The following is a 288,358-nucleotide window of genomic DNA, read 5'->3' on the forward strand; positions in this document are numbered from 1 at the left end:
AGAGAGAGCAGTTCCGGTAGAGGCATGACGCTGTACAGTTAAGCAGGGACGGAGCATTCAGGCTGAGGCGGGCGTGTCAGGACGGAAACAGAGGCAGAAGCTCCAAACAATACTGCATGTCAACTTTGAGTTTACTGGGGGAAACGGCAGCCCACCCCAGTACTCTTGCCCGGAAAATCCCATGGACAGAGGAGCCTGGAGGGCTCCAGTCCAGAGTCACCAAGAGTCAGACACGACTTAGCTATTGAACACATACACACAGAAGGCAAAGGAAACCAACGGAAGGTTTTGGGCAAGGAGGGGGCTGGTCGTTTCCACTTTACATGGAGCCCCTTGGAAGCTTTCCATGTGGGAACTGAAGGGTGCCAGACTTAGCGGGGAGGGCGGGTCACAAGGGAACGAAGGCTGCCTCCTGACAACGTGCTCCCTCTTCAAAGCACCACAAGTAAATGAAATATAGGTGCATAACTTATTTAATAGATAATGGGATTATGCTGTTATGAAAGTCACTTGGCACCTAAGGAATTCAACACAGCATGGATATTTTAAAGACAAAAAAGAAAAAGTGTAGTTGCTTGGTTGCGTCCAACTTGGTGACCCCATGGACTGTAGCCCACCTGGCTCCTCTGTCCATGGGATTCTCCAGGCTGGAACACTGGAGTGGATTGCCAGGCCCTCCTCCAGGGGATCTTCCCAACCCAGGGATCAAGATCAGGTCTTCCACATTACAGGCAGACTCTTTACCATCTGAGCCAAAGCTCTGAGCTTTTTAAGGACAGAGGGGAAAGTCAAAGTTGGATTAAATGCAGGAATGACAGAGACTCAAATTTTTCAGTGAAAAAAACCTAAAGGTCTACTTTGAAAGAGAATGTACAAAGAGAATGTACAAAAAGAATCGAGTGTACAAAGAATATTTGGTTAAGGGAGAGAGGACACTGCAGAACACAAACTTTTCACAAACTGCTCCTAATCCCTAAGGGACCTCCGATCTGGTCAGTCCAAAAGCTGCAAATGCTGCCCAGTTTGCAGTGCTGAACCTCAACCTGTCCTTTAGCTAGTCCTCAGTGGTGAGGCAGACCAATCCTTAGGACACCACAGGTTCATTTTCAAGGTCCTCAAGTCCCATCTTGATTCAGTCGCCTTAGATGTGATGGGTGCTGCTGTGTCAGCAGAGAAGATGAAGAAACAGTACTGCTGGGTTTCAGCAAGTGATCCACGTCACATTTACATACCTCATTGAACAAATTTCCTCTGCAACGTTAAAAACTTCCTTAACCTCATCCTTAAACCTCCTTCCTACCATCACCTCAAATAACTGTTGACACTAAAAAAGCAAATATATTCAGAATAATCACTTAACCCACTCAACAGTTGTTCTTATACCAGATTTTATTACAGTCTGAAATACAAGCTACATTTTTACAAAGTAGAAATTCCTTGTGTGGGAATAATTTTTATTTCTGCATAAGCTGAATATGCTGATCTGATTTGTTTTATGTACATTTATTTTATAGAAATGTCACATTTTCTCTTAAGTTAACTGACTTATTGAGGGGAAGGAGGGAGTCAACAAAAATCTACATGCAGATAGCCCCAGTAGCATATGCAGACAGAAAGGTGCAAATTTGAGTCAACTATGCAAACTTTAGCAAAAACGTTTTACAAGCAGAGTGAGTTTTGCTGTTTATAAAAGAAAGCTGAATTCCTTTTAAGGGCTTTTGTACATATATGCATGCTCGTATTTTATATGCATATACAGGTTTCACTTTGAAAAAGCCCAGTATGTTAGAATCAAATTTACAGAACCGGTTAAGTTAGTATTGACTGAGTCAACCACAAATTTTATTTAAAATGCTTACATTCAGAAGTAATCAATTTACATACAATTTTTAGGTACTTCCTGTGTAAAGGTAAGTACATCTATATATGCATTTGCGCATGTATTGATGTAGCCTAACCTAGCAATAGCTAATGCTATTTTCTAAGGTATTTTGGTTGACTGAACCTTTACTATGTCTTCATAGTTTTTAAATCAAATATACAAGAGTCAGTCTTTATTAGGATCTATGTTATTACCATAGGTTGATAAAGATCAGTAACAAAGCTATGAAGAAGTCCCTAGGTTAACCACCAAGTTATTAAATACCATTTGTTTTAAGAAGCATACCCCACTGTAAGCTCCCTCTATGAGTTTGCTAGTAACGTTACAGATGTCACGTCACATTTCTGTTCTGTGCTTGCTCCTGTGCAAAAATTCTCTTCCTATCAAATTTCTGCAATTGAATCAGTCTCCTTTTTCTCATCTGTAACATGGCTGCAGAAATCTTAACAGCAATAAGATAGTCTGGAAGAAATACTCTCTATACACTTTTTCTTAAAACTAGCATTATATTTGCACATTTACTTGCAGTTTCTTAAAAACATGATTTCTGTAGCTTCCTGTTCTTCAGCTTCCCAAGGTGTGGATTATTTACCAAAAATTTTCTTTTCAATCGCCTATTTATTTCCTTAACGTAGACCATTATCCATCTTTTTTATGATGGATTTACTTTATACTGACACAGTCAAAGACCTGGAATAAACTTAACCAGCATAAACTTTCTCTCAGCAGGAAATTATGCTTTTAAAGGCAAGTGGTTTCTTTTTCATTAAAACCATACTCCTGCCTAGAAGGTGCTCAGGAAACTACAGCTACAAAGTGAGAAAGACCTCCGCTCCAGAAAGCTCTCCCCTAACACACATCCTACTTGACTTAATCAACCAGCATTATAATGTTTAATTCATTTAGCACCTATGTGTAATCATACAACATCTGAGAATATTCCAGTTGCTAAAGAAGTTGCCTTATTTAAATCAATACTATGATATTCCATATATACTCCATGGATACTGACTACTCTAGTATTCTCTGCTCCATTTTAATAATATCTCAGCAACGATAAATAGCATATTGTCCAAATGGTCTCAATTTGCTTCACTTGACTGAAAAAGACTTTCATCATGCGCAGCACCACATGGTCATATGGATTCAATGACTTGCATCATAATGACCGTAAGGTTCTGTTGACAGAGGAACAAAAATCACCACTAAGCACTCCTCTGCCTCACATCCACATAGAGGGAAACAGATTCTTCACAAGGACAAGATTCCACGTAGCTTTTCACCTGTCTCTATAATTTTTCAGAAATAAGACATCAGAGATGAAGAGCGCTAATAACATCACTTTTCAAATCTTTTACTCTATGAAATCACTTTCTTAAGGGTAAGGTCCCAGGTCACATACTTTGACGTCACCAGGTCACAATAAACAGATTTACTGGGCCCTACAAACCTACTGCGTCAAATCTCGGGAGGAAAGCAGTGAGAGCCTACATTTTAAGAAACAAGTTTCCCAGGCAAAGGTAGTTCACCCTCAAGCTTATACAGAATACCTTCCCAACGGTGTAATTTTTAGTTGCCTGGCATTTGGGACAGTTGTCAGAAGATGAGCTCAAGACTGGGGTAAATAGCTTAAGTTTTACATAAGTTAAATTCTATCTGTGTAAGTGAAAGAACACTTATGAAGAAAGTATATGAGTGTGTCTGAGAAAAAATTTCTTTGTAAAACTAAAGATTTAGACTAGTAAGTATTTAAGATTCATTCTGGCTCTAAAATTCTGATTTTTGTTTTGTCTCATGTTGACAAGGAATGGAATGCAAATACATGTTTAAGGGAGTCTAGGTCCGAAAACTACTTCTAGTCTTGCCAGATGGCCCATAAAAACATGCCTGCTGATCTTTGACAATTCTATTCAACATCTAATCCTGTACCACACTAAGTTTCTCTTCATCATCAGCTGTTCTAATTAACCCAATTTCACCTCAGTATCTAGTCTTCTATACTTAAGACTCCAGAACAGGAAACAGCTTTGCTAAACAAAGATTAAACTGAAATGTAATATCACCTATAATGTGAAGAGAACAGAAATAAATATTTCAATAAAATACTGACTCTAAGGATTTCACATATAACCATTAAGTCATAAACTGTAACTCAAATTCATTCACAGCATCAGGTGTTCAGAGTAAAATTCCACTGCAATCCCCGTTAAGATTTATAAACTAAATTTGACTGCATGTACATTTAATAAAACTGAAGACATAAACTGTGACAGCACCGAGAACAACAGGGTTCCACATTACGCTGGGGCGAGCCCTGGCATTAGCTACCGTCGCCTCACCAGGACCACCTGCAAGGCCCTAGGTGATGGAGGCCCCCACCACCTCCACCCACCCCATCTCCCCTCACTCACTCCGCCCCAGCCCCGCCGCCTCCCCAGCAGCCGCTGCTGGCAGTGCTGGTTCTCAAGCATCTTCCTGGCTCCCTCCACTTCCTTCAAGTCTGTGTTTAGGCATCACCTGCTCACTGAGTTCTCAACTGGGCTCCTACATCAAGTGTCAACCACCGACTGTCCTCTTCGCATATGCAGTTTTCTCCCTTAGCATCTAGTTAACACCATTAACATGCACCCTGCCTATTTCCCCCATGAGCTAGGCTCCATAAATGCAGAGAATTCATTCACCAGTGCATCCCCCTGGTTTGGAAACCGTGTCTGGCACATACCTGGCCTTCAACGTTGATAAGAATGGGTATGATGCCATGAACATGAATTTTTCACTTATCTATATTACCCTACATATTATTCCATTACCTATATTACAGTGAAAACACACCCCAAGAAAAAAAGTATGGCTTTTGACAGAAAGACTGCAAAGGTATTAATATTGTTTACAAAAATAAAGTATGCAATTCTCACCAAAGTGGTTCATATAGTATTCAGTATCTCAGCATTTCTCTGGGGGTTTTCCAGAAAAAAAAAGTACTAGTAAGCAGTTCAAACGTTCACCTCCAGAAGCTGGTATGCTTGTAAGTGAAACTGCTTGATCCACTCTTGGTTTCTAGACCTGTGCACATCTCCACACAAATTCCTAAATTCGCAAAACTCTGGCCTCTTTTACTCTACCTAAGTTTCTTGGGCTCAAAATCTCTTCTCAAAGAATAACTAACCTAGTAAGAAAGTAAACGTCAGTCCATTCTTTCAGGAAATCCACATATTTTGGTTTTAAAACACTGAGGGGAAAATAAAAGGAAACTAAAAATTTACATTAATCACAAAAATACCTGAATATCAAATGGATTTTGATTAGTTACGTAACTGCTATTCCCTCTAGTGATGAAGATAACCGAAGAACAAATCAGATTTTCTCATGACCAGAGGTTAATCATGTTTTAAAAATCACTACTTTATATGCAGATGAATAAATAATATCAAGGTCACATATCAAAAACAAAGTACAATTTTAAAAAACTGTTTAGTCTAGTGTAAAACAACAGCTCCAACACTTGCATATCTACTACGTAAAAGGCATTATGCTCTGCATCAAAGATCCAAAAGTGAGTGAATAATGACGTAGGACACACAAGGTAGAACAGACACCACACAACTAACCCTAAAAGCAGTGAAACTCTGGGAGGTGCCTTACAAAGGCATCCCTGAGGCACCTCACATCACAGCTGGAGCGGCGTGAATGAGCGGGTGCGCAACGGGTGACTTCACAGGACTAATCTAACTGAGGACACTTAAAGAATGAAGAGAAGAAAATAAGGACATTTCTCTCTGCAGCGTGCACCATGAAGACCATTTACCAAACTGTGAAGGGTTCTTCTCTATGCACCAGGGAAGTACTGCAGATACAAAGCTGGAAGCCAGCCCACGCCCCCCTCCCCAAAGCAGCCCAGTCACATGAGCGAAGAAATGAGGCAACTGTAGTGACTTGATAAAAGGCAGATCAAACTCGCAAACATGTTCACATGCTACGGTGGTTTTGGTTTGCTCTATCAATGGCTCTAACAGGTGCCTCAACCGTAAGCAAACAGCCTGATCCAACTGCTGCAAAGCCAGTGGTGGACAGAGCGGCCCAAGATTACACAGCCTTCCTGGAGGCAGCATGGGAGACCAGTTTTGACACAACAGTAGGCAACAGGCTTTCCAGGTTGGGTGGAAGGGGTAAAAACACACGGGATATTGAGAGACAGCAGAAGTCTGCAAGCTAAAAACAAGAACATGCGGTCGTCTTTATGTGGCACACACAGTCTAAAATATTCACTATAAGGCCCTTTACATGAAAAGCAGGCAGGCCCCTAGCCTATTCCTGTGTGCCTGGATCTTAGGTACACCGTGAGGCAGTGAGAGATACAACTGAAGAAATTTGTATATTTATGGCTGAGGCTCAATTACAAAAGCCCTTGAACAGCACAGGTAACAGATTGGTTACCTTCTTCTTAGGAATTCCAATACTCAACAGCACTGAGGGGAAAAAAAATAATCAAGGACTTTATACTTAACTGGCACTTGTTGGCCACACTCTTTTTGAGTCAGGACAACTGAGCCCTCACAGCCCTGTCAGGTAATCAGCATCCAGGGCAAAAAAAGTTCAGAAGGGTTAAGTCACTGTCCTCAAAACACCATTATGAACATCAAAATAGGGATTTTAAGATTTCAGATTCATGTTTTAGCATCCTTTCTGCTGTAAAAGATACCTCTGTGGTAGTCAAAATGAAAGAAACTGATCACTTTGCAACTAATAAACAGCAAAAGAGTTAAGTAGTAATTCCAAGGAAATATATTCAATTTCTTAGCATATTTCATAGGCACTACATTAAACCAGCTAAATTAGCCAAGTGTTCATCTGTAGTAAAATGGGTCACAGAAAGGGTCAATGCTAGAGTACAAATGATTGACAAGAAGTGGCAGTTGAGAGAGAAGCCCCCTGAACTTGAGTCTATAGTTGAGTATACAGTGTATATACAAGGTACTGCACAGACATTCTGCTCCCCACTGACCATCTGAGGGGCAGGGAGCAGGGGAGAGAAGGAACAGACCAATGAACGAACTCTTGCAAAAAGCAACTGTCAGCCTCTGTACACGGATGGAAATAACAGGACAGAATGTGTGGGCTCCAAGGGCTGTGATCTTGCAACTTGCTTTTATAAGCCCTAATAGTTTTCTTGTCTTGAGATTTACATTAAAATGGAATTAAAATCAAAGAACTTCTGAAAGGAAGTCCCTTAACGGTCTACACCCAGTCCGTATATTCTGGCCACACTTCGTGATTCTTTTTAAAGCAGTGCTGACAACACGTGCATATTTAAGCTCTGCTTAAGTAAAATAACTACTGATTCAAAATAAAAGTTTTTCAATTAACTTTTATGCTCTTGCTGTAATTTTTTAAATTATACTAATTATTTTTAACTAGCTGATATACCTTCTTCAGACAGAATCCTGAATCTTGAAGGACTGAACTTAGGAAGGCTTTCTATAGTATTTAAACCTCTCAGCCTAAAAGCATGTTGATGTTATCCGCAACATTAAGCAACCACTCTCTGCACTTTACATATATAAGTACATATAACCCGATTCAAATACTTTGGGGCCAGATGTGTTTGTGAATTCAGAGATTTTAGAATGTAATATAGATATATTATGTATTCTGTAATAACCTCAGCAGGATCTGCAGTAGCATTAGCATTCTGTGAACAAATGAGTATTTCTGCAGCAAAATATATGACTATCCATATTGTAAGTTTAGATTTTATTTTTAACCATTGAGTCACACACACACACACACGTTTAGTTTTTAGAACCATCTGGATTAGGAGAAACAGTTGTAGAATTATCAACGCCCACGAGATGGGTACTAGCCCAGTTTCATAAACAGGAAGACTGGGGCGCAGAGACATTAAGCACTGGCCGGCTGTCACACAGCTGGCAAGCAGTGTAGTCAGGACTGATCTCAAGCAGGTGCTCCTCAGAGTCCATGCATTTAACCACGATGCAGTACTGCCACTTAGCGCACTGAACGGAGCATCAAGCACAGAGTATGTGTAACTAGTTTCCTGCTGTTCACAGCTTTCACAGCTTGTGCTGTGGAGCAGTATAGCTGCAAATGCCCATCTACAAGCACTGAAGACTATTTTAGTCCTATTTTCCTCCATGAAGACATGGAGGAACTTCTGAATGACACAAGGCTCTTGAAAAAGTTTAAAAAAGGCAAAATTACTGAAGAGGAATCTGAGAAGGGGCTGTTGACAAGTGGCAAAAGATCAACGAACACAGCAGATTTGGGGATCTCAGATCTCGGAAGATGACTGCTGATTCCCGCCCCTCAGGTGAAACACACAGGAGTGGGGAATGCGGGGTGCTGGTCCCCACTCAGCAGACAGCTCAAGCTTCCTTCTACTGAACATCACAACTTCGGCAGCCGTTGGGGAGCTGCTGTTGCAGAAACGGCAGATGTGAGGGGTTTCACACTCCTGGGCATTTTACTAAAAACATACCAGCCGTGAAGTCTTAACAAGAAAATGTAAATTTACTTAACCATAAGTAACAGGTGTCAATATTTACTTTGATGGGTTACTTATTTGGTGGCTACTTTATATTTATTAAACTTACTTAATATAAAAAAATCATTTTGGGGCCAACAATACTGTTTTTGAAACATTTTTTTATAACTGAACCTTGTAAGAGAAAATAAAGTCAATGAGATATGTATGAGAAGTCTCAATGCATATGTAAGAGTTAAAAAAAACCTAATTTGAAAGCACAGTAAAGGTATTGGAAGATTCCAGACAAGCCAAACTTCAGAACATATGTAAAACACTAACATGATTGGAGCAAATGGACTAAATCTGAATCATTTCAATTTCACTGAAAAACTCAGGGATTCACTGATCTTAATATGTGTAACTAGGTAGGAGAAAAACCTTAAGACAATTTTAGCATTTGAACAAGGAAAACTAGTGTGAGCTCCCAAGTTTAATGAACAAGAATATGTCAGGAATAACATGCTAGACTTCTTTCAACTGTATGGTTGTAAGTATATCTTGTTTCTCTGTAATTATCTGCATTTGAGAAAACAAAAATCTTCCACACAAGTCAGGACCACTTGCTTCTAATTACCTCCTCAAAGGGCAAGAGATCTAGACTCCTAGTAACCTTTCCTACTTAAGTAACTGATGATGATACTCTGATCTTTAAGAAATATACTTCCCAGCCCATTTATAAGAATTTAAAACTTCAACTTGCACATTCTCCGCTTCACTGTCAGTCAGTTGATGCATTAATAAAAATCACTCAGTTACCCAATTCATTCAGCTGTAAAAAGCGTGAGAACTCAAGTCTGATGGGCCGTGCTCCGTCCAAATTCCAGCTCCACCGCTTGTCAGTGGCGTGAACGAGGCAAAGAACCTAACTTGGGCCTGACTTCTCTGATCTGAGAGGATGGCATCACTACCTCACAGGACTGCTACAAGGCAGGATAGACAGAACACACCCAGCCCGTAAACAGCCCGAACAGCTGGCACTGTTACTGCCCTCACGGCTGAGCAATGTGTATGACTTTGGCTGATTTGGGGGCATAAGTTTACTGAGGGAGGAAGAGAGGCTAAGAGTTAAATTCATTTCAGAAGCAAATCGGAAGAGTAGCCCCCAGTAGTTACCCTTTTGAGTAAATCACTATTTCTGATTTACCCACAAGTTCCCGAGTGTTTCCAAAGTAAAATCTCGGGGTACGTCTACGATGATTTTACAGGAGAATATGCACTGTTAGAGAAAAAACCACCTGGATCAATGCTGACAACCCCTCATGTAGAGCCACACATGGGGTCTTCTCTGCTATTCCGGTGGCTAAGGCACCCTGCTTCCATTTCCGGGGGAGCTGGTTCGGTCCCTGCTTTCGGGGGAACTTACGATCCCACATGCACACAGTGCAGCCGAAGATAAAAACTGACGGGACCCTCCTGGCACAGAAATCACTATTTTGTCCTTTCAGTCCTTTTGGCACAGAAATCACTATTTTGTCCTTTTAGCTTTTATATTTCCTCCCCCTTGGTTCCTCCAATGCAGAGATAATGGATATATACATATATGTATTATTTTTTTTGGATGGAGGATGCAGTCATCAAGATATCCATAACTCTCATGGAGCTAAAATAGCAGGCAAGAGTGTAAAGGTAAACTTTTTATAGCTAGCTGGTACAAAAAAAAGCAGCTTGAGTAACAAACAAAAACACACACGAAACACCCAGAAATGTTCACCTGTTTTTGGAAATGTCAGTTAATAGGGACAAGTCAGAAACACGCACTCTAATTTGGATAACGAAGGTCCCCATAAAATCAAAGTTCACTGGGCAGATCAGAGGTCATTTAATAGGCAATACTGCTCTGGGTCAATGATGTATAGCTCTCAGATCAATGACCTAATCTGATGTGTAGATAACTAGGGAAGGAGAGAAAGGTAAAAGAGGAAAGGAGAGCCAAAAAATATTTCAGTATTAAATTAAAATGTCTATCTAAACCATTCATAATAGCATAGTGACATAACTTCATTTTAAATGTTCACTTGAAATTTATCTAAACAATTTATTTAGGACAGGTCAATTATTTTCTTCCTTATCCTATACAGTTAACCTGCTAAGAACATACAAGTTTTTCCAAACTCAGGGAGACAACAGCAATGATGAATCGATGTCTCGCGGTTAGTGACCACCACAAATCAAAGGAATGAAAATGCTGGGGTCAGGGGAAACTATAATAGTTATTAGTACAAACCAATCTTTTTCTTCTCTCCAAATAAAGATAGAGAAACCAGGTTATTAAAGGAGCCACTAACTGCCTTTGTTAAAGACTGAACTTGCTAGTTAGTAACTCTGAATCATTAGGACACAGGACAGCAAGTTACCAAAACTGACCCTGGTGTTTCAAACCTGTTGGTGTAGCCACCTAAAGAGATTACTTTATAGCAAAATTTAAAGCAGCAGATTATCCCATTCAACATTCTTTGGAGACAGTAAAATTCTGGGAAGTCATCACAGTGCAATTAATTACAGAAATTAGGAAAAGAGAGGGGCTTCCCAGGTGGTGCTAGCGGTAAAGAACCTCCCTGCCATGTGAGAGATATGGGCTCAATCCCTGGGTTGGGAAGACCCTTGGAGAAGGGACTGGCAACCTGGAGAATCCCACATTTGGACACGACTGAAGCAACACGCACACGCACACACACACGAGATAAAGAACCTAAGGAAAAAAAACATATTCCAAGACTAAACATCAAAAAAGAAAACACATGCTAAGAGGAAAAAAAAGTATGTTCTGAAAAAACAAAAGCATAACCAGAGTAGGAATGAAGACCTGAGAACTGAAATAGGAGTGCCGGGGTTTCCTGGCAGCTTAGTGGTTAGGACTCCAGGTTGTACAGCCGTGACCCAGGAGGGAGGGGAGGGGGAGAAGAGGAGGGGAGGGAGCAGGCAGGGAGGAAGAAAATGGGAGCCTAGAAACAAAGTGGGACCAATTAATACCCAAGCTGAGAGAGTAGACTGTAAGTTAAGAGGCTCAAAATGAAGATTTTTAACTTTCTGGAGTCATAAATTTTCACTGCACAGAGTGGTAAAAGAGAAGCAGTACTTTAGCGTGTTACTTTAAGGCAAGCCATCCAAACCACTTCTTAAAAGTCCTTTCTTCACCCATAAACCTACTGTATTTAGACTAGGCATTGTGTAACACAGTCACGTATATTAGGAACACCAAGTGGCTCAGCAAAATCCTGAATCCCACATCGTTAGGCAACAGAAAAACAAACTTTAGATAATACATCCTTTAAAATGCAAGCAAAACTATTAATAGTACTAGAACCTTTTCAAAAACCTGACTTCTGTTCTAACAGTGTCATTCCTAAAAAAGCAGCTGCTTTTAGGAGGCAAAAATGCTTCCGTATTTAGAATCATGGACTTCTAATTAAACTTTAAGACCCTATAGACTATTCACAGATTAAGGACCTAAGACACAGGAAGGCTGTCAGCCTGTTAAGGATTTTAGAGCTAACGGGTGGCAGGGACTTGCTGGAGCCAGGAGTCTCAGCTCGGGGTTGTGCTGCAGGCCTCTGACTTCCTAACTTTGCAACGAGAGCCCCTGAGGACTAATGGTACTGAGAAAATATCACTGGCTTGTTTCCCAAGCAGAAAATCTTAGAAATTCATACATGCAAGAACTTCATTCTGCCTCTTCTTTCAGTGTTCAAGAACAACAAAAAAAGGAGCCCATAACTTGAAGGGACAGAGGGACAAGTGAAAACTGCGGCACGCATAAACAAGCAGTGACGGCAGGCCGAGGTGTGGCCAGGTATCACCCCAACTCACCTTCCTCGAGAACTCTCCTACACATCACGTCAAATGACTCAAATCAAAAGGCTGAGAACCCACTCTCTTTGGACATGATGGTTAATCTGCCTCCCATTTACGCCATCCTCTGCTGTGAGGGTACATGGTACTGCTTTGCCACAAAATGTCAGTAAGACCTAACAGACACCAACCTCGAGGGCACTATGGCTCCGAAACCACAGCGGGAAAGCCGATCAGGGCTACAGGTCATCCGTGGCCTCTGCTTTGCAACAGCTTAGACTGCCAAGAATTTTAATCATGGAACACTTTTTTGATCTCACACCTCTATTTATAAGTTCACCATTCAACCATTCCTTCATGAATGTTAATTTTCTCTCTGCACTAGATTATAAAGTCTTTGAAGTTAATGATCATGTCTTTTGGTTTTTGTATTCCCGTGGTATCTATTTATTCTAGAAACAGAATACACACTAAATATATACATATTAATTTACCCTCTCAACAGCTGCCCTAAACCACCGAAAGTAATCATGGGGCTGTGAGAAGAGAGATTTTCTAATAAAGAAAAAAAACATAAAAACCAAATCAAGCCACCAGTGCTGTAATTTCAGGAATCCTGCTGTGGCAAAAGCAGCAAGAAGTGGAGCTGGGCTCTTCTAAATGACTGTGTGACCCAGATTTACAGATTAGACTTCAGTATAGTTAATTTACAGAATAGAAAACTCAGGTGTCAATGTTTTACACAGGAATTTGAAAGGTAAGGACCAAAATCCTCAGTGCAATTACAAATATTTCTCATAAAAATAATCAAATGGGAATTCCTTGTGATAAATAATTTCTCAAAGTTTTCATTAAAAACTTAAGAAAAAGGTAAATAAACCAAACTTTTTCATAGAAAAATTGTATTTACAACTCCATTCAAAAGCAGTTTTTAAAAGCAAACAATCTAACACTGAAATTGAGAAATCTATGCTCACCCAAAGTTGCCAGGTCTAATAAATTATTAATAGAATACTGCATCAAAAATAAGGCAATAACCCAAGATATAACCATTAATGATTTCTCCACTCCCACTACTAGGTAGAAATAATCTGTCTAGTAGCAAATGATACTTCACTCCATTTCAGCATATCTGAAATCCTTAACGACAAAAGTGATAAAATGCAATCTTCATTAGACTTTCAGAACACTAGAAAATAATTTCTAAAGCACAGAGAGGTAAAGAGGTATAATCTCTGAAAAGATGTACTCAGTGTTCAAAATTCAAGAATGCAATATTAATACACAATGGGCGTTAGGTGAATATATGCAATACAGTGATAACAAATTAATTTATTTAGTACTTTTTCCATTCCATATCATCAGGAGGATTGATTTCAACTTTCCTTTTACCTACATCAGACCAGTTGGTACTCAAAACTGTACCACCAGACTCCATCTGCAATAAGAAATAAAAATAGATTAATTCTTGGACCATATAATCCAAACGATTATTTTTCAAAAAATGTTCCAAGCACAGAGCACCAAACACAAGCTATGTTTGGCTTAACACATACAACACAATATGTTAATGTTAGGCTTTCCAGGTAAGTTACTATACTTTGTAAAAATCTGAAAAGGAAACTCTAGTTATGTAGGAGGACCATGTCCACAGACACTGCCATATAGAACACCATGTCTCCTTGCAGATCAGCACAGAGGTATATATGGAAAAACTACCTTCAGATGAAACTGGCTCCCAAGGAAAATGGTGATATAATCTCTTTTGCAGAGCTTAATAAAGATTTTCCAAACTAAACTCTTTCTGGTTGGACAGAACTCTAGGAGTCTCTTAATGTTCTATGTCAAATACATGCAAGTGTACACTGGAATTATTTTTGAATCAAGGTACATACACATACAGATATAGTGTCTCAGGAAAGAATCTGCCATCTATTTACTACCCACTGACTATAACAGCTACCAACAATCTTAGCATATTCATAAATACATTAAAAAAATAAAGCTCTAGATACTGTTATCTTGGGGCTTCTCAGGGGGCTCAGTGGTAAAGAACCCGCTTGCCAATGCAGGAGACACAGGTTCAATCCCTGGGCCAGGAAGATCCCCTGGAGAAGGAAATGGCAATTCATTTCAGCATTCTTGCCCGGGAAATCCCATGGACAGAGGAGCCTGGCGGGCTACAGTGTATGGGGTCACAGAAGAGTTGGACATGACTTAGAGACTAAACACCACTACCATTTGTAATCTTACTGCAATTTAAAAAAAAAAAAAAAAAAACAAAACACTGACTTGGATCACAGCAAGTAAGCTGCTAAAAATCTACACATTTAAAAATAACCAACCTGTGTTATTGGTGAATGTATAGTTGTACAGGCCACCACTACAGTGAAGCCTCTAAACAACGCCAGTGCCCCACACTCTCTGCCAAGCTCCTTCCCCTGGGTTCCTCCACACGGATGTTCTTCTCCCACGGAGAGAGATGCGTGACATGTCATCCTCCAAGCTTGACATGGCACCGTCTCTCTGTGGCCTCCTTTGACCCTATTTAGGACTCTAGCTACTTCTTCTCGTAAGATTTGTCTACTGGGTGAGCAATATATAATATAAATTGGATGACACTGCATTGTTAAAATTGTAAGGATCTGCTTTCTTACACCTGCTTCCCACCCCTGGCTTCAAACTAGAGCTGAGAGTTTCTAAAAGGCAAGGAGCATATTTTACCAATACTTATATGCTAGATCAATACTTCAGCATACATATTTTTTACCATATATTACCAATACTCAAATGCTAGATCAATACTTTACCATACACACCACACATGGTTATTAATACTTAAATGCTGTAGCCTGGCACATAGTAGGCTTCAAATAAAATACTGAATAAAATGGGACAAGTCTGTATAATAAATTACTCCTAAGAGAACTGAAAACAGCTTTAATTTATAACCTGATCATGTCTGCTGATGACATTTATCTTCCCCTTTCTGCTATGGACTGCAGTGCATCTGAGCACTTCCCTGATTTATTCTGTACACTTGGTCTTCTTGCCCAAGTAGACTGAGAGATTACAGATGAGACAGTTTGCTTCTCCGTACAGGCAGACCTTATTTTATTGTGCTTCCCTTTATTGCACTTTGTAGATACTGCATTTTTTACAACTTGAAGGTTTGTGGCAACCCTGCATCAAGTGAGCTGCTAAGTCACTTTTCCAACAGTGTGTGCTCACTCCATGTTTCTGTCACATCCTGATAATTCTCTTCTATTTCAAACTTTTTCATTGTTATTATATTTGTTATGAGAATCTGTGACCAGTGATCTTTGATGTTACTCCTGCAAAAAACTATGACTTGCTGAAGACTCAGATGATAAAGTTAGCATATTTTAGCAATAAAGTATTTTTAAATTAAGGTACATACACTGTTTTGTAGACATGTTATTACACACTCAACAGACTACAGCATAGTGTAAATGTAACTTTTATACAAACTAGAAAACCAAATGGTATGACTCACTTTATTGCAAGATTTGCTTTAAAATGGCAGTCTAGAATTAAATCTACAGATCTCCAAGGTATGCCAGTATTCCCACAAGGACAGAAGCCAAGTCCTTGCTATGTTCCAGATCAATGTTGCCAGACAGAGGGCTTATTTATGCATGTGTATAGTTCAATTACAATTAGCAAAGTTTCTATATGAAAATGGACACAGATTCCGTATCTCTGAAATTTTACACATTATTTTGTCTAGCAAGCTCTTAAAAAGTCAATATTTAATCTAATTTCTGGGAATTACCTGGGGGCCCAGAGGTTAGGATTCCAGGGGGCATAGGTTTGATCCTTTGCTAGGAAACTAAGATCCCACAAACCGCCGAGTATGTGTGTGTGGCAGGGGGGGTAGTGCTTTCTCCTTCTGGAGGCATTAATATACTTTTTCCTATTCTTTCTACTAAGTACAACTAAAAACCTTGAATGTCATTTAAATAACAAATGTAAGAGGACACGTCAGCTAGAGACCCTGGGACCCAAGGAACAACATGGTGGTGAGTTCTTTGGGTTTTCTTTTGCCTCATTTTTTCAAGAGTTGGAAGTGAAGAAGCTGGAAATGCCAAAGGGTATGACCAAAAAACCTAACAAAAGGCTGCTTTCTCTAGCCAAAGGATGAAGACCAATAGGAAAACAGAAAGCTTTTAGACAGTAATCACTCCAGTCAAAACCACAGTGAAGACTGTGGTCCATCTCCACCCAGGCCAGCACCATGAAGAGCCTAGACTTTGACCCATGCTATGGTACCATGATCTGGCCTCCTCTGTTGACCGGGCTCAGTGGAAACCACCTGGGCAGCTGAACAGCTGCCTATTCCCAGCAGTAACAAGGAGTGGCCCTGGGGGGTCTACAGAGGCAGAGCGGGATACGTGGATTTCTACCTCCACCTGGCGATAGTGAAGTGGTTAACTTCCCTTCCTTCGCCAGAGTGGTCGTCAGAGAAAGCTCCTTCACAAGGAAGGTTTAAATAAGATCTACAGTTTCGTAACATGAAAATGTCCGGGTTTCAACTAGGTACCACTTGGCACTTATGAAAAACACCAAGAACCAGAAAGATTTCAGACTATATGTTTAAAAAGAGAAGACAACCAACAGATGCTAACACAGAGATAACAGAGAAGTTAAAATGATCTGACATGCTTTTAAAGCAGTCAGGGTAAAAATGTTTCAACAAGAATCATGAACTAGCTTGAAACAAATGAAAAAACAGAAACCTCAGTAAACAAAGATATAAAGAAGAACCAAATAAAAGTTTTAGAATTGAAAAACACACTTGAAACAAAAAGATTGGTGAACAGGCTCAAGAGCAGAATAGAGAAAACAATCAATCAGTGAACTGGAAAACAAACCTATATAAACCTGAGTGACAGAGAAGAGAGGTAAAATGAAGAGCCCTAGGAATGTGCAGTGCTGTAACAAACCATCCAGTATCTGTGTCATCAGGTTCCAGGGAGAAGAAAACAAAGAAGGCAGGTCTGAAAAGGTACTCGATACAATGAATGAAAATATCCTACAAGTGGCAAAAAACATAAATCTACGGTTACAAGAAACTGAGCAAATTCCAATCAGTATAAACCCAAAGAAATCCCTGCCAATACAGAGAGTTTGTCATGGACAGATCTACTCTGAAAGAATGCCTTAAGGAACCTCTTTAGACAGAAAAGAAACAGTAGAAACCAGAACCCTGAAACGCAGTAAGGAAGAAAGGCCACAAGATGGGGGAAGACAAGAGAACTTGCTTTTCCTCTTGTAAGTTTTCCAAATTACTACACTGTATGATGTGATTTCTAAATGTATGCAGAGGAAATATTTAAGAAATTATAAATGAGAAAAGGTAAAGGTACATAAAGAGAGGTAACATTTCTAAATGTCACTCAGTTTCAAAAAACGATACCAGGAGACTAAGAGAAGTATAATATAGCTAATATAAAATCTAGAGCTACCACTAAAAATGCTATACAAAGAAAACACTAAAAAATACTACATAACTCAAGATGAAATTCTAAAAAATGTTCATGTAATCACAGGAGAACAGGGAAAACAAAAACAGAAATATAGAGCAAAGAGAAAACTTCTTTGGCAGACGTAAGTCCTAATGTATCAATAATTAAATGTGAGTGGTCCAAATGCATCGATTAAAAGAGACTGGTAGAGCAAATTAGGAGAATGAAATGGCCACCCACTCCAGTATTCTTGCCTACAGAATTCCATGGACAGAGGAGCCTGGTGGGCTGCTGTCCATGGGGTCGCAGAGTCAGACTCGACTGAAGCAACTTAGCAGCAGTAGCAGCAGAGTAAATTAGAAACATGACACGAATACATGCTGTCCAAGATACTTTACCTATGACTTAGGAATCTGAAACAGAATGAATATGTGTGTGTGTGTATATACAGCTGAATCACTTTGCTGTAAACCTGAAATTAATACAACATTGTAAATCAACTATACTCCAATAAAATTTTTAAAAACTAAAATTTAAAAAGTATGACATACGCAGACTGAAAATAAAAGGATGGAACAAGATATATCATGCAAAAATTAAACAACAGATATAATCAGCTATATTAATATTAGCAAAAAAATTACCAGAGCTAGAGAATGACATTGTATAATGATAAAAAAGCAATCCACCATGAAAATGTAACAATCCTAAACACATATGAACTAAACAGAGCTCCAAAATATGTGAAGCAAAAATTCACAAAACCTAAATATGAAATCAATAAATCCATGATTATAGCTGAAGACCCTCTGTCAACAATGAATAGAACAGTAAGACAGAAAATCAACTCAGAATATTTTTTAAAAATTCAGTAAGAATATCAATCAATAGGATTTAACTGACATCTATAGAACACTCCATTCAATAAGAACAGAATATACATTCTTTCAAGTGGAATATATACTTAAAATAAGAAGTTTCAAGTGAAATAAAAATATATATTGAACTGAATAAAAATGAAAATATAAAATAAAAATTTGTAGGAGACAGCTAAAATTCCTGAGAGGGAAACATAGAGCATAAACACATATAGAAAAAAGAAATTAAAGGGTTGAATCAATAATCTAAGCACACATCTAAAACCTATTAAAAAAAGGAATAGCAAAATAAACCCAAATCAAGCATAAGGAAAAAAATAATTAAAAGCAGAAATAAATGAAATTTAGAATAAAAAACAGGAAAAATTTAAGATCAACAAAAAAAGGTGATTCTTTGGGGGAACCAAAAAAAAAAGAGGGTGAAGTCAGTAAAATTGACAAACCCTAGCAAGACAAAGAAAAAGAGAGAAAAGACAAATTAGTATCACAGGAATGAAATGGGTTATCACTACAGACCCTGCAGCCATCAAAAGGCTAAGAAGGAAATCATACCAACTAACAACTTGAACAAAACAGACCAATCCCTCAAAAACAAACTACCACAAGTCGCTGTATGTAAAATAGATAACCCGAACAGTCCTATAAGCTATCAGGATAATGAAATTCATAATTTAAAACCTCCCCAAAAAAGAAGTATCAAGGCCCAGATGGCTTCATTGGTTTAAAGAATCTTTAAAGACAAATTATCACTCATTCTACAAATCCATTCCCCTCAAAACAGAGGACTGGGCACTTTCCCATTCATTCTATGAAGCATTACCCTGATACCAAAACCAGAAAAGAATGGCACCAAAAAAGGGAACACTACAGACCAATGTCCCTCATAAATACAGATACAAAAATGCTTAAAACATCTGAAAACAGAACTGAATAATACACCACAAAAAGAGTCACACACTGACCAAGCGGGGTTTATCCCAGGGGTGCAAAGCTGGATCCATGAAGAAAATAATCATAGTAATCATATAAAATCACTACTTAAACAAGTTAAAGGAACGAAAAACCTACCTAATCATATTGATTCAAAGCAGAAAAAACATTTCACAAGTCAACAGCCATTCATGATAAAAAAAATCTCAGGAAAACAGAAACAGAGCAAAACTTTCTTAACTTGATAAGCATCTACAAAAACCTACAGCTAACATTATACTTAACAGTGAAAGATTGAATAGTTTTTCCCTTAAGATGGGGAACAAGGCTTGGATGTCTACTCTTATTCAACGTAATAATGGGAGGTCTAGTCAATCAGTACAGCAATAAAAGCAGATAAACAGCACACATATCAGAAATGAAGAAATTAAACTGTCCCTATTTGAAGACTGTCTACACAGAAGATCACAAGGGATCTACCAAAAAAATCTCCCAGAACCAGTGAGTTCAGTAAGGTCACAGAAGACAAGATAAACATTAAAAAAAAAAAAACACCAAAAAACAAAGTCCTGTATTTCTAGATATTAGAAACAAACACATGGGTAAGAAAATTAAATATATAATTCCATTGACAATCACTCAAAGAAAGAACCAAATACTTTGGTGTATCTAGTAAAACACACACTGGATTTACATGCTGAAAAGTGCACAACAATGATGAAAGAAATCAGGGATCTAAATAAATGAAGCTGGAAGATTCGGCACAGTAAAGATGTCAGTTTCTCCAAATTGGTATACAGCTCAATGTAATTCCTAACAGGACTTTTTCCACATTAGACAAACTATTCTAAAATTTATAGAAAAGCAAAGGAACTGAAATATCCAAAACAATTTTGAAAATGAAAAATAGAGTAGGGGAAATAAATCGGTCCAATTTCAAGACTTAAAATAGCAACAGTAACTTAGACTGTGGCATTAACAGAGCAACAGACACTCAGAACAGTGGAACACGGACCCCAGAAACAGACTCAACGCTAATACGCTCAACTGATTTTTGAGGAAGATGAAAGGCAATTCAAGGACGGAAAGACAGCCATTTGAACAAATGGTGCCAGGGCAACTGAACAAATACAGGTCAAAAAAAAAAAAAAAGCTTACCCTGCATCTCATACTTCATATAAAAATTAACTCAAAATGGATCATGGACTAAGATGCCATAAGTAAGAAAAACCTGTATTAAAAGAAAGAACGCAGGGACTTCCCTGGTGGTTCAGAGGTTGAAAGTCTGCCTTGCAGTGCAGGGGATGTGGGTTCAATCCCTGGTCAAGGAACTAAGACCCCACATGCCACAGAGCAACTAAGTCTGTGTACTGCAACTACTGAAGCCTGCAGACCCCAGTCAGAGAGTCCGTGTGAGGCAACGAGATATCGCAGGATGCAACAAAGATCCCACACAGCCAAATAACTAAATTTTTTTTTTTTTTAAAGGAACACAGAAGACAATCTTTGAGATCTAGAACTAAGCAAAGAGTTCTTAGAACTCGACACCAAACCCATGATCCATAGAACAAAAATTGATACATTGGACTTCATCAAAATTATACCTCAGTTCTGCTAAAGACTGTTAAGAAAAGAAAAAGACAAGCTACAGACTGGGAGAAAATATTCGCAGACTCCATATCAGACAAACTCGCCAGATTAGTGGCTGCCATGGGCTAAGGACGGGTAGGAAGAAAGGGTGTGAACATGGGTATAAGATGACAACGATGAGGGAATCCTGTGGCAACAGAAATGTTCTCTATCTTAACTGTCAACACCATGGCTGTAATATTAATTCTGCCAGATGCTTCCACTGGGGAAATCTGTAAAAGCTAGAAGGCATCTCTTGTACCTTCTCCAACTGTATGGGAATCTACAATTATCTCAATGTAAAACGTTTAATATAAAAAAATTCTAAAGCAATAGTGAAAACCACAGTCATGATCAGTTACCACATGGTAACTTGATATGGAATATCTCAGCCTCAAACACACTTATTACCTCAAACACATTTATTAATTAAATGTTAGTTAATTTTAATTATTAAATATTAACTTTAACTTTCTACTGTAAAAATAAATACCTTAAAAGACAGTGACATTTTCAGAGCTACAGGCGAAAGTCCAATGATTACAGCTTCAAGCAAAATCTACATGGTTCTACAGAACTGAGGCCTAATTCAGGTGGTATTCATGCCCTGGCAAAGAGCCTGAATTTTCCTAACAGAGAAATTATTAACAAACCAGTGGATAATCAACGTGCACCGACCACTTGCCCAACACTGTTCTGGAAGTCTCCCTTCTATATTCCTCATCCTTGACACTGAGACTACATATGGCACTAGATGGAGAACACTGGACGCCCACTCAGCTACTGTGATAAATCTGACTAGAGTAACTCCTAGCGCCCACGCTAACCTTGGGATCTCAAGTCGCTCAAGTTCTAACTCCCTGTTGAAAAAATTTATGTGGACTACATATACCATTTGTTTCTCACCTCTTCCACAAGTTTCCAACTTTCTCATAGAGTTTCAAGCAAGAAGAAGTGGTCAGACAAAGCCCATTTAAAATGGTCTCCCAACTACAGTACATATAATCTGATCTCTTTACTTATATTTTTAATTTCTGAAATTTACAACTATAACAGATTTTCTTAAAGTTTATGTTCTTACAAATGATTTGTTCATGGCACGTTTCACTTCATCAGAGCCATCTGAATAGATCTGCTGAAATAATTTGTTTAAAGCTGCATCTCCCTCCAACTTTTCATTCTTTTCTTCTTCTTTGATCTCACCGACCAATTTATCCCAATTTCTTGTATAATGAGATGATGATGGATATAGGTTTTTTACATCTATGGAGTAAAAAAAAGAAGTGATTAATCAACATGTGTCGATTATGTCAAGTGCACGTAACTTTGTGACCATGGTGTTTACATCTCAGCAAATAGTTTAAATCATTAAATTTCATGTTTGTAATAAATGTCTTCCTGACATATAAATCAATAATTAACATTTAAAACCTCTAAAGACTGAATTGGTAAGCATAATGTAAAATCTGGAAATTTCTTTTGAGCAAAATAACTCATAGTGTAAACTTTTGGTACATTATGCAAAACTAGATTAACAAAGAAAGCCTACATGTTACTAATAGGAGAAACTGTGAGGAGCATACAGGAACTTCCCTTCTAAGACCCACTATTTTTACTTATTTCTGACTGTGCTGGGTCTTCACTGCTGCAGGCTTTCTCTAACTGCGGTGACTGGGGGCCACTCTTGCCGTGTGCAGGCTTCTCACTGCAGTGTCTTCTTTTGTTCCCGAGCTCGGGCTCTGCGCATGCGGGCTTCAGTAGTTGTGGCAAACAAGCTCAGGAGTTGCGACCCATGGGCTCTAGAGCACTGGCTCTGTAGTTGTAGCTCACAGGCTTAGCTGCCCCACAGCATGTGGAATCTTCCCAGATACAGGATCAAACTTGTGCCCTCTGCATTGGCAAGCAGATTCTTAATCACTCACTGGACCACTAGGGAAGCCCACATACAGGAACTCTTATGTTTAGAGAAAAGGTGCAAAGATTGTACCAACAATTCTAAAAATACTGACTTTTTAAAATAGATGCTTCATTAACAAACTGTCTCTAAACAAAGCTTTAACAAATGTTAGAAAATACAGTTTCTAGGGCTTCCTCAGTGGCTCAGTGGTAAAGAATACACCTGTCAACGCAGGAGACACCGTTTCTATCCCTGGTCCGGGAAGATACCACATGCCACGGGGCAACTAAATCTGTGCACCACAATTACTGAGCTAGCGATCTAGAGCCCGGGAGCTGCAACTACTGAGCCCATGCTCCTCGGCTACTGAAGCCTGCCCACCCTAGAGCCAGCGCTCCCCAAGAGGCAAAGCCTGCGTATCACAACTGGGGAGCAGCCCCCACTCGCCACAACTAGAGAAAAGCCGTGCGCCAACAAAGACCCAGCAAAGGCAAAAATACATGAAATGATATTGATGTGTGTGTGTGTGTGTGTGTGTATAAAGTAGCTTCTCCTGAGGTACTTATATCTTTCAGAGTAAAATTAAACTGAAAACAATGACATGCCATTTGACACTGCCATGCCATCTGACAGTGAGTTAAGACTCCATCCTCTCACCACATTAAAAATATCAGATTACTTCAGCAGAAGAAAACAATAAAGAATTCTTGAATGCTGAAAAATAGTACACGATGACCCAGAGGTCAATGCCCACATCACGTGCACACAGGAAATAGTATTACTTGGAGGACACATTGGGATTAAACAGAGGCTGCTTGCAGCCAGAGAGGCAACCAACCCAGGGAGATTCAGGGCACTGCCAAAACTGCCCCAAAGACCAAGGGAATCAAGGTCTTGACACACAAATAGTTTAAAAGAAACTAACCAGATTACCTAAGAACTATAAGAGCAGATCTGTTCATTATTCAATGGAAATATAAGCCACAAATATGAGCCACAAATATAATTCTAAAATTTCTAGTAGTTTAAAAAAACAATCAGGTGAAATACATTCTAAAAATGTCTTATTTAGCCTAACACATCCAAAACAGTATCAGTTCAACATGAAATCAATATAAAAATATTAATATATTTTATATATCCTTTTCACACTAAGTTTAAAATCTGGTATGTATTTTACATTTAGAGCACATCACAATCCAGACTAGTCATATTCCAAGTGGTCAATAGGTACAGGTGGTTTGCAGCTACTACACTGGATGGTACAGCTAGATAGCCTAAAAAAAAAAAAAAAAAAAACAACTTCCCTATGAATTTAGAATTTCCCTGTGAATCAGGACACATTATGCTAGTCTACACATCCCTCTTCCACTATTGCGACTATATGTCCCCCTTCTCAAAAGAGATGAGAAACGAATCGTTCACTCTGTTTTCCATCCTTTCTCTTCACCTCTCCCCCTGCCCATCTCACCACCCAATCCCTAACAAGACGACAACACACCAGTTTTATAGAGGGCAAGCAAACTGTTTTCCAAATTCTATCCACCTGTCCTCCACCAGTAATCTCTTTCTTTTGTACATTTTCACTAGGAGCCAAGAAAACAAAAAAACGCATGCCAATGGTAAATTAAGAACTTAGGACACACGGGTTTAATTAATCCTAATGCTGATTTGCCAGATGGGACCACAGTTCTCATCTCCATTTTACAGATAAGAAAGCTGGCACAGATAGGTTAACAACTTGCCCTTATCTGCAGTCTCCAGCTTGTCAAACAATCTGATAAGCACATTAACCCCTTACAAAAAATATAACCGGTCAGGAGGAATACCATCTTGAATATCCAAGGCATTGAGTTTAAAAAGAGTTTGTAACCATAACACCAAAAAAATCTTTAATCTCAGAAAAACATTAATACCTGCAGGTGGCAAATGAACTACTCAGAGACAGGTAGCCTAACTTCTTGCTTATTCACTCTCACATCAACTAACTGCAAAGCTACTCATGTCAGCAGAGACTTCCCACTGTTAGAAAACGCAGCAACAAGCAGTATCACACATGGAGTACAAGAACCAGACCCAGACTCTGAAGACCTGGATTTAGTCCTGGACAATGAAAACTGCGGGGTAATCTCAGGCAAGCTGTTTAACCTTTCTGAGCCCGTAAGATCAGAGGAACAATACGAGGTCACTTACTATACAGGGCTGCTGCTAAAACTAGGTGAGATACTACATTTAAAATATGTCTTAAAAACATGCTTTAAGCTATATATAAACCTCAATCCAAAAATCTCTGGGAATCAACCCCATAAGAAGCATATAACATCTTTACCAAACCTTTCACATACAGCAGGGCACAGAAGCTTAATAAACAGCTCATATACCAACCTAAATCATTTCGATTCCTAAAAATTATCTGGGAGGGTAAATTTCCTGGCTCTGCTAATTATGCTGTAGGTTAGCTATGACAGTGTCATGCAGGGAACTGGGTGAAGGGTACATGGGAACTCTAAATTTCTGCAACTTCTATTAGAACCTAACATTATCTCAAAATAAAATTTGAAGATGAATGCTCTACTGGTAAACTTGGCATTTTCTACAAGGTGCCACAATGAAACTGTATTTTATACTACAGAAGAAAGCAGTGAAAAATCAAAAAGTAGCTGAAACAAAGTTACCTCATTTTGGTCATCCAATCAGAGCATTATCTCTAATCAAAAGGTAATCTCTCTCCATTCATTAATGAGGTCATTGCTATAAAACAGCCTTAGACTTTAGGTCTAAGCGTGTCCCACAGATTAATCACTGCGTTAGAAAAACACCTGTCTACTGCCTATGCTTAGAACTGACCCCAACATAAAGCAGTCTTTTCCTTAAAGGATTAAGCAATCAACCCTTGTTTTCTACTCTACTCATAGGCTTGCCTTAGGCCTTCGTCAGCTGTCTGCCTCCACCTCTTAGAAAAATAGTGAAATGTGCTAGATACTTTTCTCTGGGAAGCCCTGAAATTCCAGGAAATTAAGAGTTGACTATATTAGAAGAAACAGAAAGGCATAAATAAGAGGGGAGAAAGGAAGAGTGGGAAATTTATCAGCAGAGTAAAACTATTACACATAAAAAACAGGAAAGGCCAACACACAAAAACAACCCCCAGCCAATGTCACAAACTGCCACGGTAAACAATGAACTCCACTTCCCTCTGGGCTCTGATGCCATTCATTTGTATTCTTATGGAGTTTAAGAAGTTAGAACCACCATTAAGAAATAGTTTGTATTCATTACAGAGCAACATTATACTCCATGTATTTTATCTTGAGAACATAAATAATGAAGTAGAAAGAATACTCATCACTATTTAATTTCAACTATATAACACAACATGAATCCAAAGCGCATCAAGGCCAGAAAACAAACCTGCTATGAACGGTTTGGGGTTAGGCACATCTCCTTGCCCCTCTAGCTTTTCCCATCTCACAGCCTCTGGCTTTTTCATTTTAATTTCAATCTGGAGGAGACACCAAAAAAAATCAATTATTCAATGTAAAATACACAGAACAGTTTAAAAAAAAAAGCAATTTCCTTCAGTTATCAATGTTTCATAAGAATTAATAGTGTCCTTGCTTCCAAAGCTAAATTACAAAGCTAAATTCGGAGAACTCTGAAACAATTACTTTGTTTCTACTTAAAAGCCACCTTCAAAAACAATATACATACACACTCTAAACTACAATTAAGAATCTAGAAATCCACATGCTTTTCTTCTTTTAAAGCAGTGTCCTCAACTGGGGTGATTTTGTCCCCGAGGGGATATTTGGCAATGTCTGGAAACACTGTTGGGTCATCACAACTGAGGCACAGGTGAGGAGAGGCTGTGTGTGTATCTGCTCAGTTGCTCAGTCCTGTCCGACTCTGCAACCCACAGACTGTAGCCCACCAGGCTCCTCCATCTAAGGGATTTTCCTAGCAAGAATACTGCAGTGGGTTGCCAGTTCCTCCTCCAGGGGCTCTTTCCCACCCAGGGGTTGAACCGGTGTCTCCTGCATCTCCAGCATTCGGAGGTGGCCTTTTTTTTTTTTTTTTTTTTTTAACCACTGAGCAACCTGGGAAGCTCCTGAGGAAAGGCAAGCGGTGCTACTAAATATAAATATCCTATAACATACAGGGTAACACCCACAACAAAGAATTACCCAGCCCCAAATGTTAACAGTGCTCACCACTGTTCTAAAGGAGTTACTATGTATGTGTATACATTAACCTGTTTCAGAGTAGAAAAACTTATTTCATTGTATAAAAATATCAAAACAAGTAAAACTAAGTCATGAGTTAGATCCCTTAAATTATAACTTGCTTAATAATAACATCCTGCAACTTGCCTTTATTGACTAAAGTCACTTTAATTGTTCTTGCAAACTGCATACCCTCCCAGTTTCATGTAGCATGAAGACACCTTTAAGCACCCACTACATACAACACCTCCGATGTATGGGTCATTATATTAGTGACCCACTGGTGAAAAACCAACTGCAGTTTTGGACCATGAGATTTTTTTTTTTTTGACCATGAATTTTAAATCATTATAACTAGGTTCAAACACATCTGTATCAATCAAAATAGGAACCATTACAATCAACACATTTTTGCCAACAAGAAATAAGTTTGTTTATTCCTGTACCATAAAAATCAGTGCTTCAGGATTGAATGAACTCTTGAAAGCATGTTCTGCCTCCTGCTGGTTGTGGAAGCATTTTTCCTTCAAAAAGCTGTCGAGATCCTTGAAGAAGTGGTAGCCACTGGTGAGTGGCCAGGTGAATATGGCAGATGATGCAAAACCTCACAGCCCAATTCGTTTAATTTCTGAAGTGCTGGTTGTCAATATGCAGTTGGGCACTGTCATGCAGACGAACTGGGCCCTTTCTATTGAGCAAAGCCAGCTGCAGGCACAGCAGTTTTTGGTGCATCTCATCGATCTGCTGAGCATACGTCTCAGATGTAATGGTTTCAGAAAGTTATAGTCGATGGACAGGCAGCAGACCACCAAAAAGGGACCCTAACCTTTTCTGGTGCAAGTTTAGCTTTGGGAAGTGCTTTGGAGCTTCTTCTTGGTCCAACCACTGAGCTGGTCATTGCCAACTGTACAAAATCTACTTACCATTCGTCACAATCCACTGAGAAATGGTTCACTGTTGTTGCAAAGGATAAGGGAAGATGACACTTCCAAACAATGGTTTTTTGATTTGCAGTCAGCTTACGAGGCACCCACTTATCCAGTTTTTTCACCTTTCCAATTTGCTTCAAATGCCAAATGACCACCGAATGGTCGACACTGAGTTCTTTGGCAACGTCTCACATAGCTGAAAGAGGATCAGCTTCGATGTACATCCATTAGCAGTTTCTGGGCCAAATGAGTTGTTGATTTGAGTTGTCTCTGCAGCTTTATGACCCATTTTGAACTCAAATAAGATAACTGCTCAAATTTTTCTTTTTATCTAACATCATTTCCCTAGTCTAAAATAAATATAAACAGCAAGTAGTAAGTCATTAGCAAAAAAAAAAAAAAAAAAAAAGGGAGAAATGTGCATTAAAATGATGTATAACATATCCACATTTATATAAGAAGGTGTTCTAATATCAAAAGGCAAAGTTCAGCAATTCAAAACCACTATTACTTTTGCAGACGGTAAAGCATCCGCCTGCAATGCAGGAGACTGGGGTTCAATGCCTGGGCTGGGAAGATCCCCCAGAGCAGGAAATGGCAACCCACTCCAGTATTCCTGCCTGGAGAATCCCACGGACAGAGGAGCCTGGTGGGGGGCTACAGTCCATGGGGCTGCGAAGAGTCAGACACAACTGAGCGATTAACACACAACAGTAATGGCAACTTTTCCTGGAACATAGAGCTAGTCATGCCCAGGCCACTGACCATTCAACTGGGGCTCCATGAGTGTTTGACCTCAGAGGGCCAAAATATGTCACCCTCAGAATATGCTAATGCCATTTTCTGAACATGCATCTCACGAAGAAACGTGTAACTCAGATATGCCCCTGCAGGACACCAATGACTTCACTTTATCATCCTTCCCTTCCCCCACCCCTCAGATCACCTTGCTTCTTTATCCCATAAATATCCCAAGTCTGTCACCTCTGGAGAGGCAGATATAAGATTTTTTGTTGTTGTTCTCCTGTCTCGTCATTCAGCTGCCTCAAGAATAAACTCTCTTTTGCAAATATCAGTGTCTTAGTGTTTGGCTTATTGTGCATTGGACCTGCTTTGATAACACAAGTAATGATAACATTTTTACAATCATTGGTTCAGTAATCATCAAACATCTACCGTGAGCAAGGTATAGCCTTCAGGAATGTGAGGGATTTTTTTACATATTAAAAAATAATATGTGGTCATCCCTGACCCCTCAGTAGTGTGTGAAGCACTTGAAGAAAGGCAACTAAATGTTCTAAACACTCAGGAGAGATCACACTGGCTGTGAACAGGAAGGTTTCCAGGCACCTTGAGGGCTGTGAGAAGCAGGAGCATTTACAGTGATGGCAAGGGTCTCCAGAAGCAAAGCGAACTGTCAAAAACTGGAGCCCCGAGGTGAGAAAGGACAGTGTTATCAGCCAGTGAAAAGATCAGTTTGTCTCAAGTCCAGAATTTTTGTTAAAGCAGAGAAAAATACAAATGGAAAAAGGTGTAAGACAGACTATGAAGAGCTTCTGAGTGCTAAACTAAGGCCGCTTATTACAACGAAATGTTAAAAGCTTCCTAAAAGAATCCTTTACTCTCTAATCAAGGCTGCTCCCCTAGAATCTACCTAACACACACTCACAGAGCACTTATCACCTTACGTTCTCCTTATTCAAATAATGCTCAGCCCCAATTTGAGCCTAGCAAAAATCAGCATTTATAGTGCTGGTAAACACAGTAATAACCATTATGCAAATAGTTTTAAGAATCAAGTTAGAATTTTATATTCTAATGTTTCTTCTAAGAAAATAATTACAACTTTTTAAGTAGGAAAAAAACCCCAAAGACAAGCCTATTATGTCCACTTTGGTTCTTTGATCTTTTTGGTGAAGATGAGTCATTTAAAGTAGCAATTGCTGGTAATCTTTCTACCAAAAGAGTTTAGGGAGAAAATCCTTAAAAATCTTCATTTTAAAATACTTTAACAAAACACTAACAGTAATCTGCCAGTATTTTCAGTCAGATATGAAGTGATGGGTATAAAAGGGGTGTGGACCTTTTCTTAAGGTGCCCAGAAATGTAACAAAAAATGTTTTCAAGAGAAAAAACATGAGACAAATCTCACTGGAAAAGAAGCAAAACAATCAGTCTTTTACATGTAATGTATGTATTTTAAATTCTACATGAATAAAAACAAACATTTACAAGATCTCCAGAATTCTGTAAAGTGAACTATGACTTAACTTTCATAAAGCAAAATACTACCAATATTTTCTCATACACAGTATGAGGACTCTGGTCATTTTCAGTTGTCACTGTTGAGATCTTTATCAAAAAGGGACAGAAATCCAATAGTCAGGAATGACACAAAATCAATTACTGAAAAGGACTATTAATATACTAAAATTTAAAACTGCATCTAACTGCATCTTGCTCCTTTAATTTTCAACTTATCTAGAAATGGAGACTTCACAAGCAGTGTGTACATCACCAGTATCCTTAACTGACTTCAGTCATGGGGCACCCCATGCTCACACCACGTTTTCCTGTACTAAGAACTGCCTATAAAAAGTCCCTCGCTTCACCTGAATAGCAGCACACACTAGCACCGGCATCTCTGAGAGCCACTACAACCTGAGTAATTGTGCATTATGAACAAAGAGGCCTTTATAAAGCCAAAGTCAGAGCTCTAAGTAACAACCTATTTCAACTGAGACAAGCTGCCTTGAACTTGAAAGTATGCTTACTCCATTCATTAAAAGAAATGCACAGAATAAAGCATTTAAAGCGGCTTTCTTAAAAGGCAAAAGGGGAGAGACTAATTTTCTATGAATTCCTTTTTATATCTACTTCACTTTAATGCTTATATATGCTCTTAAAAGTGATTCTGACAGATACTTTGACAGATACTTTGCAAAATACCACCAGTCCAACTTCAGATATTTTTACTGGGACTATTAATCAGCCATTCTATTTTCATTTAAGTCAAAAGTAATTTAAAGATAACTTAAAACTTTGATGATTTGCGTGAATGCAGCTCTCATAGGCACAGAGAAGGCTTTCAATGTGCCACAAGGTCCCAAGCAGTATTAAGACTACTAGTAAGAATCCCTGTGTGCTGGGTTGTCAGTGTTCAATATTATGCGTACCACCCCCCATTTCTAAGCTCTCCTTTGCACAGCAGAAAATTTAATTTTTTCCAATGAAAGGAAATTTAGATTTAAAGAAAAGCCATTACTTCTAAAGGGTCACGGCATCCAGAGACCATCTTCTTAAAAAAAGGTGAGTCTTTACTTACTACAGATTGATGGTGAAGGAATCTTTACCAGAGACTAGACAGCTGTGCAGCTTACTGGTCAACTTTTTTTTTTTTTTTTTGGCAAACTTTTGAGAACCATCTGTTTCAAAGATCCAGTCATTAGTGTTCCTTGATCTTTAGAACGCAGCTTTCCCAATGTTCTCTCACTCAGCTCTTTGCACATTTAACTTCTGTATCAAAACTCTTAGAATAGCTCAGTCTCCCTGAGGCCAGAACGTACATCTGCTGTCTTTATTTTTATTTTCAAATCATTTTATAACGTTTTTAATGCAAAGGATGGTAATGCATGAATCACCTTCCCCAATGTTCTAACAGCACAGCTCAAACGAGTACTGAGTGCCTACTGTGAGCCAGGCACTATGCTGGTGCATAGGGCCCCTCACCACCTTGATTCTTCTTGAAGAAATCAATCAGAAGAGACACTCCCATAAACAAAAAATTCCAGTGTCCATTCTGTAAGCAACAGACCTAAGTTTTGGGAAATACCTAATTATCTGGAAGGAAGTATGCCAAAATGTCATCAGTAATGAGACATTACTTTCTCAGGTCCCTAATATTTTTCCAAATTTTCTATGATGTGCATTTACTGATTTTAAAACCCAAATAAAAATGTAAATAATGAAAATTAAATAACAGCAGCAATACTTATTGAGCACCTGTTACATTCCCCAAGTACTAAGGGCTGCATGTACCTCACCCAACAGAAAAGCCCCGTAAGAGGAAAACCATCCACATTTTAGAGAGGAGGGAGGACATAAGCAGAAGTCGTGAACAAGTCAAAAACAGCCAGTAGTGTAATTCTACAAGAGAAGAGTCAAATAGGTGTCACTTGCTGGATGTACGACAAATCTCACTGAGGTCTAGTTTCTCGTGTAAAATGGGATTAATAGGGCCTACCTATTAAGAAAGTGAAGAGGAACTAAACAGCCTCTTGATGAGGGTAGAAGAGGAGAGTGAAAAAGCTGGCTTAACACCAATACAGTATATTAACGCATATACATGGAATTTAGAAAGATGGTAACGATAACCCTTTATGCAAGACAGGAAGAGACACAGATATAAAGAACAGACTTTTGGACTCCGTGGGAGAAAGCGAGGGTGGGATGACCTGAGAAAATAGCATTGTATATTATCATATGTGAAACAGATCGCCAGTCCAGGTTCAATGCATGAGACAGGGTGCTCAAGACTGGTGCACTGGGATGACCCAGAAGGATGGGATGGGGAGGGAAGTGGGAAGGGGGGTTCAGGATGGGGAACACGTGTACACCCATGGTGGATTCATGTCAACGTATGGCAAAACCAATACAATATTGTAAAGTAATTGGCCTCCAATTAAAATTAATTGATTATTTAAAAAAAAAACAAAAACAAAAACCTCAGCATTCAAAAACTAAGATCATGGCATCTGGTCCCATCACTGCAAGGCAAACAGATGGGGAAAAAAGCGGAAGCAGTCACAGATTTTCTTTTCTTGGGCTCCAAAATCACTGCAGATGGTGACTGCAGCCATGAAATTAAATGACGCTTGGTCCTTGAAAGGAAAGCTATGACTAAGCTAGACAAGAGTATTAAAAAGCAAAGACATCCCTTTGCTGACAAAGGTCCATACAGTTAAAGCTATGGTTTTTCCAGTAGTCATACATGGATGTGAGAGTTGGACCACAAAGAAGCTGAGCATGGAAAAACTCATGTTTTCGAACTGTGGTGCTGGAGAAGCCTCTTGAGAGTCCCTTGGACTGTAAGGAAATCAAACCAGTCAATGCTTAAGGAAATCAACCCTGAACATTCACTGGAAGGACTGATGCTGAAGCTGACGCTCTAATACACTGGCCACCTGATGCGCAGAGCTGACAATGGAAAAGACCCTGATGCCGGGAAAGACTGAAGGGCAAAGAAGAGAGCGGCAGAGGAGATGGTTAGACAGCATCACCAACTCAATGGACATGAATCTGAGCAAACTCCGAGATAGTGAAGGACAGGGAAGCCTGGCGTGCTGCAGTCTGTGGGGTTGCAAAGGATTACATGCAACTCAGTGACTGAATAACAGGGGCATAGCTCACTTAAGGTTCTTATGAGGAATAAACAAAACCATATATGAAAACAATGTATCACTGTGTCTGGCAAGTAAGTGAATGCTATTACGAGTCTCTTCATCACTGCTACAATTAGCTCAAACATCTGAGCACATCATTTCACATCTCTGGGCTCGGTTTCCATACCTGTAAAAAGGTAGTGACAATACTGGCACCATGTAGTAACTGTGAGGATTTCATAGGATAATACACAGCTATCAAACAGTTAGCTACTGTAATTCTTTACAGGCCACACAACCTGGCACTGGCTCAGTAAGCTATAGTAAATGCATATGATGAAATACTTTGCTGGAAAACATCTAAGAGCATGGGAAAAAAATCCATACTGCACACTAAATTTAACAAGACAGCTACAGATAGCATGGACAGTGAAATCTTTTCTTTTGAAAATATACATACATCCATTAATAGAAAAGGCAGCAAGAATATACTCCAAGATCTGCAATTTGTGGCTATCAGCAACTAAACAGTTATTTAAAAAAAAAAAAAAAATACCTTATTACCACCACTACCACATCAAACAGCACTAACAAAACAATAATCCAAAACTCTACACACATCTGTGTTTAAAACAGCAGGAGCATCCTGACCAGACACCTCCAATCCCATCATATCATAATTAAGATTCTTACACGAATATTTTTAAAAAGAATACTAAAACTTGTAAAATTTTAGTGTGTTAAGAAGGGAGAAGGAGGCTACCTGTCTCTAAGACACACATCTTTTTTTCCCACAATTCCAGTTAAAAGCTTCATATTTTATATTGACATAATATACAAAATTACTGACTAAAAATAGGAACACAAGAACATTTCTGCAACAGCAATTTTTCTTGGAGTGAATATTAATCTTTAAAATGAGTATTTTACAGCATAGCGGTTACTGAAGATAAATCCTATGGTTGTGTTGAGAGAATACTGTCATGAGATTAACAAAATGAAATTAAAAAATTAAGTTTCTTAATTTTAAAAACTGGATCAGCAGGCAGATATATAAGCTGGTATTCAGTAGAAGGAAGAAATAGCCATCAGTGGTACTAAAATATATATATATATATATATATGAATTCTGACTTTAAAAAAAGACATTAGATACTATATTGTAAAATATTTAGTTAAGGGAAATTCCCTGGCACTCCAGTGGTTAGGACTTGGCGCTTTTACTGCTGGGGCCAGGTTCAATCCCTAGTCAAGGAACTAAAATCCTGCAAGCCGTATGGCATGGCAAAAAAAAAAAAAAAAAAAAGTTAAGAAATGCTATTTCAATAATTGAAGGGCACTAACACTTCCTATCTTCACTGCAAATTATATTTCATTTGAATAACACTTAACCAACAGTTATACATAAATATGCAACATGCACTATTTATTTGAAAGTAGGAAAGAAAACAGGATTCTCAAAAGGCAGAGAAACAGCCCTTTTAAACCACAGATTTTACAGAATCTCTAGTATCAAGCAGATTTTCCCAAGCAAAATGCACCCTTTTCTCAATCCACCTGCAAACATATGAAAAGAAAATTACTATTTTCCCCTTCTAGTGACATCAATAAAGCCTCAGTAACCCAGAGAAAGATTTTATTTTTAATATTTTAATACTGACTCCCTCTGCTGTATAAAAAAGGATTCAAAAATGTCATTTCCCTTAGGATCTAATTAGGTACAATTCTTTCTATTTGTTTCCCATAAAACACAGCTTAAAAACAGATACCTTAACAAAGTAAAATATATTACTTTGGGTTCGAACAGTGAAAATAATCATCCTCCAGAATATATCCTTCAAATCTAAATTTTTTAGTCCAGAACTTAGACAAACCTAAGAAAAGAAACAAAAGTCTAAATATCCTTCCTGGGCCATGCTGAACAATTCAGAAACTTGAAACTTGGGGAAAGCATTTAAAGTCCATGAACCTCAGTTTCTTTTTACCTGTAAACCTAAGCATGAAGACACTTATTACACTCTGCAAATTTGGTAAGGCCAATATCAGAATGCAATTTAAATTCATTCTCTGAATAATTACTGACCACCTACTCAGGACATACAGTGTACAGGGCTAGGATTGCCAAATTTAGCAAATGGAAGATATTTGTATCTTAAAATTATTTACTGTATGTAAAGTTAATTGCACATCCTGTACTTTAGGGCTTCCCTCATAGCTCAGTTGGTAAAGAATCTGCCTGCAATGCAGGAGACCCGGGTTCGATTCCTGGGTTGGGAAGATCCCCTGGAGAAGGAAATGGCAACCTACTCCAGTATTCTTGCCTGGAAAATCCCTTGGACAAAGGAGCCTCGCAGGCTACAGCCCATGGGGTCTCAAGAGCCGGACACAACTTAGCGACTAAACCACCACCACCTGTACTTTATCTGGCAACTTTCCCTGAAGCACATACAGAGACTCAAGTAAGACAGCTTCTCAGCTTTAGAAGACTTACAAAAAGTAAGAGAAATGAATGTATATATAAACAAACTACCATACAGAGAAGGGTAGTAGCTATGCAGCATTTAAAGAAAGGACCAAGGGGGGAGAAAGGTCAGCTGGGAAAACAGCAAGAGGGCTTCGGGGAACGGTCACAATCAAGCACTCACATGATCCAAAGGGGAATAAAAACTGACAGTGCTCAGTTACAGCCTCCATTCTGGCCACACAGGCCTGTGCAGTCACCAAACACCCTCTTGCATTATACAAAGTGGAAACAGGTTTTGAAGTTACTTGCCATATTTTCACACAAATCAATTTAAATTACTTCAAAGAGACATGCATTACAACCTCTCAATAGAAAGATGTAAATGCCAGCTCCTAATATTCTGACATCTCCGCGTCAAATCGAGTTGTAGTTCTCTGCTTATTTTACCCTATATTATTAAACAAATTCTGTCCAATGTAGACGGGGCCAGTAAGACTAAAATCTTCAGAAGATGTCATCCTTTTTCTCACTTTCTGTCGTCCAAGCAACTGTTTCCTGTCTCTGCCTCCTAAATAAACAGCTCTGTATGATTCACTCTTCAGATAGTTTTAAGCAGATCATTTTTAACTAGATGCAAAAACTACTGCTTCTTTACTTTGCACTTCCTGCTCCAACCCTCTGCAGATGCTCTCTTCTTTCTACAAGACCCAGTTATCATTCTTCATGACATAAGCCAACCCTGATTCTAGACTACGAGTGGAACATTCACACAGCTCAAAAGTTAAATAACCGACTACACTGCAGAACATGTGTATAGAAAAGGTATAGTAATGCAAAAAATTTATTTATATCGTTCTTTATCATACACCCTCACACAATCTTACAGGTGAAAAGATTTCAGAGTTCAGAGTCCACAGCTCTCTCATTTTCGCAAGATGATGGAAATCATGCCCTGTGATCATGTGTGATCACGTGATCACATGTGTGATGTGGATCACTAGTCTACACTTACAGAGCAAGCAAGGAACCAGTCAGATTTTTTTATTTTCAGTTCAGTATTTTTTCTGCTAAATTACACTTCTGTCCTACTATACTCTTACTACATCTTCTGACTGGTACCTGACATATTCCATGAATTTTAATTTTATTGCATATTTTTACTCTTTTTGAAAATATAAAGAAATCTATAGATTAGTTTTTCAAACTGCAATTAATCCCTCATAACACAGTAACCTAAAATTCAGCTTAACTAAGAAACAAAACAGCAGATTCATCTTTATAATAGTCTGTATTTTTAACTCCATAAGGAAGTGTGAGAAAAGTATTTATATATCCCAATGGACCAAACTGACAAGTCCAAGACAAGAAACACTATCAGTATCGAATCTTAAGAAGATGCTGATCATTGTATCTTTAGTGGAAGCTGTTTTATCAAGAAGTACTATACCTATCTTAGTAAGCATATAAATACTGCTGAGGTTAGATTTTTAAACTCCATTTTCCTAGAATCAGAGGAGGGGAAAAAAACTATTATTCAAAAACTACTGTTCTTATTTAATTTAAACATATATGGCTAGAAGAATCTATAAGTTTACAACCACAGGGATAATTAGATGACCAATGTTCCTGTATTTTGAAAAGATTACCAGTGACAACTCTTTTCAATGGTCTTACCTTTGTTGAAAGTACTTTAAACGTGCTCTGCTCTGGTATTATAGGATGAAGAAGTCTCAGTTTCAAACTGTAATCCTCTCCAGAAGGAAGTTTCACCAAAGCAGACAACTAATGAACATAAAATTAGTAGCACATTTTATAAATTAACTTAAAGAAGGGTAAAGTACTTAAACTGACTATAATTACAGAACTTTAGCACTGTTGCAGAGTATTTTTAAAACCTTATATGGAATATAAGATTTAAGAATCTCAAAATAATCCTTTTTAAAAATCTGGTATCCTTCATAATTCAAAAGGACACATGTACCTCAATGTTCATTACAGCAATATTTACAATAGCCAAGACAAGAAAGTAACCTAAATGTGCATCAACAGATGTATGGATAAAAATGTGATGTGTATACACATACATATATGTGTGTGTGTGTACACATATATGATGGAATATTACTCAGCCATAAAAAGGAACAAAACTGGGTCATTTGTGATGTGGATAGATCTAGAGTCTGTCATAGAGTGAAGTCAGTCAGAAAGAGAACAGGAAGTATCCTGTATCAATGCATGTATCTGGCATGTAGAAAGATGGTAACAGATGAGCCTGTCTGCAGGGCAGCAATAGAGAAGAAAACATACAGAACAGAGCCGGGGACATGGCAGGGGGTGGGGAAGGGAGGAAGCGGAGGGGAGACGAATGGGAAAGCAGGTTAGACATTCGTGCTATGGCGTGCAAGACAGCTGGGGGAAGCGGCTACGCAGCACAAGGAGCTAGGGAGTGAGACGGGGAAAGGCAGAGGGGGTTTAAGGGTAAAGGGATGTGTGTATACATATGGTTGATTCACTCTGTTGCACAGCAGAAACACTGTAAAGCAATTCTACTCCAAAATTAAATAGCGCTGCCCATGACAAAAAAGGAAAAAAGAATGTGAATGGACTAAATGCGCCAATCAAAAAACAAAACACAACCTGGTATTCCTCACAGAAACTCTTATATACCTAATTAAAGAACAGAGTATGTTTCATAACATATACTATACATTTAAATCTCAAGGAAACTCAAGATACAAGGGCCAAATAGCACAGCATGTAACAAAAAAAGCATTCTTGTGCAAAACGTCTAGTTCTGCCACAAACTCTCTTAAATATCTATCACAAGGTTTTCCACTAAATGCTAAGAAACCAAGCTATTAAAAATCATACTCATTTAATATGGTTAAAGTAATAACAAAGAAGCAGGCCTTTTCCATTAAGTGTACCACACAAACGTAACCAAAGCATGGTTATAATGTGTCTAAAGTTCCCTAATGTGTCTTTTATATTTACCAACCCACTTTGCTTTAAATCCCAAATCTAAAGAGGAAACAAGGCACATGAGCTATAACCTACAGTATATATACTCTTGTCTCAAAACTTAAAATGATCCAAATGGAAAAGGAATGCTTCATACCTTCATCAGCATATTCATATCATCTCAGGAAGAAATGATACATACTTGACAGATCGCTATAAATTATTCTGCAATATCTATCTATATTTACAAATTGGAGTAGGAAATGGCAACCCACTCCACTATTCTTGCCTGGAAAATTCCATGGACAGAGGAGTTTTGTGGGCTACAGTCCCTGGGGTCACAAAGAGTCAGACTCAACTGAGTGCACACACACACACACACACAATTATAAATAAAAGTATTTAATCTCAATAAAAAATAACTCAAAGACTATAATGACCTCTTTTTCTGAAAATTCCACCTTTACATCATTCTTCTGAACATTCTTGATCATAAGTGTAATGATTACTTGAGATTCTGTTTGATACCAGTCATACCTATTAAAAAAGAAAAAGGAAACTTAGAGCTTCTGAATTTCTTAAAGTTGTTGCTTCTTTGCTCTGTCAAGATAAAATACAATCTGATGAACAACAAGAGCTCCACCTTGAGGAACAAAATAGCAAAGCAGCTGCTGGCTCACAGAAATAATTTTATGTAACCAATTCCACATGATCTGTACTGATGGAAGAGAAAATCAGGTAGATGATGCCCCAACTCTCTCCAGTGGATTTAAATACTTACATAATTTTTTAGGTTCTAAAGGATCCTCAATAGTGTTGTTAAGCTAATTTTTCTTCTTTTTGGCCACGTCACGCAGCATGCGGGATCAGTTCCCCAAACAGGGATCAAACCCATGCCCCCTCAGTGGAAGCCAGGATTCTTAACCACTGGACCGCCAGGGGATTTTAAAAATAAACAATAAAATTTATTCCAAACAGATCATAGTTCTAATACATCAGCAATAGTTTTACCCTCTCATTTCAACCTAATACTAAGAAGTAAACAGTTCTACCCCAATTTTACAAAAAAAAAAAGAAAAAAAAAGGCTCAGAAGGATGCGGCAATCAGTTTCAGTCAGTAGCAGGTGATATACTGGACCCAACCCCATATTCCAGGGTCTCTTTACCAAAGCTGGGGGCAGTCCTGAGCTCAGGGAGCAGGAGTAAATGAGCTAAAATTAGAATAATTCAACTCATTCTGTCAGGCACAGTATTAAATACAGCATCTACCTTCAATCTCAAAGTATGTGGGAAGATTAGTGTGTTGAAAGATTCTAATCATATGTCTCTTTCCCTCTGAAAGCTGGGATCCTCACTTTCAAATTAGACCAGATTAACCCTGTGAGAGGAGAGCTACTGATCTATTCTGCCACTATTACATTCCCAGGATGAAGCATGGTGCCCTGATATGTGGTATATTTATTAAACCATTGTGGGGTTATCTTATATATATTCTATACTCCAAACACCATAATTATTATTTAAGTTAGGGGTAGGGTACATAAATAATAATTACGGTGTCTGGAGTATAGAATATGTATAAAATAATCCCACACTGATTCAATGAACACACTATGTATCAGGGATCCTCACTTGCTACTTATATTCACAACTGTAACTGCTGCCTTCAGCAAGTAACTTTCAATTCATGCAGAATTATTCCATGAAAAATTTGCTCCAAATATAAAAGGCAGGTAAAGTTACATTATCAGGTCTACTACTAACTTACTGACCTATGTAATAATAACTTAAATGTAAGAGGTTATTCTTAATATATGGAAAGATGACATAATATGCAACCATGTGAAGCCAGTTTTAAGTTAACCTTAACAGGAATACTAATTCAAATTGGTTAATGGTCTTACAACTACAGCTTTTCAAGGCTTTAGTAAGATTTATCTTAAAAACTAAGAAATACTTAAATCACAGGTAGGGACTTGCTTACTATTAAGTGACAGGGTTTCTTTTCCCTTTAGGCATATTTATCATGCATTATGAAAAAGAAATCCTTACTTGATTTTTGACTGATGAGTCCTCTGGGATGCAGACTGATTTGGGCAAATCGAAAGAGAAAGATTTTTACGAGTTAGTTTACTAACTGCATATTAAAAATGTATGTATTATTAATTTACCCAGTACTATAGTTACTTTGATATGGAATAATTACATGAAAACTTCCTACAAAGCATGGTATACATCAATGTTAAATAATATTCATCTTCACAAAAATCAGAATATTCAACATTTTAAAAATTTTATGAGTTTCCATTTCAAAAATCATTTTTCTTCTAAAACAAAAGCAGCAAAAAAAAAAAGAATTTCAGAAGATATGTTTGAAAAAGATTACAGATACAATGTCCAGTTCCAAGATTCAGCAATGCTCTAAACTGAAAATAACAGTAACATTTAAAAAACCATTTTCAGGAATGTAGTGTTAACACCTCCAGGCTTAATAATGGCAAAACTGCCCTGGAGAAACCTATGGAGGAGTACCTGCATGGTGCCTTCCTGATACCACCTGATCCTGGTTCACCGTCTCTCTGCAACAATCTATGTTGACCACTGAGAAACAAAGTGACTCTTTTTAACCAATTCAGACCTTCCTAAACTACTTATTAATAAATCTAAAGGACTTGCCCTGGGTCACTGGTGGCCTCTAACTTGTTCTTAAAGAAGAAGGGAAGAGACAGCATTTGGAGGAAGAAAATAAGTAAAACTGTCCTACAGACCTGCAGAACTGCCCGAAAGTGCATTCGGAATACTGTCTCAAATACATTCAATAGTAAGATAATTAAGTAAAAACACAAAGGATTAAAACCTTTGGACTTACCACCTCGTGCTGTGATCCTATTAAAAACATAAAAAAGAAATATTTTCAGATAACAGTACATGTATAGACAAAATTACATACATGATTTCTAAGGCACAAACATATTATTAAGGAAACCAATTCTCCATGCGTATCTAATAAGACAAAGTGGTTTAATTTTACAGTCTGGAGTCACTTGAGACTCCTCAGTAATTTCTTACCATTGCAAAACAAATCCATTCGAATCTCCCTTTCAACATAAAGAACCAGGTAAAAAAATCAAAATACCTTTGGAAATCCCAATCTAATAGAACACACACTACTTAAATTATAAGTAATAAAGATCAAAACAAAAAAATGACATTGACTTTTTTAAACTGAAAGACCATGGGAAATCTGCACACTTACCATTCTGAGCTTCTTGACACCTTTTAATCCAAGCAATGAAATCAGCATCTGCACCTAGAAAGAACAAACTATAACAACACTCATCTGCACAACCTAACATACTCACTCAACAAATGCTGACTGCATACCTACTAGCTTACAAACAAGGTTCTAGAAACTATGGATCCAACAGTAAGTTAAGACAAAATCATCTGTCCTAATAGTGTGTAGCTATCCTTAATATTATAGCTACTAGTTAGGTTTAATATTTATTTTGTTCATCCCGAAGAATTCTGACTTGTAAAAAATCAGTTTTAACCAGTCAACCTTATTGGTTCCTAGATTCAGTAATCTCCATTTCTCCTCATCCCTTTCCTCTTAAAAGAGCTTCCTCTCACAACAAAATCACACCTGAATCAGATTCCTAATATGCAGTCAGTTGGGGGAGGACCCCAGAAGCCTCTGTCCACCTGCCTGCTGTCTAACGCAGTTGCTTATCCTATCTACTATTTCTTCAGCAGCTTTACTTATCATCATGCCTTCAACAACAAGAACCATCTTTATATTCTGCAGAGTTTTGTATCTCTAAGTATCTCCAAGTTCCTTGACAACCACTGACACTACATACAGTGAATCACAGTTCACTGCACAGACAGCAAGGCAAACATGTACATAAGCAAATTATTTCTGAAGACTCAGGGCAATGACAGTATCTAAAAAGTCATAGCATCTAATAAATTATAATGTTAAGAAAAATTATTAGAAGTGATCATAATAAAAGTTTACTAATTTAAGCTAACTGCAGGTATCGTTATTCTGAAAAACACCAAGTTTAAAATTTCTTAAAATGAAATTTTCTAATTCATTAATTTACAGACAGAATTCAACTATACAGGCCTTAAAATACATACACACACATTTTAGAGGTGAACATTTATATAAAAATTCTAAATGTGAAGAACCGATTATTCAAACTAATCAGTAAATAAGCTGATTCCTATCATATAAAGAGGGAAAAAGGTAATATGGAGTTAAAAATTTTTTACCCTAATAAAACGGAAGCTGAACAGTTTAACATAAGATTTTCCTGGAATTAAAAGATGAATTTGATTTTAAATTAAATATCCTCAACAGAAAGTAAACCAAAGAGCAGACACCCTCTTCTGAGGCCACCTCTGAAATAATTCTAGGATAAAAGTCAGTGGCATGATAATAAAGTATCAAGGAAGGAATTTAGGCAGGGAACTTTCTGTTGCTCTTAAAAAAAAAAAAGAAAAAGAAAAGAAATAGGGCTTAGAAATCTAAACATGAAGTGACTTATGTCTCATCAGGGTTTTCAAGTATGTAACAAGACACCAAGAAAACTGGACTCTAGAATTTGCGAAGTGTATACATGGTAACTTCGTAACTGAATAGCCCTATTATTCACATACCACGCTTGGGATAACCAAGTTTGAGAGTACCTCCTATTGCCTAGATCTCGTCTTTCCTAATTTGTAGGTTTTGTTTGCAAAGTTGGGCTTGTCACCCTTCTCAAGTAGATACACAGCAGAAAAGCAAATATTCAAAGCAGTATATATTTTATTGTATAATCATGTATGACTTTTGTATGAGGGTTTTCAACCTCAGCACTACTGACATCTGGGACCAGATGCTTCTGTTGTGGGCACTGTCTTGTTCAGGATGTTGAACAGCATCCCTCACGAGCTATCAATGATATACCTCCCATCTACCAGTCAAGAGAGTCAAAAATCAGTGCAGACACTCCAAACATCCCCCACAGAGGAAAACCATCCCCAGCTAGGAACTACCACCTTAGAGAACTGTGGTTAACACTCTGTCATAAGAGGGAGATAAAATGAGAGAACACAATTAAGACCATGTTGTCTATAATTATCTACGAGATTACTGACAACATTTTGTATTTTGAAGATTTTTTTTGATACTTGGCTTTTAACAAGTTCTATATATTATACATAGATATCCACACTGTTGGGATAATTTTCATCTATTTTTCTCAAAAAGACAGTTTAGAAATTCACAATATTCTCAAAGTTCCATGTTTCTTCTGTACCCTATCATACTTTACCCAAACTTACACTTCACCTCTCAATAAAAATCTTTCTTCTAAGACTTCCTTATCTCGGCAATCTGAATAACAACTTAAATAGACTTCAGAATGTGAGAGCAAGTTAAACTTCCACTTGTCCATTAGGAAAAACTAAAAAGCCAGACCAGTACTGGGAGGACACCGAGTGTTTAAACAGTTCTTTTGTTTCTAAGTTTTTCTGTGACTTAAATGCTAAGAAAGGCCAATTTAATCAAATTTTAAGTAAACTCAAACTCTGCAATCAACATGAAATGTCATTAAGAGAGAAAAAAGTGTTTCTATGATTAACTTTAGATTATACTAACAAGATTCAGCTATGGTATTTAAGATACACAGATATAATGGACTAGTTTACTAACATAATTATAATACTTACTATTTAATTTCTGTCCTTCTGTAAAAGTTTCTAGAGCAGCAGCATAGTTTTTTTCATGGTATTCACATATCCTGTATGAGCATATTAAAAACAAGCACATACATATAAGATCATGAAACATAGCTTTCTTTCTTAAAAAAAAAGTTTCTCTTCTTTTAAAAGAATTTAACCATGTTAATAAGCCAACAGATGTTCTAAAATACTCTACTGTAACATCTGTGTGTGTGTCAGTCGCTCAGTGGTGTCTGACTCTTTGTGACTCCATGAACTGTAGCCCGCCAGGCTCCTCTGTTCATGGGATTTGCAAGCAGGAATACTGGAGTGGGTTGCTACTTTCTTCTCCAGGGGATCTTCCTCACCCAAGGATTGAACCCAGGCTCCTGCACTGCAGGCAGATTCTTTACCATCTGAGTCACCAGGGTAACATCTAATTCCCATTAAAAATGTGGAACTCATTTCAGAAGGAATTTATTAATTATACATACTTGCTTATTCCAAAATATAGTTACACTAAGGAATTAAAGAAGCTTCCGACTCTTAGAATAAAGTTACACTTATTAATAGAAACAAGCTGGGATATAAAGGACACAGACACAGTCATCTTTAAGTGTAGTCTGTACAGCTTAGGTGAGAAATAGATGTTCTCTAGTCAGTTAAACACAGTAAATTTCAAATGATGACACAAAAAAGGGATTTGAAATCATTCAGTTTCATCTATACCCTGCAGTTACTTCAATCATCACTATTTTAAACTACACACACACATACAAACTGTATCTCATTACATACTGCAGTTAATAAAACAGAAGTATGAAATATACCAAAAATTGAATCCTATCTCAGCTATAAAATGTATAGACACAGAGCTTACTATTTATATAAAGTTCACAGGGAGGGTAAGTTCAGGATGAGGGGACACATGTATACCTATGACTGATTCATACTGATGTATGGCAAAAACCATTACAATATTGTAAAGTAATTATCTTCCAACTAAAATAAATATTTTGGGGGGGGGAACTTACAATAAATTCATTTAACTATATATAGTCCTGACCCCACAGGAAGAGTAGTTGCTGCCTACCCCTTTCTCAGCAGAGCAGTGGAACTATTTGGATTAAGTTCAAGCGATTTTTTTGCATCAGCAACAGCATCTGCAGATGAAAAAGTTTTTTGGTCAGTTACTTATGGATCCTAAGAAATACTACACACAAAATTTGAATTAATTTTTAAGTTTTCAAGCTAGCGAAATGGACAAATGACTTTAAAATAAGAAAAGCTAATCTGAGATAAAATTACCTTCATACATTCCTATTGACCAAATCTTCAACCTCATTTCCTAATGAATAAAGCTCTGTATCACAAAGTCCAGATAATTTCGTTAACATCATTCACATTGTTTGACTCAAGGTATTTACTTTTTCCCTACTCAGATTATCTATCCAGAATAATTAAAATTACAGAATATTGAATACATTTTTTCATAAAAAATAGAAGAGAATTCATTCAAATGCTCTGTAAATTAGTAAATGTGATGCTATCCTTTATTAGCACATCCAAAACCAAAAATGAAATCTTACAAATTCTACACCCACTGCGGAAAGAATGGACAACTGTAAAATTTAAATGAGTGATGCGCAACATAATGCTTGTCATATTTTGGCTACTTCACCTTGCATGAAAGATCAAGTTAAAAGTCCTGGAAGATAACCTCTATTTTATTTGATTCACTGTATCTTGGGCAAAGTGTGTAAGTTACTTATGGAGACAATATACTTTGTAAGGAAAGTTACCACTGTAATTCCCAAGAAGAATGTGACAGTAAGCTCTTTGACAGTAATACTGTGCATCATCTGGTTTCTGCTCCAAAGCCTTAGTCAGCTCCTACAAATACAAACATGCTGAGTGTCAGTAAATGTTTTTTAAAAGTCACTGAACTCTAATTAAACATGATCTTTAATAAAATAACCTATTATCACAAGCTATTTGGAGGAAAGATAACAGGGAAACAAGCTTGGAGCCTTTCTATGCAAGAGGATCAATATCCCCTCTTCTCCCCTTGAAGGTCCACAATCGAATGTAATATCTATGCAAAGCACTTAGCAGTTTCCAGCCTACAGTAAGAACTCAATAAATGGTAATTATTATCACCTCATTTATTCTGAAGAGCTTAGTTGATATACATTGACCATCACTGATTTTCTCCTTCTAATGTGGAGAAGATTCAAAGACCATGTAGAATTTAAGATCCCTAGAAAACGTGAAGCTGTCCAATAATTTTTAAGAACTGAAAGTTAAATCTAGAGCTCAGGAGGTTAATGGAACCAATAAATACATAAGCAAGCTTACCTGGCCCTCTCCTATCCTCTTGTCAAAGGCCTAAGAAATTACAACATTCTGTCAAAAGCCCAGCCAGATACAGTATCTCATAGGTAGCTACTATCAACCGATCAAGAATTAACAGAACAATTAAAACTTTTGCCACTCTGGGCAGTCACAGTATGTGTTAGCTGGAACAATAATGATGCGAGAAGAGAGAGCATGATCAGTGAGGCCAAGGACAAAAGCAGGCAGACAGGAAGGCTCTGATCCAGCAGCCATATACCCACACATCCTAGGGATTCTGGCAGCTTTCTTAGAAGCAGAATTACTTCAACAGCCACACATGGGGCTCTGCTTAAACCCTGTAGCGTGATTCTCGCAAAGCAATGTATATTATACTTGGTAATTATACACCTACAATCCAATATACCTAAAATCTAAACCAATGTTTTACCATCTTAACCCGTATCACCCTGATTCAAGCAGTAATGAAAACTAGATCTTGTTACTATATCTCTGTTCAAAACTCTCCGATGCCTTACCAGCTGACTCAGAGCAAAGGCCCAAGTGCTCCAATGATCGGTTAAGGCCCTCCTTGACGGAACCCTCCGGTCTCTTATCTCTTTAAAACTCTTCTCCTTGTTCCACAATGGCCTTCTCATTGTTCCTCAAACATCTTCTGACCCTCCACCTTCTCACTACAGTGCTCTTCACACTACAGCGTGTGGCGAAAATCCATTCATTCCCTCACATCCTGGTCAGGGACTGTGCCAGAGACAAGATTCAAGTTCACATCTGTCTGACTCCAAAGCAAATTTTAACCACTATACACGGCCTCCTGGTAAAATTCCTTTACTCCAAGTTTCTTTCACACACCATCTAACATCTGTATTAACACACTGGTTCCTAATGAAATACTTAAGCTAAAAACACCATCTTGCACTAAACTGTCAAGCAATTTGGAAAACAGCTGATGGCTTCTTATGTACCTACTCCCTAAATCAAATTTCCAACCTCTCCTCACCAAGAACAGGTATACTATAGGTCAAAAAGGCTGTCATATTATAACAACATCAGGCTCATCAATTCAAAAAGTATTTTTAAACATATAGTTTGGAATAAACACAGGCCAGAGACTGGAGGTTCACAGATGCATAAAATATTCCTTTTCTTAAGGAGTCAGGTATAAACTTTTGAATTTTGAACAACCCACTTGCAAATGACCTTTAAAAACACAAACTAATTGTTGGGTAAGAAGAACCAACTAGGGTGATTAGGTTAAATAAGCAACTGACTTACTTCAGCGTTAATAAAAAAAAAAGTTACCCCAAATCACCCAACACAAACTGAACTTTATAACACACCGACTTGTACGTCATGAATAAAACACAACAATAAATTTTTATTCTGAATAAGGAATATACAATATAATAAAGCCAAAAAAGGTTAAGTTAAAATAATTGTGCTGTCTGAACTACCTCTGACTTGGGGCATGTTTTCAGTGTTGCTACTGTTTCTGTGACAACAGCTGCTACTCATTGGCTGCTGACTGAAGGCAGGTATAACAAAAGGCAAGGACGGTGCCGACGCTTGAATCACACCAGCAAAAAGGCTATTTAACGCAGACTTACATGAAACACATCCAAAGATGTAGTATTTCTCACGAGTTATAGTTGAGCAATTCATCGTTCTCAAAAGTAATGAAATCTATTGAAGCGTAAAATATAATTACACTGAAATCTTTACCAGGATAAAGTACAGAAAATAAGTACCCTGATAACACAGAACTACAGGGGGAAAACTACTTTTTAAGGAATTAACATTGTGTAAGATTTCGATCTTGGAAAACTAACTTCCAAATCTTTAGGGCTTTAGGCTCTTTTAAAATGCTAACCAGAAAGGTAACTTGTTCAGATTAAAAGCAAAAGCAGACTGCTCAGACTGACCGCATGTCTGAAGGCCTTCAGCTCTAGGTGTCTCAGGCTACCTCCACTTTTCACTTTCTTTCAGTCACAGCTAATCCCCAATCATGGATAAACAAGAATACCAAGACTTCTCCCTTCCAAAATCACATAATCATGTAGAACTGGCATGTTTTATTCCAACCTGCTATGCCCTCAACAAAGCTATCTGTGGTCAGCTACTTCAAAGTCAGCTCACAAACATTTAATTATATCATACACCTCAATCCTTACCCACTCCTCCAGAGGATCAGCTTCATGCCCTGAACCCAAGACTCACTGCTTCTAAACTCGATAACCCGAGTAAGTTCATCTCTTGAGCCTAAGCTTGTTAGTAAAATGCACTGCACAGCTGCTCCAAGAATTACAGTAGGAATCATTTAATACACCTGAGTGCCTACCACATCGCAGGCACTACACTTAGAAGACAGTGGTAACCAGGTACACAAAACCCCTGCTCCCCTGAAGCTTACATTGGGGCCTCATTCAGATAAAGGAGTCAGAAAAGAGGTTCCTTGAGGTGACATTTCAGCTGAAATCTAAAGTGACAAGCATTTCTAACCACAACAATAAACAGTCAACAGAGAGGACATTCTAGGCAAAAGAACTGCTTCAAGTCCAAAGGCCCTGCACCAGGCCTGAGTCCGACACACCTGAGTAACAGAAAGAGAGCCAGTGGGGTGAAAACCTAGAAAGCAAGGCTCTCCAAGATGCCTACCTCAAGGGCCTCACCCTTGGACCTTACATTACTTGTCATTATAATCATCCTTTCCAGTGGTCCCAGTTAGTCCCATTTTACAGACAGGAAGTCTGATCAAGAAGAGTGATGGCCAGAACTTTCCTGAAACCAAGATATGGTAGACCCAAGCAGTCTGATTCCAGAGCCAGTGCTCTTAAGTACCACTCATGTTGGGCCTCAAAAGATCCTTATAATCCACAGAAACGTTTTCTCTCTCTGCTGAATTGAGACTTCCTCTGCAAAGATTTATTTTTTTACTTCCCCAGTTGGCCTCTATTTTACTGTACCTTATACACCACTCCACTAGAGCATTTATCTTATATTCTAATGACCTGCTGACTTGCCTCTCTCTCCTCTAGACTGCAAACTCCCTCACTACAGTATTTTCATCTTTAGATTGCTGGCTCCCAGTACAGCCTTCTACACCAATATACATTGTTTAATGAAACATGTAATCAGCTTGATACACTTTTTCTTTATTCTTAATAGGATGGTGTTGTATAAAAATGTGACATTTTACCTGCTATAATATCTAGTGACCTTAATTTCAAAACAGTTACTTTTAACCAGCCCTTGGGGAAAGCGAAGGGGAAACTGACTCTTTTCATCAAGGTTCCTGCCCTACTCATTATTACCAATTATCTAGTAATTAACATTCACCTGTTTAACGCAGTGAGAAGATCATCTCAAGATTAAAAAAAGGACATTTCCTCTTAACACAGGCTGGTTCTTATCATGACCATCCTCCCGACTCTGGGTTTCGGACTCAGGTCCATGGCAGGTCCTGAGAATTCACATTTCTAACAGACTTCCAGGTGATGCTCCTGCAGAGGGTCTGGGGTAACACGTGGAAACCACAACAGCACCAGACTGGGAGCAGGAGTCTCCTGTCCTCGGGCCCCTGTCCTGCCTCTCCCTGGCTGTCCACACCTGCCTGATAGCTCATCTGCATTTCCTTGGGCCTGTTTCCTGCTGTAAAAAGGAAGGGTAAGGGGTACCAGCCTACAGGAGCCATAACTACATTCAGAAAATCTGCAGCGGGGAATTCCCTGGGGTCTTCACTTCCGCTCCAGCAGGTATGGGTTCCATTCCTGGCTGGGGAACTAAGATGCCACATCACGTACTGCCCACCCCCCTAAGAGGAAAGAAAAAGAAAATCTGAGGGAGGGGGCATCCGAGAATTTGCATTTCTAAGGAATTCCTCAGTGATGCTAACGCTGCTGGTCCAAGAACCACACTTTAAGGACAAATGTACTAAAGCTAACCACACACCTATAATATGCAAATTCACTCCTAGAAAGAAAAAAAAAATTGCACTCTTAAAAGAAAGGAGTGCATGTGTTCAGCAAAACACATGTATAAGAAAATTCACAGCGGTTTTATTCATACTAGCTAACAACTAGAAATATCCCAAATGTCCACTGTTAAACAGTGCTATATTAATACAGCGAAATACTACACAGCAATGAAAAAGAATTATCCCGTCCCATAAACTTATGGATGTATCTCACATAATGTTTAAAGCAAGAGAGAGTAGCTACACTCAATTAAGTATGACGCTGTTTGATACTGTATGATACTGTTTGTATGAAGTCCAGGGAAAACTAATTGATGGTGATGGAGTTCAGAACAGATGGGTAAGAGGAATTATTGGCTGGGAAGAAACTTTAGATTTGTGTTACATACCACACGTCAATACATAATTTTAAATGTAAAATAAGTCAGATGTAAAATGACAAAGAATCCAGTATATTAATATTTTTTAATAGTAACTATTATATAAACTAGATTTCCAAAGGAGGCACAGGGCCTAAGAGGACCATACAAATGTAGACTCTGAAAACAGATACTGAGCTGAAATAAGGAACTGTAGAGAAAAATTCAGTGCCTCTGGTAACATTATTCTAACAGTGACCCCAGAAGAATCACTAGAAAACATCCCAGCACAGGAGTAATCAACCGCTTCATTTTAAGGTCTTCATATCCCAACCCCCCAAAAAACATAGCTCAAGCTACAGATAAAAGGCACCGATGGATTCGGCCCCGGCTTCCTTTCCACCTCCTCTCACTCCGTCCATCCCACTCTAACCAAACTGGGCTTTCTTGCTGCTCCCTGTTTAGGCCAACTTCACTCCTACTTTAGGATCTTGACACTGGCTCCTCTTCCTGCCTGAAATAATCCTTCCGCAGGGCTTCCAAGCTCGCTCCCTCGTGCCTCTTCTCAAATGTCACCTCCTCTACTAACCATGAGTCAACTTCTTTCAGAAATCACAGCCAAGAGAAAGGTTCTCTTGCCTCAAATCCCCAACCTTACATCTGTTAGATTAGAACAGCAAAACAAAGTCTCCTCTCTTTTTAAGCTTCAAAACAAGAAACCCCTGGCTGATTTTGAGACCCACTGCATCACGTATAAGCTTGGGCTCTCTGTGTTACTTCAAATTATTACTTAACTCACTCTTTCGGTTTCCTTTACAGCTTTATAGCCTTTCACTGCACACAAAGTGCTTTGTAAGTCATTTAACTGTATAAATTAAGACTTTAATCCATAGCAACCAATGCCTTCCACACAGCAGCGCCCCCCCCCCCAAGAAACTGTTTTGAGAAATAAAACAAACGAGTGAATAATGAACAGAAATAGGGACGCCTGGAAATTTTCAGGCACACAAGGGGAGAAGGTTTCTGTCCTCGTGGTGTGAGTTCAGACAGGCACTCAGCACCTGGTACTTAAAAATAATCAAGGATGACCGCCAAACGAAAACCCGAATGAACAAACATCGAACTGAGATTTCACTTTTTGTTCTAGTCACAAATGCCATTAAAAAAACCCACAAGCCCCTTAAGGCCACGATGCAGGTTAACTCTACCCCTAAGACAGAAGAAGGTTACGTACGCTACGGAGCTCCAAGGATGCATAAAGGGACCAGGGGTGGAAAGGGGACACGACGAAGGATCTAATGTAACCAGGCCGCCGCGGGGCAGAAAAAGAAGGGGCGGAGGCTGTCAACATCGGAGGTTGACCCAAAGGAGAAGCAGCGGCCCCGACCCCCGGAAGACAGAGCCGGGAGGAAGCCGACGCGACCGCCTGCCCCGGGGCAAAGGCTGTCTCACCTCTAACGCCGCCTGGGGGTCCTGCTCGATGAGGGCATCTGAGAAACTCCGGAACAACCTGCCAGGAAAAGAACGACTTCAAGAAGGGCTCACGAACCAAAGAAAGGGGCGGGGGGATGCCAATTACACCAAAGAGAAGGAAAGACACGCACCTCGCGGCTGCCGCAGGGCCCGCCGCCGCCGCCGCCATCTCTAATCGTCAGGGTTCCCGCTGCCGGAGCCGCTCTTCCCGGGGTTACCAGCGCCGCCACCGCCGCCGCCCAAGGGGGAAACTTCTGGAGAATCACCCACCGAGCTTCCGTCCTAAGTAGCCAACGAGCAGCCGCGCAGCGTGCTGAAGGGAGGAGGGAGAGGAGGCGAAACGCGGGCGCGGGGCGGGCTGGGACCTTGGAGGACCGACTCTCCGGACCCCGCCCCCCCGGCCGCTGACCGACCGCGCAGGCCCCGCCCCACCGCAGCCATGGTTACGGAGGCCGCGGCGGGCCACGCTCGCCCTCGGTCCTAGTGCTCGCACGCACTACCCGAGAGCCTCCGCGCGCGGTAACTCAGTAGGACCCTTGGACCATACAGTTACCCTCAGGAACCTGTGGTGTTTGGGAGACGTTTGTACGTTTGTCAATTACACACGGCACGTCGAGCTCCATTTTCCCCTATGGCTCTCATCATGGCTCCCCAGAGGCAGCCATGGCTTTCGCGACCCGTGACGCTCTCGGCTACGTGTTCTTTTCCGGGAGCCACTTCCGGAGGGTGGCCCGTTGACGCCGGGATCCTGGCGCCGGGAGCCCTGAGGGCCTCGGGCTCGCTGGGAGTCGCTTTGCCCTCACAATGGCTAGACTGGAGTTAACGCCTTTTGATTCCGGTTCGGGCGGACCGCGCGGTTCCCCAGAACTTCACAGGCTGAGGCTTTCTCCCCACTTGACTTCCAGACACAAGAAAAATGTGTTCGATCCGAAGGCGCTGAAGGGAGAAAGGGAGCCTGAAGTTTTTCTCAGTGCCGCTCTACTTTCCACTCAGCGGGTCCGACCCTCCTCCCTCAGTGCCCCTCGACCCGTGCAATTCCAACAGAAGAAACTTAGAGCTAACTCCACCGCGGCGGGAGCCGGGGAGCAGGAAGGCGTGGGAGTGAGCCGCTCGTTCATAGAGACGAACAAGGAACTGAACTGGAGTATCTGCTCCATCCGAAATCTAAACTTAAAAAGTCCGGGGATTCAGTGGTGGTAACACCCTCCAGTTTTGTTCTAAAGGCTAAAAATGAAAGGGCCGTAGTCATTGATGTGATAGCAAGAAGGGACACAACTGAATATAATGTATACGGATGGAGTCCTCATAGGTTGTAAAACTGAGCCTCAGTCTGGTAAGAAGACTAATTAGTGGAAGGAAAGGGAAAAGGCAATTCAGACAGAATAGGATGCGTGTTAGAAAGTGATGATGTGAACTCAAATTGTAGAGCCAAAATTCAAGCTAGAAGCAGACTGGAGAGGTAGGTACATGCTAGGTCATAAGGACTAGGTGTACTCCGCTGAGAAGTTTGAATGGAATTCACTTAAAGATGCTAAACCATTATAGGATTGTTACTCGAAAAAGGCATTAACGGTTAAATTTACATTTTTGTTTGTTATTCTGTCTGTACTATGGAAGACACACGACTGGACAACAACAATAGAAGAATGATTAAAGGGAACAGAACAGTTGTTGGGAGACAACTGCTGTACCGCAGGCCAATGTGTGCTCACTGCTCAGTGGGGTTTGACTGTTTACATCGCCAGGGACTGTAGCCGTCCAGTCTCCTCTGTCCATGAAATTTCCCAGACAAGGCTGGAGTGGGTTGTCACTGCCTTCTCCAAAGGATCTTCCCCACCCAGGGATCGAACCCAGGGCTCCTACACTGGGAGGTGGATTCTTCACCCCTGAACCAAAATGTCTCTTAAATAGGTCAGTGATTGTAGGGTGTGGTGAGAATAACAGAAATAATTGAAGTAAAACTGGATTTGCTGATCTTTCTTTTTTGTGATCGATTCTCTCTGTGTCATACATAAGGTTTTGCCTGCTTCAAAACCGTGAAATTAGTTACCTGTGTTTTCTTAAATGCTTTACATTTTTACCTTTCACAGCCAGATTTATTCATTTTTATAAAAGGTTTGAAGTCAGGATCAAAATTCCCCTCCCCCCACCTCTATGGATATCCAATTGACCCAGACCTATTTCCTGAAAAGACTGTCATTTGCTCTTTCCCCCAGTAAATATTTATGGCACGATTGTTGTAAAGTAGATAACCAGATATATGAGGGTCTATTTCCAGGTTCTCATGCCATTGGTCTGCCTAACCGTGTCCCACACTATCTTAATTAATGTAGCTTTATAAGTCTTAAAGCCCTATAACTTTTTCAATATTGCCATGGTAATCTTGGCTAGTCAAAGTCCCTTGTATTTATATTATTTTATATATTTTATAAAACATTTCCATTTGATTGTAAATTTTAGAATGAACCTGTCAATTTCCAAAAAAACAATTATAAAAACTCTACTAGGATTTTAATTGACCTTACATTGGATCTATAGATCAATTTATTTGGGGAAAACTGACATCCTAGTATTTTTTAAAATTGAAATATAGTTAATTATGGCGTCATGTTACTTTCTGTTGTACACAGGTGATTCAGATAGATAAATATTCCTTATTTTTCCCTCCTCCACTTTCCTCTTTGGTAACCATAAGTTTGTTTTCTATGTCTGTCAGTATCTGCTTTTTAAATAAGGTCATTTGTATCATATTTTAGATTCCACATATAAGTGATGCCATATGATATTTGTCTTTGCCTGACTTCACTTAGTAGAGTAATCTATGTAGACCTGTCCATACTGCCGCAAAAAAAAAATGGCATTATTTCGTTCTCTTTTATGGCTGAGTAGCGTTCTATTGTGTATCTGTATACCACATCTTCTTTATCTATTGATCTGTCAATGGACATTTTGGTTGCCTCCATTTTTTTTCCTGACATCTTTGTATTTCTTCCAATCCATGAATGTAATATACTTCTCCATTTATTTAAGTAGTCTTTAATTTCTCTTGGCAGTGTTTTGTAGATTACAGTGGAGAGGTCTTACATATCTTTCATTATATTTATTCGTGGGTATTTGGGGTTTTTTATGCTTTTTAAATGGCATTTTAAGTTTTTAATATTCTATTTGTTTGTTGCTAGTTTTTGTTAAAACACTGCTGATTTTTACATATTGACCTTATAGTCAACAATCTTGATAAGTTCATTTATTATTTCTTGTATGTAATTTCCCTTATTATATAATATTTTGTAGATTCTTTTAGAATTTCTGTCATTTCACTGTCTTGTCATCTGTGAATAGATGGGTAAACGTCTTCCTATGCAGTCATTATACCTTTTATTTTTCTTGCTGGTTGTCACTGGTTTGGATGTCTACTATAGTGTTGAATAGAAGTAGTGATGATGGACTTCCTGTCCTGGTTGTAACACTTAGGAAGAAAGCATTCAATATTAAATGCTTTTTCTGCCTTGATTGAAGTGACCATGTGTATTTTTCTTTAGTATGGTAGTGTTAATTAGTTTGGTTGGTTTTCAGTTGTTCTCAAAATGGCCAATATGCATATGAAAAGAAGTTCTACATCAATAGCTGTATCAAGGGACAGTAAAATAATAATTTGGTACTAAACACTCCCACCAAAATGGCTTAAATTAAAAGGAGTTCCAGTGCCAAGCACTGACAAGGATATGGAGCACCTATAACTTTCATATATTGCTAGTAAGAGTATAAATTGGTATTGCTACTTTAGAAAACGTTGACACTATCTACTAAAGCTAGTCATACACATACCATCTTGCCCAAGAATTTTACCAGTAGGCATATGCCCAAGAGAAAAGAATTCTTGCGTTCATGTACAAAAATACTGATTGTAGCATTACCAACAAAAATTGGAAATAATGTAAATGTTCTTTCGCAGAAGAAAACTACTACAGAGCAAAGACTAAGAATAAATTATCAGTACACACAACAATATGGATGAACCTCACACACATAATATTGAGTTAAAGAAGCCAGAGTACATCCTAGTTGAGTCCCATTTATATAAAGAGGAGAAACGTTGTGAGGGACATCAAAGAATGATCTCATGGCTGGGAAGGGCCCTGAGAATGACTTATTGATGTGGGAAATGTTATACATCTTGACTAGGGTGATAATTACATTAATGATGCAGGAGACCCAGGTTCAATACCTGGGTCAGGAAGATCCCCTGTGGAAGGGAATGGCTATCCACTCCAGTATTCTTGCCTGGAGAATTTCATGGATAAAGGACCCTGGTGGCCACAGTCTATAGGGTTGCAAAGAGGCAGACACAACTGAGTAACTTTCATTCAGGTGTCAAATTTTTCGAGTTACACATTTATGGCAGAAAGTGAAGAAGAACTAAAGAGCCTCTTGATGAAAGTGAAAGAGGAGAGTGAAAAAGTTGGCTTAAAGCTCAACATTCAGAAAACAAAGATCATGGCATCTGGTCCCATCACTTCATGGCAAATAGATGGGGAAACAGTGGCTGACTTTATTTTGGGGGGCTCCAAAATCACTGCAGATGGTGACTACAGCCATGAAATTTAAAGACGCTTACTCCTTGGAAGGAAAGTTATGACCAACCTAGACAACATAATAAAAAGCAGAGACATTACTTTGCTGACAAAGGTCCATCTAGTCAAGGCTATAGTTTTTCCAGTAGTCATGTATGGATGTAAGAGTTGGATTATAAAGAAAGCTGAGCACCGAAGAATTGATGCTTTTGAACTGTGGTGTTGGAGAAGACTCTTGAGAGTCCCTTGGACAGCAAGGAGATCCAACCAGTCCATCCTAAAGGAGATCAGTCCTGGGTGTTCATTGGAAGGACTGATGTTGACGCCGAGACTCCAATATTTTGGCCACCTGATGCAAAGAGCTGACTCATTTGAAAAGACCCTGATGTTGGGAAAGATTGAGGGCAGGAGGAGAAGGGGACAACAGAGGATGAGATGGTTGGATGGCATGACTGACTCAATTGACATGAGTTTGGGTGGACTCTGGGAGTTGGTGATGGATGGAGGCCTGGCATGCTGTGGTTCATAGGGGTTGCAAAGAGTTGGACACGACTGAGCAACTGAACTGAACTGAACACATTTAAGATTTGTGCATGTTATGCTTCAATAAAATAGGGAGAAAAGAGAAAAACAAAGTCAGCAATGAACAATCGATTTGAAATTTTAAAAATGATATCTGCAATAGCATTAACTATTAAATACTGAAAATTAAACCTGACAAAAGATGTACAAAACATATACATTGAGAATTACAAAATGTTGCTGAGAGATATCAAAGAACACTTAAACAAATGGAGAAATAGTCTATGTTCATGAATATGAGACTCAATATTAAAATGTCAGGTCTTCCCAAATTGATCTATTGATTCAACCTGATCACAGTCAAAATCTCAAAGACTTCTTCCATTTTATAAGTCGACAAACTGATTCTGAAATTCAAATGGAGATGTAAAAGACTCAGAATGGCCAAGTAATAGGGTTGGAGAATTAACACTAGCTGATTTCAACACATCCACCTTGTGTGTTGGTACAAAGACAGACAAATCAGTAGCAAAGAACAGAGTCCCTAAGTAGACTCATATGAATATATACAACTGATTTGCAACAAAGGTCCAAAGGTAATTCAGGGCAGAAAAGATTGTTGAATAAGTTAGTCTTCTCAGACTTTTCAATTGAAAAGGTTGATCTTTTCAACAAATTTGGTACCAAAAAAAAAAAAAGTGAACTTCAATTCATACCTTGCATAATCTACAAAAACTAACAAAATGGATTATGGACCTAAATGTTAAAGCTGTAAAACTTCTAGAAAAAACATGTCTGTGTTTCTCTCTGTAAGAGAAACCCAAGTAAGATGGTAGGTGTTGCAAGAGGCATCAGAGGGCAGACACACAAACCATAATCACAGAAAACTAGTCAATCTAATCACACGGACCACAGCCTTGTCTAACTCAATGAAACTAAGCCATGCCGTGTGGGGCCACCCAAGACGGGCGGGTCATGGTGGAGAGGTCTGACAGAATGTGGTTCTCTGGAGAAGGGAATGGCAAACCACTTCAGTATTCTTGCCTTAAGAACCCCATGAACAGTATGAAAAGTATTATAGTATAATCTGCCCAAATGAGAGAAATTAAAGGGCTCTCTGGGAATTCTCTGGTGGTCGAGTGGTTAGGACTCCATGCTTCCCTGCTGGGGGCCTGGGTTCAATCCCTGGTTGGGGAAATAAGATCCCTCATAGTTCATTGTGTGGCTAAAAAATATATTTATGAAAAAAGGGCTCTATGACAGTAGTGGGGAATTTTTAGGAACTCAGAGAAAGCTCTCAGAGGAAGTAATATCTAAGTTGAGGCCTGAAGAACGGATGGGTGTTAGCCAAATAGAATGAGAGCAACAGTACCAAGTGGGGTGACAGCACGTGCAGAGGCCCAGGAACTAAAGGGGGCACACAGAGTGGGGAAATACAGCCCCATCAGACCCTCTAATCTCGTGTTCTCATTTTCTGTTTTCCCCCTCACCCATCCAATCACCAAGCTGTGTATCCCACAGAAATCTGGGTTTGCCCTGAAAGAGGGTATCAGTCATTCTTTGGGGTAGCCAATCACATAAATTGGTAGTTAACACAAGGAGTCAAGGAAGTACTTGCTTATTCTCTCAGGATGAAGCAGCACTTGTTTCAAGATCAGATTTTTGAAGCAGTAGAGATAGCGGTACAGAGTTCAGTGTTCAGGCGCTTTGCCAACAGTGGCTACAGGTAGACCAGTTGTGCAGTACAGATTTGTGATTTGTTCTTAGCTGTGTGACTCAGATTGACCTTGATTCTCTAGCCTTTCTATTCTGTGAGCTGCACAATATTCTTCTGATGAAGTTTCTTTTATACTGAAAATACCAGAATCCATCTCTGTTGCTAAAAACCAGGAACCGAAACTGACAGTTAGGTGTTCGGAAGTGTGATGCTACAGAACAGATTCTGGTATGTATAATCAGGCAGATGAAAGAGGCAGGATGGGGGACATTGAAGACACAACACACAAGGGGAAAGGGTGGCCCTGAGATAGGACATCAAGCTTACACCATCAAGAAATGTATGCTAAAGCTGAGACGGCTTGGGAAGAGATTTCTCCCCAGTGCTCATACGAGGTGTGGCTGTGGAAGACAAGAAACCAGGGAGACACAGCCGATCTGAAAAAGAGGACTGCATCACCTCAAAAGATCCCGGTCATGAAACTGGGTCAAGTAACTGGGTGAGGTAACTGGCTGATCTCATAGCTCCAGGAAACACATGAGAGAAATCATGTTTCCTGTAGGTGTGAGCATTTTTGGAAGTAGATGTATGGGCTCCATCATCCCTCCCGGATTCCTTGCTGTGGAGCCCAATTGTGCTTGACCGCCTATCTCCCCAACACATTGACTAACTCATCTATGGTAATCCTGCATCCTTGCCCAGCCGTGGTTAGCCTTAAGGAGTATATGACCAACCTAGCTCTGAAAAGATGGCTGCTTAGGGTGCTCTGGGAAAGGTTTCCTTACTGATAAACAGAAACACAGAAGAACTACTGTAGATATCTTGCATCCATAGCAGGAGCCATTTTGGAAGCAAACCCCAAATAATAGGGTGGTAAAGCAGAAAGAGGGAAGCAAGCTGGTTGCTCAGGATCACTACTGTGCTCCTGAGTTAGCCAACTTGGAAAACTTCTAACGAGTTTTGTACTGTTTCATAATTGTGAATAGGATTTTTCATTCCTTGCAATTAAAAGCATCCCAAACCTACTTGCGGAGAAGGCAATGGCAACCCACTCTAGTACTCTTGCCTGGGAAATCCCATGGACAGTGGAGCCTAGTAGGCTGCAGTCCATGGGGGTCTCGAAGAGTCAGACACGACTGAGCGACTTCACTTTCACTTTTCACTTTCATGCATTAGAGAAGGAAATGGCAATCCACTCGTGTTCTTGCCTGGAGAATCCCAGGGACGGGAGCTTGATAGGCTGCGGTCTATGAGGTCGCACAGAGTCGGACACGACTGACATGACTTAGCAGCAGCAGCAGACCTACCTGATGGTATGATTTGGAGAGTAAAATTTGAAGATACTTGTACTGGGATCCAGAAGAGGTGAGACCAAGGGGAAAAAAAAAAGGTGAGACCATGCAGGCCCTCAACTCCATCTGAAGACTGTAAAGAACCACTGAATGGCTAAGTATAATTAAATATATATCTATTTCTATCTATTTATTAATATGTTCACCTGTTGGGCTGGAGAAGAATGCACTGAAGAGGGACAAGGTGAAGACACAGAGACAGAGAACAGTGATCTTTAGATAAAACTTGGGAGAACTCTGGCCTTTGAGAGTCTCTGGAGTAGCACTAAGAAATGATTATGAAGGTAAGAAGAGGACAGGAAAGAGTCGGCACAGTAAAGACAATAGAGAATTGAAGAAACAGTGAGTTTTAAAAGGTTATCAAATATTGGAAAGGTCAAAAAAGAGAATTGGCAATATGGAAATTGATGGCTATTTTAGTGACCTTTGCAACAGTAATTTCAGGGTAATAGGGTAAATGAACTACTACAGAGGGTTAAGAATGAATGGACTAAATGTCCATCAACATATGAAGGGATAAAGATGTGGTACATTATATACAATGGAATACTAGCCGTCAACAAGAATGAAATAATGCCATTTGCAACAACACAGATGGACTGAAAGATTGCCATAGCAACCAAAGTCAGTCAAAGAGAGGAACACAAGTACCTTATCGTATCGCTTACATGTTGAATCTAAAATATGGTAAAAACCAGCAACATCTACAGAACAAAAACAGACTCACAGATAGAAAACAGACTAGTGGTTGCCAAGGGGGAAGGGAGCAGGGGAGGGGAAGAGCGGCAGTTTGGGATTAGCAGAGGCAAGCTACCCATTATAGAATGGATAAACAACCAGCTCATAATGGATCGCATAGGGAAGTGTTTTCAATATTCTGTGACATAACGCAATGGAAAAGAATATAAGAAAGTGTATATATATATTACACTTTGATCACCCATCTCCCCAGTACACATATACATATACTAGGTTTGATGAAGAATGGAAAGTTGTAGAAAAACAGTGGAACAGAAGGGTATAAGCTAAGGGTAGTAAACAAGAAAACCAGTGAGGCCTGCTCCTTCACATTTTTCTCTGCTTCCATCTTCAGAGATAAGAATGCTCCTTTCAAAACCATATTTCAGAAAAATATTAAGTGACATGAAGAAATGACTAAGTGGAAGTTACTACTAGGTATAGTGGCATTACTTTGCTGACTAAGGTCCGTCTAGTCAAGGCTATGATTTTTCCAGTAGTCATGTATGGATGTGAGAGTTGGACTATGAAGAAAGCTGAGCACTGAAGAATTGATGCTTTTGAACTGTGGTGTTGGAGAAGACTCTTGAGAGTCCCTTGGACTGCAAGGAGATCCAACAAGTCCATTCTGAAGATCAGCCCTGGGATTTCTTTGGAAGGAATGATGCTAAAGCTGAAACTCCAGTACTTTGGCCACCTCATGAGAAGAGTTGACTCATTGGAAAAGACTCTGATGCTGGGAGGGATTGGGGGCAGGAGGAGAAGGGGACGACAGAGGATGAGATGGCTGGATGGCATCACGGACTCGATGGATGTGAGTCTGAGTGAACTCCGGGAGTTGGTGACAGACAAGGAGGCCTGGCATGCTGTGATTCATGGGGTCGCAAAGAGTCGGACACAACTAAGCGACTGAACTGAACTGAACTGAACTGACAGAGGTATTGGATTGAGATTTTCATTTTCTTACATTTTTCTGTTTCTATGTTTTCTGAGTTTAACAATTAACTGATCTAATTTCTAATTAGAAAACTTGTTTTTTTAAGTGTGTTTAATATTATTGCTGGGAATATTTTATTTTCTAATTTTTGGAGCCTGGTAATCCATGGTGTCATGTCTGGAAACTGCCATTTGGCACAGTAGAAAGGAAAACTGAGAAGATAACATTCCGCAAATCTTATCTGACTATTATATAAACATTTAGTAACATTGTTATACTAGTAACATTTTGTATTAAGAAACACTAGCTTGAAAACAAAAAAACAGAATTTTTACATGATTTATTTAATAATAAACCAATTAAAGATACAAAAACGTTTAGAGGATTCCAAAATTTAAATTTTTGTTTAAATACAAATTCACTCTGTAATATGAAAACATAACATTAGACCTCTAAACACAATGATTTTTTCACCTACAAAAATTGCTTTTTGCTATACTAAAAAATTTGCAGGAAACAATTTTTCTTGTGAAATTAAATGTACATTATTTACAGATGAAAAAGTAATCTAAAAAGTAATCTAGAAACATGGATATATAATGTATATTATCTTTGTATGTAATTCCCCTCCCCCACTCCCAATTAAAAAAAAGATCCAAAATACAAAGCAATTATGGTTTTATTGCAATTGACTACTCAGTCAGATTAGCCAAGGCTTGGTTGCTTTCTGGGCCCTTAAAGAGCCCTGACTCTTTCAGGATAGCAGTATATCATTTAGCACTCAGAACATAAGTTTACTAGTGGATCACAGTGCACAGGGGCCTAAACAGTTAAGGAACAAACTATTTAGGAAGAATTCAGGTTCATAGCAGGTCTTACAGATAATAGAAAAGTGAATTTTTTTAGGACCATTAATTTTCTGTAATATTTTAGTTATATTTACATTAGGAGATAAGCTGATAATGTTTTAATTGATACTAAATGATAAATTTGATAAATTGATAAAATGTAGGAGTTAGAATCATAAAATTTAGAACTAGATGGGAAATTGGAGAACTAGATAGGAACTAGATAGGAGTTGGAGTCTAATCCAATACACCATTCCTCTTAGGAGGCCCAGAAGATCAAATGGCTTGCCCAAGGTTACACAGCTAGTCAGCAGGAGAACCACTCTTAGGCTGATGCTTTTCTATTATCCTGCTTCTGAAACGGTTCAGCCCTATCACGGGCACATTTTGGTTTTTAAAGTTATATTTTACATAGGCATAGCTCAACATAGAGTGCAACAAACTAAAGTCGATCTAAGTGAAATCATAATTTTAACAAAGCATAAAATAGGTGTCTTGCATTTCAAAGAGTCAAGACTTAACCTGTGATACGAGTGGAATGAAAACAGCTCCTATATAAATTTCCTGATGTCTTACATTTAAGTATTGTATTTACAAAAGAATCAGAAAAGCTAATGCAGTATAAAATTTAAAATGGTGCTTGTAAAATGCTTATCATATAACCACTGGAAAAAAATCTCAAAAGACTGTCTTCATAGTATAAGATGCCTGTTCCTTCACAACTGAATTGTGAAACATTTGGAGAACAAACAGAAATATCTGGGTTTTCCCCCCTCATCTAACAAATTCAAAATTAACTGTTACTAATTTTTAACAAGTAACTACAAAATGAGGAAAGTTTGGAGGATTTATCTTAGAATCAATAGTTTGCATACAATCGAAAATGTTCAGTTAAAAACCAGCCATCTGTAATTCCTTTGGCGTCTTCCTCAGAAGGAACTGGGCTCCAGGAGTTCGTTTTTTACAGCTGCCTGAGAAGGAAATCCATTGGACACCACCATCACGTAAGGCTGTGGCTGCTGCTCAGCGTCTTCAGTGCCTTGTTCCTCATTATCTTCAACCTCCTTTTTCACTTCTTCCTGTATGTGAGTTTTTGCTTCTTGAGCTTTGATAACTGAAGTGATTACAGTGCCAGGTGGGTGAGCAACCAGCTGTGAACTGTGATGAGAAAAGGTCACCATGGGCGTGGTAGCACTGAAGGACGGTGACGAAGCCGCGCTGACGGTTCCGTTGCAGACGGGCGGGACACTGCTGGTGAGGACCTGCTGCACGTGGGCTGGGCTCAAGACGATGGAGGGAGGGGAGCCCGGCTTCTGTGACTGGAGCACCACGTTTTCTTTGAGGACTGTCATGGGCTGTGAGGATGGGATGGCTTGTAAGATGAATTTCTGAGATCCAGCAGCTGACGATGGATCTGCGCTGGCTATCACTGTTGTGATTGGCACTGTCTGGAGTGTTACCGTGTGCAAATGCTGATTCCCAGGAGATACCACCACTGGAACTTGGGCTGGAGTCTGTATGGTCCTATTGAGATTACGAAATAAAAGTGAGGAAATAAGCATATTCTAGATTGTTGAAAACAACACTTGACAAGTCACTTGAACAAAACATGAGTTATTCATTTCAAATGCTCCTTCCTGTTATTGCCAACGCAACAAAAACATTGTGCCAGACCCAGCATTAAACACTGCACATACAGAAATGGCCAACAAAAAACTCTCAGTCCATTAACTATAATGCCATCTGTGAAAAAAAAGTCTGTATAAAGCACTATATTAACACAAATGGGGAAGCAATTTTTTGTTGAAGGAGGATATCAAAATGTCTCCCAAAGAAGTTATACATAAGCTGCCTGACTTAGGAAAATATATATATATATATATATATATATATATATTTTTATGCTGCACCATGCAGCTTGTGGGATCTTAGTAACCTGATCAGGGATCAGTTCTGGCCTTTGGCAAAATGCAGAGCCCAAACCACTGGACTGCCAGGTAATTTTCGAAAATTAGGAATTTTTAAATAAACACTGGATCCACTATCATTTTAATATTTGAGGAATAATGTCACCTATAAGTCCAACCAGATTACCAAACTTCACATGATTATAATTGTTTTCAACCTGTTTTGGCTCAGACGGTAAAGAGTCTGCCTGCAGTGTGGGAGATCCGGGTTCGATCCCTGGGTCGGGAAGATCCCCTGGAGAAGGAAATGGCAACCCACTGCAGTATTCTTGCCTGGAAAATTCCATGGACGAAGGCGCGTGGCAGGCTACAGTCCATGGGGTCGCAAAGAGTCGGACACGACTGAGCGACTTCACTTTTCTATTATATAGAGAAAACACTCAATTAACTAAAATTAAACAATACTTCAACCTTACATGTATATGTGATAGAATTATGAGAAGAATTTTAATAATTCACGGCTCATATTACATAAAACAAGTCATGAATATGATTAACTCATGAGGGTTCTTTAGGACGGCAGAGAGAACAAAAGGTAAGGCAAAATCTTGGCAAAAATAAACAAAGGTTGTTTTAGAGGTGTGTTTTCTCAGCTCAAGTAATCTGCACAAATTTTAATCATAAAGATACAATTTTAACATAAAATCCAGTTTAAGTTGTTAACTCTATTTATTGAAGAAAAGAGGTACATAAATGGTATTACAAGTCAATCTAATTTTTAAAGTTCACAGCTGTGAACTTTATATACTCACGGCTATTGTCAGTACAAAACAAATGTTGAACAAACTCAGCATATGGATCTCAACTGTGTTTCCTCTGAATTCTGTAAAGCTATTTTACAAAAGGGAGAGGACTGCTACTTCAGATGGCTAAGGGCCGTATTAGTCCCCATAAACGAAATGCCAATGATTGCCAGGAGACCATCACAGGTAAATTTTAGCAAGTGACAGTTATGTGGCCTGTCTCATGTGAAAAATGAAATTCTAGAGCAGAAACCAAGTGGATAAGGTGGAAGATGGCTCTGTACAACTCAGGAGAAACTAAGAGGAGGCAGAAAGGCCCGGACTAGCTGGAGCCCACACCCACACCTGCAGGATACTGTTCCTCAAGTTCAGTCTGCCACCACAGTCACCACTGTGAGAATCCGTCCACAGCAGGATGTCAGCAGCCCTTTTGAAGGACACTGCTAGAAGAGAGTGCGAGTCAGGTAATGGAGATTTACTAGGTTGGCAGGGTACGGCCAGGAATAAAGGCCAGGTATACTAATACTAGTGGGCAGGCAGTGATGAGTTGGAAGGATATAGAATAACTTTGGGAACTAGGGCACTTCTCCAAACTACACTGTACCTCTCTTTTTTCCTGCCTGCCTAAAATCAGGATATCCTGGGTAGAATCTAAGCCTGCAAATGGTAACTGACCCTACAGACTGATACCATTTTTTAAATAAAAAAGATCCAAGAGCTTCCCATGCCAAGAGCTCATGTACCCGTACAATACAGATAAAATAGAATTTGGCACATGGAAAGCATACAGAATGTGTCTATGAATATGCATAGCCTGGCCACCAAATCAGTATTATTATCACAATTTTCCACATGAAAAAATTAATGCAGAAAGAAGCTGAACAGCTCGCATAAGGTGAGCAGTTAGATAAGAAAAGGGATCAGCCAACTACAGAGCCTATGCGCTTAATCGTTACAACATACTGTCACTTCAGTCCTGAATAACTTCAAGTAAAGCGGGATGCTTACTATTAGATTTTTAAACAGCAGGGAGTTACAACTCTAATACGCTCACACACCCCTTTCTCTTTCCCTCTCTCAGGTATGGCATAACCAATAATCTACTCGGAAAAGTTCCACGTTGTTAATCAGGGCTACCATGAGACATTCAATGCCTTTTATTGAAGTCAGAAAAAGAGGGCCCTTTCCTGGGCATCTGACTGCCATCTGCCAGGAAATATATACACTGACCCAAAATACCTGCAATGTAAATATACTGGCTATTTGAACAAATTATAAAACAATAAATTTTCGCTAATAAAAAATTCAGAGATTAAAGGATTAAATATTATGCAGCCTTTTCCCAACCACAGGAATTAAAACTATTTTTTTCTTAGTTAATTATTAAACTGTCAGTTGTGTCTGCTTATAATTATATTGCACAACAAAGGTTACATTACAGTTAACTACTTCTAAAAAGCCCAAGCTGTTTGTAACCAACTGGTACAATATTGGTTATTTAAAATTCTTCAAACTTTCTGAAGCTAAGAAAGATATACAATATAATATTTGGCTTTTGCTGAATATCTACTCAGCTGTCAGGAAGCATCATTTAATTGTTACAACCACCTGTCAGGTTAAATAATATCATCTTTAGTTTACAGATGAGAAAACAGAACAGTTGGTTAATATAATCCAATGTCATATCTAATAATTGACAAGGATTGTAGGGCGAGAATTTTATGCTCAACAATTCCTACTCCATTATATGGCTTTTAAAGTAACCTATACATTATATAGGAGCTCCCTGGTGGCTCAGATGGTAAAGCGTCTGCCTGCCGTGTGGGAGACCTGGGTTCGATCCCTGGGTTGGGAAGATACGCTGGAGAAGGAAATGGCAACCCACTCCAGGAATCTTGCCTGGAAAATTCCATGGACTGAGGAGCCTGGTGGGCTACAGTCCACAGGGTCACAAAGAGTTGGACACGACTGAGCAACTTCACTTGCACATACATTATATATTGATATTTTTAGAGGCTAATTTATTTAAAAGACCCAAATCCCATGGATGGAGAAGCCTGGTGGGCTGCAGTCCATGGGGTCGCTAAGAGTCGGACACGACTGAGCTACTTCCCTTTCACTTTTCACTTTCATGCATTGCAGAAGGCAATGGCAACTCACTCCAGTGTTCTTGCCTGGAGAATCCCAGGGACGGGGGAGCCTGGTGGGCTGCCATGGGGTCGCACAGAGTCGGACACGACTGAAACGACTTAGCAGCAGCAGCAAGACAAACTAAGTGCTTGGAAAAACATTGCAGAGAAACAAGTTATACTTGGTAGGTATATGGACCTCCAAGTTTACCAAGGGACAATTTTAGGAAAATACTTTACTAGAGGTTTATTTTTGTGAAGCCAAAGTTAAGATTTGTAAACCTGAATACATATACCATAAATCAATTAAGAAAAGTTTAATCAATTTCAACATAGACACAGTCGGCCTTCCATACTCATGGCTCCACATCCATGTATTCCACCAACCTCCCCCAGAAATATCCATGTGAGTCTGGATATCCCCAGGTGAAAATATCCAGCCTCACCTCCCCCAAAATTCCAGAAAGTTCCAAATTGCAAAGCTTGAATGATCTGCCACATGCTGGCAACTATTTACATAGCATTTATACTGTATTAGGTATGATAAGTAATCTAGAGATAATTTAAAGTATATGGGAGGCTATATGGAGGTTATATGCTAATATTAGCCATTTTACATAAGAGGCAACCTCAGATTTTGGAATCTGAAGGGAGTTCTGGAAATAATCCCCTGAGGATACTGAGGGATAATTCTATGGGCAATTGTGTGAGATAAGAAGAAATGAGTAAAGGAAAAAATGGAGAAAAAATATGTTGCTACTTCTCTGTAAATAAGTAAATAATTCTTGTGATTGTGTGAATTAACTGAGAGTATATCAGATCATTAAGTTCACTGATTTAGACTAAATTGCTTGTATTAAAACATTATCTCCACCACTATCTCCACCTGTGACCAGGCTCCTTGGCCTCTCTTTGCATCGGTTTCCCCAACTGTAAAATAGGAATACTGAATATTACCTATATCTCGTTGTGCAATAAGGATTCTATATTTTAATATACATAAAGTATATGAAATATAGAGTGCTTTGAAAGTTATCAGTTCCTGTTACATTAATTTAATAATTAACCTAAATTTAATTCATAAGATGGTGATTGCAGCCATGAAATTAAAAGACGCTTACTCCTTGGAAGGAAAGTTATGACCACCCTAGACAGCATATTCAAAAGCAGAGACATTACTTTGCCAACAAAGGTCCATCTAATCAAGGCTATGGTTTTTCCAGTAGTCATGTATGGATGTGAGAGTTGGACTGCGAAGAAAGCTGAGTGCCAAAGAATTGATGCTTTTGAACTGTGGTGTTGGAGAAGACTCTTGAGAGTCCCTTGGACAGCAAGGAGATCCAACCAGTCCATCCTAAAGGAGATCAGTCCTGGGTGTTCATTGGAAGGACTGATGCTAAAGCTGAAACTCCAATACTTTGGCCACCTCATGCGAAGAGTTGACTCATTGGAAAAGCCCCTGATGCTGGGAGGGATTGGGGGCAGGAGGAGAAGGGGACAACAGAGGATGAGATGGCTGGATGGCATTACCGACTCGATGGACATGAGTTGGGGTGAACTCCGGGAGTTGGTGGTGGACAGGGAGGCCTGGCGTGCTGCAATTCATGGGGTCGCAAAGAGTCGGACACAACTGAGCAAACAAACTGAACTGAACTAAGTTGTAAGTATTGTACCTTCTCTCAACTACAGAAAAAAATATTTCAAAGGTCTTTGGTTTTTTAAAAAACTAGCCAAGAAAGATAGCCTAATTTCTGTAACTTTTCTTAGGAGTGATAATATGGTTACTTGGGATGTCTATATTCTTAAAGAGCTGTACATTGAAATATTTAGGGGTGAAATGTCATGGTGATGTCAACTGACTTGACAAATACCCAAACAAACAAAAAAAGGGCATCAATAAATATTGAGAGAAAGCAAAGAAACAAAGATCAATTATAAATCCAGATGGATGGCAAACAGGTGTTCAATGTACTCTTTCAACCCTTCCATAATTTGAAATTTCTACAGTTAAAAGTTGGCATAATTACAGTGAAGATAAGTAGGACTTGAGGGAGGAAAATAAAATACAACCAAGTGAGAGAGAGAATTGTTTTAAAATCAAACAAATGATTAAGAATGTATGTGGATATAACTGATTCACTTCGCTGTACAACAGAAACTAATAACAGTGTAAAGCAACTATACCCCAATTTTAAAAAATGAATGTAGATACACAGATAGTCATATAAATACATGATAATTTCTACAAGAAGAGATTGTTCTGGAAATTCTCTGGTGGTCCAGTGGTCAGTTCTTAAGACTTCCACTGCCATGGGCCTAGTTCAATCCCTGGTCAGGGAACTAAGATCCCTACTGTGAGCCACAAGTCACGGTCAAAAAAAAAAGAATAAAAAATTGTGTTTTAAAGTTTGAAGAGTTAAATTTTGTATTTGTTCATTTTATAAGTAGTCCACTTAGAGAACTCATTATTCTGAAAGGAGATAAAGAATCATATATACTACTTCCAAACAAATTCTACGAATATGAAGGAGCATTCTGTGTCAGACTATGTTAGGTGCTAGAAAAAGGATAGTGGATAGAAGGTAGCTTCTACAGATTTAAATGGATAGCAGGAGACAGGCATTAAAGTTACCTGAAAACCTGGATTATGTACTAGAACATGGTAGAGGGAAGCAGTCAGCTTCAGCTGGAAGGAATTCTGAGCAGAGCAAGAGCTGGCAGTGGAAGCTACAGAAACTGGACAACTCTCTGTATGCAACACAGACCTAACAAAAGCAGCAAGAAGGCAATACCACAAATGCTGGCTCTTGACCCATTAAACAAAGGATGGCTCTGGTCAGAAACATCACATAATGAGAGGCATCGATAACACAGAGGTTGGAAAAGAAAAAAACAGGAGAAGGAGGAATCAGGCAGAGTCCACAGAACTCTTTTTTACCTTCTGGGCCACAGGGGAAGCCCATAGAACTCTCAGAGAAGGTAAAAATGAAGGTTCTGAAAGGTATACCAAAGACAGCTTGAAAATCACAGGAAGTTTTTTTATTACAACCCTTTAATACCTGGCACTGAGTCTTATTCAGAAACTGACATTCACAGTAGTAAATTATCCAATACAATATCATGATTTATAATCTTTCTGAGCTAGAGCTGTGTGTTTTTGTTATTGTTGTTTTTCTTCTGGTTTGTTTTTATTCTCAGGGTCTAAAAAGGAACCTTTGGTCAGAGATGCTAAAAAAAAAAAAAAAAAACCTGAATCCATCCAAGAAGGGAGTCCCAGCGATCTGCATGTTTGTTATCAACACAAACACGACGACAACAAAGAGGGACACAGAGCCTAGAAAACGATGAGCGGAACCACATAATTCCAATCAGATATTCAGTCATCGTAAGTAACCAACAGAACTTGGAGGAAAACAAATATTTAAGGGAAAACATAGTTAAATAAGTACTTGTTTAATTAAGATAGGAAAAATGTGACCTACACCCCTCGTATGTCAATAATTTAAGATATAATTCAATTCTCTTAAACTTGTCAAAAGTTTACTGGAGCATACAAGGAAGACTGAATGGTCTAATAGGTCTGTTTTGATTCTAGGTAATGCTTACTTCAAGGTCAACTGAATAAAAATCCAGCATTTATACTCGAGAATATACAACTGTAAGACAGGAGTCAGCTAATGAAAAATAATCAAAAGAATCATATTTATTGGATTTGGAAGGGCTCTTATAAGTCATGTTCTGGAAATTCACAGCAGTAGAAACTAAAAAACAGAACCCTGAAAATGTCCAACTAATTTTCTGGCTTTCTCCTTTTTCCCCATTGTAAATCAGTCAAAACCAGTCAAAAGTTTCTGCAAAAAAAACGGTCTAAGTTGTTGTTAGACTTTGTTAAGATATGTCGTCTCTAGGGTTATGAGTCAGATTTGATTTGATTAAACCAAAAAACTATTCCTCCAATTCTGCCACTCTACAAACCTGATTCCTGGACTCCCAACCTGTTTGACTATTCTGGATACTATCTGAGAAGACTTATCTTCCCAAGGAATAATGTGAATTTCTTAGAACTCAATGCATCCCAAAGGGTCATTATACGTAAATTTATGTTAAATTTTCACAGCTTCTAACTTTGTCCCCCAAAAGATCTGAAACCATTCCCTGGATTTTCTTGTATGTGGATCTCTTCTTATATAGATCAATCAGTTATACAAAGCTATATAGGACTGATTCAAATTGGGAGAATCACATCAAGTGCTATCAAAGTTTAAAAACAACAAATCACTGATAAAATCAGAGGACTGATGCCTTGCTGCTGAAACAATCTGTTGACCAAAAGTTCTAGCTTGAAATCATTTTTATCATTTTTATTTCCACTTCTGAATCCTGACACATTTAACCAATAATGACTCTTGTCACAGAACATGACGCAATGATCTGCGCTGGTCACTTTAGCTTTCTCACCTAATACTCGGAACGGAAGGATTTAACGTCTCCTCTGGCATGCTGCTGGCTGCTTCTGCCTCTGGAACAGCTTGTACCGGCTGCACCACGTGAATAGTCCGGAAGAGCTGGGTAGGATACGGAGTCTGTGTGGACTGTACTGTCCTCAGAGCCTCGGACGGCTGCACAGCTTCCATGGGATCTTTGGGTTTTGCAGCTTTCGAATTCCCTGGTTTTGGAACTGTAGTGGCGCCTCCTTTTATTCCTGGACTTGAAGATGCTCTCGATCGACTTGCTGGGTTCCTACTCGAAGCGGTTGTTGACGACAGTGATGGATCTGAAGACTCTATGCTGCAACTTGGATCTTCATCATCTATATAAATAAGGTCTTTCGGCATATCCTTAAACTGATACACCAAGCGCTGACCTTCTACTTTTGCCAGAATACCCCTTTGGTAATAGTACCTATTCGAAACAGACAATTTCATCAATATTGTATTCGGTTAAACATAAACAATATTCAACACAGCAAAACTTTTGTAATCATGAACAAGAGTTTAAAGTTGGAAACAAACAAGTGAGAAAAGAATTTCTAAATGAAGGGTAGTTATTTTCTCTTCCATAGCTTACTATAATGTCCCTACCTGTTTTAAAGTCGATTCAGTAAATCTGAAACAATTTTCTATATAAAACTTAATGATGTACAAACAGATGTGATTCAAGTTTTGTCACTGATTCTACTTAGATCAAGAACCTAACAACTGTGAGCTAAAAAATAAAATGCAAACTGTAACTAAATAGTTCTGGTTTAAAAAATTATCAAGTTATCAGATTTGGATGTTTCCACTAACTTTTTCTCAAACATATCCAGATCTTGACGACTAAATGACATGATCAAAGGAAAACAAACTAAAAGTAGGTTGAAGAGGTATCTCTGTTCAACATTTTCACAATGGTTAACATTATTCTTGAAGCATTCATTTATTCCAACATAATGTATCATACCTGAGGTTCATGCTTAAAAACGCACCCTCTTATAAAGTACCTGCATTACCAACATTTGTTATTTTGTGCTGAATTTAAGTTTAATGGCTCAAAACATATGAGCCTTGTGGTCAATGTACAATGCCTGATGATAGTTTAACATTTTCTGATCTCTTCATAAATAAAATATCCATTATTTGCATGAAGATTTTGGGGGGAAGGAGAACGTTTTTCCAGACTGAAATAATATTTCGATTTAAACACCCACTTCTATAAGTAGTGGGGTTTTAGCACTTCAATAGTAAAATTCACCATTTCTAAAGAAAACCCTCTGACTTTTTAGAACTTACCTGCTTTCTAGTATTAATATTCTTCACACAATGAACTACAGAAATTTCACGTACCTGAGAGCTCTTCCCATGGTCTCATAGTTCATGTCAGGTTTGTTTTTGTGCTTCCCCCACAACCTGGATACTGCTTTAGAATCTACCAATTTAAAAATGCCTTTTTCTCGCTGGGTCCATTTGATGTATTTAGGACAAGTAGCTTTGTCCTGAAGCAGTGCCAGTAAAAACTCCCAAAGATAAATTGTGTTTCCTGAAACAAAAGCAATTTCTTTTTAACTGAATCAAAACTTTATTTGAAAGGGCACAATAAAACACAACTAAAGGTCTTATTAAGTTCCATTTATAATTATATAAAACAAATTACACAGCTCAGTTAGTACTGGTGATATAATGGTCATAATTTCTAGAGTCTAATATAGATCTTTTTATTAGTCCCACATAAATTATTCGAATAGAGCAATTCTGCCAATTAGATTTGTGATGACCTAGGGAGAAAGCATTGTAAGAAATTTTCTTTCAGCCTCTTTAAGAAACATTATTACATAGAAGAAAAGGAAAAAGAAATGTAAAAAATCTTTCAATAGTTGTTCTTTTTATATCAAGAGCCAGCAGATAAGCCTTAACAATTTTCTTCAAATTTGGGAAGCAGTTATGAAAATATTAAAACTCCAGGACAATGTAATAAAGTGCCTATGAACTGAAAACCTAATGTGGCTGAATTCTTCCAAGAGACTCATTATTAAATGAAAAGATAGACAATTTTGACAGGGAAGTGAAAATCTCCTAATGGATTTCTTGTGCTACATTACGAGTATTTCTACAGAAAGTGATAACTGTGTATGTGGGAGGTGGCAGCAATAAGATCCATTTCAATAAAATCTGGTGTTTTTTACTTATAGTATACAGTTATTATTAGTGGTTTCTACTTACAGTATGTAGATATTTTAGAGCAATCTGAATGTTACTTGATCTATAAATATTGTAAGGAAATTACAGTAGTAGTACTTACCCTTCCCATCTTTGTTTTTCTTCTTCACAGATATGTTTGGTGTAGTGGCTGGGGAATCTGGACGTGGTGGTTTAGTTTTTCTCCCTGAAATCACAATGGCTCTACGTAAATATTTGCCCTCAAAAGTGAGAGAGAATGGATAATTTAGCTGTTTATAAAAGCTTTTTTGGTCACTAATCTTCAATTTCAAGTGCCAAGTATTTACACATGGAACACATATTGGTTTCCTAAATACTACTTATTAAAAGGAAAATAACTTCAGTAAAAATTTAACATTAACATAGGTTAGATCACAGACACTTTTATGTAGGAAACAATACTTTGGCTCCTTTGTAAAAATGAGATTAAGTTGAAACTTTAATTTTATCTTTCAGGTGACAATTCTTAAAATTTGGATGAACAGTACTGATATTGATAAAACTTGGGCTCCAAAATCAGGCCATATAAGTCTGTCTGCCTCTTGGTTGGTTCTCAAATACTGGAAACTACCCAAAACTTCTAGATATAAAAAAATAAGGTAAAAGTGAGGTTAAATTTTCGTGAACCACATACTCAATTTTTATTTTGTGTATTTTAAAACATCTTATTCTATGTTTCTTCCAATTTACAGTAAACAAACTTTATGGTTATCCATCACCCAGCCCCAGACAAGTCAGAGTTAAAAGTGTATTCTGTTCAGCCTTAGTCTGGGTCAACCGACTATTCTAAAGCCATGTTTGTGATCTCTTCTCCCCTTACCTAGAGCCGAAACCTGGTAGCAATGCTGCCTATGACTTAGCTTGGGACAATGATGCTATCTGAACAGGCTACCACCCTGCATGGGAGAGGCAATGGAGATTAAGCATAAATGGATGCTTCAGTTAGTACTTCTAACCATGACGTTCTTGAATTTGACTCTCTCTGATCTAGATCACAAGGGCAAACGCTGAGGTAATTTAGGGAAGTGACTTAAAAAAGAACTCTTTAGGGCTAAAGTCACAAGATTAGTAGCAACACAAGACAAGTTCAGTTGCTCAGTCGTGTCCGACTCTTTGCGACCCCATGGACTGCAGCATGCAAGCCCTCATTGTCCATCAGCAACTCCCACAGCTTGCTCAAACTCATGTCCATTGAGTCGGTGACGCCATCCAACCATCTCATCCTCTGTCATCTCCTTCTCCTCTTGCCTTCAATCTTTCCCAGCATCAGGGTCTTTTCCAGTGAGTCAGTTCTTCACACCAGGTGGCCAAAGTATTAGAGTTTCAGTTTCAGCTTCAGCATCAGTCCTTCCAATGAATATTCAGGACTGATTTTCTTAAGGATGGAATAGTTGGGGACTCTCAAGACTCTTCTCCAACACCACAGTTCAAAAGCATCAATTCTTTGGCACTCAGCTTTCTTTACGGTCCAACTCTCACATCCATACATGACTACTGGAAAAACCATAGCTTTGAATAGACAGACCTTTGTCGGCAAAGGAGTGTCTCTGCTTTTTAGCATGCTGTCTAGGTTGGTCATAACTTTTCTTCCAAGGAGTAAGTGTCTTTTAATTTCATGGCTGCAGTCACCATCTGCAGTGATTTTGGAGCCCCAAATATAAAGTCTCTCACTGTTTCCATTGTTTCCCCATCTATTTGCTATGAAGTGATGGAACTGGATGCCATGATCTTAGTTTTTTGAATGTTGAGTTTTAAGCCAGCTTTTTCACTCTCCTCTTTCACTTTCATTAAGAGGCTCCTTAGTTCCTCTCTACTTTCTGCCATAAGGGTGGTGTCATCTGTATATCTGAGGTTATTGATATTTCTCCTGGCAATCTTGTTTCCAGTTTATGCTTCATCCAGCCCAGCATTTTGCATGATGTACTCTGCATATAAGTTAAATAAGCAGGGTGACAATATACAGCCTTGATGTACTCCTTTCCCAATCTGGAATCAGTCTGTTAATAGCAATACATCCCAAGACAGACTGAATGGGAAAGCACTTCTGAAGTTAAGGTGGTAAGAGTCAAGGAAAGTGAAAAGTGAAAGTCACGCAGTCATGTCCGACTATTTGTGATCCCATGGAATTCTCCAGGCCAGAATACTGGAGTGGGTAACCTTTCCCTTCTGCAGGGGATCTTCCCAACCCAGGAATCAAACTGGGGTCTCCTGCATTGCAGGCGAATTCTGTACCAACTGAGCTATGAGGAGAAGAAAGTCAAAAGAGTCACTCTTCAGGTCTGGTCCCTCCTGAGACTACCAGATGTATACACGTGGAAAATAGGCAGCCTGGTGCCTCAAATGCCATCACTGCAGACATCTGCAGAGAACCTAGAGATTTCTAGCTAACTGTGTTCATGACTGTGAGGATTAGAAGCCAGGCTTCAGTTAGCTGCTATCCTTCTGTTTTATTTTCTCTAATGTTTTCTCTTTTAAAAAAATATTTATTTATTTGGCTGCACTGGCTCAGTTGCGGCATGCGGGATCTTCGATCTTCACAGCAAATGCAGGAACTTTAGTTGCCGCATGTGGGATCTAGACTCCTGACCAGGGACAGAGTCTGGGTCCCCTGCATCGGGAGCTCAGAGTCTGAGCCACTGGGCCAGCAGGGGAGTCCTGATAGTACTGTTTTCATCCCGCTGCTTTCCCCTACTAGTGTCAGTCACGGAAGATACTGTCAGCAGCCTACCCAGCATCCATCCTCTCCACTGTCTTCCTCACTGTTCACGGCGACGATGCACACAGCATCACATGAACTATAGGTTAATTGGTATATAAATTTTGTGAAGTTATTTCTCTTAATACTTTGAACATACCCAGCCCTTCCAGCCTTTCACGGGAGCTTGCGGCCAATTCAATAATCAGTCCTCATCAGGTAATGCAGTTTCCCCCTGATTGGTCCATTTCTTCCTCTTTTATTTTTTTTTTCTCTTGTTTTGGCTGTGGGTTGCAGGGAGTCTTTGATGTTCCACATTTTTTTAGCATAATCTATTCTGGCCTGCATCTGTTTTACTTATGCTACTCAGGATTCACTATGCTGGGATTAACATCATTCTGGAAAATTTCTCAGTCATCATCTTTGAATATTGCTTCTTCCTCACTCTACACATTCTCCCTTCCTGGAGCTCTGATTAAACGTGTAGATCTTCTCAAGCAATCCTCACGTCTCTTAACTCTTTTATTATCTTTTACTCTACATCAGCTCTAGACTGGAGCTCACTGATTCTTTCTTCAGCAGTGACTAATTTGCTATTTAACCCAAATATTAAGTGTTCTATTTGGTTCCTTATCATGTCAGTCTTTCTCCATTAAGTAGGATATTAGTCTTTTACTTTCTAAAAACAGCTTTATTGAGGTATAACTGTCATACAATAAAACTGCTTATGTTTAAAGTTTATAATCCGATAAGTTTTGACATATGTATACACCTGTGAAACCATCACTCAAGATAATGAACATATTCTTCACTCCCTAGAGTGTGTTTGTAATCCTCACTTTCCCCACCCTGCCCAATCCACAGGTAAGCAACCACTTGTTTTCTATCATTACAGATTTACACTTGGTACAATTCATATAAACAGAACCATACTCTTCTTTTATGGCAGGGGGGTGGGAATCTGGCTCTTTTCCCCTAGTATAATTATGTTGAGGGTCATCCATTTTTGTCTTATGTATCGACAGTACATTCCACTTTATTGCTGAATGGTCTTTCCCTGTACGGGTATAACCACACGTTTAATCCGATCAGTAGCTGATGAACATTCATTCATTCATTCATAAGTTTTTCTCTTAAACGTATAGTTTCATTTCTTTTGGGTAAATACTGAGCAGTAGAATGGCTGGGTCACGTGTTAAGTATACACAAAGTTTTTTAAGGAACTGCCATACTGTTTTCCAAAAACTATCTTCTCCATGCAGGAAGGTGGGGTAATCACACCTCATTGGTTTCCTATTTTCCAAGGATCGCTGGCTTTTGTTGACTGATGTCCACTTTCTTTAGAACCACTGATTCAGATACTTTGTTTGTGGTTTCAGTTGTTTCAAACAGGAGGGTAAATCTGGGTTCTGTTTTTATTTTTTCCAGTTTTATTGATATATAACTGACATATTGTATACGTTTAAGGTATACAACACAACGTGATATACGACATACTCCTCTCCAGCCCTCTCGATGATGAGACCCAACAAATGATTCAGAGGTGAGATAGACTTTCCAGCATATTTCAAAATGCCAGCCTCAAAAAGCAGCTCGAGAATACACCCCAGCTCTCAGCCTCCTTAGGAAGGGGTTTAAAAGCACCGGAGAGTGGAAAAAAAGGGTGAAGAGACAGTTTCTTCACATCATTTAAAAGCAGTTCAATGTCCCAATCCCCCTTCTACCAAATAAATGACTCTTCGATTTTTTCCTAGCCATCTTATGGTGTGAAGAGATATCTTAACTGTGGTTTTGATTTATACTGCCCTGATGACTAGTGATATTTAGCATCTTTGGTTGTATATGTTGGCTGTTTGTATGTCTTCTGCAGAAAAATGTCTATTCAGGTCCTCTGCCCATTCTGTAATTGGATTTTTTTTTTTTTTTGCTATTGTGTCATATGAGTTGCTTATATATTTTGGATATTAATATATCATATATCCAATATATGATTTACAAATACTTTCTCCCATGCTGCAGGCTGCATTTTCATGTTGCTGATTGTTTCTTTTGTTGTGCAGAGACTCTGAGTTTATTGTAATCCCACTTATTAATTTTAACCTTTGTAAAGCTTGTGCTTTTGGTGTCATATCCAGAAAACAGTTGTTACATCAAGAGCTGTTACTCCATCTTGACTAGAAGAGGAAGTTTCACCTGGTATTTTTTAATAGTCTCATTCTTTGACCATATTTTCTATTCTTTTGCATTAATAATTACAATAATATTCATTGGAAGTTTCTATTTGATAATTCTATTATCTGAGGTTCATAGTGAACTAACCTTAGGATTTTTTTTTTTTAATTCTGGTTTATTTTTGGACAACAGTGTTTCACACACACATCAAGCAGGCCAAATAATAATAATAATAATAAACCACAACTTCATAGTCAAGGAAAAAAAAGAAAACTTTATCACTGGCCTTTTTAACCATCTCATAAAAACCAGCTACTTATAGTACAGCTACATACATGCACAAAAGGGTTACTGGCATTCTCGAAATAAGACTGATTTTTTGTTGTAGCCTTTGCTTTTTTTTTTAACAACATTTTCTTTCTCCTTTGAGATTATAATGAACATGGTCACACCACAAGGAAAGTCAGAAGTAAGAGAGAGAATGCTGGGAAGACTGGTTTGCTCATCTGAGATCATTATTAAAGATGGCTAACCCCTAACAATATATACAAATATATAAAATGTAAATATAAAATACCAATTTTCCGTTTAAAAATACTTTAAGAAAAAAGTACTTTTTCTTGGAAGTTTCGGCTTCTTTTTCCTCTCCTGTTGCAAATCCATGCTGTGTGGCTCTGGCTGGACGGTGGAGAGCCCACGGTGGGCAGGCCAGACTCCACCTGGCAGTTTAGGGTCTGAGGCGCGAAGAGGAGGGTGAATGGGCTACAGCAGCCTTTTCCGTGAGCTTCACTTCTCCGTTTTTGCTGCTGGTCATCCTCACCCATCTTCCGCTTCTTTCTGTCAGTGTCCCCATCCCGGTCATCTTCAGCTGCTGTTCTGCCCACAGCTGCTGCGGATGCCTCATCTTCCTCACCATCCCCCTCCTCCTCCTGTTCACCCACCTCACTGTCAGCCTCCTGTTCCCCATTTTCCCCATTCTCAGCATTCCCATTAGCAGGCCCTCGCTCCCATTCTCCAGCTCCCCCGCAGCTTCTCTCTTTTAAGTCCTTGGTAGTGATCTTGGCAATGGCAACCCACTCCAGTACTCTTGCCTGGAAAATCCCATGGATGGAGGAGCCTGGTAGGTTGCAGTCCATGAGGTCACTAAGAGTCGAACACGACTGAGCGACTTCACTTTCACTTTTCACTTTCATGCATTGGAGAAGGCAATGGCAACCCACTCCAGTGTTCTTGCCTGGAGAATCCCAGGGATGGAGGAGTCTGGTGGGCTGCCGTCTATGGGGTCGCACAGAGTCGGACACGACTGAAGTGACTTAGCAGCAGCAGTGATCTTGGAGTTGGTGTCCGTGGCTGCATTTGGCACGATGGGGCCAGTGACGTTATGCAGCAGACTGAAAAGAAAGCAGGAGGTCGAGAACCCTGGCCATGAAGCTGCCGGAGTCCACAGTGGAGGCGGAACTGGAGGTGGTTGAGCGAGTGAGGAGCCAGGCAAGGGGACAATGCAAAGACGGCTCCTGAGAGCAGCCAGTGGGGGAACTTTAGAATTTCCTATGTCTGCTGCTTCTCACTCAGGAGGTATCTTTCTTATATGTTCTGTGATACTGAAATGTGAGTTCACCTTCAACAGGGTATTATTTGAAGAAATACTGTGCAGCCTGGATTAAATATATGACGTGGCAAAGCAATTCTCCCGGGGCCCAAACTTACTGCCAGTCAGGGGCCATTGTTATCTTAACTACCTGGCTGGAAATTTCTAAAGTCAGTGATCATTCAAAATCTAGTCATAAACCTAGGTGAAGGTAAACCTAGGATTATGAATGTTCAAAAGAACAATTTTTCCACCCAGCTACAAAATACAAGTTTCCTTAACATCTGTCTGTGCCAGTGAGTGGACTGTTTTCCCCCTTAGGGTATAGTCTTCCAAGGACCCCATGAATTGTATGCTGAGCTCTCTAATACCCCATTTCGCTTTGGACCAAGGCTTTAGCATGTGCCTCTACCTGGAATATAAACCCAGGACCCCTGGACTTCCAGACTACACAGCCTTCTCAGTCCTTCAGAGCTGTTGCAGTGTCAGCTCACTCTTACTGTTGTTATCTTCCTCTTCATCTTTGGCTCCTGAAACTTACCTTAATTTCATGTGAAATTAGGTTGCACAGTGGCTGGTGATGCCATAAACCAAGATATTAAACTCAACATATTAAACAAGCTCGAGCAGAATCAAAAGGCAAAGAAAGGGAAACGTGTCACTGTTAGGATGAAAGTATGGTTCTAATTTGTGAATACTTTAAAATTCCCTCTGGCACGTTGTATCCTCTTCTATTACTTACCTGCTGCTTCACTACTTGTATTCTTTCCACTGGAATCTTTTATTAGAATCTATGCTGGTGGTTTTCAAACTATGTTCTCCAGGAGAAAACTGAACTGGTCTTATCCCTGAGCTCTTTTGGAGCTTGGATAAAAGGCTTTAGATACAAGACTGAGGCTTAAAAAGTTGGGAAAATCCCTTTTCTCTAAGACCAAATATTTTAAAAGTATAATTCCTTTTTGTTAAACGTATTTGTTTGTCTGTGCCAGGCATTAGCTGTTACAAAGATGGTCTTCAGTCTTTGATGCAGCATGTGGAGTCTTTAGTTGTGCCATGTGGGATCTAGTTCCCTGACCAGGAATCGAACCCAGACCCCCTGCGTTAGGAGGACAGAGTCTTAGCCACTGGACCACCAGGGAAGTCCCTAAAAGTATAATTCTTAAAAAATGGATCTAATATGAAGAAATAACTCAATTTGCTTTATACCAATTTTATCTTACAGAAGTTTTAATTGGTGTAGAAATATCCTTGACTAAAAGCTACCTTGAGATTCCACATCAAGAGTGGACTGTTTTCCCTAAACAGATTAACCGCTTACCTTTCTTTCTCTTAGGCTGTTCTGGTGATGAGGGTCCTGGTGAGTGTGCATAAGTCTCTTGAACGTGCTGAGTTTCCATCACTTCAGGAATCCCATCTAATGTGACGGACACATGGGTGACTGGGGCAACAACAATGTCATCTTCAGAGGAACTAAATATATTATTATCTAATGGGAATAAAATCAACTTTGTATTATAAATCAAAATAATTTCATAACATATTTCCTATTTCTTTGAAGATTAAAGGAGAAATGAAATCTTGAATCTAGCCCCTGGTTTTTACTTCCTCTGCCCTAAGTCAAGTTCCCTGGATCAGTACAGGTTTGACTGGACCATTCAATGTCTTCCTGACTTGACTTCCTATCCCCAGTCCATCCCGGCGCTCTTCTGCGTTTTTAGCATTGCCGCTAAGGTTTTTCTCCACAACCTAAGTCTGACCTGACCATATCATTCCTCTCTATAAAAACTTTACAGAGTGAAAATTAGAAAGAAAAATAAAACTGACCTATCTTCTCATTGTTTACAGGTGGGAAAAAGAACAGCCAAATTCCATAGCATACCATTTTGAACATCCACAATATATAACCCATTACGAAACATTACTTCAGTCATACCAAAGCATTTTGAATCTTAAACATTTCATTCTTTCACAGATCTATGTCTTTGGTTCCATCGACTCCCTCTACCTTGAATGCCCTTTCCTGTCTTCTTCTACACGTGAAAAGCTTATTTGTCACTAACAGCCCAGGTCAAAACATTCCTTCCAAAGAGTCAGTCACCAGTATTTTCAGCTAGATAAATCTCTCCTTCCAGAACACTCTGCTATCCCTCTTCTGGCCTTTATTTTTGGCTTTAACAGTTATTTACATAAATAACTGTCTTCAAAAGAAAACGGTAAGCGTGAGGAAAGAAAAAAAATCTATTCATTTCTGTATCATGTTTGCCTAATTTATTGCTGTGCATACAGAAAATCCTCAATAAACATCTTAAACTGATTTAATCATAATTCATTTTATCAGTCTGACTACTTTTTTGTCAGAAAAGTCCAAAGGAGAACATGGATTTAAAAGCAAATCAATAAATGTGGTAGGAAATTTTATGCCATGAAGTCTTAGAAAACATTTCAATGGATTTTTGCCTATTCACTGATGAATACTGACAGAAATCACTAAATTTTAATTGTTTGGACCCTAAATACACTAATACTTCACCAATGAGGTTAAGAAGATACTCTGCATAACCTCTCTGACACCTAAATTACCTTTTATTTTCAAAGTCTTCATTCCTCAAATCTAAAAAAAAAGTCCTGTTTGACTGAACACTTTAGTAAAGGTACCTTAACCGGTACTATAGCTTACAATGCACTTAGGATGCTAAAAAAAAAAAAAAACATCACTCTGGTCTCTTTCTGTTTATCATCTAAAACAGAGAGATGACAGGAAAAGATTTTCAAGTATATAACCATAGTTCTACTGTAGAACATAGGAAACGACATTCAACATCCTGTGATAAACCATAACAGAAAAGCATATGAAAAAGAATGTATGTATATGCATATATGTTACTGAATCACTTTGCTGTACAGCAGAAATAAACACCACATTGTAAATCAACTACACTTCAAAAAACAAAAGCATGAGAACGTGAACAGCCATCTCACTCACTCATGCGCTTTTCATCCAGCATAGGGCCAGGAGAATCCATGTTGAGCAGTGCCTCAGCAGCCTCGATGGTTTCAATTGTTTCATCCCCATTATGACAAGAAGCTTCGACTATAATACATTTAAACAGAAAACAGAATTAGCATAAGACATCTGTTGTTCTAAAAAACACAGATTTGGGGATTTCCTGGTGGTCCAGGGATGAGGACTCTGCTCTTTCACTGTGGGGGCCCAGGTTCAATCCCCGATTGGGGAACTAAGATCCAGTTCCTCCATAACAGTTAAAACCAGAAAAGATAAATACCTCAAAAAGCCTAGTAAAGTTATTAAAACAGGACACTGTAACACTTCCTATTAAAAACTGAAGCCTTCTATTTAAAATCTTATAGATTTAAGGCATAGTAGAAAAGGAGATTACTCTTCTGTCAAGGCTCTGGAATTCCATGAATTGAAGGAAATATCCCACTAAAACCAATTTTTTCCTAAAAACTCAGGCAAGTAAGGCACAGATAAGTCAATAATCAATTACCATCTTCTAAACATTTATATAACTCTAGCTATTCATTTATATAAGCTTTATAAATATTTTAAAGTTCTGCTAGGTAGATGAAAATGATGAAATCAGTTTATATAACTATTTAATTACATAGCAATTAAGAAAATATTACAAGAAGAATTTCAAGTCACCTCTTTGTCAAGCTTTTATAATGAGAAAGAACAAACATACACAAAAGTAGAGGAAATCATACAATGAACTGAATGTATCAAGGACCCAGTTCAATATTTAACAATCAATTTTCCTTGATCTATACTCCCCAGCTCAGGAAAGACACAAGATTATTTCAAAGTGAACCTCAGACAGCCTGTCATTCGTTGTAAATATTAGCATATACAGACAATACCATGGTCACATCTTTTACAAATCAATTATTCTTTAAATCAGATATCCATTTAACACTGAAATTTCTCTGTCTCAGATTTTTTAAGAAGTTGGTTTGTTCACAACAGATTTCAAGCAAAGTTCATGCGTTACACTTGGCGGCATGCACCTTCCTTCCTATTTTTTGTTGTTGTTGTTGTTTTGCTGTTTAACTTAACAGAAACAGGGTCAATCTGTTTGCAGTTCCCCACATTTTAGATTTTGCTGATTATATCTCTGTGGTGTCACTTACCACAGCCCTCCCACATGTATTTCCTGTAAACTGGTAGATATTTCTATAAGAATGACTTGATTCACATTCAATTTTTCGCCAAGAATACTTGAAGGTAATGCTCTGTGATTCTATGTGCTTTTTTTGAAAGTAGGTAGTCTTTCCTCAGTACTGCTAGACTGAGAAGCAGTTTCAAGTGTTGCCAGCCTGATCCAGTCATCATTAAATTTTCCAACAGCCTTTCATCTAAAGGCTTTAGCAGTTATTGATGACAGTTTGCCTAGATCCAAGAGTTCATTAGGGATTCCAAAATGGTGATAATCATAATCTTATCATTCCTCTCGCATTTATTAGCTAGAATTTCTACAAAGAAGAACTTGCTGTCATCAACTATCTGGCTACCCTGAGCCACGGTTTATACCATAAAGGCAACTTAAATGCTTGGATCTTTTCCTGTTATTCACTAATTTTCAGAGTAAAAAACGGGATCTTTCAAAAGTGACCACTGAGTTTAAAAGATTTTTATTAGTTTCTAGTTTATGTTTCTATGTTTAAATATAAGCAAACACATACATATCATTTTTGTTCTCTCCCTTATCTTAAATAATGAATAACTATTCATGCTGTACTGACCCTTGCTTTTTAAACTTCATATACACTAGAAATCATTCCACAGCTACATACAGAAATCAAACTACCTTTTGAATTTCAAAAAACATAAAGCAAATTTAGTATCAGTGATCTAATTTGTAAAAGTCTGTTTATTACACTCAGCCTCAGTGCTCAGGGCAGGAAATGCAAAATAAATTGGTGAGTCCTACATAAAACAGGAATGAAAACCAAAAAAATAGTACAACTAAGCTTTTAAAAACACAGAGAAAATGTTCTCCCATCATTAAATGGATTACAAAAATTTCTTGCAGGCAACACTCAAACCCACGAGCTTTTTTATTTCTTCCAGTTTTACTGAGATATAGTTGACATGCAGCATTGTGTGAGTTTAAGGTGTACAGCATAATGATTTGATCATTCCAATCATGAAATGATTATCACAATAAGTTTAGTGAATATCCATCATTTCATATCAATATAAAATTAAGGATACAGAAGAACTTTTCTTGGGATGAGAATTGAAGAATTACTCTTAATTTTTATATATAACATGCCTCAGTGTTACTTATATTTATCATATTGGACGTTATATTCCTAGTACTTAATCTTCTAAATGAACATTTGTACCTTTTGACTTTGTCCAATTCTCATTCCCCTCTCCCCCACCTCTGGCAACCACAAAGTTGGTCTCATTTTCTGTGAGTCTGTTTGCTTGTTTTCGAAGTACACCTGCCCTACAACACTGGTACTTCCTCAACATAGTGACCGGGTACTTCTGTACATTTCGAAATGATCGCTACAATGCCCAGTTATGAAATGTTACCATACTAAGACACTACACAGTTATTTACTATACTCCCCACACTGTACATAGTAATACATATATATATATATATATATATATATACATAAAGCTATTCATCACTTAAGTTCAAATGCATTTTAACAACCCTGTATTTTTAAAAATTAATTTATTTAAATTGGAGGTCAATTACAATATTGTAGTGGTTTTTGCCATACACTGACATGAATCAGCCATGGACAACTTGCATTTTTATTCCCCAACTACATGTTCACTGTTCTTTGACATCCTGCTTTACATATTTTTGTTCTGTGTATCTCAACTACAATTATTGTGGATATAGATAATTTCACTACGCTTGTCTTTTAACCTTTCTACACGCCTAATTTACTATCTTTGCCTTCCTTTCATGATTTCCATGTTTCTAGTTGTGGCCTTTTCTTTTTCAGTTAGAAAAGTAACATTTCTTATAAAGTTGGTTTGTGGGTGCAGAACCCTTTTAGCTTTTGCTTGCCTGTAAACCTTGGTCTCACCACCGAATGTGAATGAAAGCCTTGCTGGGTAGAGTGTTCTTGGCTGTAGATGCTTCCCTTTCACCACTTTAAATATTAGGAACCATTCCCTTCTGTTCTGCATGGTTTCTGCTGAAAAGTCACCTCGTGACCTTATGCAAGTCCTCGTTTGTAACTTGCTGCTTTGCCCGTGCCGCTTTTAAAATCCTTGCTTCATCTTTAATTTTTGCCACTTTAATTATAGTGTGTCTTGGTGTGGTCCTTCTTGGGCTGATCTTGTTTGGGACTCTCTCTGCTTCCTGGACCAGGATGTCTGTGTCCTTTCCAAGATTAGGAAAGTTTTCAGTTATTATGTCTTCAAATATATTCTCTGCCCCTTTCTCTCTCTTCTCCTCTGGGACCCATATAATACAGATATTAGTACACATGATGTTTTCTGAGAGGTCTCTTTAACTGTCTTCATTCCTTTTCACCATTTTTCCTTTTTCCATTCAGCTTCAGTGATTTCCAACACTGTTCTCCAGCTTGCTAACCTAATCCGCTGAATCATTTAATCTACTGCTGATTCCTTCTGGCACATTTTCATTTCAGTTATTGTACTCTTGCTCTGTTTGGTTGGTCTTTACATTTTCTAACTCTGGCAAAAACTTCTAACTTCTTGCTCTGTGCACCCATTCTTCACCAGAGTTCCTTGAACAAGTCTATAATCATTACCTTGAGTTCTCTATACGGTAGATCACCGATCTCCACTTGACTTAGTTGTTCTTCTGGGGTTTCGTCTTCATTGAGAAGATTATTTCTCTGTCACCTCATTCCGCCTAACTTGCTCTTTTTATTTCTGTGTATCTGGTAGGTTGGTTACATTTCCCAGTCTCAGAGAAGTGCATCCCTCCTGTGCATCCCAGCAGCACGCTCCCCTCTGGTCACCAGAGCTATGAGCTCTGGGGCGCCCTCTACAGGACCTGTGGCTCCTCCTCTTGTGACAGGCGGCCTATTGTGAGTGAACTGGTAGTCGTGGCTGGTGCTGGGTGGGCTTCCAGGACGAGCCTTGCACAGAAGCTGCCAGAGACCCCAGGTGGTCCCAGGACTAGTGCTGGCTCACAAATGATCAGAGTCAGGTTCTAGAGTGGGGGAGTTGAGTGCTGGCTCACAAATGGTCAGAGTCAGGTTCTAGAGTGGGGGAGTTGTGGGGCCTGGGGCCCCAGATCTAGGGTTAACCTGCTAGAGACAGGGCCAGTTCCTGGCACAGCTGCTTGTGGGTCCAGGGTTGTGTGTCCCCTAACTGGTGTTGACCCACTGGTGAATGGGGCTGGATCCCTGAGCAGCTGGGCTGATGGGTCTAAAGGGGCCCATCTCCTTTAACAATTTCACTTTCAGATCCTCAAGACTGGTAAAGAAGAAGAATCTCTACTTAGGAGTTCTTAGTCAAATGCTTTTCAAAACATTTTAACCACACAAGCTTGTTTCAAAGGAAATTTTATATAAAACCCCAACATATAAACATATTAAAGTGGTATTTTCACAGTGCACATTTCATAGGTTAAAACAGTGTCTATGAACAGGAAAATTTGAAATCAGGGATTATAGATGACAGCGGCCACCTAAGGTAAGTCTCACATCCATAAAAACAGTTCGATCTTTTTATTATTAAAAATTTCCAACGGAATCAAAATTCTGGGACACAGTAAAATGAATTCTCACATATCCATTCTCAGGATCACTTGTTATCAATACATAGTTAATGTTCTTTCATCTCATGCATCCTCCACTTACTGCCCAAGGACCCCCCTCCCCACACACTCTGACCTTCAGGATTTTTCTGAAGGAATCTCTGACAGCATATTTTATCTCTAAGTATCTCAGCATATGTATCTGAAAGATAGAGTCCAATACAATGCTATTATCATACCTAAAAATGTTAACATTCTTTATCATCTGAAGTGCTACCTAGGTCTCATAATTACAGCTTATAAACTGCTCTATCCCCTCACCAGCAGCCCTGCAGCCTCTCAAAAGCGTGGTACTCTCCCCTCCCCCATTCTGGAGTAAGGGGAGCTATAACATCCCTTCATTTCTCATGACCTGACTCAGACAGGTATGGAAGAGTTAAACAGAGGCTTGGGTTGGAAGATAAGAAAGGTAAGAGAGAAGAAACATGAAAACAGCAAATCTGTCAAAATATGGGTTATTTTCTGGATCTAGGTGCTTGTCTGCATCTCATCGATCAGCTGCCTTCAAGTCCAAGCCCAGGAGTGAAGCACTGAAAGGAAGAAATGATTCCTTCTCCTAAAGACACAGGATCTGCTTTCCTAGTCTCTGTTTCTCCTCTGAGGACCAGTATCTTCCTTGGCTGCTAAAACCAGGAATAAACACTCCTTCAGGGAAGACTCTGGTTCCCAGCCCACAGAGAGTGTGGCCTCACCCTAATGCAGCAAGAAAGTAGATCAGAACGCACTGCAAAAACCGTGTTAGCTACACAACACACCTATATATGCACAGAGGTGGTCACTCTGTTATACAAAACCCAAAGATCACAGTCGGCGATGAGTGGAAACCTCTAATTGAAGTAATCTAATTCCCTTATTGATAAGGGAAAGACAAGTCTAGATTCATTAAAAACTTTCACTGAGCTGCTCTGAACAAAGATGTGAATATATGAGAACATGCTTTGCAAAATATAAGAGGACAATACAAAAATTAAGTGTCGCTGGTCAATGTTCTCAGTGAGGATGCAGTCACTTGATGTGTGACATTAGGCAAGTCACTGAACTTCTTTAATTTCAAGTTCTTTTTCTGCTGAAAATTAAGTGAGACAACGTACTTTTACAAAGATCTACTATGTTAATATGATACAATAAGAAGTAGACAGTGCCAGTTTGGCGGTACTGTTGCCCCCAAATGCATTATCACATTCCATCATGAGAAAACATCACAGGAATAGAACTGAGGGACATTCTACATGTCTGACCAGTACTCCTCAAAGCTGTCAGGGTTATAAGAGACAAGGAAAGACAAAGGAACCATCACAGATTGGGAGTGCCTAGGAAAAAATGACTACCAACTAATCGCAGTGTGAGATTCTAGATAGGATCCTGGAACAGAAAAAGGACGTTAGTGTGAAATGCGTGGAATACAAATAAAGGCCAGGTTTAGTTGATAATACTGTGAAAAATGTTAATTTCTGGGCTTTAAATTAATAATAAATATTCAAATAATTTTTACTTCCAAATAGTTTATTTTCTCAAACACCTCCAACATCCCTGGCCAAGATAAAGGAAAGTTTAAGTGTATAAAAATAAAAATGCATGCATCAGTTTCCAAAACTGATGAAAAAAAGTACCACCTCAACACTTACACAGTGAACTCTTTGGTTTGAAATATCCTGCTAGTTCTGACTGAAGAAACCTTCCTGAAACCCCAGCACCCTGTCCTACACTTGGGTCATGGCCTCCTATTCTGCCTTCTGCGGCAGCAGTAACAAAAGAGCTTTCCTATCTTTGGCCCCACAGGCAACCTCTCGCTGTTACCAGGAGTGCAGAGCTAGGCACACACACAGTGCTCAGTGAAGACCTGGTGAACTGAGCTGGTTTGGTTCCTCTCACACACCTCCTCTCTTGTCGAGTTCATCTCCGTCTATTTAGGAAAGAAGAAGGGGGAGGTGAGCAGGTGCTATGAACCACAGGCAGACCAGAAGGGAAACGGCACTGCTTTCTCCCTGCAGGGCTCTAGCTTCTGCCACTAATGACGCTACTCAAAACCGAGTCGGGAACGTTCTTCCAGCCCCCAAGTCACAGAGAGAAGCCAAGGCCTACGATGACGCTGCTCGGGATGCACAGACCTGTGACGGTGATGTCGTCCTCATCCTCGTCAATGATCTCCTCCTCAGCGACGTCCAGGGAGCTCTCGGTGATCATGTCATTGGGCTCCTCTACACAGGCCAGACCTGCATAGCTGTTAAGAATATCAGCACCAGGAACATGCTCCACAATGACGGCGGGGAAAATAGCTGGATCGCCAAGCTGGGAAGGCAAGAGGGGAAAAAGATTAACCAAGCTTTGCTTTTACAACCCAAACTGTTTCATACTGGACATCAATTTAGTTTTCACATCATCAGCTACTTGTACATTGACAATCCTAGGCTACAGAGAATATTCATCTACTATGACCAAATAAAACTTTCATTACTCAATTTTGGGCCTTTTTTTTAACTTTTCACTTTGGGTTGGGGTACAGTCGATTAACAATGTTGTGACAGCCTCAGGTAAACAGCGAAGGGCCTCAGCCATACATACACATGCATCCGTCCTCCCCCCAAAACCGCCTCCCGTCCAGGATGCCACATGACACGGAGCAGTTCCTGTGCTTCACAGCAGGTCTTTGCTGGCTATCCATTTTAAACACAGCGGAGAACGTCCCGGTGGCTCAGTCACGCCTGCCATTGCAGGTGGCGTGGGTTTGATCCCTGCTCCAGGCAGTTTCCACATGCCGCGGAGCAACTAAGCCCGTGCACCGTAACTGTGGAGCCCGCGTGGTCTACAGCCTGTGCTCTGGAACACAAGAAGCCCCTGCAGCGAGAAGCCCACACACACCCCCGGAGAGCAGCCCCGACTCGCCACAACTGGAGAAAGCCCCGACCGCAGCAACGAAGATGCAATGCGGCAAAAAGAAAGACCCCGTGTGTCATAACTAGGACTCAGTGCAGTCAAATAAACTTTTAAAACAGATAAATAAATATAGCAAAGTGTACATGTCCATCTCTAACTCCCTAACTATCCAATTTGGGGTCTTAATAGCCAAGTTTTCACCAGGAATTTCTATAAAAGTATGTTTTTAAAGTGAACTAAACTAAAAACAAAAACTAGTATCATGAATAAGTGGCATACGAATAAGCATACAATTAAATAAAACCTCAACCAAAGGTTCTTGGTCAGAAAAAGATCTGTGAGCTTAATAAATATTACATCGTCACTTGGCACACAGGCCTTGTTTAACAATTGCTTTTGACTGAAATGGGAAAATTAACTTTCACTTTCTATTCAGTCATAAGATCAGGGAATCTGAGAACTGAAAGAGCTCTATTCCAGCCATCTCATTTCACAGATGAGCAAACTGACCCAGAGAGACTTTTTAATAGCCTACTCAAATATCAGTTAGTCATGAAAAAAATTCAATATTAAAGTGAAAATCAAATAAAATATGCTTTCTAAGTATTTCGTTGTTGTTAGTCGCTAAATTGTGTCTGTCTCTTGCAACTCCATGGACTGTAGCCTGCCAGGCTCCTCTATCCAAGGGATTTCCCAGGCAAGAATACCGGAGTGGGTTGCCATTTCCTTCTCCAAGGGATCTTCCCCACCCAGGGATCGAACCTGCGTCTCCTGCATTGGCAGGTGAATTCTTTACCACTGAGTCATCAGGGAAATCTCGCATCTAAGTATACATGAATCATAATACTATGTAATAAGGGCTGTCTATAAAATAATTATTTCTTAAAGTAAAAAGGCAGATACTTTTTAACTTGTTTCATATTGCTCTCCTTGTCATATGGTAAGAGCATTATTCATTACACTTCATATTAACATTTCTCTGCAAATCATCATCTCCTAAGCCACTGCTGCTGCCACTGCTAAGTCACTTCAGTCGTGTCCAACTCTGTGCGACCCCACAGATGGCAGCCCACCAGGTTCCCCCGTCCCTGGGATTCTCCAGGCAAGAACACTGGAGTGGGCTGCCATTTCCGTCTACAATGCATGAAAGTGAAAAGTTAAAGTGAAGTCCCTCAGTTGTGCCTGACTCTTCACCACCCCATGGACTGCAGCCTACCAGGCTCCTCCATCCATGGGATTTTCCAGGCAAGAGTGCTGGAGTGGGGTGCCATTGCCAAAGCCACTAATACATATTGAAGTCTATTGATTTAAAAAAATCAATTAGTGATAGACCTCATTAAGTTTCTACCTTTTACTTTAAAAATTAAAAAACTTCAGACTTTAGTAGCACATTCTCTTACAATCTCTGTAAAAGTAGAATTCTCTTACAACCTTCATTCATATTCCTCAAACATTAATACTTAATCACATTTATCGTCCTCTTTCTATATTACTCTTTCTATATCTATAGGTTTTAGGATTTATTTGAAAGTGGAAAACATATTGACCCTTTAACCTTAAACACTTTAGCATATATTTTCTAAATATATGATCATTATCTTATATAAAGATAGCACAATTATCAAAATTAGGAAAGTAACCTTGATACAGCACTATTATCTAATCTATAGGATTTACTTAAATTTCTCCAATTGTCTCACTAATGTCTTTAACAAAATTTTTTTTAATTGAGATCAAAATCATAACTTTCATTTGGTAAATATCATGTTTCTTCATGACAGCTTCTCTAATTTAGAACAATTCCTTTCTTCTCCTTTAATCTGGAGCAGTTCTTCAGTTTGTCTTTCATGATCTTGACACTCTGGAAAAATAAAGGCCATTTGTTTCATAAAATGTCTCCCAATTTGGGTTTGTGTGTTAGTAACTCAGCAAGAATACCAAAAAAGCAACGCTGTGTCCTTTCAAATACACCTTATCAGGAGGTCCAAAATACCGTTTAGTCTCACTATGAGTGACATTAACTTTGATCACTTATTTAGTTTGGATGCAGTCTACCAGACTTCTCTACCATTACTGTATTTTCCTTTTATAATTAGTAAATATCTTATGAGAAGACAGCTCATGTAAATATCCTTTTTCTTAAAATATGTAGGGTGAAAATATTATTTATGACTTCATTATAACTTAAGCATCCTCAATCTTTAAAATTAATATGTTTGTAGCAGTGCACAGAAGTTAAACAGTACTTCAATCGTAAAAATTTAATTTACCCAAATTAAATATATGATATCATGGGTACTCAATACCATCCATGCCTTCAAGAATGCTATGTTCTGAAATTTATGAATAATATTAATACTAAAGCATATTTGGATGGTTTTATTTCAAATGTTTCTTCCTATTTCAAGAGGAAGTTAGTGAGAGGTAACCAGCTGTCCAGATCCTACGTTTTGAACAGAAAGAGGCTCAAACATTACAAAGAAAAATACACAGGGAAGCGCTAGAGGGAGTATCACATAAAGGGCCCCAGGACAGCCACTGCCTTGCACTTCTCTCTTTTGAGAAGGAACTGTCACACAAGCAACCCAACCCAGCAGGGCATGTGCTTGTCACAACACTTCTTTTCTTCTCTCCTAAGAGCTCAAGTTAAGCTCCTCATCTAACAAGGCTAAGCCCAGAGTGAGTTAATTTTCATGAATTCATTTTATGCCACAACAACTCTACACATCAGGTAAGGATATGGCTTACTATTTCTATCTATTGGCAAATGAAGAATTAGACTAAGAAATTTTCCCAAGCGGACATCCCTAGTGGTCCAGCGATTAAGACTTCGAGCTTTCATGCAGGGGACACAGGTTCAATCCCACATGCCATGCTATGTGGCCAAAAAATGAAAATATTTAAAAAAAAATTTACCCAAGATTAGCACTAAGTCTGGAGAAGACGATGGCACCCCACTCCAGTACTCTTGCCTGGTAAATCCCACGGACGGAGGAGCCTGGAAGGCTGCAGTCCATGGATTCGCTAAGGGTCGGACACGACTGAGCGACTTCACTTTCACTTTTCACTTTCATGCATTGGAGAAGGAAATGTCAACCCACTCCAGTATTCTTGCCTGGAGAATCCCAGGGACAGAGGAGCCTGGTGGGCTGCCATCTATGGGGTCGCACAGAGTCGGACACAACTGAAGCGACTTAGCAGCAGTAGCAGCAGCAGCACTAAGTCAGAGACAGAGGCAGTTCAATGCAATTCACAGGAGAATCCCTCAAATGGAAGCAAAGAATTCCTCCCTACCCACATGTATTTGGCTCCTGAAATTTGGAGAGTGAGTATTTAGACTGTGGCTATTAAGAGGGATAGCTCCAAAATTTTTCTGAATCCATACAGTTCCCAAGTTTCAGATAACTACAGATGCTTGTTACTACTCTACCTCATCCCAGTCCCTTATCCTGGAAGTGGATTGGAGCTGACTGCTCTGTGTTAGGAAACACACAGTCATGTACTCCTATAACCAACACTGCTTCCCTGGTGGCTCAGATAGTACAGAATCTGCCTGCAAAGTGGGGAGACCTGAGTTCAGTCCCTGAGTGGGGAAGATCCCCTGGAGCAGGGCATGGCAACCCACTCCAGTATTCTTGCCCGGAGAATCCCCATGGACAGAGAAGCCTGGCAGGCTACAGTCCATGGGGTCGCATTGAGTCGGACGCGACTGAGCGACTAAGCACAGCACAGCAGTGCCCCTCTCCAGAAGCAACCACTGAAGCCAGTATCTTTGTTCCGTAACAGAGGCAGTCTATGCATAGTCAAGTATATTCTAATTTGCTTTAGACAATCATTTCTAGGTCACTTCCAGGTTTTAGTGCGCCGGCTTGCAGCCGCCTGCGCTCAGATATGCAGATACCACCACCCTTATGGCAGAGAGTGAAGAGGAACTAAAAGCCTCTTGATGAAAGTGAAAGAGGAGAGTGAAAAAGTTGGCTTAAAGCTCAACATTCAGAAAATGAAGATCATGGCTTCCGGTCCCATCACTTCATGGGAAATAGATGGGGAAACAGTGGAAACAGTGTCAAACTTTATTTTGGGGGACTCCAAAATCACTACAGATGGTGACTGCAGCCATGAAATTAAAACACGCTTACTCCTTGGAAGAAAAAGTTATGACCAACCTAGACAGTATATTCAAAAGCAGAGACATTACTTTGCCGACTAAGGTCCGTCTAGTCAAGGCTATTGTGGTCATGTATGGATGTGAGAGTTGGACTGTGAAGAAGGCTGAGCACTGAAGAATTGATGCTTTTGAACTGTGGTGTTGGAAAAGACTCTTGAGAGTCCCTTGGACTGCAAGCAGATCCAACCAGTCCATTCTGAAGGAGATCAACCTTGGGATTTCTTTGGAAGGAATGATGCTAAAGCTGAAGCTCCAGTACTTTGGCCACCTCATGCAAAGAGTTGACTCATTGGAAAAGACTCTGATGCTGGGAGGGATTGGGGGCAGGAGGAGAAGGGGATGGCAGAGGATGAGATGGTTGTATGGCATCACCGACTCGATGGACGTGAGTCTGAATGAACTCCGGGACATGGTGATGGACAGGGAGGCCTGGCGTGCTGCAATTCATGGGGTCGCAAAGAGTTGGACACGACTGAGCGACTGAACTGAACTGAACTCCAGGTTTTAAGATGTACTTTAAAGGCACGGATATGAAAACTGTCTGTTTACAAGCTTACATCAGAAGAGATTACTCATATTTGATGGGCTAAACGCGGCGGGGTGGGTGACCTTCTGGCTTCGCTACTGTTATTAGCTAATATTTATTAGCACCAGGCATTTTGCTCACTGCTTCACACGGATTACCACCTTATGCCATCATCACAAAAACCCAATAAGAAAGGCATAAGATTATTTACCTTATACACAGGAAAATGAAGTCTCAAAGAGAAGGAAAACAGTTCACTGTAAATGGAAGAATCTTAACCTAAAGAGGACTCCAGAGACCAAGTTCTTTGCCTTTTCACTATTATAGCCAGTCTGAAGCATGATGCTGTTTTGTTCTGGAACTTTTTTTTTCCTTTTACGTATTTACTTAGCTCTGTTTAGAAACACAGAATAGGTGAGGAGCTGTGTTTGGGGCACGACTTTCAATGTTATCTTTTTCAAGGACTTCTCCAATCCAACTCTACTATAAACCATCTTGAGGGCACAGCCAGCTCCTGCCACTCCCCAGGGACTTCCCAGGATCACTCCCAATCTGGCCGTACTGTCTTCTCCTTCTAGACACTGGCTCGTCTCATGAAAAACACAGGCCACTCTTCTCTAGTCCACTGAGATGTGTATTCACAGTTGTTCAACTCTTAATTTCTCCAGGGTGCTGTTAATTCATGTACAATAAACAGACCAACTCTGCATCTCAGGTAACCAGCCTCAATCTGTATACGCAAAATAGATCCAGGAAACCCTTCTCGGGTGACTGGAAAGACCCTTCCACTATAACCATAAAGAGAAGGAAAACAGATACTCCAGAAACGCCTGCTGCGGATCTGGGCTCAGGGTAAACTCCTGCCTTATAAACTGATTGACTAAACTCACTGACTACTAACTGAGTCATCAGGAACTTTAAAACTTCATAACCACACGTTCTAAAATTCCTTGTAGAGCATCCCTGGGGGCTCAGTGGTACAGAATCTGCCTGCCAATGCAGGAGACACAGGTTCGATACCTGGTCCGGGAGGATCCCACATGCTGCAGGGCAACTAAGCCCCTCGCCGCAACTGCTGCAGCCCAGGTGCCCTGGAGGCTGAGCTCCACTGCAAGAGAAGCCTGCACACTGCACCTGGAGGGCAGGCCCCGCTCGCCGCGACAAGAGAAAAGCCGGAGGAACAATGCACGCCCGGCACAGACAAAAATAAATTAGAAACAAAAGTTGCTTTAAGTAATAAAATCCCTGATAAAGAAATGGACCCTAATCTCTTGAGTGAAAAAAAAGATGGTAAAATTTCACATACTGAATTTTCTAGTTTTACATTGTTAAAAATAAATAAAATATGGGGACTTGTATTAATTTGCTGTAGCTGCTGTAACAAAGGACCACAGGCGACATGGCTGAAACAGCAAAAATGTACTGTCTCTCAGTTCTGGAGTCTGCACGGCTGCTGTCACAGCAATGGCAAGGTCAGTTCCTGAGGGCTGTGAGGGAAGGGTCCATCCAGGCCTGTCTCTTTGGCTTGTAAATTGCCCTCTTCATGTTCACACAGTGCTCTCCCTGCACGTGTCTCTATCCAAGTTTTCTCTTCTTATAAAGGCACTCATCATATTGGATCAGGGGCCCACCTTATTCCAGTATGACCTCATGTTGTATCCACAACAATCCTATTTCCAAGTGAGGTCACATTCTAGGGGTCAGGGCTTCAACATTTGAATTTGAGGCGTGAAGGGCAATTCAGACTATAACAAGACTCAAGTTAATTTAGCTTTAAGTCTCTCATTTGATATCTAAGTCCTCGACCCTAAACAATCTCGATAGCTTATGGCAATAAATGCTAGTCTCAGTTGTGCCCATGGGCTGGACCCGGCCAAGCTCTTCTGTCCATGGAACTCTCCAGGCTAGGATACTGGAGCTGGTTGCCATTTCCTTCTCCAGAGGATATTCTCGACCGAGAGGTCAAACCCAGGTCTCCTGCATTACAGGTGGATTCTTTGCCATCTTTATGGCAATTAAAATATATACATATATATATATATATATATATATATAGCCATGACATTAAAAGATGCTTGCTTCTTGAAAGAAAAGCTATGACAAACCTAGACAGCGTATTAGAAAGCAGAGACATTACTTTGCCAACAAAGGTTCATATAGTCAAAGCTATGGTTTTTCCAGTTGTCATGTATGACTGTGAGAGCTGGACCATAAAGAAGACTGACCACTGAAGAACTGATGCTTTTGTACTGGGGTGTTGGAGAAAACTCTTGAGAGACCCTTGGACTGCAAGATCAACCCAGTCAATCCTAAAAGAAATCAATCCTGAATATTTGTTGGAAGGACTGATGCTGAAGCTCAAATACTTTGGCCACCTGATGTGATAAGACTCTGATGCTGGGAAGGATTGAGGGTGTGAGGAGAAGGGGATGACAGGGAACGAGACAGTTGGATGGCAACACCAACTCAATGGACACAAGTTTGAATGAGCTCCGGGAGGTGGTCAAGGACAGGGAAGCCTGGTGCGCTGCCCTCCATGGGGTGGAAAAGAGTCAGACAAGACTGAGCAACTGAACAACAACAAAATAGTAATTCAGGAATAGTAACAGGAATTGTTACAATAGTAACAATAGTAACTTGTTATAACAGTAACAAATTCAGGAATGTAACAATAGTAACAATGAATACATTCATACATATTCTACATATACCATAAAAATAATATATAAGAATATATATAAAATAATATATTCAGAACACATATAAGACTATATAGACAGAATATATATAATATATATACAAGAATATATTATATAACATGTATTATATGATATATATAACATATTCTTATATATATAAGAATGCATTCTTATATAAGAATATATTCATATATATATATACACTTATTACTATTCCTAAATTAAGATTAGATAGTATCCTTCAAGTTTCTTTGCTGAAGACCATCAAAGTCTATCTACCTAGTTTTGCCATACCATTTCAACCAGACTCCTTCCTAAGATTTATTTAAAACAAGAATTTCAGGAAGGTCAGAGCTAACCATAAAATGGCCACATTTCTAATAGTTAGCAATAAGATGTAAACTTCCTTTAAGAAATAAGGGACTCAACACTTTACTGATGATCAAACAAAAATACCACATTTTATTTGGCTGGCTACTTAAAAAATCTTTTTCTCCAAATCCTCTAAATCAACTTTAAAACCTCTCCTCTTTTAAATAATTGTATTAAATAAGCATCTCCTCTTCGGTACCTTTCACTTGAATCAGGGAATCTAAGTAAACTCTATCTGTGGGTATCAACCCTGACTATACACTGAGAAACATCTAAAAATATCAGTACCTTACCCTGCTGCTCCTGCTAAGTCGCTTCAGTCGTGTCCGACCCTGTGCGACCCCAGAGATGGCAGCCCACCAGGCTCCGCCATCCATGGGATTCCCCAGGCAAGAACACTGGAGTGGGTTGCCATTTCCTTCTCCAATGCATGAAAGTGCAAAGTGAAAGAAGTCGCTCAGTCGTGTCCGACTCCCTGCAACCCCATGGACCGCAGCCCACCAGGCTCCTCCATCCATGGGATTTTTGAGGCAAGAGTTCTGGAGTGGGGTGCCATTGACTTCTCCTACCTTACCCTATATGGGACCAAATATATCAGAATATCTAAGCATTATGACCAGCATATGTTATCAAAGCTTCTCAGATGATTCCAATGAGAATGCAGAGGTCAGAACCACTGCTCCTGAGAATTACAAGATTCTAAACTGCATTCCTGCGATTTCCCTGGTGGTTAAGACTCTGCCTTGCCATGCAACGGACAGGGGTTCAATCCCTGGTCAGGGAACTAAGATTCCACACGCCACGGGGCAACTGGGCCCAAGCCCAAGTGCAACAACTGAAGAGTCCACGCGCTGCAACCGAGACCCAGTGCAGTCACATAGATTTTTAAAAATTTAAAAATAAACTGCACTCCCTAAATTGAGTCAACTCTTATTATTGATGCCAATGTCTGCTTTCCTAGTAATCCAAAGAGATAAGCAGTTATGTTATTATGTTATGAGATCTTTCGCTATTTGGCACTTGCAGATTACTTTCCCATTTGCTTTTGAAAGAGAATCAAAATAAATCACAAACGATGGGTGGGAAGAGAGAGGGAAGGCTTCTGAGAGCTGGTAAAGAATCTGCCTATCATGTGGGAGACCTGGGTCCAATCCCTGGGTTGGGAAGATGCCCTGGAGAAGGGAAAGGTTACCCACTCCCGTATTCTGGCCTGGAGAATTCCATGGACTGTATAACCCATGGGGTCACCAAGAGTCCGACAGACTGAGCGACTTCAACTATTTCCATAAAGAAATTAAACTACAGTAATAAACTGTAGTAGAAATAAAATGACTAATACAACAACAAACAACAGACTGACTTTTGACTGTTTTGCAGCTTTAGTGGAAGTGTTAACAGCTCCAGACAGAAAAATGCAAATACCAGTTTCCCTTTCTATTAATTTCAGGTAAATTTATGACATGTGATAAAAACAAAATTAATAATCTTTTTAGCAGCAAAAATAAAAATCAAACCAACTGTTAGCAGAGAGACAATTCCCCAAATTTCAACAGTGTCCACTATACAGTGACTATTTGTTGTGGTTGATGATATATGTGGCAATACCATCAAGTTAAAAAAGAGAAGATACCAATCTCTAAGCTGTATGGTACTACTCTGAGAGAGCTTGCTTATTTCCCCAGTATACCACAATCCAAGCCTTAGGCAGATATTTAAGGAACTATGGATCACTATTCCAACTCAATTATTAGGTTTATTCAACAAGTTTTGGGATATAAAAAAGCAAAAGAATTTTCAGAGAACTTGTTTGCCAAGCTTCTCCAACAGCAGAGCTCAATCTTGTCAGAGGCTGTTGTGAAACATCCTGCCAAGATCCTTATGAAATGGCTTAAAATGAAATATCTATCAAATGCTTTCCTAAATGAAAAGCTGGTTAAAAACAGTCTAAAAATCTCCCCAATGCAGGGACTTCCCTTGCAGTCTAGAGGTTTAGACTCTGCACTTCCACGTAAGGGCCACAGGCTCAATCCTGCATGCTGTGCGGAGTCAAAAGAAAAGAGATTCCCCAATGAAAACAATCCTTCTCAAAGGTGAGACGCAAAATGAGCACACTTCCAAGCTGCTTCTACCATTTCTTGGAACTCCAGTCGAGGCAATACTGGGAATAGGCTGGGGGCCCACTACTCCCACTACTCCACTACAGCCTTCAGCGGCCCGCTGCACTCCAAGGCCACTTCAAAGAACACACAAACTAATCAGCACAGTGCACTTGCTCCAGAAACCTCTCTTTAAGAGAAATTCCTGTGCCCTCTTTTCCAATCAGAACGCTGTCGAAGCCTCATCCTATGAAGACACCACTTTGAAATGACTTCCTTCACCTTTGATTTAAAAAACAAAAACCCGAGCCCTTGCTATATCAGAACAGGATCTGACAATATTCACCATGCAGCAAACGCACCAGAAATACACACGGTGAAAACTTTAAGTGCTCAGGCTCTAGAGTCAGAAGGACCCTATTTAAGGCCAGATGGCACAGCGTGGCCTAGGTGCTCAAACTCAGGCAAATTATTCAGTCTCTCTAGGGTTTAGTTTTTGTGTCCAACTAAAATAAGAATATCTTCAAGCTGTAAAAATTCAATAACATGTAAATATATCACTTATACTGCATGGCATATATTAAGCATTCAACCTATCTTCTTGATAAAAATCCTTCAATATTTGATTTAGATAAAAACAAGCACTCTAAAAACTTGACTTCCCACACACATATATATATGCACACACAAATATATACACACATATACAAATCAAATCACACTGTACACATTTTAACACTGTTATATATGTAAATTGCTTCTCAATATAGCTGTTTGTTGTGGGGGAGGGCGGAGCCTGACTTACTGAAATCTTACACTGACAAGCATGGTTTTTGTTTTGTTTTGTTTTGTAATGTGGCCATGCCACTCCACATGTGGGATCTGAGTTCCCTGACCAGGGATCAAAACTAAGCCCTCTGCATTGGAAGCGTGGAATCTTAACCACTAGATAGACAAGGCAGTCCTTTTTGTTTTGTAGTAAGAATAAGTCCTCTCAGAAGACTAGTGCATGAAATACTATCATCTAATGTGGCTGTAAGTACCAGCTAACAACATTCGGCTTCAACTAAAAGCAAAAGCTGGATACATATGTGTGCTCATGTTACGCAAATTTATCAAACTGTACACTTAGGGCCTGTGTATCCTTGTGTTTATGCTATGCTCCGATAGAAAGTTTAAAGAGCAGACGTTCATATGCCAGGAGAAACAAAACTTGGAAAGGTCTTTAACTCAGTATTCTCTAGTTCCCTCAGCTCCGAGCACTGTTCTCCCACAGAGGTGAAAGGAGCGCAGCTAGGGGGAGGAGACTGAGACCAAGCCAAACACTAGAATAACCTTCCTTCATCCCCTCCTATGAAACGCAACAAAATGCAAGAAAATCTTTAGCCACAGCACATCTTGGTGAATACACATGCACAAAATTAGGGTGACTGGGGAACAAAATGAGTCAAAATCATAATCCTTTATACAAGCTCCCATGGTATATATTTTTTTAATTATTCTGGCGGACTTCCCTGGTGACACAGTGGATAAGAATTCTCCTGCCAATACAGGGGACGTGGGTTTGATCCCTGGTCCGGGAAGATCCCATGTGCCATGGAGCAACTAAACCCATGGGCCACAACTAGTGAGCCTGTGCTCCGGAGCCCATGAAAGCAACTACTCCAGCCCGCGTGCCTTACAGCCTGTGCTTGGTAACGAGAGAAGCCACTGCAATGAGAAGCCCTCGCAATGCAACTAGAGAAAGCCTGCGTGCAGCCCAGCACAGCCAAAAATAAAATAAAAAGTACTATTTTAGGGGACAGATTAATATATGAACATATCTGTATTCCAAGAGTATAAAACATCACCATCCCCCTTTCTATATAGTTCCCATCACCAGTAACTTCCACTGTTACCAATTTCCAAAGTGCATTTTAAATGTTTTCAGGAACTGATGCACATAAAACAAGCCAGGATTGTGCAACTGGTCTCTGGGACCCAGCAATAAGTCCTTGGAAAAGGATTTTTCACAGCCAGATTCTCAGCATACTTTCAAAATCTGTCATTGAAACAGCTTCATTACCTACAAGTGAAACACTTCTGTTGACTGGCTCAAGCTCTCTTTATAGGAACTGAACCCTTCTAGTCTCATTTTAAAAGAAAAGGAAAAGCTGTTTCAGCAACCAGGCAGCAAGTCTTGGGGAGCTGCAGTGCACCACACGCTGGTCTAATTTATAAAGTTTTCCTGCCTGAAAATGTAGTGCATAAATCTAGTTTTTAAATTTTTTAATACTTAAATGTACTGAGAGAAAAGCAAAAATCCTACTTATCACAAGCGTAATCCTATAAAAGGCTATCTACTTAATATTCTTCCAGATTCTTTTTTTTCCTTCAAGGTTCCTTTTTATCGCTTATATAGGTTAAGACTCTGGACTTTCTCAAGTCAAACACTCCACTCCAATGCAGGTGCTGTCACTTTACAGCTGTGTTTCTGGGCAAATATAGCCCTTAATTCTTCCAGAGATGCTCTCTACAAAGATGCTCTTTGGTCATAAAAGGAAAAAATCAGTTGCCACGGTATGTTGTGAGGATCAAAAGAGAAAATGCACACTGCCTACAGGACCTGTAAAGCCAAGAGACAATGAACAGTACTGTATATAGTTAGATGGGCTTCCCTGGTGGCTCAGACAGTAAAGAATCTGCCTGCAATGCGGGAGACCCGGGTTCCATCCCTGAGTTGACAAGATCCCCTGGAGGAGGAAATGGCTTACCACCTCAGTATTCTTTTTTTTTTTTTTTTCAGCAAAATAATGATTTTATAAATTATAAATAAATCATCAGCACAGTTTAATGTCATGAAGTCATTAAAATAATACTGTAGGAAAATCAAGGTATATTTAAGAGATAATATATGTGAACACTCCAGTATTCTTGCCTGGAAAATCCCATGGGCAGAGGAGCCTGGCAGGCTACAGTCCATGGGGTCTCAAAGAGTTGGACATGACTGAGCAACTAACACTTTCACGTAGTTAGACAAATATCCATCTTGAAATTAGCCTACTGGTCACGTGTGTATGCATATATTTTGCCAGGTGTTGGCATACTGTGTTATACTGGTTCTGTGAAAATGAATTAGGGAACTTCTCTCTCTGCCTTGAAACTGTTTAAGCGATTCACTAAAGTTTAAGATAATTCACCCACCAAAAACTCTTTGGGGCTACCAGTTTTATGCATATGGAGATTGTTCCCTGGCAATTTCTTCAGGTTGTTGCTACTAGTACATTTTCTTTTTTAACAAATTACCAAATATTGATTACTACTGCGCACTGTAAAAAGCTAAAAATATTTCAATGCACTAGCTCAAGCTGTGTATAAAACTCCTACACAGTTCTGTCTCATCTTTTTTAAAAACCTTTAATATCATGTTTATTTAGCTTATTTTTTTAAAGATATAAATTCTAAAAATATATCAAGAGTATCTGATAAGGACTTTTTATAACTTTCAGTTCTGCCAACATTCCCAAAGTGCATCCCTGACAACAATATTGCTGGGCATAGGGGCAAGGGGGTGGGGACAGGGTGCCGGGGGCAGGAGGGGGGCCAGAGGGGGCAGCCTGAGATAGTCACTGATGAGGGGCGACCCCTCAGTGTGAGTCAAATTACAACTGGAACTCAGTCATAGAACTGTTTGTCCACCACAGGCGTCATTCCTCACACTCAAATTATTCTTCCATGTTTCCCCCTAAAGCTTTTCTTTCCTCTGTTTCTAGTTCCCATATAAGCCCTTGTCCTAAACACTCACTTATTTTGCTTTCTTTTCTCCTCTCTTTTGTTCCACTGGTATAACATAAGAGATCAGCTTCATTAAACTATCTTCTAGAGAAGAAGAATGGAAATATGATCAAAGATAAGAATTTACCAAGTCTAAATTTTCGGGCTCTAAAAACCTAAGTGGTTTAAGCACTGGTTGCCCAGAAGCATTCTTTGTTTCTTTTCCAAGATGATGATGATTCTTCATACATTTCCTTTTTCCACATGGGCACCCAGGCTTTTAAAGCATCAGTGGCATAGCTCACAGCTTCAAGGGATGCAGCCCTGTGGGCTGAGGACACAGCAATGATAACGCTTGCTTCTGTCACTGGAACCAAGCCAAGTCGATGAAATGCTGCTATGTGTTTGACTGGCCATTTCTGTCTAATGTCACTACAAATGTTTCTTATCCCATTTTCTGCCATTGGTAGATATGCTTCACACTCTAAGCTAATGACTTTTTTCCCTTTGAAAGTATTCCTTGTAGTCCCTACAAATAGGGATATTGTGCCACAGAGCGGAGAAATCACCAGCTGCGAGACTTCACCTACTCAAAGTTTCTCAGGTGTGAATTGTATTTTATCTTCAGATTTCTCAACTTCATTTGTATCTTTTCCAGGTGGCTCAAAAGTACTACCCTCCACTAATGGAAGGGATAACGGCAATTTCATCTCCTGACTGAAGCAGGAGGAGCTGATCTCCAAGCTCGACATATTCTTGACAAACAGCAAATATCTCCTGATTTCTGACATCAGCCAATCTAGGATGGCGTGTTTCTGTCCCATTTCACAGCTGCAATGCTTTTTATTTCTTGCGGCACAGAAATGGTCTCTGAGCAAATTCAGTGCTTTTTGCAAAATACAACACTTCCACCTGGCATCAGGGGACCATCCTGTCAGGGAAGTCTCCCCTGGTATCCCGGCCTCGGAAGCCTGTATCATCTCTTAACAGAAATATAAACAAACAAATCAAGTTCTGTCAAAAAATTAATAAGGAAATAAATAAGTGGATAATAAGGTAAACTATCCACATTCTAAAAAGATGCTATTAAATCAGAACAGGAATCCAGATAACCTTAGTAAATAAGCCAGGTTACTTTGAACACAATTCTGGGTACCTCTGTAACCCTGCTCTAGGAATCTATTACAGGATTCTAATAAGTTCTTCTGGTTATCCAATAATAAATTCGAGATGACAGTCTACTAGAGAAAATGCAAAAAGCACTATATCACAGGGTGATTTGTGAGAATCGAAGTGTATGTGGAGAAGACTTTGTAAGCTATATAGACTCCTACCAAAAGTTAGGCAGCGTTATTCTTACACTTTACAATACAGCAGGTAATGTTTTCCTGGCACAGAGATTAATATCCAAAGCAACATCAGGGCCCAAAATTTTAGTACATGCTTCAAGATTTTTTTTTTTTGACGTGGGCCATTTTTAAAGTCTTTTATTGAACCCGTTACAATATTGCTTCTGTTTTATGTTTTAGCCACAAGGTATGTGGGATCTAATGCTTCCCAGGTGGCACTAGTGGTAAGGAAGCCACCTGTCAATGCAGGAGATGCAAGAGATGTGGGTTTGATCCCTGGGTTGGGAAGGAGGAGGGCAGGGCAATCCACTCCAGTATTCTTGCCTGGAGAATCCTATGAACAGAGGAGCCTGGTGAGCTACAGTCAGTAGAGTGAGACATGACTAAAGCAACTTAGCACGCACACAACTCCCCAACCAGGGATCGAACCTGTACCCCCTGCATTGGAAGGTCAAGTCTGAACTACTAGACTACCAGGGAAGTCCCAATATATCCCTCAATCAGTCCCCTCACTTCTCCAGTGTCCTAGTCTTTTAATAATTACGTACCTTCTATATCATGATGTAGATAACTATTACATTATAGCCAGCGGCTTTGTATAAGGGAAACATGATTCAAACTCCTGGCAATAATTACCACAGTCAAAGTCCTTCCTTAATCTGATTAAAAAGAAACTCATTACGATGCTGGGTAAAAAGTATCCTCTGGTTTCTACCTTTGAGAGCTCATCACTAAACGATAAACTAGAATAAAATAAAAATAAAATGATATTCTTAATATGGAGGCGGTAAGGGTGGTGATAATGATGATGAAACCGTTACTATGTTAAGCACTTCATGTGGCTCATACCAGTTACCCCCACGACGCTGTGCTGCTGTTCTGCGGACACTCGTCAGCCAGAGGCAGAGCTGAAATCTGAACCCAGGCAATCCGACTCCAGAGTCCACAAGCTTAATCACTGACAGACTATAAGTACAGGATCCTACAGATAAATTACAGTCATAATGAAAGTTTCATCACAGCTACAGTATGGGTTTTAAATACATACACACACACACACACATTTCCTAATGTACACTGCGTTAGAGCCATAGCTGAAAACATTAGTTATTTCTGTTGGCTCCAGTAGAGATGAGTGTTTCTAAAGAAGACTTTTCTCTTGCACAGCACAATGAAAAATAGAAAGGTCAAAGTAAAATGTTCTTTTCTCCAGACCTCCCCAAGATAATGTTTGAAATTCCACTGTAAACCCCTGTGAAGTTGACTTAGCTAAGCCTAATCTCATTTTTTAGGTCTTTCATGACAATTGGCCTTATTTAGTCTTTGCCCAGAGTTTTCTCTTTTCAGCCAGGATAAATTACAGCTTGGCCATGCATCTTGAAAGAAGTAAAATAATCACTGAAAGCAACCTTAGGGTTTTTCTTTTAAACTAGAGTACCCTCTTAAAAAGTTTAATATACTGGTGGGGGGTGTGTACATGTGTAGGTGTGTGTATCTGTGTGTGTGTAGCTAGCTAAGTATGAACAGAGTCAGTTATGGGTTTAAAAAAAAAGGTAAATTTTGGGAGGTGTAGTAAGTTTTAACCAGGTTTAAATATTTGCTTGCAAACTAACTAGGCAACATCACAACAGTCACTACTAGACTGATAAATGTTCTAAATATGCAGATTCTATATAACTCAAAGAATTTAAGTATAATCATATTTAAAGAGGTAATTTCTACTTATAAAAGATGAAGTTTGACAAGACTCTTACATATGCATAATTCATAAAATAAAATGAAGCACAGCATTTGTGAATATAGTAGTTTGGCTACAACAAAACTAAGAATGAAATGTCACACTAGCTGATCACAGGCAATGACAGAAATTAGTCACTCTGAACAATTCCAGATCAAACTATGTCAAAAGCAGCTTAACATGTTACAGTGTCAAAGGCGAGTGCTTCCCTACAGAATGAATCTCCCAGATTTTTAAAATCCTGAATGACAAATTTGTTGGCTTACCCTAGAAACACATCAGTCATATTCAAGTATCAAAGAAAAAATAAGAAAACATTTTTTTTATAAAAAAGGGGTGAATGAATTTGCCTGGTATCCAAGTCATAAAAACTGCCTTCATTACTTCCCTTATCCAAGACAACTGAGGGATAGGGAGCTCGGAGTGCAACATGACTAACTTGAACACTTTTTTGTTATTTAACTCAGGTCATTAACACAGCAACTACCACATTTATTGACTGCCTCCTTTGTGCCAGGCTTTTACTAAATGTTTTACGTAAACATTTAAAGCTCATAACCTTGGGACACAGCTTTCACTTTTGGTAGAGGAAATCAGAGTTCAGTGCAATTTAAAACCTTGTCTCAAGTCACATAGCGAGTAAGTGGCGGAGCCCCGTTTCCAAGTTGATACTCTTGATGTCACATCACAAAGACTCTTCATTGACAAGAGGTGGGAACAGATTAAACAGATAAGCTCACACACAGATCGCTGGTCATCACAACTCTTCTTTCCAAGAAAGTAATTGCATAATATTAAGAATTCCGGTTACTGTGTTAAAAAAAATTCTGCCTGTATTCTACTTATTTACTATCAGGCATATTATAGATTTATGAACATTATTAGGGGCATCGCTTTGTTAAATTCACATTTTAACAAACCTTTAACAATCAGTTTTCTATTTCACTAAATCAAGGACATTATCTTCATCAATAATCTCCAAATAGTCTTGAAGACGACAATGGCTTTAAAAAAGGGAAAGGCTAGTAACACAGTAATACCATCTGCTTATAAAATGTCTTATTCTATATGCATTATGTGTTAAGTGAAATAGAAAGGGGGCAAAAAGTTTCAAGATTACATAGATAAACTGAGTTACATCAAAGAGGTACTATTCACTCAGCAAGGCTGCTCTGGGTGACCGAGTACTTACTTTCTGGGAGATCAGAGATTGCTAATTCTATTCTTTCTCTCTCTCTGTCTCTCACACACACACACACACACACACACACACACACACACACACACACAAATCTGATCAACACAAACCTCACTGGAAAAAACAGCATTCTTTTGAAAGGTATATAAAGTGTATAACTGCAATGTAGTATTAACAATACAATGGAACATTATTTAGTAACAAAAAGAAGGCGGTACTGATTGATGCTAAAACAGGGATGAACTCTACACTCTACTAAGTGAAAGAAGTCAGTCATAGACCACCTACTGCATGCCATTATAGAAATGTGCAGAAGAGTCAAAACCACAGAGACAAAAAGCAGATTAGTGGTTGCCAATGGAGGGGGGACATGGAGGGAAGAATACCGCATGAGTAAGTACAGGCTTCTTGTGGAGGTAATAAAAGTGTTGCAAAGTTGGTTACAGTGATGGATGCACAACTCTGTTTACATACTAAAAGCCACCGAATTACACATTTTAAATAGGTAAATTATATGCCATATAAGTTATATCTCTATTAAACTGTTATTTGGGGAATTCCCTGGTGGTCCAGTGGTTAGGACTCTGTACTTTCACTGCCAAGGGCCTGGGTTCAACCCTGGTCAGGAAACTAAGATCCCTCTAGGCAGGTGGCGCAGCCAAAAAATAAAAAGGCAAAACTGAAGAAATCCTTGTTATCAAATAGAATGAATAGCACTTTCCTTTTGCTAATATAAAAAATGCAAAATATATAATTCTTCCACATTTAAAACCATTTTTTTTTTTTTAACTGTTTACGTGTATCACAGGCTGGCATTATCCAAATACAGTTGTATAAGCCACAAGCTGCCTTGCAACTCCAGGCTTTAGTATTTGTAGGCAAGTTGCTCTCCTCTGAACCTCACTTATGTGGGGCCCTACGTGGGAAACCTTAAAAAAAAGGGGCCAGCTTTTGTGGTTGGAAGCCAAGATGGCGTCCGGCAAGAGATACTGCCGTGATCTACCATTACAGTTTTTGACTGGCTCTCTTGACTTCTGTACAAGTGGACAGTGCGTGATTACCATAGACTCCTGTTAAGCTCATGACGACTTGACCTTATATGCATAGTATAATTTGACCTTTAATGTGATTGGTGTGACTATGGCATATTATAATTTGACCTTTAATGTGACTGGTGCAACTATGGGCGGTCCCTCACAGAACTCCCTTGCTTGCCTATATAAACCAAGAGTTTGTGGCAGTAAACCAGTACTGCTCAGATGGAACCCCCGTGGTGTCTGATTGTCTCTCGCTCACGGAGGGGCTGGGTTGGCAGACAGCAGGCTCGCCTCTCCTTGGGACCCCTCGGCTTTGCTGAGGGAAGTTCCACTGCCTCTCTCTTTCTGCGGAGCGCCCCCCAACCCCCGCAGAAACTGGCGCCCAACATGGGGCTCGAACCCACGACCCTGGGATTAAGAGTCCCATGCTCTACCGACTGAGCTAGCCAGTCCTGGGTCGCACTTATCCTTCTGTAAAGTAAGAATTAGAATACTTATTTCAAAGATTGCTGTAAGGATTAAATAGGATAATCTCTGCAAAGCACATAGCAGAGTATGCAGAGCAAAATGCTAAGTGAACACCAGTTACTAACATTCAAAACTGAATGTTTCTGGAGCCCAACTGGTCCATGTCCTACCCTATACAATGATCTCATCCATATTCATTTTAAGACGTTGTCACAGGGCCTCAGTGTGATGGTTAGAGGATATTTAGAGGAAATCTCTGCAAAAGAGAGTAATAAGTTCCTACTTCCCTCACTAACTCTTCTTTCTTACCAACTATTAGCTTCCTTGCTGCCAACAGTTAGGGAGATAAAACAGGCCAAACTCCAGGCCACAGGTAGGGTTGGCCCTTCACATAATCTGCTTTATTCAAAGTCAGACTTTTCCAAAAGATAATAAGGCTTGTCAGTGGGGGCTCTATTGCATAACCCCTTTGATAAAGGCTTTGCAAAATGTACAGAACAAGCAATCAACATTGCCGGTGGCACAGTGGATGAGAGTCCGCCTGCCGGTGCGGGCGGGTTCAATCCCTGGTCGGGGAAGACTTCAAATGCTGCGGAGCAACTAAGCCCGTGTGCCTCGACTACTGATCCTGTGCTCGAGAGCCCAGGAACTGCCGTTCCCGAAGCCCGTGCATCCAGAGCCTGTGCCTGCAACAAGAGAAGCGACCACAATGGGAAGCCCGCACACTGCAACCGAGAGGAGCCCCGCCTGCCCCAACAGCTCATGCAGAGCAACGAGGACCCAGTGCAGCCAGAAACGAAAACCTGTTCAAAGAGGAAAAGAGGGCGATCTCTGTATGTTAGCTTTACAGATGGTCAAACTCTTCATATATCTGATAAATGTGAACTGCCAAGATTAAGAATGAGGATGACAGAACAGATAGAGCAGTCGGTATACCTGGAATCGAAGTAAATAACAGAGGATCTAGCCTATCCATGTACAAGTGACTAACCACAACACTGGTGCTGAACAAGCCACACGCAGAACACTGTCAACACAGTCCTTCCACTCTAAGGCCGACTAACTTCCTGGCTTAACAGAATTTTACCATTTCAACGAAAAAATGGCAGGCTGGCAGGCTCTATACTTTTCTCAGCAAACAAAATATGACCTTATTCTCAAGGCACAATCATGTCAAAAACTCCCTCTCTACAACTTGAATGAGTATCTCAAGAAATATGAAAACTTTCAATGGATACTTACTTCCTGATAATTTCAATAACAAAACTTAAGTTGTACGAGGTGGCTTTCACTAAACCCATTTAACAGAATAGCTCTAAATACGTTTTCAGAAAACAAAACAGAACAAAACTCCACGAATGTTTGTTTCTGGTCTCGGAATGGTGCTGACATGCCACAATGCCCATGCACTAAGTGAGAATGCAGGTCCCAGAAAAAAAAAAATGTAGTCAAGAGACCTGTGGGGCAAGATACCACCTTTCATTCAAAGGCCTTCTGATGTAATAAGGGCCATAACATAAACATACATACATAGCCCACATCATATTGCCAATAGGATTAAGAGAAGAAAAATCTTTAAGACAACTCAGCCAATCAACGTATTATCAGATCAGTCACTCAGTTGTGTCCGACTCTTTGCGACCCCATGGACTGTAGCTCGCCAGGCTTCCCTGTCCATCACCAGCTCCCGGAGCTTGCTCAAACTCATTTCCATCGAGTCGGTGATGCCATCCAGTCATCTCATCCTCTGCCATCCCCTTCTCCTCCTGCCTTCAATCTTTCCCAGCATCAGGGTCTTTTCCAATTGAGTCAGTTCTTCCCATCAGGTGGCCCAAGTATTGAAGTTCCAGCTTCAGCATCAGTCCTTCCAATGAATATTCAGGACTGATCTCCTTTAGGATGGACTGGTTGGATCTCCTTGCAGTCCAAGGGACTCTCAAGAGTCTTCTCCAGCACCACAGCTCAAAAGCATCAATTCTTCGGCACTCAGCTTTCTTTATAGTCCAACTCTCACATCCATACATGACCACTGGAAAAACCATAGCCTTGACTAGACGGACTTTTGTTGACAAAGTAATGTCTCTGCTTTTTAATAGGCTGTCTAGGTTGGCCATAACTTTTCTTCCAAGAAGCAAGTGTCCTTTGATTTCATGGCTGCAGTCACCATCTGCAGTGATTTTGGAGACCCCCAAAATAAAGTCTGTCACTGTTTCCATTGTTTCTCCATCTATTTGCCATGGAGTGATGAGACTGGATGCCACGATCTTAGTTTTTTGAATGTTCAGTTTTAAGCCAGCTTTCTCACTCTCCTCTTTCACTTTTATCAAGAGGCTCCTTAATTCCTCTTCACTTTATGCCATAAGGGTGGTATTTTTTGAGTGTCTAACGTTACTGATAATTCTCCTGGCAACCTTGATTTCGGCTTGTGCTTCATATAAATTATTTTAAAGGCATGGAGACTACCAAGAGAGGAAGGCAACCCTTTCTTCAAGTAGCAGTTATCTGGGAAGTTAATGTATATATAAAAAATTTAACATGGCAAATGTATAACAATGACAATAAGTCATAGAGGAATAACAGAATAAAGTTGCTAATTACTTAAGAGATGACTTTAGGGTAAGCTCCCAGAATAAGTAGGTTTTGCCCTAAGATTCTGAAAGATGGTTAGAACTTAGAACAGGCAACAGGTATGGATGCGGAAGGTCAAACAGTGGGGAAGCAGGAAAGCATCTGGGAAAATTATAGAGTAGGCTGGCAAAATTAACACAGCACAAGAAAGAAAAGAGCCTGAAACAGTCGCACTATGAAAAGCTTCTAACCGAAAGTTAAGATGTTTAGATTGATTATACAGTCAAGAGAAATCTATCAAAAGTTTTGGTATATTCTACTCTTTTGAAACATTTCCTCTTCTTCATCTGTCAAATAAACGAGATCTTCCTTCAAGATCCAGCTCACCAAATGTAATTTCCACAGGGAAGCTTTCCCAAAGTTGCAGTGCAGTCCAAGGCTCCCTTCTCTGTATCCACAGCACTTTGGGCTAACCTCTGCTACACTGGGTATGAAAGTGTTAGTCACTCAGTCACGCCCATCTCTGCGTGACCCCATGGACTGTAGCCCACCAGGGTCCTCTGTCTGTGGAATTTTCCAGGCAAGAATTGACTGGAGTGGGTTGCCATTTCCTCTTCCAGGGGATCTTGCTGACCCAGGGATAGAACCCATGTCTCTTACATCTCCTGCGTTGCAGGCAGATTCTTTACCGTCTCAGCCACCAGGGAAGTTACACTGAATAGTGATTCCAAAACACTGCATGAGAATTAATGGGCAGCTTGGTGAAAAGACAGCAAGCATGGTTTATCCTTTAGCCTCTGGGAATCAGCAGTCAGACCACACTAGTTTATACCCTAAGAACAAAAGCCATAAGGCCGTGTTCTTACACAGATGGGATTTTATAAAAATATTAGTTTCACTTTCCCTAGCATGTCACCAACCTTCTCCCTGGTGGAGCTAAGTTTATTAAGCACAAATAACTGTGGTATGCTAAATTCTACTTTTAGAACCAACAACTAAAAAACCAAAGTGTAATTAATGTAACAAAATTATAAAAAGCATTAAACTACCAGCTGTTTTTCACACAACTAACTTCTGGAATATTTGAGCATAGAGTCAATTTTCCTTCTCTTTAGAAACTTATGTCCACAACCTTCAGCTTTCTTTTTATTCTTATATATTCACCAGGCAAACATCCCTGTTCAGTAAGGTCAAACGAGGCACCTTCAAATAAAAGTATACTGTAATTCACTACTGATGGTGTGGCTCTCCCACAGAAGTACCTTATCTCACCTAACAAACAGACCTAACTTGAAACAGACCTAGCTTGGAACAGACAAGCTACAAGAATACACTTCCAAATGGCTTGTCAGAAATACTGTATATTAATGCATATATATGGAATTTAGAAATACCGTAACAACGATCCTACATGCAGGGTAGCAAAGGAGACACAGATGTAAAGAACAGACTTTTGGACTCAGTGGGAGAAGGCGAGGGTGGGATGATTTCAGAGAACAGCACTGAAACATGTGTATCACATGTGAAACAGATGGCTGCTGCCAAGTTCAACGCATGAGGCAGGGCACCCAAAGCCAGCACTCCAGGGCAGCCCAGAGGGATAAGGTGCAGAGGGGAGGGGGAGGTGGGTTCAAGATGGGTCGAGGGGAGAACACCTGTGGCTGATTCATGCTGATGCATACATGAAAAAAAACCCCATCACAATATTGTAATTATCCTCCAATTAAATAATTAATTAAAAAATAAATATATGGCTTGTCAGGATCAACAATATTGATATTTCCTTTCCAATACCCCCTTCTTCATCCCTGCCCAAAGGAATCCTTCCATGCAATTCTGAAAAGAGTAGGAATTGATATAAGGGGAAACGATCAAGGTGGTTGCAACCACACATTAATGGTGTCAGTTTCTTTAGACAAATACACTAATAACCACAAACCATAACTAAAAGCAGGAAATATATTCTCATCTGGTGCCTTCAAAACAGTGATTTTATAAAGACCAACTAATCAAGCCAATATAGGATCAAAAAAAATAGAGCAAATTATTTTAAGGACACAATATTTTTTAACTTTGAAAAGTCAAAATCCCAATAGAGCTATATAACTTAACAAGTCAGTCCTAAAATTCATTCAAAACTCTACCCCAATTTTTGGAAGGGGAGGAAGAATATCTGAAAAGATATCAAACCTATGAAGTGATACTAATAAAAAGCAATGTGATATTGGCACAATGCAAAACAGGTAAATGTAATAAAATACACTAGACAAGTTCAAAATGAGTCTATACGTATGGTAATTTACTCTATAACAAGAGCAGCAGTCTAAGTGTAGAAACCATAAAACTCAATAAATGGTGAAGAGCCAATATCCCCATTTGTAGGTGAGGAGAGTTGTCATATTCCTATACCTTGCATCCTATAAAAGCAGTTTTCATTAAACTGCAGAGGCATTAAACCTATAAAATATAAAAAGAATAGTCAATAGTGTTAAGGGTAAGTAAAGCTTTCCTAAAGAAAAATCGCCCCCCAAATTGGTAAATTTTATGATATAAACAGGCGTCTCTGGTGGCTCAGACTGTAAAGAATCTGCCTGCAGTGTGGGAGACCTAGGTTTGATCCCTGGGTTGGGAAGATCCCCTGCAAAAGGAAATAGCAACCCATTCCACTATCCTTGCCTGGAGAATTCCAGACAGAGGAACCTGGTGGGCTACAGTCCATGGGATTGCAAAAAGTCTGACATGACTGAGCAACTAACATAGGATGGAAATATTTTAAATTTCCACAGGGCACAAGACACCATGTGGCAAAAAGACAGCACCAGACAGGGACGATATATGTGCACTGTGTCACAAAAAGGGAGTTAACCATTAACTGTGTGATGAATTAGAAGACAGTGACACTGATGTAAATTCAGAACATATAAAAAACTCCTACCAGGCAAAAGGATATGAGCAATTCAAAGAAAACATGAACAATCAATAAAGTTACTGGAACATCCATAACCTCACTCCAGTTCAGTTCAGTTCAGTCGCTCAGTCGTGTCCGACTCTTTGCGACCCCATGAATCGCAGCACGCCAGGCCTCCCTGTCCATCACCATCTCCCGGAGTTCACTCAGACTCACGTCCACCGAGTCAGTGACGCCATCCAGCCATCTCATCCTCTGTCGTCCCCTTCTCCTCTTGCCCCCAATCCCTCCCAGCATCAGAGTCTTTTCCAACGAGTCAACTCTTCTCATGAGGTGGCCAAAGTACTGGAGTTTCAGCTTTAGCATCATTCCTTCTAAAGAACACCCAGGGCTGATCTCCTTCAGAATGGAATGGTTGGATCTGCTTGCAGTCCAAGGGACTCTCAAGAGTCTTCTCGAACACCACAGTTCAAAAGCATCAATTCTTCAGCGCTCAGACTTCTTCACAGTCCAACTCTCACATCCATACATGACCACTGGAAAAACCATAGCCTTGACTAGATGGCCCTTAGTTGGCAAAGTAATGTCTCTGCTTTTGAATATGCTGTCTAGGTTGGTCATAACTTTTCTTCCAATGAGTAAGTTGTCTTTTAATTTCAAGGCTGCAATCACCATCTGCAGTGATTTTAGAGCTCCCCAAAATAAAGTCTGACACTGTTTCCACTGTTTCCCCATCTATTTGCCATGAAGTGATGGGACTGGATGCCATGATCTTCGTTTTCTGAATGTTGAGCTTTAAGCCAACTTTTTCACTCTCTACTTTCACTTTCATCAAGAGGCTTTTTAGCTCCTCTTCACTTTCTGCCATAGAGGTGGTGTCATCTGCATATCTCAGGTTATTGATATTTCTCCCGGCAATCTTGGTTCCAGCTTGTGTTTCTTCCAGACCAGCGTTTCTCATGATGTACTCTGTATATAAGTTAAATAAGCAGAGTGACAATATACAGCCTTGACGTACTCCTTTTCCTATTTGAAACCAGTCTGTTGTTCCATGTCCAGTTCTAACTGTTGCTTCCTGACCTGCATACAGATTTCTCAAGAGGCAGGTCAGTGGTCTGGTATTCCCATCTCTTTCAGAATTTTCCACAGTTTATTGTGATTCACACAGTCAAAGGCTTTGGCATCGTCAATAAAGCAGAAATAGATGTTTTTCTGGAACTCTCTTGCTTTTCCATGATCCAGCGGATGTTGGCAATTTGATCTCTGGTTCCTCTGCCTTTTCTAAAACCAGCTTGAACATCAGGAAGTTCATGGTTCACGTATTGCTATAACCTCACTACTAGTAGTCAATGCAAATTAAATGGAAAAATGTAATTTTCACCCAAAAGACTGACCAAAAAGAAGAAAGGATTTATTAGTGATATACTGTTATGGTACTCTTAGAGAGATGGGAATACCAGCACCACCTGATCTGCCTCCTGAGAAATCTGTATGCAGGTCAGGAAGCAACAGTTAGAACTGGACATGGAAGAACAGACTGGTTCCAAATTGGCAAAGGAGTACATCAAGGCGATATACTGTCACCCTGCTTATTTAACTTACATGCAGAGTACATCATGAGAAACGCTGGGCTGGAGGAAGCACAAGCTGGAATCAAGACTGCCGGGAGAAATATCAGTAACCTCAGACATGCAGACGACACCTCCCTTATGGCAGAAGGCAAAGAACTAAAGAGCCTCTTGATGAAAGTGAAAGAGGAGAGTGGAAAAAGTTGGCTTAAAGCTCAACATTCAGAAAACGAAGATCATGGAATCTGGTCTCATCACTTCATGGCAAATAGATGGAGAAACAGTGACAGACTTTATTTTGGGGGGCTCCAAAATCACTGCAGATGGTGACTGCGGCCATGAAATTAAAAGACACTTACTCCTTGGAAGGAAAGTTATAACCAACCTAGACAGCATATTAAAAAGCACAGACATTCCTTTGCCGACAAAGGTCTGTCTAATCCAAGCTATGGTTTTTCCAATAGTCATATATGGATGTGAGAGTTGGACCATAAAGAAAGCTGAGTACCGAAGAATTGATGCTTTTGAACTGTGGTGTTGGAGAAGACTCTTGAGAGTCCCTTGGATAGGAAGGAGATCCATCCAGTCCATCCTAAAGGAAATCAGTCCTGAATGTTCACTGGAAGGACTGATGTTGAAGCTGAAACTCCAATACTTTGGCCATCTGATGCAAAGAGCTGACCCATTTGAAAAGACCCTAATGCTGGTAAAGATTGAAGGCAGGAGGAGAAGGGGTAGACAGAGGATGAGATAGTTGTATGGCATCACCGACTTGATGGACATGAGTTTGAGCAAGCTCCTGGAGTTGGTGATGGACAGGGAGGCCTGGAATGCTGCAGTCCATGGGGAGTCAGACATGACTGAGCAACTGAACTGAACTGTTATGGTAGCAGAAACTGATAGAGCTTTCTCAAGAATGATTTGGTAATACGTTTAGCTTATACTTTTAGTAAACTCAGTAATTCTACTTTTTAAAATCAACTACAGAAATAGTCATACAAGTGTACAAAGATATACTATACATACATGTGACACACGTGTGTAATAATGAAATGATATGGCTCAGTTAATATTACTACATGCTAGGCATGGTTCCAAGAACTTTATGTGCATTGATTCATTTAATTTTCATAATAACTCTACCTTTAGAACCAAGTCTGTTATTATCATTTCCCTCTTGCAGATAAGGAAACTAAGACACAGAGAAGTTAAATAACTTGCCCAAAGTCACAGAGGTAATAAGCAGTGGAGCAAGAATTCAAATCCAGGTGCTCTGCCTTCAGTATCTGAGCTCTTAACCATTATAAGTTTACTGCCTCCCAAACCAGGATATTCATTTATAATATAATAGCAAAATATTGGGACTAGCCAATTGTCCGTGATCAAATACTGGTAAAATAAATTATGATCCATCCACTATGCAGAAAAACAAATGACACAGTGCTGGCGTAGGTACGCGCAAGTATTTGTAATACATTAAGTGAATGCATTGAAGAAGAAGAACACAATGGCACCCCACTCCAGCACTCTTGCCTGGAAAATCCATGGACGGAGGAGCCTGGTAGGCTGCGGTCCATGGGATCGCTAAGAGTCGGACACGACTGAGGGACTTCACTTTCACTTTCGTGCACTGGAGAAGGAATGGCAACCCACTCCAGTGTTCTTGCCTGGAGAATCCCAGGGACGGCGGAGCCTGGTGGGCTGCCGTCTATGGGGTTGCACAGAGTCGGACACGACTGAAGTGACTTAGCTGCAGTAGCAGCAGCAAGTGAAAATAAGTCACAAAAAAGATACTGCATTCTTTCATTTGTATCTTAAAAATAACTTCTGTATGTAGGTTGGTATGTATATATATTGTTCTTTCCTTTAGACATTTGTTCAAAAATTACATATCAAATAGTTAACGGTATCTTCTGACAACAGGATTAGAGGGAGTAAGTGAAAAGGGATTTTCATGATTTACTTGGTATCTTTGTATTAGGCTACTTATTTTATAATTGGCATGTTCTTACTTTTAAACCAAAAACAAACTGAAGCAAATGAAAAGCAATGAAGTAGAGCAGTATCTACCTAATAGTTAAGATGAGATGCTAATAAGCCTGATACTACTTGATCTGATGAGTCAAGTTAAGTTTCCTATGCTCCTGGCCACAGATGGAAAAACCCTAAACCTGGCCAGTTCATTACAATACTGTACGATCAGCGTTCATCATGGTAACAGTATTCAGCATCATTAATGAGGTCAAACTGCTTGGGTTCAAGCTGCAGCTCCACTGTTTACTAACAGTATGACTTCAAGTCAGTCAACCTATTTTCTCAATTTCCTCATTGTAAAATAGGGATGAGAGTATTTGCCCACGTTTCACATTTGTAAAGTCCTTAGAGTAACTTCTGCAAAAACTAATAAATATTCATTTTGTTAGACAAAAAATAAATGATGTTGTCGTTCAGTCACTAAGACGTGTCCAACCCTTGGCGACCCCAGGGACTGCAGCACTCCAGGCTTCCCTGTCCTTCACTGCCTCCCGGAGTTTGCTCAAATTCATGCCCACTGAGTCGGTGATGCTATCTAACCATCTCCTCCTCTGCCACCCTCTTCCCCTTTTGCCTTCAATCTTTCCCAGCATCACGGTCTTTCCAGTGACTTTTAAACAAATAAATAACTTAAGAAAAATGATATACATTTGAAGGTATGTGTACATCTCCCTACCCAAAGACATTAATAATCTCTCCAAGTTAAACTAAGTACACATCTCATATACAGTAAGGGTGGGTACTATCTTGTTTCCTAAGGCTATACAGACACATGTATGAATACCTCACCGTAACATACAACGTGTTTCTCATGGTCAAAGAGCATCAAAGCCAGCGCAGTGGCAGTGTGCTGGCGAGCGGCTCCAAGCTCTGTCCCATGGCCACACCCCAAGAGCAAACCTCACCACATCAAGCCTCAGATCTCTCATCTCCAGGCCTGCACGGTAAACACACTGTTTTCAAACCTTAACAGAAACATTCTATTTTAAGACCAATTCAAAACACTTTTTCCTCCGAACATGTCTTTTCTATTGTTCCTAGATAAAACTATTTTTCACTGGGATGCAATCCCTTCCCTCACACTCTTTCTTTCCCTAGCAAAAGTTCATCTTGATTTTAAGGCACCTTAATCCAAATTCTCACCCTTTGTAGGTTTACTTATAAATTTTTCTTCTGTCTCTTCATTCGACAGTACAATAGCAAGAACTAAGAAATTACAATGCCCTGCCAAAAGTAAGAATCACCTAGAATAAAAGCATGGTATGTTACCATCGGCCTATTAAAATCAGGTATTTAGAATTAGGCTTATTTCAGTATTTATATCAACTTTATAGACATATTCTAAACCTACCAGCTCTCAAAATATTTTTCCCAGTATATTGAATCTCTCTTACACATGATTTCTCTCACATCACATCTTACATTTCCAAATAACCTGTTCAAAATGAAGTAGATTATAAAGTCCAAAGAACCCTTGGGAAGGGAGAGAGCAGAATTAACTCAGTCCTTTTCTCATTGTCTCTTGAATCTTTTTCATTCTAGAAGCAGTAACTCTCACATCTTATATAAATTCAACAAAAGAAAGCCAATTTAGAAATTCTCCCCTTCAATGCCCTCATTCAGCAGGTGATGAAATCAGGATCTAGAGAAGTTAAGTAACTTCCTCAGAGTCACATGCTTTGGACTGAAACGATGTCTGATGGTGAGACTGCTAACATCTTTCCATCCAAGGAACAGTCCAGTATTAGAAATCGTAACTAACCACATACATTAAAACTGTGTATTTGCAAGCAAGTATTACAATCACCAGTCCTAGGAAAAGTATACGTGTCTTGTCAGTATGTCATCTAGAACTTTTCAAAGTATTTTGAAATAATGACTTAAGATATTTACTGTTAAGTTCTCATTTTACAAAAAAAACGAGCTAACCCCCGAAGTACTATATCCTTGTTACCACATCAAAGCTAAGGATAAAATTCTTTCTTAGTGAATTAACTAGTACTTAACACATAAAATCACATTACTTTCACATTTTAGATATGAGTGCTTATATTAATAAAGTTTCTCTTGCTTCTTTTAAAGGAAGTAATTTTGAGACAAATAGAAAAATCATTGTAATACTTTTATGAAAATCCAATTTTCTCTAAGTATCATTCATACCTGTTGTTCATCCTCCATGATGTTACTAGCAAATTCAAATACTAGGTCGTTCTGTTGGACCACAGCAGCCATAATAAAGCATTCCCCTTAGATCCACATGAGAAAAATTCCAAACGGGTTCAAGTACCAGGCAGCAGAGACCAGTGAACAATCTGCGTAAATAAGCCCAGCTAGACCTGTGAAGTTACTGTATGCCCAGGTTTTCTTTAAGGAAGGTACTTCAGATTTTCTTGCTTCACTGAGATTTTACTTAAACTGAGGCAATTCTTCTGAAATTTTTCTTCTCTGGAACTTCTTGACCTGAAAAACATAAAGCTTAAATTAGTTATGAGAAAGCAAGCATATTATTTAGAATATAACAGTCAATACAGATGGCAATGTCTCCAAAGTATTTTTTAATGTTTTTAAACAAAAGTAACATGACTAGTGATTTTTTTTAACTAGATATGTATTTTCTTTTAAGATTTCATTCCTGCTAAGAAAATGTCACCTCTCATTACTGAAAATGAAGCCATCCTTCCTCCAACTCCCTATTAAACTACAAAGTACTATTAATTAAAAACAAAAAAACCCCACCCAGCCATAACTAGGTTCTTGTAATTGCAATAAAGGATACATAAACAACTTCTTTCTACTAACTTAGCAAACCACACACACAGGAATTGGTACTCCATGAGTAATTTCATAATACATATTTTTTGCCTAAATAGAATCATTCAGACAATATCCTCGTTAGGTCTGATATAAGCATTCAGACAATACCCTTGTTAGGCTTTAAATTCGGTCTAATACATTTAAAGTTTAACAAGTACTGTTTTAAGAGCTTTTAAAAATAAGCAGAAATTAAAGCCCGCTCTTTCTGTTCTCTGGAAAGGTTTCTGGTGAGTAGAATGCTTTACCATGCTTAAGTCTGTCTTCAGTGGCTTCTTCTTAACGCACTGAAATGTGCCCTTATCTCCAGCACAGGCTTGCGAGCAACAGGAAGGAAACAGCACTTGACCACGTCATGGCAAATTAGAACATGCAAAGAACTGCACTTTACAATAGAAAAACAGAAGCGCAACTGAAGAGTGAAAACAATTTCACAGTGGAGGGAGAAGAGCTTTGCAAAGTGCCTGCAAAGACGTCTGTCTATTTCATGCTTTGTTTTTTAAAGTTACTATTACTAACAAAAGCCAAAGGAAAATTTAATTTAAAAGTTGATCACAAGTTTGTTACACACTGCATCATATGGTTATGGCCACAAATATGACATAAAGAGACAAAGATATACAAATAATCACATTAGATAACACCTAGTTCTTTGAAACATTATCTACAATTTTAATTTTAAAGAGACAGGTTCAGGAATGAAGCTGATCTCATGAATCACTTTCCCTGAAAACCAGCCAGTGTGTGCTAGCTAAATCACACACTCATTTTCCTAATTTCACTAGTCAATTCCCTATATAGTCCAGATTCTAGGGGTTATCATGGATGACTATGGTTTCCCTAACAGGAAATTAAAAATTTTTTTAAATACATTTTAACGGTTAAGAAGTCAATTCAATTCAGGTGATACTCATCAGCTTCTTACCCAGTGGTTTCCCATACTCACCTAGTCCACTTCTTTTAATAATGCGTTCAGCTTTAACGTTGGGGGAATATTTTTAGCACTACTATTCAGACAGTTTTACATTTTTTAATTGGAGTATAATCGCTTTACAATGCTGTGTCAGTTTCTGCTGTGCAGCAACATGAATCAGAGCTATGTATACATAAACCCCCTCCCTCTTACGTCAGGCAGGTTTTGAGAAATGCGCCAAGTCTAGAGGTGGGAAGAGCCCCTGCCAGACAGATATGCAGAACACACACACAACAGTTTCCTTTAAAGTCTCACCCAATTCTTCTGTACTAGGCTTGTCTTCCCAGGTTGTTCACACAAACCACATTCATTCTTGCCTCCCTTCTCAACTTTTAGTATCACCTACACCTGGAATTCCTCTCCCACGTCTCAGCAGCCATTTCTATGTTCTCCATCCTTCAAAATGCTCAACTCAAGGCCCATGTCTTTCACAGCCTCCCAACCTCCGTGACTTGACCTACACGGCCCTTCAAAAATACAACACTTATTGCCCCTACCACAAAATTAGCACTAACTGTATACTGTCTCACGCCTAAAAAGTATGTCCCCCTAATTCAACTGAATACACGTTTCAGTGTCTATTATTTGCAGAGCAATGTGCCAGGCACCGTGATAATTAGAGCAAAGCTTCTCTGGGTAAGTAACCACTTTAACATTTCTTCTGTAACTACCAAACCTATGCGCCCATAATAAAAGATAGATATTGATGACAGATAACTGTTTTCTGTCATCAATCTATCATATGTTTACAACCTATCACAGACGTTTAAACTCTTTCTATGTATATTCTTTATAAACAATGACTATAATACTTTTGATAAGAGGAAACCAATATTCTAAACTTGATGAACCATAGTAAGAATAACCAGATAACCAGAATCAAGGGATGCTTCCTGATTTAAAAAGTTGTGGGGTTTTTTTCTGTAAAAGGTTGGATTCCAAAAGACTAATCCAAAATCCATTTATTTGTAAATATAAAAGTGACACTGTTCCAATGACCAATGTGAACACATCTAAGTGAAGTTTCACTTTCTTTTCCACTGCAATCACAAACTTTTTCTTACAAGCACTTCCACAGTGCTATTATTTTTAGAAAATTTTTTTAATTTCAAACACAGGGACAACCAATCAACATATTTACAAATTATAGTACGTCCTAGCAACCAACAGTAGTCAACCAAAACTGAAATGATCGCCCATGATCACTAAGACTTTGTTAGGGTAGAAAGAGCCACCATTATTCTGGTGAGTAGCTTCTGTTCACTTGAATACTTTCGTTCACATACTGAGAATGTGTAAGTAAAGGAAAGCTCCTGCATTCTTTTATTGGCTTTATTAGGCCTCTGACCCTCCGTCTTCTTTCACTCTATCCCACTGCTCTTTCTTTTCTCTGAGTAGGTATACAGCCTGCAGCACCAAGGGTGTTCTTGGGAAGAGTTTTTCTGATTCCCGATCCAGAGGTATTACCCTATACATATTGCTGTGCCGTGCTCAGTCATGTCCAGCTCTTTGCGGCCCTACAGACTGTCCTATGGACAGCTCCTCTGTCCATGGGATTCTTCAGGCAAGAACACTGGAGTGGGCTGCCATTTCCTACTGCAGGGGATCTTCCCAGCCCAGGGACTGAAGCCACACCTCTTGTGTCTTCTGCACTGGCAGGCAGATTCTTTACCACTAGCACCACCTTGTAAGTCTACCCACCCATATTAGATGTACTTAAACTAACAGTCTCAGTGTATTAACATTTTTTCAGTAAGAGATGAGACAAGACACCTAGATCGACGATTCAATTTTTCACGACTGAACTAAGTCTCTGTGCCCAAGGTGTCACAATCTGAAAGCACAAAAGAATTACAACTAGAACCTTCATCTCCTAAATTAGGACTCTGTCCATGACTAAAGTACAGTGTCTAAATCTACTCAAATCCTTCAGGCTGTAATAGCTTAGAACACAGTTTCTTTCTTTTTTAATTTTTTTTTCTTCTTCTTAGTCATTTATTTAGGCTGCTCTGTGCAGTTTGTAGGATCTTAGCTTCATGATCAGGGATGGAACCCATGTCCTGTGCAGTGGAAACTCTCAGTCCTAACCACTAAACCACCAGGGAATTCCCTAGGACACAGGTTTCTAAGTAAACACATGTATCAAATTAGAAAAAACAAATCTCCGTCTCTTGTTTAGCTCTAGATGCCTAAATCTACTCACTAGATTATCTACTGGATAAGTCCATGTCAGAGTTAATGTGTCTAAAACATTCAAAACTAAGCTTATCATTTTTATTCCTCAAATTTACTCTAGTATGGAAAAAAACATGGGTTCTTAGGATAAAGTAGGGGCCTTTTATCTACTTCAACAAAATTATAAGGTCTTCAGTAAATTTTAAACATGGTTGAATTTACTAACCATTAGTTATATGTGTTACACTCAGGAACACTCTGCAGTATTAATCGCTACCAAGGAATTAATTAAAGTTATTCCATAACTTTCCCATTAATTAAAGTTATTCCATTGATTAAAGTTATTCCAGAACTTTCAAAGCATCAGTTAGTCTTTATAAAATAATAAGCAAAAAGTGAAAACAATGCATTCAGCACAAAGACAAAAACAGTTAACTTATCTGCACAGTTTTGAGAGGTCATCTAGTTAGGAATCCACCAAATAATGAAAATTCCCTGAGCTGGCTCTCATCTCTTTCAAGTTGGGAAGGACCGTATTCTTACTCTTCAAGGAGCCGTGCCAGAGAAATACCTCATCAGTGAGGTTCCTCAGCTCTTATGGTCAAACTAAGCTTCATATTTAAGGTGAAGCAGTAGGTCAAGCAAAAGAGAAGAACACGGGCTCTGGTATCAGACCACTTGGGTTTGGCTCTTCTGCACTGTGACTATGGACAAGTTACTCACTTAGCATCAGTCCCTCCTTTCTGCAAAACAGCTATACGCCACAGTTTCCTCACTCTGTAAAATGACTATAACACCACCAAAATCTAGATTTTCTATGAAGGTGAGATGTAAATGTATGTGCAGAAATGCCTGGCATATAAATTTTACTCAATGAAAAGATTAGCTTCACTGTAATCTAAGTATAGTGCAAGAGATAATGTAACAGGTGCTTAAGTCTCATATCCATACTCCCTGGGAGTCTCCATTAACAGTTATTTGCTAGACTGCAACAAACAACACCGTAGCCCTATATCAACAGAAGTATACTTCTATTTCAGTGCCTAAAAATTTGGCACCTATTTGATAAATTCAGTCGCTTCAAGGTTGGGACCACACCCTGTCTGGCAAGATTCCCTTAAGACAGAGTTCCATTATGCTCCTAATCCAAACAAAACAAATTTACTGACTGCAAACACAAAACCCTCAGCCACAATACTGGCTACTATAGCTAACTCAAGTGGTTAATTTTTGAATAACTTATTCTAAAAGATTTCAGATATAATAAACATGATAGTCAAAATCAGTTTTTAATACTTTTTCACATTTGCTTCCTTAATCCCTAATTGAATACAAATTTAAGCTTCCTTCAAAGGGGCTTTAAACACAGAATCTATAAATCTATCAATTCATCAATTAAAAAAAAAATTACTGCTACCCTCTGAAAGTTAGTAGGCCACCAACTCATTACGCTTAACTTGAAAACTGATAAAGGGAACTAATTAAACAAAAATGCAAAAAGTTTTTAGATTAGACAGCTCTGGCCCAAAGAAGGTAAAATACAACAGCTTAGAGCGATGGATGGTTGAATGACTACTTTTAATTTGAATGACTATCTCTAATAAAGCATTCAGACTGTGTGTGTGTGTTCATAAGGCTGGGAATATTTAAAGAAGTGGAATTACGTAGTAACTCCAGATGCCAAGTACCTTAATGCAAAGTATTTTTATATGAAGTGGTAACCAAATAAACTGCTTTTTTCAACATATAGACATACTCATCATAATAGTTTAGAAAAACCATGAAACTAGAAGAAATACAATGAAGACTTTTAAAAAGAATGAGAAAAGTGAGAGAAGAAAAGCTATTTAAGTTAGAAATGAGAAGCAAGCAACAAGTCCATAAACTGTAGTGAATGGAATGATTCTTACGTAACAGATCATAGTTAGGCTTTTTCAATCTTTTTTGAGTATGGTAGAATGCTTTCTATTATCTCTCAGCAGAAATGAAAATAAGAAATCAGTGGTATCAAGATAAATTCTATATAACCTTCCACAGACCTGTCTATTCTCAATCTAAAAAGTATGGAATCACACACTTTTAGGTGAAAAGAATGTATGGATTACCTAGGAAAATGTATTCACTGAACACTTAAGAAACTTTGGGCCCAGAGCAGTCTGACTTGTCCAAGGTCACACACAGTTAGTTGATGGCAAAGAAAGCAACAATTCTCTGCTTTTCTCCAATTCCCAGCCCAATTCTCTATTCAGGCCTCTCTATCTGCATTAATAGAACTTCATTAGTATTTTTCATTAGCAAAGTATCTGGACAGGTAAGAAATCCATTACACAAATATCTATATCATTTCAGTTCATTCTCTCCTTAGTGTCCAACTCTTTGCGACCCCATGAACAGCAGCACACCAGGCTTCCCTGTCCATCACAAACTCCCGGAGTTTACCCAAACTCACGTCCATTGAGTTGGTGATATCATCTAACCATCTCATCCTCTGTCGTCCCCTTCTCCTCCTGCCCTCAATCTTTCCCAGCATTAGGGTCTTTTCAAATGAGTCAGTTCTTCACATCAGGTGGCCAAAGTATTGGAGTTTCAGCTTCAACATCAGTCCTTCCAATGAACACTCAGGACCAATCTCCTTTAGGATGGACTGGTTGGATCTCCTTGCTGTCCAAGGGACTCTCAAGAGTCTTCTCCAACACCACAGTTCAAAAGCATCAATTCTTCGGCACTCAGCTTTCTTTATACTCCAACTCTCACATCCATACATGACCACTGGAAAAACCATAGCCTTGACTAGATGGACTTTTGTTGACAAAGTAAGGTCTCTGCTTTTGAATATGCTGTCTAGGTTGGTCATAACTTTCCTTCCAAGGAGTAAGTGTCTTTTAATTTCATGGCTGCAATCACCATCTGCTGTGATTCTGGAGCCCAGAAAAATAAAGTCTGACACTGTTTCCCCATCTATTTGCCATGAAGCGATGGGACCAGAAGCCATGATCTTAGTTTTCTGAATGTTGAGCTTTAGGCCAACTTTTTCACTCTCCTCTTTCACTTTCATCAAGAGGCTCTTGAGTTCCTCTTCACTTTCTGCCATAAGGATGGTGTCATCTGCATATCTGAGGTTATTGATATTTCTCCTGGCAATCTTGATTCCAGCTTGTGCTTCTTCCAGCCCAGCGTTTCTCATGATGTACTCTGCATATAAGTTAAATAAGCAGAGTGACAATATACAGCCTTGACGCACTCCTTTTCCTATTTGGAACCAGTCTGTTGTTCCATGTTCAGTTCTAACTGCTGCTTCCTGACCTGCATACAGATTTCTCAAGAGGCAGGTCAGGTGGTCTGGTATTCCCATCTCCTTCAGAATTTTCCAAAGTTTATTGTGATCCACACAGTCAAAGGCTTTGGCACAGTCAATAAGGCAGAAATAGATCTGTATAGTATCTGTAGAAAAATATCTGTATAGTATAGTCCAGTTTCTATACTATTCTGTGCAACCCCTTTGATACCTGGAAAATCATTTTCAGTAATATTTTTACATTGAATAACTGAAGCAGAGGAGTTTCTAGATCTATTATTGTTTTAAATCTTACAATTTTACTTTAGTTGTTCTTTCCCAAGTTCTATCATATCCTGCTATTTTGCTTTACCTTCATTCAGCCTAAAGTGAAAAGGAAACATTATTAAGCGTTTCTATAAAGCTACCACAATTTAGTAGGTCATTAAAATACTGTAAACTCTAATTGACATTTTTCTTACTAGTTCTTTGAATACAATACTGCTATCACAACTAAAATACCGTAGATGAGAAAAAATTACTAAAACTTACCAAAATGTAGTTACAGTTAAGTAACCAGACTTAACACTTCCCCAAGCAAGGGTGGTCTCTAAGTTCCTACTGAATGAGGAAACAAACAAACAAAAGACATCAATTGTAAAAATAAATCTCATTGCACAGTCCTCTCTAAACCAAGGAGCCAGATTCAATCCCTGGATCAGGAAGATGCCCTGGAGAAGAGAATGGTCACCACGCCAGTATTCTTGCCTGGGGAACTCCATGGACAGAGGAGCCTGGTGGGCTATAGAGCCCATGCAGGCACAGAGCCAGACACGACAGAGCAACATAAACAAGATAGTGGAGGAAAAAATACAAGTGACCATCACAAGAGGAGCAAATCATTCCCTGCCACATTCACAGTTCTCTGAATTCAAAGAGAAAATGTTCCTATACTCCAACCTTTAAATTTAAATTACTTCAAATATTCAAGAACTTAAGAAAATAGAGAAAAAGGTAAAAGGGTACAGTCCACGGGGTCGCAGAGTCGGAGCCGATTTAGCGACTGAACAATTATCTGTTAAGTAGCTCCCCAGCTTTAGGCATCTTTCATTGAAAGTGAGGGGAGGCAGGGGAAGTGAAGTACCTAGATCGTCTTCCAGAACATAGTTTTATTTCCATGTGAATGAAACCCAAATTGATGTTTTCTGTATTCTGATGACATCTGCAGAACTGAAGCATGCCTAAGAAACCTGAATAAGCTCACCTTAGCTTCAACTACGTTAAATGAAAAAAAAAAAGAAAAGAAAACCCCAAACCCACAAAGTCAATATGATCAAGGAAACAGGCTGAATTCTCTGTGCTTGGCCTCTTCGCTGACACCCCAGGACAGCTCCAGGACTTGGAGGGCAGGCAGCAATTGCTCACTCACCCAGACCTGAAAGGCCAGTTCTTTCACATTGCTCTCCACTTCCCACCATTGGCCACTCGGGCCTGCCTGGTGTCAGGTTACACTCAGGCAGCAGTCACAGAACCTTGCAAAACCAGATCACATACCTAGACCTGTTCATACCTGTGGTCTCAAGATTAACCCTTTTTCTGAGCCTGTTCTGAAAATAAGAAAATGAAAAACTGAAGCGAAAAAAATAAAACCAATGAGAAATACTCAGCAGTAATCAGGTATTGTTTTAATCCTGGGTCATGAAAAAGGTTTTACTTTCTCCAAATGACTGAAAGTGATCATTGTCAAAATGTCATTAATTGATGCTTTTATTATGCCAATAAACCGAATGAAGGAGTTTTCTTTCCTCCAAGCAAGCTAAATCTGAACTCTGATGAAAACACACCAGCTTGGGAACACAAATATGCTGAAATATGCTTATCAGCAAGACCTGTTCGGGCAGTTAACAATTTTCTTCCTATAACAAACAAGAAACAGCTTGCAAGAAAGCTGTTTCATTTATGTGGTTGTTTAGACTCCTGTTTAACATTTTCATCTTCTTAAAACAGACATGCTCTACAGCAGCGGGTCCCCCATTCCAGAAGACAGCACTTTCCCATCCAAAACACTGCTTCTTTCTGGCCCAGAGTGAAGGCGAAAAGGCCAGGGATACTGCTGAAAAGCCCACAGGACATCTTGCTAAGGACATGCCTCCCCCCACCTCCAACTCCCACAATGCGCAATATTCTCCTAGAAGAGACTGTTAGTCTGTCCTAAGAAGTTTTCACTCTTAAGGAAGAGATACACCATCAGCTGAAAACAAAATTGAAGGCCACAAAGAAAGTTTAATGGCCACAGACTGCATTATTAGGTGACAGTTGCTCCATGTGTTCAACTGAGGGGTCCTTACTACCTTTAGTCTAGTTCCCCTTGCGGCTCTTCACCCTGCAATAGGAATAATTCACCAGAAATGAAAATAGAACCAACCGACTTCTCTACTTAAAAGTAATCAACATAACACTGTAAATCAACTATACTTCAATTTTAAAAAACTAATCAGTGGCTTCCATTGCCTATAAGAAAAACTTCAAGTCCATTAACAAGGCTGAAGTGGCTCTTCATGATGCCCCAAAAGGTATGAGGACCTGCAGCCATCAGATGTGTAAAGCAGGATATCCGAACACGTGCGCAGAAGGGTGAACGGGAATCGTTCACAGACCAAGTTTAAAAGGACACCCAGGCCACAGTATTACGGCCCTTCATTCCCATCTCAGAAACAAGTACACTGGCATCTCTGCAGTTCACAGCCCCTCCTGGCCCGCTGCCCCACCCCTGAAGTGAAGAAGCCAGAGTCCGTCCTGCTCCAGTTCCCCCAGCGCCCGTACGTCCCACCCTGTCCCAGGCTTGCTGGCCCAGTTCAGAGCTTTCCACATCTTCTTGAGTAATCATAGCCTTTTATACCTGTGGCACTTTAGGGGCCTCTCCCAAGTCACACTGGGACCCGAGTCAAGGACATAAACTCTCGAGAAGCAAAGCACGTTTACCTTTTCCCAAGTCACCAGTAAGTCCGATGGACACATCCTCATGCACAAAACGTCCTGGTCACTATGCGTGAGAAGGTCTCCAGTTTCATAGCACACCCCTTTCTTCTTGGAACAATAAAAATCGATTTTCAATAAGTTTGGCTATAATCAAACGATCCTGGTGCTCCATGTCAGGATCCTTAAAATGGGATTCTTTCTACAATCATCCTCATAATGACCTGGCTCGTGCCTAAGATGGTAAACTCAAGGACACCAAAAAAACTAGAAGCAGCAAAACCCCAAGATAAGAAATGAGACAGTGGAAGGGCATGGGCTGAGTATAAATTCCATACATAACTTTATATTTTCCTTTTGCACAAATCTCAGATCGAAGCAAACTTTAAATACCATTCACAGTTTATATAAAGATTTGTAACACAGGGAATTCTCTGGCAGTCCAGTGGTTAGGACTCCATGCTTTTCACTGCTCAGGGCATGGATTCGATCCCTGGTCGGGGAACGAGGATCCCACAAGCCATGCAGTGTAGGAAAAAAAAATTATAATACATAACAGTTCAATTTTTAGGCCTTCTTACAACATCCATTTTCACAAGAAACCATGCTCTCTACTGATCAACTTGGCAGTAAAAAAAAAAACAAAACACCAAACACAACTGATGATACTTAGTGAACTTCCCCTAAACTCAGCACTGTGGGAAAGACAAAGAGATAACGCATGGGCTGCTTTCTATGGAGCTTACAATCTAGTTCAGGAAACAAGACCAAGAGAGAAAATAACTGAACACTGAAAGTCAGTATTTAATTAAACGTTAATAAAGCTGGTCAATACTGCAGCATCTCCGAAGAAAGGATGGTCAAACGGGTCAAGGAAACACTTTAGACAGTGAAGAACCTAAACTCAACCTTCAAGTGAGGCAGGATGTGGAGAGACTGCACGGAAAGGGAAAGACAGCCAAGTACAGTGTGTGCACACGTCTCCTTAGGCAGGCGTACATGTGTACATGCGTGCACATGTGCATGGACGCGCATCTGTGTGAAGGCCGAGACACAAAGGAATAAAGAGAATTAAAACCAACCCAGGTGGGCATCCCTGGTGGCCCAGTGGTGGAGAATCCACCAACCAACGAAGGAAACACAGGTTGGATCCTTGACCTGGGAGGATGCCCCAAGCCACGCTGAGGAGCAGCTGTGCCCACCGCCACCCCGGCACAGCCGTCCTCCAGCCACGGAGCTCAGCCACTACAGCTCCTGAGCCTCACACCCGAGAGAGCACGCTCCAAGAGGGGCCACCACACCGCAGCCGGAGAGCGGCCCCGCTCGCTGCAACCAGAGAAGAAAAAGCCCCAGCAGCAGCAAAGACTCAGCATGCCCAAAACAAAAACGAATGAATGAATGAATGAACAGAACCCAATGACCAAGTAAGTTTGGAGACAGTTAACAGACTGACCAGAGCTAAGAGCTGACAACGGCAAACAGTAGAAAATGTGAACCAAAGCAAAACCAAATTATGGAGAGTCTTGAAAGTCAGGCAGTGGGATGCAGGCTTGATTTGGAAAGAAGAAGTGGAAAGTTCCTGGAGGTTTTCAAATCCGGTTGCAGCAACACTGTGTGGTCCCCAAGATTACGAAGCCCAAAGCAAGGGGGTCGGGTAACTACCATCTAAAAATGATGAGGACAGTTTAAACAAACATCCCATAGCTTGACTGCTACACTGGTATTAATAACTTCTAGCCACTGATGTGTATACTATCCTCCTTAAATTCTTCATTAATTACATATAACAGAGATTCTCCACAATGGTTTATAAATCACCCAGGGTATGGGAAAATTATTTAAAACAAGCAAAAATTACTTCACTAGTTTACATCAAGTTTTTATTCTTTGCCTAAGGATTAAAAGAAGGCAGAAATAGAAAAATTAGATTTTAAAAAAGATATGACTCATTACCATACAACTTCTCTTATAAGTTAATCAACTGAACCTCAAAACTGTCCTATATCCATTTGGACACTACAGAAACTTTGAAATATATCAACTCGCTGCATCTATGGATGACTGGATATTGCTGTTTATAGTATTAAATATCCTGAAAAGATGATGCTGATTCAGTTATTCAGTGAGAAAGGATATGACATCCATGACTTAGGAAAGTTTCTTAGTCATTTAATAGAGACTTCTAGCACCAACTTTCAATGAATCTTTACTTTCTTCCAGGGCAATGTTTAGAAGAAAGAAGTTCCTGTAAAAATGTCTATTTGCATTAAACTTGGCTCTTTATTAGATGTATTTTCTGCTTTGTGGCTTTGCTTGATTCTTCAGAAGTTCAAGAATTCAAAGTTGCTTTAGTAGATATAGTGGGAACTTACTAGATTTCAAAAAATACTTTAGCATGAAGACACACTTAGAAATTTTACAACAGCACAATAAGGTCCATTATATTATAATTTCTTGGTAATATCTAGTGCCTAATAAATGCCTTACAATTTACAAAACAAGACATATCATACCACGCGTGCTAAGTCGCTTCAGTCAAGTTCGACTCTTTGAAACACTATGGACTGTAGCCCACCAAGCTCCTCTGCCCATGGGCTTCTCCAGGTAAGAATACTCGAGTGGGTTGCCATGCCCTCCTACAGGGTATCTTCCCTACCCAGGGATCAAACCCACATCTCTTACATTTCCTGCACTGGCAGGCAGGTTCTTTACCACTTGGGCCACCTGGGAGCCCGACATATACATACTACTTAATTCTTAAACATCTTTACAACCACTGACATTGCTATACAGACAAAAAAAACCATGATACTTATCCTCAAGGAATTGAGAAGGGGATAATAATAACAGATTAGAAAAAAAGTAAGAAGAAAATAATAGCTGCGGGTGGCAGGCTTCATATGAAAGTACTTTGCTGTATCTGTCATTTAATCGTCATGTCGGTAACAACCATGGCTTCAGAGACCAACCACATAAGGGCAAGGACTTTATTAGGGTCACCACCAAACCCCCACAGCTCACCCAGATGGTCATGAACAATATCTGTCAAAGAAATACTCAAGATGCTCAGAGACAGTTTGATACGTGTCTGACCTCAGTTCACACTCATTCACTCATGCATTCAACAAATATCCCCTGAGTACCTACAACATGTCAGACTCTGTTCGAGGTGGCAGGAATACAGGAAAAAACAGACCATTTCTGCCTTCATAGGGTTTCTAATCTAGTGATCTTGATGATCCCCCTCAACAAATTCTGCTTTAAAAATGGGGGACTGTCAGGCAATATGGCTGTCTTACAACCCATAAACAGAAGCCCTGCCCCTCTTCTTCACATCTAACTCCCAGCTACCTCCAAACCCCTGTCAACCAGACACAGAAAATGTGACCTCTCTAAGTGGACAGGAAGAGCTGTGGGGTCACTTCTTACCTTTCATAAGGAGAGGGGAAGGGAAAATTTGAGGTGAAAATAGATACAGCTAAATCCAATGGCCAACTTCTTACAGGCAAACCTCAAGGCCACTACTTCCCTTTAATTTTTAATTTGACTTTTGAGTTTATTGAAAGTTAACAACAACTAAAAGGCTTATGCAGAAGGGCATGGCAACCCACTCCAGTGTTCTTGCCTGGAGAATCCCCATGGACAGAGGAGTCTGGTGAGCTGGGGTCGCAAAGAGTCGGACATGACTGATCGACTGACAAAAGGTTTACTGGGGAGTTTTCTTTTTTTTTTAAACCATTCCCTTCTCAAATATAAACACTTCAAGGAGAAGAGTACATTTTCCCTGTATTGTCTTCTCCTATATACCAGGAGCCTTCAGAAGTCATATTAGTACTATCTGCATTCTTTTATTTATTTCACAAGGACTCACAAGGGACCTACCTGCTAGACACCGGTGAGTAAGGGGCACAGGAAAGAGACCAGTAGCTAAGACACTATGGGCAATCCGTCTATCAGCGGAGATCAGAGATGCAGCAGGATTAGACACAAAACTCATTTTCCCATGTTATTCAGTAACTATTTGCTGGGGGGACATTCTAGATAGAAGGAGCTACGGTAAACCTAAAAGCTTAAATCACTGAATAAAGATGAAATGGGAATTTAATGAAAACAAACTTTTTCCTAGAAGCACACAGGATCTGGCATCAGAAGACCTGTGTTCAAATCCTAGTACTGCCATTTAATCACTTTATTTCCCTGGGTAAGTCAACCTCTGTGACCTTTCTTTCATCCTCTTAAAAGCTGTACCTACAAAGATTTTACTTTGTAAACCACCAAGTGCTCTAAAAGTTTTAAAGAATATTGATACACCAAAATACAAAAAAAAAAAAAAAAGAATGTGTATCAAAATTTGAGTCCAACATATTAGCTTATCATTTCATATTGAAGGCCAGTTTTTTATGACCTACAAACATTTCACAAAAAGTAAACACATTTTCATATTTTTTCTATCTAACTGTGATCCATACAATCCATATAACACAAAACAAGCCTGTGACATGCCTAGAATCAACAAGTGACAAAAGTTTACTGAACAAGCTTTATATACTTGACATGTCCCCCTAATGGGAAAGTAGAGCAGCAGCTGTACATCTGTGTCTCTGTTCCTCTCATCGTGGTTTAACTGACAGGAAGCAGAGAACAAGATATGACATACAAACATCAAGTACTTCCTGCCTTCTCTGCTACATCTTTATGTCTTGTTTTATAAATAGTCCCATAGTCTATGTGAAAACGCATCAAAGCCTGGTGCCAGAAGCATAAAGATGCAATTGGTGAAGCCTGTTTATGAAAACAGAACAAATAAAAAGGTATTCTGAGGTGGGGATCTAAGTTCATTTCACACATGAAGACTCATTATTCATAGTTTTCTCGAGAAGTATTTTTAGGAGTAAACACCTTACAAATTAAGACTTGAAGATCACAATGACGGACTACAGAATGAAATGTCTGAACAACAGAACAGCCCTCAAACTATTTTACCCAACCGGTTAGATAACTAACACTTGACTACATAGATAGAAGACCTTCCCATTCAGCTTCTACCTCTCATAAAAGATAACCACCACTCAAAACGGAAACAAAAATCCTTCCAACAGGCAACTCAAAACAGCAGTACGGATACCTTGCCTCTCGGATCTCCGGCCATTTTTGCCGTGGCTTCTGGTAAGCACTTTTTCCAGATCACCATTCGTGTCCCCTCTGCCAATCACACGATCTCTATCCCCTGGTTCTCTTCTCAGAATACCCAAAACTTGACTCACATCATTTATTCACATATGTTCACCCATCAACTATAAACAAACCAAACAGAACTCCATTCCTAATAGGTCAAGTCTTGCTGTTTTAAGCAAGTCATTTTAAGCAAGCTTTCAATTAATTACAACTAAAACAGAGATGTTCACTCTTCATCAGGCCTAGCTGCCTCCCCAATGAATAATTCCTAAGAGTCACCTCAATTCATCACTCACTTGTCTCATATTCCATAAAAACCTACAATACAGTCATCTTTTCCATTCATAATGGTCAATTCTCACCTAAGCTATAAGCTACTGCAACCACAATTTCACCAGGCAGTAGTGTTGTTTGTCTCTAGGTCAGTGTCCCCAGTGACTCAATATTTTACTGCAAGCAAGCTCATCTGCGGGATTTTTCTTTAAGAGAATTTAATATGCGCATAAAAAATCAACTCTAAGCATGGCACCATGCTCCTAAAGTAAGTAACATTTTTTAAAATGAGTACCCTGGATAACAACTGCGTTTCTATTTAGTATTTTTCAATGAAAATACTCATGTATACTTTTCAACAGTGTAAGAGTCTAGTGCCTTCCCAGCGTGTCTGCAGTATATCTCTGCTCTTGCTTGTGAGTGTATTGCCCTCAGCTGTCCCCAGTGTCTAGGGAATACATGCTCCCTGAGCCTTAATGGAAGTGTCCTTTTCCTTACACATCAGCTCCCTTCCCACAGCCTGGGGCTCTGATGCTCTGTCAAACCACCCCGTGTGAGGGTGCTCAGTCACATCCAACCTTTTGCCACCCGGTGGACTGCAGCCGCACAGGCTCCTCTGTCCATAGGATTTCCAAGGCAACAATACTGGAGGGGGTGCCATTTCCTATTCCAGAGACTCTTCGCAACTGAAGAGATCGAACCTGAGTCTCCTGCCTCTCCCGCACTGGCAGGAAGATTCTTTACCACTGTGCCACCTGGGACGCCCTTGAACCACTCTAAATGGTGAGGAAAGTCTCAGGACGTCTGCAGAGAACCTAGTGTGTACCACCTTCTTGACAATCATTTGCTAACAAAGGCAGGCAACTGTTCTGTTCTACCAAGTGCAGATGAACAGTACATCTTCCTTTCAGTTTATTTCTAAGACTAACAGGTTATAAATTATCCGATAACAACCACATATCTGTCTCTGGTCCATAGACAAAAGGATCAAATGTAACACCCAGTTTTAACAGTTCATACCATAAAGTATTTCGAATAAACAAATAACTTACACAAATCTTCTGTTTCTAAATACAAATTGTCTTAACTGTCTCTGAAACTAAAACACATATAACTTTAAATCTGATTAATTCTAATTTAAATCTAAAATCTTCACATTTTTCTTCTTCATGCTTTAATATACATGTGTGTTTTGTGTGGTATATGTTAAACCTTATATAAATAGTATCATACTGTATATATTCTTCCAGCATACTTTAGCAAGCTTCTTTAAGACATAAAATTCTGAATAAATACAAAGGTTACTTGGAAAGGAATTTTAAACATTCGCGAGGACTTAGTGCTTAGAAAAATATTATTACCAAAGAAAGATAAGTCATGATTATTTGGCTTCCACTGTAACAAAGAGAAATATCTTAGATACACAAAGCAGCCCATCTTCAGTGATGCCTCTCGCAACATGTTCTGACCTTCTGCAGAACAAAGGTAGCTCACCTTAAGAATGTCATGTGCAGAGATCGTAACAAGAAGTTCAGGGGGCTAACCCCAGCAGTCTCTGTCTAACTTGTGTGAAAGGTGCAGTCTACATACCACCACCAACGCTGCATCGGCCCCGTCAGTATGGCTATGACCTAAACTGCAGTAACAGAAGCTCTGGCTGCTATATTCCCCAGCATCAAGAATACTACAGGCAATGAACAACTGCTGAATGAATCGGTGAATTACATAGGAGGAAGAGTAAGATAATAAAAGAAATCCAGGAGACCCCTGAATTGCATGCCTTATGAGAACCTTTCCAATTACATAAATCCTGTGACTTCTACTTCCATTTGTTCCTCTGTGTTCCTCCTACTACAAATAGAGACACCGTGGAAAACAGCTCAAAACAGAGAGCCAGGGCAATTTGATATTTTGAGAACTTGATGAAAACTTTGATTTCTTTCTCCCCCCCTCCCCCCAATGCACACATATGCAAAGGTGTGTTTACTCAGGGCTTGCATTTCTTTGATAATAAACCACTGTGTTTTCATTCCCAATTAAAAAAAGAGAGAGCGCGAGCCAGGGATGACTATGAAAGAAAGGTCCCTGTTTCACTTTTTACAGCAAATCCCACATTTACATTACTGAATTTTGGAAATCTTACATAAAGATTCCATATCAAGTTTATAACTAAAGATGCAAGAATTACTATCATTGTAAGTAAGAATTTTAAGGAAACAAGATGAAACACATATCAGGAAGTAAGACGAAACACTAATTCTGGCAATAAATCTGGTTAGATGTAAAAATCTAATTCAAGGTATTTGCTAGTTAAAAGTTTATCAGTATATTGGTTATACCCCAATACAAAATAAAAAGTTTAAAGTTTGGGGGGGAAAAAAGTTTATCAATGTCAATTAACACTGTATTAATTTATGTTCGAAGAATCTTTGTTCTAAAATGCAATTTTGAAAAATGTTTTAAAGTGATGATTCTAAAGGCTAAATTATTTCTAACAAACTATTATCTCCAACTGGTTAATGGATGTCAACGGGAAATTATCATTTACTCATCAGAAGTATGCCTAGAGCCATCTTGTTAGTCATAGGGGACAGATGTACAGTCTTACGTATAACTTAATTCTGAATCTAGCTCATCTCCTTCACTGAAATGATGATTTTTTTAAACTGATGTAGGGTTTACTCACCACTTCTTTTTAAAAAATCAACTTCTGGTCCTCATCAAATTAAACATTATTTCTCAGTTACACATAAATGTGGAGGGAAAATAATCTACCCCTTACATAGCACAATTTACTATGAAGTAGTTCAACCAAAGAAAGAATGCAATGACATGCCCATCACCCAGCTTTATATTAACATTTTTCCATAATTTGTTTCAGTCTTAAGAATAAAAAGGTCAAATATAAATATGCATATATCCCTCTCCAATCTCTTCTGACCATTCTAAAATTGCTGTTGCCCAACTGCCTTTATTTTTATAACTTTACTTCACATGTATCAATGATAGTACTGTTTTTATGTACGTAATAGGGATTTTAATGTATCTATCACAAAATTTTTACTCAAAATTGTTTGAAATAAACTCTACTTAATAAATGGGAGGCATGCTAAACTGCTGAGTGTTTAGTGGTCAAATGTGCTAATGTCCACAGCTTATTCTAAAGACATCACCTGCCCACTTGTTCAGGGTCCTAGCTTCCCTGGTGGCTTACCGTGCAGGAGATACAGGAGACTCAGGTCCAATCCCTGGGTCAGGAAGATCCCCTGGAGAAGGGAATGACAACCCACTCCAGTATTCTTGTCTGGGAAATCCCATGGACAGAGCGGCCTAGCAGGCTCTGTCCACGGGGTCGCAAAGAGTTGGACACGACTGAAGCAACTGGGCGAGCACACGCTGGAAGGTTTGAGCCCCCAGGGCAAACCACCATGACAAGAGGCTGAATGGGCAAGAAGGAGAAACTCTAGATTATCTTTAATTTGCATTCTCCCCATATACTTTGTAAACGCTTCACATACCTCAGTGTGATGATATAATAAAGAACTCTTGCACATATGTTCCAAGAATTACATCAAGAGTGTTCCCAAACTGGACATAATCTACCACCATCAACAAGATGGTAAGTACATTCCAGTACAGACAGACAATGCAGTACTATACTGCAATTAAAATTAATTAAGATTAATCTCATAGAGTTAAATGAAAGAAACAAGTCACTACAGAGTGTAGATGGTACGATCCATTTCAGTAAAATCCAAAGGGGTAAAACTATAAAGAAAGGGTTATCACAAAAACTAGAATAATAGTTATTTTTAAGGAAAAACAAACACGGGCAGAGTTGGGGATTTTTATCTTAATAAACGTGCTCTATTTCTTAGCCTAGGCTGTTGTGACATGGGTAAACACTATGTAATAACATTTAAACTGTATGTTTTATACATTATCCTACACTCACATTTCACAGTTTTAAAGAAAAAAGGATAATGAATTGCTTTACTGCAACACACAGGTTCCATTTAGTATTTTGATACAAAAAATAAGATGCACAGAAACTAACAGTTATTAAATCAACAGCTCATTTTTATTGTTTTATTATAAAATCTTCTAGTGTCAGTGTTTACAGGACTGTTTTCTAAAACACAAAAAATAACCAATTTTCTTTCATTTAATTTCTAAAACCATACCATACAACTCTGTACAAATACCATGACCACTGTATTATTGAGCACCTACCACATAGATTATGACCTCTATGTGACTTGACATCACTTAAAGGCACACTGGTTCCTGCTACCTTGAAGAACTTCTATTCTATAGGGTAAAAGATAGGGAAAAGATAGATCCAAGAAAATACAAATTTGAAAAATCAAAAACTTGGATAAGTGGCTGCCTCTAGGCAGCAGGACTGAGATGGGGAAGGGGTAGAGGATAGAGGCTGCTTTTCACTAAAGGCTTTTTATTAGATTTTTAACAATGTGCAACACTTTGATAGCTTTTTAATATAAAAATTATTAAATCAATCTTCATAACTCTAGAAGGCATTCATATTGTTTACACTTGTGCTTTTTTTTTTTTTTTTGATGCCAGCAATCAATCTCAAGCTACAAAACATGGAGACAGAACAGAGCTGCTATCTTGCTATGCTAGGCTAATTTGCTTCAGTCATGTCCAACTCTGCGACCCAATGGGTTTAGCCCACCAGGCTCCTCTGTCCATGGGATTCTCCAGGCAAGAATACGACAGTGGGCTGCCATGCCCGCCTCCAGGGGATCTTCCTGACCCAGGATAGAACCTGCGTCTCTTATGCCTCCTGCATTGGCAGGTGGGTTCTTTACCACTAGCACCACCTGGGAAGCCCCTGATACCTTGCACGCAGCATTAACAGGCAAATGAAAAGGCCTCTGAATTCCAACAGGGGTAAGTGAACGAAGGTGAAAAGACAAGTTTAGGAAGAGTTTTCTGATGATGACAGTGGGGTTATTAATTCAGATACTTATTACTGGAAGAGAAGGAATAAAAAATGTTTCTGCAGAAATTTATACAACCAAAGCTCAGCTGCCGCATTTATCCCCTCTACCAACAAAACAAACTGCACAGGAACTATTTTTTTCAGAAAGGGTGGATTCCTATACATTTATAGTATAGATCAACAGCCACTTTTACTCTAGTTCACAGATCAACTGACAAGACACAAAGACAGAGGCAACAAATAACTTTCCCATTAGGAGTTCCTCTTTACTAATGGGACAAAGATTGCTCCCAGAGTTGAAAACTGCCCAAATCAATTAGGTGACTCAATGGTATTACGAATTTAATCCTTACCATTTGAAGGAAGCAGCTCCCAAGCAAAGGAGCAAAATATTCTGACCAACTGATGGAGGCAAAATTACATTCAGACCACTCAACTGATGGGACTCTTCTTCTCATTTAAGAATCTGTGCAGTCTAGACAATATGTCATGCAAAGCCTACAAATATGCAATCCATTATGCAGTTAAACGTCCAAAGACATTTCAAAAACCATATTCAAGAATTACATGGCAAAAAAAAAAAAAGTTACTCCCTCCTAGACTCAAACAATAACAAATAATAACCGTGTCTCTGAGGAAAGAAGAGTTTTCAAAGACTGTAAATGTTACCCCACATCAGGAAGGGACCTTTTTTTTGTTTTTTCGCCCTACCCCAAGGAAAAGGGAATGGAGAGTTACCATGAGGCACCAAAGGGAACAAAAAAAAAATACTAACATTGGGAGAGTGATGGTTCACTGAGAGATAAAGAGGCTAATTAAACCTGAAAAACAAAAATAATTAGATTAATTATATAATGTGGTCAAGATGGCTGTGAGTGGACAGCCAGAGGAAGAAAAGCCGAATTAGAGAAAAGGACACAGAAAGAGCCACATGTTGAAAGACAAAGCCCAGCAGAAAACCAATGGAGAAAGGGAGCTCGGGGCAGGGAGCTGAGGCTCCCTAGTCATTTTTCTTATTAATACTTACTAGAGCCTGTGAGTTTCCAAATGCCACTGTTCCTTAAAAATTCAGACATTAAAATGCTAAGTAACTGATTAATCACTCTTCACAGCTCTTAAACCTGCAAACTCTCTTTCTGAGAAAGTCATCTAGGGTACTTATTAAAATTGCAGATGGATAAGCCAAACCCCTGGGCCTAATAAACCAAAATCTCTAAGTTGAAACCAGGTGATTCTCTGTTACAACAAAGGTCAAAAATTACTACTTTAAATGTAGCATATTACCAGGCAGGTGTTAATTATTTCTGTGGTTACAATGTGTATGCATCAGAGATTAAGCTAAGGGCCACATGTCCTTTAAAGGTCTGCTACCACTATAGCAGACCTTGGAGAAGGCAATGGCACCCCACTCCAGCACTCTTGCCTGGAAAATCCCATGGATGGAGGAGCCCAGTACGCTACAGTCCATGGGGTCCCAAAGAGTCGGACACGACTGAGCGACTTCACTTCACTTCACCACTTTAGCAGGACCTGCCCAACCAAGTAGCAAGGGTTTAATGAGCAAATATAATAGTAACGGCTTGTACACTTGTGCCTCTGTCAAAGGCTGAAAAAGATGGAGAAACAGAATACAACACCTCTGCTCTCTAAGAATTTACATTCTTATTCTTTTTTTAAATTTTGGTTTTTTAAATGTTTGGTTTAATGTTGATTTAATGTGTTGGTTTCTGCCATACAATAATGCGAATTATTGTATAATAAGACAACTGCAATTCGCCACACAGCCCCTCCTCCCAGCCTCCTCCGCCCCATCCCGTCCCTCCAGGCCGACAGAGCCCCAGGCTCCCTGCGCTACACGGTGCCTTCCCACCAGCTCTCTACCTTACACCCAAAGTGAGCGTGCGCTGACGCCACTCTCTCCATCCGCCCCACTCTCTCCCACCCCCGCTGTGTCCCCAAGCCCATCCTCTACATCGGGGTCTCCATTTCCTCTCTGCAAATAGTTCCATCAAAACCGTTTTTCTAGATTCCATATATATGTGTTAATACGCTATATTTGTTTCTCGTATACATTCTTACTCTCATTGAAGATACTCTTCCAAACCTGCACAAAGAAATGCTACTCATTCTTCAATACTCCTCAAGACTCACAGACCTTTCATGCTCATTTTAAGACTCGGTCACCTTTCACCTCTAGGCAAGCAATCTGAACCAAAATTTAGTAACTTTGTGGTTTTGTTTCATTCTTTATTTATTTCACCTATGTTACCACACCCTATTTTCTCGGTGAGACTCTAAGTTTGTGAGACTAGAGCCCAGATTTTGTAGACTTGTGTGCCCTGTGTATTGTTTAGGATAATGATGACCACCATGTTGTGGAAAATTTGATACTGAATTAGGTTAGGGGACTCAGAAATTTAACAGATTCAACAGTCATATGAAAAGCAATTTAAAAATCCAGATTTCAGACCTAAAGAAAGGCAGATCTAAGGTAAATTTCAACCACCACAATAAAACATATCAAAAAGTTAACAAAGATTCTGTATTCCCCAAACAGTTCTAAGAATCAAGTGCCTGGTATGTGAAGTAAACTTTCAAAGAAGAAGGTACAACAAATGGAATGAGATTATTACTTATGGGAAAGTTAAATTCAAGATTATACTTATGTTAGAGTTTAGAGACCTCCAGGTTTTGCAAACATATACAGTTTTACACACACTTTAATCGAACAAGGCCTCATATGAAACAGAAGATGAGGTAAGATTAAAGTGGAAATAAATCTGTCTTCGTATCTAGGAGTTCAAAGCAAATTCCCATCTTCCTTAGCCCCATCTTAAACAGGTAATGTCACAAAGCTTCAACTATGAAAAAATTCTAACAGTGAGAAAAAAGCTGCTGTAGAAATTAAACAAATGCCTCATCCTCTCTCTGATGAAAAAAGAAACTAGTCTGAACAAATTTTCAAAATCATTAGTTAACTCATTTGGCCATACCTTATCACCAAAATCATCACCAAGGAACTTAATGTAAGATTTTATTCACTCTTGAGGCAACACAGGCCATTTCAAACAAAGCATCACTTGTTGGTGGGGGCTCAACTGAGCAGCTTCAGACTGGAAGGCCTGCAGTCCAGCGCGACCTAACCTTGAGCAAGTCACAAGACCTCTCTGGGCCACAGTCTCAACTTTAAGTGTGAGGCAGCTGAACGATCTTCAATCTTTTAATGCGAAGTTCTTCAAACTGGTCATTCTAAGTTTAATTCTGATGACTCACTTTAACTTCTATTCAACTTTATGAAAGGAAAAGGGTGGGAAGGGGACTACATAATAAGTCATACTGGTTTGCCATTGCTTCTACGTTTTTTTTTTTTCGTTTTCCCTCCCTCTCCTTGAAGCCCCACTTCAGTCTTCTCCACATAACAATAAACCCCACATAATACAAAAACGATTCGTATTTATCTTTATTTAAATCGTAATGGTGTCTTAATTTTAATACACTAAATTCTACTTTAATAAATGAAATCTTAATTATTTACTCATTTGTGTGCCCCTTGATTTTTCTCTGTGGGTCACCAGCCTTAAAAACTCAATAAAAAGAAAGAAAGGCAAAAGTTTCATTAAATTTTTTACACAGAGCAGACCAGAAGTAAATACAGCTTCTGCTTACTCAAAAGCTGACTAAACCAGCAATATGCAAACAAAGATGATAGCAAATGGCTCAGAGCTAAACTGGTAAAATGTCTGCTTATGCCTGTCAATTGAGATCTGATAACAGGAACAATCTTTTCAAAGAGTAAGAAATAATAATTGACTGCCTTTCTATCTTCCCTTTCATCTGACAGGCCTTCAGTCACTTATAAAAGTTATTAAAAGCGAATCCTCGATGAACTAGCTAAATATCATTACAGTCAACAATAAACGACTTGCCAAGTTTGATTTCTGAAAACTGCATTTGTCATCACTGCATATTCAAACTTTACTGTCATTTAGATTTTAGTTTCACAAAATAACTTTTTAAGTAATATACCGCTGCATCCAGTTTTCTCAGAGCACCTGGAACTTGAAGGGACACCATTATATACACTTGACAAAATCTCCTAATTTCCATAATGAGAACTATCTCAGGAAAAGACTAAGTAATCTTTTATTAGTTTTTAATTTTTAATTCAAAACAAGCAAATTTGAAGAATAGTTGTATAGAGGGAAGGTCAACATTCCTTTTTTTAACACAAATCAAAATACTACATTTCCTCAGAAATTAGCTATGCTTCTAAGGTTGCTACTCTGAACAAATTTCTAGTGTGAATTATAAAACTTTATTATTTTTTCCTAACTAAATGAATCATTCTAGCCTTTCTTCCTCTTTAATAATCACTTTTACTTGTTATCTAAATGACTGCATTTTATCCAAACTTACATTCAGTTTCAAAATTAAATGTTTAGCATAAATTTCATTACCTTTAAAGAAACAAGAAAGAATTATTACAAAGAATATTAGAGTCAGTGAGCAACACCTATGACTGAGTTGTCTACAAACTTCCCCTTAACTAAAATGCCAAAACAAAACCATCGCCCTTCAACTTCTTCCTTAACACTCAAATCACACACAAATAATAGTTTGCTAACTGTAATTTACAGAGCACCCTCACAAATATAGTCACATTTTTAAAAATTAGAATTTGACCTTGTTTCCTTTGTGGTATTAAAAAAAAAAAATCAAGAAAAGTCTCCTTTATTCTCAAGTCACACAGAGGGGGAAAAAGAAATCACAGAAAATAAAACAACTGCTTCATCAGGAAGATCTCAAAGCTTCCAGCATTTGAACGCTTTGTTTCCCCCTAGTAGCAAAGTGCAATCAGGCATGGGACCCCCGACACACATTTTTTCCAGAGAGTTAAAGATCACATTCAGCCATGTTCTTCGCCAGGTAAGAAGCACCCTCCCAGTTCATCAGCCCAGGAAACAGTCAGGAGCAGACACGCAAAATCTTAATGAGTTACCTTCCAATATTCTCGTTCTCTTTAGACACTGTCCTTTGGGCTGGAAAGTAAAAAGCTATCCGGCAAGTTTTGTGCTGTTAAAATGGCTCCTGTAGATTGGGGAAGTGGTGTCTGTGCTTCAGCTTATGAGTCATACGTGAAACTGAGTGTTTCTGAGGGAGGCACGCCCATGTTGCTGTGGACCCAGTTACTCTGCTAGGTCAAACATGCAAATCCACAGGTAAAAACGGGGCAGAGAGACAGAAAAGGGGGAGAGGGAAAGCCAAGCAGCCAGACCTCCCTTGATTAAACTATTACTCAGCCCAGGTTAATCACCATAATTTAAAATTCACAATAAAACAGAGTCAGAATCTGTAAGGAAGCAAAATGAAAAACCTGCATGCTGTTTAAAAAAAAAAAAACAAATCGCAAATTTCAAAAGTTATTTTAATATAGCAACTAAATACAAAGATGAAAGGGAAGAAAAGGAGGGGAGGGGATGGAAGGGAGACAGCAAACTTTCTGGCTTTGAATGTACAACGCCCTGGGAAGCCTAACCTGGCTACTCATTAACGCTTACAGAAAAGGTGTATATTGCTATGTAATCTGGAAAAGCCAGCACGCCGCAATACCAGATGCAGATTTATAAATTCACTAAACAGATAAAATCCACTAGAAAATTCAAAGTTCAGTGGAAAAATAAGCGTGAATTACTAATCTGGTTTTCAGACTAAAAAAAGTAAACTTGGGGTTAAAAAGGAACTAAAGTCCAATACAGCAAAATGATTTTAAATAAAACTGCAAGCTTGATGAAACCCTATTTGAATCAGATTATCAATACAATCGTGTTTCATAACTCTACTGCTTCCAAGAGGCAGCCACAGGTCTCTTTACCTTTCAAACAGAACTGTCCACAAATAAAAGCCAACCAGGTATGCCCTGGAGAGCCCCAGGGTGTCAACATGTGGCCAGTGAAGTTCTGCTCTCCAAGCCCCTGTCCATCTGACAAGGTGCCCAAGCAGCTGAAACTGCAGTCACTACAGATATTTACCCTGTCCCTGGCTGCCTATATATTAATTTCTTCTAAGAGCTTAAATTGATCAGAATGGCTTGAAAGCATTAAGCACTTCCAAAAGTACTTTAAAAGCACAGCTCACTGGCTAGCCTTCATCCTAATCTTTTACAAAAAATAAATAGGATTTAGCAAGGTCTCCTCCCCTCAGTTAATTACTTGGAAGTAATCATTCTGCCCTACTAGAGGCACAGCTGAGGGGACAAGCTGTCACTGACTTAGGAACTTTGTAAACTGCTACAAAACATAATGACTGTAAACCAACTTTCTGCCCACTAAGTGCCTGTTTATTCCATGTCACTGAACACTGCCTGGCTAATGTTTTTACTAAAATAATCTCCATGATTTAATAAATTATTAATAAAAGTTAGGCTGAAAAGAAAGAGGCATCACATGTTCTACCATCAAATATCATACCTGACTTGATTTAGAGCTCATTTATCCAGAAGGACTCTTTGGAACCCAAACACCAAGAGAGGCCCTCTGAGCAGCCATGGGAGATTTTCACTTGGAAAATCCCCAAGTTGTTTCCCAGAGTTAAAATTTATCTTAGATAATATCCACATAAGCCTAATTTGATTATCTTTTAGCCAATCGAATTATAAACGGTGGAAGAGGGACTAGTGAAAGGGTGATTTCAGAACTGACAAGTGACAGAGGGGATAATAAGAAAAGGGTTGTTGTCGTTGTTGTTGTTGTTTTCAAAAAGTCAATCGCTGCAAATGTAACTTAAAAGTACTGGAGTCTGGGATAGTTAGGGAGTTTGGGATGGACATGTACACACTGCTATTTTAAAATGAACAGGCAACAAGGACCACTGTATGGCACATGGAACTCTCTCTGCTGGATGTTAGGTAGCAGCCTGAACGGAGAATGGATACATGAATACGGATGGCTGAGGCCCTTTGTTGTGCATCTGAAACTATCCCCACAGTATCAATCGGCTATACCCCAATATAAATTAAATATAAAAAAAAGTACCGGGGTCTGAAGCCGCTCTGAAATATCAGAGGATATTCAGGATATCTGAGGATGTCACCAAAGAGTAAGCGCCTAGAAGTCAGCATTATGATAAAGGTTTTTAAAAAACAAATGACCAACATTAAACGCATAAACATTTTTATGAAGTATAGATACATAAAAGGGTAAACTTCTGCTGTTTAGAAAATCCATTTATATACAGTACTTCATTACCTGATAATGGCAAATACTTGGACTGTAATTTAAAAGAAGTACTTTTGGCCACCAGTAGAAGAGATGTGAAGTAAAAATAATTAACTTTTTTCAACAGAAACAAACAGCTGTTCCCAAAGAGGTGATGCAGAGTTGCTACTGTAATATATGGCCACTCTGCTCAGGGGTGTCTCCATAACCATTATTTCACCACCAACAGGAACTGGATCCTGGTTCTATTCACAGTCCCCCATAATCAAGCTCCGCCAAAAAAAAAAAAAAAAAAAAGCCTGGCAAACAGTTTAGCACAGGATGGGTTCCAATACCAGCTCTGCTTCCTATTAGCTGTGAAATCCTGGGAAATTACTAAAACCTGTGCCTAAACTTTCTGATCTATAATTTAGAGTAAGAGTACCCACCTCAAAGAATTATTGTGAGAATTAAAGTCAGTTCATATACTACTATTTGGAACATGTAAAGAACTTTCACAACTCAAAAATAAGAAAACAAACCAACTTTTTAAATGCTCAAATGATTTGAACAGATACTTCACAAAAGAAGAGACACAGATGGTAAGAACAGAAAAGATCTCAACATCATTGCTCAATAGAGAAAAGCAAATTAAAGTCACAGGCCCACTACACCCATTAGAGCAGATTAAAAACACCACCACCATCCACAATACCAAGGGCCAGTAAGGATACAGAACAACCACCCCTCCCACACACTGTTGGTGGGAATGCCCATTTGGAAAACAGTTTAGCAATTTCTAACCTAGGGCTTCCTTTGTGGCTCAGCTGGTAAAGAATCTACCTGTAATGTGGGAGACCTGGGTTCGATCCCTGAATTGGGAGCATCCCCTGGAGAAGGGAAAGGCTACCCACTCCAGTATTCTGGCCTGGAGAAGTCCACAGACTGTAAAGTCTATGGGGTCGCAAAGAGTCGGACACAACTGAGAGACTTCCACTTCCACTTTAGCAATTTCTTACACAGTTAAAAATATACTTATCATACAATCCTGCTGTCCAACTCCTAGATACTTACCCAAGAGAAATATATATATAAGCTTCTACATAAATATTATCACCAAATACTGGAATTGCAAATGTCCAACTGGTGAACAAATAAACATGTGGTATATCCATACAAGAGCTTCTGTGGCGGCTCAGCAATAAAAAACCACCGGCCAGTGCAGGAGACATGGGTTCAATCCGAGTCAGGAGGACTCCCTGAAGGAGGAAATGGCAACCCACACCAGGATCCTAGCCTGGAAACTTCCATGGACAGAGAAGCCTGGCAGGCTACAGTCCACAGGGTCACAAAGAGTGAGCCACGACCGAGCAACTAAACAATAACATGTCCATACGGTGGAAGGCTATCAGCAATAAAAAGGTATGAACTTCTACACGGGATGTCGATACAACACAGACGAATCTAAAAGCGTTCGGCTAAGTTAAACAAACCAAACTCAAAATGCATACCGTAGGATTCCATGTATGCGACATTTTCCAAAAAGCAATACAGACAGAAGAAATCCTATCCATGGTTACCAGGGGTTGGGAATGAGGGGAGTGGGTTGACTACACAGAAGAACAAGGGAACTGTTTGGGGTGATGGAAATATCTCGTATGGTTGGTTGCGGTATTGGTTATAAGACCTGTACCTGTCAAAAATCACAGAACTACATAACTAAGAAGGGCAAACTATAGAGTATTGTAAACTACACATCAATAAACCGGACTTAAACAAGAAATCCAGTTCATGGGTACTACAGTGATTAACACAGTAGCAGGTGCTTAGTAAACACTTCATAAATATGAGCTGCTATGACTATGCTTCACAGTAGAAGCCACCAGTATCAAATACTTCAGGAAGACAAACTTTAGATCTCTAAATTTCTATGTAAATAAAATGTGGCATCTCAGATTTGTGATGGAAATACAATGTACCTGTATATACTGTGCAGGTTTATTTCTAAAATTAGATATATATATCAAAGTCAGTATATATCTTAATATAGAGTTGTCACATCTGGGGGAATTGCCAACATTCATATTCGAACTATTAGCTGAGAAAGATTTCAACTAAATGAATGTATTAAATGCCAACTAAAGTTAAGACACTGTTTATTTCTTTAAGATGGAACTCATGAAAAGAATTTACTGTGTAAGCAAGCACTCTCTTCTTCCTTTTTATTTTTACCTCTTCTCCTTGACCTCAAATTTGAAAACTTCGAGTATGTAAAAATACAGAACAGTCTTAAGTTTCATATCTAGGAAACCTGGCCTTTAAAAAAAAAAGGTATGATTTGAATCTTTCTGGGTGAGCAGCTAACATGCTTCCATTCAGAGATGGAAGAAGAAAAGATCAAACCATTAAAATGACAAATGACTAAAATCACTCTCCTCTACTATTTTTATATAAAAATAAAAATTTAAAGACTGAGATTCAGTGTTAGACCAATCTTTCAGGGGGACAGCATTAGTTTTGTTGATGCTAACACCTCTCAAAGGGTATGCTAGGTTCTGAGCAATGTGTTCAGTTCAGTTCAGTTCAGTTCAGTTCAGTCGCTCAGTCGTGTCCGACTCTTTGCAACCCCATGAACTGCAGCACGCCGGGCCTCCCTGTCCATCACCAACTCCCGGAGCATTCCCAAACATGAGCTTAAATGTAAAACATAGTTAATTCTCCATTGTCTATCGCTAGATTTGTTAAACCAAGGCCCCCTCCCCATTTCTGCACAGATTACCAGGACTCATCCACAAGAATGTTCTCCTGGTCAAGTGTCTATGTGTTTTCACAGGCACGGTGAAGGTGAAAGGACCACAGCTGCGTCTGGCTTTGCTCATTACTACATTCCTACCACTAAGACAGGGTCCATTTGCAGCCAATTAAGTGGACTATGTTTGCTCCCCATGGGGATGTAGTGTGCCATGGGCACACACAGAACCCTCCTCAGTGTGTATACAAGTGCAGGTCGCCCTAAGGGACCCCGGAGACAGTCCTTTTCACTGGACATTCCTGACTGGCATGGTGTTCCCAATCTATGCTCCAGATAGGGATATATGTGGTGCTTTGGAAAGCCCCAGGGCACAGGGGCCAGGGTCTACATTGGTCAAGCCATAAGGTCCATCCTCACTAAGCAGAATAAAGAGCATATGATTGAGGCCCTCTGCTGGGCCAAGTCCAAGCTCCCTGGCCACCAGAAGACACATATCTTCGAGAAGTGGGGATTTACTAAGTTTAATGTCAATACATTTGAAGACATGGTGGCAAAAACGTGGCTCATCCCGGACGGCTGTGGAGTCAAATACATCCCTAATCGAGGCCCTCTGGACAAATGGTGGGCCCTGTAGTCATGAGAGCCTTGGTGCTATCCCCTCCTTACTCATGCCCACGGATAAATCCTACTTTTCTTTCAAAAAAAGAAAAGGACAAGGTCCAACACATAGCAGAAACTCAGAGACATGAATACTATCCCAACCACACACATCCATCAGTAGACACTTACTTTGAACCATGATTCGATACAGCAGAATTCACGTAACTATGTTACCAGATTCTCCTGTAGGCACTGCTTTGGGTGTTAGATTTTCCTTTTTTGTCAAAAATAACCAAGATTTAACTGTACAATTATATTCCTTTTGATGCTTCCAAGTAACAGGCTAACTGCAAATCTCAAGTTTCGTATCATAGGAAATTGTATCTCTTACAATCTAAAATTCAGTATTCCAGACAGTGTGTCTTCTCCCTCAGTGGACTGTGACCAGGCATGCTCCTCCAGATTACCCAGTCTGTGAAGACGCATGCCTACTCCCAGGAGCAGAACCAGCGGTATGGGCGGAGCCCAGGCTTCTGAGAGCCACGGCTCTGCTGCTCTGCAGCCCTAGACCCAACGCAGTCGGTGCTCTTCACCCGGCAGCCACTCCGAAGGACAGCCACCTTACTGCTCAGCAATCTCCAAATGTTGTAGAGGGGAAATCTTCTATTTTTCAATCTGAGATTAGAGTGTGACTCCAGTTCCTCCTGTGCTACTCTTCAGGTAAAAGTAACATCACGGGAAAATAACATCTCAGCAACATCCTAACTGTCCCTTTCTCTACCACCATCTACTTTCAATTCACCTTTCACTATTGTCAGAGAAATCTTCCTGAAGAACAACTCTGTGAGTGATGTGATGATCACTCATGGCTGAAAAACCAACTTTGATTCCCTACAGGCAGAAAGCTGGACCACCTATCCCGGTGTTCAAAGTTCTCACACTGTGACTTCAATCACCTGTTTCCGGCCCTGTCTTCCCCTCTCTCCACCTCCCCACTGTCTCTCGTGGGGCTCTTTTTCTCTCTGTCCTTCCCTCCCTCTGGCCTCCCCCTCCCCCTTCACTCACACACACACACACTCCAGGCTTACTGAAACCTTTTGGATTGTTCCATTCCTGTTCGTTTGCCTTCTGTGAGCTTGGAAAGCAGTTGCCTTACTTCCTACCCTTTCCCTTATCTCTGCCTACTCATCCATCCTTCACAGTCTCAGTTCAAATGCCTTCCCTGCATGACGGTTCCCCCGTGTTGCTCCACTTACAATTATTATTACAAGAACTGACCACGAGGCTGAAAGAGAACTTCAGAGATCCTCTTTTCAGTCCACTGGTTTTTAAACTTCCCTGTTAAGTAGCTGAATTCTTATAAAAGTCTTCAAGGAACCTTACTACTGCATTTGTCTTTGGTGTGTTAAGAAAACCTGTAATACCAATACAATCCAGTCTCATTTAAAAATAGGGAAAGGAGGTCTGTGGGGTCACAAAGAGCCGGAAATGACTGAGCACACACATACACAAAGCAGGGCTACAGAAAGAAGTGACTTGACCAATGTCAAGTTAGTATCAGAGGTGAGGTACTCTTAGGCACTCATTCATTAGCAAATATTCACTGAGCTCCAGGCCCTTTTTATACAGCAGTGAAGAAAGACACCTAGGTGATAAATGATTTCCACTCACAGGGTACTTACATTCTAGCTAGGAAGAAAGAAATGTTATGAGCTAAATACACAGTATGGTGATTACAAAGAAAAGATACAAATAAAATGTATAGTATGTTAGTGATAAGGACAAATTAGAACAAAATAAAACAGCAATGAGAAGAATATGACAGTTTAGACAGCTAGTGAGGAAAAATTTCCCTTTGCCAGATTACTTCTAAGTAGAAACCTCAACCCATACCTAAGGAAGAACATTCCAGGCAGAAAAAGAGCCCATGCAAAGACAAACAGGGAGCTAGCCTGGTAAGTTTTAGGAAACCAAGAAGGCCAGTGTGGTTCCCGAAGAGAAAATAAGGAAGAGAAATAACAGGAGGAGGAAGAGTACTAGAAACTAAGGGAAAGCCTCACTGTTTAGACTTCAGCTGGACAGTTTTTGAGTAGCTGAGTCATAAGACTTGACTGCTGTGTTGAAAAAAGACTGCAAACAACCAGGGATGGAAGAAAGAGGAGCTTATGCAATAGCAGAGAAGATGACAATGACTTAGAGGCGGCAGAAGAGGAAGATGTGATTAAATTATGGGTATGTTTCTAAGGAATATCCAATACGATTTTTTAATGGATGAAAGTGGGTTGTTGGGGGTGGAGGAGGCGGAAGGCTTCAAAACTCAATTTTTGGCAACTGGAAGACTGCAGCTGCCAAAACTGATAGGTTTGGAGTAAGGGAGTATCAGGAGTTACTGAACACCAAAAGGTGAACACAGATGGCAACGATTTGGGGTAGGAGGAGATCACGAGTTATGAAACACATAGAGTTTGAGAAGCTTATCAGCTATCCAAGTAAAAATGTCAAAACGAGTATACTGTCATGGAGCTGAATATAGTCCTGGAGCCTGGGGTAGAGGTCTGGGTTAGGTATACAAATTTGGGAGTCATTAACATATATGATATGAAAGGTACAGATATAAAAGGAAACAATGACAGACTCTGGGACACTGTACTTTGTAGAAGTAGGGAAGACGAGGTGGAACTAGCGAAGAAGGCTTTTTGAAAAGGAGTACGCAGCAACACAGCAGGAAAATAAGGCAAATGTGGTATTACCCTGATATCTGAGGAGCAGTATTTCCAGGAGGAAGAAACTGTGCCAAAGGCTGACAAAAGATCAAACACAATGAGATCTGAGAGGAAAACGACAGCTGATTTAGCAACACAGACACGACTGCTGATTTTGAAAGAATTTTCATGGTGTGATAGAGGTTAAAAAAAAAAACCACAATATCAGATGAGAGACAGTTTAGCAGAGAATGAGAGGTGAGAAACTAAAGACAAAGTAATTTTGTTGTGAACAGGTCAAGAAAAGATTTTAGGGGTGAGAGGACCCCGCTGTTTAAGAAAAGCAGTGCTTCTCCCATTGCCTAGAACATTCCATTTTGTATTGCAGTTAAGTTTGTACAACTCTGTGTCTCCATTTATAAACCAGTTATCCACTTGAGGGCAGGACTGTATCATACAGCTTCTACAACCAACTGTGACTGTGAACAGCAAGTTACTTCACACCACCATGGGATTTCAGTTTCCGTTTTTTGTAAAATACGGGGAGAATCTAGAGATCTGATAATTTTGAAGATCTATTTTAGTTCTGACATTTTATTGTTCCATAGCCTCTCCAAGTCCTCTAAATAGTGTTTGGGGAACTGAAAACAAAAATCACATTAAGGCTACATTTAAAAGAGAAGTTTCCTCATCAAATTTTTACATAGCTTACTGAAAGTAATACACAAAACTATCAGATATTCAGAACAACCTGGAAACTTTACAAAGTCCTCCAAAAATTCAATTTCACTTATTACACTTTATTAATAAAAGGTTGTGTGTTTGTTTGTTTGTTTTTAAGTGAAAGTCTCTCAGTCGTGTCTGTTGCAACCCCATGGACTATACAGTCCACGGAATTCTACGGCCAGAATACTGGAGTGGAGAGTCTTTCCCTTCTCTAGGGGATCTTCCCAACCCAGGGATCGAACCCAGATTTCCCACATTGCAGGCAGATTCTTTACCAGCTGAGCCACAAGGGAAGCCAAATCTATACTAATATTCTAGAAACATTTTTTTACCTTATGGTAGTAGGACATTTAAGTAAATAGTCTTCTAACACAAGTCCAAAACAGTTCATCTTAAAATATGCCAAAATTCCATGCTCTTAAAAAAAGACAACTATCTTTTCAAAAAATTAACTAATTAATTAAATTTGGGTCTCAGGTGTGGGATCTTTGTTGCGGCCCACAGGCTTAGTTGCCCTGCAGCACGTAGGATCTTAGTTTCCCCGCCAGGGACCAAACCCGTGTCCCATCATTGGAAGGCAGATTCTTAACCAGTGGACCACCAAGGAAGTCCCTGACAACTATCTTTTGCCATTAGTAAATTTAAGACAGTATGACAGAGGTCAAGCCTCTTATTTTAACTAGCCTGATTTAGACTATGTCTATTTTTATTTGATATTTATTATTTATCTATAAAACAAATTAAAGGTTCTACTTACAAAGAGATTAATAAAAAGTATTATGGCTTTCTTACAAATAAATGGACTCTATAAATTCATCACTGTTTGCGGACCGACGACTTATTTGGTTTGACCTTTTGCTATAGGCCTGAATCACACATACAATGCTTAGCCCTGAAGATTAAAACCCAGCAACATGAAAAAGATTACCTTGTTATTATTTTTGCTCTTTAATAAAAAGAAAAGCCAAATATAAACAGAAAAGTAGGGGCATTTTAGGATATGTTAAAGAAACAAGAACTTCAATTTCTCTTAATTACACTGCTGGTCAAAACAGAGATAAAAAGCAACTAACCACGTAAACCCACAAAAAAATGACTTAAACTGCTTATTATGGTGCCAGGACACATAATGTATTCTCAAATACCTATCAAAAAAAGGAGAACCACACACATACTAATCGTACATCCATACTAAGCAATACAATGAAATGAACTATGGATAAATACAATTTGGATGACACTGACAAGCACTATGTTGAGTGTCAGAAGGTTACATACTAGAAGACTCCATTCACATGACATTCTTGGAGAGACAAAACTATAACGATGGAGAACAGATCAGTGGCTGAAAGGGATGGACTGGGGGAGGGCGACTGACCACAGTAACCGAGCATGAGGGAGTTCTGAGGGTGACGGAGCTGTTCTGCAACCTGATTGTGCTGGTGCCTACACAAATTTACACTTGCATTAAAGTTCACAGAATTGTACAGCAAAAAAATACCGATTTTACTTCCTAAGTTAGAAAATGAAACAAAAATTACTTTTAATTCCAATACTCCAAAAACTCTACTCCAGTCCACAGTCATTAGAAAATATGAAAGTCAAATTGAGGGGCAGTCTCTACAAAATATCTGACCGGTACTCTTCAAGGGGTCACGGTCAAAAAGGACAGGAACCATCACAGATTCAAAGGGATGCCACGACAACTAAATGCAACGCGTGTATCCTCGGTGGATCTTAGGACAGAAAAAGGACATTAGCGGAAAAACTACCAAAATCGTACCGAGGTCTACATTTAATTAATGGCACTGTACCAATGCTAATTTTTAAATTTTGATCATTTATTGTCACTGTGTTAACAGTAGTGTAGGACGGATAAAAAACACACAGGAACTCTGTACTTTTACTGATAAAAAACACACAGGAACTCTCTGTACTTTTACTGCTATTCTTCCGAGAGCCTAAAATCATTTCAAAATAAGTTAAACGCCGAATCTTTAAGAAAAACGCTTGCAATGATTTCATAAAGCAAAAATACATTTCTCTTTCAAAAACAAATCAATGCCATCCTGCATATTTTGATTACTTCAGCGTAGGTAAAGTAGTGATTACCTAGTGTAGGTCATACCCACACTAAGAGCATACATGTTCTCTGAATGAGAGAAAATAGATTCTACCATAAATTATATGACTTACTAGTTGTGCCAACCTTCAGGGTATATATTTATAACTAAAAGTTCTATCAACATTTGATTTCCTAATTGAATAATGGAGTTCTTTCCAGAAATTCCCCAATGCCAGCAGTCAGGACATGGTGCTTTTGCTGGGACCCAGGTTCAATACCTAGTTAGGGAACTAAGATCCCACAAACTGCAAGGCACAGCGGGGAAAAAAAAAAAAAGTCCTTCTTAAGGAATTTCTCATAAATTCTACCTCCTAATATTCTTATTTTTAAAAATATAAAAATTCAATGGTCTACCAACACCCACAGAATAAATTCCAATACAAGATATTTCTGCATTTTGACTTTGGTCTACCATATTACAACCTCATCTGTGACTACGCCACCTCCCAATGTTCACCCTATAATTCAGCTTTGCTGAACTTATTAATTCAGATCATGTCATGTTTTCTCACCTCACATTTGCTGGCCTTCTCCACCCAGGAAATCTCTTGCAAAACCCCTCTCTCCTCCACCACTAGAAGGAAGAACTGGTCACTTCCTCCTTATGCTCCCATAGTATTTTGTAAGTGATCAACAAATCACATTGCTTACCCATTCATACAGAAATTTATGCAAGGTTACAATACTCGAAGCACTCTAGGTTTGGGGGACCTCAAGGTGAACTGATTTCCTTTAAAATTCCTCCCATCTACTCCACTGGAATTTCTGATGAAGACACTGTTTTTGTTTTTAACCATTTATTTACATGTCTCACTGGTTACTTATTTCAGCTAAATAGCATTCCTGACTCACAACAGTATTTAATAAATATTTGTTGAAAGAAAACATTCGAAGGTTCAAGTAAACACTGGTTCAGTGATAAATCTGCTTTTTCTCTTCCACACAATCCATGCCATTTTCAGGTCATTTCTGCAAGTCGAAATGACACAAACAGCAAGGCCCCTTTCTCCCTTTCCGGAACAGTCCAACTCGTATGAATAAGTTGGTTAAGCTGGCTCTGGCAGCCCCATTTAATGGACAAGCCCACAGCAGTAAAGCTCTGTGTTTGTTAACACAGAACAATTTCCAGATGAGTCCCCGTGCTTACACCTGAATACCTCATTATATTAACAGTTGACAAATAAAATTAGAGACAGAGAACAAAGGAGGAGACGCCCAACAGATTTGGACCAATTAGCCAAATGTGGCCCTTTCTTTCAGCTTCTGGGTCTTCTGTTTCTTTCAGGCTTTTACTTACACAGCCTCCTGTCAACAAACTTCTCAAATTATAAATAAGTTAGTAAATGTTTCAGTAAAAGGAATATTCAAATAAAATATTTAGACTGCAGGCTTTATTCGTGTTCCACAACACCGTTCGGATGAACAGTTGATGCCTTTTTGCACTGATTTAATATCAGCACAAAGGACACACTTGAGCTACAGCAAGCTGCCCTGCTACTCCTCTTTCACACCTGAAACCACACCGCTGGAATAAATGGAACTTGAAAGTTTTAAGAGTATTTCAGATGTATCATTTTATGAAGTATTTCTTGGACATATGATGCTAGTATCTCAATGTTCTCAAATTCCTATTTTCAGGTCTCGCTCCTGTACCACACAGGCTGTTCTGCCCAAGCTCACAACTCCATTCCAATGTCTGATGGACAAATTTAGCATGTCCAAACCTTAATTCCTGACCGCCCCTCCAAAATGTACTGTACCCACTTTTCTCCAGTCCTCTTGGTGGCCACTTAACACTTCTAGCTGCTCTCACCAAAAACCTTGGCTCCTTCTTGACTGTCGTAGACCTACATCGAATCTGAAAGGAAACACTGTTAGTTTAGTTTTCAACCTAGAACCCTGTCACCACTGAACTTCACCATGACCGTCATCTCTTACCTGCACCGCTGTAGTCCAAGTGGCCTGATGTATCTTTTTAAATGGATTATTTCTGATTTTCTCTACAATCTACTCTCAAAGCAGCAATCAGAAGTAATCCATTTAAAAAGATACATCCAGATCATATTACTCTCCTGTTTCAAAACCCTCCTATAGCTCCTGTTTTCACAAAAAAATAAGTCATCACTAAAGTCTTCACAAACTGTTTACAGGGCTTGCCTGGTGGCTCAGTGGTAAAGAATCTGCCTACAACGCAGGGGTTTTGGATTCAATCCCCAGCACAGCAAGAAGACATGTACTTAATACAGATACTAGGTTATCTCAAGTAGCTAGGTGTAGTAATAAATAGATTAAATAGAATATGATATTTTGAAAGAGATATCTGATGCAAACTGTTCTATACAGAAGAGATAAACAAGGTCCTGCTGTATAGCACAGGAAACTATATTCTATATCCTGGGATAAACCATAATGGAAAAGAATATAAAAAAGAATGTATGTATGAGTATCACTGAGTCACTTTACTGAACAGCAGAAATTAACACAACATTGTAAATAAACTATACCTTAATAAAATAAATTTTTTTAAAGATATGATACTATATACAAATTTAGGCTATAATAAAAATAGCATCAACAGAAACATTAAATTTGGTTTTGTCTGGAGGGAAAAACCCACAGAGGGGAAGAGTGTTCATTAGACAGTATTAGCTAATAATTTCAAACCACTGATAATCATTTTTCTAAAAACAGCCTATACCATATTATTCCAATTTAAAAAGGAGCAAAAGAAAATATAAGCATTTATATACTATCCAGCGCAGACATGCTAAGTCACTTTAGTCATGTCTGACTCTTCGTGACCCTATGGGCCAAAGCCCGCCAGGCTCCTGTGTCTGTGGGATTCTCCAGGCAAGAATACTGGAGTCGGCTGCACATCCTCCTCCAGGGGATCTTCTTGACCCAGGGATCAAACCCACGTCCTCTGTGTTTCCTGTTTTAGGAGGCGAGTTCTTTACCACTAGTGCCACATCTTTCTATACGATACAAAGGGCAGGAAAAAAAAAAAAAAGATAAGGAAAAGAATGGCATTTGACTACCTAAAATTCTAAAAGCACCATAACCAAAGGTAAGGCAAAGGATAAACTAGGCGGAAAATATGACATTTTAAAAACAAAAAAATAAGTAAAAAATATTAGTCTAAGGTTTGGCTTACCCTGGCAAATTAATGTGTTGAAACTCAACAAATGCTTTACAAAAAATAAAGTTGCTGCTCCATTCAAAAAGCCAATTAGAAATCTTAGTCTATATAATGTGGGTGTGTAAGAAAAACAATACAACACGGAACTGCAACAATGGGCTTATTCTCAAAGAAAACAGCCTTGTCTCTTCAAAGGTTGACCAATGAACATCCAATTCTGTTTTAAATTAAAATAAAATGTTTAAACTAAAAAATATTCGTGCATTTAACTTAATGCAAATTGTACCTCACAAGGAAAAAAGTAAACAAATATTGAAACTATAGTCAGTGATAAGGATGCTAAAGTAATTAGATGGAAATGCACTAATGTCTGCAATTCACTTTAGATAGAAGGATAAAAGTGTGGTAAAACAAATATAAAAAGTTAATGCTAAAATCTAAAAGGTGAGTATATGGGTGCTCATTAAAAAACTTCAGCTTTGCTACATGTTTAAAAACTTTTATAACAAAATGGGGAAAGAAACAACTATTATTGATTGACCCAAACACTCTAATAGAAAAATGGACATTGGGCATGAAGAGGCACTTCACAGAATACGGCCAAACACAAGAGAAGATGTTCAAAGATGTTCATTCTCACAACCTCAGAGCAGAGAAACAATAGCATTTTTCATCTATTAGCAAAGAGTAAAATGAATGGAGAAGGTATAGGAGAAATAAATGGTCTCACACATTCATCGGTGTACAAAAATATAACTCCAGAAGGCAATTTCACAACCAAAAGGACTTAATGTATTTTTTCAGTCCCAGTAATTTATTCTAACAAATAAGGTATGCAAAGATTAGAGAAATTCAGTACCATTGTTCAAAACAGTAAAAAACTGGAAATAAACTGTTACAGAAATTAGGTGTTACAGAAATCATATTTCACTATATGGAGCATACTGTATTATTGAACTGTTAAAGAATGATTATCAATATAAAGTAATATACCAATAAAAAATCTCCCTTGCTCCTTAGAAGAAAAGCTATGACCAACCTAGACAGTATATTAAAAAGCAGAGACATTACTTTGCCAAAAAGGTCCATCTAGTCAAAGCTACAGTTCTTCCAGTTGGACTATTAAGAAAGCTGAGCACTGAAAAATGATGCTTTTGAACTGTGGTGTTAGAGAAGACTCTTGAAAGTCCTTGAACTGCAAAGAGATCCAACCAGTCCATCCTAAAGGAGATCAGTCCTGGATATTCACTGGAAGGACTGATGCTGAAGCTGAAACTCCAATACTTTGGCCACCTGATGCAAGGAGCTGACTCATTGGAAAAGACCCTGATGCTGGGAAAGATTGAAGGCAAGAGGAGAAGGGGTTGACAGAGGATGAGATGGTTGGATGGCATCACCGACTCGATGGACATTAGTTTGAGTAAGCTGTGGGAGTTGGTGATGGACAGGGAGGCCTGGCGTGGTGCAGTTCATGGGATTGCAAAGAGTTGGACACGACTAAACTGAACTGACTGAAAAAATCTCCACTATATATGTAAGTGAAATACACAAGTTAGAAAATAGTGTGTATCACTGCACAATCAATACTTATACATATATGGTCCACATTTCAGTATCCAAAGTAATGATCAACTGAATAGAGTACATATGCTAGTTAGTAAAATTCTTATGATTTGCACTATTTGTCTGTGCTATTTGGTATTTAAGTAGCTTCCATGTGCTGAGCACTCTTCTGTAGACTCAAGACATAGTTTACCTATGGAATCAAGTAAACAATTCTGACACAGTCCCTGCCCACATACGAAGGAAAGCAACAAAGCAACATAAAGAGTGACCAAGAAAACCTTAGATAAGGAAAGGCCTCTCAGAAAATGTGGCAGCTGCTCTGAGACCTAACGATAAGGTGGCAGGCATGTAAAACCAGGAGGCTGGGGCAGAGCATTATCAGCAGAGGAAGTTGTAGGAGCAAAGCAACAAGAGGAAGCGCCATGGCCCTCAGAGAGCAGGGAGGAGAGAAAAAGTACGCAAAGTGGCTGGAGAAGTACATATGCTAAACAAGCATCACCCTTACAATCAGGAAAAAAGGTCAAGCTAGTTTCATCCTAAAAAACAAACGAACAAAAAACCTTTACCACTACCCCAATCATAAAGGTGGACAAAATTATAAAAATCTTTCCTTGCTGAGGGCTTGACATGTGCTGTGTTAAGTCGCTTCAGTCATGCCCATTTTCCAGTCAAGAATACTGGTGTGGGTTGCCATGCCCTCCTCCAGGGGCATCTTTCCAACCCAGGGATTGAACCCGCACCTCTTAAGGCTTCTACACTGGCAGATGGGTTCTTCATCACTAGCGCCACCTGGGAAGCTTAACATAAATATCTTGTTTAATCCTCATAATAGAGCTATTCAAAAGCATTCAGTGATAGAAAATAATAGCAAATGAGACAAACGACAAAGGATTAATCTCCAAAATATACAAGCAGCTCAAACAACCTAATCAAAAAGTGGGCAGAAGACCTAAACAGACATTTCCCAAAAGAAGACGTACAGATGGCTAATAAACACATGAAAAGATGCTTGACATTGCTCATTATTAGAGAAATACAAATCAAAACCACAATATCATCTCATACCTGTCAGAATGGGCGTCATCAGAAAGTCTACAGACAATAAATCCTGGAGAGGGTGTGGAGCAAAGGGAACCCTCTTGCACTGTTGGTGGGAATACAAACTGATACAACCACTATGGGAAACAGTATGGAGATTCCTTTAAAAACTAAGAATAAAACTACCATATGACCCAGCAATCCCACTACTGGGCTCACACCCTGAGGACACCGTAACTGAAAAAGACACGTGTACCCCAATATTCACTGCAGCACTGCTGACAACAGCCAGGACACGGAGGCAACCTAGATGTCCATCAACAGATGAATGGATGAAGACACGGTACACAAACACTATGGAATCTTACTCAGCTGTTCAAAGAAACACGTTTGAGTCAGTTTCCATGAGGAAGATGAACCCAGAGCCTATTACACAAAGTGAAGTAAGTCAGAAAGAAAAAGACAAACATCATATATTAACACGTATATACGGAATCTAGAAAGAAGGGACTGATGATCCAATTTGCAGGGCAGCAAAGGAGACGCAAAGATAAAAGACGGACTTTCGGGTGCAGTGTGGGGAGGAGAGGGTGGGATGATTTGAGAGAGCAGCACTGAAACATATAATTAGCATATGTAAAAATAGACAGTGGGCATTCCTGTATGATGCAAGGAACCCAAAACCGATGCTCGGCAACAACCTAGCAGGGTGCGATGGGCAGGGAGGTGGGAGGGAGGCTCCAGGGGGAGGGAACATGTGTATACCTATGGCTGATTCATGTTGATGTCTGGGAGAAACCAGCAGAACGCTATAAAGTAATTACTGATCACAATATTGTAAGGTAAGGTAATTATCATCTAATTAAAAGTTAAATAAAAATTTTTTTTAAAAAGCATTCAGAACACATCAAAGGATCAATAGAACATTCCTGGGACCACAGTTCTCCAAAGCCAGTCCACAGAACACATGTATGAGAATTATCCAAAGACACAAACATCACATATACAACACATACACTTCTGAGTCCTACACCTAAGATTCAAACTAGTAGCTCAGAAGGGAACCCAAGATTCTCTGGTTTTTATTGCCCAGATGATCAGAAATTAGTATAGTGACAAACAGACCTTTGTACCTCAGCAGGCAAACCTGACTGCACCTGTGTAAACACAGTCCCACAACTCTGTACCCAGATTAAGTCAGTGAGGTCACATTTGTACTCAGTAGATTCTATTCAGAGAATCAGCAAGGAGTGTGATATACTTTTCAAGTATCTCACAGATGTAAAGAAAATTTTTATTTTAATTCAAGCTTTCTTAAAAAAAAAAAAAACTGCATTACTTGACACCCCAAGTGCCACATACACCTCAATCCCTTCTAACCTTGCTTCTCAGGGCCCTTCACTGCCAGCCTTCCTCAGGGATTTGCCTAACTCCACTTCATTTCCCGCTCATTCCAGTCTGTCTAGCCTAACCCTGCCCCTACTGAGCCACTAAACCTGCCCTAACTAAAGTCGACGACCACACTGGGCTAAACCCAAGGAACACTTTCGGAACCTGCTGTGCGAGACCAACACGCGCTCCTTCCTGGCTCCCCCCGTGCCGCGCTCCTTCTCCTGCCCTCTGGGCCCACCTCCTCCACCTCACGACTGAACACCGGGGTCCCGAGGGCTCGGCGGAAAAGCCTCTTCTCACTCCAGACTCTCCCTGGGCGAAGACATCCACTTCTAGGATTTCAACTATAAAGGTGAAATTCACCTCTGCTCAGTTGCCCTTCACAATCCCCTTAAATCCACCCTTTAAGTACATTTTACCACATTAAAAGGCCACGTGCGTGCCTACCCAGTCGCGTCCGACTCATTGAGACCCATGGACTGCAGCCCGCCAGGCTCCTCTGTCCATGGGATTCTCCAGGCAAGAATACGGGAGTGGGTTGCCATGCCCTCCTCCAGGGGATCTTCCTGACCCAGGGATCGAACACCCTATGTCTTGGGTGTCCTGCATTGGCAGGTGGATTCTTTACCACTAGGGCCACCTGGGAAGCTCCTACAAGTTGCATATAAAAATACAAATTCAGATTTACCTTTTCAAAAAAGCACATGGCAAAATTAATCACTGAAGTGTACCGTTCAGGAATAGCAAGTACTTTCGCAGTGTTTCTCAACCAATCTCCAGAATTCACTTTATCTAGCAAAACTAGAAGTCTGTACCCACTGAACCGCTCCCCGTCCTCCCTCCCGCCAGTCTCTGGCAATCAACATCCTACTGCGTTCGCTATCATTCTGACTACCCGAGGTACCGCAGGTAAGTGGAATCATGCAGTGTTCGTCTCTTGGGGACTGGTCCGTCTCACTAGGAATAATGCCCTCCAGATTCACCCATGTCATAAGCTGTGTTGGCGCTTCCCTCCTCCTCAAGGCTGAAGACCATTCCACCGCACGTGGAGGCCTCGTTTTGTTTGTCCACTTGCCCATTCATGGACACTTGGGCTCCTTCGACCTTCTCACTACTGTCAATAACGCCGCTAAGAACATGGATGCACAGCATCTCTTTGAGATTGCTTTTAATTCTCTGGGGATAACCTAGAAACAGAATTGCTGGATCATTTGGTAACTCTATTTCTAAGTTTTTGAAAATTAGAAATTGTTTTCTAACCAAACTGTTTTCCACCAAACTGTTTTCCACAGCGACTGTACCATTTTACATTTCCACGAACAGTACTCAGGGGCTCCGCTTTCTCCACGCCTTCACTAACTCTTGTTGTTTAGGGCTTTGTGTTTGGGGGTTCTTGATAGTAGCCACCCTAATGAGTGCAGGTGGAAGATTTGCTGGTTTTTGGCTGGGCTGGGTCTTCACTGCCGCACGGGGACTTTTCTCTAGTCGCGGTGGGCAGGGCTTCTCACTGCAGCGGCCTCTCTTCTTATGGAGCACAGTCTCTAGGGTGCAGGGGCTTCCCCAGCTGCAGCTCGCGGGCTCAGAAGTTGTGCTTCCAGGCTCTGAAACACAGGCTCAACAGTTGTGGCACGCAGGCTTAGTTGCTCCGAGGCACGTGGAATCCTCCCAGATCAGGGATCGAAACAGCGTCTCCTACACTGGCAGGTAGATTCTTTACCACTGAGCCACCAGGGAGCCCTAGACTTGCTTTTACATAAATTTTGTGTGCTTTCTTTCTGTTACAAACATGTGCTAAAAGCCCTCTAAGATATGCTCCACGAACTAGCAAAGGACAACTCCAAAAGGTATTGAAAGTAATTCAGTTCAGTCGCTCAGTCACCTCCGACTCTTTGCAACCCCATGGACTGCAACACACACAGCCTCCCTGTCCATCACCATCTCCCAGAGTTCACGCAAACTCATGTCCATCGAGTCGGTGATGCCATCCAGCCATCTCATCCTGTGTCGTCCCCTTCTCCTCCTGCCCCGAATCCCTCCCAGCATCAGAGTCCTTTTCAATGAGTCAACACTTCACATGAGGTGGCCAAAGTATTGGAGTTTCAGCTTCAACATCAGTTCACCCAGGACTGATCTCCTTCAGGATGGACTGGTTGGATCTCCTTGCAGTTCAAGGGACTCTCAAGGATGTTCTCCAGCACCAGTTCAAAAAGCATCAACTCTTCGGCGCTTTCTTTATTGAAAGTAGAAAAGAAGAAATAGTCTTTTAAAGCAGGATATAAGGGACAATAAAATTGTGATTCATGTGAAATGGCCAAAAAAAAGGAGAAAAAATAATGGGAAGGCATATCCCATTCATGTGTGAAATTTTCAAATGCCAACTGCCTGCATGGCCTTCTGAATTCCTTAAGCTGGTGTTCAGCCTTCCATTAGAAGGCTTCCTTTCCCCTGCTGCCTGCTACCTGTGTGCTGGGACAGTCCCCTCCCGTGATAGTCTTCCTTTCTACCTCAGCTCCGCCCAGCCACGGGGGTCAGCGCCTGCCTGACACACAGGATGACTGAGCGGCAGGGCTCTGTCGTTCCCAGGTGGCAGGGTCACTGGGTTCCTTGGCATTGGAGGGTATCAGTGATAAGCACAGACAGTAGGAGAGCTGGGGCAAAACAAATCCCATTACAACCCTGAAAACTTGAATTAAGTGCCTAATTAAATTTGGAAACATAAAAAGCTTCACACAAAGCAATACATCAGCACATCCTAAATGGGAAATATATCCTGGTCTTGGGATTCCTTGGGTCTAAGGAATCCAAAGGAAAACTTAATTAAGTAGTAAAGAACTTGCCTGCCAATGCAGTTCAATCCGTTGGTTGAAAAGATCCCCTGGAGAAGGAAATGGCAACCCACTCCAGTATTCTTGCCTGGAAAAATCCATGGACAGAGGAGCCTGAACGGCTGCAGTCCATGGGGTCACAGAAGAATTGGACACGACTTAGAGACTAAACAATAACAAAGATTTCAGACTATCCAGAAGATTCCCTGGACCTAGAAGTCACTAGCTAAGTACCTCCACAGAGATCTAAAACAAAGCCAAAAGAAAAAAAAGTTTCAAAACAAAGGTATGCATTTAATAGTGAATGGTTTGCATTCAAAAATAAAAGACCTATTAAGATTTGTAAAGACACACCCAGCAAACAGGCAAAACTTATGAAATAGTTGTTATTGCTTCATCAAAATTTAAGTCATCGATGCTGGAATTATTTTTCAAAGAACAAAATGTTTTATACTTGCAGTTATGAAAATAAACCCATGTGTAAAAACTAAGTGTGCTAGTCACTCACTCATGTCCAACTCTGAGTAAAAACTGAAAGGGAGTATTACTTACTATTAATCCTAAAACAATCACCATTCTACTATATCACACAACAGATATCACATAATAAAGTTTAAGTGGAGGCTAAATATTAAACTAAAAATTTCTTTACATAAGTTCAGGGTCATGATTTTTAAAATGGTATGATAATGACACCAATAAAGAAAGTTACAAAACAGAAATAGGTCTCTAATTTTATTGACCCTTTGTTCCAATACTCAGAAAAGGAGACCAAAAAAAAAAAAAAAAAGAAGTATTTTGAAAGTTACTTTCCTTAAACAAAATCTAAATAATACTGTTTTTTATATGGTAACATACCTTAGGGACCTAGATTAAAGATTTGTATTTTCATCATTAATAGTCTATTTCACTTAAAATTACACAGTATACTTCAACTAGGGCATATAAGATATAAACACAGCAAAAAACAGTTCAGAAAAGTCATTCACAACTCATCGATTTACTTCGAAAAGGGTAAATGAAACCAAACACTGAAAGTACATTATCGGACTTCACTGGTGGCGCAGTGGATAGGAATCTGCCTGCCAATGCAGGGGACACGGGTTAGATCCTTAGTCCAGAAGATTCCATATGCCGTGGAGCAACTAAGCCCCTGCACCACAGCCACTGAAGCCCGCTCACTTAGAGCCTGTGCTCCACAAGAGAAGCCACCACGGCAATTGAGAAGCCTGTACCTCGCAACAAAGAGCAGCCCCCACTCTCTGCAACTAGAGAAAGCCTGCACGCAGCAACCAAGACCTGGCTCAGCCAAAACTAAATGATTTAAAATATTTTTTAAAAAATAACAAATTTATCTAAAAACAGAAAGTATGTTATCATACTACACTTTTGAGAAAAATAACTGAGAAATATCTGAATATTTAACATCATTAGCATTATATTTGAAAATCTAACCATGACCAACACTTAAGGTCCCTGAAGTGAGGGGGGGTCAGCAGGTGCGCCATTCATTCTCTCCCTCAGTCTGGATATCACGTTCAGAAAAGATGTGTGACTGTGACTTCAGAATGAGGCGTCGGCCCACTTCTGCTTTATTGCTAACACAAATTTCCATGCCTCCAGACACCTTAGGGAAAACAAGCGTGTAAGCCCTTTACAACATTAGACTGTAAAGAACTCATCTGCTGGGAAAGTTCCATTTTGCAGAAATCTAGACAGAACCACTTTCTGAGTTGCAAAGAGCAAACAATCTTTTCACAACCACCATTTTATTTTGATTCAAGCTAGCTTACCAGTTTAATTTGTGAACACTGTCCTTCTAGATAAACAACCTAAAATAAAATCCAAGTTATTTACATAAATACAATGAAGGCAATTCATCAAAGCATGGCTAATTTCTAACAATAAAATCCAACTCTACAAAAATGGGAAGGGAAAGCCACTTTCACTTAGGGGGGAAAAAACGATGGAGTATGGGTTCACCTATTTTTCAAGAAATATCACTCTCAAGGAGACACATATAAAATAGAACAAAAAATACAATAAGAAAAAATACCATTTTATAATAGGCATACATGGCACAACATTTTATAAAAGCACACTCTTTTAACATTAAATTTCTAGAGAAAGAAGTATGTCATCTAAAAGGCATTTTTTTTACTTTCTTTGCAACATTTTAAAGCTGTTGAATTCATTTCCATTCATTTAAAAGCTCCAGAAAAAGTCAAACTAATTTCAACTTTTTATTTAACAAGCCTAATTACATATACCAATATGGAAGAATCATAATCAGTTCTATAATAGTAAACTTCAAACGAATGAAGTTTTATTATAATTTTTGAGGATTTTAGTTCTAAGTTATATTATCCACAGGGTGGCAGTCTCACAGTCTTAATTTTATCTCCAAATTTAAGGTATAATTTCAGTGTTTAAAAAGACACACACACAGGTGAGCAATAACACTTTACTGTCTGATCAACAATTGCAAAAATTGTCCCTTCAAAAAAAAAAAAAATCTACCCTTCATAATGTCCCTATTCTTTAAGGAGTATTTACTTTCTGACATCTTAAATTTTTCTTTCAATGTACCTCTTCTATCTCATCTTTTCTATTCTGCTGCTACACCCTATTGAGGGAGATACTAGAGTCAAGGCAAGCTGTTGGATTATTACTATATGCAGAAGACCTCCCCAGTCCTGGTCAATGTGGACACCACAGACACAATCCTTTCATGCTCCAGTTCATCTTGCTCACTGCTGGCAAATTAATTTCATCAAAACACTCACCATATTATCCAAAATTCCTTCTTCCAGCTAAGTAACTCCTTACTCCAAAATCCAAGGGCCTTCACAATCAGAATCTTTCAAAATCTCCTATCTCAAAAATGCTCTGCAAGTTAAGGTGGAGGGACTTCCCTGGTGGCCCAGCAGCTAAGACTCTGCACTCACAATGCAGGGAGCCGGGGTTAGATCCCCGGTCAGGGAACTAGATTCCGTACGCTGCCACTAAGACCCCAGAGCAGCCAAATATAATAAGTGAATAAGCAAAAATAAATATTAAAAAAGTCAAGAGGATTTATGAAATAAACTTCACTTTGAATATACCTTGCCATTTCCTGCTTTTCCTTCATTTATTCATTCAAGTATTTTCTGAACGCTCACTGAGTGCCAGATACTGTTTCAAGTGTTGATCATACAGAGACGGGAAAAGTGCCAAAGTCCCTGCCCCAATGATACTGAGAGCTGTTAGTGGAAGAGGGAGAAGCCCCCAGCACTTCCAGGTCTCTGCTGGTAAGGGATACAACTCTTTCCAAGAGTGAGCCATGAGAAGCACACTAATGGTTGGGGGGCGGGGGGCGGGGGGTGATATAAAGACCTCAGAGGAGATCTGCCACCGGTGACGCTGTCTGCTACAGACCGGAGCCGATTTTTGCCATCTTACACTATGCTATTATGGTACTACCACTGCTGCTGCTGCTGCTGCTGCTAAGTCGCTTCAGTCGTGTCCGACTCTGTGCAACCCTACAGATGGCAGCCCACCAGGATCCCCCGTCGCTGGGACTCTCCAGGCAAGAATGCTGGAGTGGGTTGCCATTTCCTTCTCCAATGCATGAAAGTGAAAAGTGAAAGTGAAGTCGCTCAGTCGTGTCCGACTGTGTGACCCCATGGACTGCAGCCCGCCAGGCTCCTCCGTCCATGGGATTTTCCAGGCAACAGTACTGGAGTGGGGCGCCATCGCCTTCTCCGACTGCCGTGGCTAGTCCATTCTTAACACAACTTGTATTCAGTTCAGCCAAATTGTGCTAACAACTATTAAAGAAACTCTGCTCCTGTTTGCTTCCTCATTGCCTTGAAAAAGGTGGAAGTCTTAGTCACTCAGTCGTGTCCGACTCTTTGTGACCCCCTCTGTCCATGGGGAGTCTCCAGGCAAGAACACTGGAGAGGGAAGCCATTCCCATGTTCCGGGCCTCCTGCATTACAGGCAGATTCTTCACCATTTGAGCCACCAGGGAAGCCCCCTTATTGCCCTGCCTCCCACCAAATCACCTCTACTAGCAAAGCCTAACCAGCCTTCCAAGCCAATCTCAAATGCTGCCTCCTAGAGGCCTTTTCCCACTTCCTTCACACAAACCCAGACCTGATGTTTTAGAGACCTTCAAACCCCTGGAACCCTTGGCTTGGTCTCCTCTGGACATTTAACACACTATGCGCTGGATCATAATTATCCGTATACTTTAACCTCTTTCATCTCTTATTTACTGAGCTCTTTGCTACATTCCTGGACTATCTAGAGCTGTAGTGTTAAATCATTCCATTTTTAGATATTCAATATTCAAACGGTAAGTGTAAAATGTAGACAAAATATTCCATATTTTTTAATTGCCTCAATCCTTTTTAAGTTTTCCTCAGATATCATTTATATAACCATGAGGTTCATCCACGCAGTAGAATTCAATCTTTTTAGTATATTTACAGATGATGCAACCATCATCACAATGTAATTTCAGGATATTTCTGTCATCCTAAGAAGAAACCTTGCACCTAGAGTAGCAGTCTCCATCCCTCTGTGTTCCCCTCCCTCCTTCCTTCCAGTCCTAGACAACGATAATCGATCCCCCTTCTCTATAGATTTGCCTATTCTAGGCATTTCATAGAAGTGGAATTATATCAGGTGTGGTCTTTTGAACCTGGCTTCTTTCGTTTAGCACAATGTTCCTGAGATTGATCCACGATGTGGTATATATCAGTATATATCCTTTCTTATTGCCAAATAATATGTGATTGTATGGATACATGTATTCATCAGATGATGGACATTTGGGTTGCTTCCACTTTCTGCTTATGAATAATGCTGCTGTAAACATCTGTGTACAAGTTTATGTATAGACATGTTTTAATTTCTCTTGGGTATATACCTAGGTGTGGAGTTTCTGGGTCATACGGTAAGGTGGCGCTAGTGGTAGAGAATTCACTTGAGCCAATGCAAGAAGATGTAAGATTCAGGTTCAGTCCCTGGGTCAGGACAATCCCCAGGAGGAGGGCATGGCAACCCACTCCAGTAATCTTTCCTGGAGAATCCCATGGACAGAGGAGCCTGGCGGGCCACAGTTCATGGGTTATAGAGTTGGACATGACTGAGCGACTTAGCACAGCACATGGTAACTTTATGTTTGGCATTTTGAGGGAACAGCCAGTTTCCCAAAGTCGCTGCACTATTTTACATTTCCACCAGCAACGTATGAGGGCACCAACTTCTTCATTACCATTTGACTCTTACAAAACAGAAGTGATCTTACTATACAGTATCCTCACCCTCATGGAATTTAGGCCTTCCATGGCGGCTCAGTGGTACAGAATCCACCTGCAATGCAAGAGACTCTGGTTCATTCCCCGGGTCAGAAAGATCCCCTGGAGAAGGAAATGGCAACCCACTCCAGTATTCTCGCCTGGAGAACCCCATGGAGCCTGGAGAACCTCACGGACAGAAGAGCCTGGCAGGCTACAGTCCATGGGTTGCAAAGAGCTGGACATGACTGAGTGACTAAGCATATATGTATGGAGCTTATGTTCTAAATAGAACAAGTCAAGAAATAAACAGGAACAAAAATGTTTATTTTAGATAAGAAGAAAATAAAACAGCATAAGGTAACTAGACAGTAACCAGAAAAGGGAGACTCTCTGGTACCCAGGGTCTCTCTGATAAGGTAACACCGACAAGAGGGAGATGGGCAGAGCTGCTGCAGGCAGTGCAAATAGCAAGATACAAAACCTGGAAAAGGACAAGTTTGGCACTTTCAAGAGACAAAAAGGAAGAAGCCAGTGTGGCTAAAGTACGATGAAAAGGTCAAGGTAGGAGGTGGCACTGGGGAGGCAAGCAGAGGTCAGACAATGTTGAGCTCAGAGACCACGGTAAAGGTCTTCGGGTTTTAAAATGACATCATAATTTTTTAATCCCATATATTGCTTTAAGTGCTCATTTATGCAAACACTTACTGATCTGCCATACATTCTAACTGCACCAAACAGTAGCAAATAGTACAGAGACTATCTGGATAATTCACATCACTTAGTATGACTTTTTAGTGTGGCCCAAGAGAAAACATGTAAAACAAGACTACCAATTGTGTTCTGGAAACAAGGCACAAGCATATGAGTGAATCCTTACAAATGTATTACCTAGTATTACCTGGTCCTGACCAATGTATTACCTAGTCTTGACCAATTTAAGGTGTATACTTCCCAGACAGTAACTAGCAGCTCTGTTTTAGAATATTAAGGTCATTTTCAATGAAGCAACTCAGTAAGAATATAATGCGGATCATTCTCATAATTTAAACCTAGAATCGCTTCTTTTAAATGTAATTCTAGTTGACTGATTTTTCTCCGTTCCATTAGTTAAAACTTGGTATCTTAACTGCTAAACATAAAACATGAGCACAAAACGTTCTACATGTTTCTATATAGTTTGACTTATAAAACAACAAAAGTTTCTCACATATTATGCTATATTTAGTTTTTTCAAAGAGACAAAAAATGTTTTAAAAACTCTACTGACATAAATTTCACTCCCTTAAAACAATTTGGGTTGCTGTTTGGTCGCTCAGTCGTGTCCGACTCTTTGCAACCCCATGGACTACAACACACCACCTTTCCCCGTCCTTCACTATCTCCTGGAGTTTGCTCCAACTCGAAACAACTTGTTACTCAGTCAAGTTATCCAGGTAAAACTCTCTTTTAATGTCTCAACCTGATCCCAGTGACGCTCCCTCTGGGTACTGTGTACTCTCACCCAACCAGGCTACTTGCCTGCCTCATACTCCCCCCCACCCACAAGCTGAGCTTTGATACACATTCCCCATCACGAGAAATTCAACCCATTCTTCAAGGTCCAGGACAAACACTCTTCTCTCCTTGTCGGGACTCTAGTCCTCTTCCCTGAGAAGAACTGATTCCTCACCCATATGCTCCTGAAGCAATTCTGTAACTCAGACACTGGCCTATCCAATTCTGCCTGGTACACAACAATATATAAATCTATGTCTTTTTTTTTTTTTTAATTTTCGGCTGCATTAGGTCTTCATTGCTTTGCAAGAACTTTCTCCAGTTGCGGGGAGCATGGTCTACTCTACGTTGCAGTGCGAGGGCTTCTCATCACAGTGTCTTCTCCTGTTGTGGAGCACAGGCTCCAGGGCGATTGGGCTTCTGTATTTGCGTCACACAGTTCAGTTCCGTCGCTCAGTCATGTCCGACTCTTTGTGACCCCATGAATTGCAGGACGCCAGGCCTCCCTGTCCATCACCAACTCCCAGAGTTTACTCAAACTCATGTACATTGAATCGGTGATGCCATCCAGCCATCTCATCCTCTGTCGTCCCCTTCTCCTCCTGCCCCCAATCCCTCCCAGCATCAGGGTCTTTTCCAATGAGTCAACTCTTCGCATGACGTGGCCAAAGTATTGGAGTTTCAGTTTTAGCATCAGTCCTTCCAATGAACACCCAGGACTGATATCCTTTAGGATGGACTGGTTGGACCTCCTTGCAGTCCAAGGGAACTCAAAGAGTCTTCTCCGGACACCACAGTTCAAAAGTATCAGTTCTTCGGCGCTCAGCTTTCTTCACAGTCCAACTCTCACATCCATACATGACCACTGGAAAAACCATAGCCTTGACTAGATGGACCTTTGTTGACAAAGTAATGTCTCTGCTTTTTAATATGCTATCTAGGTTGGTCATAACTTTCCTTCCAAGGAATAAGTGTCTTTTAATTTCATGGCTGCAATCACCATCTGCAGTGATTTTGGAGCCCAGAAAAATAAAGTCTGACACTGTTTCCCCATCTATTTGCCATGAAGCGATGGGACCAGATGCTATGATCTTAGTTTTCTGAATGTTGAGCTTTAAGCCAACTTTTTCACTCTCCTCTTTCACTTTCATCAAGAGGCTCTTTAGTTCCTCTTCACTTTCTGCCGTAAGGGTGGTGTCACCTGCATATCTGAGGTTACTGATATTTCTCCCTGCAATCTTGATTACAGCTTGTGCTTCTTCCAGCCCACTGTTTCTCATGATGTACTCTGCATATAAGTTGAATAAGCAGGGTGACAATACAGCCTTGATGTACTCCTTTTTCTATTTGGAACCAGTCTGTTGTTCCATGTCCAGTTCTAACTGTTCACACAGTCTTAACTGCTCCCAGGCATGTGGAATCCTCCAAGACCAGGGATCGAACCCATGTCTGCTGCATTCGCAGGTAGATTCTTATCCACTGTGCCGCCGAGGACGCCCTATAAGTCTATGTCTTGGACATAGAGAAACGGTCATCAAACTACTCCTCTCAGCATACTCTCCAGTACATATAAAGCCATTTGCAATTATAGCTGGTACTCAGTTGAAAATCACATCCATTTTAGCACAATTTGGTACAGTATAATAGCAAGTCATTAGGAAATGCAAGATCAGGAATGAAGCACTATGGAAACAATTAAGGCAGAGTTCTTTTCTTTCTTCCAAATTCGAGCCTCAGTAAATGGTTTCTGAACAATGACACAATCCTCTATTTAAACAAAACTTTTCCACTCTTATTACTGACACAAGAATTGCTCAACAATTCCTGAAGCTCTAAAGTTTGTGAGTGATACGCTTTATCAAGAATTTATGGCTCTAAACCCAGAGCGTAAGGAAGTGAAAGAGCTACACAAAGTTATACTGATCAAAGGAGCCAAAATATACGTTTAGTATTCTCTCCACAACCTCCTCACATTAAAAAAAACGTGAACATCAGTCAACTTTCAAAATATCTGAGGGTGCTTGGTGTAAACGTCCAAATATTTAAATTAATAGAGACGATCTAAAACATATTTAGCTGTGGAAGTTTATTTACAATGTGAAAATAATTAATCCTTAATCATGCAGATCACACTAACAGATTATTCCAAAACTCATTGTACAGCTAAAACTATCAAAACAAGAGTTTGAGAAGGCACGTATAACTCAAGTTTCTGCTGCTCGTCACGGCACTGCCCAGAAACCCATCCACAAGAGCCACTTCTTCCCGCTTCATTTGTTCCCAGAGGCCCAATAGGCTAAACATTATATAGCTCACCCCATTTTCTCATTTCAGCTTGCATTTAAGATAATGCTTTTGTTTCATTTACAACTCACATGCTGCTGACGCAGCTGCCCCTTCTTTGTAATAAACACAGGGCTTCTATATTTAAAAATACAGTGAAACTTTGTTATAACATCCCCTCCCCAGGCTCCGGCCAATTTTCTCTCTTCCGAGCCCCACCACCACGCCAGGATTTGCTAGCCGCGGCGCTCAAAACGTTATAGACCTTTTGGAGAAGTCACATTTCTTCTTGAAAGACATCTCATCCCAGTGGTTATTTTTCTTCTGCAGAACGCGCGCGCGCGCGTGTGTGTGTGTTGGGCGCGGAGGGGGGCGCGGAGAACCGGACGGATGCCCTCGCCCTTCCCGAGCCAAAGCACTCAGGTCTGCGGCTCCCGAGTCTGGGGTGCTTTCTGTGAACCGCGGCCGGCGCCCCACATGTCAAGCCGGGTGCCCCCGGCGCGGGGCTCGGGCGCCCCGGGGGGACCCGCGCCGGGCGGGCGGCAGCGGCGCGGTCGGGAGAGCGCGCCCGGGCCGTCGGGGGTCCCCGGCCCGCACCCCGCCCGGGGGCTGCTTTGTGTCGGGGGCCCGGGGGGCGGGCGGGGTGTTTCTAGTGAAGACCCCGGGGGCGATGACTCGGGGCTCCGAGCCGGGCGCGGGCGAACACGCCCCGCGTCGCTCGGGACCGTCCGAGGCGAGGGTGTGTGCCTGCCGGGGGCGCTGGGGGCCGATAAGGCGAGGCCGGGGTTAATCATCGCCTCCCGAGCTTTGGGGAGGGGACGGCCCGGGCCCGCAGCGGCGGGAGGACGGCCCCGGGAGAAGCGGCGCCCCGCGCCCCGCGCCCCGCGCCTCTGCCCCGCCGGCCTCCCGCGCGAGCAGCGGCAGCCTGAGCGCACCCGCTCCTCCCGCCCGCCCGGCTCCGCACTCGAGGCAGCGCAGATCTCACCGCAGGGCTCTAGGGCGCGTTCTCCACCAAAATCACCTGGATGGGGCGGTGGGGTCAAGAAAAAAAAAAGAGCCAGAGCCACTGGAAATAAAACAAGTCGGTTTCGCCTGTCAGTTTCTGAAAAATGTTACCACGTTCCCATACCGGGAGTCGAACCCGGGCCGCCTGGGTGAAAACCAGGAATCCTAACCGCTAGACCATATGGGAAGTGCTGTGAGAAGCTCCGCGGTGACTCACCTGACAAGAGCGAACGCCGCCGCCGCCGCCCCAGCTCCACCACCCGCAGCCGCCGCCGCCTCGGGGCCGCCGCCGCCTGCTCCCCAGCTCCCCACGCGCTCGCGAGCCCGGGAGCGCGCCTGGCAGGAGCGCGCGGGCGTCCCAGCGGTGGGGCGGGGTCGCTCCGCCGGCTGAGGAAAAGTTCTGAGGCCAAGCCCAGCGACTCTCGGCCCCGAAACCAGCTCTTTCACCTTTCTTTCTTTTTTTTTTTTTTAAACTCCGCCAACGGCCCCCTCCCCAGCCTACGGGTCCGGGCTGCTCCGCCGGTCAAAGTGCGTGCGGACCAGTTGGCAAAGTTGAGGGCGGCGACGTCTCTGGGAACAGCTGTTTGCGTTCGGGGCGGAGGCGGCGCGCGAGCTCCTCGGGCCCCGAGCCAGCGAGCCTAGAAGGAGGTGGAGGTTCTGGACCTCGGGAGGGGAAAAGAGAGAGAGAGAAGGCGAGCTGACGCGGGGACGCGAGACTCGAGCGTGCCCCCAAGTCCCGTCGCGCTCTCGCCCCTGCTCGGCGACCTCAGCCCCTTATAACGACCCCACCTCTCGGGGAGCCGGAGGCCCGCCCCTCGAGGAGGAGCGCAGGGGAGGAGAGCGCGAACGCGGATTGGGTCGCCGGGGCACCCGTAGTCGGGAGCGGCGGAACGCGGGCCCCGGGGACGGCGGGAGGCGTCCGCGCTCCGAGGCTGCGGAGGGCCTCGTGGTGAGCTGGGGCCTGGTTCTCCCCGCGCGGAGAACGCGAGCCTCGCCCGGGGCCGGGGGCGGCCCGCGGAGCGCCTGGTCCAGTCATGTGAGTGGGTTTCTCAGGCTCTCAAACAACGAGGTCTTGTTTCTCCGGGCGGCCCTTCTCCCGCCGGGTCTCTCCCTCCGCCACCGCCCCTCTCCCCCCGCGCGCCCTCGGCCAGGGGCGTGACGGAAGCGCCCTTAACTCGCTCGGGGCCGGCTGCGGACCGGCGCGGCCGGTTCTCCCGTCCCGGGGTGGGGACGCGCGGGCTCTGGCAGGGAGCCTGGCGGCCCCTGCAGGTAGGACGGCCGCCGTGGAGCGACAGAGGGCTGCCGCCGCCTCCACCGTCGGGGCCCGCGAGCATCCTCGTTCTGGCGGCGCTTGAACCGTGGGGTGTTGTGAAACCGGAGGGTTGGACTGCGGCCACCGCTGCCGCCTCCGCCTGCTAGAAGCGGCCAGCCCTGGTTAGCTTATGACTTTAATTTTTGGTCTTGCCAGCTGAGAGATCCATTGGCTTTTCCAACTCTCTTGCCTTGAGGCTCAAGAACAAACTATTAACTGATAGTCTCGGAGGAGCCACAGTCTCCCACCAGAAGCGTCTTATGTTTAGTTCTTTGAGTGGAAATAACGATTTAACGTGAACTTTTTGAGTTTCTTCAAGTCTCCTCACCTCCGAAAATGCCAGAAAGGAATGGATGATCTTCTCCAACATGTTCCTTATTTCTTAACACTGATGACAATCACAAATGATACATTTTTAAAAGCTATTTTGTTGAAGGGAGTTTTAAATACGGTGCAGACTTTTTTACTCTAGTGGCAGCAATTTCAGTTGACTGCTTTCAATCGGCTAAATGATAAAGCAGGATGCTGTGTGTAACAAGATTGTGAAGCCTGCATGTCGGATTGTAAGTTGAAGATGTAAATCACGCAAAAATTACCTTTTTAGGTTCTAAATAAACTTGTTTTTTCTTTTCCAGGGCAGACTACTGGAAGTCACAACCAAAGAAATTCTGTGATTACTGCAAGTGTTGGATCGCGGACAATAGGCCTGTATGATGATTCCTCTGTTAGAGAGTCTCCTGATAACTGTGTTCATGCGAGATGTTCTTTGTTGATCTCAACTGAGAGCTTACAAAGTACTTTCATATGCGTTGCTCTTGATTTTTCAAAACATCGAACAATTTCTGTGTTTTCATTCCTTGTAGGAAAGTTGTGAGCCTTCTTTATCATCAGCCCAAATTTGATTATCTACTAAGCCAAATTATTTCTCTCTGGCCCTTCAGTCACATTCAGGAACTGGACATTGAGTGGGTAATCACATTCATGTTTATGAAACACCTAGGATATGACGGTGCTGTTTGTAATATTGTTGTATACAAAGAAAAGTAAAAGCAGAAAGTCCTTAACTGTAAAAAGAAACGTTATTGTAGTTTTTCTTGTATATTTCTGCTCTATAGGTAGTTAAATATTTAATGTAGAGCTTTATATTTCTAAATGCTTAAATTTGAAAGACATCATTATCTTTGTCATGGAATATGAAAACAACAAACTTTAAGCACATTGTTAGTATATCTTTTAGTCCAAACTCACCTTTTAAGACGTAAAAGGAAAGACACCATTGATTTTTTTCACCCCATCTCATGCATGTCTGTGTACTATGTATGTAGTAGATAAATGATAGGGTATTTTTTAGATGTATATTTATATCCGTATTACTTGGTAGAGGTGGATGGGTAAAATAATAGTAACACCATCTGTAACAATGTTATGTTTCTTTGGTAGACATTTATTTATTATTATCTGAAAAGAGTTTGAGTATATTTTTCAGTTTTGTCTTTTTTTATTTCTTCCTGAATAGTTGGTAAAGTTCTTGACTATCTTGTTTGATTTTGCCCATCCTTACCAAAAAAAAAAAGTCACAAGTTTTTAAAACTATGCAAATCACCGATAGCCTCTCTTCCTTGGAAGTATGCAAGCAATTCAGTTAAGCTTTTGAGTTATCTAAAGAAAATAATTCTTTCTAGGATTGTCTTTCTTCATTTCCTTGAATGGCTAATACACATTGATTTAACCTTTAACTAGAAACAATTTATTTTTGATTGGGCCTTTAATATTCTGTGTATAGTAAAATCAACTTTAGGAAACCAAGATATGAAAAATAGAGGATGAATATTTGCTTTACGAAGTCACACTTTAAAGAGGAATTCACAGCAGTACTTTAGAGTAACTCAGCAAGTGCATTAGGTAAGAATTGATTGACAGAACTTTGCAAAGTTAACCAGAAATTTCTTATTTCATACAACACATTTGAAATTTAGAGCGCATTCTTGCTGTTAAATAGGTAATAATATTCACTCCTCAGCTCAGTCCCCATCCATCCAGTTACCATCATTCCTCATAGGTTACCCCTGTTTTCATACTCTTGTCTGTGCTTCCATATTTGTATCTAAATGTTTCTGTAGATTCCAGTGTGCATAGAAGGTAGCATGCTGTTTACACTGTCGTGCACCACAGTTGTTTTATTTTTTTAATTGGATAGCGTATCTTGATGCTCTTTTATCATCAGTGTATAAGGAGCTCCTTTGTTCTCTATTACAGCGTCCTAATTTTAGCTTGCCCCGCATAGGAGTTTTACGTTTTATACCATTACCACATTGTATGATAGTATTTGTTTACAATTTGGAAGGCATTTTTTAATGCCTGCTTTTCTCTCAATTTGGAGAAGTTGAGAATCATTGTTTATTCTTTTTTTTTTTAGCATAATGTGGCAAATAGAGCGGTACAAATTCTAGACTCATCGGTTGTGACATTTTATGTTGACGGGTGTTTTTCTTTGTTTTTTTAATTTAGTTTATTTCTTTTTGGCTTTGCTGGGTCTTTGTTGCTACACTCCGACTTTCTCTCGTCGTCACGCGTGGACTTCTCATTGCAGTGTCTTCTCTTGTTACGGAGCACAGGCTCAGTAGTGGTGGTGCACTGACTTAGTTGCTCCTCAGCGTGTCGGATCTTCCCAAACCCGCATCTCCTGCTTTGGCAGGCAGGCTTTTCACCACTGAGCCACCAGGGAAGCCCCAAGAGGTGTTTCTTGAAGTGTGAAGTTTGTTTTTTTTTCCACTCCTCTTTGGGCTTCGTGTCTTGCTCTAGCCCTCATTACAGTCGTATTCAGTAGATTAGTCATCGAGGGTACCTTGTATACTTCTCTATTAATATGGTCGTCATAGTTTATTTTAAGCACCAAAGGAAACCTTGTCAGAGGGCATAATAATAAATAATGTGGTTTAGTTCCTTAGCATCATTTGATTAAAAGGGCCAATTTGCATGAACATTAATTTTATCTTTTCTGCCAGCTGTACTTCAATTTTGTTATGTTCCATTTCCCTATTTACTGTTACTTTGCTATGAACATTATGATGTGTAGTTTTCCTTTGTATTCTCTTTTTTTTTTTAACCTTCAAGAGCATTGAATTTCATGAAAGAGGAAAGAATCATAAAGAAAATGTGGCGAAGAGGATCAGTGAGGTAATCTAGTTTGTTTCTTTCTTTGCCGGTTTTTCTCTGTAAATATCAGCCCTCTATCTAGCATTCACTTTTATATGTGTCTTACACAGATTAAACAGAAAAGCCTGGATAAGGCAAAGGAAGAAGAAAAGGCCTCAAAGGAGTTTGCTGCAATGGAGGCAGCTGCCCTGAAAGCATACCAGGAGGATTTGAAAAGGCTTGGCTTAGAGTCAGGTAAAAAAGCAGCCAGCATGTTTTAAAAGTAACATCACAGGTCGTGCTAAGTGAGCTCTTACTGTTTCCATAGAGAAGTTATACACTCGGTATACTCTTAGTGCTTTGCCTGTGTATCACATCCCTATTTAGACTGTGGGACTTCTGCTCATGCACTTTTCATTTTGCTTTTGAAGCTTCATCTTTCAATACCTCCGTTCACGACAGCTGTATTACCCTAGGGGTTACCTAGCCCTTGCTCTTAGGCCAGTAGTTCATTTCAGAGACACTTGAGTTTTCATGGATCCTAATTTTTTGGCTAAATGGATCTATTCATTTAAAAAATAGGCCTTGCCTTATAACCCCAGTTCACTTTATCCGTACCATCAAAACTATGAATCATTTTTATTTATGTAGTTGAACTATAGTGAATTAAACTTTTGTGGACAGATAATTGACTTTACTACTAGAAAGTCGTTTTGTTTTTTGTTGTTTTTTTTTTTTTTTACTTTTTAATTTTTTTATTGACTGTTAGACACATTATGTAAATTTAAGGTTCACAGTATGGTAGCGTGATAGATTGGAGAAGGCAATGGCACCCTACTCCAGTACTCTTGGGGTCGCAGAGAGTCAGACAGGACTGAGAGACTTCACTTTCACTTTTCTCTTTCATGCATTGGAGAAGGCAGTGGCACCCCACTCCAGTGTTCTTGCCTGACGAATCCCAAGGACGGCGGAGCCTGGTGGGCTGCCGTCTGTGGGGTCGCACAGAGTTGGACATGACTGAAGCGACTTAGCAGCAGCAGCAGCATGACAGATTTATTGTAATGTGATTGCATTATAGCAGTATTTATCATATTACATATCTATGATATTATTGTCTATATTCAAACTGTGCAGTAGATTTCTGGGTTATTTACTACTTACTGCAAATCTGTACTCTGAAACAGCGTCAGTCTTATCCCTCTACCCCCCATCCCCTGGTAACTACCCCTGTTTGCTGTTTTTTACAAGTTTGACTTTTCTAGGTCCCACATATAAGTGATAACGGCATTTGTCTTTCTGTTTCTGTCTTCTTTCACGTAGCATAATGTGTTCAGGGTTCGTCCGTGTTGTTGCAAATGGCAGAGTCCTTTCTGGTGGCTGAATTGTATGTGTGTGTATGTGTATATATATGTGTGTATTAAAATGCCGTAGTTTATGTAATTAGTCTCTTCCTGATTAACATTTAGGATTCTTAAAGTTTTTCGCAGTTAGAAAGACTATTTCAGTGAGCGCCCTTATGCAAGCATGTTGTCACAATTTATATCTGTAGGCTTAATTTCAAGAAGTGAAATTGCAGATTTGCAGTGCAAATGTTTTATAAATTGATGAAATCAAGCTGTCGTCACAAATGTTGGGCTGATTTATACTTTTTCTAGAAATAAAATTATTTTATTAACTGATGTTGGAAATAACTATTCCTTTGGAAAAAAGCAAAGCCGTAAAAACTACCTATTTTTTACACCCGTGTAAATACCTGATGGATAAGACTGACTAACAGTGGGTTTGGTTTCATTGTTGATCTAATGCAAAAACAATTGTATGTATTTGCATTTCCTTGATTATTAGTGAAGATAATGTTAATTCTCTGAGTTACCTTTGACTTTTTGCTCATTTTTGAGTTAGAAAGTTAGATTTGTAAGGGATCTTTGTTAGGAACATTAACTCTCTGTCGTATTTGTTATAAAGATTTATTGTTTTGTCTGTCTTATATATATATTTTGGGATGTTCTCCTGGATAGTCTTCTATTCTTGCATGTTTCATTTTCCAAATAGGCTTTGTAGTAATGTATCAGGTTCCTAAAGGAACCTTGTCAAGCTTTTGATTGAAATAAAATTATTAAACCAGAAAGGAAAACTTGACATCAGCTACTTCACCCTTCCTTCATCTTTCTCTAGAGATCTCAGAGCCAAGCGTGTCACCAGTAACCAGCACGGTCTCACCCACCTCTGCATCAAATCAGCAGAAAGAAAAGAAGAAAAAGAAAAAAGACCCTTCAAAGGGCAGATGGGTAGAAGGCATTACCTCGGAGGGTCACCATTACTATTATGATCTTATCACAGGAGGTGCGTCATTTAGGCGTTACGACAGTAGAAAATGATAACTGACAGTTTATTTTGTGTTAGAACTTCAGTCATTATCAGAGCACTTTAACAGTGAGAGACTAAACTTTGCATTTTTGCCACAATGGTTAAAAAAAAACAACTATGTGCCCTTTAAAAATGTACCCTTTTCATGGTGATTCAAGGTCATCACTAAAGACTCAATAGTGGGTTCCTTATACACTATAAATATAAATAAATTATGTAGCTTTATATTTTCTCGCTAAAACTTTGTAAATATTTTAACTTTTAGGGGTGTATGAATCACATGGAGAAAGTAGAGAACAAGAAATAGAAAGGGTGGGTACATATATTCAGGGAATGGGTAGAAGAAAAGTTAGGAATGGTTGGGAAGGTAGGAAATGAGACTAGAGAGTTAATGAGGAAAAAAGCCTTGGGCTACCAATATTGCGGGAATTATTAAGATCTCTAGTCACAGTCAATTTTTGACTAGCAGAAACGGTAATAATCTCTTGAGAGTTTGCACTGAGCTGTCAGTGAAGTGCATGTTGTAGTTCAGCAGTGAACCATAAATAATTATATGCTAAATACTGTCTTTGGAGAAGGAAATGGCAATCCACTCCAGTATTCTTGCCTGGAGAAACCCATGGACGGAGAAGCCTAGTAGGTTACAGTCCACGGGGTCGCAAAGAGTCGGACAGGACTGAGCGACTTCACTTAAATATTGTCTTAAATTTACATAGTAATTACTTATTAATTACATTTTCCCCTTTGTGCAGCCTATTCCCTGCTGCCTTTGTTCACCATCCTACTTCATATACTGTTTCTCTTAGCAATGCTTGTTTTTAATTCCTGCGTATTTCATTTCTGTCTTGAGTCATTCATTCCATCTTTCACTCTCCCCTGCCCCAAGATGTCAGAAGGCCTTCTCATGCCTTCAAAATTTATCAAACCTGAATTCTAAGAAGTCTTTACGAGACGCCCTACCTGGCTCTAATACTTCTTGTGGACGCACCAGTAACTTCTTATCCTTCATTCTGTCCTCCCTTCGTGGTTACATAGCATTCACATGTACGCTACACAATACTACTTGGGTGTTTGTTGCTTCTTTTATTTTTGAATTATGTTTTAAACTACAGACACATAGTATTCATGTTGCATATATTATAAATATTTGCCAAATTATTTTGGAAAGATTTCACAAATACAGTATATTTTGCTTTAAGCATCTCAGTGGGAGAAACCTGAAGGATTTCAAGGAAACTTAAAAAAGGTAACTGAAGCACATTAATAGTATTTTCTTTAGTCTTTAAAGTGATTGTCCTTTGGGATTTTTGTTGGGTTTAGTTCATCGGATTTACTTACAGATAAGCCTCCCAGTCCCCCCAGGCACTTTGCTCCTTTCTTTCTATAATCCTTTTGTAAAAAGGGTGGATGGAAGTGGGAAAGTGTTGTCTACCCTAAGTCTATGCAGGGTGAATGTTATTAGTTGATTTGCAGTCAGTTGCCATTTACATATCCCAGTCAGTCTGCAAAGAACTGTCCAGGTGTTCAGAAGTGAGATATTCCATTCATGAAAGGTGGCTCATGACTAACACAAACCAGCTTCCTGGCCATGATCAGTACCAATTCCCAGGTTTCCATAGGAAAGGAAAGGTTGGCTGACTGTCTTAGTTATCTAATATATAACCACATCTTCAATTTATGTTGGGTTTTTTCCCTCCCATTAGGCAACAGGGAAGACTGTGTGGATAGAAGGGCTAAGTGAAGATGGCTATACCTATTATTATAATACAGAAACGGGGGGTAAGTAATACTTTGGATGATCTTTTAAACTGTCTAAAATTGTGCCTAATACTGCTCATTAGCCTGCTGGTGAATTGTCTGAACTTGAGAATTTTAGTGTGCTGCTGCTGCTAAGTCACTTCAGTGGTGTCCAACTCCGTGCGACCCTATGGACAGCAGCCCACCAGGCTCCTCTGCCCACAGGGTTCTCTGGGCAAGAACACTGGAGTGGGTTGCCATTTCCTTCTCCAATGTATTATTTTTTATAATTTAAAAGCATTAATACAGTGGAAAAGCAAAGAGGTTTCTATAATATACTGAGCTGTACATTGTTATTCTCAAGTAACACTGCATTCACAAATTTTACTTCGAAACTCATTTTTACTTTTTCCACTATGATTGGTTTTATCATGATTATTTTAGAAATACAGTCATTACTTTGGAAGATCACCTCATTCAACTTGCCCTCTCCTTTTTCCAAAAACAAAACTGAAGCTACTTTAGCAGCGGTGAAGTCTGTCTAATTTTCACTTTTACTTTAATAATTTTCAGTTACATAAATATTTAGGAAATGTGTGATTATTATTACCTAATTATTATCTAAGTTTTTCAAATTAAGATTTTATCTAATTTAATTTCATAAAACTAGTCTTCGCAGTAATTATAGTTGATTTCTTCTGCAGTTAAATTTACCAAAATAGCTATAGTATTGGTGTAACCCTGAGATGGTTTTTGTTGTTGTTTTTTGATTCCTGCTACCCAAAGATTGCTACATAGCGTTAAGTCTTTGAGGAGGAAAAGGCCCTTTTCATCTCCAAGTAGATACCCAGTCTGCCCAGTGGTGACAGTGGTTCTATCTCAGTAAACCTGATAAACTAAATCTGTATAGACGATATAACTTATAACTCAGGGGTTAGATCTGAGTGAGCTCAGCACACACCTTCTTCCCTTACCAGCTCTGTGATTGTGGGCAAGTCACTGAACCTACAGTTGCTTTTAAGTAGAGTCGATGGTATACCCTGTGAGGTCATGATAGTCATGTGTCTGTAAGGTTCCCCAGACAGCGCCTAGTGCATATTAGATGCTTAACAAATTTTTCATGAAAGCTCTTTTGTTACTTGTGTGAAATAGAGGCAAGGAAAAGTAGTGTTTTTCATTATTGTTAGAAAGTTCCCTGCAGATAATAAGGGACTGGACCAATGTGGTTATTAATATAGGCCCTTTTACTCTGAAAACTTTCCCAGTTGAACATTCAATAAATTTTAGCATCACTTTTATTAAACTGAAAATAGAGAATAACTGCAAGATAATTAGAGCTGCTGTCATTTTACTAAAAGCCCAAGAAACCACTGGGTGGCAGTATAGTTCAACTGAGGGTTTTTTCTTTTCTTACGATAAAATGACGAATTTTATTTATTCAGATCCTTGCCATATTATTTCACTTTGTAAAGATCCCAGGGAAAATTTCTGATAAATAAATGTCAGAAAATCTCCTGTGTGTCCATTACCACATTTCCTGAAATTGGTGGTGGTTAAATTTTGAGTCCTCAGAATCTATTACCCAGTTTTTGGGTCTCTTTCCATTGGGGCTGTAGTTGATACATCTAGTGAACCCAGATTGCTTGAATTTAATTTCTGAAAGCTAATAGCAAGATCTTTGAGAATGCTTATTATCTTCTTGATCAAGTGATAGTGTGAAACAGATGCAGTGTTGTCACTTAATAATATCTTGTAAGTGATAGGAAACATTATATTGGAAATTACTTTTAAATAGAGTTGGTAACTAAATAAGATGACTGTTAAAATGTGTTGAATAGAATCCAGATGGGAAAAACCTGGTGATTTCATTCCACACTCCGGTGATCTGCCTTCTAGTAAAGTCAATGAAAAGTCACTTGGCACCCTAGAAGAGTCCAAATCATCAGATTCACATGGTGAGTCTGATGGCGAACAAGAAGCAGAAAAGGAGAAAAAAAAAGAAGAGATCCCAACAGAAACACAGAAGCTAATAATAAAGTTTAAGGTAGGTTCTTGGTTCTTTACAACAGTTTGTTAGTTTATAAAAAGACTTATAGACTCTTCAGCTTTCTGGTAGAAGGTGGAAATAAAACCAAGATATGCATGACTTTTGGCACCTGGATAAATGATAGTGGCAAGATAGTAAATTGATTTTTAGACCTCCTTAGTTTGAGACGCCTCTGTAACATCCAGAGAGCTGTCTGAACATGCACGGATGAATGTCTAAGTCTAGAAATGTTAACTTGAGTATCATCAAAATACTAGTAGTAATTTAAGTCTTAGAACAGGTGAAGTAACCTAGAAAAATTACTTTGGGAAACATTAAATATATAAGTGTAAGGGAGAGAGAAGCCCACAAAGCAGAGTGAGGAAAGAATGATTAGAAAGGTATGCAGAGAAGCAGAAGAATCCAATATCCCAGAAGCGTGCATGCCAAGTCGCTTTAGTCGTCTCCGACTCTTTGTGACCCTATGGACTGTAGCCCGCCAGGCTCCTCTGTCCATGGGATTCTCCAGGGAAGAAAACTAGAGTGGTTCAGTTTAGGTAACCCAGGGATTGGACCTGCGGCTCCTGCGTTGCAGGCGGATTCCTTAGCGCTGAGCCCCTGGGGAAGCCCTGGAGTAGAGAGCATCAAGGACTGACTTGGTCTAGAAAAGAAGAAAATGTCCTTTGAATTTTGCTGACAGGGAGTCCTTGATATCCTTTTAGTGGTTAGACCAGAGTTTCAGGAGGTGAAACTCAGATTACAAGAGGATGAAAAGTGGTGCACAGTGTGTATGTGGTTGGGATATGAAATGAAAAGCAGAAACTAAATGATAGGATGGTGGCTACACACTCACTTTTAATTGTGAGAGAGCTGTAGTGGTGATGTTTTCCTTAAGAGGAACTCCAAAAGAACACCAACAAGGGTAAGTGAATAGGTTACTCATTCTCTGTAGGAAGGTAGGGCTTTCATTTTCTATAAGGTTTGACTGTAGATCAGTTGCTGTCAGCAAAGAAGTCATGCCTTTTAGCCTCAGCTTACTCGTCTGTAAAGAAATCAAGATTGTTTGCTTAGAGGAACTTTGGGGAGCTTGACAACATTAACAGACTCAAATAATCCCTGAGCCAGGGTGGGAGAGGAAATGACCAAGAAAGAGGATTGACAGGCGGTGCTACTGAGTGTCCAGCCGTGGTGGGAAAGTAAAACCGACATTTTAATAGTGTTAATAGTATTGCTGGACTTCCCCGATAGCACAGCACGTAAAGAACCCACCTGCCAATGCAGTCTCTTGCAGGAGATGCAAGAGACTTGGGTTTGATCCTTGGGTTGGGAAGATCCCTTGGAGCAGGGCATGGCTACCCACTCCAGTACTCTTGCCTGGGAAATCCCATGGACAGAGGAGCCTGGCGGGCTGCAGTCCATGGGGTCTCAGACACCACTGAGCACGCTCGCTCACAGTAGTATTGCTCGTCCTCCTGCTTTTGGGACCTTTCTGGGAACAATCAGGAGCCTGGATGCCAAAGTGGACAAGATACGTATCATTGATCCACGGTTGAGTACTGGCCTGAGAGGTGAATGAATATCCAGGATGCTGGAGAGAGGGCACTTGTGGCCTTCCCTAGGGTCTTGTCTTTGCCCGCAACTTCTCTACCCACCCCATAAATCTTGGTGGAACTTAGGGTGAAGAATGTATCCAGTTTGTAGAAGAGCAGCAGCAACGCTTTTTGTGTAACATCTATCTCAGTGTTTATAGTTCAATTTAGGTAACCCAGCATCCAATTTGGGACAGATATTATTAACCCCAGGCAAACAAAATATTTCAAAGTATCCGGCCACTTGCCAGAGAAATCAGTAAACACCTTGGTGTTACTGGTCTATGATATTTCTATATTCAGATTTGATCATTGCTTTAAGCAAAATATGGAGTCATACTGTAATAAGGTTTTATTATCACTTTGCAATTTAATCTGTCACAGAGAATATCATTAAGTCTTCATCCACTGAAATAAGGGGTGAATAGTATTCCATGATGTGAATATACAGTGATTAATTCAGCCCTGTGGAGCTGAAATTTTGAATAATCACTAAAGGGACCAGGAGAAGAAATAACTGGAGGCATGTTACTTAGCAGTGTTAGTCTCTGCTGAAATTGGATACCATAAATTCTGAAGGCTCATCAGTTTGTATGTTGTGTGATTCTTTTTTGGTAACACTTGACAGACCAATGGTTGGATAGACCTGGGTTGGAGATTTTTAGATCTTTTACAATAGACAGGCATAGGGACAAAGATATTTAAGGGAGCTAGCAAAGGAATGTCTGTGAAGTGATTCTCTGTGGGCTGCGGCCTGGTAATGAAGAATATGAAGTCTAGATGAGACCAGCAGACTCAGAGCACAGGAAATTAAGGTAACAGAGATAGCAGCAAGGTTGAACAGGAAGTAGCGTAGAAGTAAGGGAGCCAGAAAGCCAACGGAGTGACATTGCATGGGACTTGGAAGATTTCACAAATTATTGTTGAATTTTAAAATCAAATGTAGGAAAATCATGAATAAAGCATATTTTTGAAGGAAATGTTATTCAGCAAAAAAGAAAAAAAGATTTCACAAGTGGGGCATTTCTGAGTGATGACCTAATTCAAATTAACAGGAACATAAACGTGAGGATTTAATACTTGAATACTACCTATGCCGCAGGTGCTACATGTGAGGAAAAACCTTACTAGGTTACTAAAATATAGTGAAGGCCAAAGTCAATGGTTTTGTGCATCACAAAACTGGGTCGGGAATTTTTAAGCTCAAGGATGACCACGAGAGCTTGAGTAGAGAGCACACGGTGCCTGAGTTGCCACTGTCGCCATGTCCATGGAGCAGTGGCCAGAGGTCGTTAGATCACCAAGGATGGAGGACAACGCATAGAAGGTGGTACAGGTCTCAGAGGAGGCGTTTAGTAAAACGTTCTCAGTAAAAATGTTTCATTTTAAAAATGACATGGTCTGGAAGCACTCATGATTGCTAGAGAAAGCTGATGCTGTGTCCTGGTTCTGTGATAGCAGCAGCATAAGAGAATGCATTAGCATCCATTCAAAGAATTGCAAACAGAACAGTCCCAGGACTGCCACCCGTGGTAGTACAGTTTGCAGAGAGGCTAAACCAAGCCACAGGGCTTTGTTATCCCAGTTGAAGAGGTGCCATAAAAGCACCAGCTCTCCCCAGGGGCTCTGCAGAAGCTGCTTCTCCTTCAGGGATGTGTCTTTTCCTAATTTCATGTCATTACCAGTTGTATAGGCCAGTAAATTTCTGGCAGTGTCCTCAACGTGCAGATGGATTTCAGTTAACTCTGATTGGCTGAATGTTAGTTGTTCAGTCGTGCCCGACTTTTTGCAACCCCACGGACTGTAGCCAACCAGCCTCTTCTGACCATGGAATTCTCCAGGCACGAATGCTGGAGTGAGTAGCCATTCCCTTCTCCAGGGGAACCTTCCCAACCCAGGGATCAAACCTGAGTCTCCTGCATTGCCAGCAGATCCTTTACCATCTGAGCCACCAGAAGTTCTTCTCATAGGTAATGGGTATAGAAGGGCCCAGTGACATGGCAGTAAATTCAGAAGGGGCGCAGTATAAAGGAAGGTCACTGTTGGACATGTGAGGAAGGAGAGAAAGCTGTAAAGTGGAGAAGAGAGGATAAATAGGGCCTGTGCTCATCTCTTAAGTGTGAAACAGGTAGAGGGGTCATGGTGTATTTTAACAGCCTTGGCCGTGGTATGTTAGCATTTTAGACATAATGAAAAACCTAATCAAGCATTAAAGAAGTCCTTTCATGTACATTTGTTGTGTTATGTGCAAATTTGAACTATTGTGTTAATGTATTATTATTTATAGATCAGTAACAAGACTGTGGGGTCGCTAAGAGTCGGACACGACTGAGCGACTTCACTTTGACTTTTCACTTTCATGCATTGGAGACGGAAATGGCAACCCACTCCAGTGTTCTTGCCTGGAGAATCCCAGGGACGGGAGAGCCTGGTGGGCTGCCGTCTATGGGGTCGCACAGAGTTGGACACAACTGAAGCAACTCAGCAGCAGCAGCAGCAGCAGCAAGACTATATTAAAGAAATTTTTGACCCTGGCAGTTTTCTTTGAGGTTTGTTACTAATATTTCTTGACTTTGACATTCCAGGAAAAAAATAAAAATAGTAATAAAAGAACTGAACCAGAAACACAGAAAGAAAAAAATACCCAAGGGAAGAATTCATCAGGTCCAAGTGAAGAAAAACCCAAAGAAAAAAATACCCAAGGGAAGAATTTATCAGGTTCAAATGAAGAAAAACCCAAAGCTCATAAAAAGCCAAACCCATATGGAGAATGGCAGGAAATTAAACCAGAAGTTGAGTCCCAGTAAGTACCTGAAACTTAATCCAACATATAAGTTAATCCTGTCCCATATTATTGTAAGTATTTTATGTCTCAGTACTTCCGTAAATTGTAGTACTTAATTTCAGGAATATGGTGCTCATTAAAAAGTGTAGCTCATTTCTTTTATTTCTAGAGTGGTTTTATTTTCTCTAATTAAATATTTTAAAATGTAAACTAATGTTTATTTTTTAAAGTAAAACTAAGCATTGCTTTCATTCTTACCAAGACAAGACGTTTCTGTTGACCACACCAACATGCCATATACATAGGAGTGTTTTCACACTCACCAGGGTTATTCTATCAGAGAAGCAAATGTCTGCATATCTAGTACATGCCTCATGGAATCTATCTAAAGGCAAGAAAACAGCCCTTGTTTTGTTAATGTATTGAAAATGGCTTATGACACTTCACCCAAGGTTTTAAGTTTTTATTTATAAAGCAGAGCAGTTTTATCAACTAAACAAGGTCATGGTAGAAATGTTACCTGGTTTACATGATTAGCTTATGTGTTCATATCACGTATTGTCTTTGGATCATTTACACAATGAAAGGAAAACGTCACCCACACTTTCACACACTGGTGTTTCTTAAATGCTTAAAAAGTATCTGAGTGGGAAAAAAGTATCTGTATGAATTAAACAGTTTTTCTCCAAAACACTAGTGCTGTGGAATCTTTTATAGTGAAATTATTCACTGTTAGACTGTACTGTGATGGAAAAGTCATATTTTCACAAGGTGGAGGAGTGCAAGTTTCAGGCAGCTTTATATACGGTGCTAATGAGAAGTGATTCCTTAGTGGTAGCATACAGGATATACCTGAACTATTAAAGTGTCTTTAGCAAATATTCAGGTTTTATTTATGTTATTTAATGAAACATTAGGAAATATGTATTTAATGCTGCATAGTGCCAGGGACCAAAGTATATTGACTGTGTATATTGAAGTTGCAGAAATAATAGACTGCATTACTTACTTGGGCTCGTAAGTGATTTACAATAGGAGAATGGTCTTCTTATACCAACATCACCTATACTTTAAAGTTGAGATTTCTTAAAATTTGAGTATTTTGTTTTCCCTGTGATAAGTTTACTGAGAAGCCATTCTTCTTAACGTCAACCAGTTTAACAGGTGATGGATTGTGTCTGACTTCCTAAGTAGATTTACTGGTGAGGTTGAAACTTTTTTTCATATGCCTGTATTTATTAGTGTTTTGTATTTACTCTTCTGTGAATTATTTGTTCATATGCTTTGCAAATTTTTCTGTTAAGGTATTAGTCTTTCCTGACTTGCATAAGATTCCTGTGTAGTGCAGAAGCTAACCATTTATTAGCAGAAGAACTTGTAGTTTGACTTTTAGCTGTGCTTATGGTGGTTTTAGATGTGTCGGATTTTGTAATGTTTAGTCTGATTTCTTTTCTTTTCCTTTGTGATCGGTTTTATTGCTATTACCCATTTTCATCTAAAAGTCAAGTTTATAATTATATTTCCTCCTGATTTGTATGGCCTTACTTCTTTTTTGTGTAATTATTTAATCCATCTTTAATAATTTTGATACATTGTATGAGATAAGATTCTAAAATAATTTTTTACCTTCCCTGGCAAACCAATTCTGCCAGTACCATTCTTCCCCGCCCCGCCTTTTTTTTTTTTTCATTCTTCCCCATTTTTAAGTGGCCTTTTTTTAATCTGTGTTTAACTCTTAAATTTACCAATTTGCCTCTACCTATTGTTCCGTTAATCCATCTGTCTTTGTGACAGTACCATAAAGATTTAATTACTGTGATTTAATATATCCTTTTATATGATGCATATTGATATTTCATAGTTTATCCCTGTATTTTTTTTCCAAATTTTATTAAGTAGTCTCTTCCTGTTTTTTCCAAGTTAGTCATTTGCAGGCGTTCAACAAGTATAGAATCTATATAAATATTATGAATAAATTATGGCAACAATATTGTTTTCAGTATTTCATATTTTCATCAAAAAACTATTGTTCCCTTTTACTGTTTTTACTCATGGCGTTTTGTAGGATTTTCTATCCAGCTTTTGTCTGTAAGCCTCATGTTTGCAACCCCAGGACTAAAAACAGTGACGGGCACATAATAGGTGTCTGTGAGCTCAGTCACTCAGTCATGTCTGACTCTGGGGCCCCATGGACTGCAGTCCGCCAGGCTCCTCTGTCCATGGGATTTGTCTAGTGGTTCACAGGGGCACGTGGCAGCCCTGGATCCAGGGGGTGTGTCACCACTTTAGCTCCGGGCACTAGGATCCCACGGCTGTGTGGTCCTCAGCAGACACTACCAGGCTTCCCCAGGGGCTGTTGGGGTCTTCAGGAGCACTTCCAGGTTCAGCAGCCAGAGGCCAGGACAGGTAGTGGCGGTGTCTGGCTCTGGCCGGGTTCAGAGACTCAGCTGCAGGGCCACCTGAGATGCTTGTGGGTGTAGTGGGCAGGCAGGCAGCAAGGGCCAGGGTCAGCTACAGGTTCACCGGCAGCTTCAGGGACCCTGGCTATTGGGGTGCTTCCTCATGGCTGCACAGTCTCCCCCTGAGTATACGCACTGTGGTGGAGGATGGTGTCCGGGGTCAGGCTAGGGGAATGCCAGTGTGCTGCCACAGGGATTGGTTCCTGAGGAGCAGGGCTGTGCAGGCCAGTGACAGAAGACAGGACCTGATTCAGGCCCACAAGCCAGCAACTGCAGAGACCCGGACTGTTGGCATCATCTCCCGTGTGCATTGCTCCCCTCTGGGCAGTGGAGGCTGGTGACGGGTGGCAGGGCAGCAGCATGCAAGCACACCGCTGGAGAAGCTCGCCTCAAGCGTGCCAGCAGCCGTGGCGTCAGCCGTGGGAGGGCAGTCCAGGGTGCCATCTTGCACAGCACCCTGAGCTGACTGCAGTGAGGAGGGCGAAGGGACGGAGGCAGCTGGCATCAGCGAACACGAATAGCTGTGCACCAAGGTACCTGCTGAAATCTGGGGCGTCCGCAGCAGCTGTGAGGTCTCTCAGCAGCAGAAGCGGCTTGTTTGTCCATAGCACAGGCCACTGCCACTCCTTGTCTGCTCTCTGTAGTCCCGGGGTTTTTTTCTCTTTTCCTATCCATCTCTGTAGGTCCCAGCTTCGCCACTGTGGGTGGGGTGAAACCTAAGCAGGACGTGGCCCAAAAGACTACATCAACTGGGCTTACCCCTCTTGTCTTTTCTTGGTGAGGGGAGCTCTTTCCAGCTGGAAGGTTTCCTCTTCTCTCTGAGCATTGTCAGCCTGGGGAATGGGATGATGCAAACAAAGGGAGGTTGTCTTTCTTCTCTTCTTTTGCAATTATTCTCATGGTGTTTCATCCCATTATGTTGCTTAAGTTTCCTAAATGGACTCAAGCAGTTTTTCTTCATGGATAGCTGTCTAATAGTTGATCATTTTGTGGGGATGGAGACTAGGTTTTTTAAATGTTTTTCCTTATTGAATCAGCTCTTATTTTTAATTGTCTATTGAATTACATATCCATTTATTAATGGATTTTTCTGCTGCTTCATTTCTACCTCTAATTTTCTTCCTCTGACTCCTCTTAAGTTTCTTTGTGTGTGTTCTTTATTCAGGTGAACACTTAAGACTGTTGACAGGGGGTGAGGAAGGGGTCTGTTCTTAGTTCTTACTGAAACTGATTAAAGCTATATTGTGTCTTAGTATAATTCTGTCCGTATATCACATAAATTTTGAAAGATGCTTTCTTGATTTCATTGTATTTGTAATAGTTTAATATCATGTGTTTGCTTACTTTTTTGACTTGGTGGTTTTCCAAAAGGACTTATTTTTCAAACTCTTATGTAGGTTGGTTTGTTTTTTCACCTTTATTACATTGTGTTCAGATACTATAACCTTTACAATGTTTGCATTTTTAATTTGGAAATGACTGTGGTTTTGAGGAAGTGCTTATGTAATTATTTTTGAAGTTATTTGAAAGGAAGGTATATTCTCTGTAATATATTTTATTTATAGTCTCTTACCTTTCTTTCAAACATCTTTTCCTCTGATTATGTCACAAGGGTTTATTCCCTACTTCACTGACACTTCTGTTAGCTTCCACTTAGGAATTTCGTAGGACCATGATTTCAGAAACAGACTCATTCTTTCTCTCTCTCATAATCCTAGTTAGGAAGTAATACTATGATCTGATCACTTTATCAAAATACAACACAGAACACCAAGATTGTGAAATAAGTGAGTCTGTCACAGACTTTCTTGGATAGAGATTCATTTGTCCAGCCATCAAACCCTTCATTTCTCAAATCTTTCTCTGCTTAGCTAATGGAATATTTTGGTTTCACCTGGAAGCAGAGGGGTCTAGGGGAAGGAATATAGGTTTTAGAACAGGCCTAGGTTTTTTGTTTGTTTATTTTTATTTATTTCTTTGGCTGTGCCAGGTCTTCATTGTGGCTTGCAAGATCTTTAGCTGTGGCATGCAAATTAACGAGGCATGTGAATTCTTAGTTGCAGCACTTGGGGTCCAGTTCCCCAACCGAGGATTGAGCCGGGGCCCTCTGCATTGGGAACACAGAGTCTTAGCCACTGGACTGCCAGGGAAGTCCCTGGCCTGGGTTTTAATCCAGGTAATATTACCGCCATAATGGTTTGGTTGACCAAGTTATTTAACTTCTCTCTAAGGCTCAGCCTCCGCCTCTGTAAAAATAATGAAAAGCCAAGAATGAATACCCCATCAACTTCAGGGGCTGCTAACCTTCTTGGAAAGCACCGTTGTTGGCAATCTAAGGGAAAGTAGCGAAGCAGGAAAAGCCAATAAAAGTTGCATTTGTTGTATATGTTTAATACAGTAAAGAAAAGTTTGGAAGGCGTCTGTATTCAGAACAAATCAGATTTAAGACCTATTCCAGTAAAAGCACACCTGTTCCCTGCATCCCCTCATCAGATTTTGAGGAAATGTTATATAACATCAGGATCTATTGAGATAGCTTCTTCCTCACGTTTGTATTAGTTTTTAGTTTTGCTTTTTCTAGTTTTGAACTCTGCATTACAGATTTGAAATTTTCTTTGTTCTTATATTCTTTGTATTTACATATTTTCTTTTATGTTGTTTTTTGCAGTCCTAGCAAGCTTCCTAACTATTTCAGTTTTTAAAATTATTACAGTGCTCAGAGATCTTTTTTAAGGCTGTGAGTTTATCTATGTGTATATAGAATGGACCATGAAAAGATCTCTCAATACTGTCACCATGGACCTCTCTGCACAGTGTATGTGAGAGGGAAACAAACTTGTTCACATGTCCTTTTAAGATAATTGAATGGAAGAGCATATATTAAATTTAAATTCTAAGCAAACACATAAAAATCATGTGTCTGCAGTTATCAAGAGCCATAGTTAATGAGAAATCACTGTGAAGGTCTCTGACTTTTGTCTCCGCTTTCCTATGACTTGCCTGCCTTTCTCAGGCAGGATCTCCCCACTTGGTAGCAAAGCTTTCATCTTATCTCATACTGACAAAGATTCCAGCGATAAAGAAGTGCTGCTTTACCAGTTCCCAAAGTGGCCCTGTTTAGCTTTCATTAGATACCCAGTTCCCTTTCCTGAGCTAACCACTGTGAATTCTGACTGGACATGAGCTGAATTAAGCTCAAAACTCAGAGAAGAAGAAAGAGGTCGTTTCCAAAAGGGGGGGAAAAAAGAAAATTTAAGGCGTTCTAGTACTAAAAAAGACACTAGAAAAGCCCAAACAGAGTATTTTTACTCCAGGTACCTGGTGCATAGTCTGGTTTACAGTATACATTCAGTATGGACGCTCCTGTTAGAATAACTACTACTCGAGGAACTTGCCTAACAGTCCAGCGGTAAGCCTCTGTGCTTCCGATGTTGGGGATGCCAGTTCAGTTCCTGGTCAAGGAACAAAGGACCCCACATGCTATGTGGTGTGTCCAAAAGGAAAAAGGATAACTACTACTCTAGATCTGCCGTTACCTTTCAGACTGCTCCTGGCCCCTGGGAAAGGTTTTCCTGTTTCCAAGGATCAAGATGAATGACTACATTACACGGGTTCTTCTGAGATTGGAGGGGTGTGATCTTTACTAATCCTCACTGTTCTTAGATGGGGAGTTCTCAATTCTTGATATCTGAGACTTCTAACATTTAAATCATCCCTTTGCCTTTTTATTCCTTTTTCTTTCCTGTCATCACTCTTCCTTTCATGCTGACCAGGTAATCTTTTGGTTTCAAGTGAAAATTTTGAGTTACTTTAAATTTTAAGAAGAGGTTAATGGAACTTCCTGGCAGTCCAGTGGTTAAAGACTCTGAAATTCCACTGCAGGGAGCCTGGGTTCAACCCCTGGTTGGGGAACTAACATCCTCACAAGAAAAAAAGAAAGGAAGAAGGTTATTAGTTCAAAAATTCCCAGAAAGGTTCTCCCTACAAGCCACAGGAGAGGTGGGAATTGGGCTGGGCCTCACAGATAGCTGGAACCAGGCCTGAGACATTGGCAGGATTCTCCGTCTCCCATCCTGCTTTTCTTTGCCGGCCTTATTCTCGTATCACTACAGAACTCCTTTCTCTGAGTAGGAGAATGTATGGTCCCCAACAAGTTTTATATGCTTAGCCACTAGAGATGTAAATATAATGGTCTTCCTGGTCCATGTTCAAAAAGCTCATGGCTGGAACGAATGGCTGTGGTGTGACTTAATGCTCTTTCACAGACCAGTTGACTATGTCAAGGGTAGAGACTATGATAGGCTCATACTAATCGGGTACTGATCTCTGGACTAGTCATCTGATTATTTATAACAGCCAAGTAGGTAGTCCTGCTACACCAGGACATTGAGAGTCCATGGTTTTCGTCGTGTGCTGTGAAAGCCTTCAGAATCCTTCTCAGTCCATGGCAAAATCCCTTTTCATAGATGCTGCTCATTTATATGTATTCTCATATGTAAGTACAAGTGTTTCCTTCAATGATATACCCAATAGGAACAAAAGAATAGAAGGGATTTTTCCTTGTATGTCCACCTATATGGATGCTCAGTATCTTAAGTAATATTATAAAATCAGTATTTTAAAATAATCACCTTCTCCAAAATGACCAGCTTCTAATTTCCAGTATTATCATTAGAAAGATGACCTTGAGGTTTTGGTGGACTCATATATTATGTAAAAGTTTGTTTTACATTGTCAAATAATGGTTTTATTTTTTTCTTTCTGTTCCAGTGAGGAGGTAGATTTGGAGCTTCCAAGCACTGAAAATGAATATGTATCAACTTCGGAGGCTGATGCTGCTGGGGAACCCCAACTGGTTTTTAAAGAAAAAACAGTCACTTCTCTTGGAGTCGTGGCAGATGGAGTGGCCCCAGTCTTCAAAAAGAGAAGAATTGAAAATGGAAAGTCTAGAAATTTAAGGCAACGAGGTGATGATCAGTAATTATAAGAAAGCGCTTAATGTGTGCTTTTCGGACATAATGGAGACTGTACATCTTTAAAAGCTCCTTTGTGTTTGTTTTACATTATTTAAGTGATAAAAATTTAGACTTACTCTGAATGTATTTTATGTGAATTTAAAATAAATCTTTTTCATGTGAAATTGATTTTTGTTCCTAAAATGGAAGCCTACCACATTGCTTTGTAATACAGTGTATTATCTTCAGTGTCCAAAAACTGGTAATTATGTCATAATATAAGATGCTATGTATCTGTTATTTAAAACGTTTATCCCATTCTTCCTCTTATGAACATACTTGTACTGCACTGAAAATGAATTACCTTTGCACACTGATATTATCCAAGAAATAAGAATTATACCACAAAAGAGAAGATTCGTAGTCCATGATGATTCAGTTTTGAGGATCCTGTCAGAAAGGCTCATGTAGAAAGTATATGCATATCTTGCTTACTTTTTTCAACTTAGGGTCAAGGACCAAGAACCAGGACTGTAGCTCAGGTAGTGGTTAATAGGGAATGAAAATCGGACCAAAGGAAGATAAGTGTGTCTGCCTGGTTCAGTGCAAAGCAATAGCCATTGCACCAGCATTTTCACCTTCAGCCAGGCACTGTGCTAGGAACTGGGGGGGTGACGGTTCTTCACAGATTCTCATTCAAACAGAATCCTTTTCCCCAGTCGTGCACTCTGTGCACCGGCCTTATATGTACTGGAAAATATTTTTTAGGGTTTATTTAAAACTCCGTAGATGAAGTCGTGAACAAAAATAGTAAGGTCTCTGATTTCGGTGAAAAGTTTTGGTGTTTCTTCAGACAGATTGGAAATTTCCCATTTCCTGGTTAAATTTCTTGAAAAGTGGAACTTTCTTATTTAATCCATTTGAAATAGGTACCTTCCCTTTATTATTCCAAATTCTTAAGATTATATTTTTTATAAGTTGTACAGTAGTTAACATTTGGCAGTAAATATTTGTCTTTTTAAGGTTACTAGTGTACATGTAAGAAAATGATAGCTTATTAAAAACTTTTATGAAAGTCAATTAAATAGTTTTTATTTTTTCTTCTAATACTGATCAGTGTCAACTTAGCATTGGTGAGAGAGTATTTGGAGACTTGTATTTGTTTAGTGTACTTATTTGAGTATTTCACGAATGTATAGCATTATGGAGAAGTACATTCTAGAAGCCCATTTGTCATCTAGCTAATAAGCAGTGCGTTTTGGTACTAGGCTTTCCTCAATTGGAAAAGATAGTAAGACCATAAATGGAATACTGCTATGTTTTACACACATATTTGGCTTATATAAAATATGTGAATTTAAAGACATTTTCAAAACCACACCTTATTCTGTGAAGTGTTTCTCTTTGATACATTCTTTATCTCCTTTGCCTTTGCAAGACAATATTCCCAAGTTTAAAGGTCAGTTTGCCTTAAACAGAGACTAGTTTTAAGGATTGCTCAGGAAAGACTTGACAAACACAACAATTTTAGTAAATCCATGAAAAATAATACTTTTCTATTTGCTTTGAAAGAATAAGTAGAAAATATACCAGCTTTAACTTCTTGGATTTTTGCAGAAGTTAAATATTTGATACCTTTTCTTCCATTACCTTTCTATTACATTATTTTGCATGTGCTTTTCTATATATATGCATATGCAGAAGCCCAGTCATGTCCAACCCTGTGACCCCATGGACAGTAGCCCACCAGGCTACTCTGCCCATGGGATTCTCCAGGCAAGGATAGCGGACTGGGTTGCCATGCCCTTCTCCAGGAGACTGTCCTGACCCACATCTCCTGTGTCTTCTGAGCTAGCGGGTGGATTCTCTATCACTGCACCACCTGGGAAGCCCGTGTGTGTCTGTGTGTGTCTGTGTGTGTGTGTGTGTGTGTATCTACAAAATCAATGTATTTTTATTATATATATGTATATAAACGGAGAAGTAAGTGGTTTTTTTTAAAAGAATCCCAATAATCTATGACCTCTTCCCCTATTGCCACGTACATGTAAGAAAATTATAGCTTATTAAAAACACTGGGTACAAGTGAATAATCCTTAGGGCACCTGGATCCATCTCAGCACGCAGGCTTCTCTAGTGGTGGTGCTCGAGCTCTAGAGTGTGCGCTGAGGAGTTGCAGTATACAGGCTCTGTAGTTGTGGCACATGGGATCTTAGTTCCCCAACGAGGGATTGAACCCAGGTCCCCTGCACTGGCAGCAGAATCTTAACCACTGCATGACCAGGGAAGGTGAAGGTGAAAGTCGCTCAGTTGTGTCCAACTCTCTGTGACCCCATGGACTTAATCCATGAAATTCTCCAGGCCAGAAGGCCTTTCCCTTCTCCAGGGGATCTTCCCAACCCAGGGATCCAACCCAGGTCTCCCACATTGCAGGCGGATTCTTTACCAACTGAGCCACAAGGGAAGCCTGGATGACCAGGGAAGTCCCCCAAATTTTTAAGGAGTAAAAAACTATAATCAAAGTTCAGTTCAGTTGCTCAGTCATGTCCAGCTCTTTGCCACCCCATGGACTGCAGCATACCAGGCCTCCCTGTCCATCACCAACTCCCAGAGTTTACCCAAACTCATGTCCACTGAGTCGGTGATGCCATCCAACCATCTCATCCTCTTTCGTCCCCTTCTCCTTCAATCTTTCCCAGCATCAGGATCTTTTCAAATTAGTCAGCTCCCAGCATCAGGTGGCCAAAGTTAGAGTTTCAGCTTCAACATCAATCCTTCCAATGAATACTCAGGACTGATCTCCTTTAGGATGGACTGGTTGGATCTCCTTGCAGTCCAAGGGACTCTCAAGTCTTCTCCAATACCACAGTTCAAAAGCATCAATTCTTCAGTGCTCAGCTTTCTTTATAGTCCAACTCTCACATCCATACATGACTATTGGAAAAACCATAGCCTTGACTAGATGGACCTTTGTTGACAAAGTAATGTCTCTGCTTTTTAATATGCTGTCTAGGTTGGTCGTAACTTTCCTTCCAAGGAGTAAGCGTCTTTTAATTTCATGGCTGCAGTCACCATCTGCAGTGATTTTGGAGCCCCCCAAAATAAAATCTGCCAGTTTCCACTGTTTCCCTGTCTATTTCCCATGAACTGATGGGACCAGATGCCATGATCTTAGTTTTCTGAATGTTGAGCTTTAGGCCAACTTTTTCACTCTCCTCTTTCACTTTCATCAGGCTCTTTAGTTCTTCACTTCCTGCCATAAGGGTGGTGTCATCTGCATATCTGAGGTTACTGATATTTCTCCCGGCAATCTTGATTCCAGCTTGTGCTTCATTCAGCCCTGCATTTCAAAGTAGTGATACTTACTTACACACGGGTACATCATATTTAAACTGGAGTTCGTTTCTGGTTCTCCGTTGTTGTACCAGTACCACACAGATGGCATTCTTACGTCTTCATAGTCTGTTTTAACATCCGGTAAAGCAGGTACCCCTCATACTACTTTTCTGTTTCAAAATGCTCCTATGTATTATTTCAAGTTGCCACCTCTGCCTGTCCCCCAAAATACTCTTCCCATACCACAACCTATTGAATTGGTAATAATTGCCATCATTGTTTTTGACATTAATTCTTCTCATCTATCAACACTGTCTTTTCAGTTAGTGAGGTTTTTTTTTATGTCTCTCTAAAGTTGTGTTGTTTTCACCCTAATGGGCCCTATATATACAGTTCTTGATATGTAAGCTTCCTGAGGGCAAGGGCCTTGTCTATTTTGTTCACACATCGTAAGTACCTGGCCTATTGTAAGCACTTAATATTTTAGGGAATGAATGAGAAAAATAGTAGAAGAAAAGGAGGGAAAAAATAAATATAGATGACTCAAAATTACAACTGACTGTCATTTTTCACCAGATTACCAAACATCAGTTTGTTAGTGTTGGTGAAGTTGTGGGAAAACAGGTGATCCTGTATGCTGTTAATTAAAGCCTATACAATAAATTTTTTTTCCTGTATTTTATGATGTTCCTACATCTTAAAAAGTCTGCAGCCTGGAGAGACTGCTTCTCCCAGGATTACTGCTGCTGCTGCTGCTAAGTCACCAGTCGTGTCCGACTCTGTGCAACCCCATAGACGGCAGCCCACCAGGCTCCCCCGTCCCTGGGATTCTCCAGGCAAGAACACTGGAGTGGGTTGCCATTTCCTTCTCCAGTGCATGAAAGTGAAAAGTCAAAGTGAAGTCGCTCAGTCATGTCCGACCCTCAGCGACCCCCCCCCTTAGAACAAAGGGCTTGCCCAGGAGCACATCTTTCACATACACAGCAGCTAATCCCAGGTCTCTTGCTGCAATCACCTCTTTATTGAATTCTCGCTCACCAGTCCAATATTTCCTCTGCCCTAAGGCATCCCAGGGCAGGATACCAGGCAACTAGAGACCACTTCTATAGCTCAAAGTCCACTGGAATTGTTCAGACTGAGTGAGTGAGTGACTGAGTGAGTGAAAGTCGCTCAGTTGTGTCTGACTCTGCGACCCCATGGACTATACAGTCCAAGGAATTCTCCAGGCCAGAATACTGGAGTGGGTTCCCTTCTCCAGGGAATCTTCCCAACCCAGTGATCAAACGTAGATCTCCCACATTGCAGGTGGATTCTTTACCAGCTGAACCACAAGCGAAATCCAAGAATACTGGAGTGGGTAGCCTGTCCCTTCTCCAGGGGATCTTCCTGACCCAGGAATCAAACCAGGGTCTCCTGCATTGCAGGCGGATTCTTAACCAACTGAGCTATCAGGGAAGACCTATTGTTCAGACTAGCCAATCCTAAATTGTTTATTCTCCCCTACCTTGCCTTTCCCGCGCAAACCCCAATAAAGACCTTGACCTAGACCTTTCCCTTGCTCCTGTGCTCTGCCAGAATCTGGTGCTTACCCTGTAGCCCCAAGTGGCATGTGGTCACCTCCACTCTTGAGATCTGTCAGAATAATAAACGTTGTCCTCCCAAGCCTCGGTCTCATGTGGCCACACCTACTTTTACTGTCATATCCAACACGTACATTTGTAGAACAATACAGATGGATACAACCTCCAATAGAGCAAGTTTTCAAAATACCAAGGTTTAAAAGCACATATCTATTAATGTAATTGGAGAAGGAAATGGCAACCCACTCCAGTACTCTTGCCTGGAAAATCCTACAGACGGAGGAACCTGGTAGGCTACAGTCCATGGGGTCACAAAGAGTCAGACACGACGGAGCGACTTCACTTCACTTCTTCATTAATGTAATAGCGGGTCATTCCACTTCAAAAAATTTATTATCCTATAGGTGCTCTCACACATGCTAGAAATGACAGGTATAAGGTTAATCTAACATTATTCCTAAATCAGATTGGAAGCATCCTTAGTGTCTCTCAATATAAAACTGGTTAAATCAGTTGTACTTCTTTAACAATGAAACTCAGAAAGGAAAAGCAAAAAAAAAAAAAAAAAATCCCTTTTAAAATTGCATCCAAAATATATAAATAAATAGTAAAAATACTTAGAAGTAAGCCTGACCAAGGAGGTGAAAGACTTATAAGCTGAGAACTATAAAGTGTTAAGAAAATTGAAGGTTTTAAAGAAATGGAAAAATATCCCATGCTCTTGGATCGGAAAAGCTAATATTGTTAAAAGGGACATACTACCCAAAGAAATCTATAGATTTAGTATGATTCATGGTCAAATTACCCATGATGTTTTTCACAGAACTAGAACAAATAATCCTAAAATTAACTTGGAACCATAAAAGACACAGAATTGCCAAAGCAATCCTGAGGAAAAAGAACAAGGCAGGAGGCATAACCCTCCCAGACTTCAGACAATACTACAAACTTAAAGTAATCAAAATGGTGTGGGATTGGCACAAAAACAGACATATGGATCAATAGAACAGAGAGTCCAGAAATAAACTCATACACCTACAGTCAATTAATCTTTGACAAAGGAAGCAAGAATATACAATAGGGAAACGAGTCTCTTTAGCAACTGGTGTTGAGAAAGCTGGACAGTTGCATGTAAATCAATGAAATTAGAACACACCCTCATACCATACACAGACTCAAAATGGCTTGAAGACTTAAAGCATTAAGACATAGACTTAAAGACATAAAGCATGACATCATAAAACTCCTAGAAGAGAATATTTTCTGACATAAATCATACCAGTGTTTTCTTAGGTCAGTGTCCCAAAGAAATAGAAATAAAAGCAAAAATAAACAAACGGGACCCAATCAAACTTTTAAAGCTTTTGCACAGCAAAGAAAACTATAAACAAGCTGAAAAGACAACCTATGGACTGGGAGAAAATATTTGCAAATGATGCAACCAACAAGGGGCTAAATTTCCAAAATTTGCAAACAGCTCATACAGCTCAATAACAACAACAATAAAACCTCCACAAAAAACAACAAAACCAATTTTAAAACAGGCAGATGATCTAAATAGACATTTCTCCAAAGAAGATATACAGATGGCTAACATTCATGTGAAAAGATGCTCAACATCAGTAATTATTAGAGAAATGCAAATCAGATCTAGAGAATGCAAATCAAAGGCAAATCAAATATTAGAGAAATGCAAATCAAAACTATAATGAAGCACCATCTCACACCAGTCCGAAAAGTACCATCTCACACCAGGCCATCGTTAAAAATAACAAATGCTAAAGAGGGTGTAGAGAAAAGGGAACCAACTCTCCTGCACTGCTGGTGGGAATGCAAATTGGTGCAGCCACCATGGAAAACAGCATGGAGTTCCCTCAAAAAACTTAAAAAAGAATTGCCATATGACCCACAAACCATATATCCAGACAAAACTGTAATTCAAAGAGATACATGCACCCCCCATGTTCACAGAAGCACTATTCACAATAGCCAAGACATGGAGACAACCTAACTGTCCATCAACGAGTGGCTGATGTGGTGCGGCATTTTCATATATATACATGAAAGCTACCCCCCTGGAGAAGGGAACGGCCCCCCACTCCAGCAGTCTTGCCTGGAGAAAACCAAGAACAGAGGAGCCTGGCAGGCTACAGTCCTTTGAGTCACACTGAGTCAGACACAACTGAGTGACTAACACTTTTTTTTCATGAAAATTACTCAGCCATAAAAAAAGAATGAAATAATGCTATTTGCATCTACATATATAGACTTAGAGATAATCATACTAAGTGAAGTAGATCAGAAAGAGAGACAAATACCATACAATATCGCTTACATGTAGAATCTAAAAGAGGACACAAATAAACTTCAAGCGAGAATCGCTCAGTCGTGTCGGACTCTGCAACTCCACGGACTATACAGTCCATGGCATTTTCCAGGCCAGAATACTGGAGTGGGTAGCCATTCCTTTCTCCAGGGGATCTTCCCAACCCAGGGATCCAACCCAGGTCTCCCACTTTGCAGGTGGATTCTTTACCCACTGAACCACTAGGGAAGCCAAATAAACTTACCTGTTGTTATTGTTGTCACTAAGTCATGTCCAACTCTCTGCGACCCCATGGACTGCAGCATGCCAGGCTTCCCTGTCCTTCACCATCTCCCGGAGCTTGCTCAAATTCATGTCCATTGAGTTGGTGATGCCATCCAACCATCTCATCCTCTGTCACCCCCTTCTCCTCCTGCCCTCAATCTTTCCTGGCATCAGGATCTTTTCCAAACCTATCTCCTATGAAACAGAAACAGACACAGATATAGAGAACAGAATTGTGGTTGCCAAGGTGGCAGGGGGAGTGAACTGGGAGTTCGGGATTTGCAGATGCAAACTATTATATACAGAATGGATAAGCAGCAAGGTCCTATTGTATAGCACAAGGAACTGTATTCAATATCCTGCAATAAACCAGAGTGCATAGGATATTTGCTTTGTCAAATAAATTTGTTATTATATTGGGCTCAAAAATATTTTAAAATATCTTGTAGTCCATAAAAAGTAGGCATTAAAAAAGTAAAAATATTTAAAAACCATAATGGACAAGAAAAAATATTACATATATATATATATATATATATATATATATATATATATATGGTTAAATTAAAAAGCGTTCTAAAATGAGCTCTCCCTGGGGACTTCCCTGGTGGTCCAGGGGTTAAGACTGTGTGCTCACAATACAGGGGCCACAGGTTTGATTTCTGGTCCGGGAACTTAGGTCCCTCAGGCTGCAGCAGGAAAAAAAAAAAAAAAGTGGGAAAGAGCCTTTCCTGTGGTTTTGGATTGATCTGCAAGATACACTGTTAGGTAAAAAGAGCAATAAGGTTCAGAAAAGAAAGAAAGGTGTGCTGGTTAAAGACAAAAGATTTCATGCCAGACCAACTCACCGCCAAATCCTATTTTGTACCAAATGGACCTTGGTAAGAACTCAGGGAAGTTATTTAATCCCTCTGTGCCTCCATTTTCTTAGGTAAAATGGATTTTTTTAGAACAGTTTTTTTAAGTTCACAGCAAATTTGAAAGGAAGGTACAGGGAGTTCCTCTGTAGCCCTGTCCCTACACACGCACAGACTCCAGCGTTACCAGTATCCTTCACCGAGTGGGACACTGTTTGCAACTGATGGACCCATGGACACCTCACGATCACCCTCGGTCTGTAACTTCCATTAGCGTTCGCTCTTAATATTGTACTGGTCTCCGATATTCTGTCCCAGGGTTGTGGCTGTGATTGGTTGTTTGTTTTCATTTTATGCCTCTGCATTTCACTTTGGGAAGTGAAATGGACATACCTTCAAGCTAGCTGCTAACTTGACAATGTCCAGTCTACTGATGAGCCCATCAACTTCTTCATTTTACAGTGTTTTGTGTTCTCGGGTTTTTTTGTTTTGTCCATGTTTTGTGGCATGTGATATCTTAGTTCCCTGACCAGGGACTGCACTCACTCCCCCTTCACTAGAAACACAGAATCTGAGCCGACCAGGTCTTCCAGGCGGCGCGTCTTTCTGTCCTGGCGCGCCTGCCAGGATCCCCCCGTGGTGATGACGGAGGAGGAGGAGTGGTCCGAGGAGCAGCAAAGCTTCTCTTACCGACAGACATGCGAAAAGAAGCACAGTTAACACTGAAGACGTGAAGCTCTTAGCCAGGAGGAGTCATTCACTGCTAAAATACATCACAGAGAAAAATGAAGACATCGCTCAGCTTAACCTGGAAAGAAAAGCAAAGAAGAAGTTGGAGGATGAAAACAGAAATTCAGTGGAGTTAGCAGAGGCTGGTGTAGAAGAAAGTGAGAATTAAACCCTGTTGCTGTTTGGAGAAAGCAGCCTTCAGCAGGCAGAGTGGCTAAAAGCACATATTGCCAATAGAGGGTTCTGAAAGGATAAGTGGAGATTAAAAGACAAAAGGTTTGGGTGCTTTTTGTATTGTACTCTCCAAGTCATTGACTACAAAAGCTGGTTTAAAAGAGAAGTGGAAACTCTTAAGCAAAATAGTTCCATGTCTTAATGAAACGCATGAAAAGGGCATGTGTTTGAATGGTATATGTTGGAAATTGTATCTATTGTATTAATAAAATTACGTTAGCAAAAAAAAAAAAAAAGAAACACAGAATCTTAACCACTGGATCGCCAGGGAGGTCCCCATCTTTACCGCGCCTTTATTTCTAGCATTTCCTTTGGGTTTTGTGAATTTCTATCTCTGTTTACATTACTCATCTGTTCCTGCAAGTTGCCCACTTTCTCCATTAGAGCCATTAGCACATGAATCATAGTTATTTTAAATTTTGTTCAGATAATTCCAAACCCTCTGCCCTATTTGTGTCTGTTTCTGATGTTTGCTTTGTCTCTTCAGAGTGTGTTTCTATCTTTTAGCGTGCCTTTTAATTTTCCATTGAAAGCCACATAAGGTATATTGGATAAAAGAAAGAAGTAAGCAGAGCTGCAGTGTGAGATTGTATTTTATTCACTAGGAGTTAAGCAGTGTTTTAATGTTTCCTAGAGCTGTAAGTCCCCACTCGAGTCCTCTTGCCTGGGAAATCCCATGGACGGAGGAGCCTGGTAGGCTGCAGTCCACGGGGTCGCACAGAATCGGACACGACTAAAGCGACTTAGCCGCAGCAGCAGAGCTATAAGTGGCTTTCCGAGATAATACTAGTGGTAAAGAACCCACCTGCCAATGCAGGAGACGTGGGTCTGATCCCTGGGTCGGGAAGATGCCCTGGAGAAGGACATGGCAACCCACTCCAGTATCCTTGCCTGCGAAATCCCATGGACAGAGGAGCCTGGCAGGGTACAGCCTGGCAGGGTTGCAAAGTCAGACACAGCTGAAATGACTTAGCATGCACACACGCAAAGCTGTGTCAGTGGTTTCAATTTGCTCAAGTGCCCTTGTTTTTGTTTCCCCTGTTGTCTTGGGTTTCTCTAGAAATTCCCCACCTGACTTTTTTTTTTTTAAACATTGGATTGTTTTATTATTTTGTTTTACTTTATCTTAATTTATTGGCTGCACAGCATGTGGGATCTTAGTTCTTTGAACAGGGATTGAACTCATGCCAACTGCTATGGCAGGGCTGAGTCTTAACCACTGGACCGCCAGGGAGAGTCCCCTAGAAATCCTTCCTCAAATAGAATCTGAGCCTTGCTTTTCTTTCAGCTGTGATCCACTGTTACTGTACAGGAACCTCATCAACATGGTGGGAACGGAAGCAGTCTATAACCTACCTGATGAGTAAGTCTCAGTCTTTCTGTGAGCCTGTTGCCCTGGGTTGTGACCTTCACAAATGCTTCTCAGTTTCCCCTCTTCCCCGCTTAGGTGACATGGGAAGACTGGAGGGCACTGGAGTTGGCTGTTTCCCTCCTCCTCCATTAGCTATGGGTCTGATAAAACAGTTTCCCTTGACAGCAGGTCTTAATGTGGAAAAGGGAAGCTCTCGGGGGTATTTCAAAATACTACTTTCTCCCCTTTTGCATATTTCAAAAGAGTTAATTTTCCCTGGCCAAACAAGAGGGAAGTTTTCTCACTATGGTCTTCACTATGAGGCACATTTGGTGCGTGCATGCTCAGTTGTGTCTGACTCTTTGTGACTCTTTGGACTGTGACAGCATCTTCTGTTCATGGGATTTTTTCTAGGCAAGAATACCTGGTAGTTGCTTACCATTTCCTCCTCCAGAGCACCTTCCTGACCCAGGGGTTGAACCGAGTCTCCTGACCCAGGGGGTGAATTGAGCATTGTAGGCAGATTCTTTACCCTCTGAGCCACTGGGAGTCTTCACGGTGAGAACTGATAATGTTCTCAGAGGCAGAGGTAAAATCAAAGACTGGGTTCCCAGGAGTCAGCTCTAAACGAATCCACACTCCAGCCACTTGCCAATTACATTCTGAGTGTTTCTATAAGACCTGGCTCCAGCGCTTTTTACGATATTTCAGGTAAGCTGACTTCTGTTCTCTGTATTTGTCTGTCTCTCCAGTTTAGGGAATCGTGGGTTGTCCTCTGACCTCAGTTTTCTGATTGATCTAAGTTATTGATTTTTAAGTTTGTACAACTTATTTCTCCTTGTGATAGATGGAGTGATGACTATAAGCTCTTTACATGTTAAAGCTATAAAAAACTCTACCAATTTTATTTTTCACTTATATTGGCAGAGGAGGGGAGAGGATTCAGAATCTTAGTTCCCTGATCAGGGGTCAGACCCATGCAGTGGAAGCAGAGTCTTAACCACTGGACTGCCAGGGAAGTCTCTAGCTTGACCAATTTTAAATGACATTTGTTACAAATAGAATCATGTTTCTCTAAAATGAATATATTGAAGCCCTAACCCCCTAGTACTTCAATATTACTGAACTTGCAAACAGGGCCTTTAAAGAGAGACTTACTCACTCACTAAGTTAAAAATGAGGCAATTAGCATGGGCTATAATCTGTATGACTACAGTTCTTATAAGAAGGAGGTTAGGATATACAGAGAGAGACCCTGGATATGCACAACCACAGTTCAGTTCAGTTGCTCAGTCGTGTCCGACTCTTTGCGACCCCATGAATCGCAGCACGCCAGGCCTCCCTGTCCATCACCAACTCCCGGAGTTCACCCAGATTCACATCCATAGAGTCAGTGATGCCATCCAGCCATCTCATCCTCTGTCATCCCCTTCTCCTCCTGCCCCCAATCCCTCCCAGCATCAGAGTCTTTTCCAATGAGTCAACTCTTCGCATGAGGTGGCCAAAGTACTGGAGTTTCAGCTTTAGCATCATTCCTTCCAAAGAAATCCCAGGGCTGATCTCCTTCAGAATGGACTGGTTGGATCTCCTTGTAGTCCAAGGGACTCTTAAGAGTCTCCTGCAACACCACAATTCAAAAGCATCCATTCTTCGGCACTCAGCCTTCCTCACAGTCCAACTCTCACATCCATACATGACCACTGGAAAAACCATAGCCTTGACTAGATGGACCTTTGTTGGCAAAGTAATGTCTCTGCTTTTGAATATGCTATCTAGGTTGGTCATAACTTTTCTTCCAAGGAGTAAGCGTCTTTTAATTTCATGGCTGCAATCACCATCTGATTTTGGAGCCCCCCAAAATGAAGTCTGACACTGTTTCCACTCTTTCCCATCTATTTCCCATGAAGTGATGGGATCAGACGCCATGATCTTCGTTTTATGAATGTTGAGCTTTAAGCCAACTTTTTCACTCTCTTCTTTCACTTTCATCAAGAGGCTTTTTAGTTCATCCTCACTTTCTGCCATAAGGGTGGTGTCATCTGCATATCTCAGGTTATTGATATTTCTCCCAGCAATCTTGATTCCAGCTTGTGCTTCTTCCAACCCAGCATTTCTCATTATGTACTCTGCATATAAGTTAAATAAGCAGGGTGACAATATACAGCCTTGACGTACTCCTTTTCCTATTTGGAACCAGTCTGTTGGTCCATGTCCAGTTCGAACTGTTGCTTCCTGACCTGCATACAGATTTCTCAAGAGGCAGGTCAGGTGGTCTGGTATTCCCATCTCTTGAATTTTCCACAGTTTATTGTGATCCACACAGTCAAAGGCTTTAGCATAGTCAATAAAGCAGAAATAGATGTTTTTCTGAAACTCTCTTCCTTTTTCCATGATCCAGCAGATGTTGGCAATTTGATCTCTGGTTCCTCTGCCTTTTCTAAAACCAGCTTGAACATCTGGAAGTTCACGGTTCACATATTGCTGAAGCCTGGCTTGGAGAATTTTGAGCATTACTTTACTAGCGTGTGAGATGAGTGCAATTGTGTGGTAGTTTGAGCATTCTTTGGCATTGCCTTTCTTTGGGATTGGAATGAAAACTGACCTTTTCCAGTCCTGTGGCCACTGCTGAGTTTTCCAAATTTGCTGGCATATTGAGTGCAGCACTTTCACAGCATCATCTTTTAGGATTTGAAATAGCTCAACTGGAATTCCATCACCTCCACTAGCTTTGTTCATAGTGATGCTTTCTAAGGCCCACTTGACTTCACATTCCAGAATGTCTGGCTCTAGGTGAGTGATCACACCATCATGATTATTGTGGGTATACCCCACGTCCAAGGTAAAAGAAACCCAAGTAAGACGGTAGGTGTTGCAAGAGGGCATCAGAGGGCAGACACCCCGAAACCATAATCACAGAAAACTAGTCAATTTAATCACACTAGGACCACAGCCTTTTCTAACTCAATGAAACTAAGCATAACCACAGAGGAAAGACCAAACCAGCACATACCAAGAAGGCAGCCATCTGCAACCTGAGAGGAGCCTCAGGGGAAACCAGCTCTGCTGGCACCTTGATCTCAGAATTCTGGCCTCCAGAACTCTTAGGAAATAAATCCCTGAGAAGCCACCCAGTGTGTGGTATTTGGTTATGGTTGCCCAAGCAAATTAATGCAACACTGTAATTTGAGACATTTGAGAAGAGTTTTTAAGGTCCTAATTCTTTAATTTAAGATCTCAAAAAGTATTACACATGCTCATTGTAAAAAATGTCAACAACGGTCAAGTGTATGAGGGGGAAAGCTAAAGTGTTTTCCTAAAGTCCCCTGTCCACTTTTCTATCCAGAAGTAACCAGCCACTGTTTAGGATGAGTCCTTCTGGTATTTCTTTTAGATACCTACATGCATGTGATTTTGTTTTGATTTTTTAAAAATATTTATTTATTTGGTTGAGTCGGGTCTTAGTTGCAATACATGGAATCTTTAGTTTCGGCTTGTGGGATCAAGTTTCCCATCTAGGGGCCGAACTTGAACCCCCTGCATTGGGAGCGCAGAATCTTAGCTACTGGGCCACCAGGGAAGCCCCTGTTTCGATTTTTGTTTTCATGAAAATAAGAATCACCAGGGATTTTCTGGCGGTTTGTGGATAGGACTCTACTGCAGTGGGCGGGGGGTGGGGGCGGGGGGCACAGGTTCTATTCCTGGTTGGGGAACTATGAGCCTACAAGCTGGATAACAACCAAAAAAAAAAAAATTAGAATCACTATAAGCATATTGGGACTTCCCTGGTAGTTCAGTTGGTAGAGAATCTGCCTGCAGTGCAGGAGACCTGGGTTTGATCCCTGGGTCAGGAAGATTCCCTGGAGGAGGAAATGGCAAACCATTCCAGTATCCTTGCCTGGAAAACCCATGGACAGAGGAGCCTGGCAGGTTGCAGCCCATGCGGTCACATGACTGAGCAACTAACACACACACACATAAGCATATTATTCCCTGACTTGATTTTGCTGTGAACAATGCAACACAGACGTCAAACCAGTCCCGATTCTTGGTTGCAAAGAACAGAAACTCCCTCTGGTAAAGAAAGAAAAAGTAAAGAAAGGAATAAAGACTGTGAAAAAAGAATTTGTTGGGAAGGCAAAGAACCAACTCAGAAAATGTGCAGGAAGACCAAACTTTCTCAAGCAGCCAGAACTAAAGGTCAAAATAAAGTCAGAGCAAAATTAGTAAGTCTAATAACACATTGTGGGGAAATGGCACCACTACCCATTGCTGGTGAAAGCATAAATTGGTATAAATTTACTGAGGAGAAAATTTGTAAAACCTCATCAAACTTCCAAATATTCATATCCTTTGAGAAATTTATCCTACAGGTATTTTGGCAGAGGCATGGAAGATAGCAAGTACAAATGTACTCACAACAGCATTATTTGTAAAAGCAATAGATTGTAGGTCAGCTAAATGTCCACCAGTACAAACTGATTAAATTATAATAATACATTTGTAAAGCTGTGATTTTTCCAGTAATCATGTACAAATTTAAGAGTTAGACCACAAAGAAGGCTGAGGGCAAAAGAACTGATGCTTTTAAACTGTGGCGCTGGAGAAAACTCTTGAGGGTTCCTTGGACTAGCAAGGAGATCAAACCAGTCAATCTTAAAGGAAATCAACCTTCATTGGAAGGACTGATGCTGAAGCTGAAGCTCCAATACTTTGGCCATTGAGGGCAGTAGGAGAAGGGGGTGACAGAGGATGAGATGGTTGGATGGTATCACTGACTCAATGGACTTGAGTTTGAGCAAACTCTGGGAAATAGGGAAGGACGGGGAAGTCTGGCATGCTGCAGTCCCTGGAGTCACAATAAGTAGGACACGACAGAGCAACTAAACAACAATAAATGTAATGTCTACTCTGTAGCCATCAAAAAAGAGCAAACAGGCTCCTGACTTAGGATATAGAACGTGCTCCGAGATCAGAAGCAACTTACATAGTATGATGCCACCGTAGTTAAAAAAAATAATAATAATGGGGGAAAGAGAAAGATACATATGCTGTAATAAGTCCATAAAATATTTCTAAAGGGATACATACACAAAATTAAGAACATTGGAAAAGAAAATTAGGTGTTTAGGGGCTTCCCTGGTGGCTCAGTGGTAAAGAATCTGCCTGCCAATGCAGGGGACATGGGTTCGATCCCTGGTCTGGGAAGACCCCACATGCCGTGGAGCCACTAAGCTCATGCACCACAACTACTGAGCCTGTGCTACTGCTGAGTCCACATGCCGCTACTACTGAAGCCTGCAAGCCCATTGCCCATTGCCCACGCTCTGCAACAAGAGAAACCACTGCCAAGAGAGGCCCTTGCACCACTAGAGAGTAGCCCCCGCTTTCAGCAGCTAGAGAAAAGCCAAACAGCAACAGAGACCCAGCACAGCCAAAAATAAATCTATAGGATTTTTAAAAGTGACTGCTTTAAAAAAAAAAGAAGAGAGAACTAGGTGTTTAGGGAACAGGGATAAGAAGGACTGGAGGAAACAGGCAGTGCGGCGGGGGGACTTCTCCTTTGCACTCGTTGAATTCTGAACCAACTGAACATGATACCAGGTGTTTCGTTTGTTTGTTTGTTTTACTGCTTTTTTCTTTTTTAAATTGAAGTAAAATTGGTATATAATATACTGGTTTCATGTGTGTGGAAATTGTGTTAGTCGCTCAGTGGTGTCCAGCTCTTTGCAACCCTGCGGACTGCAGCCCACCGGGCTCCTCTGTCCATGGGATTCTCCAGGCAGTGATACTGGAGTGGGTTGCCTTTCCCTTCTCCAGGGGATCTTCCTGACTCAGGGACTGAACCCAGGTCTCCTGCACGGCAGGCAGATTCTTTACCATAATTAGACATTTGTGTACACTGTCACCGCAGGGAGTCTAGTTACCATCTGTCACCATATAAATGACCTCCTTCACCCATATCGCTCTCTCCCACAACCTCTGCCCCTCTGGTAACGAGCAATCTGTTATCTGTATTTATGTTTGGTTTTGTTCCTTTATTTTTAAAATCTCACGTGTAAGTGGTATTTGTCTTTCTCTGTCTGACATATTCACTTAGTATAATCCCAGTGTCCACGCTTGTCAGTAACGTGCAACACAAATATTGGAAGTGAAAAGTCCCATTAAAGGGTCTTGTTAACACACTGCGACTCTCCAGCCCGAGAACACAGACGTTCTTTCCACTTCTGCTGCCATGACCAGAAAGAACTCTAAATACCCTGCTTCTTTGTGTCACTTCTCGAGACTCAAAGTCCTATAAAAGACTACACACTCAGGAATTTTGCCTACAAGCTCTCTCTGCCAGGAGTCTGAGAAAGTACCTGCCCTCACACTTTTTCACTTTTGTAGAAAACACCTGGTCCCTTGGAGACTTCACAATGTCAGGGTATCCAAACAGGAAGGGGTTTCAGATGCCACACAGGCCAAACAACAAAGTCTACACCAGTTTCCACTTCAAGACACACAGACCCACCGCATTCTTTTTAATGGCTGCACAAGATTCTGTAGTATAAATGTCTGTTTACTGAATTTGTATTTATAAGTTTAGGATCGGAATGCTTGTTGATGAACATTAATGACTTTTTAAATATAATGCTATGAAGCTACAATACTTTGGCCACCTGATGCGAAGAGCCAACTCATTGGAAAAAATTCTGATGCTGGGAAAGAGTGAAGACAGGAGGAGAAGGGGACAACAGAGGATGAGATGGTTGGATGGCATCATTGACTCAGTGGACATGAGTTTGAGCAAACTCTGGGAGATAATGAAGGACAGGGAAGCCTGGCACGCTGCAGTCCATGGGGTCACAAAGAGTTGGACAGGACTTAGCATCTGAACAGCAATAAGGTAATTAAAAACACTGTAATAAGCATCCTTGTATATATAGGATGTATACAAGCATCTTTGTATAATATGCTTTATCATATTAGTCTGCACACATGTACAAATGTGTTGGGAGAAACTGTGAAATAAGATAGTATTGCAAAATCACACAAAATCACGTGTATAGGATGATCTATAAAATCCATGCAAAAGAACATCTTCAATAGACGGCTGGAAGGAAGTATGCCAAAATGAAGGTAATCCAAACTAGAACATGAAAGAAACATGGAACTGTAGATCCATAAAATCTTAATTGTTCCCATGATGAGACAAGGATGAGGTAAAGACCTTGGTTAAGCTTCAACACACATATACAAGTCAAAAAGGAAATGATCTTCAAATTCAGCAAGCAAATGACCAATCAAGAACAGACTGAAAAATGCATGAATGTGTTGCTTTGAGTGGTTAAATTTTATTGTCTTTGAATATCTCTTTAATACACATATAAAAAAGTTTAATTTTGCCCAAAATTTAAGATATAACGTGTTACTCCAAAAAGAATCTGTATAATCAATTTCTTTTATTTTTTAAATTTATTTTTATTTTTTATTGGAGTATAAGTTTCCCAAGTGGCTCAGTGATAAGAACCCACCTGCCGATGCAACAGACTCAGGAGACGCAGGTTCAAGTCCTGGGTCGGGAAGACCCCCGGAGAAGAAAATGGCAGCCCACTCCAGTATTCTCGCCTGGAGAATCCCACGGACAGAGGAGCCTGAGGGCTGCAGTCCACGGGGTCCCAGAGAGTCAGATGTGACTTAGCACACACACGCACACACACACACATAGCTGATTTACAACGTATCAGTTTCAGATGTACAGCAAAGTGAGTCAGTTGCATACACACATCTATGCACTCTGTCTTCAGATTCTATTCCCATATAGGACATTACAGAGCATTGAATAGGGTTCTACACATAGCCGAAATCTAAAACTAGCAAACCCTCATGAGACCTCTTCATTCTCCTGGAATTGAATCCATCTTTCCTCAAGTATAGCATGAAAACATAAATTTAAAATTAGTATAATACTCTTAATTGTTCTGATTTGTTTTGATACAACAATATTTGCTTCGATGAGAAGTATGATATGTTTACTTTCCTACGGGCTCCTGTGCTTCACAGGTGATTTAATCATAACGCTGAATTATCACATGTGGCCTACCGGGATCATTATCTACTTACTCACATTATGGCTTATCATCGCTGGGTTGTTTAAAATAATGACACAGGAGGTCTCAAAATTGAAAAGCACTATCAGAAGCAATCATTTCATGAAATCTTTGCCGACCTGATTTTTCCAGTCAATGATACAGCTAATAATCTACACCGCTTTCAGCAGATGACAGAACAGTGCTCCTCACGTAAAACAAATAATAACAAGGCGAGTGGATGGGTGGTGCATCTAGCGGTATCCCAAACCCTAGACTCCATCTTCTTCCTCAAGTTGGAAAATCTTGTGGGGTTTTTTCCTTTTCTTTTCTTAATCCAAGCAAGGAGACACAAATTTAGAAGAGTGAAATAATGAACTCTTGGGGAATTCCCTGGTAGCCCAGTGGTTAGGATTCCAGCTTCCACTTGCAGGGTCCCAGATTCCATGACTGGTGTGGAAATGAAGATCCCACAAACCATCTGGTGCAGCCAAAAAATTTTAAAAAAAAAGGAGAGCCTTCTTCAAAATAATGAATTCCCTGTCACTGGCAGTTATTCAAGCAAAATATGAACCTATTAGGAATGCCATGGAAATGAAACAGACAAAACTGGTTGGTCAATTTTTAGGGTAATTTCTATCATTCTGAGTGTTTTGGCCACCTGATGTGAAGAACTGACTCATTGGAAAAGGCCCTGATGCTGGGAAAGACTGAAGGCAGGAGGAGAAGGGGACGACAGAGGATGAGATGGTTGGCTGGCATCACCGACTCAATGGACATGAGTTTGAGTAAGCTCTGGGAGTTGCTGATGGATGGGGAAGCCTGGCGCGGTGCAGTCCCTGGGGTCGCAGAGAGTCAGACATGACTGAGCCACTGAACTGAACTGAGCGTTGCAACGTGAAAGTGTTAGTCCTTCAGTCATGTCCAACTCTTTGCAACCTCACAGGCTGTAGCCCGCCAAGCTCCCCTGTCCATGGAGTTCTCCAGGCAAGAATACTGGAGTAGGTAGCCAATCCCTTCTCCAGGCAGTCCAGAGGTTAAGACTCTGCACTCCCAATGCAGCGCGCACAGTTTCACTCCCCAGTCGGGGACCTAAGATCCCGTAGACTGCGCAGTGTAGCCACACACACACAAAAGTGAAAAGATAACCAGCGGTGTACTGGTTTTCTGGGGTTGCTATAACAAAACACCACAGCCAGGATGGCCTGAATAACAAAAATAAATTTCCTCTCAGTTCAGGATGGAGGTGCCAGCAGGTTTGGTATTTTCTGGGCCTCTCTCCTTGGCTTGAAGATGTCACCTTCTCTGTGTCTTCACCTGGTCTTTCCTTATGCGTGTGGATCCCTGATGTTTCTTCGTGTGTCCTAATCTCCTCTTATTATGAAGACACCGGTCAGATTGGATTAGGGCTCAACCTAGTGACTTCCTTTTAACTGAATTTCCTCTTTTAAGGCCCCATTTCAAATACAGTCCCATTCTGAGGTCCTGGGAATTAAGCTTTCAGATATAAATTTTGGGGCTTCCCTGGTGGCTCAGACGGTAAAGACTCTGCCTACAATGCAGGAGACCGGGTTCAATCCCTGGGTCTGGAAGATCCCCTGGAGAAGGAAATGGCTATTCAATCTCGTCACATTCTGAGGTACTGGGAGTTAAGTTTTCAGATATAATTTTTAGGGGGACATTATTCAGTGAATAACCGCTTACCATCTGGACCCCCAAATTCACGTTTGTCCCACATGCAAAATATATTCACCCCCATCCCAACAATTCAAAAATCTTAACTCATTATGGCATCAGTTTCAAATCCCAAGTTTCCCTAAATATCATCTAAATCAAGCGTGAGACAGACTTGAAGTTTAATTCATTCTGAGGCAAAAAGCCCTCTTCGGTGCTGAACCTGTAACAGCAAATTATCTACTTCCAAAATAAGTGGGACAATGGTGGGACAGGCATACAATGGACATTCCTGTTCCAAAAGGGCGGAATTGGAAAGAAGGGCCCAGGGAACCCAAGCAAGCCCAACACTTGGTAGGAAAAAAATTCCCCGATTTTAAAGCTCAAGAATATTATTCCTGGGCTCTATCCTCCCACCTCAGGCCCGCCCAGGCAGGTGCCACCCCGTCAATTCCAGGGAGCAGCCCCACCTCTGAGGCCGGGACATTCTGGCCTGCTGAGAGGCGGAGCCCAGTGGGAATGGCTGTCCTTTCAGTTTGGGAATCACCCTCAGGGCCATTCTTCCCTTTTCTTGCAAGATAAGGTGTGTTCACAGAGATTCGCCCTGTCATCCCTTCTGAGAATCTCAGTTCAATAACCTCCCTCCACTGTGTCTCCTTCCTGGAGTCTGAGGACAGGCTGACTGAAGCCAGAACTCACGTCCACATTTCTTCATCAAGGGATTGTTTGGCTGTACCCTTGATGTTATCTCTGGAATGTTCCTCTTCATATTTTTGCAAAAAGGATAGGCTGAGAACTTTCCAGATCTTTTCACTTTCTGGTTCCTTTTTGCTTAACATTTTCTTCTTCAGTTTTCTCCTCTCACATTTTACTACAAGCAACAAGAGAAAATTGAGTCGCACCTTGAACCCTTTGCTTAGAAATGTCCTCAGATGAACCCCCAAGTTCATCACTTATGTTTCTACCATCCACAGAACACTCCAACACAATTCAGCTAAATTCACTGCCCTTTTATAAAACGATTATCCTTCTTCCAATGTCCAATAACGTGTTCCTTATTTCCATCTGGGGCTTCCCAGGTGGTTCAGTGAGCAAAGAATCCGTCTGCAATGCAGGAGACATGGCTTTGATCCCTGGGTTGGGAAGATCCCCTGGAGAAGGGATTGGGTACCCACTCCAGTAGTCTTGTTTGGAGAATTCCATGGACAGAGGAGCCTGGCGGGCTACAGTCAATGAGGTTGCAAAGAGTCAGATACCACTGAGCGACTAACACTTATTTTCCTCTGAGGTCATGAAACCAAGTAGGACCCTGAGGGGATCCTAGGGAAGAAGCCTTTCTCTGTTCCCTGTTCCTTGTTTGTAGGGAATAGATTCCAGCTGCCATGACCTTCCATCAGTCCCAAAGGGCAGGTTCAAACAGCTGCTAATCAGGGAAAGGAGGGTATGCAGAGACCCGGGAATAACAGCCAAGAACCAACAGTGCAGCCTTGGGGTAGGATCCTAGTTCCACTGCAAGGGATGCACGTAACAACATCTTTAAACCTTCTATAGAACCCCCCCACTCCCCCCCCCAACAAATGGATGGGCTTCCCAGGCAGTGCTAGTGGTAAAAAACAAAAACAAAAAAACCTACCTGCCAATGTAGGAGGCAAAAGAGATGAGCGTGCAATCCCTGGATCAGGAAGATCCCTTGGAGGAGGAACTGGCAACCCACTCCAGTGTTCTTGCCTGGAAAATCCCATGGACAGAGGAGCCTGGCGGGCTGTGGTCCACACGACTGAAGCAACCGAAGCGACTTAGCACGCATGCCTAACGTATCAGCATTCTTCCTTCCAAAGAAGACCACCTGAGGCCAGATTAAAGGAACCAGAGAAACTCAGGGAAAAGATTACCTGAGACCAGATAAAAGGAGTACAGGCCCTGCACACATCCTAATCTTATCAGCAACCCCACCCTTGAACCTTTGCTATAAAACTTCTCACCAAATCCTCCCAGGTGGGGATACACGGTTTTCGAGGCCAGGACCCTGCTGTGTACCCCTTTGCCTGGCAAAGCAATAAAGCTATTCTTTTCTACTGCACCCAAAACTCTGACTCCAAGATTCTATTCAGCACTAGAACACTGAGTTTTCTGCATTAATCTCACCAGAAGCACCTTTAACATCCATATTTCTACTGATAGTTTTCTTGAGGCAACCTAGGCTTTCTCCAACATGAACTCAAAAGTCTTCCAACCTCTACCCACTACCTGGTTCCAAAGCTGCTTTCACATTTTTAAGTATTTGAAACAGCCATAACTTTCAATATCAAAATACATATTAGTTTGTAAGGCTGCCATAGTAAAATACCATAGCCAGGAGGGCCTAGACAACCAAAATGTTTTTTTCTCACAATCTGCAGGCTAGAGGCCCAGTGGCCAGCAAGTGTGGCTTCTACTGAGGTCTCTCCTTGGCTTGCCAATGGCCACTGTTGCAGTACATGCTCATGTGGCTTTCCTCTCTGCACACGCATCCCTTGTATTTTTATGTGTGTCATAATTTCCTCTTTTTATAAGGACACCAGCCAGATTGGAGTAGGGTCCATCCTATGGGTGGCCTCATTTTTAACTTAATTACCTCCATTAACGCCCTATCCCCAAACACAGACACAAAATGAGGTCCTGGGGAATTAGGGCTTCAACATATGAATTTTGAGGAGGACACAACAGCCTATATAACGTATAGAATGCAATAAAATGTTTGCAAATCACACATCTGATAAGGCAATAGTATCCAGAATATACTAAGAACTCTTCTGTGTGCTTAGCCGCTCAGTCATGTCCGACTCTTTGCAATACCATGGACTGCAACCCTCCAGGCTCTCCCTCTCATGGATTCTCCAGGCAAGAATACTGGAGTGGGTTGCCATGCCCTCCTCCAAGGGATCTTCCCAACTGAGGGATCAAACCCACGTCTCTTACGTGTCCTGAATTGGCAGACAGGTTCTTTACCGCTAGTGCCACCTGGGAAGCCCAGGTGGGCTTAACTCTTACAACTTAATAAAAAGAAAATCCAGTTCAACAATGAACAATGGATCTGAGAAGACATTTCTCTAAATAAGATATACAATTGATCAAGACGCACTTGGAAAAGTGCTCAGTGTCTTTAGCCATTTGATACCAGGTAAATCAAAACCACAATGAGAACGCACTTCATACATACTAGGTCGGCTATGATAAAAAAGACAGATAAATAACAGTTGTTAATGTGGAGACACCAGAACCTTCTTACATGGCTGATGTAATTGCAAAATGGTGCAGCAACTTTGAAAAAGTTTGGCAGTTTCTCAGAAACTTAAACACATATGCCTAAGAGAACTGAAAGTATACATCCACACAAAAAATTGTACGTGAATACTCATAGCAGCATGACTCATAATAGCCAAAAAGTGGGAAGAGCCTTAATGTCCATCAAAGGAGAATGTATAATAAAATATGGTTGTTGTTGTTCAGTTGCTAAGTCATGTCCGACTCTTGGTGACCCCATAGGCTGCAGCACACCAGGCTCCCCTGTCCTTTACTTCCTCCCAGAGTTTGCTCAAACCATGTCCATTAAGTCAGTGAATTAGCTGTAAGTGTGCATATATCCTCTTCCCCCTGAGCCTCCCCCCAACTCCCCATCCCACCCTTCTAGGTCATCACCGAGTGCCTGGCTGAGTTCCCTGTGCCGTACAGCAGCTTCCCAGTCGGGCTTCCCAGTGGGAAAGAATCCACCTGCAATGCAGGAGACAAGGGTTCAATCCCTCATCAGGAAGTCCCCTGGAGTAGTCAATGGCAACCGGCTCCAGTACTCTTGCCTGGAGAATTCCATGGACAGAGGAGCCTGGTGGGCTACAGTCCATGACAGAGAGTAGGATGTGACCGAGCAACTGAGCTCACACACACAGAGTGTATGTGTGTCAACTCCAAACTCCCAATTCATCGCCACCCTCATCCCCCCAACTACTGGGACCACATATCTATTCTCTGTGTCTGTGTCTCTATTTCATACGGATTTAGAAAGTAGACTATTGGTTGTGTAGGTCTTGGAGAAGCAGGGGAAGTTGAGGGGAAATGGGAAATGACTGCTAATGGATACAGGGTTTCTATTTTAGAGTGAAGGGAAAAAATTAAAATTACATTTTAATTGTAATGATGGTTGCACAACCCTAAATATATAAAAACTATTAAATTATATGCTATAAGTAAGGGAATTATATGGTATATGAATTATATCTCAATAAAACTATTAAAATATATAAGATCACATAGAAAATCAATTAATTTAAAAGTTATTAATTAAAATATAACTAAGATGGCAACCCACTCCAGGACTCTTGCCTGGAAAATCCCATGGACGGAGGAGCCTGGTAGGCTACAGTCTATGGGATTGCAAAGAGTCAGACACGACTGAGTGACTTCACTTTCCCACTTTCAAGATAAGATAGTATCTCATGTTTTCTGTCTCTTTGATGAAAGTCATGCATTCTTTATTCATTCATTTTTCTCCTGACCTTGTGAGCATGTTTATGACCAGTATTTTGAGCATTTTATCATGTAAATCATTTATCTTCATTTCATTAAGGTCTTTTCCTGGGTTTTATCTTCTTTTGTTTGGAACATATTCCTTTATTTCTTAGTTTTCTTTGACTCTCTGCACTGGTTTCTCTTCATCAAATAAAGCAATCATCTCTCCCAGTCTTTTGTTTTTGCTACTTAGCTTGTAGGATCCTAATTCCCCAACCAGGGATCGAACCTGGGCCCCCAGCAGAGGAAACTCAAAGCCCTAAACACTAGCCCACCAGGGGATTCCCCTTCCCCAGTCGTGAAGGAGTGGCCATGTGTTCAAGATAAATCTTGTCAGTCAGCATGACTTGAGCACCTGGTCGCCTCTCCAACTTTTGCGGTTATCTAAGTCAGTGTTTGTTCTTGGTGGCTTCTAGATCAGGATGTGCCAAGATGAGATATTCCACCAAAGGCATGGAAAATACCCACATACATGTTCAGGCTCCCAGAGGACTGTATTAAATGTTTGTCCCTCTGAGTCCCCAGTGCAGGCTAATTGGAAGCCTGACTTTCAGGCAGCAACTGGGAAGGTCAGGATGTTAGGTATACAGTGTTTGTAGCCCTGATCAAAGGGAGACCAAGAGCTGGGTATTTCAGCCTGCTTGCTCTGTGCTCAGCCAGAGGGAATCCCTGCCAGAAACACCTGTGCACCCATAGACAATTCTGTTCTCTGTCGTCCCAGGGGACTAACCGCTGAACCCCATCAGCTCCCAGAGCTAGGAGACTTAGCAGCCAGTCCCTCAGCTTGCAGCCATAGAAGATGGCATGCTAGACATGTTGAGAAGCGCGTCTGGAGACTTGGCTTCATGGCTGGGCTGAGCTACAGGGAGAAGACATAAGTCGCCACAAGTCCATTCAGTCCCTCAGACGGTGACTAACTACATGTCCATCAGCTCCCAGATATGGGCTAATCTGAAGCCCAGTCCTTGGGCACAAGCTGAAAAAGTATGCGAACACCTTCTAGGAAGAAAATGAGCGCCTCGCAGTTTTGTCAGTTTCCTCTGTGTTGAGCCGGCTGACATTTTTGGGTCAAATTGCCCCTTAGTTTCATGTGGCCCAGGGTAGTTGTGAAAGCTGGGTGCTGTTGGCTTCCAGAGCAAGCTGACGATGTGGGAGCTAGGCCCTCAGGTGGCACAAAGATAGTTCGGGTGCTGCATGTGTAGACAAGCTCCTTCCACAGAGAAGTTGGAGACTTGGTTTTGATCACTGGAGCAAGCTTTAGAGAACACGCAGGAGGAGTGCTTGGGGGCTCCTGGGAGAATCCCAGATGGCATCCACACAAAGGCCCATTAGAAGCTGGACCTTCAGGCAGTAGCTGGGGAAGTATGTGGTAAAGCGCCTTTCAAGGAGAAACTAGAGGAGGGGTGTTTTTGCCTGTTTCCCCAGTGCTGACCTTGGGAGGTGACTAGCCATGGAAGTGCTGGAATGCCCATTTGAAATTGCTCCTCTGTTTAACGTGGTCCTGGAGGACTTGCAGAGGACAGGGCTGGCTGGCTGGCTGGCTCCCCAAGCGTCCCCATGTGATTTGGGATGCAGGCTCTTGGGTGGCATCCGTCAAACCTGGGGTACTCGATACTTGATCCAAACTCTTCACTTGCAAGGGAGGAATTGGGCAGTGGGGCTCCCGCCTAAATGCAAAAGCTCCATTTTCTAACTGCAAGTTAGTGTATCCATGACTTTTATATATTTTATATATATATATTATATATATGTTATATATATATATATATCAATGACTTTTATATATTTGCTTCTTGACAGTCTGGTTAATCTGATTCAGTACCCAAATCCAATGAAATCAAGGTGCAGCAATTACTGAATATCCTAACTTCTAGCGAAGAGAACAAGACTTGGGAAAAAGTGATTTCATCAAAAATTGTTGCAAGATCTGTGTGGCTGGACATCTGATCCTCCCCTGATAAAACCTTCCCTTCCACTGGGCCATTTTCAATTTTTACAATAGGCAGATATCTGGGCTCATCTGTCTCAAAGTTTTGACAGATGAGATCATGTTTGGCAGGATCCAAAGCTTCCTGAAAATAATAACAATGCCTGGAAATTTCTAGAAGACTAAAATAAAGTTCTCTAAAATATGTAAATCAAAATACCCTGGCTGTTCAGGTACCAAAACCTGCAATCTTGACATCACACTTGATACCATATTCCACATTTTTCTCTTTATCCTCCTGACAGTATCTCCATTATATACTATTTGTTAAAGATGGCTGAATTTACTAAAGTCTTACATTTTTATAAAGTCAAAGCCCAATAGGTAAGTTAAACGCAATATCACTTCTTTTACGTAAAGTTATGGGAATGTTTACTGGTGAGTATTACAGCTGTGTTATGAGAAAAACATTAAACTTGCCCAGAGGAACGAGGCATTAGATCTGCACAGAGGAAGTGAAGTATTTATTATAGGATCTACCTGGAACTACATGGTGCCTGACTCTCCCTATAACGTGACCAGAACCTACAGAGAAAACAGAGAGTAACATACATGTACAATCCCCTTAAGGCATCCACCATTAGAAAACAACTCTGCTGGGAATTCCCTGGCAGTCTAGTGGTTTAGACTCTGAGTTCTCATTACTAAGGATCCAGGTTTAATCCCTGGTTAGGGAACTAAGATCCCACAAGTTGAGCAGCCAACAAAAGAAGAAGAAAATAGATTATTTCACTTAGAAACTACATTCATTAAAAAAAAAAGAAAGAAACTACATTCATGGTTCATTGAATGGGCTGGAGAAATCCTGTTTTATTGAGTTTTTCTATGATGACTAACCCAGTTTAATAAAACTTTTCTTAGTTCTTGCCACTAAAATGTGGAAAGAAGAACAGGGTTGGGGAAAAGCCTGATTTTGAAACATTTCAGAGCAAATATCAACTTTTGCAAGCCTATTATTCGCTAATTTAATATGACAGTTAAGTAACAAGCAAGGACTGGGAATTCCCTGGTGGTCCAGTGTTTAGGACTCAGTGCTTCCACTGCACGCATCACGGGTTTGATTCCTGGTTGGGAACTAAGATCCAGCAAGGCTCAGCATAGGCAAAGAAAGACAAACAAGCAAGGAGGAGAAAATGAGAAAGTATTTAAGCTGCAACAGAGCTTTTTTAGAGTCTGACTTGCAGCAATTAACTTTCCAAACTTCCTTAACAACTTGGTTAGAAAACCCAAATGAATTCACAAGTGCTTATGGAAAGTGGAGAACTTGGAGGAAATATCAAAGGGTTGAGAGAAGAGATATGAGTCATACTGCTTTATTTCCCCCAGCCTTTGTTGATCTCAACAGATTTGCTTCCGTTCTAATTCTCTGCCATCTTCATAAAAGACAGAGAAATATATAGTGTCAGAAATGTGATTTATAATAGCATCATTATTCCATAATTGAAAACACTGCGTATTTGGTTGTCTAGGAGAATATGCCCATCAGAAATAACCTGTAGCTCTGGAGGCCAGTGGGTCGCTATGGCAACCAGACAAAAGAGTTTAATAATAGCTCTCCTTCATAGCTGGAAAATTGACAAAAAGATGAAAGCTCTGAATGCGAGTGTTTCTTATATAAATGCAAACAAGCACAACATACATTTATTTCTTTGTTCAACAAACAGTCACTGAATGTTGACGATGTACCTGGCGCTAGGTTAGGAGCCGTGGAAAAATCAGATGTGGTTTCTCTAAGAAGAGTGCACATTTTAGTGCATGAGACATATAATAAAGAGCAAACAAATCAATACACGGAATAATGACAGCATGTAAGATGGCCACACGAGAAAGTAATGAACCTGGGATACTAAACAAGTAGAGTCGTTGTTCTTCAGTTGCTCAGTCGTGTCCAACTCTTTGCCACCCCATGCACTGCAGCAGGCCAGGCTTCCCCATCCTTCACCAAGCAGTAGCTAGCACAAAATACGGAGAAGAGCCCAGTCACAGCACACATCACAAATCTTGTGTTTAGACAAGAAATTAAATAGAGAATGGGGTCTTATAGTCTTCATTAATGTACTAATGTAATCACTCTAATGGCAGAAAGCAAAAAGGAACTGAAGTTTAATGAGAGTGAAAGAGGAGATGCAAAAGCTGGCTTAAAACTTAACATTAGAGAAACTAAGATCATAACGCCGACACACTGGGAAATATTCTGATGCTGGGAAAGATTGAAGGCAAAGGAGAAGAGGGTGGCAGAGGATGAGATGGTTGGATGGCATCACTGGTTCAATGGACATGAACTTGGGCAAACTCCAGGAGATGGTGAGGGACAGGGAGGCCTGGTGTGCCATGGGGTCACAAAGAGTCAGACATAACTGAGCTACTGAACAACAACAACAATGTACTAATGGAATACAACTACTAACAGAAGTATTACTTACTCTTCTTGCTGGCAGGGATTAGGGTTACATACGAAAATAGGGCTGTTTGAGGGTGTTTTAAAAATAAGTATGGATACTTGTAATGAAAATGATGATGATCAGTTACATACTTGATGGATACAATTATTCAAAATGTTCTCTGGCAGTTGTTTTGAAGTTTTCACAAACACAAAACATAACACTGTATGTGTATATTGCATGAACTATGATTCACCTGAGGTCAGTTACAAAGTTCAGCAAGACACTAGGTTTTGAATAGACTATTGTGGCTAATTGGTCTGAGCTTCAACAGAGGGGGAGAAGCACAGTACAGAAAATGCAAGAATGTTGCTAAATAGCTCATTTTGTTCTAAGAAATATTCCCTTTTCATCATTACTGTATAATTGATATTCCACATTTTATTTTTTAAATTTTTATGTTTTTATTTTGGGGTGCACTGGGTCTTCATTGCTGTGCGGGGGCTTTCTCTAGCTGCGGTGAGTGAGGGCTTCTCATTGCAGTGGCTTCTCCTGTTAGCACAGGCTCAGCAGTTACGGCACACAAGTTTAATTGCCCCGAGGCACGTGGAGTCTTCCCGGACCAGAGATTGAACGCATGTCCCCAGCACTGGCACGTGGATTCTTAACCACTGAACCACCACAGAAGTCTGATACCTCACATTTTAAATAGAAGCAACACTGCCATTGATTATTCAGAGCCATTGTCTTGGTATTCTTTTCTTTCCTTTTAGGAAGCTGGAACATTCCCTGATACAATGAATACTAGACTTTGGCTCATGATCTAGGGTACCAGTACACACGGAGTCTAGGAGGCTTTTCTTAATTAGACCAAGATGAGGCACCCTTGCCTTTTCTGTAGAGTAGCAGCAAGAGCCCAGGGAGCTCTCTGAGTGTTTCTGGGGTGGGAGGCCTAGCCCACATTGTTTTGATGGCGGCAACTCCTGGGATGGTGTGGTCATCCTGGCTGCCATGTGACAGAACCTGGCCTGACAGGTGGTGTAATACTGTTGTTTAATCTAACAGCCTTTCCCCCCATTCCCTAGGAAGGAACCTTTGAAATTTAACTAGATACATGCTGACCCAAAAAAAGACTACCTCTCTGAGGCCCTCCTGCAGCTCTGTATGTCTCTGAGTTAGGATCTGGCCCATGTCATGTGACTGAAGCAGTGTTCATAACCTCCCTCACACGGAAGGGTCATGCCCTCCCCTCCCCTTTCCTCTCCTTTTAATGGCTGGAATGTAGACACAAGGGTGAACCAGCTTGGGCCATGTGGATTAGAACAACACCCTAAGGGTAGCAGAACAGAAAAACAGAAAAGCCTGGGTCTCAGTCAACATTCTAGATAAAATAACAGATTGGACTTTCATAGGAGAAACTTCATATTTATACAACTATGGGTATCTATTACCAATATATTCTAACCTATGTAGAAAGCAAGGGAAAACATTACCCCATGATATATTCTCTGTATAAAGAAAACCCTGAAGACATTGAGACTCTGGAGCAAGCTGTACCTGAAGTAAGTGCCATGGCTGAATTTTTCAGCCACAATATACAAAAAAATAAATTCTATTTTCTTAACATGATCTAAATTAAGGTGATGCTGTATACAATTGAAGAGTTCTGGCTCTTCTCTTTCTTTAAGGCACAAACATACCTATTTTGGAAGAAGTACTTTGCCTGACAATTACCAAGTCCTTTTAAACCGTTCCCCCACAATTAATGGTCTGCCCAAAAGAATATTCTTGATACGGAGATTCTATGCATCAATTTTAGATTTAGAAGTGACAATGAAAAACGGTGACGCCATCAGAGACAGGCGACTCCCCACAGATGAGGCTGCTTCAGGACAAATATCTCAGATATGGATGAAATGTTACACAACAGTATCTGTCACTTCCCCTCTCCTTTGTCTTGCACCATACTGAGTTCTCAAAGTTGCAAATGTTTGATGGAATGGAAGCTTGATGAAATGGGTGAGTGACAATGGCTCAGAGTAAAAGAGAGGGGGCCCTGCTCCTATTTTGAACAAACCTACTGCCTCCATGGTATTCTCCATGGTATTCCCGAGGTTTGGCAACTTCTGTGAAGAGTGTCTTTTGTTTTTTATTACTTAAAAAAACCCAAACAATCGGCTTGTATATATTGAACCCTCTAGTTAGTTGTAAAAATGACATTGATCCTTTCAAGTTTCTACTGATGGTCACATTTTCTATAACCAAAGCTGACTCCTAACACTTCCTGGCTTTATCATATTATTTGTAATAATAAATGTTCCTTTAAATTCAGATAAAATGATGAAAAGGGTTAGAGCTTTTATGCAAGTATGGGGAGGAGAGACTGTCATGAGTGCTCTTATCTTAGGTCTGATGAGCTTCAGAAGTCGTCATACTTGTATGATTTCAGGGATGTTGTGACATCGGCCTTTTTCTTAGAAGTAGATCAAAAGTGTTCCCCAGATTCTCAACAAGATCAGTACAAATACTTCTGCTTTATCCTTTTGGAAATCCAAATGCCACTTATCTTTTGAACTTAAAAGAACTTGAAAAAATTTGGGTCCTTTGACAAAGCTTTTCAGCCGACAGGGATAGATACAAAAGATAATTAAGGCCATTCTGAAGCTTACAAAGAGCAGGCCTATAAACATATTTACTAAAAGATGTGCTGATTAATTGGAAAACAGGGACAAGGGTACTTTCCTGTTAAGAATAGATTTCAACACTGCTAGTTGCCATTCACTGTACAAGCAAGGGTTTTATACACTTAGTAGAACACAATGAATTGAAAACTCAGAAAACTCTGGATTCTAGTATGTTTTATTGTAACTAATCACATACAAATCACTTATCCATAAAATAATGATTAACAACTATTCTCTAGTTCACAAATATAGCACAAAACCAAAGTTCTTCCCAGGAAAACCTCTTTGTAAACCAAGATATCACCACTATTTAGCTTAGGCTTTAAATCAAAGGTTGAAAATAACAAGTGGAAAACATCATGTTTTTTATCAATCAGTTGCATACCTTAATTCTGCAGAATTAAGACCCGGTTGAGATCATCACTGTTTTATTTCAACCCGATAAAAGGAAAAGCTATCAACAAGAAGTAACTGGCAAAGAAAAAGTTGGCCAAAAAATAATCCTATGGATAAACAGCTTTGTGTTAAGGACAGTGTCCAGAAAAACCCTGACGTCAAATGAAACAAAATTTAGCCTTAAGCAACTCAAAGCAGTTTGCCCTTCTGAAGAAACACATACTGGTTGGACAAAGTGAGCATCTTAACTAAAAATGTTGAACAGGAATGTCTTGTAGAATCTTCAAACAGCCCATTAAAATGTCTAAGAACAACTTGTAAAAAACAAAAATACCTTTTATGTCTTCCTCTTTCTGTTTTCATCCTAGGGTATTTCAATAAAAAATCCCATTCCCTATCAGAAAGATTGCATTCCTCTGTACTCTCTGCCAGGGTGTAAGAAATGTTAGCACTCTGTCACTGGAGAAAAAACAGAAGAGGAATTAGCATGTCACTGAATGAAGATTCAGAGAGAAAATTCTGCCTGCGTGTAGAGAAAGTTATACATCATAAGCGTTTGATGACTTATCATGTGTATGTATCATGACAATTATATCCAATAAAACCTCCAGAGGAAAGCACTTACATTTTCTTGTATTTAACAATGTAAGTTTTGTGTCATTTCTTCTCTGTTTCTGGACTTTCTTTCCCTTACATATGTTGACAGAAACAAAGACTGAAGCAGGGTTCATAGAGAAAGACAGGACAGGTACAAATACCATAATAAAATAGCCTCGCACACCACTGCATAGAGAAATATTTTAGACGAAATATACTTTCACTACTGGCCCCAAATGCTATCATCCACTTATGTTATTTAACTGTAAACTTTTAATAGAAAAATACCTTTAAGCTGATAATAACATTTAGCGACTTACAAAACTGACAGAATTTTTCAGTGCTACACAAAACAATTCTATACATGACTTAAAGTTTGAAAATTCTTTGCTGGCACTTGATTTTGAGAGTTGATAGACACAATAACTACTGATTTCAATAAAATACTGTTCTTAACCGGTATATACTTTCAAAACCAATATTACTCACAAAACAGTAAAGAATAATCACATCCTGTTGACAAATCTAAGATAAACACCAAAACTATACAGCCAAAATATTTTAAGAATCACATAAACTTTTAAAGACAATGGATAAAAATTTTCACAATCATGTCCAGTGAAAAATTATTCCTCTGATTCAATGAAGCATTTGTCAAGTATAGATTTAAAATATGAACCTACAAAGCAAGTTAGTTTTTTAAGATTTTTAGATAATTGGTGACACTATTAGAATGGAACTTTTTTAGATGGGAAATTGCTCACTATTTGCAAATACATGTTATGTTACAGATTTAAACTGAAATTTCTGTTCAAACAGAATCATGTTTTTTTGTTTTTACTTTCAGTAAGTTTATGATTTCTATACATTGTCACAAGTGAAATCACCATTTAGTTACATTAAACATATATATAATTTTTTTCCACAAAAGAGGAGAAAACAGAAATAAAACTTAGCAGACTATATTTGTTAGAACACATTTTGTAAAAACCCACTACTTTAAAGTTTTGGAAATCTACTACACTGCTCTGAAGGAAAATATATGCTTTCCCACCCCCATAATTCCTATCCAATCAGTTTTTTAGTGTAGAAATTAAAATTCAAGTTGAAACACTTGTGGCACAAGACAATGTAAGATTTAATCATAGAAGACTACTGATTACAATTAACTTATATTGTCAAACATAAACATACCAAACAAATCCACACTGGACTTTTAGAACAGTAAATTATTAAACAGGTTGATTTCTTTTAAAGATGTTTAAATTCTGTGATATTATATTAGTATTTCAAACAATACCCTTTCTAAGCCAAACTTGAAATTAATCAACTTTTTTTTTTTCCTTCCAGCAAAGAGAAAGGGTATCTCTTTAAGATACTTTCCAAAGCAGTAAAAATACCTTAGTGTTTCAATTTATCTGTAACACACTCTGCTGTGCATTTCACTGAGGGGCTACCTGAACCCACAAATCATCATCAGATAAAGAGCTTGAGCTCCCTGATTCAGAATCCAACTCACTGAACCCACCTAAATCCCACTCAGTGCTGGATTCACTAGGTACTTCTTCCTCCTCAGTGAGAAAACTCTGACCGGGTTCAAGACAGGAAGGATAAACGCGAGCTGAGAGGCAAAAAAAGTTAGAATCGAACTGGAACAGGCCTAATGTGGTACCTATATTAATCCACTGGTCACCCCTAACATCGTATTCATACACGGTCACCCGGTTCTTCTTCCACTGCGGGGTGCGGGAGGTGATCAGCAACAGTTTTTGGCCATGATTGATAATCCGGTAGTTGTTAGTCTCCGACACCAAGGGGATGTTATTAATCTGCCTCCACTCTCCTCTGACTGGATTGTACACCTTCATGACAGGGATGTCGCAGATGCAATAGATCTCATCGTTGAAGACACAGGCTTCCTGAAAATCATTGCGCTTCAGAGAAACACACTTCAGCCACATATTGTGGCTGGGATCAAAGCAGAACATGCGCTTACTGTTGAGAGCGTACAGATAGTTCTGAATGACCATCAGGTCAAAGGAAATAAAGGAATGGGGCAGCGGAGCCACCAGCGCCCACTGGTTTCTCTGGACACTGTAGCACTCCACCTCCTTCAGTTTAATGCCGGTAATGGGGTCCCGACCACCCAGGATGTAGATGTAGCCATTGAGGTATGCCACGTCCATGCCCTCCCGGCAGAGCAGGCGGTCAGCAAGCTGCTGCCAACTATTCTGGGCTGGTTTATACACCCAGAGATCCTTCCTGGGCTGGGCGGCCAGATAGATGTCATGGTCTGGAGAGACACAGACAGCTAAGGTGGTCACAGTCCTAGTGTGAGCAAGGCAGGTCAGAGGTGATGGCACTTTGTAAATGTCCCCCGAGTATGGGTCACAGCACAGAAAGGGATCTCTGGGATGGCCAAAGAAGATCACCATCTTCTTGGCATACACACCTAGCCTCTGAGGTGGATGATCAGCCATGGGCACAACGGAGCTGCTGCTTCCGCCGCCAAGAACAACGTTAACGACGCTGCTGCTGCCACCGCCACCACCACCTCCACCACCACCACCACCACAAGCAACGCAGCTAACAACGCCACTGCCACTGCTGCCACCACTGCTCTCTGGCTTGGGCACCAGAGACTTGCACAATGTGTCACCATACCGCATCTGCCGGGCCCCTTCAATGAGGTCCAGACAGTACTTCTTCACCACGGTGTTGGTCAGCAGCTCTTCCAGGTAGCCCCGATCTTCGTCAGTGAAGTGGGTCCAGCGGACACACTTGAAGACTTCTGCAGCGCTGGGACCCCGCTCCTTGGGAGCCGCCTCCAACCACTGCACCGCCACATGACACACGGTCTGCTCGTGCTCGATGTTGAGACTGTCCAGGCGCAGGACGGTCAGCAGCTGGGCCAGGGTCAGATCTGCCAGGGACTCTTCGCGAATTGGACTCATCTGGCTGAGATGCTTGAAGTTGTGGGCTATAAAGGACTGGGCCTGTGATCGCAGCTTGCGATGGCCGAAGGCATCAGCAAACTTGAAGATGGCTGTGCAGTTGGCCAGGTCAAGGCGGCGGGCTAGGAAGGAGGCACAGGCTTCCCGCACGTACTCCAGCTGCAGCATGTCGGAGGCTGCATAAAGGCGCTCCACGTTCGATTCACTCAGGGACACGCGACCGGTGTAGCAGTAATCGACCAGGACCTCGAAGGACTCGGCGTCCACGTCGTGCATGGTCACGTTCGTCTGATGGCTCTCGTACATGCCGCCGGTGAACATGCTCTTGAAGTAGGGACACGCGGCCGCCAGCACGTTTCGGTTGCAGGGGAAGAGGCGGCCCGTGCCGGGCCCGCTGCCGGGGGTGACCACCTCGATGGTCACATCGCAGAGAAGCCGCGCATCGTAGAAGGACTTGAGCTGGGCCAGCAGAGCTGCAGAATGGCCCGTGTCCTTCAGCTCCTCCGGGCCAGTGAAAAAAGCCGAAACCGTGGGTTTGTGAACCCTTTTGGGGCGCTTCCCGCCGCGGGGACTGGCGAGGCGGCGAGAGCGCGAAGCTTCTTCCCGGGACTGCATGATGGAGAGAGCGGCGGAGAGCGAAAGATGAGAACGGGTGCAAGGACCAGGTTCTGGCGCCTCCTCACCCTCTTCTCGCTGACGCTAAGACCGCGGTGTCTCCGGAGAGACTGCAGCACTGGTCCATTTATTTAAGTCAGCCCTCTGCCGCGGTGCCGCCTCCCTCGATCGCGTAGACCGCGTCCCACTCACCGGGTTCCAGTTCCACGCCCTTTCTCCGCCTCAGCTCGCCCTCAGAGGACCTACTGGCTGGAAGCGAGCGATCCGCCACCTCCGCGCCGGCACCACCACTAGGCATCCAGGAGAACTACGGCTCCCAGATTGCCTTTCGCGCCTCGAGGCATGCCGGGACCCCGCGGACTCTGCGGCACAGGCTGCGGCACCTGCTGCGGCACAGGTTGCGGCACGGAAACCGCTTTGCATATCGGGAGTAGTAGTAGCTTCAATAGCATCGCGAGATTTGTTGCCCGTTCATTGTTTCGGACGACGGAGTTCGAAATGGTTAATTCTATTCCGTTCGGCTTTATGGTTTCGAACTTTGGGTTTGGAATTCAGACTAAATGCCAGTTGTTGTATTTATCAGTTGTCTGGCTTCTGTCAGAGCTGCCGCTTGTTTTTTAAAAACGTTAATGGCAGTGGTACTTCATAGCATTGTATGACGATCGAACTAAATTGCGTAGATGATACACGCATAAATCGCGTAGGTGATATACGCATTAAATCGCGTAGGTTGGCTCTCCTTGCTTTAAATAAATATTTGTTGATTAGCAGAGTAATGTACTTATACGCAGTACCCATGATATAAAGGCTTAATGAGTTTTAGCTTTTCTTCTAGCGTTCATGAAGAATGAAGCACCCTCTCATTTGAGACCATGAGCCTGTGGGGAAATTTGAAAAACCCTACAGGTTTCTGCAGAGATACCTTTTAAGTTTTTTTGTTTTTGCATTTAACAAATAGATTTTTAAGACCAGTCTTAGGTTTACTAGAAAATCCAATAGAAAGCTGCAGAAAGCTCTCATATACTCCACCCCCTCTCAGTTTCACCTGTTTACAACATCTTGCATTAGTGTATGCCCTTGTTAAAAAGTTATGAACTTACAGTTATCTATCATTAATTAAAACATGTAGTTTATATTAGGATTTACTCTGTGTTGTACAGGCATGTCATGTATCTATATAACATGTATGTCGTGTACATGTATGTATGATGTACATGTATGTCATAAATGTATGTCATGTACCTATCATGACAATAATACACAGAACAGTTTCACAATCTTAAAAAATCCTCTGTTCAACCTATTTATGCCTCCCTCTCCTTGCCTCCCAGCCCTTCAGAACCATTAATTTTCTTATTGTCTGGTTCTACCTTTTCCAGAATATCATGCAGTTGGAATATACATTCTTTCACTTGGCAATATTCAATTCAGATTAATAAAGCTTTCTATTGAATTTTCTAATAAACTTTAAAATCTGATTTTAAAATCTATTTATTAAAAAAAAAAAACCCAAAGCTTAAACCTGCAGGGTTTTTCAAATGTCTTTTCATGGCTTGATAGTTATTTCTTTTCATTGAATAATATTTCATTGTATACCAGTTTACTTATCCATTCACCTACTAAATGGCATTTTGTGTGCTTTGAATTTTTTCAGTTGTGAATAAAACTGCTATAAACACTCGTGCTGGTTTCTGCATGGACATGTTTTCAGCTCATCTTGGTATACACCAAGGAGTGTGACTGCTGGGTCACACGCTAACACTATGTTTAACTTTGTAAGAAAGTGTGAAAATGTTTTCGAAGGTGGTGGCTCTACTGTTTTGCATTCCCACCAGCAATTAATAAGCATTCTGGCACCCCACTCCAGTACTCTTGCCTGGAAAATCCCATGGACGGAGGAGCCCGGTAGGATGCAGTCCATGGGGTTGCTAAGAGTCGGGCATGACTGAGCGACTTCACTTTCACTTTTCGCTTTCATTCACTGGAGAAGCAAATGGCAACCCACTTTAGTATTCTTGCCTGGAGAATCCCAGGGACAGAGGAGCCTAGTGTGCTGCCATCTATGGGGTCGCACAGAGTTGGACACAACTGAAGTGACTTAGCAGCCACAGCAGCCTATTGTTCCACATCTTCCCTAGCATTTGGTATTGTCAGTGTTTTGGATTTTATAGTGTACAGTCTTTAAACTTGCCTCTCTGGAAAAAAATTCTGAAAGATCTGATCATATTTTAAACATCTAGCAATATCTACAAGGTTGTTCAATTGTGGTGCCAGAGAGCAGTAGGTATGAATTCTCCCAAATATGCAAATCAAGAATATTAATAGATGCTTTGGTGGTCTCATAAGGTCTGTTTCCTGTTCTGGAAGTATTGCTAAAGTATTTTCATTAATTCTCTTCATAGAAATGCTCATAACTAGTCCAATACAGCTCCTTTCACTACCATCCCCAAATTAAAGATTCTGGAATTCTAGTTATTACAGAGAATTTTAAATAAAAATACTTAACAAAGAGACTTTGTACTGAGCCAGCTCCTAAGAGCTCAGCATCATACATGCCCAAACATCCTTTGAGTTAGTCTGGTCTGACGTATGCTTTACAAAAGTGTTTTCATATTTGTATTTGTCAACACTGCCTCAGTATGTTGTTGTTTAGTTGCTAAATTGTGTCCAACTCTTTGCAACCCCCACGGAATGCGGCCCACCAGGCTCTTCAGACCATGGGATTCCCCAGGCAAGAATACTGGAGTGGGTTGCCATTTCCTTCTCCATGCCTCATTATTGTTGTTGTTACTCAGTAGCTCAGCCACGTCTGACTCTTTGTGACCCCATGACTGCAGCATGCCAGGCTTCCCAGTCCTTCACTAGCTCCCGGAGCTCCTCACTGTAAAATCCTCAAAATAAATTGTGCTCAGTCATCAAGTTTTAACTTTTTCATATATGCCTTTAACAGTGTTAATTGCTTTTGATTGCTTTTCACAAAAAGCAAAATATTTATTAGACACTGTGCTATATGGCCTATAGCAGTCTTGTTCAATAAAATTTTCTGTGATGATAAAAATGTTCTGTTTCTGTGTTATCCATTCTGGTAGCCATGAGCCACATGTGGCTCTTAAACACTTGAAGTGTGGTTAATGCAACTGAGGAACTGAAGTTTTAATTTTAGAAACACAGCATTGGCAGCAACAAATTCAATGGGGAAAGGAAAGTCTTTGCAACAGGGCTTCCTGGTGGCTCAGACTGTGACAAAGATGCCTGCAATGAGGGAGATCTGGGTTCAATCCCTGGGTTGGGAAGATCCCCTGGAGGAGGGCATGGCAGTCCACTCCAGTATTAAAGAAGGAAATGGCAACCCAGTCCAGTATTCTTGCCTGGAAAATCCAGCAGCATTGGCAGCAACAAATTCAATGGGGAAAGGACAATCTTTCCAACAAATACTACCAAAACAACTAGATCATAATGAAAAAAAATTCACCTTGAAACTGACAGTGTTGAAAGGTATACCTAATCCCTGTACCACAGAAAAACATTGATAATTAAGAAATATCTTCAACTTCTCCCACCCCCTGGAAATCATCCTGCCATTTTGTGATTGGAAATAGGTAACCACAGCAAGAGCCGACTCATTGGAAGAGACCCTGGTGCTGGGAAAGATTGAGGGCAGGAGGAGAATAGGGGGACAAAAGATGAGATGGTTGGATGGCATCACTGACTCAGTGGACATGAATTTGAGCAAACTCTGGAAGACAGCAAAGGACAGGGAAGCCTGGCACGCTGCAGTCTATGGGGTCACAAAGAGTCAGACACAACTTGGTGATTGAACAGCAACCACAGTAAACCATCTTTTTCCACATGACTCATATTAGAGTAATTGTCCACTCTTTCTCACGACTACCATAAGGCTCACAGAAGATTCCCTCATGCACCTGTGAGAAGGTTAAACACAGACCTTTCCATTTTTGCCTGAACCTACCAACAAGGCCAAACACAGGGTCTCTGTCTCCCAGTCCTTTGTCTTAATGATGTCTTAATGATGAACTGAGATTAGAAGGGCACCACCCATGGTGGGGGACTCCCTGGTGGTCCAGTTAACCACTGGACTCAGCTCGCTGGAGCGTGGGTTTGACCCCTAGTCGGGGAACTAAGATCCCACAGGCCCTGCAGTGCAGCCAGAAAAAAGTAATGGACCCAAAGTAGCTAGACACCAAGACACACATTTCCTAGTCAGCTGACCAAGACATCCCCAAGTTATTAAAGCAATTCTAACTGTAAACCACTCTATCTATAATTTGTCTATATCCTCCCTATAAAAAAAAATCTAAGGCAAACTCACCCCATTTTAGATCCAAACTGTTCTCCATAATGGCAACAGTCTGAATAAACTCAGTTTCCTTACTTGTTTGGCTTTTGTCTTTGACAGTTTGGTGCCACTGTGTTAGTAGCTCAGTTGTGTCCAACTCTTCTGTGACTCTGTGGACCATACCCTGCCAGGCTCCTCTGCCCATGGAATTCTCTAGGCAAATACAGGAGTGAGCAGCCATTCCCTTCTCCAGGGAATCTTCCCAACCCAGAGACTGAACCCAGGTCTCCTGCATTGCAGGCAGATTCTTTACCATTTGACCACCTTGTTCGGTTTTTGTCTTTGATGGCACTTTGGTGCCATTACTGGGATGGAACTGGAAATCCATCTCTAGGCCCCCGTCTGCTCTACCCAGGTCCTGAGGCTTTCTGAGCCTCAGTGCAGTGTCCCTGAAGTGGTTTACGCTGGAGTCCAGCTCCTGATCTATGTACTCCAGACAAGTGTCCACAGTAGCATGGGAAGGATTTGAATTTGGTTTAGGGGAGGGGGGTTGCCATCTCTTGGTTTGATTTTGTTGCTAGCTATTGTTTTATAGCTCTGTGGTGATGTAAGTGGGAAGGAAAATCTAAAAAACAGTGGACACACATACAATTGATTCACTTTTCAGAAACTAACACAGCGCTGCCAAGCACTATGTGGTTGTGTTGAGTCATTCAGTTATCTCTGACTCTTTGGCCACCCCATGGACTGTGGCCCGTCAGGCTCCTGTGTCCATGGGATTCTCCAGGCAAGAATACTGAAGTGTGTTGCCATTCCCTTCTCCAGGGGATCTTTCCAGCCCAGGGCTCGAATCAGCATCTCCTTCATTGGCAGGCGGATTCTTTACCACTTAGCCACTAGGGAAGCCGCTGTAAAGCAACTATACTCCAGTAACAATTTAAAGAGAAAAAAAGACCTGTGGTGGATTCATGTCAATGTATGGCAAAACCAATACAGTATCGTAAAGTAAAAAAAAATAAAATGAAAAAAAATAAAAATAAAGAGAAAAAAAGACCCCTTCCCTGAGACCAAAAGACAACCCCAAGAGTTTCTAGGATTAGGTAGCTATTGCTGAGCCCAGTCCCTTCTTTTTGCACGATTGCCTCTCCCTTCTACGCCACAGCAAAGAAAACAACACTGATCCACTAAACAGTGGACTCCATTTCCACATCAGTGTTTTGAAATCTGAAAAACTCTAACCTCTTCTCCCACCTCTGGACCCCTCAGTTACTCATTACCCTTTTCCCTTTCTATACACAAAAAAGAAGGACATGTATAGCTTTGTTTGGGGGATGCTTAGAAGCCTTTTTTTTTTTTTTCTGTAAACAGACTACTGCCACAACTGTAGCTAAGCTGGTACCAGAAAGAATTTTCCATATATGGGGGCCCCTTTCTTCCTCTCTAGTGACAAAGGAACTCACTTCAACAGTCAGGTTACTCAGGATATTCAATAAGTACCTCCACCACCCTCCATCCTCTAGAAAAATAAAGCAGACCAACTGTGCTCTTAAATTCAAACTAGCCAAACTACCTGAGGCACCCAACCTACCCCAAATCTTGCACTTGGTCCTAGTGATCCTCAAATCCTTCCCCTTTCAGGCAACACTGATTATTCCCCTGTGAATAATTGTGTATTATGAAAAAATACTGCAGGTCAATGAAGATTTCTTACCTCTTCTGAAACTTAAGTGACCCTAATTTGATCTAATCTAGTATTTATCCTTATATCACTTCACATTGGTCAGAATGACTAGCATCAAAAGTCTATAAACAGTAAATGCTGGAGAGAGTGTGCAGAAAAGAGAACCCTCCTACTCTGTTAATGGGAGTGTAAATTGGTACAAGCACTATGGAAACAGTATGGAAGTTCCTTTAAAATTAAAAATAGAGTGACTATATGATCCAGCAATCCCACTCCTGGGTGTCTATCCAGAAGAAACCATAATTTGAAAAGATACATGTACCCCAATGTTCACTGCAGCACTATCTTTAAAAGCCAAGACATGGAAGCCACCTAAATGTCCATAGACAAAGGATGGATAAAGATGATGTGGTATACCTATTTAATAAAATATTACTCAGCCATAAAAAAGAATGAAATAGTGCCATTTGCAGCAACATGGATGGACCTGGAAACTATCATACTAAGTGAAGTGAGACAAAGACAAATATGATATCACTCATAAGTGGAATCTAACTGTAAAACAATTAAACAAGTGAACTTATTTACGAAACAGAGACCGACTCACAGGTTTTGAAAACAAACTAATGGTTACTAAAGGGGAAAGGTGGGAGGAAGGAGGAATCAATTAGAAGCTTAGGATCAGTTTATACACAGTACTATAGGTGATGCTAGTGGTGAAGAATCTGACTGCCAACGCAGCAGACACAAGAGACTTGGATTCAATCTCTGGGTCAGAAGATTCCCTGCTGTAGGAAATGGCAAACCAACCCAGTATTCTTGCCTGGAAAATTTCATCCACAGAGGAGCCTGGCGAGCTACTGTCCACGAGGTCGCAAAGGGCCAGACACGACTGAGTGACTAAGCACACACACATATATAAACTAGATACGTAACTAACAAGGCCCTATTGTAGCACAGAGAATGCTACTACAACCTATTTGGAAAATAAGCTACATGGGAAAAAAATCTGAAGTTATGTATGTATAACCGAATCACTTTGCTATACATCTGAGACTAACACATTATAAATCAACTATACTCTGATAAAAAATTTTTTAAACTATCTATCCTTAAATACTGTTTTATTAACTACACTCTTATTTATCATCAACAGGACACGTTTCCTTTCCCACCACAGCCCCTACATGAACTCCAAACTGGAGATTCAGTCTTCCGGAAAAAAACAGAGACCAATCTTGAACCCAAATGGAGGAGATTTTATGCTGTGTCCTAACCAACAATACTGCTACAAACGTACACGGAGCACAACATGTACTTTATGTTTCGCAGTTAAAAAAACTGCAAAACAGGCACCCTGGGAAGAGGCAGAGGCTTATTCCTTCTGGGGTCCCCTTCACGTGCGCAGCTGGGAGGGTGGAAGCTCAGTATTTTCTCCAGCAACTAAAAGAAGAGCGAAGTATGCTCCCCCAAACCCTCCCTTCTAGGTTCTGATAGAACGTTCTGAACCTCAAGCAAAAAAAAAAAAAAATAGGAAAACCATTCCCCTTTCTCAGTTAAGAGCCTAGAAGTCACCACTCTGCCCTAATAACAATTAAAAAGCTGAATGGACTGAAAATCAACAACTCTCCTTGGATCCTGGAGGGAAGGGAGGACACAGGGCACGCTCCTGTCTCCATGGACTGCTGGCTTACCCGAGCACAGAGCCAGGAGTAGGGGCCGAGGCAGGAACTGGTGCTGACGTCAGAAGACTTGAAATACAGTTGCTAAATTTCTAGACGCTCCGTGTGGATAACTGTAGAGTTAAAAAACACCAGAGAATCCAGTCAAAGCAGGGGCGCCTCTTACTCCCACAGCTTGAGAGTTTTCACAGTAAACAATCCCCTCATACCTCCAAAGGGTGAGGGGAAATGGAACCTATCCTTAAATACCACAGGACTCTCTTAATGAGGCCCAACCTCAGGAGAAATTAGTTAAATCAGAGTCTGCTGGGGTCTTATAAGAGCCTCACCTAGGGAAGGAGAAGTAACCAGCTCCACTTAACCATAGCCTTCACACGGGAGAAAGGAGCTACACAGCTCCAGCCCACTCAGTCCGATCTATGGGGAAGAAGCAAAAGTCGCTCAGTCGTGTCCACCTCTGCAGCTCCATGGACTGTGGCCTGCCAGGCTCCTCTGTCCAGGGAATTCTCCAGACGAGAATACTGGAGTTGGGGTGTCGGGGGTGGGCGGGGAGGGCAGCAGGGACCCTACCATCTGAGCCACCAGGGAAGATCACCCTAACGGGAAGGAAGACAGTTAAAAAAAAAAATCAAAACACTTGCAGTTCACAGTTGAGGGGCCTAGGTGACCTAAAAGGCTGAAACCTCATCGGGACCAGTAGGACTTCCCCTGCCCCACCTGGCCACCGCATTACTACAGGCCTACTCAGAGCAGTTCCTTTCACCTAGCACGTCAAGTCTGGCTAGCGAGGAAAAATTTCAAAGCCCAAACCACACAGTTTTTTGGACCGGGGGGAAAAGTGTATTTTAATTGTATACTCAATCCATTTGGACTTCCCTTGCGGCTCAGCTGGTAAAGAATCTGCCTGCAATGTGGGAGACCTGGGTTAGATCCCTGGGTTGGGAAGATCCCCTGGAGAAGAGAAAGGCTACCCACTCCAGCACTCTGGCCTGGAGAATTCCAAGGACTGTGTAGTCCATGGGTTCCAAAGAGTCGGACATGACTGAGCACTGTCACTTTCACTCAGTCCATTTTGTGTATTTCAAAAGGCACAATATTTTCTACATTTATCAGTGAAAAAAGAAAGTAACTTTAAAAATCAGCTAATGGCAAACAAATTTCCTTGCGAGCTACAGACACATACATAGTGCCTCCTAAAACAGGGGAGGAGCAAGACAGCTTCTCCCCACTTTCATAAGGTTCATTAAACACTGGACCTGCTTAAGGGTCAAGAGAAAAGGCAACTTTCACAGAGTATATATTAGTATATCTTAGTTCCACCGACCGGGGATAGAATCCGGGGCCCACAGCAGTGAAAGCACCAAGTCCTAACCACTGGACTGCCTGGGAATTCCCCTAAAGGATTATATTATTAAATGAGGCATTTACTGTACTCCTTTCTGAGAGTACCATGTGGGGAACATGTTTTCTAAACTAAATTTAGGAAGTAGAATGTAGAATCAGTCCGTCCTCCTCCCCTTAAGGGCTGTCCAATGGTTAATGAATTAAAAACACAAGACTAAATAAAACCAAATCCTAAACACACTTTTTGCCCCACACCCCAGGAAAAGGAAAAAAACACCAAGATTCCCAGGTGGCTCTAGTGGTACAGAATCATCCTACCAAAGCAAGAGACACAGGAGGTGTGAGTTTGATCCCTAGGTCAAAAGATTCCCTAGAGGAGGGCATGGCAACCCACTCCAGTATTCACGCCTGGAGAATTCCATGGACAGAGGAGCCTGGACGGCTCACAGAGAATCGGACGCACATCCTAGATTCCTTTCCCGAGCAGAACTCAGGAACACCTTCAACCACCCAAATCAGTCTGTTACAGAGCCATCACAAGTGTGCCTTGCTTTTAATCAAAGCAACAGCAACAAATTCTTTTTGGAAACAACAAAACAAAAACTAGCACTGATCATTTTTCTGACAATCCACGATTACTCAAAATTCACTGGTATTGAGAGAGGGAAGGAGGCCGTATCTATGGGCCTTGTCTCACATAAGCACACGCAGGTAGGTGCAGTTTTTGTTATTATTGCACAAACAAATTTTAATTTGTAATCCTTAGTTTGGTTGAAACATTGCTTGTAGGAGCATCTGGACGTGAGCTATGCAGAAACAGCCCTGGAGAGTTGTTGACCACAGCACACACCTGCGGCTGTTCGGTTCTGGAGTCTCCAGGGCAGCCAAAATTGTTTTGTTAAATACATTTTTTATGCCTTTCTGTGTGAGCACAGGACATGCCACATACTTGGCAAACTTCAGGCCACACAGGCCAGTTTTTCAGCAATCTCTGAGGCGATGGGATTCTATTCATTCTTGGCAGATTTCTCAACAGGAGAGGGGTCATCTCTGAGGTCAGTTTGGGGCCTAACAAGCAAGAAAGGAGTGGTGAGTTAACTCTGGCACTCACTTTATAAAAAACATTTATTCATTTGGCTGTGCTGGGTCTTAGTTGCTCCATACTGGATCTAGTCCCCCAACCAGGGATGGAACCCAGGCCCCATGCATTGGAAGCACAGAGTCTTAGCCACTGGGCCACCAGAGAAGTCCCACACATCCATTTTTCTCTCACATTTTCAAATGAGGATGAAGAGCCCACTGGAAGACAGACTAGAAATATATCTAAGTAGGTAAGTGTTAGCCACTCAGTCGTGTCCAACACTTTGTGACTCCATGGACTGAAGCCAGCCAGGCTCCTCTGCCCATGGGATTCTCCAGGCAAGAATACTGGAGTGGGTAGCCGTTCCCTTCTCCAGGGGATCTTCCTGACCCAGGGATCGAACCTGGGTCTTCCACATTGCAGGCAGATTCTTTACCATCTGAGCCACGAGGGAAGTTAGAACTACATTTGTTTGTGGGTAACTCAGATCATTGGAGAAGGTGATAGCACCCCACTCCAGTACTCTTGCCTGGAAGATCCCATGGACGGAGGAGCCTGGTAGGCTGCAGTCCATGGGGTCACACAGAGTCAGACACGACTGAAGTGACTTAGCAACTTAGCAACAGCAACTCAGATCGTAATCTGTTATCATCCTCTTGCCCTGCAGTCCAAGAGTATATGACTGTCCACTGATCATAACTGTTGACTGTATAGTTGTCAAGAACAGCCAGTACATACTCAGATGGAAATTTGTTTGTTGTGTAGGATATCAGAAGACATGTTTTGCCAACAGCACCATCATCCACAGCAACACAGTTAATCGTCTGCACTGATGAAACACTTGTGTATCTGCTTTAAGTATTTCACATCTGATGATGACTTCAGCTCCTCTGCCCACAAAAACCACATGTTGATGAGACAGAAGAACCAGATATGGCAGGAATGTTGGAATTTATCAGTCCAGGAATTGAAAACAACTCTAAATATTATGGTAAGGTCTCTAAGGACAAAGTTGACAGCATGCAGGAGCTGGGCAACTGATGGGTAAGCAGAGAAAAGCAAATTCTAAGAAAGAACCAAAAAGAAGTGATAGGGGTTCCGATTCAACACGGTTACATAGGAGAATCTTGACTTCACCTCTTCCACACTGAATTGATTTTTATTTCTTTGTAATTTCTTCTTATTTTAATGTTTGGCCACACTGCATGGCACACGGTCTTAACTCCTTGACCAGGGATTGACCAGTGCCCCCTGCATTGGAAGATGGAGTCTTAAACCACTGGGCCAGTGGGGAAATCCCTTTATTATTACCATTTTTTTTGAGATGCCGACTTTATGTGGAACAATTTCCTCTGAAAGAAACCTAAAAACCGGCAGAGAAACCCTTCACACCTGGTAAACAAGAAAAGCCACAGTGAAGCAGATGGGAAAGGTGGAGACGTGGTCTCACCATAAGCCCCTCACCCCCAGCGCGGGTACCCACAAAGGGGGGATCTCAACACCTGGAGCTTCTCACTGAGGAGTGAAGGGTTTGTACCCCATATTGGACACCCCTGCCTTTAAGACCTGCTCCTGAAAGACAAGCCCCCACAACATCTGATTTTGAAAACCAGCAGGGCAGACCACACAGGAGGCACAGGGCTCTAGCAAACTGAGGGCTGGTGCGCTGAGCCGCCGGTGCCAGGGCCCAGCGCAGAAGCAGCCCTTTGAAAAGTGCCCAGGCTTTTTGTGAAAAGGACTTTGCTGCTTTGACCATGTTGGCCTGAGGGGCAGAGGCCTGCTGGGAAACTCCGGGGATGGAGGCTGGCAGCTGCGATCTTCCTGCTCTCCCTCTTTTCTCTAACTTTCATTTCTGCCACTTTTCTTTCTTTTCTTCCTCTTTCCGGTGGATGCCATCTTTGCTTCCCCCGACTCTTGCCACCTTGCTCCTCCCGGTAGGTGGATCTCCACCCTGCGGCACTCCAGAACACCAGTATCTCCCAAAGGGGCACCTCTACATATGTCCAGTGTCCCTGCTTGTATACGAGCTTTCCAGGTGGCACTAGGGGTAAAGAACCTTCCTGCCAGTGCAGGAGACGTACGAGATGCAGGTTCGATCCCTGGGTCGGGAAGATCCCCTGGAGGAGGAAATGGCAACCCACTCCAGTATTCTTGCCTGGAGAATCCCATGGACAGAGGAGCCTGGTGGGCTACCGTCCCTGGGGTCACAGAGAGTCAGACACGACTGAAGCGATTAAGCACGAACACCTGCCCGTTTGTATTGTGTTTTTGACCTCTATCATTTCTTTACTTTTCTCTGTTTCATTAAGGCTTTTTCCTGGAGGTTTTCTCTTGCTTTGTTTGGAACATGTTTCTGGGTTGCTTCATTTTGCTTGACGTTGTGTTGCTTTCTGTACATTAGATGCCACAGTCACCTCTCCCTGTCTTGCAGGGTTGGACTCGTGTAGGAGATGAGAGCTTTCTTGTTCGAGCTGCCCTAGCTCTTCATTGTTTCTCAATTCCTTTGTGAGTCAAGCACTATTTTACTTTTAATAGCTCCCAGTGGTTGAGGGCGTGCCAAGACCAGCCAGTGCCAAAGGTGAGGACTTGCATTTTGGGGCCCCACAGGACTGTAACAATCAGTTCTTGGCAGGGAGCTGCACTGACAGCTGACTAAAATACTTCTCTAGGCTTTCTGAGAAAGAGACCTGTTTCCTTTGCTCAGGAGTTTTGGCCTAAAGGATGGGCTTCCGCTTTGACTCGCTTGTATGGGCCTATGGAGATGCTCTTGGGGAATGGAGACCCATGAATGCAATCTGCCTTCCCCCTCTGTCTTGCTCCAGCTCACCAATATCTTCCAAAAAGGAACCTGTACCCTTGTCTGGTTCCTGCCTTTTGCGGCTGCTGCTGGCAGACGCCTGATTCTGCTGGCCAGTGGGGTTTCTGCTCCAGGAGTACAACAGGAATCAAGGAGAAAGAATTCGTAAACCTCTACCATCCCTGGGGCATGGTCAGAGGCAACAGACCCAGAAGCTTGGTCTTTCTGTGGGAGAGGCCTATCAGTTTATCATCATAGCTGCTGCCTGAGGGGCAGGCTTCTAATGAAAGGCACATCTAAGGCTGACCTTAAGTCCCCCCTGAGATCTTGGAGGGTGATGCTATCTTAGAATTTACCTCTGGTCAGCTCCTTTGGGTCAGCATCTCTTCGAGAGGCGCTCTTATGCTTATCTGGTGCCCCAGTTTTTACCTCTGGTCCTCTGGTTTCGGCAGCGTGATTCCTTGGCTCTGGTGGCCAGGGGCCCCTGTATTCCTGCACGCACAAGAATCTAGCAATCCGGTAGACAGCTCTTGGCAGGCCGCCACCCCCAGGGTACTACTCAGAGAGCAGCCTGAAATACACCCCAGGGCTTTCGGAGAGAGAGGCCAACTTGCTTGTCCTGGAACTTTGATTTAGGAGCAGGCTTGCTGTGTGGCACACGTCTAGAGGCATTGAGGGGGCTTCCCTGGCGGCTCAGTGAAGAAGCTGCCTACAATGCGGGAGACCCGATTCGATCCCAGGGTTGGGAAGATCCTCTGGAGAAGGAAATGGCAACCCAATCCAGTATTCCTGCCTGGAGAACCAATCCCATGAACAGAGGCGCTTGGAGGGCTACAGTCCAGGGGGTCACAAAGAGCGACTAACACACACACAGAGGCATCAGGAGGCTATGGAGGGGCTCAGGGAATGTCAGCCAGGGGACCCCACCTTTATACTTTCCGTTTGCCTGGGCTTCCCTGGTAGCTAAGACAGTCAAGAACCCACCTACAGTGCAGGAGACCTGACTTCGATTCCTGGGTCAGGAAGATCCCCTGTAGAAAGGAATAGTAACCCACCCCCCTATTCTTGCCTGGAGAATCCTCATGGACAGAGGAGCCTGGCTGGGGCTATATAGTCCACGGGGTGGCAAGGAGTCGGACATGACTGAGCGACTTTCACTTTCTTTCACTTTCTGCCTGCCCGCACCTCACTGACATCTCCTGGAAAGGAACTAATGCACTTGTCTGGAGCCCTGATTTTTGCGACTGTCACCCAGAGGACACCTCTGGATCCCTTGGCTCTAGCGGCCAGTGGGGCTTGTGCTTGTCACCCCACAGGACTGTATATATTTGCATTCTGTAAAAGCCACTTCCCTGGGGATCTGGCTTCCAATCAGCTTGAATCTAGGTGCTGACTAAGATCTTCTCCTTTGGCACCGACTGGTCTTGGCACATCCTCAACCACTGGGAGCTATTATAAGTAAAATACCGCTTGACTCACAAGAAAATTGAGAAACAATGAAGAGCTAGGGCAGCTCGAACAATAAAGCTCTCATCTCCTACAGGAGGCCAACCCTTCAAGACAGGGAGAGGTGACTGTGACATCTAATGCATAGAAACCAACTCGGAGCATCAAGCAAAATGAAGCAACCCAGAAATGTGTCCCAAACAAAACATGATAAAACTTCAGGAAAAAACCTTAACGAAACAGAGGAAAAGAAAGAAATGATAGAGGTCAACAACACAAACAGAAATGCAGAAGGCCTTGATGGGCTTGTTCGTAGACTAGATGCAGCTGAAGGAAGACTCACTGAGCTGGAGGATGTATCAATCCAAACTGAAAACTGAGGGAACTTCCCTGGTGGCCCAGGGGCTGACTCCACCATTCCAAAGCAGGGGGCCTGTGTTCAGTTCCTGGTCAGGGAAGTAGACCCCACACGTCAACGAAAGATCCCACGTGCTGCAACTAAGACCCTAAGACCCAGTGCAGTCAAATAAATAAAGAGATATTTTCAAAGAAAAGAAAACTGAAAAGCAAAGAGAATAAAGACTGGAAAAATAAACTGGATCAGAATCTACAAGGGCTGTGGGACAGTTACAAAATGTGTCACACACAGCGGAATAGTAGGAAGGAAAAGAGAGAGAAGGGAGTAAAGGAAGAGAACAGTAATAACCTAGAATTTCTCCAGCTTACTGCCAGACCCTAAACCACAGGTCAGGAAGCTCAGAGACAGTGGGGGATTTAAGGAGATGTTAGTCAAAGGAAACAAATCTCAGTGAAAAGCTTAGTAAATTCTAGAGATCTGATGCACAGCTTTATTATTATAGTTAATAATACCATATTATATGCTTCAAATTGGCTACAAAATTCAATCTTAAGTGGTCTCACCACCAAAAAAAGAAATGATAATCATGGGACATGATGGAGGTGTTAGCATTGCGTGGTAACCTGATTGTAATCTCTACATATCAAAGCAACATGTTGCACACCTTAACCTTACCCAATGTGACATGTCAGTCATAGCTCAATTAAAAAAACAAATGTTAAAGAAGTTCTTTAGAGAAAAGGAAAATCATATAGGTCAGAAACTTGCATCTCACAAAGATAAGAAGAGTGTGAGAGAAGGAGTGAATGCAGGTAAAATAAAATATTCATTTTATTATTTTGAATTGATCTAACAGATAAATGTTCCTAGGATGACTTCAACAGGCTTTGTCATATTAACTGTACGGATAGATAAAATGGATGACACCAATGTTCTAAGGGAAGAAAGGAAGGAATTGCTAAGGGGTATAGGCATTTAAAAGTGGACTTAAATTCGTTTTAAATGTACATTGCACACTATAGAAAAAACACTGGAAACAGTTTTGAGAAGACTGTTATGCCAGGAGAGGAGAGAAATGGACTTATATAAAATGCACTTCAGTACTTCTCTGTCAGTAACTGATAGGTCCAGCCGGCAGAAAAGACGTAAGGATACAGGTGAACTGAAAGGCACCATCAATCAATGGCTCTAACTGATATTTAAAGAATACTTCATCTTCAACAGCAGAATATACATTCCTTTCAAATTCATACGTGAAGCTAGGCCACATTCTGAAACAGAAAACATCCCTGAACACATTTGAAAGAATAGAAATCATAAAAAAGAATCCCCTGGTGGTCCGGAGGTTAGAACTCAATGCTTCCACTCACCAGGCCTGGACTCAGTCCCCGGGTGGGGGAACGAAAGTCCCGCAGGTCATGAGGTATGGCCAAATATCCCCACATTGCTGTGCATGTACTAGAAATCAATGATAGAAAAATAGCTGGAAAATCCCCAACTGCATGACAATTAAACAATACACTCCTCTCCCATCCCCAGCTTTATTTGAGGTATGATTGACAAGTAAAAATTTTATATATATACTAAGGTTGTGCAATATGATTTTTTAGTCAATTTATTTGTTTTAATTGAGGCTAATTACTTTACAATATTGTGGCGGTTTTTGCCATACATCGACAAGAATCAGCCGTAGGTGTACATGTGTTCCCCATCCTGAACCCCCCTCCCCCCTCCCATCTCCCTCCCCACCCCATCCCTCTGGGTTGTCTCAGAGCACCAGCTTTGAGTGCCCTGCTTCATGCATTGAACTTGCACTGGTCAGCTGTTTTACATACGGTAATATATAACTTTCAATGCTATTCTCTCATATCAATGCACCCTCGCCTTCTCCCACAGAGTCCAAAAGTCTGGTCATTACATCTGTGTCTCTTTTGCTGTCTTGCATATAGGGTCGTCGTTACCATCTTTCTAAAGTCCATATATATGTGTTAATATACTGTATTGGTATTTCTCTTTCTGGCTTACTTCACTCTGCATAATAAGCTCCAGTTTCATCCACCTCAGCAGAACTGACTCAAACGTGTTCTTTTTTTATAGCTGAGTAATATTCCATTGCGTATATGTACCACAATTTCCTTCTCCATTCGTCTGTCGATGGACATCTGGGTTGTTTCCATGTCCTAACTAAGGTGTATAACATGACGATTTCATATATTTTGTGTCATTATAACCACAATCAAGTGAGTAGTAACATCTCAAATGTTTAAAATTTTTTTGTGGTGAGAACACTTAAGATTTCCTCTTAGCAGATTTCAAGTACACAATACCCTATTATTAACTATAGTCCCCTTGCTGTACATTAGATCCTCAGAGCTTATTCATCTTACAATTGAAATTATGCACCATTTCAAATCTCTCCCTATTTTCTTCACCCTCAACCACTGGCAACCACCATTATACTACTCTTGGGCTCTATGAGTTTGAGAGTTTTATCAATACATTCCTCTTATCACTGATATCATACACTATTTGTCTTTCTGTGCCTGGCTGATTTCACTTAGCAGAATGTCCTTCAGGTTCATGCATGTTTCAGATGGCAAGATGTCCTTCTTTTTCATGGTTGAGTAATATAACATTCTCTCCCCATATGCCGCCTTTTCTTTATTTATTCATCCATCAAAGGACATTTAGTATTTCTGTTTCTTGGCTATTGTGAATAATGCTGCAATGAATGTATAAGTGCAGGTATATTTTCAAGCTACTGATTTCATTTCCTTTGTGTATGTACCCAGGAGTGGGATTTCTGGATTACATGGTAGCTTTATTTTTAATTTTTAGGAGAACCTTCATACAATTTTCCATATTAGCTGTATCAATTTAAGTTCCAAACAGTACTGCTCAAGCATTCTGTTTTTCTCCACATCCTCAATCAACAGGTTTTCTCATCTTCTTGATGACATTCCAACAAATGTGAGGTTGTATCTAACTGTGGTTTTGATTTCCACTTCCCTGAAGATTAGTGATGTTGAACATCTTTTCATATACCTGCTGGCCATTTGTATGTCTTCTCTGGAAAACTGTCTATTTAGCTCCTTGCCCATTTTTAAATCCAGTTATCTGAATTTTAGCCAATGTTTTTCTGCATTGGTTGAAACGACCATATGATTTTAATTCTTCATTTTGTTAATGCGCTGTATCACATTTATTGATTTGTGTATGTTAAGTCAACTTTGCATCCCAGGGATAACTCCCACTTGATTATGGGGCCTGGTTTTCTAGTTTCTATTTCATTTATTTCTGTTCTATTTTTCTTATTTCTATTCTAATCTTTCTTATTCTCTTTCTTCTTCTTTTGGTTTAGTTTGCTCTGCTTCTAGTTCCTTGAGGTATTGTTCAATTTGGGGTTGTTTATTTGAGATTCTTCTTTTTTCTTAAACATTCATCGCTATAAACTTCCCTGTTGAAATACTTTCAGGAGTTCTCCAGTGGTCTGGTTGTTAGCACTCATCACTTTCACTGCTGTAGCCCAGGTTCAAAGCTTGGTTGGGAAACAGATTCTACAAGCTGCGTCATGGCCCAGAAAAAAGAAAGAACTATTTTCATTACATCCCATAAATTTTGGTATGTTGTGTATTTATTTTCGCTAGTCTTAATTTTTTTAAATTTTCCTTTTGATTTCTTCTTTGACCCAGAATGCATTGTTTAATTTCCACATATTTGTGAATTTTCCGATTTATCTCTTGTTATTGATTTTTAGCTTCATAATATCATGGTCAGAAGAGATACTAATTTTTTTCCATCATTTCTCTCTCTTCTCTTTCTGGAATTCCCATAATACCAATGATAACGGCCTTTGATGGTATTGCATAAGTCCTGTATGTTTTCTTCACTCTTTTTTTTTTTTTTTTGTCCTTTGATCTTCTGACTGGAAAACTTCAAAAGACTTATCTTCAAGTTCACCATTTCTTTCATCTGACTGTTGAAACGCTATTGAATATTTCACTTCATTCATTGCATTCTTAAGTTCTAATCTGATCTTTTTTAATGGTTTCTGTTTCTTTGCTGGAATTTTGTTTATGTGTTATTTTTCTATTTCATTTAGTTATCTATGTGGGTTTGGGGGGGCTTCAGTGAATTTCTTTAAGAGTTTATTCTGAATTCTTTATTATAAAATTCACACATGCATACACGCTAAATCCCTTTAGTCATGTCTGACTCTGTGATCCTATGGGCTGTAGCCTGCCAGGCTCCTCTGTCCACAGGATTCTGCAGGCAAGAATACTCATGTTGGGTCGCCATGCCTTCCTCCAGGGGATCTTCCCAATCCACGGAAGGATCAAACCTGGTATGTCTCTTGCAGTGGCAGACAGGTTCTTTACCACTGGCGCCACCTGGGAAGCCCTATACAATTCACAATTCCACATATTTTAGGGTTTCTGGAGCTTCATTCATTTCCTTTGATGGTGCCTTGATGATCTTCCCTGGTGGCTTAGACGGTAGAGCGTCTGCCTGGAATGAGGGAGACGTGGGTTCAGTCCCTGGGTTGGGAAGATCTCCTGGAGAAGGAAATGGCAACCCACTCGAGTATTCTTGCCTGGAAAATCCCATGGACGGAGGAACCTGGTTAAGCTACAGTCCATGGGGTCGCAAAGAGTCGGACATGACTGAGCGACTTCACTCACTGTGTACCTGATTACTTGCGATTCTTGAATCCTTGCCCTGGTATCTTCCTATTTGAGGAAAAAGGCTCTTCTTCCAGGGTCTACACATTCACTTTGGCAGAGAAAGCCTTCACCAGTCCACCCAGTCTGGGGTTCAATGGGTGTTAGCTGGCAGCCCCCACAGGCCAGCAGGGCTTGCTTTGGGGTCTCTAGTAGGGCAGGGATGTTTCTTGTGCTAGTCTAAGGCTGGGGCAGGGGTGGGGGCAGGTGGGCCTCTGCTCTGCTGTCAGACAAGGTCACCATCTGGGCTCCCTGGTGGGGAGCCTATAGACTGTGCTCCACCACTGGGCAGGGTTGCCAACCTGGCTTCCTGTCCAGGTGGGGCCCCAGGCTCTGCCCAACAAACGGGAAGGGCCATAGGCAGTCATCATGCGGTGCTGAAAGCGGGCTCTACAGATGGCGGGTAACGTGTAGGCTGCTCAGGCTGCCCTGGGTGCCTGGGGAGAGACACCGCGCTCTGCATTTGCGCAAGGCTGCAAGCTTGACTCCCTGTCCAGTTGGGGTGGTACTCCCTTTGGCTGGGCTGGACTGCTGGCTGGATACAAAAACTGGACAGGGAGCCCTGGGCTCAGATGGGGGCGGGGGATGGCATGACTCCCAGGGAGCCCCAGCTCAGATGTGGGGGGATGGCATGACTCTCTGGGAGCCCCAGCTCAGATGGGGGGATGGCATCACTCCCCGGGAGCCCCAGCTCAGATGTGGGGGGATGGCATCACTCCCAGGGAGCTCTGCTCAGATGCGGGGGGATGACATCACTCCCAGGGAGCTCTGCTCAGACATGGGGGGATGGCATCGCTCCCAGGGAGCCCTGGCTCAGATAGGGGGGTGGCATCACTTCCAGGAGCTCTGCTCAGTGCACCACCAGCAGGAACACTGCGGTGCCACAACGTGACCCCTGCACTGGCAGTCGGGTGCCCTGTTCTTCTGCTAGGTTTCAAGCTGACCCCGTTTGGTGTAGCCCTGCTGATTCCCCCAGTGTTTCCTGGGAGATGAGACATAAGTGTGCCCTCTGGGGAGGCCCTCCAGAATCCCAGCCAAACTGGATGTCAATCTCAGGCTCTCCCCACTGGAAAAACTGTAGGCACAGAGGTACGCTGTCTGTGTGGCGCTGTACCAGGCTGGGAGAGTGGTGGTCAAAGGGAAACCACTCTTCACACCCTCCTAGTGTGGCTTTGCTCAGTTTTGTTGTTCAAAGGGTTCTTCATCCTCCCTGCTGGGATCTAGAATTTTCACACAGCCTTTTTTTTTTTTTTTTTTGCTGTATCACACAGCTTGTGGGATCTTAGTTCCCCCACCAGGGATGGAACCCAAGTTCCCAGCAGTCAAAGGGCTGAGTCCTAACCACTGGACCACCAGGGAGGTCCCCACACAAGTGTTCTTGCCTGGATAGTCGCTTGTTGGTTTTTCTGTGAGGGAGTCTAAAACCTGGGGACCCTTAATCTGCCCTCTTGCTTTTGAAGAGAAAATAACAATATTGATTGAAAATAAGAGGTAATTATCTTTCCACTCAGGAAAAAAAACTAAAGAAAAAATAAAAGAAAGCTTTCTTCACAGAAGAATAGCAGCTTGTAAACATAGAGTCAGGCAATAATAGTGGAATGTAAAACCAGGAGCTGAACAGCTTGGGGTAAATGTTCATTGTTGCAAAAACAATAACACTTAAGTTCAGCATCTTTGAAATAAGCAATGTTTATTACCCTATAATTTCTGCCCCACCCCCACCCCCGGAAACCTCAGAAAGATTTAGGTGGGTTTTCCTAGCTCCCTGTTTCTCATAAGGTCGTAACGAGCTGTAGGCCAGGGGTGCGGTCATCTCCAAACGCGACCTGCACTGCAGAATCTGCTCTTTCTCAACATTGTTATTAGGTTTCAGTTTCCTACATATTGTTGGAGTGAGGGCCCTAGATTCTGCCCATGCCATGCCATCCCAGTATGGAAGGAGAGACAGAGGGAGAAGGAGAAAGAGAGAGATGGAGCCCACGTCACACTTTTCCCCATAACCTGATCTTGGGAGGGATGTCCCGCTGGCACGGTCATATTCTTTCGTTAGAAGAAGAGATTTATTACAAGGAATGGATTAAACGAATATAGAGGCTGAGCGATCTCATGAGCTGCTGTGTATAAAGCTAAAGAGCCAGGAAAGCTAGTGGTGCAGTTTAAGCCAGAGTTCAAAGATGAAAAAGAAGCTCTCGTGGCACAGATCCCAGCCAGAAGGCAGGAGAAGATCCATGCCTAAATTCAGCCACACAGAGTGAATCCTCGCTTCCTCTGCTTTTTTGTTCTCTTCTGGCCATTAGTGGATTGGATGATACCTACCCAGGTGGCAGGCTACCCTGGTGGCTCAGCTGGTAGAGAATCTCCCTGTGATGCGGGAGACCTGGGTTCAAGCCCTGGGGAAGGAAGATTTTTTGGAGAAGGGAATGGAAACCCCCTCCAGCACTCTTAACTGGAGACTCCTGTGGGTAGAGGAGACTGGTGGGCTACAGTCCATAGGGTCTCAAAGAGAAATGTCTGAGCAACTAACACTTTTTCACCCTAGTGGTGCAGTGGTAAAGAATCCACTTGCCAATGCAGGAGACACTGGGTCGATCCCTGGGTTGGGAAGATTCCTTAGAGAAGGAAATGGCAATCCACTCCAGTATTCTTGCTGGGAAATTACATGGACAGGGGAGCCTGGCAGGCTACAGTCCATGGGGTGGCAAAGAGTCAGACACAACTGAGCCACACACATTCATCTATACGGGGTGGGCAATATGTGTTACTGTCTACCTTCAAGTGCTCATCTCCTCTAGAAACACCCTCATAGACATATCTGGAAAAATGTTTAGCCAACTATCCAGGCACCTTGTGATCCACTCAAGTTGACACATAAAATTAAACATACGGTTACAAACACTATGAGGAAACAGCCAGACAAATCCAGAATGGACCGTGTTCTACAAAACGACTTTGCTGGACTCCTCAAAGAGTCAGTGTCATGCAGAAACACAAGTCAAAACTTCAAGGAAGCACCGCCTCCCATTGGTCAGAGTGGCTATTATTAAAGAATCTACAAGGACTTACCTGGTGGTCAAGGGGCTAAGACTCTGGCTCCCAGTGCAGGGGGCCTGGTTTCGATCCAGAGAAAAGCATAATCTGAAAAGATACATGCATCCCAATGTTCAGTGCAGCACTGTTTACAATAGCCAAGACGTGGAGGCCACCTAAACGCCCATCGACACAGGAATGGATGGAGAAGACAGGGCGCACGTGCATTCAGTGGAATATTACTCAGCCATTAAGAAAGAATGAAATAATGCCATGTGCAGCAACAGGGATGGGCCTAGAGGTTCTCATACTGAGGGAAGTAAGTCAGAGAGAGAAGGAGAAATACCATAGGATATCCCTTACATGTGGAATCTAAAAAGAAATCATACTTGCAAGACAGAAAGAAACTCACAGGCTTAGAGAACAAACTTATAGTGGCCCAGGGGAAGGATGGGAGGAAGGGATAATTAGGGAGTTTGGAATGGATATGTATACACTGCTATATTTAAAATGGATAACCAACAAGGACCTACTGTAGAGCCCATGGACGCTACTCACTGCAGCCTGGGTGGGAGGGAAGTTTGGGGGAGAATGGGCACATGTATACGTTTGGCTGAGTCCCTTAGCTGAAACTATCACAACATTGTTAATAAGGCTATTCCCCAACACAAAACAAAAAGTCAAAGAAAAATTTAAAAAATGAAAGAAGCTGGTGAAAATATCTCTCGTGCGCTTAACTCCACAGGGCTGAAAATAGTTTCAGCTAGTCTTCGGCACGTATTCCCTCTCTGAGAAATGCTTCAAATAACAAACTTTGCCTTACTCACTCAAAAACATTCCGCAGGACAATCGTTACATTTATCATGCCGCATTGTTGTAGCCGATTACTTTCATAGGAACTCAATTGGAAGCTCCTGAAGGGAAGGACTGCATTTTGTTGATCACTGATATTTCCATAAAATGACACAATAGAGTACTTATTAGACTGCATACTGATGCTTATTCAGTTAAGCTAAAGAAAAACAAGAATAAAAGTGAACCGGAGAAGTACAGCTGGGCTGTTTGTAGCGACATGGATGGACTGTCCTACTGAGTGGAGTAGGTCAGACAGAAAAGGACACATATTTTATGATATCACTTATAGATGGAATCTTAAAAGATGGTGCAAAAGAACTTATTAAAAAACAGACATAGAGTTACGGATGTAGGAAACAATCTTATGATTCTCAGGGGGCAAAAGGTGTGTGTGGGGGGGATAAATTGGGAGATTGGGACCAACATATACACACTATTATATATAAAATGTAAATTATTTTATATATAAAATAGGTAACTAACAAGGACCTACTGTATACCACAGGGAACTCTACTCAATATTCTGTAATGGCCTATATGGGAAAAAAAAAAAATCTAAAGTGAGTGGATATATGTATACATATAACTGATTCACTTTGCTGTACAGCAGAAAGTAACACAACATTGTAAATCAACTATACTCCAGTAATGTTTTTTTTAAGTAGAGTTTGGGCCAACACTGTATTTTTAAATTTATTTATTTTTAATTGAAGGATAATTGCTTTACAATACTGTGTTGGTTCCTGCCATGCATGAACGTGAATCAGCCACAGGTATACATATGTCCCCTCCCACTTGAGCCTCTCTCCCACCTCCCATTCCACGTTGTCACCGAGCCCTGGTTTGAGTTCCGTGAGTCATATAGCAAATTCCCACTGGCTATGTATTTTACATACGGTAGTATATACATTTCCATGCTATTCTCTCCAAGGCCAGTACTTTAAACATCCTTGTTGGCTCAGACAGTAAAGAATCTGCCTGCAGTGCAGGAGACCTGGGTTCAATCCCTGGGTCAGGAAGATCCCCTGGAGAAGGGAATGGCAACTCACTCCAGTATTCTTGCCTGGAGAATCCCGTGGACAGAGGAGCCTGGTGGGGTACAGTCATGGGGTCGCAAGGAGTCAGACACGTCTGAGTTTATACTATATAGAATTCATTCAAGTGCTAAAGAACCTTATAGTCTGTATCCTGGAGCTGCTCATTGTTCTTGAGTGACTCAAATTCTTCATAATTTGTTAATACTCCTTTAATCCAACCAGTCCATTCTGAAGGAGATCAGCCCTGGGATTTCTTTGGAAGGAATGATGCTAAAGCTGAAACTCCAGTACTTTGGCCACCTCATGCGAAGAGCTGACTCATTGGAAAAGACTCTGATGCTGGGAGGGACTGGGGGCAGGAGAAGAAGGGGAGGACAGAGGATGAGATGGCTGGATGGCATCACGGACTCGATGGATGCGAGTCTGAGTGAACTCCGGGAGTTGGTGATGGACAGGGAGGCCTGGCGTGCTGCGATTCATGGGGTTGCAAAGAGTCGGACACGACTGAGCGACTGAACTGACTGACTGACTGAAAATAAAAACAGCAACTCTTCTCAATTTGATCTATAGTATTCAAGCAATTCCAACCAACATTTCAGCAAGTTATTTTCTGGATAACAACAAACTGATTCTAAAGTTTAAGTGGGAAGTGACATCAGCGTTAGAGTGGTGTAAGACATCACTGGCCAGTCCGCCACCCATTGACAAAAGCTCCTCTGTGCCAGCGGAAGGATCCAGCCCCATCTGCCGACGGACATGGTAGGAATGTCTTGCTCACCTGCGCATCTAGTGATAGGCAGACAGCCCTGGGCAGGGGCGGCAGACACAGCTAGAGCTGGTGAACCTGCATCCAGGTGGCGCTAGTGGTAAAGAACTCGCTCGCCAATGCAGGCGATCTGAAAGACGCGGGTTCCATCCCTGGGTGTGAAAGATCCCTTGGAGGCGGGCATGGCAGCCCACTTCAGTATTCTTGTCTGGAGAATCCCATGGACAGAGGAGCCTGGCAGGGTATGGTCCAGAGGGTCGCAAAGAATCGGACATGACTGAAAGGGCTTAGCACGCATGCACACAACCCCTCCAGGCTGCAGCTGGTAAAATCTGGAGGATGCTGACTTGGGCAGAAACCTAGAGATAACAGAGACTTTGTTGAAGTAAACCTTCCCAAGGTGAGATTCCAGCACACTGTTGCAGCAAAATACACACAACACACACACACACACACACACACACGAGTCTGGACACATAGGAAAGAGCTAAGAGGAACTTAGCCACTGCCCCCACTTCCCCCAGATAACACTGTGGAACCAGCCATCAGCAACAGCTTGCACAGCGGTGAGAGAAAAGCAGTGTTTGCGTACTTAGTTTCTCCAGCTGTCTAGGAGGCTGCTGCAGAGACACATTTCTTTCCTGCACCCAGAGTACTGAGGTGGGACATGCATAACTGGGGGAAAGGAGATTGGGAAAGATAAAGAATATCAAAGGGCATTAAAGAAACACAGTTTCTACTGACTGAACCCAGGATTTCTGTAGCAATTTCACCCAAGACCCTCTAAGAGTACTTCACCCTATGACTACTGCACCAGGCTCACTCAAGGACAATGCGCAGTTCCAGGATACAGATTATAAGGTTCTTTAGCAGTTGAACGAATTCTATACAGTATAAGCTATAAACCATTACGTATTGGTACTTTCCTAACAAAGGTCCATCTAGTCAAAGCTATGGTTTTCCAGTAGTCATGTATGGATGTGAGAGTTGGACCATAAGGAAGACTGAGTGCTAAAGAATTGATGCATTTGAATTGTGGCGCTGGAAAACACTCCTGAGAGTCCCTTAGACTGCAAGGAGATCCTAAGGGAATTCAACCCTGAATATTCATTGGAAGGATTGATGCTGAAGTTGAAGCTCCAATATTTTCGCCACCTGATGTGAAGAACTGACTCACTGGAAAAGACCCTGATGCTGGGAAAGATTGAAGGCGGGAGGAGAAGGGGACGACAGAGGATGAGATGGTTGGATGGCATCATCGACTCAATGGATATGAGTTTGAGCAAGCTCAGGGAGATAGTGAAGGACAGGGAAGCCTGGCGTGATATAGTCCATGGGGTCGCAAAGAGTTGGATACAACTGAATGTTTGAACAACTAGCTGTCCTTTTTTTTTTTTTTTTTTAACTGGAGTATAGTTGATTTACAGGTTGTTACCTTTTGCTGTCAGTTCAGTTCAGTTCAGGTCAGCCACTCAGTCATGTCCGACTCTTTGAGACCCCATGAATCACAGCACTCAAACTCACATCCATCGAGTGGGTGATGCCATCCAGCCATCTCATCCTCTGTCGTCCCCTTCTCCTGCCCCCAGTCCCTCCCAGCATCAGAGTCTTTTCCAATGAGTCAACTCTTTGCATGAGGTGGCCAAAGTACTGGAGTTTCAGCTTCAACATCAGTCCTTCCAATGAACACCCAGGACTGATCTCCTTTAGGATGGACTGGCTGGATGTCCTTGCAGTCCAAGGGACTCTCAAGAGTCTTCTCCAACACCACAGTTCAAAAGCATCAATTTTTCGGCGCTCACCTTTCTTCACAGTCCAACTCGCACATCCCTATGACCACTGGAAAAACCATAGTCTTGACTAGATGGACCTTCACTGGCAAAGTAATGTCTCTGTTTTTTAATATGCTATCTAGGTTGGTCATAACTTGTCTTCCAAGGAGCAAGAGTCTTTTAATTTCATGGCTGCAGTCACCATCTGCAGTGATTTTGGAGCCCAAAAAATTAAGTCTGACACTGTTTCCACTGTTTCCCCATCTATTTCAGATGCCATGATCTTAGTTTTCTGAATGTTGAGCTTTAAGCCAACTTTTTCACTCTCCTCTTTCACTTTCATCAAGAGGCTCTTGAATTCCTCTTCACTTTCTGCCATAAGGGTGGTGTCATCTGCATATCTGAGGTTATTGATATTTCTCCCAGCAATCTTGATTCCAGCTTGTGCTTCCTCCAGCCCAGAGTTTCTCATGATGTTCTCTGCATATAAGTTAAATAATCAGGGTGACAATATGCAGCCTTGACATACTCCTTTTCCTATTTGGAACCAGTCTGTTGGTCCATGTCCAGTTCTAACTGTTGCTTCCTGACCTGCATACAGGTTTCTCAAGAGGCAGGTCAGGTGGTCTGGTATTCCCATCTCTTGAAGAATTTTCCACAGTTTATTGTGATCCACACAGTCAAAGGCTTTGGCATAGTCAACAAAGCAGAAATAGATGTTTTTCTGGAACTCTCTTGCTTTTTTGATGATCTAGCAGATGTTGGCAATTGGATCTCTGGTTCCTCTGCCTTTTCGAAAACGAGCTTGAACATCTGGAAGTTCACGGTTCACATATTGCTGAAGCCTGGCTTGGAGAATTTTGAGCATTACTTTACTAGCGTGTGAGATGAGTGCAATTGTGTGGTAGTTTAAGCATTCTTTGGCATTGCCTTGCTTTGGGATTGGAAAGAAAACTGACATTTCCAGTCCTGTGGACACTGCTGAGTTTTCCAAATTTGCTGGCATATTGAGTGCAGCACTTTCACAGCATCATCTTTCAGGATTTGAAACAGCTCAACTGGAATTCCATCACCTCCACTAGCTTTGTTCTTAGTGATGCTTTCTAAGGCCCACTTGACTTCACATTCCAGGATGTCTGGCTCTAGGTGAGTGATCACACCATCGTGATTATCTGGGTCGTGAAGATCTCTTTTGTACAGTTCTTCTGTGTATTCTTGCCACCTCTTCTTAGTATCTTCTGCTTCTCTTAGGTCCCTACCAGGTCTGTCCTTTATCGAGCCCATCTTTGCATGAAATGCTCCCCTGTGGCTCAGCTGATAAAGAATCTGCTTGCTATGCAGGAGACCTGGGTTCGATCCTTGGGTTGGGAAGAGCCCCTGGAGAAGGGACAAGCTACCCACTCCAGTGTTCTGGCCTGGAGAGTTCCATGGACTGAAGACTACCTTCTGCTGTACAGCAAAGGGAATCAGTTATACACATATGCACTCTTTTTTAGATTCTTTCCCCATATAGGCCGTGACCGTCTCCCACAGATTTGTGGCTGGCTCCTTGTGTGTGTTCCTGAACACAGCAATGAGTGTGAGCTCTGTCTGGCAGCGCTGTTCAAAAAGTAAAACAGGTCTATGGACAAAGGAGGAACCCACAGACTTGAGCTGTAACTCCACCTGCTGGAAAACGGAGGAGCAGTTTTCAGCAGCCAGCCTGGTGAGGTATAAGAACCTAGAGAATGGTGGGCCAGTGGTTAGGACTTGGAGCTTTCACTGCCATGGGCTGGGGTTCAACCCCTGGTTGAGAGCAAAGATCCGTCAAGTCATCTGGTGTGGTCAAAAACAAACAAACAAAAACAAGCGGAGAAGATAAAAAGTGCCTAAGGATGCTGCCTTGAGAGAGAGCGAGCAAGAAGTGCAAAGCAGGTGTGCCCGTACAAGGTCAGAGAAAACCTCTGATGTAATAGGACCAGCAAATGATATATCCCACCCCAAGGCAACCAGTAAAGATGTGAAGAGCTGTCTGCTACCTCCAGTTCGAAAGCAGAAAAATGCAAAATGCAAAATGCAATGCAAAACTACAAGGGACACAAAGAGACAAGGAAACATGTCAGGAAAAAACATGATAACAACCCTCCGAAAGCCAAAATCAGAGGCACATAAAGAATTAAAAACAGCTGTTTTGAGGAGACACAAGTAACTAAAAGAAAACACAAGCAGCCAGTTCAATGAAATGAGTCAAATAATACATGAACAAAATGAGATATTTAACAGAAATATAAACAATGAAAGGGAATTAAGCAAAAATCCATGGGCTTCCCTTGTAGTTCAGTTGGTAAAGAATCTGCCTGCAATGCAGGAGACCTGGGTTCGATCCCTGGGTCGGGAAGATCTCCTGGAGAAGGAAATGGCAACCCACTTCAGTAGCTTGCCTGGAGAATCCCATGGACTGAGGAGGTTGGCGGGCTACAGTCCACGGGGTCGCAAGAGTCAGACACGACTGAGTGACTAAACCACTATCAAATATACAATACAAATATTAGAATATTTAGGCTTCTGGAAGCAGAAGAGTGGGGAAAGTGGTCAGAAATTTTATTTAAAGAATTGAGAAAGTAGCACTGACATAGACACAATGCTGCTACTGCTGCTGCTAAGTCACTTCAGTTATGTCTGACTCTGTGCGACCCCATAGACGGCAGCCCACCAGGCTCCCCCATCCCTGGGATTCTCCAGGCAAGAACACTGGAGTGGGTTGCCATTGCCTTCTCCAATGCATGAAAGTGAAAAGTGAAAGTGAAGTCACTCAGTCGTGTCCGACTCTTGGTGACCCCATGGACTGCAGCCTACCAGGCTCCTCCATCCGTGGGATTTTCCAGGCAAGAGTACTGGAGTGGGGTGCCATTGCCTTCTCGTGTATTAATTAGATAGCTAGAGAGAAGCAGCTATTCTAACACAGGGAGGCCGGCCTGTGCTCTGTGATGACTGAGGTGGGGGCAGGCAGGAGGAAGGCTCAAGAGAGAGGGAATGTGTATATAATTATGACTGATTCACATTGTTGTATGGCAGAAACCAGCACAACATTGTAAAGCGATTATCCTCCAATTGAAAAATAAGTTAATAAAAAAAATAATAGCCAAGTATGTCCCAATCCTGGGTAGAGAATCAGACATCCAAGTTCATGAGATCACCCTATTTTCTCAATGCAAAACAACCTTCTCCAAGACACATTATAATGAAACTGCCAAAAATCAAAGACAGTGACAGAATTCTAAAAAGAAACCAGAATAAAAAGACTATAATCTACAAATGAACCCCATTGTATATTGTCACCCTGCTTATTTAACTTATCTGCAGAGTACATCATGAGAAACGCTGGGCTGGATGAAGCACAATTTGGAATCAAGATTGCTGGGAGAAATATCAATAACCTCAGATATACAGATGACACCACACTTATGGCAGAAAGCGAAGAACTAAAGAGCCTCTTGACGAAAGTGAAAGAGGAGAGTGAAAAAGTTGGCTTAAAGCTCAACATTCAGAAAACGAAGATCATGGCATCTGGTCCCATCACTTCATGGGAAATAGATGGGGAAACAGTGGAAACAGTGACAGACTTTATTTTTGGGGCTCCAGAATCACTGCAGATGGTGACTGTAGCCATGAAATTAAAAGACGCTTGCTCCTTGGAAGACAAGTTATGACCAACCTAGACGTTAAAAAGCAGAGACATTACTTTGCTGACAAAGGTCCATCTAGTCAAAGCTATGGTTTTTCCAGTAGTCATGTATGGACGTAAGAGCTGGACTATAAAGAAAGCTGAGTGTCAAAGAACTGATGCTTTTGAACTGTGGTGTTGGAGAAGACTCTTGAGCGTCCCTTGGACTGCAAGGAGATCAAATCAGTCAATCCTAAAGGAAATCAGTCCTGAATATTCATTGGAAGTACTGATGCTGAAAGCTGAAACTCCAATACTTTGGCCACTCGATGTGAAGAACTGACTTGTTTGAAAAGACCCTGATGTTGGGAAAGATAGAAGGCAGGAGGAGAAAGTGATGACAGAGGATGAGATGGTTGCATGGCAGCACCAATTCAATGGACATGAGCTTGAGTAAGCTCTAGGAGTTGGTGATGGACAGGGAGGCCTGGAGTGCTGCAGTCCATGGGGTCGCAAAGAGTCGGACATGACTGAGCGACTGAACAGAACTGAACTGAACTGATTGAACCCCATTAGTCAGCGAGCAGATTTTTCAGGAAAAACTGTACAGGCCAAGAGAGTGGAATGACATATTCAAAGTATTGATGAAAAAAAAAATGCCAGCCCAGAATACTCTATCCAGCAAAGTTACAGGAGAAGTAAAGACTTTCTGAGACACAACAGCAGAGAGAGTTTACCACCACTAGACCTGTCCTGAAGTAAATGCTGCATAGAGTTCTTGAAGCTGAAATGAGAAGATGCTAATTGGAAAGAAAACACATGAAAGTATCTAACACATTGGTAATGGTGTATATACAGATTTCAGTTCAGTTCAATTCAGTCACTCAATCATGCCTGACTCTTTGTGACCCAATGGACGGCAACACACCAGGCCTCCGTGTCCATCATCAACTCCCAGAGCTTATTTAAACTCATGTCCATTGAGTCGGTGATGCCATCCAACCATCTCATCCTCGGTCATCCCCTTCTCCTCCTGCCTTCAATCTTTCCCAGCAAGAGGGTCTTTTCCAATGAGTCAGTTCTTCACATCAGGTGGCCAAAGTATTGGAGCTTCAACTTCTGCATCAGTCTTTCCAATGAATTAGAAGATGGTGTATTAATCCCTTAACTGTAGTATAAAGGTTAAAGAAGACTTAACCAGTACTACTTTCTCAATTCAGTGGTTGAGAATCTGCCTGCCGATGCAGGAGATAAGGGCTCGATCTGTGGTCCAGGAAGATCCCACACGCCATCGAGCAACTAAACCCATGCGCCACAGCTACTGAGCCCACACACTCTGGGGTCCCTGAGCCACAGCGAGAAGCCACCAGGATGAGAAGCCCGCACACCGCAACCAAGAGCCCGCTTGCCACAACTAGAGAAAGCCCGAGGGCAGCAACAAAGCCCCACTGCAACCAAAAATAAATAAGTAATTTAAAAAAAAAGGTTAAAGGAACAAAGTAATAAAATAACCATAGGTACTAAATTGATTAATGGATATAGAATTGAAAAAAGAGGTAAATTAAAACATCAAAAATATAAATAGGTGGGGCAAAAGGGTGGAGCTTTGGTATGTGATTGAACTTAATGTGCTACTCGCCTATAATCGACTGCTTTATCTATCAGAAACCTTATGGAAGCCTTATAGTAACCACAAAGAGAGTGGGATTTCCGTGGTCGTCCAGCAGTTGGGAATCCACCTGCCAACGCAGGGGACACAGGTTTGATCTCTAGTCCAAGAGGATTCCAGACGCCCTGGGGGAACTCAGCCTGCACGCCAAAACTACTGAGCCCATGAGCCACAACGGCTGAGTTCCCGCAGCCCGGAGCCCATGCTCTGCAACCAGAGAGGCTACCCCGGTGAGAAGCCCGAGCATCACGACCGGAGGAGCTGCCGCTCACTGCAGCTGGAGAAAGCCCAAGTGCAGCAACAAACAGCCAGCTCGGCCAAAACTTAACCAATTACATGCAGTAAATAAAAAAACCAAAAGCCAAAACCCTAGAGCGGGCTCACAAATGATAAAGGGGAAACAGAGCCTGCCACTGTGCGAAATCGCCAATTTACAAAGGCAGGCAAGAAACAGAGGGAAAAGGAAACGACGGAGCGACAAAAGGCCAGAAAGCAACGGCCAGGAGGGCATCAGGAAATCCCTAACATCAGTTACTCTAAACATAAATGGATTGAAGTCACCCGTGAAAAGGATTTTAAAACACAAGAATCCATTATATGTTGCCTGTAAGAGACTCTTCCTATTTAAGGACACATAAGGTCAAGAGGAAGAGATAGAGAAATTATAAATGGGTAATGGGGATGAAGCATGCGGATATGGTCAGTAATGCTGTAATAACTTTGATGACAGATAATAACTAGCATTGTCATGGTGACCATTTTGTAATTCATACAATTGAGTCACTATGTGCTACATCTGGAACTAACAGTGTTGTCGGTCAGTTATCCTTCAATTAAAACAAAAAAGAGGAAGAGACAGCAAAAGAGAAAAGATCACGTGAGGACACGGTGAGAAGGCCACTGTCTCCAAGCCAAGGAGAGAGACAGCACCAGGAACCAGTCCTGCTGGCATCCTGATCTTGGACTTCTAGCCCCTAAAACTTTGAGAAAATACATGTTTTGTGTGTGTGTGTGTGTGTATGTGTGTGCACGCTCAGTCCTGTCCAACTCTTTGCAACCCCATGGACTGTAGCCCACCAGGCTCCTCTGTCCATGGGATTCTCCAGGCAAGAATACTGAAATGGGTTGCTATTTTCTTCTCCAGGGGATCTGCCCGACCCAGGGACCAAATCCATGTCTCCTGTGTCTCCAGCATTGGCAGGCAGATTCTTTATCACTAGCGCCACCTGGGAAGCCCATTCTGTGATTTACATCACCACCACACCCCTCTCGCCCCCCTACCCCCTGCCAAAAAAAGGGTTTCCCTGGTGGCTCAGATGGTAAAGAATCTTTCTGCCACGTAGGAGAATCCCATGGACGGAGGAGCCTGGTAGGCTACAGTCCACGGGGTCACAAAGAGTCGGACACGACTGAGCGACTACTACTTTCACTTTCTTTCCCTCAAAAAAACTCCAAACCAAAAACCACACACACACACACACACACACACACACACACACACACACACACACATTTCATACCACTTCCTTCTGCTTTCCATGGTTTTAAAAAGAGAAAGTCTACATTATTCAAATTGATGTTGTCCTACAGGTAATTTGTCATTGTCCTCCAGCTACTTTCAAGGTTTTTTTTTTTTTCCTTTGCTTTGGTTTCAAGAAGCTTAATTCTGATGTATCTTGGAAGGAATTTCTTTAGGTTTTTATCATTTGGGGCTTGCTCAGATTCTTGAATCCATAGTTTTGTGTCTTTTAACAAGTTTTCAGCAATTATTTCTTCCAATATTCTTTCAGTTCCATTCTCCTCCTCCCCTCGTGGTACTTGAAATGATACAAATTTTGAACATTTTGCTAGTGTCCCACAGGGCTTAGAGGTCCTGTTCATTTGTTTCCTAGTCTATTTTCCTGTTTTTTAGACCAGGTAAATTCTATTGATATGCACTGATATGTACTGAAGGACACACTGATTCCGTCCTCTGTCATCTCCACTGTACTGTTTGGCCCATCAGGTAGAGTAGTTATGATATTTTCTAATTTTATAATTTGAACTTAAAAAAAATAACTTCACTTTGTTTACTGAGATTTTCCGGTATTCAGTTATTTCAAGAGAATTTATAGCACCTTATTAGAGCATCTTTAAGATGGATGCTTTAAATCTTTGTGAGATAATTCTAACATCTGACATGCTGAACCAGTTGATTGTCTTTTCTTATTCAAGTTGTGATTTTCTTGTTTGTTGGTCTGACTAATACCTGTTATTTTATGTTGAACGTTTTCTCCATAATATTATGAAGCATTAATATTTTTGATCTACTTTATATTAAACATTTTATCATAGGCTATCATGTATTATTTATTTAATGAGACTAAGATACCCAAAGATAAATTTTGCACAAGTTTGTACAATTACTACATTTATACACAAAGAATAATTTTGCTTGACACTTTTGTGCCAAGATTTTGTTTTAGGATTTCCACTTTAAATTCAGCTGAACATAGTAATTAACCTTTCAATATTTATATGTTGCAATCATGGAGAAACAGGATGGATTATGTTTGATATTTCACTAAACTTATATCCAAAATCATATAGTCAATCCATCTCCAAATTTATGAAATTCATCATATACACAATCATAAAAGATGCCCTTCCCTGTTCCCTCTGCATAGTGACATTTCACAAAAATTAATACTAAGATGACCACATCACTGATACATAATTAATGATACGCTAGTGATGGTTAGTAAGAGATGGCAAGAGTGAATGTCAACATTCTAGGAATCAGCGAACTAAAATGGACTGGAATGGGTGAGTTTAACTCAGATGACCATTATATCTACTATTGCGGGCAGGAATCCCTCAGAAGAAATGGAGTAGCCATCATGGTCAACAAAAGAGTCCAAAATGCAGTACTTGGATGCAATCTCAAAAACGACAGAATGATCTCTGTTCGTTTCCAAGGCAAATCATTCAATATCACAGTAATCCAAGTCTATGCCCCAACCAGTAACACTGAAGAAGCTGAAGTTGAACGGTTCTATGAAGACCTACAAGACCTTTTAGAACTAACACTCAAGAAAGATGTCCTTTTCATTATAGGGGACTGGAATGCAAAAGTAGGAAGTCAAGAAACACCTGGAGTAACAGGCAAATTTGGCCTTGGAATGTGGAATGAAGCAGGGCAAAGACTAATAGAGTTTTGCCAAGAAAATGCACTGGTCACAGCAAACACCCTCTTCCAACAACACAAGAGAAGACTCGACACATGGACATCACCAGATGGTCAACACTGAAATCAGATTGATTATATTCTTTGCAGCCAAAGATGGAGACACTCTATACAGTCAACAAAAACAAGACCAGGAGCTGACTGTGGCTCAGATCATGAACTCCTTATTACCAAATTCAGACTCAAATTGAAGAAAGTAGGGAAAACAGCTAGACCATTCAGGTATGACCTAAATCAAATCCCTTATGATTATACAGTGGAAGTGAGAAATAGATTTAAGGGCCTAGATCTGATAGACAGAGTGCCTGATGAACTATGGAATGAGGTTTGTGACATTGTGCAGGAGACAGGGATCAAGACCATCCCCATGGAAAAGTAATGCAAAAAAGCAAAATGGCTGACTGGGGAGGCCTTACAAATAGCTGTGAAAAGAAGAGAGGCTAAAAGCAAAGGAGAAAAGGAAAGATATAAGCATCTGAATGCAGAGTTCCAAAGAATAGCAAGAAGAGATAAGAAAGCCTTCCTCAGCGATCAATGCAAAGAGATAGAGGAAAACAACAGAATGGGAAAGACTAGAGATCTCTTCAAGAAAATTAGAGATACCAAGGGAATATTTCATGCAAAGTTGGGCTCGATAAAGGACAGAAATGGTATGGACCTAACAGAAGCAGAAGACATTAAGAGGTGGCAAGAATACACAGAAAGAACTACACAGAAAAGATCTTCATGACCCAGATAATCATGATGGTGTGATCACTCACCTAGAGCCAGACATCCTGGAATGTGAAGTCTAGTGGGCCTTAGAAAGCATCACTAAGAACAAAGCTAGTGGAGGTGATGGAATTCCAGTTGAGCTGTTTCAAATCCTGAAAGATGATGCTGTGAAAGTGCTGCACTCAATATGCCAGCAAATTTGGAATACTCAGCAGTGGCCACAGGACTGGAAAAGGTCAGTTTTCATTCCAATCCCAAAGCAAGGCAATGCCAAAGAATGCTCAAACTACCGCACAATTGCACTCATCTCACACGCTAGGAAAGTAATGCTCAAAATTCTCCAAGCCAGGCTTCAGCAATATGTGAACCATGAACTTCCAGATGTTCAAGCTGGTTTTAGAAAAGGCAGAGGAACCAGAGATCCAATTGCCAACATCCATTGGATCATGGAAAAAGCAAGAGAGTTCCAGAAAAACATCTATTTCTGCTTTGTTGACTATGCCAAAGCCTTTGACTGTGTGGATCACAATAAACTGTGGAAAATTCTTCAAGAGATGGGAATACCAGACCACCTGGCCTGCCTCTTGAGAAATCTGTATGCAGGTCAGGAAGCAACAGTTCGAACTGGACATGGACCAACAGACTGGTTCCAAATAGGAAAAGGAGTACATTAAGGCTGCATATTGTCACCCTGCTTATTTAACTTATATGCAGAGTACATCATGAGAAATGCTGGGCTGGAAGAAGCACAAACTGGAATCAAGATTGCTGGGAGAAATATCAATAACCTCAGATATGCAGATGACACCACCCTTATGGCAGAAAGGGAAGAGGAACTAAAAAACCTCTTGATGAAAGTGAAAGAGGAGAGTGAAAAAGTTGGCTTAAAGCTCAACATTCAGAAAACGAAGATCATGGCATCTGGTCCCATTACTTCATGGGAAATAGATGGGGAAACAGTGGAAACAGTGTCAGACTTTATTTTTGGGGCTCCAAAATCACTGCAGATGGTGATTGCAGCCATGAAATTAAAAGACGCTTACTCCTTGGAAGAAAAGTTATGACCAACCTAGACAGCATATTCAAAAGCAGAGACATTACTTTGCCGACTAAGTTCTGTCTAGTCAAGGCTATGGTTTTTCCAGTAGGCATGTATGGATGTGAGAGTTGGACTGTGAAGAAAGCTGAGTGCCGAAGTACTGATGCTTTTGAACTGTGGTGTTGCAGAAGACTCTTGAGAGTCCCTTGGACTGCAAGGAGATCCAGCCAGTCCATCCTAAAGGAGATCAGTCCTGGGTGTTCATTGGAAGGACTGATGTTGAAGCTGAAACTCCAGTACTTCGGCCACCTCATGCAAAGAGTTGACTCATTGGAAAAGACTCTGATGCTGGGAGGGATTGGGGGCAGGAGGAGAAGGGGACGACAGAGGATGAGATGGCTGGATGGCACCACCAACTTGATGGACATGAGTCTGAGTGGACTCCGGGTGGTGGTGATGGACAGAGAGGCCTGGCATGCTGCGATTCATGGGGTCTCAAAGAGTCAGACACGACTGAGCGACTGAACTGAGTGATGGGTAAAGACAGTGTATGGAGGCCAGAAAAACACGTAGGTCCCCCAACCTCAAAACACACAAAAAGTTGGAAATATGCGTAGTCAGTCACTCAGTTTGTCTGACTCCCTGCGGCCCCATGGACTGTAGCCCACCAAGATCTTCTGTCCATGGGATTTTCTAGGCAAGAATATTGGTGCCAGTCACCATTTCCTACTTTGAGGGATTTTCCCAACCCAGGGATCGAACCAACTCTCCTGCATCTCCTGCATCGAGAGGCAGATTCTCTACCACTGAGCCACCTGGGAAGCCTGTTCTGTTATTTACAGCCCCTCTCCCACCGACAAAAAACCCCCAAACCAAAAACCACATGCACGCGCGCGTGCACACACTCACACACACACACATTCAGTCCCACTTCCTTCTGCTCTCCTTGGTTTTAGATGAGAAATCCTCTGGTATATACACACACGGCCCTCAAAAACTTCAGTTGCAAAGAAAATAATCAGAGAAGATATGCAATCTTAAAGAGGCGAAGGGGTCCCACTACACAGCTTTACTATGAGTCTGATTTAGTATATAATGTAGCTGCAAAAATGATGTGAAAAGAGAACAGTAAAATATATGGCAACCAGAGGGGTAAGGGAGGAGTTCCAATATAGAAGCCTAGGAGAGACTTAACCATGCCTTCATGGATATTACAGATCCTGCTCTATCCAAAGAAACTATCCATGTGTTGGATTAAAGACCTAAATGTCAGGCTGTGCGTTGCTAAGTAGCTTCAGTCATGTCTGACTCTTTGTGACCCTATGGACTATTGCCCACCAGGCTCTTCTGTCCATGGGATTCTCCATGCAAGATTACTGGAGTGGGTTGCTGTGCCCTCCTCTGGGGGATCTCCCCAACCCAGCGATTGAACCCACGTCTTGTACGTCTTCTGCACTGGCAGGCAGGTCCTTTTCTACCAGTGCCACGGTTAGGCTAGATACTAATAGAACTCTTAGAGGAAAACAGGCAGAACACCCTTTGACAGAAATTACAAGATCTCTTTCAATCCACCTCCTAAATTAACGAAAATAAAAACAAAAGTAAACAAATGGGACCCAAGTAAACTTAAAAGCTTTTGCACAGCAAAGGAAACCATAAACAAAGCGAAAAGACAGCTCACAGAATAGAAAAAATATATATATTTGCAAACAAAGCCACTGACTAGGGATTCATCTCCAAAATATACATACTGCTCATGCAGCTCAATATCAAAACAAAACAGAACCCAACCCAATAAAAATTGGGCAAAAGATCTAAATAGACATTTCTTCAAAGAAAACGTACAGATGGTCAAAAAAGTATATGAAAAGATGCTCAGCATCACTCATTATCAGAGAAATGCAAATCAAAGCTATAATGATGTATGGCCTCACACAAGTCAGAATGGCCATCATCAGAAAGTCTACAAACAATTCAGCCTGGAGAGGGTGTGGAAAAAAGTGAACCCTTCTACACTCCTGGTGGGAATGTAAACTAGTGCAAGGCACTGTGGAGGTTCTTTACAAGCTAAAATTGGAGCTATCACATGACCCAGCAATCCCACACCTGGGCATATACCTGGAGAAATCATAACTCGAAAAGATCCATGCACCCTAATGCTCACTGCATTCTTACAGGAGCCAGGACATGGAAGCCACCAAAATATCCCCTGACAGGAAGGGATAAAGAAGATACAGCACACACATACAATGGAATATTATGCAGCTGTAAAAAGGAATGAAATGGGGCCATTTTCAGAGAAGTGGATGGACCGAGAGGCTGTCATACAGAGTGGAGTAAGTCAGAAAGGGGAAAACAAATATATATTATCACATATGTGTGGAATATAGAAAAATGGTTTGGATGAACTTGAAATAGAGACACAGATGTAAAGAACAAACATATGGATACCAAAGGGGGACGAGAGGGTGGTATGGACCGGGAGATTGGGGTTGGTGTATATACACTGTTGTGCTCAGTCGTGTCCACCTCTCTGAGAGCCCATGGATTGCAGCCCATCAGCCTTTCCTGTCCATGAAATATTCCCGGCAAGAATACTGCAGTGGGTTGCCACACTTCCTACTGTAGGGAATCTTCCCGGCCTAGGGACTGAATCCCTGTCTCTTGTGTCTCCTGAATTGGCAGGCAGATTCTTTACCACTACGCCACGTGTAAAGCCATATATACACTGCTGCTGCTGCTAAGTCGCGTCAGTCATGTCCGACCCTCAGTGACCCCATAGACGGCAGCCCACCAGGCTCCCCCGTCCCTAGGATTCTCCAGGCAAGAACACTGGAGTGGGTTGCCATTTCCTTCTCCAATGCAGGAAAGTGAAAAGTGAAAGTGAAGTCGCTCAGTTGTGTCCGACCCTCAGCGACCCCATGGACTGCAGCCCACCAGGCTCCTCCATCCATGGGATTTTCCAGGCCAGTGTACTGGAGTGGGGTGCCGGTGCCTTCTCCGATATATACACTGCTCTGTATAAAATAGATAACTGATGAGCACTGACTATATAGCGCGGGGAACTCAATGATCCGTGGTGATCTAAACGGGAAGGAAATCTAAGGAAGAGGGGGTTATATGTATACGTGTGGCGGGTTCAGTTTGCTGTACAGCAGAAACTGACAAACACTGTTAAGCAATTATACCCCAATAAAAAAATAAAATAAAAAATTTCTCAGTGCCTGTCCCTAAAATGTGAAGAGAGGCAGAGAGAAATACCTTACCTAGGAACTTTTCAGAGCAAAACTCAATTTTTGTTAGACTCTTAACTTACTTCACATGACATTTTTCAAACTAACTTTATTTGTTTTTATGTTTGGCTGTGCTGGGCATTAGGGGACCTCGAGGGCTTTTCTCTAGCTGTGGTGAGCGGGGGCTACTTTGCAGTTGTGGTGCGGGGCTGCTCGTTGCGGTGGCCTCTCTTGCTGCGGAGCGCAGGCTCTAGGCTCTGGGGCTCCAGTGGTTTAGGCTCCCAGGCTCTGGAGCACACGTTCAGCAGCTGTGGGGCACGCACGGGCTTAGCTGCTCTGAGGTATGTGGTGTCCTCCCAGATCGAGGATTGAAACTGTATCTCCTGCGTTGGCAGGCAGATTCTTTACCGCTGAGCCACCGGAGAAGCCCCTTCACATGACATGTTAAAGCAACACCAACAAGGAGGAAAACAAGAAAATATTTAAGCTGTAGCAGAACTCTTCAGAGTTTATTTTTCAATATTTACCTTTCAAAACTTTGGTAATAATAGAAAACTAAACAAAATTCACGATGCTTAGGGAAAGGTGGAGAACTTGGAGGAAATAGGGAAAGATTAGCAGTAAAGATGTGTCTCTTACTGTTCTACTCTTCCTAGCATTCATCAGTATGGACAGGCTTGTTTCCTTTCTAATTGTCTGCCATTTTCAGAAAAGATAAAGTGAAAACCCCACAGTGCCCCTTTTAGTATGAGAAATGCGCTTTATAATAGCGTCATTATCTCATAATTGAAAATACTGTTGGACTTCTGGGAAAGTAAGTGTGTCAGAATTAACTTGTAACTCTGGAGGCCAGTGGGTTGCTATGACAACCAGGGAAAAAATGGTGCTGTAATAGCACTCCCTCAAAGATAGAGAACTCACTAAATGATGAGATCTATAAATGCAGGTGTTTGTCATATAAATGCAAATAAGCCCCAAACACATTCACTTATTTCTTCTTTCAAGAGCACTGGCTCCATGTCTGCCAATATGTTAGGAAATGCTGAAAAAGACAGACATAGTCTCCCTTATAATGCAGTGTACATTCTTGTGGAGGAGACAGATAATTAAGAGTGAAAGCTGATACACTAAATAATTCCAACATGTGAAAAGGCCATATGGATGCTGTGCTCAGTCACTTCAGCTGTGTCTGATTTTTTGCGATGCCATGGACTGTATAGCCCGCCAGGCTCCTCCGTCCATGGGATTCTTCAGGCAAGAATGCTGGAGTGGGTTGCCAAGTCCTGCTCCAGGGGATCTTCCCCACCCAGGGATCGAACCCGCGTCAGGTGGATTCTTTACCCACTGAGCCATCTGGGAAGCCCTAATAAAACCCTGGGCCTTGATACTAGACGAAGCAGAGAACGGCTACTCTAATACAGAGCATACAAGTGTCATAAACCTTAATTTTTAAGGTATATGAGCTTCGAAACTGTTAATTGCTCTGTCATGTTCGACTCTTTGCAACTCCATGGACTATAACCCCCCAGGCTCCTCTGTCCATGGGATTTTCCAGGCAAGAATACTGGAGTGGGTTGCCATTTCCTCCTCCAGGGGATCTTCCTGACCCAGGAATCAAACCCAGGTCTCCTGAACTGCAGGCAGATTCTTTACTGTCTGAGCCACCAGAGCTTTAGTAAAGTCAAGAAATAAAGAATGAAGTATTTCAGCCTTTATTAATAAAAATAAGTTTTAAAAACACAAGCGCTAACTGATTATTATAATTGCTATTATTTTGGCTTGAAGTCCCCTGAAGTTGGGTGGATTTAATATGAAAATAAGAGTTGTTTGTATATTTAAAATTTTTCATATCAAGCAATATTTCTTTATTCATGATAGCCAAAAATGGAAGTAAATCTGAAGGTCCTTCAATGGGTGATGTTTGAACAAATTGTGGTGCATATATCCTATAAAACACTATTCAGCAATAAAAAGGAAATGAAGTCTTAAAAAAAAAAAGTAACAGGGACTTCCCTGGCAGTCCAGCGGTTAAGACTCTGTGCTTCCAATTCAGGGGCCTCAGGTTGGATCCCTGATCAGGGAACTAAAATCCCACAGGCCATGCTGTGCTGCCAAAAAAAAGTGTGGGGTCCTTCTGCTTCTCCACTCTGTGTGGTTCCCACCTGCCATTTGTAGGCAGCTCCCAACCAAGGGCTCAGAGTTTCTGGTGCCTGGGTATATATATTCAGCAGTGAGAACCTTGGATGGGAGAGGCGGGTGTCTGCAAAACACTGGTTGAACAAAATCAAGAGTTTCATTTATTTTTTAAAAAATAACAGAACAACAGTTTTATTGAGATAAATTAATATACCATCAGTGAAAGTCTTTCTGTCGTGTCTGACTGTGATCCCAAAGACTATAATCAGCCAGGCTCCTCTGTCCATGGAATTCTCCAGGCAAGAATACTGGAGTGGATTGCCATTGCCTTCTCCAGGCGATCTTCTCAACCAGGGATTGAACCTGGATCTCCTGCGTTGCAAGCAGATTCTTTACCATCTGAGCCACCAGGGAAGGAGTTTTCCAAGCAAGAATGCTGGAGTCAGTAGCCATTCCCTTCTCCAGGGGATCTTCCTGACCCAGGGTTCGAACCCCAGTCTCCCGCATCACAGGCAGATTCTTTATTGTCTGAGCCACCAGGGTAGCCCTCACAAACATAAAGATTGTCTTTTTAAAGTCTACAATTCACTTTTTTTACCCTACAGTCATGATATAAAAATTAGATATATACATGACTTAGATAGTCATACAATAAAGGCTAATTCCAAAATATTTTCATCACCCTCCAGCAAAGAAGGTCCCTGCATATTACCATCACTATTTGTTTCCTCCTCACTTACCATATATCCAGCTCTCAAGACCTCTGCTCTACTCTGCTCTGCTAAGTCGCTTCAGTCGTGTCCGACTCTGTGCGACCCCATAGACGGCAACCTACCAGGCTCCCCCGTCCCTGGGAGTCTCCAGACAAGAACACTGGAGTGGGTTGCCATTTCCTTCTCCAGTACATGAAAGTGAAAAGTGAAAGTGAAGCCGCTCAGTCGTGTCTGACTCTTCGCGACCCCATGGACTGCAGCCCACCAGGCTCCTCCGCCCATGGGATTTTCCAGGCAAGAGTACTGGAGTGGGCTGCCACTAATCTTTCTGTCTCTATGCATTTACTTATTCTGGATATTTCATACAAATGTAATCACACAGTATGTGCCCTTTTTTATCTTACTTCTTTCACTTCTAATGTTTTCAGTGTTCATCAGGCGGTAGCATGAATCAGAACTCTTTTCCTATTTCAGGCCAAATAATATTCTACTGCACTGATATTAACATTTTTCATTCATCAGTGACTGGGCTGTTTTTTTTCCTACTTTTTGTCAGTTATGAATAATGCTGCTATGCACTTTTGTGTAGCAGTGTTTTGTTTGGACGTATGTTTTCAATTCTCTTGGATATTCCTAGAAGCGGAATTGTTGAGTCATATGGTAACTCTACGTTTAAGTTTTTGAGAATCAAAACTGTTTTCCAAAGAAACTGTACTGTTTTACATTCCCACCGGCAGGAAATGGGGGTTTTAGTTTTCCCATATTCTTGCGAACACCTGTTATTTTTCATTTGTTGCTGTTGAATTTTGCTTATGTATGTATGTACATAAAGGATAAAGAAGTTGCTCAGTTGTGTTTGACTCTGTGACCCCATGTACTGTAGTCCGCCAGGTTCCTTCATCCACGGGATTCTCCAGGCAAGAATACTAGAGTGGGTTGCCATTTCCTTCTCCAGGGGATCTTTTTGACCCAGGGATCAAACCCAGGTCTCCTGCATTGCAGGCAGTCTCTTTATTGTCTGAACCACCATGGAATCCCATGTATGTACACATATATTTAACAAATTTCCAGTCTGTTTTTGTTCATATTCATTTCCAGAACATGTGTCCTTGAAGTTCTCCTTCACTTTTATATGAGGACTTGTACATTCAAAGACTTAGTTCAGTCTTCAGGGATATAAAAACTTCCGGCTTGCCTAGGACTTGCCCCAGGCCTACACACTTTTGAGCTCTGACTGCAAATTCACCCGCCAGGTTTCCTCACCTAAGCACAGCCTGGGCTCCAGCTGAATGCAAAGTATCCATCAAAGATTACTATTGTGTCTTCCGGTTGTTGGCTCTGCCATCAGTATTTGTCACTGTGATGAGAATTATAGTTCTTTTTAAAACATTTTTGCATTGGCCTACAGCTGATTAACAGTGTTGTGATAGTTTTAGGCGAACAGTGAAAGGACTCAGCCATACATATACATGTATCCATTCTCCCCAAAACTCCCCTCCCATCCAGGCTGCCATATAATATTGAGCAGAGTTCCATGTACTATACAGTTGGACCGTGCTGGTTTATCTATTTTAAATATAGCAGTGTGTACCTGTCCAACCAAAACTCCCTAACTATCCCTCCCACCCAGCAACCATTGATTTATTTATTAAGTCTGTGAGTCTCTTTCTGTTTTGCAAGTATGTTCATTTGTATCATTTCTTTTTAGATTCCACGTATAAAGAATGTCATATGATATTTCTTTCTCTATCTGACTTATTTCTCTCAGTAGGACAATCTCTAGGTCCATCCATGTTGCTGAAAATGGCAGTATTTCATTCTTTTTAATGGCTGAGTAATATTCCATTGAATATATACCCTACACTGCCGAAGAGTTGATGCTTTTGAACTGTGGTGTTGGAGAGGACTCTTAAGAGTCCCTTGGACTGCAAGGAGATCCAACCAGTCCATTCTGAAGGAGATCAGCCCTGGGATTTCTTTGGAAGGAATGATGCTAAAGCTGAAACTCCAGGACTTTGGCCACCTCATGAGAAGAGTTGACTCATTGGAGAAGACTCTGATGCTGGGAGGGATTGGGGGCAGGAGGAGAAGGGGATGACCGAGGATGAGATGGCTGGATGGCATCACGGACTCGATGGACGTGAGTCTGAGTGAACTCCGGGAGTTGGTGATGGACAGGGAGGCCTGGCATGCTGCGATTCAGGGGGTCACAGAGAGTCGGACATGACTGAGCGACTGAACTCAACTGAACTGAACTGAACTGATACTGTAGTTCTGGACTCTTGACGGCCTCAGTTCGACTCTTATCTCCACGGTCACTTTCACCTTTTGTGAAATGGTGAAGTTACTGAACTCATTTGTGCTCCAATATGCTCATTTTCTAGGCCCTCACTCGCTCCTCTTCCCATTATTCAGGGATGCACTCTGACATCTACAGTCACTGCTTGGAAACTGCAATCGCAATGTTGCCTCCTGGAATTTCCTGACTGTGACTTTCCAGGCTGTGACTTTGCTGGGGAGATATGTGGTTAGATCCTCTCTTATGGAGATGCTATTTAAGGTCCTCTTGGAGAAAATCAAAGATTTATCAACAGGGAGGGAGGAATCCTTGCTTCTTTCTATCCACTGGCACTTCAGTGGGGCCATTCCTTCCACACTGGCTGGAGCAGGAGCCTTCAGATGGGTGGATGCCCGCCCTCACTGGCCCTCCTCTGCCGTGCAACTGTCCTAGCAGGAAGGTGCTGAGGCACCAGCCCTGTTGGACATGAGTGGCCCACACTGTTTTATTTTGCTTTATTTTTGATTATAGCAATCCAAGCACGTGTGAAGCAGTATAGCATTGTAATTTTGATTTGTTTTTCCCTAACGGCTATTGATGTTTAGCATCTTTTCACTGCTTGTTGACCATTTGTATATCTTCTTTGGGGGCTTCCCAGGTGGCTCAGTGGTAAAGAATCTGCCTGCAAAGCAGGAGACTAAGGTTCAATCCCTGGGTCAGGAAGATCTCCTGGAGAAGGAAATGGCAACCCACTCCAGTATTCTTGCCTGGGAAATCTCATGGACAGAGGAGCTTGGCAGGCTACAGTCCATGGGGTCACAAAAGAGTCAGACACAACTTAGCAACTAAGCAAACAAACAAAACAAAGCGTATCTTTGGAGAAATCATGGTACAAGTCCTTTCTCCCTTTCTGATTGGAATATTTTTATTTTCATTTTTGAATTATATGAGTTCTTTACGTATTCTAGACACAAACTGCAAGTTATATATATCAGATATATAGCTTGCCAATATGCTCTCCTTTCTCATGGGTTGTCTTTTCGCTTTACCGATCCTATCATATGAAGCACAAGTTTGATTTTGATTAAATCCAATTCATCTATTTTTTCTTTTGTTGTGCCACTGATCTTTTATTTTCCTTTTTGACAAATGCTGGGTATGTCAAGCTGTTTCCACAGAGTGTCCTCTGAAACAGGTCAAATAAAGACAAGTACTGATTAAAGAGCTTTTCTGTGAGCTATCAGACAAGTCAACCAGCGACAACTCTCTAGGGATGGGCCTTTAGAGAGCTCCAAATCCATTCTGTCCCTTACAGTAGCTGCTAAACTACTGGTTTTCACAGCTATTGTCATTGTGAAGCTGTTGACTTCCAGGCTGGAGCTGGGGAGAGGGGTGTAAACAAAGAACACTGCCTGCCATTCCTGTCCTACAAGAATCAAGCCATTAGGGACTGTGGTCACACACCAAGTCACCAAGTCACTGTGCCAAGGGAATTTAGGCTGGAGGAAAATTGGAAGCATTTTGTCCTTGGATACTCGTTCTATTTAAGATGCATATTTAGGGAATAATTTCAGTGAACTCAGATTCTTTCATCTTCGCATACATAGAACTTTAAAAGCATTAAGTTGAGATGTCTGTTCTTCTTGATTAGCGGTAATCTTTTAAATTTTGACTACATGGTTTGTTTTTTTTCCCCCTGTGGGGAGGGGGCAGAAAGAAAGTGAAGTCATTCAGTCGTGTCCAACTCTTTGTGACCCTATGGACTGTAGCCTACAGGCTTCTCAGTCTATGGGATTTTCCAGGCAAGAGTACTGGAGTGGGTTGCCTTTTCCTTCTCCAGGGGATCTTCCCGACCCAGGGATTGAACCCAGGTCTCCTGCATTGTGGGCAGACACTTTACCCTCTGAGGCACCAGGGAAACCCGGGGCAGGGGGAATCCTATATATATCCTGGGTCTTCTTGGAGCAGTCTCCCAGACCTATCTGAGAGGCTATCTTCTGGGCTATAGTCCTCAATAAAGTGCCCAAATAAAACTTAACTCACAACTTTTAGGTTGCAAGTTTTTATTCAGTAGATAGTTTTAGCAATCATGAAAGGATTCAGAGTGGACTTTGGTCCTTTGCCTGAACTCTATGAGGATCTGGAACCAGCAGAGGCCTGCGGTGCCCACATGTCTCTAGGTGAGTTCTGATGAATTTGGGAGATCCTGGGTTTTGGATCTCCTGTTGTTAGCTGGTGATCCTAAATTTTATTCTGTGGTGGACAAACTCCTTGCTGTGAGGAATAGGTTTTCCTTGAACTTAGTTTCTAGAAGAGGTTACCCCATTTGAAAAACACAGAAGATTTTGCTCAGTGAAAAGATACAGGGGGTTACCCCCATTGAGCTGTGCTGTCCTTAGTCACTCAGTCATGTCCCGACTGTTTGTGACCCCATGGACTGTAGCCCACCAGGCTTCTCTGTCCATGGGATTCTCCAGGCCAGAATACTGGAGTGGGTAGCCTTTCCCTTTTCCAGGGGATCTTCATAACCCAGGGATCGAACCCAGGTCTCCTGCATTGCAGGTGGATTCTTAACTGGCTGAGCCACCAGGGAAGCCCATGAATACTGGAGTGGGTAGCCTATCCCTTGTTCAGAGGATCTTCCCAACCCGGGAACTGAACAGGGGTCTCCTGCATTGCAGGAAGATTCTTTACCAGCTAAGCTACCAGGGAAGCCTACCCCCATTGAGAGACAATGGCAAAACAAAACCCCCAAAAACGAAGACCAAAAATACCCCTCAAAACAAACAAAGACATTGGGATGATTTTACTCAGTTCAAGACATTGAATGGGTTTGGACTGAGTGGTTAGGGAGGAGACTAGCCTATCAATTTTCCTTGAATTGGCTATTTGAATAGAGTTTGCTGGAATAAATGACAAAATATCACACGAGAGCTTTCAGCTCTGAGTAACAAAAGGAACATCTCCATCTGGCCAGCAACAGCTTTCTCAAGCAACCGAGAAACCTACAGGAGTGGTGGAGGCAGTCCCATAGGCAACCCCCTCATTTAATTTGAAAACTTCTTGTCCGTATCTAAGAGCTGGCCACCAGTGTTCTGAGTACCCGCAACAGTTTTAGACCGTGGGAGTGAGAAACCGACACGCTGAAATGACTCTAGGGTGACACCTAGAGGAGCTAACAAACAGCACATTGGTCCATCACACAGTCATCACCACCAGCACTTATTGACATCTTGACAAACCAACCCCAGGACGGGAAACAAAGCTGTCAGAACAGAAGAAAAAAGAGCAACAGGTGGCCAGCCTCTAACAACACCCAAGCCAGGGTCATGTGCTACGTATGAAGAATTTATACTTGCAAATACTTAATTGGGAAAATCATATTAAAGGAGATTTCAACCTAAAATTACCAAATTGAGGTTCTTTTGACATTTCAAAATTAACTTTTTGTGTATGCAAAGCTGGAGGAAGATGGCAATGAGATCAGATAGGCTGAATGGAATGCTTATTCTGATCGGTATTCAGAGGCTTCTAAAAGAGGAAACGATAAAGTAATTTCTTTGCAGGAAACAAGCAAAAAAGGGATCGAAATGTTACTGGAGTTTTAAGCAGTTACTAGCGTTAGCCCAGTCTCTTCCTCTGCCCCTGTCTCATACCCTCTTTTATCCGAACTGCCTGACCCAGACACCATCCCTTTCTCTCTTCTGCCACCTCTGCCAACTGCTGTTTCCTCTCCCCCAGTGAAGGAGGACATAATATTGGAATTATGGTGAATAAACTATATTTTGATTAAAAAATTTTTGTACAAATGAAGTAATTACAGTCCCATTTGAGGAGATACCTCTTACAACCCGGGAACCGTCCTTGGTACTTATGTATACAATCTTGCCATGAGCAGAACTTAGAGCTTTGGTTAAGGAACGTCCTGGCCTGAGTTGAGATCCATTGGGATTTGCTAAGGAATCTGAGTTACCCAGATTAATTATCAATGACTACAATTAATACAGCTCTCAGTTCAGAAAGGCAGAGGAATAGATAGAGAAAGCAGAATGGACACACCCCTTGACAGATTCTGATCTGCATAGTCTAGAGGCTTGAATTGAATGCAAGAAATTAGGTCATAAAATGACTCAGATTTATCCCCCAGCTCTTTCCCAAAACTGTAGGTAGGACAAAGATTCAGCAGCATAAACAAAAACCAGATGAATAAGTTCTGGACTATTAGGAGGGGTTCAAGAAAACTTTTAAACAATATTCTGGCATGACATCTGAATCATTTTCTCATCATGAAAAAGATCCGTTGCTTAATTCTGCTGTTTCAGAAGGCATAGATGAGAAATTGGCTATTCCAATTAAGGGACACAATTCAGGGACTTCCCTGGTGGTCCAGTGTCTAAGACACCATTCTCCCAGTGCAGGGGGCCTGGGTTCGACCCCTGGTCAGGGAACTAGGTCCCACATGG

The 288,358-nt window shown here is 40.9% G+C and overlaps 4 protein-coding genes, 2 non-coding genes and 2 pseudogenes across 29 annotated transcripts; 2 read left to right on the forward strand and 6 right to left on the reverse strand.

The window, feature by feature from the left end:
• Positions 1-13,527: 13,527 nt before the first annotated feature.
• SUGT1 (SGT1 homolog, MIS12 kinetochore complex assembly cochaperone) lies at positions 13,528-53,163 on the reverse strand. Its single transcript, XM_027973511.3, has 13 exons — positions 53,000-53,163; positions 52,848-52,905; positions 46,511-46,601; positions 45,802-45,871; positions 44,718-44,788; positions 42,253-42,306; positions 41,866-41,882; positions 41,049-41,083; positions 39,437-39,533; positions 37,710-37,817; positions 26,450-26,540; positions 22,223-22,404; positions 13,528-13,653 (listed from the first exon to the last, which is right to left on the reverse strand). The coding sequence occupies exons 1-13, from the start codon at positions 53,035-53,037 to the stop codon at positions 13,552-13,554; spliced, it is 1,014 nt and encodes a 337-aa protein (XP_027829312.1). The 5' UTR covers positions 53,038-53,163; the 3' UTR covers positions 13,528-13,551.
• Positions 53,164-63,030: 9,867 nt separating this feature from the next.
• ELF1 (E74 like ETS transcription factor 1) lies at positions 63,031-180,188 on the reverse strand. 18 transcript variants are annotated; one of them, XM_042254625.1, is made up of 12 exons: positions 148,311-148,408; positions 130,471-130,539; positions 130,235-130,302; positions 122,846-123,145; positions 91,438-91,618; positions 84,526-84,633; positions 82,861-83,028; positions 75,170-75,253; positions 74,218-74,410; positions 72,851-73,294; positions 65,794-65,880; positions 63,031-65,077 (listed from the first exon to the last, which is right to left on the reverse strand). In XM_042254625.1, exons 4-12 carry the CDS (start codon positions 122,915-122,917, stop codon positions 64,483-64,485), a joined length of 1,932 nt encoding a protein of 643 aa, XP_042110559.1. In that variant the 5' UTR covers positions 122,918-123,145; positions 130,235-130,302; positions 130,471-130,539; positions 148,311-148,408; the 3' UTR covers positions 63,031-64,482. The 18 variants fall into 18 exon arrangements, with proteins under 18 accessions (XP_042110559.1, XP_042110558.1, XP_060250245.1 ...); XM_042254624.1 differs by lacking the exon at positions 130,235-130,302; XM_060394262.1 differs by lacking the exons at positions 130,235-130,302; positions 130,471-130,539 and adding an exon at positions 141,557-141,781.
• LOC132657282 (molybdopterin synthase catalytic subunit-like) lies at positions 105,874-122,930 on the reverse strand (annotated as a pseudogene).
• On the reverse strand, positions 111,519-111,591 carry TRNAK-CUU (transfer RNA lysine (anticodon CUU)). Its single transcript has one exon. It is a non-coding gene; the product is annotated as a tRNA-Lys (tRNA).
• On the forward strand, positions 153,416-153,538 carry LOC114116760 (small nucleolar RNA SNORA70; annotated as a pseudogene).
• On the reverse strand, positions 179,555-179,626 carry TRNAE-UUC (transfer RNA glutamic acid (anticodon UUC)). Its single transcript has one exon. It is a non-coding gene; the product is annotated as a tRNA-Glu (tRNA).
• A 129-nt stretch (positions 180,189-180,317) lies between the features above and the next one.
• WBP4 (WW domain binding protein 4) lies at positions 180,318-201,989 on the forward strand. 6 transcript variants are annotated; one of them, XM_042254632.2, is made up of 11 exons: positions 180,833-181,314; positions 181,387-181,459; positions 181,615-181,720; positions 183,866-183,928; positions 184,018-184,141; positions 186,062-186,229; positions 187,453-187,499; positions 187,957-188,032; positions 189,829-190,034; positions 194,191-194,408; positions 201,620-201,989. In XM_042254632.2, exons 1-11 carry the CDS (start codon positions 181,305-181,307, stop codon positions 201,828-201,830), a joined length of 1,302 nt encoding a protein of 433 aa, XP_042110566.1. In that variant the 5' UTR covers positions 180,833-181,304; the 3' UTR covers positions 201,831-201,989. The 6 variants fall into 6 exon arrangements, with proteins under 6 accessions (XP_004012093.2, XP_042110567.1, XP_042110566.1 ...); XM_042254631.2 differs by lacking the exon at positions 201,620-201,989 and adding an exon at positions 198,907-199,426; XM_004012044.5 differs by lacking the exons at positions 180,833-181,314; positions 181,615-181,720 and adding an exon at positions 180,318-180,475.
• Positions 201,990-233,977: 31,988 nt separating this feature from the next.
• Positions 233,978-238,672, reverse strand: KBTBD6 (kelch repeat and BTB domain containing 6). 2 transcript variants are annotated; one of them, XM_060394031.1, is made up of 2 exons: positions 238,573-238,672; positions 233,978-238,374 (listed from the first exon to the last, which is right to left on the reverse strand). In XM_060394031.1, the coding sequence occupies exon 2, from the start codon at positions 238,084-238,086 to the stop codon at positions 236,254-236,256; it is 1,833 nt and encodes a 610-aa protein (XP_060250014.1). In that variant the 5' UTR covers positions 238,087-238,374; positions 238,573-238,672; the 3' UTR covers positions 233,978-236,253. The 2 variants fall into 2 exon arrangements, with proteins under 2 accessions (XP_060250014.1, XP_012039726.2); XM_012184336.4 differs by having other exon boundaries at positions 233,978-238,672.
• Between the last annotated feature and the right edge of the window lie 49,686 nt (positions 238,673-288,358).

The sequence above is a fragment of the Ovis aries genome, chromosome 10, assembly GCF_016772045.2.
Source record: "Ovis aries strain OAR_USU_Benz2616 breed Rambouillet chromosome 10, ARS-UI_Ramb_v3.0, whole genome shotgun sequence".
Classification (NCBI taxonomy): domain Eukaryota; kingdom Metazoa; phylum Chordata; class Mammalia; order Artiodactyla; family Bovidae; genus Ovis; species Ovis aries.

Coding starts and splice junctions, on each gene's coding strand:
- SUGT1 (XM_027973511.3), bottom strand. CDS start 53,037: ATGGCGGCGGCGGCGGCGGGCCCTGCGGCAGCCGCGAG. Junction 22,405..26,449: donor CCCCAAACCGTTCATAGCAG/GTTTGTTTTCTG, acceptor TTTACTCCATAG/ATGTAAAAAACCTATATCCA. Junction 13,654..22,222: donor GTGCCATGAACAAATCATTT/GTAAGAACATAA, acceptor TTCTTATTGCAG/ATGGAGTCTGGTGGTACAGT.
- ELF1 (XM_060394261.1), bottom strand. CDS start 122,917: ATGGCTGCTGTGGTCCAACAGAACGACCTAGTATTTGAATTTGCTAGT. Junction 91,619..122,845: donor TCATGGAGGATGAACAACAG/GTATGAATGATA, acceptor TTGCCTTCCCAG/CTTGGCGATCCAGCTATTTT. Junction 73,295..74,217: donor ACCATGGGAAGAGCTCTCAG/GTACGTGAAATT, acceptor TGTTTCGAATAG/GTACTATTACCAAAGGGGTA.
- WBP4 (XM_042254631.2), top strand. Junction 186,230..187,452: donor TTATGATCTTATCACAGGAG/GTGCGTCATTTA, acceptor TTTTGCTTTAAG/CATCTCAGTGGGAGAAACCT. Junction 190,035..194,190: donor AGCTAATAATAAAGTTTAAG/GTAGGTTCTTGG, acceptor TTGACATTCCAG/GAAAAAAATAAAAATAGTAA.
- KBTBD6 (XM_012184336.4), bottom strand. CDS start 238,380: ATGCAGTCCCGGGAAGAAGCTTCGCGCTCTCGCCGCCTCGCCAGTCCC.